Source organism: Epinephelus fuscoguttatus, linkage group LG4, assembly GCF_011397635.1.
Source record: "Epinephelus fuscoguttatus linkage group LG4, E.fuscoguttatus.final_Chr_v1".
In the NCBI taxonomy this organism is placed as follows: Eukaryota; Metazoa; Chordata; class Actinopteri; order Perciformes; family Serranidae; genus Epinephelus; species Epinephelus fuscoguttatus.
Window position 1 is genome coordinate 22,256,268 of NC_064755.1, and position 288,358 is coordinate 22,544,625.

At 42.5% G+C, this 288,358-nt stretch overlaps 11 protein-coding genes and 1 non-coding gene across 30 annotated transcripts; 8 read left to right on the forward strand and 4 right to left on the reverse strand.

Annotated features, from left to right (window-relative positions):
• Positions 1–405: 405 nt before the first annotated feature.
• Positions 406–11,690, reverse strand: terb1 (telomere repeat binding bouquet formation protein 1). 3 transcript variants are annotated; one of them, XM_049574715.1, is made up of 21 exons: positions 10,754–11,682; positions 10,502–10,612; positions 10,139–10,270; positions 9,382–9,513; positions 9,140–9,200; positions 8,891–9,009; positions 8,599–8,727; positions 8,317–8,469; positions 8,086–8,217; positions 7,779–7,904; positions 7,018–7,160; positions 6,578–6,918; positions 6,412–6,482; positions 6,240–6,299; positions 5,556–5,792; positions 4,203–4,277; positions 3,994–4,044; positions 3,852–3,893; positions 2,739–2,815; positions 1,495–1,650; positions 409–1,056 (listed from the first exon to the last, which is right to left on the reverse strand). In XM_049574715.1, the coding sequence occupies exons 1-21, from the start codon at positions 10,788–10,790 to the stop codon at positions 1,024–1,026; spliced, it is 2,418 nt and encodes an 805-aa protein (XP_049430672.1). In that variant the 5' UTR covers positions 10,791–11,682; the 3' UTR covers positions 409–1,023. The 3 variants fall into 3 exon arrangements, with proteins under 3 accessions (XP_049430670.1, XP_049430669.1, XP_049430672.1); XM_049574712.1 differs by having other exon boundaries at positions 407–1,056; positions 8,086–8,469; positions 10,754–11,687; XM_049574713.1 differs by lacking the exon at positions 3,852–3,893 and having other exon boundaries at positions 406–1,056; positions 8,086–8,469; positions 10,754–11,690.
• Positions 11,623–16,520, forward strand: pdp2 (putative pyruvate dehydrogenase phosphatase isoenzyme 2). The gene is made up of 9 exons (XM_049574716.1): positions 11,623–11,731; positions 12,489–12,624; positions 12,734–12,952; positions 13,158–13,277; positions 13,375–13,661; positions 13,811–13,916; positions 14,014–14,250; positions 14,359–14,658; positions 15,621–16,520. Exons 2-9 carry the CDS (start codon positions 12,544–12,546, stop codon positions 15,894–15,896), a joined length of 1,626 nt encoding a protein of 541 aa, XP_049430673.1. The 5' UTR covers positions 11,623–11,731; positions 12,489–12,543; the 3' UTR covers positions 15,897–16,520.
• Positions 16,521–16,843: 323 nt separating this feature from the next.
• On the forward strand, positions 16,844–25,710 carry LOC125888031 (B-cadherin-like). The gene is made up of 15 exons (XM_049575199.1): positions 16,844–17,146; positions 18,513–18,593; positions 18,686–18,835; positions 18,922–19,077; positions 19,181–19,322; positions 19,398–19,561; positions 19,654–19,782; positions 19,868–20,053; positions 20,149–20,393; positions 21,047–21,189; positions 21,295–21,519; positions 21,700–21,927; positions 22,024–22,151; positions 22,687–22,830; positions 23,403–25,710. Exons 1-15 carry the CDS (start codon positions 17,120–17,122, stop codon positions 23,652–23,654), a joined length of 2,400 nt encoding a protein of 799 aa, XP_049431156.1. The 5' UTR covers positions 16,844–17,119; the 3' UTR covers positions 23,655–25,710.
• Positions 25,711–25,824: 114 nt separating this feature from the next.
• Positions 25,825–28,176, forward strand: si:dkey-30c15.13 (uncharacterized protein LOC558731 homolog). Its single transcript, XM_049575200.1, has 7 exons — positions 25,825–25,971; positions 26,121–26,282; positions 26,390–26,500; positions 26,598–26,654; positions 26,744–26,854; positions 26,996–27,142; positions 27,448–28,176. Exons 2-7 carry the CDS (start codon positions 26,124–26,126, stop codon positions 27,499–27,501), a joined length of 639 nt encoding a protein of 212 aa, XP_049431157.1. The 5' UTR covers positions 25,825–25,971; positions 26,121–26,123; the 3' UTR covers positions 27,502–28,176.
• A 3,328-nt stretch (positions 28,177–31,504) lies between these two features.
• On the reverse strand, positions 31,505–156,703 carry frmd4a (FERM domain containing 4A). 14 transcript variants are annotated; one of them, XM_049573781.1, is made up of 25 exons: positions 92,869–93,534; positions 74,213–74,278; positions 65,126–65,220; positions 63,144–63,236; positions 60,266–60,350; positions 57,327–57,383; positions 56,527–56,549; positions 54,271–54,354; positions 54,096–54,161; positions 53,942–53,999; positions 53,628–53,714; positions 48,971–49,047; positions 47,945–48,083; positions 47,639–47,780; positions 45,553–45,686; positions 45,340–45,462; positions 42,511–42,742; positions 42,232–42,288; positions 41,876–42,113; positions 41,363–41,521; positions 40,763–41,095; positions 40,088–40,668; positions 37,900–38,002; positions 37,365–37,436; positions 31,505–34,996 (listed from the first exon to the last, which is right to left on the reverse strand). In XM_049573781.1, exons 1-24 carry the CDS (start codon positions 93,034–93,036, stop codon positions 37,367–37,369), a joined length of 3,270 nt encoding a protein of 1,089 aa, XP_049429738.1. In that variant the 5' UTR covers positions 93,037–93,534; the 3' UTR covers positions 31,505–34,996; positions 37,365–37,366. The 14 variants fall into 14 exon arrangements, with proteins under 14 accessions (XP_049429738.1, XP_049429728.1, XP_049429732.1 ...); XM_049573771.1 differs by having other exon boundaries at positions 47,945–48,086; positions 92,869–93,529; XM_049573775.1 differs by lacking the exons at positions 37,365–37,436; positions 92,869–93,534 and adding an exon at positions 156,364–156,703 and having other exon boundaries at positions 47,945–48,086.
• On the forward strand, positions 38,298–38,370 carry trnam-cau (transfer RNA methionine (anticodon CAU)). The gene has a single exon. It is a non-coding gene; the product is annotated as a tRNA-Met (tRNA).
• Positions 156,704–160,795: 4,092 nt separating the features above from the next.
• On the forward strand, positions 160,796–168,643 carry LOC125887355 (receptor-interacting serine/threonine-protein kinase 3-like). 2 transcript variants are annotated; one of them, XM_049574099.1, is made up of 12 exons: positions 160,796–160,954; positions 161,213–161,374; positions 161,523–161,841; positions 161,934–162,094; positions 162,184–162,233; positions 162,479–162,634; positions 162,753–162,835; positions 162,944–163,010; positions 163,102–163,169; positions 166,772–166,817; positions 166,938–167,180; positions 167,267–168,643. In XM_049574099.1, exons 2-12 carry the CDS (start codon positions 161,226–161,228, stop codon positions 167,278–167,280), a joined length of 1,356 nt encoding a protein of 451 aa, XP_049430056.1. In that variant the 5' UTR covers positions 160,796–160,954; positions 161,213–161,225; the 3' UTR covers positions 167,281–168,643. The 2 variants fall into 2 exon arrangements, with proteins under 2 accessions (XP_049430056.1, XP_049430057.1); XM_049574100.1 differs by having other exon boundaries at positions 162,482–162,634.
• A 1,800-nt stretch (positions 168,644–170,443) lies between these two features.
• Positions 170,444–179,571, forward strand: impdh1a (IMP (inosine 5'-monophosphate) dehydrogenase 1a). The gene is made up of 15 exons (XM_049574101.1): positions 170,444–170,532; positions 171,190–171,288; positions 171,869–171,917; positions 172,541–172,642; positions 172,826–172,900; positions 173,069–173,275; positions 173,381–173,468; positions 173,581–173,780; positions 174,318–174,408; positions 174,516–174,611; positions 174,743–174,886; positions 177,761–177,902; positions 178,009–178,152; positions 178,243–178,326; positions 179,213–179,571. Exons 1-15 carry the CDS (start codon positions 170,453–170,455, stop codon positions 179,232–179,234), a joined length of 1,623 nt encoding a protein of 540 aa, XP_049430058.1. The 5' UTR covers positions 170,444–170,452; the 3' UTR covers positions 179,235–179,571.
• A 1,702-nt stretch (positions 179,572–181,273) lies between these two features.
• On the reverse strand, positions 181,274–187,127 carry prrt4a (proline rich transmembrane protein 4a). Its single transcript, XM_049574103.1, has 3 exons — positions 186,752–187,127; positions 185,560–186,469; positions 181,274–183,466 (listed from the first exon to the last, which is right to left on the reverse strand). Exons 2-3 carry the CDS (start codon positions 186,347–186,349, stop codon positions 181,353–181,355), a joined length of 2,904 nt encoding a protein of 967 aa, XP_049430060.1. The 5' UTR covers positions 186,350–186,469; positions 186,752–187,127; the 3' UTR covers positions 181,274–181,352.
• A 3,657-nt stretch (positions 187,128–190,784) lies between these two features.
• Positions 190,785–197,080, forward strand: si:dkey-5i3.5 (uncharacterized protein LOC565091 homolog). Of its 2 annotated transcripts, none has more exons than XM_049574104.1 (4): positions 190,785–190,908; positions 191,454–191,732; positions 195,448–195,694; positions 195,862–197,080. In XM_049574104.1, exons 1-4 carry the CDS (start codon positions 190,876–190,878, stop codon positions 196,221–196,223), a joined length of 921 nt encoding a protein of 306 aa, XP_049430061.1. In that variant the 5' UTR covers positions 190,785–190,875; the 3' UTR covers positions 196,224–197,080. The 2 variants fall into 2 exon arrangements, with proteins under 2 accessions (XP_049430061.1, XP_049430062.1); XM_049574105.1 differs by having other exon boundaries at positions 190,821–191,074.
• Positions 197,081–198,157: 1,077 nt separating this feature from the next.
• On the forward strand, positions 198,158–206,493 carry rbm28 (RNA binding motif protein 28). 2 transcript variants are annotated; one of them, XM_049575178.1, is made up of 20 exons: positions 198,158–198,514; positions 198,707–198,853; positions 198,943–199,091; positions 199,222–199,297; positions 199,411–199,503; positions 199,622–199,693; positions 199,863–199,965; positions 200,062–200,303; positions 201,248–201,317; positions 201,449–201,558; positions 201,650–201,723; positions 201,859–201,994; positions 202,508–202,572; positions 202,686–202,844; positions 203,082–203,231; positions 203,377–203,451; positions 203,548–203,674; positions 204,303–204,441; positions 204,679–204,793; positions 206,028–206,493. In XM_049575178.1, exons 1-20 carry the CDS (start codon positions 198,397–198,399, stop codon positions 206,166–206,168), a joined length of 2,361 nt encoding a protein of 786 aa, XP_049431135.1. In that variant the 5' UTR covers positions 198,158–198,396; the 3' UTR covers positions 206,169–206,493. The 2 variants fall into 2 exon arrangements, with proteins under 2 accessions (XP_049431135.1, XP_049431136.1); XM_049575179.1 differs by having other exon boundaries at positions 206,031–206,493.
• A 400-nt stretch (positions 206,494–206,893) lies between these two features.
• Positions 206,894–208,618, reverse strand: LOC125887438 (leptin-like). The gene is made up of 3 exons (XM_049574240.1): positions 208,607–208,618; positions 207,826–208,025; positions 206,894–207,740 (listed from the first exon to the last, which is right to left on the reverse strand). The coding sequence occupies exons 2-3, from the start codon at positions 207,973–207,975 to the stop codon at positions 207,405–207,407; spliced, it is 486 nt and encodes a 161-aa protein (XP_049430197.1). The 5' UTR covers positions 207,976–208,025; positions 208,607–208,618; the 3' UTR covers positions 206,894–207,404.
• Positions 208,619–288,358: the final 79,740 nt, after the last annotated feature.

The following is a 288,358-nucleotide window of genomic DNA, read 5'->3' on the forward strand; positions in this document are numbered from 1 at the left end:
GTAATCAAGAATAAAATCTGGAGCTGCTCCACTGACAATAAATTGGGAAAGATGTTGATGACTTTGAGAGCTGCTAGAGGAATTTTCTGAGTATACTGAGTCATTTTCTGTTTCACAACTGAGAACACCACAGCAGAATAAAGCTCATTTGAGTGTAAAAAAGAAAACAAACATTGTGGGTGGGTCTATGGAGCAACTCCAGACTTGATGCCCTTTGAGATCCCGAGTTTGAGACTTACTTCTCTGCTTTCTGGCTTTGAGAGAGAGAAGCTGAAGTTCACAAATATTGATCAAACTCTCTCAGGCCATGGACATAACATACTGGAATATTTAATTTGGGTGGTGTTCCGCTTCCAAACTGGTACACAGCAAATCTGACCTGCCCTAAACAACAGGTATGACACAGAACTATTACAAAATGTTTACCGAGGTGTTGAGGGCTGGGCCTTTTTACTGCCATAACTCATCCACACACTGTACTGTTGCAATCAAACCTAGCAGACCTACATGTGGCAACAGCGTGGTGAGGATTCATCAATAGGTGGTACAGCAAAACAAGATTTTGAAATGGGCACACTTCAAAGGTCACTTAAAATCTGGCACAACTGATCCTCACAAACAGTCCCACTGGTTTCTATTTAAGACTTTGTACTGTGAACATAAAGTAAATAGCATCTGCAGCTATATTTCTAATTTAAAAAAGTTTCTGAAAGTCTGTTTCAGATACGAGAGCAACTTTGACAGAGACGACACTGACTGAGAAATGTAACAATCTCAAACTAATTTAATTTTTAAAAATATAACGAAAAGAAACAATTAACAATATCTATCAAAGCACTTAAAACTGAAAAAAACTATTTTTAAAACAGTGTAAACTATTAACCAAGAACTAACAGTCTTTATAAATACTGAGAGTACAATATATTATGAGTATATGAAGTAAATATTGCTTCTTCTTCTTTTTTCAATCAATACAGTGTGAAGAGAGTCGAAGCTGTTATTTATAGGATCTCAGGACCAGGATTATTCACAGCCAGAATCCTGGGCTTTACCTTTCTGCAGGCAAAGAAAAAATAGGGCAGTCAGTCTAGATGCAATGTGACATTTATGATGGAAAATAACAAATGTCTTACATAAAGGTCCAGTGTGTAGGATTTAGGGGCATCTATTGCCAGATATGGTATATAATATTCATGACTATGTTTTCATTAGTTTATAGTCACCTGAAACTGATAATCGTTGTGTTTTTGTTACCTTAGAATGAGCCATTTATATCTACATAAAGCACAGGTCCTCTTCCACACACTCCACCGTGTTGTTCTACAAAAACCCAGAACAGGCAACTCAAACACTGGCTCTAGCTTGGACCATTTGTTGGCCACTGTAGTTCTCATACATGCTTGGCAAACAGGGAAAGTTTTAGTTCTGCAACCTCTCAGCTAGATGACACTAAATCCTACACACTGGACCTTTACGGAAATGTTCTACTGTTACCATTAGCCTCCTGTATTTCTTTGCCAGGTCAACATTGGTGCGTCCAGGCTGGAAGGGGTACGACCACAAGATAGAGTTCCAGGAGAGGCCGTAAGTGTTCACTCCGCTCAGAAGGTAATTTACCTCCTCACGGCTGAAGTCATTCCTCTTCCTTTTCTACGAAGAATAACAGAGAGGCAGAAGAGATTACACAGCTGGACAGAAGACTGTGGATCACAGGACAAATAACGTACACGGATGCACATTTGACATCATTCAGCACATTGCGTTTGCCTTTTCCACCGACACATGGGCTAGTTATTAAAGCTCTAATTATCAGAATAATAAAATATAAAATAGATGCTAGTTTTCAGTTATTTTTCCCTGTTTAAAATCATCTGTTAAACACGCCTATGTGACTGATGTTAATAAGAGCATTCTGGTGGTTTTGCTCACTTCAGCTCATTATCAACACATTGCATAAATTACTCCCAGACATTCTGCACAGCATATCGTACAGTTTTAAATTGATTTCAAGCCCTTAATTGATTTCAACTCATTTCAGTACCCTAATGAACGTGTTGAGACTTGTTTGATGTTGTGTCATTTCTATTTGTGGCAGAGTTACATTATAATTGCATGGTGCTGCAGTCACAAGGATTGTTTTGAAAGTCCTCCTGATGGTGTGTTCAAGGAGGCACGGACATCTGTGTTTCAAGACTCTGCTGCTGACTATCAACTTGTTATGATGATGATGATGATGATGATGATGAAATTCATACTAAGCTTTACAGCCAGTTGCTCACAGTGTATCTCAATTAAAGTTGATTTGAAATTAGAGTTTGAATTAGAGTTGATTTTGAATTAGTTGATTTAATTTCACTGAAATGACACACATTGCCTACAATTGATTTTCTTGTTTCATCAAATACAGGCATACATTCAAACATCTTTTCTGATTTGTACGGTGGATTTGGTCTCACTTTAAATCAATTTTGCATCTCAGTATCACTGTTTGCGGTGTGCAGGCGATGATATATGGGAGCATCTGAGCATAATGATTCACAGGAATTGGGCAAGCTGAAACTGGGAATGGGAAATGACTCTCAAATCCCATCCCTGTTTTTCACTGTACATTCCTCCTTTTATTCCTCAAATATTTTTCCACTTAAACGCACCACAGCACGCAATCATAGCATCAAAAAACAGTTGGAAAACCTGACAGACCATATAATAAATATCAATATATTCTTTTAAACTCTTACAGTGGAACAATGATCCGCGCCAGCCCTCGGCTCGTCGTCAAGAACGCGATTTCCACTATTATTCCCTCCTCTTCTTTCTGTATTTGAAACATGAAACAGTTTGTGTGTGAGAAAGACTCAGAGGTTTCCAGGATGTTGCTGTCTTTTGGGTAACTCATTCTGTTACTTAACAACACATCAACTGGCCCAAGACTTAATATAAGAACAGACAACTTCTCTCTTCTTGCCCTACTCCTCCTTAGAGCAGTGTTACATTATCAGTTATGTTATGTATACAGCTGCCGTACTAACAATAATCCAGGAGAAGAATGACTGAAGTAGAAGGAAAGACAGCATTAAGGCAGATAAAAATATAATTGGAAAGAGATGGGCGTATAAAAACAGCTCAATAGAACAGACAGAGTATGAAAAGGTGGACTGCGCAGTGGAGGAAAAACCAGTTCTAAGTGTGCACTCACACTGAGTTAGCATTGGAAAATGCATTTGGCTGAGAGGTATAAAGATGCAGTAAATCTCAGCATGACAGCAGGGAAAGACTGCACTCCACAACAGTTCCTCTGCGCCCATGTTGCAACACTACAGCAACTTCTCGGCTACAGAATGTCTGAGTAAAAGCATGAGAATTTGCAAAACTAGAAAGCAGGAGGAGGAAAAACTCAACTGCTGGCAAATACAGCCACAGAACATATGAATATATACTTCTCATATACAATACATTGGATGTAACGCAAGTACAGAACAAGCATCATATTGTGGAACAGACTAAAATGCCTCTCCTTTCAACGCCATGTCACTGGCTTAATACAAAAGCATCAGAACACACCCTTTTCAAACTCTCTCTCTCTGTCTCCCTCTCTCAAACACACACGCACACACACATACAGTGCTATACAGAGTGTGAAACAGCTTAATACAGCTGTGCTGCTCTGAACCAGCTCTGGCCTGCACTGTGAGAACACTGGCTGCAGTTCAACATTCCTTCTGCTCTTTGGTTCGTCTGCTGCCAAGAACACACTGCAGAGTATAGCTCCCACCACAGGCGCTCAATCATAACATTCACACACACTTAAAGTAATCTACTGTAAATACGCATATCTGATATCACATAGCTACCTTCGGGAAGACAAGACCTTTTCAGCGGAATCAAGCCTGAACCTGAGAGGAGGAGTGGTGAGATCAATACTTTTAAATATGACAAATACACTGTAAAAGACAACAACAAATGATATGTTGCTGTGTGATGTCACGTACATACCGGTCACTGTCTCATTTTTAGCTCCTCTGCGCATTGGGGTCAAAGTGATGCCTGTGGTGGAAGAAGACACCCAAAATACATACATAACATACATATTGTACATGTGTGTTAGTTCAGTGGTTAGATCTACATAGGCTCATTCCCTACAGTCCTTAGAGACAACGTATGTTAAAGAGCTATATAAAATCCACTTCCTGCATAACTCTTACCATTGTGCTTCTTCCAGTGGTGTTCTGGCAGGCAGCCTCTCCCTGCTCCTTTACGTATGGGAGTTAGGCTGACCTCTTTTATAGTGAAATAGAAATCAGACATTTATAGTAGTAGTTGAAGACAATTGTGTGTATTTCATGCTGAGGATATTAAAGCAGTTATTAAATAATTGATGGGGAAAATAAAAATGAACTGTGCCATAAAAACAGTGTGGAACAACAGCGACATGCATGAGGCATATTTACTGTCTGAAAGGTTCTCTCATATTTAATCAACTCCAGACATGATCTCATGTATTCATTGTAAAAGTTTTTACATGAATCTTGAGGTTCAGAGGAGATGTTACTAGTCTCCACAGTTTACAGATGCAAACTTTAAATGCTGTCAAGCGATTAAAGAATGAGTTAGAGGTATACTACGCAGGATTGTTGGTTACTATTTGTAAACACACTTGCCAGCAAAAATGAAAGTAAAAGCCAACCCCAGATTCATCCCCATTTGGCATTTCGCCTCATAATATTCACGTTTTTTGGCGTTGTGTCTCTTGGATGCCTGCTGCTTTTGGTCTGGCAAATGGTTGCTACCTTTTTATAAAGTCTCGACATCACCTAAGCACTGGGGGTGCTACATGCCCATAAACGTCCCAAGTCCAGGAAAGAAGATGAAAATAAGAAAATACAGGCAGAGGGCAGAGTCTCTGCAGAAGAATACACTGCCACACACTTTTAGTGTGGCATAAGTGATGACTGAAAGGTTTACTTCATTATGAGTCTATATATTGGTTTTTGGGAAAATTCTGTGTAGCATATTTTTAAGCAAAATACCCATAACTCAGCGTGCAGTGTAAATTAGGGGCAAAGTCTGAAGGGTAACCCCACCCAGTTTTTAATATTCTTATATTCTATTTTCTTGCCAAGCGCAGTAATACTCAACCCATGTCACAGCAGCACTTTAGACATATCATAGTGGGTCGGGTCACAAAATGTAGAACTTGAGCACTCATAAAATGTCAAAAAACTGCCAAGACAAAGCTCAGTGGAACATGCACTCCCGTCTAATTATGAGGTTACAAGGTTCATTTATTTGTTATTTTACAACACAGGGTTGCACAATAAAATGCAACTTGAACCCCTTTCACACTACTCACACACAGAGCAGTTATTTTATTATTATTTTATCACTGCACCCACAGGAAATACTGTGGGATAAACATATATGAAACAGCACTGAGCTTCAACAAGTGCTGAGTGGGTGAGTGAGTGAGTGAGTGAGTGAGACACTACAAGACTGGAACCACACTTTTTTAATAAATCGTTGATAAATTTGCTAATTCAAATGTGGACACCTCTTACCTCTCCAGTTTTCCCTACTTCTCTGTGGCTCCGCAGCTAAAACTCCCTCAGAGTCTGGATCTGTGTGCTCCACAGCGTTGCCTTGGTACTCTCTCCCGAACAGAAGGTTGCAGCGACGAGTCCTAAACCGCTCTGTGGCCTCCTGGAGAACCCTGTGCATGTCACAGCTGTGTTGGCAGGAGCCTTGGAGAGACTCAAAATTGCGACTGGTCACTTCCTCAAAAGGCAACACACAACCTATAGGACAGAAAAAACAGGGATGCGAGGAATTCACTTGTGAAAATTGGCTTTAAAATAACCAAACTGATCGATCCTGCAACATTTAGAAACAAAAATATAATAATAGTGATTATTTGTATGGCTTTATTACACAGTCCCAAGTGTCCAATCTAGGCCTGGACATGTAGAGGACAAAGAAACACAAAAGTACTTGAAATAATACATACACATAATAAAATATTACACTGACACAGAACTGAACATGTCTGTATCTACTTTGTTAAAACTTTAAAAATGTACTGCTCACCTCACCTTTATTCTTCACATTAAGGTAAGAAAAAGATTTTCAGACAGACAGCATTACAAAGGCTGACCCATACATTAAGCTCACTTGAACTCTCAGTAACCATTTGATAATACAAGACGGGAAGCATTTCACTGAGTGGCAGCATCATGTTCTCCTACCTGTGCACCGGATAGTAGAGACTGAGTGCTCCTCCTTAGTCATCTCACTGTCCTGCAAATCTTAACACAAAAACATACATTTTTTAAAAAGCATGTTAGAAAATGCACATTTACTGAAAAACAAAAAAAGCTAAGCTAAAGTATGTTACAGTCATGAAGCTATGACTCTTACCTTCTTCATCAGTACATTTCATTTCTGTTGGTACACTGTGTCTCACTGGTGCTGGAGGCATAAACAACTGACTGAACAAAAACAGATGAAAACGTCATTGTGAGAGCTATTATTTCAATAGAGGTTTTTCTCATTAAGAGGTAATCAACACTGAGACTCTACTGACTTGTCTTCTGTGTGAGGCTCTCTGGCTCCCTCTAGTGGTCGCAGATTGGGAGGCATTAGGAATCCAGTACCTTTGCACACTGAACAACACACACTCCCACCACTGGTTTTGAGTTTATTGTCACTCTTCTTCTTGATCACGTTTCTGACAGTTTGAAGTTTATTGTTGTTGCCATCCCTTGTTTCTACATGCTTAACTGTGTTGTTCTGTCTGTATTCTGTGGGAATGGTTTTCATGCTCTCCTGCTGCAGAGGCAAAGGTGATGCTGCAGGGAGAGATGGCATGCCCAGTCCTTCGGTCAGAGTTAATAGATCTGTGTCTTCCTGCTCATCCTCAGCCTCCTAAAAATTTACAAATTTACAAATACAAAAGTGCACATCATGAGTCACCACACTACATGCTGTTTATACTGTGGCCGTGTGTATAAATCCATGTCTGACCTTTGCCTGTTTCCTCTCTAGCAGGTCAATCCTTCGCAGCAACTCTCTGGCTGAGCTCCTGAAGCCTTCCATGTTTATAAGAGGCTCCATATTGTCACCCTCCCTCTGTCTCGCCATTAGACCAGGCACTCCAAGGGACATGGCTTCATGGACAAAGACAAATAAGTAATTATGAGAACTACATATTCTGCATTCAACTCACATGTTGTTTAATCACATATTCTATTTTATTCATTTGATTTAATTTAATTTTGATTTGATAACACTGCTGTAACACCCATATTCCACACAGACAGGCTTAGAGAAGAAATTAACCATGTTCTTTACTGCCTCAAGACCACACTGCTACACTGAGCAGGGTTGGAAATTAACTTTTTTGTCCACCTGCCACTGTGGCTCATGGATTCCAAAACCTACCAGCCACTGAAAAGACTACCACTGTTTTTTTGGCTGGTGAGTGAAGCAAATCTAGCATGCATTTGCATATTTTACCAGCATTTGGCTGGTGGCTGGTGCTAATTTCCAACTCCAACACTGAGCCATTTGATGCTTTCCAATATCTGTTTTTATTTCATATGCAAAAGAAAGAAAACATTTAGGTTATATAATGTTTCAAAAGTAAAATTCACGCTTGCCATTATACATGTCAACACAGAAAGAAGTGATTTTTTGCCATGGCACAAATGAAGCACTTGCATTCCTTGTGTATCAGTGTTAAATAACAATATCAGAGTGGCTTTGAGCCTACAGTGATGACTTACTGGCCTTTTTGCAGGTCTGCAATATGAATGTAGCAGCCTTCCGAACCTCCTCACTTGTATCCTCTGTGAGGAGGGTTATGATGAGGGGAAGGCCTCCACACTGCACCAACTGGGACTGGTGCTCCTCTACAGACAGGAAGAAACACACAGTTGTAAAAAAAAAAAAGACACGAATAGCATAAATATCCAAGCTGTACTCTCAAGGGAAGGAAAACTGTTGAGGAATAGTGGCTGAAATTCTCTGAAATGTTCAAAATATAAAGTGGAAACACAATCCAAGACCACCAGCACGACTGTGCAGTCTTACCAGAGGTCTCGGTGCAGTGGCCCAGGGTGAGTAAAACTGAGAGCCTGTCCTCTGGGTCCAGGTGTGGGCTCACCAGCAGGGAGAAGAGGTGAGAAACCACACCATACTGAGCCAGACCCGAAGCCAGAGAAGCTAGAAAGAATAGACTGTTAATGGAAACGGACACACTTTTTATTTGTCTGAGTGAACCGTTAACATATATGTATATGTGTTTTTGAGAGTGATACTCACAGTTCTCTGTGATGCAAGCGGACAAGGTCTTGGATATTGTGACAGAAAGCTGGCAAGACAAAAAGCTTGTGCCTGCTGCAGAAGCCAGGCGAACCAGTGAAAGAGTGAGAGTATCCAGACCCCCTGAGGCGGAAAAACTCTCCTGAACACAGGCTGCAATAACAAAAAAAAAGTGATGAGCATTTAATTATTTGGATTTTAGCATCCAGATGTTTGAATGTTTTACGTAAAAATAAAAAATTCAAAAAGTTTAGCACAAGCTATTCTGCCCCTTTCACTTACAGTTGTTGGCCACTGTCATTGCTATGAAGGAACATATGGGCTGAAAAATCTCAGTTCGTGGCATATCAATCTGCTGAAGCCAGACTTTAATTATGGGAAAGGCTGATACACAAATACGCTGACCATCCTCTGGAAGACAAGAGACGCAACTAAGAAAAACAGTTTTCGCTCTTAATCCAGATAGAGACTTGACTTTCTTGACTACTTGAAAGTAATTTCCTGAATGTCAAGAGCATCAATGTTTTACATATTAACTGTTGAGTATAGAGCACAAATACACAGATGACATTACCATTCTGAGGGTTGTTGACACATCCACAGAGAGCACTAGACACAGATGCCCAAAGTTGGTAGGTTTGAGTAGCATTAGCTGCTCTCAAAGAAGCCTCTGTGCAGAGAGGGGAAGTGGTCCTGCAAAAATGTATACAGTACTATTAAACTTATACGTGTGTGCTTATATGACAGGTTATTTCATACAATTTTTGTCAAGCCTATGTAAACTTGGCATGACAGATGACTGCTGTTTAGAATTGCAAAGTACCTAAAGAGGTCCAGTAGAATATCCAGACAGCCAGTGGTTTGGCTTAAAGTCTGTCCTGATTCTGCAATAGCAAACAGACACGTGAGAGCTACTACTGAACATTTTGTTCCACATATATAAAATGGCTTTCATAACTAAACAAATAACATGTCATGCGAAGTGACAGAAAAAACATCACATCAATGAGACAACTGATCGTGTAGCTTGAACTCATGATGTCAGTTGAGTAGCCTTGATCTTACTATTGTTCGCTACCAACACAGACAGTAAATAGACAGACACTCTCTTCTGTGTCACTGGGATGTCTTCTTTTATCATCATATCAGCAAGGTCTTCAAATGTCTCCTTTCTGCACAGAGAATTCTTGCAATACACTAAAGGAAGGAAAGATAAATAGTATATTATCAATATATAAAACTGCCATTTACTCTAAAACAACTTACACTTGAAAATAACACATTACACCAATACAGTGACGTTATTTACATATGACGACTGTACATAGGTTTGCTGTATACCTAAATAAATTACACATATGCTATATATGTCATGACAAGGTGACAAAGTTATCCTATGTGTGTCATTAGCTGCGTTCAGTATTCCATAATCTACAGAAAAATGAAAAATAATAACATAAACAAAGTACAGTGTTTTCCATTTATCTATTATTTGTTTGTGCCCATCTTTCTCATTGATATTTACCACTTAATAACCTGTTTGGGGGCAATTTCCTGCCTGTAAACCTGAAAATTTTCAAACTTACAAGTTGAAAATAACCAACTTAATGCATCCATAGTTTTGGTCCCTGTAAGTCTGGACTGTCTCATTTGGGGACAACGTGCATATTCATTCTAGACTTAAACTGCTGCAAAGGACATGACTTCTTTTGGACTGCATCCTTCACAAGATACGCCCCTGAATTGGGATTCAGCAGCTATCACACATGTACACACACACACACACACACACACACACACACACACACACACACACGCTTACCATTGGCCTCGGCTAACGTGCCAAGCGTAAAGAGTGCAGTCTCTTTAACATCTGAGCGAACAATACTGGATTTGGAGAGGTTGTACACAAATGCCACTCCTCCCATTTCCCGCAACAGGTCCACATTATCCTCTGAAATAATGGAAATTTAAAGTGAAACAGGCAGTGGAAATCTATCATCAAATGTATCAATGTGTTATGCTGAATATGTAAACGCATCACTGACTTCAATTATTAGAATGTAAGTTGTTAGTCAGCGAGACGTGACCAGTGTGATAGGGCTGTAGGAGATGGTAAGTGTGTGCAGGAGATGGTTAAAGGCGTGGACATAGTGTGTTTTTGTCATTGATGATTCACATTTACCTCTACTTTCACAAATTGAGTGAATGGTGAGAAGAGCTTGTTTCTGTAGATCAGGACATTTCATCTGAAACTTCAGACACTCAAGCAGCAAACTGAGATCTGTCCTTACAGCTGAAAGCAGAATAATGAAATCAACAAGGCCACGTTATTAATAGACATTTTAAAATGTGTATTACATTACCCAGACGCATCTACAAACACATAACGTTGAACAAAATGTTCACATCTGGAGTTGGCATCAGTGACACTTACTATTTCGGCTGTTGCTGCAGGCCCCTGTCTTATCCATTTTACTCTTGCAATGACTCAGTAGTTTAGAGGCCTTTTACAGTGCTTACATGCCACAAAGAGACAGTATGGCCAACTCAAAATTACAAGAATAGTATTACGTTATTTTGCGGTAACAATGGGACATGCTATGTTAGTACTCGCTAGCTAGCCGGCTTAGCTAACAAAAATTCAAACTACGGTTAGCTTCGGCAAAGCCAGCCGCTTCGTCAGAGTTCGGTTTTTCTTCAAAGTAATGTCCGGACATTTGCTTCAGGAGTATTAACGTTAAGTTATAACATCTCTAGTCCTCGCTGAACAAAGGTTAGGGTAGGCTAAGGTGAGAAAACAAGATGTTAAAGTTAGTCATGTTTGCTAAACTGCGTTTGTCTCTCAACCGGTGGCACATCACGTTACCATGGTAACAAACGGGGTGTGGCCCATAGACTGATGGATTTAGGTACAAGTGATGGACTTGTAATATTAGGTGTGTGTCTGAGTATACACCATGATTTAGCTGAAATCCAGCAAACATATACCATGTAGCAATTGCTAACTTAACTTTCCAGTGTGTTGTAGTCAGTTAATTACCAAATAGACACAAAATGAGCACCTGCAATTCCGCAGTATTTCCCAAGTATGACGCTAACGGAACAAAACTTACATTGAAAAGTAATAAAACTAACTTGAAACCGAAATATCGCCTTAAAACTTACAATTTTATTCTAAAATTACATTAACTGACGATACGACCTGTTAGGTCAAGCGCTGTGTCTAAAACAAAGATCGTCTATTGTACTTCTTTTCCTACAATGTTTTTCACACACTTTCCTTTTCCCCCCAAATGCGTCCAGCAAGAACTACAACAGTGCGTCAGATGTCAACGTCACACGTCCTTACCTATGGCTGTCATGTATAGAGTTTGTCGAGGGACATCGCTTCATTCGTAATTTCACAAAGTTTGTAAGTATTAAATCCATTAAGTGTTTATTCAGCGTGATGTTGAATGTATGAACCAAATAAATCTGTGTCCATTTAGCTCAACTAAAGGTTTTGAGATGACTATAGTCGCCTCATACGTTAAACGTTAGCGAAGCTAGCCAGCTAACCTAGCAAGCTAACTTAGCGTTTTATATGTTGATAACTTTAATGTTACCCAGCTAGCTTGCACATATTAACGCCACTTAAATGTGATAGCGAGAAGTCTGCTGCTCTATATCGGCATACGGTCATAACAACTTGAGTATGGTTTTAGTTTTAGTTTTAAGCAGGCTAACAGAACATCTCACTCGCTTGCTATCTTTTTTACAGTGACTTAGCTGCTTGGTTATATTCATAACAGTCGTGTTGGTATCCAGGGTGTCTACAGGTTCTTAAAATGTCTTGATATGTCTAATATGTATTACGTTTTCTTTTTATATGAAATACATTCAACCTAAACTTACCCAATTGTTGTCATTACTGTTCATTTTGAACTGACATTAGTGCGTTTACTTGGAAAGAGCACGTACACATGTGTCACACACACACACACACACACACACACACACACACACACACACACAGATATTTGTATACTATGTATTTCCATTGCAGGTTTGGTCTTAAATTTCATATAAGATGGTATAACAAGGTTTTTAAAAGTGTTTAATTTAACTTAATTGTATCTGCAACACTCTGATCACCATACATAACTAATTTCATTTTTCCTTTGACACAGACATTTGGGTGAATAAGTAATACAACACCATACCAACAGTGTTGCATCAATAGAGATGTCTGGACGTGTGTGCGCCAGCATCCTTCAAAGAGCTTCAAGCTACACATTAACACTTTCCTCTGCTGCCGTACTCCAGGTTTGAACCCTGATTGACTTCTTGATCAAGTATTTGATTATTATTTTCAGTTTTATTTACTGTATATCCCATTCTAATGCTGGCATCAATCTTTTTTTTCTTCATACAGTATTCCAACGTTGTAGCATTTTCGTCTTCTCAGCCTCGACCAGCCCACCAATGTCATTTCTCATCCTGGGCTACCTCCAGACCAGACCAGCTCTGCTTTACTGGTGAGGAGTCAGGAAATTGGTCTCAAAGTGGGCAGCGCCACCTTTCAACTCGTCAGGACCTAGACTTCCAGCTTAGCCAGGTCCAAATCAACAGTATTCTACGATCCAATGAGCAGGTAATGGAAGTCCCTGAAAGTAGACCTATCTGAAAAGACTTGATCAATATAAAAACACACAGTGGCCAAGCATGTCTCTGAGGTCATAGTAGGGTAAATGGACTAGTTTTTCAGTCTAATTAGATAGGTAAGTATTACATGTAGAATATCTTTGAAGTTTTTGAGTAACCCCGTACATCTGCGTGTATGTGCATGTGTGTCTCAGACTGTGAGTGTGCCAGAATTTGATGGCAGGGGACTCAGTGCTGTCAAAAAGTTTGAGAGCAACCAGCTGGCTGCTAACACACCTAATGAGGACCGTCGCAGTGCAGCCACCTGCTTACAGGTATGCATTTTCTCCCCTCTGTCTGTAATCCAATCCATCTCCCCACTTCTCTCCCTCTTCTTGTAAGAATTAATGTAATTATTCTTATCCTTTACAGTCTAGGGGTATGCTCTTCGGAGTGTTTGACGGCCATGGGGGCTGGGCATGTGCCCAGGCCGTCAGTGAGCGTCTGCTGTACTACATTGCTGTAGCAATGATGTCAAAGCAGAGCCTGGAGGAGCTTGAGAAATGCATGGAGCATGGCAGACCTGTTCCTCCAATCCTGCAGTGGCACAAACACCATTCAGACTTTAATTACCGTGAATCTGCTTCCCTGTACATCGACCACCTCAGAGTCTTCTGGCAAGAATTACTGGACAGTGGAGAACACGGTGAAGGCATGATGTAGGTACAAAGATATGGGGTAATCCCCTGCGCCTATATTGTACATTGCAGGAGCTAGGTGCACATGAAAATATGCATAGTAAATCACAAACGGGTCTGTAAGTGTAATCAGTGTAATGGCAAATTATTTCCTTCTCCTCCTTTTCTAGTCCTGTGGATGCAATGGACCGTGCTTTTAAACGACTTGACGCTGACATCTCCTTGGAGGCTCAAGTCCCTCTTTCCAATGACCTGATGAAAAGCACAGCTATCCAGGTAATAAGATAAAACTTTTATTTTTTTACTGTTTTATGCTGCTTCAGTGTATTTAACTTCACACAGTGATGATACCCACACATCATCATCTGTCCAGGTTGCGTTTTCTGGTTGCACTGCCTGTGTGGCTTATGTTGGCACAGAAGGGATCCACGTGGCTAATGCTGGTGACTGCCGAGCAGTAGTAGGGGTGCTGGAGGAGGACGGTTCATGGAGCGCTTTGCCCCTTTCCCAGGACCACAACTCACAGAACCAAGCTGAGATGGAGCGGATCAAGGCCCAGCACCCGCCCTCGGAGAGAGACACAGTGGTCACAGATGACAGGCTGCTTGGGGTGGGAGTTCTTCATTGGCATAACACCTAACAAACACTTAACAATGAATTGACTGCTGAATTTTAATAATAAGTCACTAGTCCTAAACTTTCATTATCGTGCTGTCAGGTTCTGATGCCCCTGCGTGCATTCGGTGACGTACGATTCAAGTGGAGCCTTGAGTTGCAGCAGAGCATTTTAAGCAGCCTGGAATCCGGAGTGGACCTGGACTCTCTCAACCTGTACCAGTACACTCCACCTAACTACCTAACTCCGCCCTATCTGGATGTGTCACCTGAGATAACCTATCACAAGCTTAGACCTCAGGACCGCTTCCTGATCCTCGGAACTGATGGACTGTGGGATGAACTAGGGAGCGAGGAAGCTGTACGACTCATTGGAGAGCATCTGAGTGGGATTCACCTACAGGTGTGTGTGTTGAATGAAAAGCTGCCTTTCCATCAACACTTTTGAGTATAGTAAACTTAAAACCTGCACATAACCAGTACAGACATGTTACCAGATTGCAATAGTCGTTTTCACTGCTCCATCCAGGTCTCATTGTATTTCCTTTTCACTGGTGCTACAGCAGAACATCTGCACCTTCCTGATTGTCCACAGACGGGGGTTGCAGGCTTACATTTTCAGAACAAAAAAGAGCGTTTGGACCTAAGAGTCTCTGTCAAATCAGTGACCTATGTAAAATTAGTGCATTGAGTCCTATATGAGCCTATATCAAAGCCTATGTGAGTGATGATTCTCTTTACGAGTCAGCTGACTGCAGTGTCTCTAGCTTCACCTTTTAGGTCCTGTTTATATGACGATTTCAACTGAAAACGGTAAACTTTAGTTGAGTTTTGGCCGATCGTTTACACAACAGAGGTGTTTTGGGGTGCCTGAAAACGAACATGCCGTGGTGTTGCTTTGCAAATTTACACTGCCACCCATTGGCCTGGCATGCATACTACAGCGTTTCCAGTAGATTTTGCGGCTCTGTGTGAACGGGGATCGTTTCAATAACGTTGTCATATAAATGCAGAAGTTTTTTAAAACGCAAATGACAGACTTTTCCGTTTTTAGAGAAACCGTTGTCGTCTAAACAGGGCCTTAGTTTGGATTAGTGTGCTAGGTAGCTTAACAGAGGGGTAATGAAAAAACGGGACGGTATGTAGCAGTTCCTGGTACCATCCACAACTTTTGATGCTGGAAAAGCAAAAATAAACGCTCTAATGTGTATCGAATTTAACTCAACTCAACCGAACCGGACTGCTTGGTGGAAACAAGGCGTAAATGACATGTATTGTTATTCTCCTGATTGACAGCAACAGCAGTTTTCAACCTAACCCTTAGAGTTTTATCCTGAAACCTTATCCTGTTCTTATTTTTTCCAGGCTCCTGTCTCTCCATCAGAGAGGCAGATGAAATTGGGCCAAATCCATGAACTCTTGCTGAAGCGCCGGGCCCGTGCCTCCCCCGCTTTGGACACCAACTCTGCCACACACCTCATCAGACATGCTCTTGGCACTGGGGAGTATGGAGAACTGTGCCAAGAGAGACTGTCCTCTCTGCTGGCTTTGCCAGAGGACCTGGCTAGGATGTACAGGGACGATATCACAGCTACTGTAGTGTATCTAAACTCTGATCTGGCCAGACATCAACAAAGCTAACAGAGGGGTTTTTTTTTTTTACTACGGCTGGACGAGATTTAAAAAGAAACACAGTATTCAGCTCTGTTCATCTCATTGCAAACATTTCCCCAAGGCTGTCATTTTCTGGATGTTTTGGGATGATCATCACAACCTGTTACACACATTGATTTATAAATATTTATAAATAAAAGGGCAGTTTTCAGTGTTTTATTATGTGAAAGTACACAAGTACATGGAAGGAACCACTGTTTCATAAACTTAACACGTGTTACACATTCATAGTATTTATCAGGTCAAAATTCAGACTTTGTGAAGGAAAGCTTTTGATCATTTAATGTATTCATGATGGACTTTTTATAGATATCACCTGAGTTGCATGTTGAATGTTGGCAGTTAAAATGCTACAGTATAATGAAGACACTCACTTTGTTCCTTGTCTGGAATTGTGTTTCTACTTCCCTTGCAAACTGTGCTTTGGACAATCTATCTGTGACGTGACTGTTTACATGACCCAAGTGTAAGCTCTGAAGTATCGTTTTAACATTGTGTAAATGTACTGTCTCCAGTGTGGCTGTAAGATGTATTTATGTCGACACTCCACTCAGTGAGAGCAAAGGTGCAAATACTTCATAATAAACAATTGAGAAATAATTTGGTTTGGCTTGTGTGTTTTTAATCACAGAGACATTTGGATTGAAAAGTGAATGAAATAAAATTACATACAGAGCCCACCATACAGAACATTTTGAGTTTGACACTTAAAGCTGTGTGAGAAACAGAGTTTTCAAAATAAACTGCAAGTGCTGAGTGTCACAGGAGTCAATCTGATCTTCAAGTGTTATGTAAACATTAGTACTCACAGGAAGCAGCATTATTACACTGAACTGACAGTGACAGTGGAGTCCATAAACACACCTGCCTGTGTGACACTGCCCGAGGTCACCTCTAGCTTCTTTGTTTTTTTTCACCAGCGTTTCACTGATAAAATCAAACTACTCAGCATCATTATGAGCAAGGAGCAATGATTAGTGTAGCCACAGGCCACTAATAGGACAAATAGTGACGCTGAGTCTGGAAGAAGATTTAACTGAATGAGGAACTCTGACGGTCTTTGGTGAAAGCCACAAACTTTGCAGGCTGCCATTTCAACAAAGCAGCAGATCCAGTCCAGTGACGACGGAGGAAGAACCTGTGGAGTTTTAACAGTAAAAGAGAAGACAAAGAACAGCAGGATTTTTGGGATGCTCTTTTTGCTGTGCCAGGTCCAGGTGAGAGTTAGCTGGAGTCATTATATTCTTCAGTCATTAATTATTGGGGTGTCTGGCTCACTACAGCTTGTATATTTATTGCTTTGCCAACCTATACTGTGTCATTTTTATATTTAGAGTGTTTATTTTTGTCACTATACATATACATAAGTATTATGAATTAGTTAACATATATATTTAAAATCTTAAGTAAATATATTTGTTTATATTGAGTTTTTCTGTGTTTTTAAAGTGCAGTAGGCCTATAAACAAAATTCTAATTATTTAAAGGTCCCATATTTTAAAAAGTCAGATTTTCATGTCTTCTTTTTTTGTAAATATAATGCAGGTATAGGTTCCATATAAATACTGTGACAGTATCAAAATGCTCAGTCCACAGAGAAATGCACACACTGTGTTTTCAGAAACTGTGCCTTAAAACAAATTGCTAGAACTTCAGTAAAGTTATGATGTCACAGGTCTATGGACCTCGTCAGACTTGAAATATAAACATTTTAAATGGGTTCCTGTTGGAATGCTAAATAATGGATGGAGCCACTGGTTTGTGGACTGCTGTTTTGAGGCCAAGATTTTGGCATTTTGGTCGTCGCCATCTTGGTTTTCGGAAGCCAGAAGTGACCATATCTTGACAAGACAGTGGAGCTGTGGAGGAGTGAGGGGTTGATCTGCTCATACACTGTGGCGATGCTTCAAAGACAACATGTCAGTCAAGCAGCCAGCTCTTAAATATGTGTAAATTTGGGCCTTAATGAAATGTAAACTGGTGAATTATAATTTAAAGAGTTTGCACCAGACTCTAAACCTGTTTATTTCTGCTATGCGGTTTGGCGTCTTAACATGGGGAGTCTTAGGGGATTTTCTCTCTTTTGGAGCAAGCCTTAAGTGGTCATTTGATGATCATAAGTTTTAGACACTTCTGCATTTGCTTGATTTTTCCGGGGGTTGCTGCTTGAGCGTGTGTGACTGACATCAGCTGACAGGAAGTAAACATGGACCCAAGCTGTTGCTTAGCAATGCAATTCCAGTTAAACATCCTGTAAAGACAGGGAGTGCTGTTACTGCCATTCCCCCTCAATGACAATGTAGAGAAACCAAAAGTACAGATGTAGGCGACATAGAAACGCTGACCAATCACAGCAGACTGGGCTTTTTCGGAATGGAGTCTCTAAAAGACAGGCACTTAAATGGTTTCAGACAGAAGGTGAATAGAGGCATATTCAGTCAGACATTAAAGCATGTAAACTTGTAGACACCAAAAATACAAGTATAAACCTGAAAATGACAATAACTTAACATTTACACCCTACTACACCAAAACAGTATTTTACCCCCATAAGACGATGTCTGAATAATGTTTGTTCCTCAGTGTTTGGCCCTCCTGGCCGCAGCAGGAAGTCAGCCATGCTGCTCCTCGAATGATGAAATCCCAAGAGGCAAAAATCTAGAGGTAAATTTAGAGGTTATTTTACAGTCTTAAACTTTATCGATTAGTCTGCAATGATATATCTGACTTGACATTGTGAGCTCTGATTCAAACAGACCAACTCAGACATGAGCCTCGAGCCACTCCCCACCATTGAGTTTCCACACGTTTCAGGAGGTTTGAAACGGATGAAGAGGGAGTGGGTTATTCCAGCAATTAACGTTCCAGAGAATGAGCGGGGTGCATATCCCAAATCCGTGGTGAAGGTAACAAGAGAAGTACTAAGCGAATAGTTTTGAATGCAGTTTCACTAAATGTCTTTGCTGCCCTGAGATAATCTGTGTTTTTGTAGATCAAGTCAAGCAACCAGGAAAGGGTGGCGATAACCTACAAGATCACTGGACCCGGGGCTGATCAGCCTCCTGAGGGTGTTTTTACTATCGATAGGCGATCTGGGGTGCTGTATGTGACCCAGCCACTGGACAGGGAGAAGACTGCCAAATACACTGTGAGTTAAGCAAAGCATAATCTCAATTTTTACAGCTAATCCCATAACTACGTGTTTATCTTTAAGCACAGTTACTATATAATATACATGATGTGTGTTACAGCTATGGGCCCATGCACTGGTTGAGGACATCAAGGCTGAGGAGCCCATGGAGCTTGTTATCAATGTCATTGACCAGAATGACAACGCTCCAAAATTCACTCAGAACCCTTTCTATGGCAAAGTGAGCGAAAGCGCTGACGCTGGTGAGAGAATGCTTCAGCAAACTTTACTTAGTAAAATGTGAATTTCATGTCCTAATATTGTATTATCTTTAACAGGTGACTCCATCATGAAGGCAACAGCAGAGGACAAAGACGACCCACGGACAAACAATGCTATATTAAGGTATAAGATAAAGGATCAGGTGCCCAATGAGGGCATGTTCGACATAAACCCAGTGAGTGGACTGATCAGTGTGGCGGCAGGCGGACTGGACAGAGAGGTAATAAAATACTACTACTACTTGTCTATTTGCAAGACTTTCTAATTCCTCATTTCCATTGTTACTCACCCTCACCCTCAATCCTGTGTCAGACCCAGCCAGAGTACAAGCTGATCATTCAAACTGCTGATATGGAGGGAGAGGGGCTAACAGCCACCTGCACTGTTATCATTACTGTTACCGATGCCAACGATAATGCTCCGCAGTTCACCGCCACATCTGTGAGTTAAATATGTCCCTTCATAATAATGTTGAGATAAGTTTAATCTGTAAATGCATGTAGTAGAGTTTCATGTTTCTTCCCAGCTATCTGCATCAGTCCCTGAGAATAAAGTTGGAGTGGAGGTAATAAGACTCGAGGTCACTGACAAGGATGAGTTAGGATCTCCAAATGCCAACAGCAAATACTCAATAATCAAAGGCAACGAGGGGGGAGAGTTCAGCATCATCACAGGCGCCAATAAAATGGAGGGAATCCTCAAAACAGCAAAGGTTGGGACACACCTGTCTGTTTTTCATTCTGTAGGTCATGTTGTTTTACTCAGCAGTACTTCATTGTTCTGTCCTTGCTCTCCATCTCTTCCAAGGTGCTGGATTTTGAGAGCACTCCTGTCTTAACTCTGTTGGTGGTGGCGACGAATGAGGTGCCATTTTCGGGACAGGTGTCAACCTCGACGGCCACAGTCACTGTCACAGTCGTGGACGAGAACGAGCCTCCTGTTTTCATTCCAGCAGAAGTCCATGTACGCATCTCAGAAGATGCGGAAACAGGGAGTTCTGTGGCCGACCTCAGAGCGAAGGACCCAGACACAGCCAGGAAACAGAGCGTCAGGTAGGAATAAGTGGGGTTCACAAGGGCTGAGCTTTGCTTTAAAATACTGTCCTTTATTTGTCTTCATCTTTGCTGGTGTGGTAGTCAGGAAAAATTAGAATGCAGCAAGCAAAGTCCAACATGGACTGAAGCATTTGCACTTTCGCACTCTATTTACTTTTGTGCTTGTGCCTTTTGTTGTTTTAATTTTGATGATTACTCCTCACAGCTCATGAAAATCAAAAATCCACTATCTCAGAATATTAGTATATTGCACAAGACCAATCAAAAAAAAAGAATTTATGATACAGAAATGTCAACCTTCTGAAAAGTATGGTCATTTTGCACTCAATACTTGGTCGAGACTCCTATTGCACGAATTACTGCATCAATGCTGCATGACATGGAGGCCATCAGCCCATGGCACTGCTGGGGTTCAGGTCAGGCTAGTTGGTTGGCCAATCAAGCACAGCAACACCATGGTTAGCAAACCAGTTACGAGTAGTTTTGGCACTGTGGGCAGGTGCCAAGTCCTGCTGGAAAAGGAAATCAGCATCTCCTCCTCATAAAGCTTGTCAGCAGACAGAAGCATCAAGTGCTCTAAAATCTCTGGGACCTTGCTTTCTAATTTTCTGTTTTAGTTCTGATCAGGTTGTGTCTCTTGTTTTTTTCAGATATAAACTACACAATGACACTGCCAGGTGGCTGAGAGTTGATAAAGACTCCGGATCAATCAAAGTTCAAAGCAACATGGACAGGGAATCAAACTTTGTCAAAGGCAGCAAATATACCGTCCTAGTTTTGGCTTATGACAATGGTAAATGTTTACTTTTGGTCTTACTTTTGGTCAACACTGTTACTACCTTCTATCCCATCTGCCAAACCATAATCCTGCCATGTCCTTCTCTTCTCATTCTGCTAGACACTGTCCCGGCTACAGGGACAGGAACTCTGGTCGTGAGTTTGTTAGACGTTAATGATCATCTACCCGTGATCAAGCAGAGGAAAGCCAGTCTATGCAGTCGTGACCCTTTACCTGCCCTGCTGGATATAGTGGACCTAGATGGACCTGGTCATGCTGGACCGTTTATGGTGGAGCTTCAAGGAGAGCACAGGATTAACTGGACTGTTAGCGCTAACGCCACAAGTAAGAGACATTGTTGACGACATACATACAAACATAATGTAGAAGTGGTCATTGAAATCACAGCTACTAATCTACTAATCTACAGTGACATGCAAGAGGAAGTAAAACTCTTACATATTTACTCAAAACTCAAAGCAAGTCCTGCTCAAATGTAATTCTGCGTCTTTTGTCCCCTTGCAGGCAACGTGGCCGCCCTGGCCCCCAAACGAGAATTGTCGCCCGGAGACTATCATGTGCTGATGCGTATCTACGATGTTGGCATGCTCTACCAAGACAGCACACTGAACATCGAGGTGTGCCAGTGTCAAGGGGCTGTCTCTACCTGTTTCATCCCACATTCTGAGCCCCGTGATCTGGACGTTTCTTCTCTCACAACTTCAGTTCTGGCAGTAATTTTTTGTCTTCTGTGTATGTAGCAAGTCTTTTGTATTCACCTGATGTCCTAGCTTTGTTTTGGTTCATTTGTTTCACCTTCAGTTGCTCAGATTTTTCTGTTGATTGCAGTACTGTTCTTGCTGCTGCTGTTTCTGAGAATAAGGAGGAGCTCGGTGAAGGATGTCCCTCTTCTCAAAGAAGTACCCAGAGACCATGTTGTCTACTATAATGAGGAGGGAGGAGGTGAAGAGGACCAGGTAGGAGCAGGAGATTTTAATGCATCTGTCCATTAAGGTGTCTTGTTAGGTTCCCTGATTGTCAGGAAAACAAAGGCAGGCAGACTAGACAGAAGAATCGCTGCATGATTACAGCACCAAAGCAACGCAGACAATCTGGTAAAGGGATGAATGTTGACTGGAAGTGTGCAGGAAGTTGAGTGATCTAATGATTAACAGTGCTGGGAAATTTACTGAGGGCAGTTGTTTGGTGGAAGAGGAACAATCAGTTGTGGAATGACAGGAGATACCATATTAGCGATGCAACGTGACGCAGATAAAACAGACGAAGCAGAGGATAAGTCAAATGGAATCATGATACACGCTGCAAACGTGCTGTGGTATAGATCACATTACACAACCCCCTGCTGCCTTCTGTGAAACTGAAGCCCTGAGTCATGCTACAGTCAGAAACACATGTTCCTATGGCTGCTCTAAAGTATTTATATTAGGGCTGTTTCAGTGGGAAGTTATTAGCAAATGATTGAAGGTCTGTTCCCCTTTTTTTGTTCTTTAGGAGTATGACTTGAGCCAGCTCCACAGAGGGCTTGATAATCGTCCTGAAGTCTTCTGCACTGATGTGTTTCCTACTGTCCAGAGTCGGCCGCACTACCGCCTACAACTCCAAGCCAACGAAGAGATTGGGACATTCATTGAGGATGTGAGATATGTTGAATTTTATACAAGAATATGTTTGGTACATACAAGTAAAACAAGCTATATAATATATCAGTGCATTATTGTACTGTCACCAGCCACTTTCAGGTACAGGTTAACTGCGCGTTAACACAAATAGCTAATCAGCCAATCACATGGCAGTGGCTCAATGCATTTAGACATTTAGACATGTAGACATGGTCAAGACGACCTGCTGAAGTTCAAACCGAGCATCAGAATGGGTGACTGTGGAGGGGAATGGCCTCCACAGTCACCAGATCTCAATCCAATAGAGCACCTTTGAGATGTAGTGGAACGGGAGATTGTCATCATGGATGTGCAGCCGACAATCTGCAGCAACTGCGTGATGCTATCATGTCAATATGAACCAAAATCTCTGAGGAATGTTTCCAGCACCTTGTTGAATCTATGCCACCAAGCATTAAGGCAGTTCTGAAGGCGAAAGAGGATTTAACCAGGTACTAGCAAGGTGTACCTAATAAAGTGGCCGGTGAGTGTATGTTTGTGTGTGCTATAACTCAGTATGTGATATGTTTCCTTGGTCTCCCCCTGTAGAACTTGCACGCTGCAGACAGTGACCCTACAGCTCCACCTTATGACTGTCTTTTGGTGTTTGACTATGAGGGTGTTGGCTCAGATGCGGGTTCACTCAGTTCACTCAACTCCTCAGACTCAGATGAGGAGCAGGACTTTCCGAGCCTGGCCCTCTGGGGACCACGTTTCAGAAGGTTGGCTGACCTGTACACAGGCGGGATAGACGAGGACGATGACACAGAAACACTGCCAGGAAAAACAGAATGGGTCTGACATGCTCCTGTGACCTGTGTATTAATAGACCTTCCAAATTTGTGTCCATCTGCCGAAGGTCCTCCAAGTGCTGTGTGACCTCTTTCTGCTGCCTTCTTGGACTCTTTTCAGACTAGTGCTGTGGACTGAGATGCTCATACTCTGTTCATTAGTCATTCTTGGCCTTCCTGGCTTTTTCATCGCACTGGATGAAATCTGTAGGTAAACAATTACATTAACAAACTAAATGATATTTAAAAGTATTCATGTACCAGGCTTACTGAATATCAAATGTTCCACACATGATTGTCTCCATGATGTCATATTAGTGTTACATTTACTTTATGCCAAAATCTGATTACACAAACAAAAGTAAACATTGTTTACTCTGATGATAATGAGCAACAGCTTCAGTCACTAACTGTACTGGAATGCTAAGTCATGACTTAAAAAAATTGGACAATATTTGAAGTGATGGAGTTGGGACTTGTGTGTGTATAGCAGGCTTACTGCATTGGCAGGCCTGTGGTGGAGCTCATAGTTACAGGGCACTTACATCAGACTCCATCAGACTAAAACTTGACATAGAATAATGCAATGACACCATTATTTTGTTATTTTTCATAAAAAGTCATGGGTTGGTGTGAAGGCCGCTGACAGGCTGATTTGACTCATATCTCTAAAAAAAACCCCTATGAATCATTTATTCATTCATTATCTGTCACTGCTTACTTAAGTCAGGGTTGTCAGGGGTGGCTGGCTGGAGCCTATCCTTATGGACATTGGGTGAGGTGCAGGGTACATCCTGCATAGGTCACCAGACTATTGCAGGTCTGACACATAGAGACAGACAACCATTCACGCTCACATTCAAACCTATGGGCAATTTAGAGTCACCAATTAACCCAACCTGCATGCTTTTCAACTGTGGGAGGAAGCTGGAGAACCTGCAGAAAGCCCACACTGACCTGGGTTTGAACCCACAACTCTCTTGCTGTGAGGTGACAGTGCTAACCACTGTGGCATCATGCTACCCCATCACCAATCACTATAGCTTGCATTCTGAGCATACTCTTTTCTTTATCAGCATATTATCCAGGGAGTTCCTCAAGGTTCGATCATAGGTCCTCTCCCATTCTGTTTTCATGCTCCTACTTGCATGGACACACACCTGCTTACATCTCTGAACTGCTCATCCCCCATTCCACCTCCTGACCCATCAGATATGGTGACCAATCGCTGCTGTCCATTCCATGTACCCAGTTAAAAACTAAAGGCGATCGAGCATTTTCTGTTGTTGGTCCTAAACTGTGAAATAATCTCCCACTTAAAGTAAGATCTTCCCCGTCTATTGACATATTTAAAACCCATCTCAAGACCTATCCCTTTTCTTTACCCTTTTAATTATCATTAATATGACACACCTGACCACACTGCGTAACAAATGTTTTTTCTATGTTTTATTTTGTTGTCTGTGCAATGCTTTTTGATATATGATGTTGTGAAATATTGTCAAAATGTTACCGACATATGCTATTTATTTTATTTGATCATTCCTGTGTTGTTTTTTTACTTACAACAGTAGATGAAACACTGATCCTGTGTGCTGTAGTTTTAAATGTAGATGGATTTGAGGGCCTCAAGACTCTGGAGGATGTTCTTCATGGCAGAAAAATAACTCTTATGTGTGTGTGTATTTTCTTAATAATCCTGTTTTGTTTTATTTTCACATACTTTTATATGATATCTTATCCATATTATGTTTACCCTCATAACATCTTATTGTGTGTTTTTAACATTATCCTGTGATCTGTTGCTCGTATCTGTCATATTTTCTTATTATAAATATAATTTTTCCTTCTGCCTTTTAATCTTTAAAAGAGAGTGTGTTTAAGTTTTGCGTCATATTTATTTGGCATCTTGGGGAAGTTTGCATATTGTATAAACTATTATGATTCTTGTACTACAAGGATGTGAGGGTTAGGATGTGTATTTATGAGTGGATAATATGGTCAGAACACAAAGTATAATTCTAACCTGTCTCTAAAATAAAACCAGTCCTCTGATGTCACAGTGACCTTTGCCTACAGATCTGATAAGCTCTTTAGTCATGGCCAATGATCTCCCTGAATCACCTCCTCAAGGGTGGACTTCAACCATTCATTATCATACAACTCAAGTGAACTTTGACCCCCCTGGATCTGCTGCCCTACACTGAGGAATAACAGCAGCAGTGAAAACAGTCTGTTTAATGTTTCTTATTTCAGCTAGATGACATTTTCTGATGATATGAGGGCCTGTGGATAAATGAGTGAAAGCTTGACAACATTTAGGAAAGGTAAGCAGTCATACAGACTAAAGTGTAAAGTCTGAATCATCAAAGGTGTGTGTGTGTGTGTGTGTGTGTGTGTGTGTGTGTGTGTGTGTGTGTGTGTGTCCGTTTCAATATCCATATTGTTTTCCTACAACTTATTTTGTGTCTTCCAGACCATGCAGAACATGTTCCAGGAGGGGCTGTACCATGTGTTTTTTAAGGAGACACCCCCAGCCCGCCCACTGACCCAGGTTACCGATCACAGGGATCTAATCAATGGCAGGATTCATCGTTGGTTTGGAACTGTGGTTAACACCAGACTTTTGGTCACTGGGGTGAGACGCTACTCTCTTGTGCTTGTCTAAATCATTGGTTAACACAGCTTTTAAGCCATTAAACTATTAAACTCTCTGTCTACTTTATCCCATGTGTTTTCCCTCAGGTGGTGCAGATCCTCAGTGCCTTAGCTTGCATCCTCACCACAATCACCCATGCATGTGTGAGCTACAACTGCTCCATCTCTATGACAACACCAGTGTGGTCAAGCCTATTTGTGAGTCCACATCTGCTCCGACTGATACACACATTAGACAGACAGAGGCAGGAAGTGAGAGTCAAACACTGGGTCTTAACTGTTTGTGTTGTTACAGTATGTGGCTGCTGGCTGTCTGGCAATGGAGGTTCAGAGAAAAGCTAATAAATTAAAGGTAAATACTTTGTGTAGTAATTTCAGTGTAACTTTGTTTCTGCTGACGACAACAGCTGCCTTGTTTAATTTTGCATTAATCATGAACAGATTATCACTCTGATGGGTCTGAACCTATTTAGTCTGCTGTTTGGCATCTCTGCTCTCCTGGCTAACAGCCTCAGGTCTACACAGCATGTTGCACTCAACACAAATCAACAGGTAATTCAACATCAACAACAAATTTCTAACCAAACAAACATAACATTCAGTTTTATTTAAGTTACTGAACGTGTATCCACAAATGCTCTCTCTGCTGTAAGTGAACTATCCTCCCTACTTTCTCCCCATTCTTCTAACCAGCGAATCGGCTCATACATTGCAAAGGGGAGCTCCATTGCATTTACTGTACAGTGTTTACTGGCGTCAGTCTACGTACTTTTCCTGTCATGGAGAGGCCTGCGTCGCTACAGTCCTCCCCATACTCAGAGCTACAACCGCCTCTCACAGGTATATATTGTAGGACAGGATGTACATAATAACCTGGGCATGACAGAAAGATTTGCTCCCTGTTAACTTGGTTGCTTTGGAAATTTCCAACTCAGTGGAATAGGGTACTTTTCTCAGGAAAACAGTTAAACTCTGTCAGCTGATTTGCTGAGATGATGACAGATGAAATGTTTCTGAGGAAGTTCACCAAGTACATTTCCAGTGAAATAAATCAGAGATACTAAATTAAAAACCACAATACTAAATCCAGATTATCACAGATTGTTGGATGGGGTCTGAGTGTTTTTTTGCTCTTGTCTGTGCAGGATCCAGATGAAACCAACGGGCCTCTACTGGAACAAGAACAGTTCAGCCTGTGAACACACTCCTGCTTGCACAGCGTTTTTGTAAACTCAGTTACTGTTGTTGATCAGCGTCTGTATGGTTGGTATGAACAGACTGTACAATCCTGATTGAGGAAATTGTTTTAAATGTTGTGAAATTCTATAATGCCACCTGACCGATGTGTCAGTATCACTTCTGCTTTGGGATTCCAAAAAACTTTTATGTGACTTTCCCGAACAAAGTGAAACAGCAAAGTTAAAACCTACTAAAATAAACAGCATGTTCAACAACAGATGGTGTATATAAAGCATACAGACTTTAAATACTAAATTATACAAAGTGTATGCATGTTTTCACAGCTGAGCAGTCTCATGATTTACATACTGTTTTGTGGTGAACACTAGAGGGCAGCACTGCCACTGTTTTGTCATGTTGCGCAGTTTGATCCACAAATGAACTTCTCTCTGTTCAGTGTTAGAATAGATGATGACATTGTTTCACATAAATTGCCAGATATAAGAAATCTGAATTAGTGAGAGTTATCTGCTGCACACCAAAGACAAGGTGCAGGTCAGGGTGATGATATACTGAAGAGAGGAAAACCGCACACTAAGCTGTAATGATTTAACTACCAATGTTTTGACCACACATTCTTTCTCACAGGAATTCACTGTTTGATTGATGATCACTAAGTGTAAATAAATGTTCTGTTTTACTAAGCTTGAATCGATGTCTTTAATTCTTCGACTGGTCTTAATTTCCACATTCAGACATTCACCTTGACCCCAACTTCACCCTCAACCTTCTAACCTTAACCCTATTCTTTCAATTTCTTTTGAAACATAAGATAAGATAAGATAAGATAAGATACACCTTTATTGATCCCACAGTTGAGAAATTCCAGTGTTACAGCAGGCAAGGAGAAAGAGTCAGATTAAAGATTTCAGTATTTAAAAACTTAAAAAACTAGGCATGCAAAACAAAGTACAAAAAAATACAAGAAAAAGCAATAAATAATATTAATAATGAGCAGTGGATAAAAAATAAGCAATGGATTAAAGTGAGCATATTTAGTGCAAAGTGAATATTCGTGGGGAGAAGGCAATGAACAACAAAAAAAACCCCAAAATGACCCAAAAAATTTGCAAGAAATTAGAAAAAAAAAGAGATAAAATTAAAAACAAGAAAATTTGTGAAAATAATTGAATAAATAAAAAAATAAAAAATAAAATAAAAAAGACAGAAAAAAGAAAGTTTAAAAAAAAATCAAGGAAATGACCTGGAAAACAATAATTCTGTAACATAATTTTGAATAAGTAATAATTATCATAAATATATCTCTTTTTTCCCTTTTTCTTCTTTTTCCACAGTTAAAAAAACCCAAACTCTAAATCTATTTTTTTTTTTTTCTTTGCAATTTGTTCGACTTTCTTACAAAGTTGCTCCTTTGTTAATTTTTTTCCCATGTCTTGGAAAGAAATCACACCAATTTGTTCGAGGTTCAAAGGTTTAAATACTTTGTCTGAAAGCACAAGAAAAGTAATCTCGCTCCAGGTTTCAAAGGGTTAAAACAAAAATATCATACTGTTGCAAAAATGTCCTCCCTGTTATGGTTTACTCAAACTGGTCCTCATAAAGGTACATGTCCACGAGTACACAGAGTTCAGGCACAGTGATGGGTGTGGTGTGTTTGAGTATTTAAATGATGGAGGATTTCATTAAGGATATAAAGCAAGGTCATACACCACTCCTATAGTGAGCACACACACACACACTCACGCACACAAACAGACTTGTGAGAGTGAAAAAAAATCACAGAGGAGCTAGTTTCTCACGGCATGTCTGGCTAACAGCTTCCAGCTGTTGCCTGGTTGGGAGAGCTGCTATGGGAACACACCGAGTACAAAGGGAAACATGGGATTCATTAGCAAATGGACACAGAAGGAGAATAGAAGAAAGCAGCATGGTGGGGTTGGGTGTCCTCACAGACACTGACAACTGATTCCTCTGATAGAAACCACTTTCTATGTGGTATAGTATGAAAACTACTGTTTGCATGTGTGTATTCGGTGTAGCTGGTGTTCCATGATACAAGCGTACATGTTCAGTTGTACAAACAATCCATTTGTTCAGATGTCTGCATCTCCTGCCAGTACACTAGAATGGTTCCATGCTGCATTTACACAAGATTGTTCAGTGTGATCAGAGGTAGCAGCCAACCACATGACAGAGTAGCCTGCAAATCAAAAGTGACAAAATGTCGAGGCAGGCTTTGTTTCACGAGTCTGCCTGGATGCATTAGTGCAGCTGTTTAATCTCGTGGTCTGCGGTTGGGTGATGAGTAATATCTTTTATCTTTGGAGTGTATCTTCCTTTGACTCCACAGGAAATCCTCCTTCTCCTGCTCCTGGAGCCCAGAGTGTGAGAGGGAAATGACTGAGGCCTGGATGTGATGACAAGAGAATGAGTGTGTCCGGAGGAAAGGAAGTGGTGACTACATGAGGGGATCCCCTTTGATAAGTCTGACTGATACTCTGACCCTTTCAGCAGGATGGCCTGGAGGGATTTGATCTGAGCCACCTGGGAGTGACTGGCTGAATAACTTCACATTTTTCATTTTAAAAAGGAAGAGAGGAGAAAACTAGAATTACTCCCGCGTGGTTGCATGCCTCCGTGAACCTGTGAAGTTGCAGTGGTTCCAGACTCATGTAGCCATGACAGTTGACAATGCTTCAGACATGAATGTTGCCGAAAAGAAGCTACAGGTTTTTAAACATAGATGTTTCACAAACATCTTCAATCTGGCAACAAAAGACCTGTACAATCAGCAGAGTTTCAAGGTGGGCACCCAAGGTTAGTGTCACCAATTCAGTATCTGACCCAATGCTTCCCCTTCTGTTCCTGAGTTATGACGCTGAATAATGGCCAGAAAAGTGTTTTATGCAGAACATTATCGCCCCTATTCGACAGTCATGGGCTTGGCATCTCCATTACAACCACTCCATTAATTTAACCCATGATGGCTTGTCGTAAGTGATGACGTTTAAAAGCAGCAGGCTGATCCACGCTAAAGTCCCGTTACTTTTGTTGCATGTGTTTTTCCACAGCAGGGTAGGTAAAAGAAGTTTACCTGTTGGAAGTGAGCTGTTTGGAGAGGTGCAGTAAGAGCCTGTTGTCTGCAGCTCTTCATCAGCATCTCACTGTGGCTGTTTCTGCTTTTACTCTTCCTCCCTGCTGAATTATTAGACTTGTCTTAATTGAAGAAAAGCTGCTAACAAAACTACTTCAGTAATAGCACATTTCATTTCCTATAGATTCTTCACAATAAAAGTCCCCCATGACTTTGTTATGGATAGACTTTTATTGTGAAGTAGTTTTCGAGCAGCAACTTCACACAACTTCTAATACGGCGGATAGCGAACATGTAACAGTAAAATAAAGCGGATATCTAAAGTAAAAACAGGATGCAGGAGAGAAACTATACTCCAAACCACAGAGATGCAGTTAGAAGCTACAACACTTGTTTAGGAGGGAGCAGAGGGGTTGACGGGGGTTGGCTGAGGTTGGCGAGACATCACTGCTACCTCCAAAGATGGTCCATCTCTGGCATAGCTTGGCATCTAAACTGAAAATGGAAACATGCATCGGCACAGCATGGCTTTACTCTGCGTGGCCAAGAGTGACAATGGAAAAATGGTATATGATGTCACAATGAAGTTGACCTTTGACCTTTTGGATATAAAATCATTACCTCATCATTATCTTCTCTTAGACATTTGTGTGAAATTTGTATTTTGTGAGGTCACAGTGACCTTTGACAACCAAATTCTAATCAGTTCATCACTGAGTCCAAGTAGACATTTGTGCCAAATTTGAAGAAAGGCCTTGTTGAGATATTGTGCTCACGAGAATGGGATGGATGGGCAACTCAAAAACGTAATACCTCGAGGCCAAACTGTCCCTGGCGTGCAGGTATTAAAAAACAAAACAACAGAAAAAAAACAAAAAACAAAAATAAAATCAGACAAAGGCATAATCTTGAGAACATTCATCAATAATTTATTTTCTTACTCTCAAGAGCCACCACTGCTTCTCATCTTGAAAATTCATCAATTTCCAACAACACAGTTTTGAAAAATGTAAAGTTACTATACAAATTTTTAATAGAAAAAAGAATAAATTAACTGTGGAATTCAGTTATCTTTTTTGGTTTTTTTTATCAATTCCACATTTTTTTTCTACAACACCTTTAATGTATTGTTACAGTTGAACAGAACTGATAAAATCAAGTTACATGCTCTATTGTCTGGTAGGGAAAGTGTTCTACTATTAAACTGTCTGTTAAAATAAGCTTCATTTTGCACATCTGGTAATTGAATCTATTGATAACAATGAAGATGTCTAGATCCTACGTGACAAAGCAGTAACTGGTCATTTTGTAGCACCTGAAAGGGTTGTTACAATGTCAGAACTAAAAAAAAAAACCCAAAAACAATACTGGTTCATATAAAATGGAACATTGTTAAAACAATGAATGTGAATGTTAAAAACCCCACAAAACCTTACAGTGCCCCTCCGTACATACAGGAAAAAGACTGATAAAAGAGTTAGTTTGTTTCTCTCGGAGTATTACAAAAACCTCATACGTTTCTATGGAGCACAGAAAATATGGTGTGTTTGGGGCTACAGAGGGAGGGGGGACGTCACACTTCTTCACATCGGGCTCAGAGGTCAGAGATTACCACAAGGTTAAGAAGATAGGACTTTCTGAGGGGGGCGAGGAAACACTATGGAGCAAAATGTGCTAATGTTAGCATATAGAAGTCAGATGCTGAATGTCTTTGGGGGTCTTTTTTGTCAGTGGATCTGCAGGGCATGCACGGGATTGTGTCTTTAGCACGCAAACAGTGGGCGAAGACTTCGAGTGAGCAAAGCAGGGTCAAACTTGCACTCTAACAGGTGACTTGAATATACTAGAGACCTATGAGATGGTAACCAGGGAGTGCTGGTTCCAATCCTGGGTAAAGACTGATCAAACGTGACCAGGCATGGAGGTGGGTAACTCTTGGAGAACCAACCATGCAGGGAGTGGCCTAAAACCTTCTTATTTAAATAGTAGTAAGTGACAAATTACAACAACTGGTGTCAGTGCATAAAGGAGACACAACACTATGAGGGACAGGGTGAGATGCGCACCATTCCTCCTCCACGTTACACCAATTATCCAGACGTAATGGTGCTTCAAGTCTGTAAATGTCTCTCTATCACTGAGGCGCCATAATCTTAGTAAAATCAACATTTGATTAATTCAGATTTGTGCAACAATGAAGTTTAAACATAAACTCTGGTTAGGGGAAGATGATTTCGATACAGCTATAACATGCAGAGTTCTACTTCCTTCTTACAAAACCAGATGTGCTTTTCTAACCCTGTTCTGAATATCGGATTGATTGGCATGTTTGAGAAAATACTTGTTTGTGTCACTTCTGGCTATGGCTTCTCTTCTGGCCCTGACAGCGGGGTATTGATTATTGTCGACCTGAAATTCGATGTCCGTGTACTTAATAAAAAGAGCACTGTCACGCGACGCATTATCAGTGGTTCTAGCTTCTCTACTTTCCCAATATGCACTTTGATACAACTCATTATTAAAATATTGAGAGTTGAAAATGGGAACACACTAATTGTAGGTCCAGTCCTCATAGACACTGTTAATGTTGTGCTTTTCAAAGTACATTTGAATAAAGAGAAAAGTTACAGAATGGCTATAATCTGTGGGGAGTTACTGTTTCTATCTTAAAGGAGTGGCTGAATTACAGTACAAATGTAAAGCACCAACAGGTTTGGCACTGATGAACTTGTACTCAGAGTTCACACTGTGTGTGTTCAGTCGGGCCGCTCCTGACACACGCTCCTGTGATGCTGAAGAGATGGACAGAAAGATGAGAAAGCACAGTGCTACAAAAAGGGGACTTACAGATACTCAGCATGGCAAGAACCGGTACACAGCCAAAGACCAACGTTGAAGTAGAGACACTTGTGATAAAAAAAGATGAGATTTACCACTGATTAGTCTCAATATCAAACACAAGTAACACCAACAGATGTCAACAGTCAGAAAACTTTCAGGGGTGAGAATGAAAAATGTGAAAAGATGGAAACCAATCGTCTTGTTTCTGTATCAAAATTACCGCCAAAGTCAAATGCCTTGACTTGATGTGGCCATGTTAACACCCCCGAATGACCCTCACCTGACCCCACCCCCACACTCTGGCTAAGCACTGATCACAATGTGGCCAAACATGTGGACAGAGACTTCCTAAAAATACCAAAGACGTTAAATAAACATGAATGAAGTCACTGAAATAAGCATAGATTAATGCCAAACCCAATAACCACAACTCCAAATTCTCCCTATGATGCACTAATGATCTTTTACTCCAAGCATCACAAGGCAGAGAACACGGCAAAATGCCCGCTTCAATTCACTCTGTAGATTCAAACCAGTTCGTATGCTTGTCCAATGTTTTGTTATTGCTATAGTCCTCATTGTAGAGTCCCGTGAACCATCCTGATATTGTCACTGTGAATTCACTCTCATACAGTTATCTGACAGTCACTTTTCTGCACGGGCACCAGCCCAGGGACCCTGGTGTGACCAGTCAATCCAGTAAGTTGTCTTTGGTTGTGGGTTAAACTGAGCAGGAGTTGAATTTGTCATCTAAATGTTTGTTAATCCAGATTTTTTTTTTAAAGTCTGTGTCATCTTCTCTTCTTATAAATATGCTGGGACAAATAAACAAAAAAGACAAACAACATTAATGGGAGTAATGGAATCCAACACAGTTCATTTGGGCCTGATAATGAGTTTTAAACTGGTGGCTCAAATCCAGCAGGTATCTTCTGATTGGGTGGCAGTGCACTGAAGTCAGTTAGGTCAGGGGACCAAAGATGAGATATGAAACCGATCCTTTCATGGCCGATGTTGCTTCTGTTGAGTTTGAGTTGTATGTTTGATATTTTTCTGTGCTCTCTTCCCATCGCTCCTTTTTTTCCTCCTTGCCCCATTGCTTGTGTGCTGAGGGTGAGTAAAGAACGGGCTCTGTGGTGCTGCAGGGCAACAGTTCAACAGCTGAGGTGGTGCTTCTCAGTCTGTCCTGTGAAATCTGCCCTTATCAGAGCCCAGAGAGTGTGTCCCTGTCCAGCTGAGCTGTGATAGAGGGGCATAATAAGAGAGGTGGTGAGATGGATGGAGGGCAGAATCTAGGGAGGAGGGAGGCTCATGTCCAGTCCGCCAGTCCGGTCAGGGCAGGGTTTTCGTAGGGCCTTAAGGATGAGGTTGTTGGTTGTCGATGGGTAGTAGTGGGGGACAGTGGAGAGGCAGTAGGAGAGGGCAATGGAACTTTTCTGGGCCCTTAAGAAAGGTCTCAGACCAGGGTTCCAGGTTTGGCCTTATCGTGTCCGTACCACTGCACATCTGCCAGCTCTGAACACAGGGGGCTGCTGAGGAAACAGCTGTCACTGAAAGACCTGCAGAGGAAGACAGAGACCAGGATGAGACTGATATCAGAGAGAAGCCTTTTATCTCAAACTGCAAGTATATCATTTAACATTTTTAAGGAGCAGTGTGTTGGATTCATAGGATTTAGAGGCATCTAGTGGTGAGGACTGCAGTTTGCAACCAGCTGAAACGTGTCCAATGTGCCGAATGTGAACTCGCGCTTTGGAATCCTTCAGTGTTCAAGTGTTCAGAGGGTTTTAACCATGTGTCAAATTATCCGCAGAGGTCTCCTTCTCTCCAAAACAAATGGACCAAGTAATTAAAACTGGCAAAAATACTGATTAAAGCAGTTTCACATAATAAATCAGTGTTTCTCCAACAGTGCTTGGCTTGTCGAAGACGGGCTGCTTGCCCAGCACCTGCTGATGTGTGTTTACCTTTTTTCTCTGATAACTTGAGATCTAGATGTTCAGGAGGTTTTTACGAGGAGTCAAATTATCTGCAGAGGTCTCTTTCTCTCCAAAACAAATGGACACGGTGATTTAAACCGGTAAAAACCCTGAAGCAGGGTTATGTTAAAAAAACTGATCATAGTGTTAGTTCAGGCAGGACACGATGTCAAGCTACATCAGCTGATCTCAAACAGCCCAATGAACTGATGCAGCAGCCAACTGATGAAAGATGGGGGGTCTTTGCTGCTGCTCTCCCTGCCTTAGGCTTTCCATGTAGGCGCATGGAAGGGCAGGGAGGTCTGCCTCTCTGTCTCAGGCTTCCCTCATGTACATGTGGAAGGGTAGACAGGTGTGCTCTCTCTGCCTTATGGCTTTCCATGTGGTGCGCATGGAAGAGGCTTTCTGGCCCGAGAAAAGGCAGAGGGGCCCCAGAACAGAGCCATACCGCCAAATATAATACTACAAATGGAAATAAAGTGTTCCTGACTGAAATCTGTTTTATGACAATGCTCGTTGCGGGGGGGCTGTGAATTATGGTGGTTGACACAAAAACGCAAATGTCTCTATCTAGATCCATTGTTTGGATTGTCGGTACTGGACTACTGCAGAGACATGGCGGTGCAACATGATGGACTCTGTGTGAGGACCTACTCCCTATGTAGATATAAATGTCTCATTCTAAGGGTGCTTTCAGACCTAGAGTTGTCTTGCTTTGGTCTGAATCAGGGACTAATTTTGTTACAAAGTTGCATAATTGCCAAGCGTTTGTTCTAGTTCTCACGGAAGTATTTGCAAGTGGACCAGATCAAATGCCTTGTGCGAGAAAGCTGCTCCTGATTGGTCAGGATTTCCATGCGTGAAAAATCCAGGAAGTTCACAAAACACTGAAGTAGAGTACACTTGCAAGATAAATGCAACACTTGATTTTAGCGCTGTTCATCGTCTACTATATTGCTTGCATTGTTCATTTTAGGCAAACCGTACATTTTGAAAACGAGGAACAGCTCCAACTAGAAAACAATGTTTTGATGCACTGAATGTGCCGAATGTGCATATTAAGGCAGTACAAGGGGAGGTGCACATTAATAATCCTCCAGGACTGTAACATGCTCATGTTTAACCCAAACAATGTGTCATGTGACTGCAGTTGGTTCAGGTCGAGGACTGAACACATTCTTATCACAAAAGAACAGCACCCGAGTTCGTTTGTAACCAGACCGAGACCACCTCTTCAAGAAGGTCTCGATTCGGTTGTTTTGGTGCGCACACAAGTGTGATTGCTGTGTTCACACCTTCCCAAATGACTGAACTGAACCAAACAGGGCAGGTGTGAAAGTACCCTAAGGTAACGAAAATACAATGATTCTCTTTTTCAGGTGATCATACACTAGAGAAAACATACATATAATAATATATTCCGGTTCTGCCAATATATCACTGTAAAGCCTATACACTGGACCTTTAATAGATACTATCATCTACATGGTTTCAAGTGTTTATTTGCTCTTGGGATTGTTTGTTAAAGAATGTCGTCTGTTACAACACATACAGCACATGGTTGATTATTTCTATTAGTAAATCCTGTAAGGAATTAGCCACAGTGTTGGTTTCAGACCACAAAGCAGAGCACATGCAGAGATCAGATACAGATACAGCCAAAGAAGAAGTACACAAAACAAATACCGCCACCATCAGAGAGCAAGAAATTGTCCACTTTCCCCATTGTCAGCCCCCAAGAGTTGATAATGAAAGTGACAAGTGAAGTCACATGGGTGCTTTATGCTTTTAGAAACATGTACAGACAGATTTCTATAAATAAAAGTCCGACTGTCACATTTCATTTCTTTTACTCATGCTTGTTTTCTCTCTGTTATGCTCCTGCTGTGTATTCCAAACAGTACACTGTAGGTTTAGACCACTGGGAGGCCGAGACCACAGACAGTACCTCTATGCATCAGAGCTGGGCTGAGGGGGAGACTGACAGACGTCCTCAGTAGGAGAGCTGTCTGCTGTGCCTCTAAACCAGGAGAGAGGACACACACACAAGGAAAGGAGGGTTAGTGCAGACAGAGAGAGACGAGGAAGAAATGACAAATATTAGGTAAAAAGAGTAATTTCCATGACGACAAGGTAATTGGAGGTGTGAAAGATGACAGGGGAAGAGTGAAGAGACAAGGAACAAAGATGCGGTGAGTGAAAAAAAAACACAAAGAGGAATGACATCATTGGAATATAATAAAGGTTTAAAAATAGATGTTAACCCCGGATCACATAATCATCCTCTAGGATTAGTTCAACGTGTAAAACAACATCAGCTGACAGGTACAACAGTCAAAGCTTGTGAAGATGTTAGAGTGAAGTTTGGAGAGAAAGCAGCTGAGTAGCCAGGATGCAGTTTGTCCTGAAATTAACAAAAGTCATATCTGGCTTCAAACACCTTGGTCTGCAGCAGTGTGTGTGTCTGATGATGTGTTTCTTACCCGCTCTGCCAGTTGAGGATGTGCTGTGGGCTACAGGGCGGTGTGGGTGTGGCTGCGTGTTCACTGGAGGGCGTCATACTCCTCTGGCTGTGAGGGGACGCAGCTATGGGGAAAACTGACAGTTAGTCCTGCTGATTGAGATACAACACATGCAGCGTGCTATAGAGAGAGAGACACACACAAGAAACAAACATACACAGAGACACGTGAACACACAGACACAAAGCAAACACACATAACAGAGGCTACAGCGAGGTGAGGGGCAAAGGAATGTGAACTATGCTCCACAAATGGGAGGTGAGGGGGTGTGGCCTCAGAGCCACTCACAACATTTGGCCTGGGGTCATGTTAGAGAAACGTAACATGTGAGAGACACACACACACACACACACACACAAGCCTCGTTGGCGCAGTAGGCAGCGCGTCAGTCTCATAATCTGAAGGTCGTGAGTTCGAGCCTCACACGGGGCAATGTGTTTTCATATTTCCATATTTGTCCACACATGTATGTGTACTTTAAAACTTAGAAGCACTGTGTAACTATAGACTTGTCAAACGCAGTCTTAGGTTGAACCCAAATGTCCACAATCCCACACACTGGCAGAGCAACCAGGCTACCTATGTAGATAATACATTATACATTACGTACATACATTACATAATTCATAGTAGGGCTATTCAATAACAAATTTAATTGGACCAGATTTAAAAGCAGGAAATGATGGGCCAGACTTTCTCAGCAGCCTATTTAAAACCTTTTTTAGCTTCTGGTATTGACACATTTAAAACCAATTCAAATGAATGCAGTGACAAAAATAGCAATATTTATTTTTCTATATTAATATATTTATCATTTGTTTCACTTTGAATATGAAAAAGATATTTTTGGTGACTAGTTTTATTCGTTTCAGGGTTGACAGAGACATATCTTTAGTATAGCACTTCCCTACTTGTGACTGTCAAAAGCCAGATGTTTTGAAGTCGCTACCCTACTTCCTGCCTGATTAGTACTGCGCCATGTGTTACTCTCAAAAGAAATGAGAAGAACACGAGATAGCTCCCTTGTTAGCTACTTCTATACACTATATATGTAGTTTATATATTTGTAATATATTAGATGTATGTATGCTGCACCCCTTGGAGGTTGCTCCCCAGCTGGATGTTGCCCACAGTTTGCCAACTGAATAAGCCTGATTTACAGGGTCAAACTGCGCAGTTTTTAATTTAAGTTCCCCATCAAAAGTGAAAAACATGGATCCACCTACAATATGAGAATCCTCAGCCTGAGATGAGAGGGTTTTAATGTGAGTTTTATGTGACCAAATTCTTTGAGGGATCAGACCATGTCCAGAACATCTCCCAGTCATTAAAAGTTTAAATACACTTTGTACTGATTTAAGATTAAAAATACATGTTGAGTCATTAAGTTACTCAGCTCATGTTCTCTGTCATCACTCAAAGCTCACAACTACTCATAAGCCTCGTGGAACATCTGTCTCATAATGTGAGGGTTGTGAGTTATATTAATATTTACTCACCAATTAAGTCAAAGTTTGTCATTTGTGAGCCTCACATGGGGCAGATACATGTTTCCTATTTACACTACTTAACCTCACTGTTACAATTTTAACTGGAGAAGCCCAGTATTACCATTGACCTTCAGAATTAAGTCATAAGTTGCGTTTGGATTCACATACTTTCTTGTTTTTTTACTTTCAGTACATACTGCAGCTGCCCTTACAAAGTGCATATTGTTGCATTGAGTATGCACAGAATTGGGATATACTTCTCTGTCATAACACTGTGCCTTGAACTTTGAGCCTCTTGCTCACAATGTCAGTCGCAGTCTGTAGTGCGAGCTGTCATCTGTCTGCGGGTCAGTCAGTTTGATATATCTTCCTCTGTGTAGAGGATTGTGGGTCAGACAAGCACGTTGGCTTGCATACAAAATACGACCAGATGCAGTAGGACCGTGTGTTACTCTCATAATCTGAAAGCTGTGAGTTCAAGCCTCACACAGGTTGTTGTCTTTTCTAAGATGGACACTTATTGTTCAAATCTATGACCAAACAAACAATTTGTTTAACTCAATAAACAGAAACAGTGTACAGCTTTTATCTAAGACACATTATGATAGTTTTAACCCATGTGAGAAAGGGTTTAATGTGAATAAATGAGGAAAACCCACCTGGTGAGCCCTTGGCGAGTGTCCCTACTCTACTCCCTCGACCATGTCCCAGAGTGCCTTGCTGTGACCCTGTCTCGGAGGAAGTAGACCCCGAATGTGAGTGACTCCTCTCCTTTAGGCTCCCTGAGGACCTCTGGTACCAGCACCGCAGCTCTTCAGACACCGCCGCCCTCCCCCCTCCACTTCCACCACCCTCTCGCCCCAATGACGGAGTCCGTACGATCTGAGAGCGCGACGGTGTGAGTCGGCCGCTCCCTTCTCCTCCCTCTTCTCCCCCCCAGGCCTCCTTATACAGTCCCCCGGCCGTGTAGGAGCTGGAGGTCTTGAACTGGGCCTTGACGCTGTAGTGGCCCTCTTGGTCGCTCTCCAGGCTGCGCACCACCACGGGGTTGGGGCTGCCCTCCACATATAGCGGGTACTCCTTGATGCGGTACTGAGAGGAGGGCTGGCTCTGGCTGTGGAGGTAGACTCCGTGGTGTCCCCCTCCCATCCCACCTCCACCCGAGCCTCCACCGGAGCCGTTCTTAGCTGCCAGGTTTGGCATGGAGCCCGAGTTAGAGGAACCCAGGTGACCTGCAGACCTGGAGACAGAACAAAGGACAACATATACATCAGTCTCACTAAAAACACACTACCAAAACAGTTGTGTAAGGAAAACCTTTCCCCGATCCTCACCTATGCCTTTGCCTTTGCCTCTGCCTGGCTTTGGAGGGTGAGTCCTCTCCCAGAGTGGAGTAGTTGGGATTGCTGCCAGGAGGTCCACCAGAGGGGTAGTAATGCTCCGAGCTGCTTTGGCTGGTGCAGGATGAACAGTCGTCCAGTGGATCGGAGCCATTGGAGCTGCGTCCTGGGGCCAGGAAGAAGTCAGGGCTGCCAAGTGTGCCCAGAGTGTGCGGGTGTGCATCGGGGTCGGGTGCCAACAGTTTGCCCTGGGACTCAAGGCTTGAGCTGCGGTTCCTAAAGTGCTGAGCAAGACTGTGCAGACGTGTCGGACTGATGTCCACTGACCTGTGAGATGAAAAATCCCAAAAAAATGTTCAATACTGGGGCTGAGCTGGAACAGATCTACAGAATTAATCAAGCTATGAATTTAATAATATAGAACGAGGTGATTTTTTTTCTTTTACAAGCAAACCTACATGAGAGGAAGCGAGTACAAATAGTAGAGTTCTTAAGACTTGTCATAACTAAGCCTTTTCATAGATATATAAAATCTGTTATAGAGAGATACAGGTCTTAAATAACCACTTAACAATTTAAGATATAAAGACTGACCTAGTGGAATGTATGTAGTGTGGGGTCCTGGTCTTCAGGTCCGGGGTCGACGGCATGCTGGACTGAGAATTCCAGTGGGGGAGGCTCCTGATGGGGCTGCTCTGCAGTGAGTTACTACCCCCTGCTTCTGCACTGCCAGAGCTTGGGAAACGCCTGTGACTTGACAAAGACAAATTAATGTTATACTCCCCTTTCAAACTGGCAAACTATGTATAATGTGCTCTGCTGAATATGCAGTCAACTCATATTTGATGTTTTAATTTCAGGGCTATCAAAGTCTGAAAGTGTAGTTTCAAACATTTGCTAATTTTGTCTGGATTAGTGAATTTTGAGATGACTAAACAACAGGTGCTTCACAAAGTCAAGGAGGACTTTTACATTGTCTAGAATCCCATCTTACTTAAATTCACTTGTTTAATCCTTGACTACAATACTTCTGCAAAGTCTCACACACATTCATTAATACACAGTGGCTTTTTTATAAAAGGCTAGTTAGGATAAACTCCCTCATACCTGGAATGAGAGGAGCGTTTCTTGACTTTTTCATAGGGCTCATCCAGTGACGATTCACTCCACATCTTGGGTTTGATGGGTGATTTATCGTAGTCAGAGCGAGAGTAGTGCAGGTGTCGCAGTCCATCCAGGGACTGCGGTGGAGGGGGCCGACTGTGAGATGGCGGCCGAGGAGGGAGGCCCTTGTGAGGCGATGCTACTGGGGAGAAGGTGGGTGTACCTGTGACTTGAGGATCATCTGAAACAGAGTAATCACCAGATTGAGTTGGAGTGATCAAGATATTTTAACATTTCATGAAATCAGGAAAAAAAGCACATTATTATCTTGCAGAGTAACGTGAAGGCCGGAGACTCACCATCATCTAAGACCAGTGCGTCAGATAATGAACTGTCTTCAGAACCAATATTGGCCTCTACATGACACAGAAACAAAGATGAGAGGTTAGAGATTATATCAAAAAAGCGTCCATGTTTCAATCTTGTCTGCTTCATGATCCAATGTGTGCACTTCTATTACAGCTCTTAACGGTACTTGAGAACAGTATTACTGTGTGTAGTGGCAACTACAGCTAATAGAAATTAAGAGATATTAAAACAACTTGATTTTCCTGTAGTGAATAGGAGAATATTAGTACCCTCTATGATAAGCGACGCCCTCTGCGTAGGCTTCTTGCCAGAGCGGACCCGGTACTCATTGATAGAGTTCTCAATTTCCTGTAGCTTCTTCAGTGCGTTCAGATAAGAAGTCTTCCTCTGTTTCTTCAGCTTCTTGCTGCTCACGTGAGGATCGCTGGCAAGACGCCTGGCTGCCTCTGTAATCTGGGACTGAATGGCAAACTCCCGCTCCAAACGCTCCAGTTCCTCTTCCTGGGAGAAGCACACACACACACACACACACACACACACACACATACACACGAGTGCAAACTCTGAGCAACGCAAGCACAAAACACTAAATTTGCTCACAGTTTTAGCAACAGAAATCTCCGCACAGTCCAAAACCAACAAAGCTTAGTTTGCAGACACGTATTCAGACTCTAACTCTCCCATGCAACGTATTTGGTTAGACACACACACACAAAGCCGCGCCAGGGAAAACACACTGCGGAAATCATTTATCTGTGCTGCAGCCCTACAGTTTCTCACCAGTGGTTATTCTCTATTGAGACACTCTGTCCCCCAATAATAACACCTCTCCATCAATCCATCTTCTTCTCCTCTACACTCCTCCTGAGACTTGTGCAGCACAGGCTAGTAGGTGAACCAAGTAAAACACACTCTGTCATGCTGCATGTATGTTTACTGCACTGCAAAATGTGTATCTACAGTACATACTGCCGCAATATAGAGTTGTTCAAACACTGACAACAGTACCGGAAATGCCTCTGATACTGCCTAAAATGCTGGTTCGGGTATCGACGAGTATGCAAGTCTATGGACTGATCCGATACTGCATAATTTATTAATAAACTTTACACCTGGATAATATCTTAGCCACCCTCAAACTGAGCTTACATAGCAAGTTGGGCTGTGTGACCACTGATAACTACTGTTTTAGAGTGACGAAGAAGAATCTATTTTGGGTAAACAGTGTATGTTAGCAAAATGGGTAACACTTTACTTGAAGGTATCTACATAACGGTGACATTACATGTCATAACTATGACATGGCAGTGTCATGACCCTGTCATAAACATTATGTACATGTCATAAACGTTATGACGGCTGTCATTCAGTTTTTGTAATGACAAGTTGACATTGTTTGGCTTGTCTTGATTATGACAACTTGACATTAATTAAAGTGACATTACCAGAAGTTGTCTTTGTCATGACAACTTGACATTAAATTTGTTTGGGATGTCCTTATTATGACAACTTGACATTAACCGGGATGACATTACCAGAAGATGTCTTTGTATCAATCATTATGTCAACTTGTCATAAACACAAAAAGAGGTGAATTTCTTGTTAATATCAAGTTGTCATGACAAAGACATCTTCTGGTAATGTCACCCTGGGTAATGTCAAGTTGTCATGACAAAGACATCTTCTGGTAATGTCACCCTTGGCAATGTCAAGTTGTCATACTAAAGACAACTTAAACAGTGTCAACTTGTCATTACAAAAACCAAATGACACTTAATGACAGCCGTCATAAGCGTTAATGAAATGTACATAATGTTCATGACAGGTTCATGAACGTGCAATGTCATAGTTATGACAGTGTCATGTCAACCTTATGTAGATACCTTCAAGTAAAGTGTTACTGCAAAATGTTTGAAATGTCTATGGCATTCATTCTCTGTATGTACTTGTTCATGTTCTAAAAATGGTTTATCCTGAGCCAGCAAACTTTCCATTGTTTTTGTGTGTGTGTGTGTCAGTCAGCGTCCCCTCTCTAAGTCTGGAAGTTTTCAGGGGTCCATAAATGCAACTCAGGCGGAACTCATGGGTTTTTATCCTCACCATCCCTGATGAGTAGTTTACTGTTGAACACTATAGTAGAAACTTGTAAACATATTATAGACAAGTAAATAAACTCATGCATGCAATCATATATATGAGAGCACACATGATTTCACTTGCCCCCAGAGAGACAGAGCGATGATGTATTCGCTTGCGTCAACATCTTACAGGACTACCTCAGTTCGGAGGAATCCCTCGCTCTAACAATCCCTTCACACTCCCGCCACAGCGGCTTCTGTTTCTGTGTGTGTGTGTGTGTGTGTGTGTGTGTGAGTTTAAGGTGTTCAGTGTAAATTAAGCAACATCGTTCTGCTTGCGAGGCAGTTTTGTGATATTGTGTCCCTGGATTCTTTTCAAAGCAAACAACCTCGGTAACACACACCCACACACACACATGCCTGCACACATACAGACGCGCACACAATCCTACTATCACCACTTCCTGTGGCGAGAATGCTGCCAGGGCTATTTTTAGAAGTAAGGCTACTCTGGAAAATCTACCCGTGGCACAAAAAGACAAAGATGCAGTAAAGCTACGTTTACAAGGTCCAAGATGTCTCATACCGTGGCTTTCAGTGTTCTCTGTTCCCTTTGCTCACTTAACAACCGAGTAGGAATGAGTTAACTTACCATTATGTCAATCATCACACATCATGTGAGCATTACATCTCTAGTTTTAAATGAAGTTAATCTCAAGTAGCCCTTGATCTTTAACTGTGTAACTTCAAAAGCTTTTAAACACCAGTTTTGATCTTTAATGCCACACTGTTCATAAATGGATCATTAATATTACAGCTAGGCTAAAAGGAGATAAACACTCTTAACTAATTAGTGCTGCAGCAGAGGGCCTGGCTCAGGAACGAGCAGTATTTTGCGTCCGTTTTGAACACTGACCCCAATAGATGACCTCCTGTTTTTATTTGGCCTGTGTGGGGAGCGGGGTAGATTGGAGTATGTGATAAAGTGCTACTGTGGAGAACAGGAAGTTACGGCTTTACCTCTCCCTTGGGAAGGATTTTCTGCTCGTCCAGTTTGAAGGCAGTACCAATCTTCCGTCGTACTGTTGGCGGCTCCTCTCCCGGATCCAGAGGATATTCCTTCGGAAGCTTTCCTGTCAGCTCCTACAAAGGACAACAAGGGGACAAGTTAGAGAGGAAGCGCTAAAAAGGATTCTGGTTTCCAAATATTAGCCAGATCTGTTTTTCTCATACCGCCTCTCTGATGCAGATGCTCTTGAGTTCCTCTAGCCTCTGTCTTAGCGTTTCCTCCAAAGCGTCTTGCCTGGCCCTCAGTGCTGCCAGCATGTCCTTCTTAGCTGTCTGGGAGCTGTCCGATTCCTGAGAGCCTGCACGACACAACAGCACATAATGTGAGGGCAGGAGGCAGGGGCGTATGTGCGAGTGTTTGGACTTGTGGGGACTTATATAAATTGTGCGTGCACCTGCTATCCTTGCAGGATGTTTACAGGGAAGTGAATGGAACGTTTCGATAAGGAAACTGAGTCGAAGTGGTGTGTTTGTGCGAGTGTGAGTGAGTCAAGGAAGGAGCAGTTTAGGACAAAATCTGTGACGCACAATCTCCGAGGCCCTGAGATGGTGCCACTGTTGTTTGCAACATGCCATGTTGACAACACACACACATATTTTATTTCTGTCTGTTGCTCTTTCAGTGACTGTGCGGTCAAACAGAGCAACAATACAAAACCAAACGCTGCTGAGACCACTGTGGTAGAAAGAAAATATTGTTACACGATACACTATATTTAAGTTAAGGTTTTCTACACCTATTGTTTTGAAGGTGCACACGTGCCAGCAGTGACCATCCAACTGTTCTTACAGCTCAAACACATTCAGTTTGGCGTGTTAAGTGATGTTGTACTGCCAAAGCGCCTTATTTGCAGCCACAAAGGTTTGAAATTGATCCGACAAACTGTGATCTAGTCTAGAGACGTGCTGGCTGTGGTCATGTGGGGAGATACATGTATGTGGCATCACAGTTCCTGTGACATGTTTATGTTGCTGGTCAGAGATGGCCTCCAGTCAGTCAGTGGATCATGAAATCAAAAAACTGCGCAACACAAATGAGACAAGTGACAGGACACAGATAAGACAGAGACACCCTGTGTGACACAAGGTGGGGGTGGAACTAGAGAAGGACGAAGAAGACAGAAAAGGGAGATTGGGAGACTAGAAACGGATAGCTGAAGAGAAAGGGAGGAGAGACATGTATCTACACACCGATACCACAAGAGCACTTTATTATAATTCATAATGTGAATTGAGTGGCGCGTGTTGAGATCCTGAACTGCCAGCTCTGTAAATACACTGTGCTCGACTTCACCTCACCACAGACTGTGTGGGTTGTAGCTGCTGCTGCGGGAGTGTGAGCTCCATACTGACGGTTCAACCAGCCTCACACATGCACACACAGTGACAGGGCTCACTGTTAGAATCACACAGCTAACGTTACATAACAGCTATTTGCAGGTTTAACATCAGAGTCCAGACGTTTCGGTGTCGGCCTGAGTTTGTTGGGACCGTTTAACTGCACATGTGAGGATGTTAGCTGCCGCTGCTGTTTAAGCCTATGCCAATCAGGACAGATGCACATGGAGAATAGTGGCTCTGGAAGCAGCAGCAACAGAAAGTTTGCTTATCTGGCAGGGAGTTGGAATGGTTTGGGATCAGAACCCCAGTGAAAAAGGATGAAATGTTGGTACTGTTTAGATGGACGTTTCGATACTACTTGGTACTGGGTTATTTCAGTTGATACCTTAAATGGATCGAGTACTGTTTCCCATCCCTATTTATGTGGCTGCCTGGTTTAAAAGGGCATTTTCCCTTCTACTCTAAATTTGGTTCATGTACAAATCTTCCCGTCACACTCGTTCTTGTCGTACTTGTTCAGCACGGATAAGCATTGTTTTAAAGGCCATGGCAAAGTTTTACACTGACCCTCTACCCTTTTCATTCCCTCACCCACTAAATTTAGAGGAAGCCAGGGGCCTCTGGAGGATGAGTTTGTGCGACATGGAGGGTGGGAGTGGTGTTCTGTACATACAGAAAGACACTGGGTGGGGTGTGTGTACAGTATGTGTGTGAGAACATTCAGCACAGAATCAATGGCCTCTTCCCAGAAGCAGCTGTTTCTGTCTCTCCAGTTGTCAGTGAGACTCCCCCTCAACACCACACACGCAAACACAAAGAATAACACATATCAATCTTTCTCTCTGCCTGTTTGTCAGTGTCTTTCTCCTCCTCTCTCACACACACACACACACACTGACGTTATACTGACCTGATGAAAGCAGACTGCCGCTGCTGCCACTTATAATTTTGCCCTTGCTTCCCATGTTGGCCAGTTTGGAGGTCTTCAGAGTTCCTGTTTCTGTCAGGTCTATAGCGATCTCACTCAAACTCCTCGCTGCATGGATCTTAGACTGGAAAGACAAGAATGGAGAGGGTCTGTCAAAGCGCTTCATTAAGCTGTTTAATTGCAGCGCTCTTAACTGACCATGCTTGCTGAGTTTGCTGTATCTCTTGTACATGTCTAATTGTGTCTGTGGTCTGTGGTGTGAGTATGGATGTGGTGGACCCGACTGACCTTGCTCTGCTTGCGGTCCAGGTAGAACTGGTGTTGGCTGATGGCCATGGCCCAGATGGACTTGATGAGGGCAGGACAGGCGTACCACGTATGCACAGCGATGCCACTGTGACCAAACGTCCTTCTCGTCACCGACGCCCTACAGTAGGAGCGGACACAAGGCCTCCTTATATACACTGAATACAAAAGATGGCTACATATTACAACAGTGAAAACACCCCCACCCGACAACTCCACCACCGTAACTGCTACCAGGACTACTACAATAACTACTGTGGCTGTTAGGAGGGAGAAAAATTATTAGAGGCTTAAGAGAGCAAACCTGATAGAGATATTTTTTGCAAAGCCACACACGATGTTCCCCCATTGTTTACTCATCCTTATTTAAAAACACATCTGTAGCTGAGCAACAGACCAGCTCACCCTAATGACAGCTTCCTTTAAAGAAAACACCACTGCTCTCTGTTTCACCCCGTCTGTCACTTTTTTCTCCCGTTCCCTCCCTCCCTCTGTCTGTAGAACACTCCACATATATAGCCATGTTAAATAAACACAAGAGAGGTCACTTCCTCCGCAAAACAGCTATCGCTCAGCCATCTATCCTTCTGTGGTCAACTATCAAGGGTTTACCCTGTGTGTGTATGTGTGTGTGTGGGAAAGAGCACACGTGTTAGTGCATGCATGTGGCTGCACAAGTGTGTTAATAATCAGCCTATCAATCTATGTCAGGCTCCACCGAGACATCCCCAATATCTCGCTCTATTGCCAAGACAAATGCTGCAACCATTACTGAATTAGATTCCAATCTCTCCTGCCCTGCACTGTAGTTTGAATCTTAACACATCCACATATGGCACAGTGGTAATTTACAGTAAAGGCTACTGGAGGGTGTCCATAACTGAGGGAAAAATCTATCACTTCCAAATATTAGCTGGAGAAAATTCAACAGCAATATCATTCAATCACTTAAGTAGAACTGGTATCGTGCAATTCAACACTCAGCTTAAATTTGTGATATAAATTTACCTCCTCGGGTCATGAACTTCCACTGAAAACTTCTTCTCTCTGAAGTAGAGGTTCTCCAACTGACGCCATTGGAACACCTGAGGTTCAGGAGAAACACACACTCTTCAGGGTCGCTCACAGAAAAACATGCTTCACATTAAATCCACACGGCCTTCAGCCAAATCCTCTGTTCTCTTCTGTGTATGTTCCAATTTGTTTTGAGAGAAAATGCAATGGATACTGAGGAATAGGAGAAAGAAATGGAAGGAGCTGACGAAGAGGAGGAGTTAGGAACAGAGCAGGAGGTGGAGGCAGGGAAGAGGACCTAGTCTGTGGCTCTCTGATCAGGTCCAGACCAGGCGGTCTTGTCCACAGCAGATCCCTTCGCTGGATGACCTCACTCTGAAGAAAGACAGCGTGAGAGGGAGGAGGCTTTCTTTCCTCTGCTCGGATTTTCTTTTCTTTTTTTTTTCCTCTTTTCCGCCCCCTTTATGAACCATCAGCTCCTCTTTAAATGAAGCCAAAGCCAGCTGGGCGAGAAAGTTTCCCCCAAGACGTACTCCACAGCATGTGTGTATCCTAAATCCTCCCAGACGCAGGGGAACAGAACGTTATGAGTTGGTGGGTGTTCACCATCTGTAGGCATGTGCATATGTGTGTGTGTGCTGGTGGAGAGAAAGTGTGTAAAGTTAAGTTTCCTCCTCTCCTGTAGCTTTGCTAGGAGGGAGGGGGCGTTTATGCCTCCCCTCCTCCTGACCCCTCCTCCCTCCCTCAGGGACTGTGCTTCCTGCTCTGGGCTCTGTGGTTTTGGAGGTGTGTGTTTGTGTGTGTGCGTGTGTGGGTAACGAGGGGTCAGAGGAGGAGTGATGAAGGGGGAAAGAAGCTTTCTGTAGCCCCAGCAATTGAAGTGCCCTCGCTTTGTTTGGTCAGACCTCTGTGTGCACGCACATACACACATTCACAGAGTCTGAGTCTGCTTCTTGTTAGAGAGGAGCAGAGTGTGGGCTATTTCAGATCACAAGTGGGCCTGCATCTATCAGCTGGAGCTGACATACAAACACACACATGAAAACCTCGGATGTACGCTGACCAGCCATCAGTAAAGACAGAAAAACTCAGGACTGCGAAACGGAGAAAAGACACAAAGTAGAAGACCCAGCTATGACAGGATGCAGGAGGAAAAGAGGAGAAAGGGAGCTAAGGGAGGAACAGGTCACAGCCCAGGAATTTTAACAGCCTGAGAAAACAATGGACAGAGGGATGAGAGGGAGGAAAGGGGAGGAGGGGGAGAAATATGTATGTATGAAGTATGTATGTAAACACAGCCTAATGTATGTATTTATGCACTGTGTGTGTGTGTGTGTGTGTGTGTGTGTGTGTGTGTGTGCGCGTGCGCCAGCATGAAAAAGAAAGCCAGCACTCTTATCAAAACTGTTGCTGTACCGTGCATTTTCAATGGAGTGTGAAGTGCTAATGTAGCATGGTGCTAAATATAGCGGGTCGGGCAGATAGTGGGTGAGTGGCTACGCGAGTGTGTGTGTGTGTGTGTGTGTTGGCTACATATGGGCCAGAGCTGTGAAGATAAGATGGGTGCTTGTAACTGTGTTCAGGCACGAGACCACTAAAGCTGTCCGCTCCATCAGCGGGACGGAGCTGCTGCAATTTTGGAGGCAGACTTTGATGTTTCAGGATAAGTCGTACATGTGTAAGTGTGCGAATAGTGTTCAAATATATCTCACGCGCATTATCTGCAACAAAGTACAACAAAATCACCCTCAAGTTTAAAATTAGATATTTTTTTTGTTGTGATTCGGTGCTGTTTCAAAAAGTGCCCCAGTTACATAAGCCCATTGTGTTAATGAAACCTTTGTAGTCTTTATGGCGACTGTGAAAAGCGTGGACATCTGATTAAAAAAAACCAAAACAAAACATGCTGACAGTTTCTTTCTTAGGAACTCAGTCAAAGCTATTAGGAGCTTCTGTTATTAGGGCGAGGCTGGTGCATGTATGTGTGCATGTGCTATAAATCCTCTTCCTTTTAACTGTAAAACACTCGCACACAATGGCACAAACACGCAGAGGAAGTGACTGGTCATTATTCATAAACAGTTGGGTGCTCTGGAACACAGACCCATGTCTGTCTTGTGATAATGTCGGTGCACCCGAGCACACATCCAGTACACGTGAAAAGGTCAGATCTGATAGAGTGTAAAGGCCTTTCTTTGGGGCAGAAGGCTCCCTGGGGGATTACAGGAAGAATAGAAAGTTTAAATAGCATAAGCATATTATTCTTCTCCAGAACTGGACACGAGACTCTCGAAGACTATTGTTTCCCCCTTAGGGTGGGGCTCTGGTGTGCAACACTACATCCACCAGTTGTCATGGAGATGCAGATACACTCTGGAGGCACTTCCTGTTGTTTTTGCTTTGGTTGTGGTGTTTTGAAGGGATGACATTTATGGAAAAACTAATCTGAACAGGCTGTCTGTGGCTGTTTGCTCTAAATGAAACGCAGACAGACGCTAACTAACGTCAGTGGGTGTGTGCCGCTGCAGAAAGACTTATCAATATGCAGTGAAATGCATGAGTGATTACGTTGATTTAAACCACAGCTTGCTGTGTTTGATTGAACCTCCTTGTAGCTCCATCACATTGTTGACAGGAGCTTTTCCCGTGTTAGCCTTAAATCAGTCGGTCAGGTAGTCAGTCAACACGCAGACCCTATAATCTCCATCTAAATGAGTCAGAACACACTAACGAGGCATTAGTACGGTGTGTGGTTCGGTTGTAAAACTCTGTCTGTGTGTACTGTATGTGCGTCTGCATGTGGCCTGCGGTAAGCAGAGGGGGAAAAGTATGTTAACATCCCCAAATAAACGTGGAGGCTGTGGTAGACGGTCTGCATTTAGAAACAACAGGGATCTCCCCTTGTAAAGAGACTAACTAATTAAACACAACTGCCTCCAATACACAAACACACACACACACACACACACACACACACACACACACACACACACACACCCCTACTGTATTCTGCAGTCACTTAGTTGCTTATTAATGAATAAAAAAGGTTGGTGTTAAAAACATCGACTGTTTTAATTGTGACAAAAGCCAGTAATTGGCCCATAATGTCTCATAATCAGTGTTCTGCCTCCGCCTCACTGAGTCACAGAACTAAAAACGTGCAGAGTGACAAACTAGTGATTACACTGTGAGTCAGTGGTTACTGGTACTGGACCGGCCAGCTGATTGACTAATCACCGAAACAAGTGCTCTTCCTCTAGTTTGTTGGAATAGCGATGACTCCCATTACTGCCATAACCAGCTTCCTAGTGCCCTCTATGAGTGTCTCCTTCCTGTGAAACACTGACCAGCTTTGAAAAGGAGCGCCACCCACCCTCTTTTGTCTGCCTTATGAGTGGAAAAAACCCTTACTGCGTTCATTTGGATTTAGTCAGTCTTGTGATGTTGCATTAACAAGACATGCAGTCCACAAATCTCTTCTGGGTCAAGCTCCTTAGACTACAATCGCACTCAGTGAGGTGACCCAGTCTTGCTTTCTCTGCTCTTAAATGTGTGTGTGAGAGGGTGAGGGAGAAAGAAAGAGAGAGAGGGGAAGACAGTGAGGGGGTCAGTACCGAAGCTTAACAGACCAATGACTCATACCAGCCGTTGCTATGGCAGCTGAATGCTTGAAAAGTCTCTTGTGTAGGAATGCTATTAACTCGTTCTTTCCTCCAGCTCTCTGAAATATCTAAAACCCCTCTCCTCCTTTTTTCTTGTGGCTTTAGATTTAGAAAGTAACTGTAGTGTTTGTGTCTGTGAGTTCAATGCGCGGTTAAGTGGATTGCATTTTTTCCATTGCCATGGTGCTTTAACACCTAAGCAGCCACAACATTTGGGAATTTGTTTGGCAGGGATGGTGCTTAGTGGTGCGACAGAGTTTTACCCTGGAATGCCCCAATCAAGACGCACACACACACACACACACACACACACACACACACAGCACAATGTTCGTGGCAAACAGGAAAGCTGTGGCAGACAGGAAGTATTCATCAGGATGGTGAGTTCAAAGTTCACTAATGTGTGTGTGCGTTTATGGGTGTAGTATCAGAGTACGTGTGTGTGAGAGTATCCTGGTGGTCGGTCAGCATGCAGAGATGCTGTTAACCCCATTAACACCCTATAAGACGAGGCTGAATGCCAGAGATCGAGGCTCTAAACATGGCTGGAGGTCAGAGGTGAGGCGAGAGAGGCTTTTCATAGACAAGCCACTGGTTGCATCGACTGGGAGGAGGACACCATTCACAGAAATAAAAGCAGGACAGGATGCAAAACATTCCAAGACTGAACGTCTCCAGACAGTTGTATTTGTACAGCATTGTTAGTGCTCGTCCCAAACACAATGTCCTGACTTACTGAATGGAAAAAATAGACAGTGGTGGCCGTGAAAACATTTCAATCACATGAGCTACCCACTCCTCTTAAAAAACAGGGTGAAAGAATATGTGCTAGAATAAAGATACATCTTGGAAGTCGTAAATGCTACACACACAGAATACTGTATTCAGATTCACAAATTAATTTTTTTAAAGCAAATTAAAAGAGTAACTGAAGGCTGTGCAGAGGACAGTTTAGTTTGTGGTGCAGGGAGATCAGAGCATCTTCTCACCTTCCTGGGTTTGACTTTGTCCTGGTGATCGTACTGAAAGATGCCTTTATAGCTCAGACCCAACCACCATGGGATCCCCTGCTTGTCCTAAAATACACAACAGAAAAATACCTCAGGAAATGTCTTGCGTGTGTATGGGCTTGATAGTGAGAGAGAAAGGAAAGAAAAAGACAGACAGAGAAAGACTGAGTACAAATAGCTTTAAGCTCCATCATATCTCCAAATCCCAAACTCCCTGCTTGCAGGTCCAGAGTCAACAAAAATGTGTGTGGTGTGTGTGTGAAAAAAGAAAAGGCAGAGTAGTAAAACTGTACCTTTACAGCATAGTAATGTACTCCATATGTGGGCAGAGACTCTACAATGCTCATATAACTGTGGAGAGCAGAGAGACAGACATGTAAGAGTTACAGAGAACGCAGCCTTCAACACAGTGAACAAACACAACCAGAGACACACACACACACTTACTTTACAATAGCTTGCCCTCTGGACTGCCCGTTGAGCTTCTTGTAATGCTCTACGACCCGGTCTTCACTGTGAGACAGTACAAGAAAAGAAAAACATTAAGAGGAGGGGAAAACAAGACAAGGACAGCTTGTGCAATGTTGTGGCGGTTTTTCTGGATAACTGACTAGTCTCTCACCAGTAGGCCAAGGATGGGTGCTCCTTTAGGGCCTGGGTGGGCAGAGCAGGCAGCTTTTTTAAGTCAGACCTGGTTGCATCATTACTGTAAGGGAGGAAACCACGAGACATGGTCAACACTACTTCTGCGAGAACAATCATTCTCTGCTGTAGGCCTGACAGCGTCAGTCAAAACTGACTAGACGACACCACTGAACTGTAGGAAAAGAAACATGTTGGTGCAAAACTGAATTCTTCCCAAGACCGTCTCAGAAATTAAATGTTAACTTTGGAAAACGGGTGGGAGAGGAACTAAGTTTAGTCAAGAGACAGGAATGAACGCTGATTGCCTAAATGTTCTCTATTTCAGAGACTGGGCGCTGTCTATGTCCGAACAGCTGCAGAGACACTGACAGCTGGAGACAGGAGAGAGAAGAGCGACAGATTCACAGACATGAAATATGAATAAAGGAAGGTAAAAGGAGATAAAAATGGGATGGAGGAAAAGATAAAGACCGAGCCAGCGTAAATGAGACAGGGTACCACGCAGAGACTTGGCCCCAGATTCAGTTTTCAGACCTCCAGTGGCAGGAGGTCTTAATATCCCACTCTAATCCCCTCGCCTCTCTCCAGCCTCCGCCAAGGCCTCGGAGGATTGGGGAAAGCCCTGGGAACATGACAACCTATGAGCTAAAGCCCTGGAAGAGATCCCATCCACCCTGCTCGCCTGTTGTTCAATGTGTGAACACAGCTGTGTGTCTGGATTGGTTGATATCCATTCAGCTACTCATTAGGTATACGTGGCTGTGTGCATAACCACGGCATTGCACTTGATGAACGGACAGGCAATTTAACAAATACAACGTGTGCACTGTGGCATGTTCGTCTTCACAAGCCACTAAATCATATATTCAGAATTAAAATGTTTTTTAAGTGCCTTGAAATGAATACTGAAATTCCTAATACCTGTAAAATTATTAAAAGAAGGTGAACAGGATAAGACTCAGACGGCTTATTCCTCTAATATCAAGAAAATTACTCTTGATTCAAGGAAAGTCTTGGAACAAATGGATTTGTATTTGACAAAGGAAAATGATTTCACACTTATTACAGCAACATGATCTAAGGACTCAATATATTAGCTGTCATAATGGGTATTTTTAGGGGAGCAGCAGTGGCAGATATATTGCAACTTAATATGGAGGAGGGGTATGGTGTATGGTTTTGAAGAGATATGCAGAGGTCTACAAAGCTTTTGGAGAAGGGAGGTATGTGTGCGTAGGAGGAAGAGGGTAAGGAAAGGGGGGAGGAGGGTGAAAAGAATGTCTCCACAGTGTGTCACATTCCAGCCCTCTGCAGGATATTGTGTTTATTTACTTCTTTCACCGGCGGAAATGAGGTCAGAGGTGACGACTGCTGAAGTCTGTTATCTGTGCTACAACAAAGGGATGAGGGGTGACATACATTTAGGCCAGCTCCATACAGATGTACATCTAAAGAGCCACATGCAACATGTGCACGACTGGAAAGCTCCACAGCTATAGAGTTTAATTCATGTGAGTTTACAGACTGATACTTAGTCTGATTTTTGAACTGAGGTTCACATTTTCTGGTAGTTTATTAGGATATCTTTCATGTCCCCAAAGAAAGTCACTCCCACCAAAGGCTTTCTGTCTTTCATTACACACTAAAGCTGCAACGATTAGTCGGTTAATCAATTAGTCGCTCAACAGAAAACTAACTGGCAACTATTTTGATAACTGAGAAATGGTTTTAGTGATTTTTTTAAGCAAAAAAAAAAAAGCCAAACATTTACTGGTTTCTTGTTTCTTTAATGTGACAATTTGATGCTTTTCTTTGTCATATATGATAATAAACTGAACAGCTTTGAATTCAGCACTGTTGGTCGAATAAAACACAATTTGAAGATGTCACCTTGGCCTCTGGAAAATTACACGGGGCATTTTTCACATTTTTCTGCCAATTTATTGACAAAACATCAAATTTTGGTTAGTTGCAGCCCTATTATAGATACACTGACAATACAAACACGCACAAACACAAATACGTGGTTTTCTCATGAGTGGCACCACAGGCTGAAAAAAGCGAACCAAAGAGGAATAGGTATGGCAGGAAAGAAGGGGAGACAGGTTTAAATCAAGCTCAGAAAGAAAGTTCCTCTCCCTCCTTAATCAACATGTATCAACCCAACTACCCTTGTCACTGGGGAATAAAATTCAGAAAACGAGACAAAATTCCAAGTTACTAATGTGCTTACCTGGTGAAATCACCTTTAGCCTCCTGTGGAACAGAAAGGAAAAAAGAAAAGTAGTGAGAGAAGAAAGTATTTACATATATGGATATGTGAGCGCCAAGCAGTGACCATAAAATGTGTGTTTATGTTCTGTTTGCATTGGTGAATGAGCAGTCAGGTCTGCTGTGCTGGAATCAGAGAGAAACATTAAACCTCCATCTGGAGTGAAACCTCCGAAGGCCCACAGAGCAGATACCTGATACCGTGCATCTGCACCTGCATAGAAAGCACACACACAAATACACATGCGCACACACAAACCACTCAGCCCAGTCTGTGTGTAACACGACCTTGCAGCATCTCGGTTAATGGACTGACCTACTCTGAGAAAGGGACAGGAGAGAGAAAGGGCTGGCATTGAGGAGAATTTGTGAAGTAAAAGAGTTTCCCTGCTGCTCTGCGTTATATTAGCACTGACTGGCTGCACCAAGAATCTCGCTGGTAGCCAAGAATGTTGCTACCAACAAAGACAGTTGAGGTTTTTCGGATTTGAAACCTCTGAGCGCCATTGCAGTTCACTGACAGATTGATGACTGCATTAGATAATGTGAATTTAATCATCCTCAATTATGACTGAAATAGATAATGTGAGTTTAATCAGCGTCAATTAGAATCAAAGGCTGCTGGAGACATTTTGAAAGAAAACATCACTGTTTCAGAAATGTTTCATCCCAGAGCAGCAGCCCCCAGAATAACTGGTGTGTTTGGCTGCATACAGATATCCACACAGACATCCACACACACGCAAACACACTTTATCTTACTTGTAGTATATAGGAAGCCAATTCGAAGACAACATCGCTGTCCACTTCAATAAGCTCCTGCGAGGAAAAGAGAAGAGAGAAGAGAGGATAGGGGCCGTGAATGACACATTCTCTTAGTTGCTGGCAGCAAGTAAATAAATAAAACACACACTGTGCCGATGTTTGCAGTAAAAGTGGACGTGCCTCTCTGATCATCATCCATTTATCCAAGAGGAGCTGCTAGCTCCTTTCATCTCCCTTCCACTCCCCCCTCCATTTTTCCTCTCTCCCTTCTCTAATTTCATGACCTCTTCATGTGGATGGAGTGCAGAGATTAGAGGCAAACTAAGGGGGAATGGGAGAGGGGGGTTTAGGGGCTGAGGGTAGGCATGGATGCTCTGGTTACTGACTGCTCAGTATGTTTTCCAAAAGTGTTTTAATTGTGTTTTTGTTTTTAGGTATTTGGGGACATGTGGACATTCCTGGGGAAGAGCTAAAGGAACGGAGAGTCTTTCGCTGCATGATAATTAGCGATGTTCTTTGTGCATGTAATCACCAACGATGAGTGTGTACATATACATGGAATGCTATGTCTGCATTGAAGAGGAGAAGGAGGGGGTTAGTGGGCAGTGAGTAGTGGGTCAAGTATGTCAGGAATGTTCCCTTTACAATCCACCACTTAATTGGTTGGGAGATCAGACAGCCAGGATGAAACACTAGACCGTACAAACCCACCATGAGTGTACCACCCAGCGTGGCTACAAATCGTCACATAGTGTGTGTTATTGGACTTTATGCGTTCCCACAGCACGGCAGAGAGTGTTTCTCACTACAGAAGATGATCATACATCCTAAACAGCTGTATTTTAATGACTGTGTATGTGCTATGTATCGTCTAAAATTACTATGTGACATTTCTGTTCTTGCTCTCTCCCTCCATGGGGTCGTCAGGATCATCTACCCCTGGAGCTGGTAGAGAGATCACTGGTGTTGAGCTGATGTTCTTATCAGAGCATGTGATAAATGAGCAGAGGGATCGGGTATCTTCGTCAAGGACATTTTCTCAGAACTACAAATGGGACTGAATCAGAAACCTTCCGTTTGTGGGACAGTCCATCCCCTACTACTTGGATGCCCTTTTTCAAGCAAATTTAGTACATACAGGCAGGTTTTTTTATACACAGGAAAACCCACAAAAACATAAGCGATACACCCTTGACAGTAGACGAGTATGCCTTTCTGTTCTTTTTTTTTCCTGGTGTGTCACGTCCAACGTCACAAGTGTGACATACCAGCGAAAATGTTACAGTGCTTACTTCATTTTGAATCGGTTACTTGATTAATCTCTCTTTCAAACTTGGTGCTGACTATTTTGGGTGGTTGTTTGAGCGCTGTTTAGACAGAGACCGATGGCGTTTGTGGCTGAAATGACAGAGAGATGTTAACAATGGTCGCACTGGACACTGGTGAAAATTAGTGTGTCCACCAGGTGGTCACATTTCAATCACTGCTGACTGACAATGGCAGCCATTAAATACCCAAGACTGCTGCAGAATCATTTGTCCCGGGAATGAATGCTGATTAACTAACCCTTCCCAATAAAGACAAAATCCAAATGTAAGTGGGAGTTAGTGGGGTTTTTTTGTCCAGTGGTAAAGGGGCTTGTCAATTCTCAATGTTTTCCTAATGGACACTACAGTGAGCGAACGAAATCTGGCGGAAGGAGCACAAAAAATTGTTCAGATAAACTATGAGTGACGACAACATTCAGGGAGCCACTGTTGCTCTGAAAAAGGTGTGCAAAGCTTCACAAAAATAGAGCCAGGGTGAGTGGTTTTTCAAGCAAGTGACACATCGCTGAGCCTGTTCACTGATGCACGGAGCAAGTCAGAACAACTTCACTGGGAAAAACTAAATTAATCTGATGTTCACTTGTTCGCATCGCATCCAGTTCGGAAGAAATAAAAATCAGATCCTTAAATATGGAACAACTGGGCTCAAACTAGACAACCTAAAGCCACAAATGTTAACTTAATGTAAAAGGTAAAATTTACCCTATGACAACATTAGCTAAGGAAGGCACCCATTTATACCCCTTGCATACAACATAACTGTGTATGATGCACTAAACTGAACATGTATTCAACACACTTTTGACCAAATTGAAACTTTAAACACTACAGGTGAGACATGTTGGCTCTCTGTTCACTGGGTCTTGTGACATCATCACAGTTCTCTACAGGGTTTTGACTGGGACATCTCTGCCCCATCATTTTCCTTCAGGCCAGGTACGCCCTCTTCTGGACAAATAACTACTTGACACTTGCTGTACATTAACTAGGATACATTATTGTATATCTGTGCACAAAGGTAGCACTTATACAAATGATAAAAGAAAGTGAACCTGATAACTGACAATGACAGTCTCCCCTCACTCCTAGCAAACATACAAACCGCCCTCTCCAAAGGGAAGTTAATCACTGGCTGTACAAACATATATTTGCCACTTTGCCTTTCCTTTTGGGCAGCGTGCTGTCGGTGTTTATTTTAACAGCTGAAAAAAATGTGCGTCAACACTGACAGATGGCAGAAATTGTGTCAAATTATTCGCCAGTTGCTGGAATGTGGCGCAGCACATAACATGATGGGTAACAGCTGATGCAAATGGTACGCATTTTCTGCTTCACCAAAGCAGCGTGGAGCACCCAAGTCCAAGCTGGCCTCCTCGTTTAGAACCAAAAATGGGGTAATGAAGTGGCACGACATCAAATCCTTTGCTCCACATAATTCTAAGTTGAAGTAATGTATACCCACCTCCACCTTCTTCTAGCAAACAAGCTTTTAAGTCCAGGAAAACCTACCTATATTTGAAAGGCATTTCAGGATAGAACCACCCCTACATTATCACAACTCAAAAAGTATTGGGAATATACAGTATGGCAACATAATAAAGAGTTTACCTTGTAGATGATGGACTTGGCATTAAGGAAAAACAGCTCAATAGTGGCATTATCCTTCAGGTAGGATATACTCTCTATGTAGAACCTGAAAACACAGACATAAATGCTTTAATGCATTTGCAACAGCAAAGGGAACAATGGCATAAATTGACTTTCAGTCCTATGAATAAACTCATCGAGGTTTATGATCTATTTGCTTCATGAATAAATAAATTATATAGGACGAATTAAACATGCAGACTATGGCAGTGTTGCAATGACCACAGTGACCAGAGGGGGGCACACCATACCAAAGGCTGACCCTGTGTACGCCAACATCCTTTTACTACCCTTTAAACCAATTCCCTCTCTCACCATGGTGGCTGGCAATGATCCATGATTAGTTTGTTAGTGTGAGCACATTCCACAATCTGAATACACACACACACACACACACACACGCATTGAATGTGCACATGATGCACTTCACACATTGTCTGCCTCTCTGCATCATCAGCAGTGTGTAGTGATTCCACATGCACATACAGTACTTACACACAGACACACACACACTGTCACATACTGGAGAGAGAAGCACAGTAACCCACTTCTGGCAGAGTGTTGAGGAGGACACACATAATAATGCAGTCTAAATTTAGCTCATGAATGCATGAAGAGCCAGAGGGGAGCTATGATGGTACACAGCTAGGAAGCTACTCATTACTAGCTCTTCTCTTATAGAAACATACATTAAAATATAACATGTTAAAACACCTTCAGTAGCCTGTATAGCCTGATGTTATCCTAATGTGACCTAAGCACATGTTCCTATGAACACACGTGAATGAGCGTGTTGATTTGTGTGCATATGAGCGTATAGGTATTGAGTGAGAGGGATTGTAGGAGGATCAATATTGGAGGGCTTAAATCGCGTTACCCATTGAGCTGCAAGAGAGAATGAGAGGAGCCTTGTCAATATTCAGTGTGAACATTTAATTAAAGCCAGTGTTGATGACACACACACACACACACACACACACACACACACACACACTCTCTAACAGCACAGCAGCAAGCATGCAAAAAGGCACCCACTGATTCAGCAGGAGGTGGGCATCTGCCTAGCATTTATTGTTAACACACACATTGCACAAATACCACAAGCATGCAAATACATGACGTGTACGCACCTGTGCGGAGATGGACACACACCCACACACATACACTCAACCTTACACTGTGCTAATGAAAACAATATGCTCCAACTGATAATGGATTCAGGCCTGACATTTGGGCTGATAGTTGTTCCATTATAGTCCTGAATCAAGAGTACGCAGGTCTAAGAAAAAGGGTGGGATGTGTGTGTGAGGGGTGTGTAGTCAGTGTGACATTTGGAGAGACTGAGGTTAGAGATTGGACTGAGCGGTGAGGAAAAAAAGGGAGGGGGGGGTTGAGGCTTCAAAATGGTGTCAAAGTTCAAAATGTCACAGCACCACCGACACACCGTCAAATGCCTATTAGTCTCTGTAAATACGCACACAATGACCCCCACTCTGGCCGTCACAGACACACATACACGGTTGTTTCACATGGTTCGACAGCTGACCATATAAAGAAAGATGGTGAATGTCAGTGCAACCTAACTGAAATAGCGGAGATGGTTAAAACAGCAGTAACAGCAGCCACATATACTTATCTGCACATCTTCTGATTATATCATTCACGCTGCACAATGACACCATTGTTCACTAAATAGGGTGAACAATAAGTCTATGTGCTAAGAATACGATTTTGCTACACAGTCCCCTCATTGTGCCGGGACATGTGCTGAGTTGTAAATGTCGACCTGGAAATGACTACTCAGTGACATTGTCTGGCAGAGTAAATGTGCGTCATGTTACTATGAACGTTGCTAGTCAAGACTCAGTCCCTGGGGTGAATATGACATCATAGCGATATGCTGGGGACAGAGTGCACCAGTGGACCAAAACAAAGCCCTTGCTCTCCCTTATGGGGGTATTAACTGAGAGTGCATGTGTGTGAGTGTGTGTTTGGGGCAGTGAGTGGGTTGGGAGGACTGAGTGCGTTTTCATTTGAGGCTTGGAAAGATCTGGTCAGGTGTGTGTTTCTCTTTTTCAATCTTTTCCAATTGGCTGTTATTGATTAAACACCTACATACACACAAACGAGCGCACTTTGTATTTCTGTCGTATCAACACACATGATCCGATGCCTGTGTGTGAGTCAGGAGTGTTCCATATGTGAGTGGGGGCAGTGCAAAAGGCTGAGTGAGAACTGTGGGATGGTAGGGTTATTTCATAACCCAGTCATAACAGATCAAAGAAGAGTTGGCTTTAACTGAGGAGATGACTTGAATTCAGCAACAGCAAGAGGAGTGCACTGCAAGGGCACATGCCTCATCACAGGATGAGTCAAGTACCAGTCTGGCATTAGATTGATAAGTGAACTTTCTTATCAAAGTGCTTCTGCATAAAAATATATGTTACTGATGGAGAGAAAAGATGGAGGAGAGGGTTCTCCCACTAAGAGAAAGCTTCTTCCATCTTGTTTAGAATATGGCACTTTGCAGTCACAGCCAAGCTATCTGACTTGATTGCATGCAGCGCATACTGATGAGGTCTAAGAGGCGCGTGATTGGCTGAGAGGCCCTGTGGCGGGAGTTAAACACCAGGGTCAAAGCAATTTCATAGGGGCCTGTCATAACTAACCTTGTTAATCTGTTCCTATTATCACATGAAGGCTTGTGCGTACACAAACACACGTACAAGCACACTCTCTCCATCTTTCTTTGTCACTTTCACACACATTTACTCCTGCAATCAGAGACCGTGGTTAGTGTAAGTGAGGTGATTAATTTAATAAAGAAAGAAAGACTCACCTGACACAAAAGTAGAGGACAATGGGACCAGACTTCTTGGGGAACTCGTGTTCTAATACCCTGCGATCCAACTGCAGCCAGCTAAAATGGCCCCTGATGAGACAACAACAAAAAAACAACTGATCAGTGCTGTTATTCAGACATGTCTGAACATCTTACACAGACACACAGAAACTTCATCTCATGACACTGAAAAACACTGTGCCCAGGAATGCCTTTTTGCATGAGTCTCTGCATTGTTTTTTAGGGAAGAAAAATCCTGCACAGTCTACCTTTAAGCCTCCCCATTTTTCTTTCTCTGTTACCATGTCTTCCCTTCTGTTTTGCCACTCTCCTCTCCCCCCCTCTTTCCTCTCTTTTCTCTGTCCCCCTCCAACAGCGAGAAAAACTGCAGAGACAGCTTGTCACCCTGGTAACCCTGCATGGTCTCCTGAGCAACTGAGCAACATCTCTCTCAATCTCCCCCCTCCTTCTGTCTCTATCTCTCAATCTCTCTCACTCCTTCCCTCCCAAACGGCCTCTTTGACCACCGAGCGGTCAGAGCTCAGCCGTCTGCTCTCCCCAGGCACACGCAACAAATCTACACATCATAGAATTAGTCCCGGGGGACGAAGACTAAAGCAAAGCTGATATTGCTTTACTGGACTGACGCTAGCTACAGTATGTGTCACAGCCATGTAAATGCCATAGAGCAGAGGCCAGGGTTGTTTGGCTTCAGTTGGTGCATGGGATAAAACAAAAAAAAAGTGAGTGAAAACAGAGGCCATGGTGATGTTTGCCTGTATGTAAATCATCTGTATGTTTGCATGACTTGTTCTGGACTATGCTGTGTTGCTGCCTTCTTTGTAGGTCACCAAACACAATAAAACTAATTTGAATGTCATTTTTGCATTTCAAGCAAAGCTGTCATAGCAATCCATCTGGCAGACATCGACTTGTGAACTTTTGCTATCCCAGAGCAAGACAATCATAACATCAAAACCCTCTATATGTAGGGATTTGAGTACATACATCGTACGTACATCAGTTTATGGTTCAGTGTGATATTCATGACCATGTTATCTTGACTTGAATGAAGGTATCCATCCCCTTACACTTGTGAGTGAAAGAGAAGTGAAAACTATAAACTGGATATCTATTTTTTTAAGTCTAAGAGACATTTCATACCTAAATAAACAAAGGCCAAGTACACTGACGTATGTAAAAGCACAATGGAAATTCATTAGTACAAAAACAGGCCAAAACCAACAGCCACATTTTACTCTAAGATTTCTTAAACCATATGTAAAACTCAAACAATGCACTGGAAACTGGAGTTTTCATTGTGGTGCTTTTGTTCAAAGTGCAGCATCTTGTTAATGTTAACTCTTAAGTATTTCACAATAGCTTTAGGACTTGGAAAAGACACGTGGAAACATGTTGAAAGCAAAAATATTTCAAATAATAAACCCGAAGCAGAAATCATTTAAATGTGGTTTGGCTTTTTTGAAGTAACTGGAAACCAAAATTGCTACTACACATGATGCTTACAACTTGACAGAGAATTCTCAAATTCAGTCTTTCCACCTCTGTCATCTATGTCCACAGCTGTGCTCACCAGCACCCTGTTGGGGTCCTCAACATTAGATGCAAGAAGTTCACTTGTTTTCTAAGACTAAAGAAACACGAACATGTTCACATACTGTACGTTCCCCTCCAGTGCCCTTTTGCTTTGTTTACCAGCCTAACGGTTGCACCTGAACTTTTTAACTGACTTTGCCTATTGTCTGCTCCTAGTATAACATGTCCCATGTGTTGCTTTGACAAGTCTGTTGACAGAAAGTGGGTATCAAAACAGAAGTGTAACTGACAGTCTGAATGTAGTTACAGTGTTATGGAGCAGCATTGACAAGCCCAATCCAACAAACAAGATAGCCCTGGGCTAATGATACACCATGTGCTGTGGCAGTTTTCAATGGCATTACTATTTGAGTGTGACTTACGTTTCGTCTGTATATGCAATTCCAAAGTACTCCTTCTCCTTGAGGTTGAAGTGAGAGGCCACGAGGTCCAGCAAGTCCTTAGCCATCAGCTTGGGCTGCAGGGAGAAAGAAATATTAGTATTATACTTCTTATGGTTTTATTCATCAGTTATAACTTTCACTGTGTGTGAATGTAGCACCGTGACACCAAATTTGGCCTGCCATAGGGTGCTGGGTAGCACACCAACCATTTTCTTATTCTCAATGTAAATATTGAATAACACTGAGAATTTTTTTGTACTTTGGATGTAAAGTATGTGTATGAGTGCATAGAAATCATCAACATGGAGCATGAGTATTAAAAAAAGTGCCAGGGAAGGATCCCACAGACACCTGACAGAGGTCCAGACTGAGCCCCGAATGTCCTCAAATCCTAGAAACACCCCTGCACACCTGACCTGTGCAGGATTGCTGCGAATGGCCACGTTAGGGATGCACCGATCCGATATCCGGATCGAATATCGGCCCCAGTATCATCAAAATAGATGGATAAGACGATCCTTTCCCTTTATATCTATTGCGACGCGAGCAACGTCATACGTCATGGAGCGAAGGAGAGAATCTGCTGTGTGGCAGTATTTCACACTATTTCAACTGCTATTGCACAATTGTTTATTTTTGTTAAGAATAAATAGTTCATCATTGCATTAATCTGTTTCATCTTGTTTCATTTTATCTTAGGAAAGAACTGTGCAGTCATCAATGCCTGATGCCTCCAGTCTTTTCTGTTCTACATGTAAAGGTATATAGCTTTTTAGGTCAACCATGGTATGGGTCGGTATCGGGCATCAGCTGATACTCAAAGTCACAGCATCGGGATCGGTGTCAAAACTGAAAAAGCTGGATTGGTGCATCTCTAGGCCATGTGAGGCTGATGCAACTTGATTTGCCTCTTGGCAAAGATGAGTGAGGACAGCAAACACTACAAGGTTAAAAACAGGCAATTCATTTATTCATTCATTCATTCATTTTCTAACCGCTTCATCCTCTTGAGGGTTGCGGGGGGGCTGGAGCCTATCCCAGCTACATCGGGCGAGAGGCAGGGTACACCCTGGACAGGTCGCCAGACTATCGCAGGGCTGACACATAGAGACAAACAACCATTCACGCTCACATTCACACCTATGGACAATTGAGAGTCACCAATTAACCTGTCCCCAATCTGCATGTCTTTGGACTGTGGGAGGAAGCCGGAGTGCCCGGAGAGAACCCACGCTGACACGGGGAGAACATGCAAACTCCACACAGAAGGGTTCCCAAGCCCGGGATCGAACCGGCAACCCTCTTGCTGTGAGGCGAGAGTGCTAACCACCACACCACCGTGCCGCCCTAATTCATTTATTATATATACTAATAAACATTATTAATGTTTCTTTATTAAGTGGCCCATGGCCTCCTCTCGTTTTGCAAAAGTGGCCCCCAGGCAAAGCAAGCTGAGTATCCCTGGTATAATGGTTTATTGCACTGTAGTTTAATTGGAACAAGTACATGTGTGGAACTTTATGTTAATGTATTCTATCAGCTATTGATTTACTGCAATGACTAAGCATTCTGACAAACACTGGGGAAAAGAGCAAGAGAGGAGGAGATAAATGAGAGAGAGAGTGCGAGAAAGATGGATGGAGTGTGTGGATGTTGCTGACAGTGCAGGTACCCTGCCCTTCCCCTCCCTCCCTCCCTCCCTCCTTTTCGCCCGTCTGACCCAAACATCTACCGCAGAGTCATGGCTCTGGGCTCAACCACTGTATTGCAGGGAAGAGGGCTGCAGCTAGCATAAGAGCTTTCTAACTAGTTAATACTGTGGAGTACTGTCCAAGCTATATATGATGACAACCTCCATTCATCACGACGCTCAGAGCATGTAGAGCATCTTAGAGCCAAGCAGAGGCCGGGGACTGCTGCCATATGCTGCTGGTTTGTGACATCCTGAGGAACAGCACACCCCACCCTGAGGTTAACCATGGGTGTGCCTCACTGCCTACATTTTCATTACACACACGCACACACATACACACACACAAATCTGCATGCACATATGCACACAAGAGCTCGTACATGCATGCAGCCCACTCACAACACACAAGATCTACACATGTGCTGTGCTGCGTACATTTAGGATTGAGGAGGACAAGATGAAAACATACAGTGTGCAACCCTATATCCACACACTCACACACACACCATACAGCTTCATGTGCCCCCCCCGACGACCTGTACTATCAACTCACTGCACAACTACAACTTCAGTGACAGAAGCTGCTGAGAGCTATTTAAAGAGAAGGAGGTGATGTCATGCACACAGCAAGCATACACACACACACACACACACACACACACACACACACACACACACACAACTCCAATGACCTAGATCTCATATAAGCACGACGCCTACAGTGATCCTGCAACACAAAAAGGCTCTGGAGAGAATAGCAGCCACAGAGAGAAGCTTCTGTAACATATAGGCTGATTCTGCCTTATATTCCCATGGATCAGATTTATGTACCCGATAGAAGTGTTAAATAAAAAAGACATGGCTACTGTACGAGCTGCTTCTGTCCCCATGTCCCTTTGATCTAACCCTACTACAAAATCCCACTGCTTTTTTAAAGTATCCAGAAGACTCTCTTACTGCTGTGTTTAGGAATATTGAGGTTATCGTCAAAAGCAAACTTTCAAATGCATATCTACTGTAAGAATGATAAAGTCACCTCTATTAGCAAAGAATATTATGAATGTGTTACATTTTTATTCATATTAAGGACACATGTAGTTTTTCAAGAGCAGCAACCTAAGTGCTGATTTCAAAAATATACTATGCAGGATTTTCCTAAAAACCAGTTTATAGACTCATACAAAATTAATCCCTGTCAATCTTCGCTTATAACCCGGTAGAAGTGTGTGGCAGTGAATTTATCTCCAGAGACTCTGCCCTCTGCCTGTACTCTTATTTTCTTCTATTTTGCTGTGTTAGGGATGTTCCCGGGCACACTGTGCAAGTGAGGTAGCGACCAGGTGCCAGACTAGGGCTGCACAATGTATTGTTTCAGTATCTATGCTGCACTGTGTGCATGCACAATATTTGCATTGCAGGACGTGCAATGTCAAGTAAGGCAAATTAACTCAAACACTTTAGGCTACAACTTTTTGCTGCTTGACACAAAATGAGTTCTCATTTTCTATGACTTATGTTACCAGCCAAGTTTTCCCCTTTAAGACAGGTTAAAGGTGTCTGGCGGTATTTGTTATGGGAAGTCAGATTCTCCTGCATGTGAGTGTGTGTAGGAAAGTGCAGTAACAAGGCTGGCATGTATCACAGACATAGTAAAGCGCGTGCTTTTCCAAAGCAGAAACTATCTAGATAAGCTCAGGTTCCAGTATAACGTCTGTAAAAAGCACCTTGTTTTGCGTGTGTTGCACATGGGAAATAGAGCATCTCTTCAATGCAGTGTTATTACGACGTCTTCTTACCATTCTTCATCGCAGAGTTGCCGGACTGCAAAAGCAAGTTACCAGCTAAGAGCCAGGCTAAAGCTAACTGAGTTAGCCTAAAGAAACCAGAAGTCTCCCAACTACAGTTCAGAGCTGAGAGGCTGGAAAGGTAACGTTAACACTAACATCAAGCAACAAGAAAAGTCTGGCTGATAAACAGCCAAAGCACACCCCACTATTATTGATATGGCATGCGAGAGCATTGACTGTAGCCTGGATTGAGTATTACATGAACACGATGGTGTCATGATGAGTCAACCAGTGCATTAAACTACCTAACTTCCCATCCTACCCCTAAGAAAAGTCTTCAGAGTCATCTAGTAAAAATTCCTGTATTTTTTCATATCCAATATACATCACAGAAAAAAAAGTAAGGCACATTCAGTTTTCTTCCAGTATCATGCAGCCCTATGCCAGACTGCAAGCATTAGCATCCAAGAGAAAGTTACAAAAATCGTGGAAGCAGCACAGACAAACACAAATACAGTGAGATGAAACCCAAGCGGGCAAAACTGCCAAAACAAGCCTGAATCTGGGGTTGGCTTTTACTTTCATTTTTGCTGGCAATACTGTTGAAAACCAGTGACCATCAATTCCTGCATAGTATACCTTTAAGTCCTGTGCTGTGAGACAGAAACTGGTAGTCCGATCCACAAAGGCTCTGATAGGTTCTATTGTTTCTCCAAGTAGGAGAGCCATGATTCACGAGAGCGACACTCGGTCTCTTTGAAGTGCTTGGAAACATTTTAGATGTGGAAATTTTAGGTCTTGAAGCAGGCTATCTTTATAGTATTATCAGTAATACATGTTTTGGTTCTGACTGAGACACACACAGTCATGGTCTCTCATTACCACACAGCAGTCAACTGCCTTAGCAACAATATCAATTAAACGACATCTCTGCCACCACAGCATAACAAACAATGAGCAAGGGACAAACACACATGGACACATGTGGTAGACTGTTGAAAAGATGTTATGATACGAGGATGAAATGAGCCCCAGATACACTGTTGAACATCATATCAAAAGTGCACGACTGAAGATCAAAAAGAACAGAACAACCCCGGTAAGGTTAAGCTGAGCGTCTTGCCTCGGCATTGTAATGAATACCAAGCAGACTGTAAGAATTGCACAGGCTGCACTGGATAGTATAATTGAGTTTGGTTCTCTCTCTTCAAGTGATGACTCGCTTCCACACGCATACACACATCCTGATGCTACAGCTTATCTGTGAAACGGCAGGTACCTTACGGATGTGTAATAATGTTGTGGAAGATACCAACAGTGATACAGAAGGTGAATGACAGGTAATATAGAAAGTGATATGGCACACTTAACACACACACAATAACTGAGACACACACATACACAGACAATGCAGACACACACACACACACTATGGAGCCATCTATCAGACAGCAAAGCTCTCTGCTAGCTTAGACAGCATTACTGCTAATAGACATTTAGCCGGTGCCTCCTCAGCAGCACAGGTAATTAACAGTGTAAGAATTACAGGGAGGTGCAACTGCAACTGAGGAGGAGACATGCTAAAGCAAACCCCCCAGACAAGTGACAAACACACAGCAGTAGCTCACTTGCCTGGCTGGCAGAAAGTCACGACCCAATCTCTGCAAACAGCTAGTCAGGCCCTTGGCGCCTTCAGGATTGCTCAGATTTATGGGACGCTAACTGATTTATCAGGAAGTCCAAGGGTGGGTAAGGAAAAGGGGTTTTGGCCACATGCTCTACATGGTTTACTATTTTAACTTTGTATGCATACGTATGCTGAACCATGCTACATTAAAACCCTGAAGTGTCCAATTATTAACACAGAGCTCTTCATATAAACACCGGCAACAAGGAGCGTTACGCAAGTTCATACTCCATTCACTCTTCAACCTACACCATTCTAGCCTTAGGGAGTGATAGACATATGACTGACATATATTTTCACCCAATGGTGCATTTGGTGGTTAGCTTCAATCTTTACAGCATGGTCAATAGGTGTGTTGGCCTTCTGGCACACAGTTCCCTGCCAATGAGGCGTTGCTCCATAAACAAACCACAGAGGACACACTATCAAAGTTAGGAGGAAGGGGATGAGGAAGAGGAAAAGGGTGAACGACACTTTTGGGATTAAACAGCTGGTCAATGTTACAAGTCAGTGACAGAAATAAAATCCAACCTTTCAGAGGCTATCTGGGTTGTGCGCTTGGCGTGCTACAGGAAGTTAAATGAAAACCGCAACAGGAGTGACCTGACCACACTGCTGTTAAATGATCAGTGAAGAGATTAAATAGCCCAATGGAGTATGTAATGCCTTAATATTTGAGACACAACTGTTTGTACTGTGTATGAATTATGATCATTCCTTCAAGGAATCCTTTTTTTGCAAACGAGCCGACATCCTGGCTGGCTTCTTAGTTCACCGGAAGACTAAGAATAACATCCTAATTCTCTGTGGTCCTACTAAGAACTCACTGGCCTTCTGTACATCTGCCTGATGCAGGGAAGCGAGGACAGCGAGTGAGACAAGGACAAAAAATGGCAGCAGTATCCTAATTTATGTGACAATGGTTGGCTAATAACATTCCCTCTTCCGAACTTGCCAAACTGTAAAAATACCATTTGTACATTGTGTATATTTTGTGGTAAACAGAACAGATTTTCTCACTCACCACCTCCTAAATTATCTGCAAGACTCCTTACATAAAACAAGGATTACTGTAATGTTTTTAATCCAACTTTTCAACTCTCATTTAGTTTTATTTCCCTTGTTATTTCCTTTTTTGATGGCCAAGATGAAGAATGATCAGAAGATAGGATGGATGGATGAGATATGAAGCTGTTGCAGCTGTATTGGAAATTGATACAGGGTTCCACTTTCTACAGCTTAGGGAAAGCTAGATTTAAGGTTTTTAATGCTACTCAGAATACGTTTTAGGATCAATTTTACCATAATTAAGAGGGAATAAAACATGAACCTACATCAGTTACTCAGGATTAGTAAAAAAAATTACCCAGATGTTTATAGTAACATAAAACATGACTCTTTTGGGAAATACTTGTGTTTACTGGCGGGTTTTCTTGGTGAGTTTGTTTCTCACTCTGCATGTGGGGGGTCTCCACTGCCTTGATTCCCACTGTACTTAGTTTAAAAAACCTTTTGCACAGAGTTCAGCGGGCCTCATATGCATTTCCTGATAGTGGTTTCAGCAATGCCACCAAATCTTGAGCCCCTTTCACACATGAACTGCAAACATGAGATTATCTAAACTTTACCTGGAGGAGCTGTATGTGAGAACGCAAATGTCTGAATCAGTTAGATCAGACATTAAATGGACTTTACCCCTGCCAGCTCCTCAGTACAATGTCTGTTTACGCTCCTGTCCGATTCGGCCCACGAGCAGGTAATTGTCTGAAGATTTCACAGCGGGCAAGTTGGCGTGTTCGTGGTGTTTCTATCGTGGGACTTGCAGAAGACCTCAAGGAAACAAACATTCACGGGTAAAGAGGAAGGGTAATTTACAGGAATATGCCAACGAAAATGTCTAACTGGAGAGATGACAAGATTCAGTAACCTCTGTCTGTAAGGGCCGATGCAAAAATCAACAGAATTTCAGAAATAGCAAGAGACTTTGTTGTTTATGAACACAATTCTAAAAGACTACAAGCACGCAGTGGAATCCCTATCATGTCCGGCCTCCTGCACTCTCTACCCAGGCGACACCCCTCACCTAAACCAAACTGAGTACTTCCAGTAGGTGACAACACATCTGACATGGACAATGCCTTGTTCTGAGTTCATGTGAGAAAATAGCTTTGGTTATATAGCAAGTTTTCATGGAATGTGCCCTTCCCCATGCCATCCAGGGTACAGTAACAGCCAGCTAGACAGTGGATCCTCAGCTCTAAGCATCCTAGCTTGAAACAAAATACATGCTGGTTCCACTATCCTGATCTGTGTGATGTTAGTGCAAGAGGCATTCTGTAAACTATTTTAAAAAATAATAAAGAAATAAATCAATAAATGCTACAAATAATTTTGTGATTTTACAATGCAACGTCAGAAAAAAAGATTCCTAAAATCCTACATCCAGTGTCTTGGCATTTTTGAGACTTTTGGAAGATTGATTTAAGTCAACTTAATACCAATTAAAGCCTTATTTTTAGATTAATCCAATGCCTTTTAAGACTTTTTAAGGATCAGTAAGAACCCTGTAGTAGGAGACAGAGCTGGGGCAGGTGAAGGCAAGCAAGGAGCTGAGGAAAAAAGATATGGAGAGTGAAGAGTGGAAAGTCAAGAGAGATGGAGAGAGAGAGAGTGGAAGAGGAGCAGAAAGAAGTACCAATTTGAAAGAGAGGATCAGTTCTGGCAGAGTAATCAAATCAGAAAGTCAGCAGACCTATCCTCAGCTCTCTCCTCCATTTTCTCCTCTCTATTCCCATCCCTTTAGTGTCATCTCCCGTCTCTCCATTCCTGAGCTCTCATCTCACTTTTCTCTTTCAGTCTAAACCTCCTGTCCTGAGCTTCTGCCTCAATCTTTCTGTTCTCTGCTCTCTTCATCTTCTGTTCCAGGGCAATTACCTTCTTTAGTCTTTCTCTTCTTTCCAGTGGAACTGGGTAATGGTCAAACCCAAAGGGGGCTAAGGGAGGTTAGGAAGAGTGGAAGGAGCCTCGAATGAAAATGGTTCAGACTTTGAAGCCAAACCATGAGAGGGGTCTTATTGATGATGAAAGTGAATGTCATGTTACTGTGCAGAGGGCCACACAACTTATTATCAACTAAATTCCCTACCAATAAAATGTGTCTTAATGTATAATATTAAAATGCTTCCACAAGTGTAAGGTATTGAAAAGACAAGAGCAGATTTATAGTGGCAAACAGATGTCTAAAAGGGGTAGGGGCTTAGAACTGCAAACAAGGGAAAGACCAGTGTGCTTTGGGCGCTGCTGCCTTTGGCCATTACTGCAGCAGAAAGGCCTGCTGGGAGGATTGAGGCTGGAAGGGGGGGGGGGGGGGGGCAAACTGCTTTGTTTTTCCAAGACGTTTGGAGGATAGGATGAAGCATTGTCAATTACACAGAGAGTCTGGAGGATAAGAGGGAGCATTGTCAAATTACACAGACAGTTGATGTTTTTTTGTTAGATGATTCTGGGCATTTCTGAGGCATTCTGGGAAGGCAGTAGGGATGGGTGATGAAGAACGTGCAGTGAACCATGAATTTATGGGAAGAAAGAGTTTCTATTTAGGATATTATTAGGACTGAACTCTGTATTGGGATACAAAGCTTCTACAGAGACAGTAAATCAGGGTAGGATCTGCTGCACGCACACTTGCGTGTGTTCTTGTGTGTGTGGGGAGATATCAGGTGAGCATCAAGAAAGAGCAAAGTCACCTACTGCTGACCGAATTCCCCCTGGTCAGCAGTAACTGAGTCCCGCGGGACACCAGACATCACTTCTCCCTCGCTCTAAGGAAATGGGAGTCCGCAAAGAGAGAGGGAAGAAAGAGAAGAAAGAGCAAGAGGGTGGGAACATGAGAGACTCACCTGTACAAGGAGCTCCAGCTTCCTGTCGTCCAGGAGATGGACCTGACATCGCCTCCCCTCTGTCATCTGAGAAAAAGAGACAAAAAGGGATGCTTGTTTATATATTGCTGACTGGTATTACACGTTATACTGTTACAAATCAAAAACAGGCTTTCAAATGGGTCTCCACTGAGGCCAAACACAATGTACTTATATTTCAAAAAACAAACTAGATTACAATTTTCTTGGAGGATTCTGATTTGGGATTTTTTAAAAGTCTGACCTGCCGATTCTAGTTTGGGCCAAAGATCTGAATAAGTTGCTCAATTTGTTGCTAGTTGCTATTTCGAAATAAAGGTGCTAAGAGGATCTGAAAAGTCGCCGTGACAAAACATCGACATCTGACGATCTGGGAATGAGAACAATACTTGCTAACTGTCTATGCTGCTGTGCACGTGATGTGAACCATCATGGAGCACATGCATGTAAATCTGAGCTGGACAGAATTGGCTGTATCTGTGACTGAGCAGCCGGTCACCCGCCATGGCCGATCAAGCTGAAAATTGGCCAATTCCAACTGCCAGCTGATCAATCGGTGTATCTCTATAACAAACAAAACAATATGATGCATCCAACAGCAACTAGTACAGAAGATATGTGTTGTATAATAAGCTTGGAGTGTGCATGTCTTATCTTAGTGTAGTCTTAACAAGGTTAGCTTGGCTAACTACACAATGGGCCAACAGAGGCAGCGTGCTGCGCTGCTCTTTTCCTAACTGACATTTCTTGCATTCCTCCTTAAGCAGGAAATCCATTATCCATCAGTGGACTACAGTGACCACAATGAGTCAAGTTGCCTGCTGACAATGTTCACTCAAGTGTTTGTCTGTGCTGTTGACACAAGGTTTGCTGAATAGAGCTGCGAAAAACTGATAATATCCGTCTGCCAGGTTCAGGCATAAACACCGAAGCAGGTGCAATGATGAAACAGTCAACTGTGGAAAATATGCGCCACATACACACAAGTTAAACCAAACATTTCACACAACCGACAAAGGCAAGCCGATTCTCCAAACCTGTCTGAAAGTTTGCTACTGCAGTGCATGATAAAATTCAAGCGGATCTGGGAGGTTTAAAAATTCACAGCAGACATCATTTTAAGAAGAGATGTACACAGGGTGCCAAAGTATTCAACATGTTGTGTCTGTTTTTGTGTGTGTGCTGGTGTTTTCAGCACATGTGCTTCTCTACAAGTTTGCAGGAAGCGGGGACCCTGAGGAACACAAACACCCCCTGGCTCCTCCCACACTTCCCTCACATCTGGGAGATGGGGAGGGAGACCAGGGGGAGGTGTGTGAGTGGGTGTATGGAGGGGTAAGAAATGTTTGAGAAGGAGTGGGGACAAAGGAGGAAGGGGGGGCATCCTCATTGTCAAACATTCGATAAGAACTCCCTCCAAAACACAGATGCTATAAACATGAGCACAAGCGTAACCGGTTTGTAACTCTTCACTACGAGGATCATATTGGCCACCTGAGGCTCTTGCAATTTGGTAAGGGTGTGTCCACAACATGAGTACTACATACTTTCTCACCACTCATGCCAGCTTGCACTCAGGTGGCGAGTTGGAGGTGGGAGTTTAGCAGAGAGCTGAAGACACCGAAGAAAGAGAGGGAGGCGAGTGACAGAGTTGTGTCTCCACACTCATCCCTGTGTGAACTCTGCTGAATGATCACTGGATGTTTGTGTGTGTGTGTGCGTGTGTCTGTGGCTTCTTGCTACTTTGAAGGGTTCGGTTTACCCTCCCACTCACCATTGATCTCCTGTGGTTTGAGGGTTTAGATTGGGTGCACCTGTGCACACAGTGACACACACACACATTTTTCAACACTAGCTTTTGTTTTTTTTTTCTCCCACCCTCCTGTCTTGGAGTTACATTACCTTTCCAAAACTCTCCGTGTTTATACTGTATACACTGATTTTAATTACTGCCATGACAACTGAGTAGAAGGTCAGTAGTGCTAACATGAATTAATTCTAACAAAACATAGATAATATAGCAAGTAGAGCTGCGACGATTAATCGATTAATTGTCAACTATAAAATTAACTGTGAATATTTTCGAGTTTCTTTGCTCCTCTGTGACAGTGAACTGAATATCTTTGGGTTGTGGACAAAAGGGGACATTTGAGGATGTCATCATGGGCATTTTTCACCATTTCACCATCTGTTATGATGAAAATAAGTGGTGGTTGCACCTCTAGCCAACTGTAAAGAAATTGGACAATATGCAAATGTCTTGTTTCTGATAACATTTTGCAGGCTAAACAAATTTTCTTTCTCTATCATTGAGTATGCATATGTGATAAAAGAGAGGGCAAGACTACAGCCAAACATCTTAGTTTAGTATCTTGTCCGCAGAATACTTTAAACTGCAATGCAGACAGTGTATATATATACATACACACAAGTACAGAGGCTCACACTGGCACTCTGCTTGAGGCACCTGGGAGTAGTACAAACCTTAACGTCAAGGTAACAAATCACTGCCTGGAGGCTAAAATTAGGCAGCCCAATCTGGCAGAGACAGACGCTTATTGGTTTTAGGCATAAAATTCACTTTGTGGTATTGGACTTGCGCTGCTGAGTTTCTATCCACCATGAAACCAAATGTAATAAAGTTGCTATGAATAGCTTCATGTCATTACACGGCGTTGAACAAAATAGAGAATGTGGAATATTGCTGCACTGGTTAGACAGAAAGTTCACAATATTTGCAAAGACTTTTCAACATGAAAAGAAATTACTGGATATATTTACAGCATCTTGAGCTCTGTTGCATGCTGTAAACACTGCATTTCAGTGTAGCTGCACAGACATGGGGTAGAAACACATGTGGCACTAGAAACAACCCTTATCCTGGTGTGTGATTCATGCTGTACGCAATCCACCAACATTTCTGACCCATTACCAGTCACGTTTTAACTGGCTAACTTGCATCCCCAGGCCTGACTCACTGGCAAGAAACGGTGAAATCAAACAGCCAGGAGATGAGAATGAACAATGCATAAAGCAGCCATGTTCACAGCGTTTCATTATTCCCCTGGTGCTGACACCAAAATTACAGAGGCACACACAAACAAGACAGTTGACAGTGATGCTTTGGTCAGTGCTGGCGACGGCAGCAACGGTATCATTAGTTAGTTACCTTGCAAACAAACGCTCCCTGCGAGGCTCCCACACAAAAACCGGCTCCAAGAGGGGGAGAATAAAAAAATAAAAAAGCCAAATTATTAATCCCAGAAAGAAACGAGTCGTGTGCCTGCCAGAAAACCGTCAAAAAACACCCCTTTTCCCGGCCGGCCTAGGGGAGGAGGCACATCAGCATCCATGTTAGTGACCATTTAGTTAACGTTAGTTACAAGCGACGCAGCTACACTGTATCTTCCCAGTATCCTCTAAACACCACACAGACGGTGTATCCTCGCCATTTAAAGGTAGAGATAACTCGGTGGTGATTAGCAGCGACAGAAAGCGTTTTCCAAGGCTGGCTCCTTTCCCTTCCTCCCGAAAGCAGAGAGCTTCTCACGGGGCTAGTCCCCGGTCGACCAAACCCCCCTCTCGCTACCGGCACCGTGCACAAACGGTGTGTGAACGTGCGGATAGCAGGAGACCGTACCAACGGTCAGCAAGCAAAGGGGGACGACCGGAAGAAATGGCTAAAAACGGTGGACTGTAATCCAGCCTGCCTGCCTTCACTTGCCAGCTATGTTTCTCGCTGTCATCGGAGTTGCTTCGAAAACACGGGAATAATGGAGGCAAGATGTGGGGGCGGGGAGAGGAGGAGATGAGGGGAAATTTTCTGCAGCAGCTCGCAGCCATGAGAAACTGCAGACCTCTCTCTCTCTCTCTCTCTCTCCGTGTGCGTGCATGTGTGTGTGCTTACAAACCCAAACAGACATCTGTGTCTGCAGAGCACACAAACAGTCTGCTGCCTTTAAAACAAGTGATGCACTGCTGATACATAACAATGAGCAGTGATCACTGTCTGCCTGCTTTATTAAATCAGCTGTGCTTTAAGAAATGCAGGCTTTGTTCCCTTGAAAGACCCTATCCTCGCCTGACATCACTTTGGCTGTACATTTATATGCCAAGCATGGCTGTAGTCTTCTGTTCAACATGGGGGGGACCATTTTCAATCAACACCTTCTGACTCAACACTTAAATATCTTTAATCAAGGGTTCTGGAAGTTCTGGTGACTTGAGTGCCATTTTTGGGAGCCAGAATATAGCCCTTTTTAAACCGAGATTGCACTATACAGCTGATACAAAGTCCCTTCTTCATACCTCCTTTGTATTTTTACACAGGCTCAAACAACACCAGCATCACTCCGCCCCAGTGTGTTATTATACCCTGCATCCTGGCAATCTGCAATCAAGAGGCCTGATGGACGTGACATGTACCACAACATCGGCCTCTAGTGTGACAGATAACACACACGCTGGCAGCTCTTTATAAACAATAACAATAGCATAGCATGTCAATCACAATCATTTACCGTCTCTTATATATGGCGGCTGATCTCGCCCTCAATTTGTGGACATTTACAGCCACTGTTCTTTCTCTCTGAGTTAGACGCTAACTGCTAACAGCTGCTTTATAAATCTTCTTTGGTGGGTTGCCGACATAATATGTAATCAAAAAGTCACATCTGTTACACATCCGTCCAGCTTTACGTTTTACACAGACCTCGTTTCAGGGCTGAAACTACCTCTGTTCCCGGCTCAGAGGCGAGACAACTCTGTCCCGCTTTTTGCAAGATCGCACCTTACATACAAATTGGCAAGGCAGCATAACGGCACGATACTCCCACCTTGAACAGGCAGTGTAAACGTGGCTTCTGATTGACACGGGACACACAGGACAAGTGCACATATTGACTTTTAAATGACTTTTTTATCACCATAAAAACACTTGACAAAAACTATAAGACTCAATAGTGATATAGCCTACATGACATATTCATATTACATTATAGCTTTCCACTTTTTAATGCAATGGAAAGTAATGAAATGGGGGGATGGCACAGTGTTTGACACTGATTGTACCTACCCACAGCAGTCGAACAATGGCTTCTGCTGGGGTACGACCCCTTGCACAAACCACACACAGGAATACTAATGGAAATTTGTTACATTTATTATGATTATGATTTCATTTGCTAATGATTATTTTGGAGGGGGATGCATGGTTGCCTTTAATAGCATTGCAATTTTTTTCTTTACATTTTTTATCAGTATATTGGAGCAGACATTTTGAGCATATTGGAATATTGGGTGGGGGTTGGGGGGGGGCAGTCTTCCCTCCAATATATATTATAATTACAGTGCCAGGCCGTGTGTGTTTTGATAGATTTCCACAGGCCTGAAATGGTTAAATGTTTCTGCTAAAAAGTATGAGATTCAGTTAGACCTCAACATCTCTCTCTCCAGCGTGTCACTTCCTGTCTGCTCTTTTAAACACACATCTCCTTGCTCTCAGGTTTGGCTTGCTTGAATGATTTTTGGCCTTCAGTCCACTGCAGCCGTTGAACTGACTCTCGCTCTCCCTTTTTTTTTTTTTTGTATGACCTAAATTGGGCACTTGTGTTCACCTTACACAGCCGGAGGAGCAGCCGTTGAAACCACCAAGTTGTTAACACAACAAAATCAGTCCAGTTTTTGGTACCATAAATAGATACTAACGTGTGCTGTGAAGGCAGGGCTGAGCCTATACCTACTGTCAATACAGTCTCGGAGGTACTCGGTAAGCGTAGGCTAGTCTGTTCTCTATTATTGTATTACAACATGAGTAATCCCCATGTTATGAAAACAGTATGAGGCCACATGTAGCACATGTACAGTATGTACACATACGTAGTGTAACTTCTGTGGGGCTGAAATTATCAGGGATACTTGACCTTGTCTTGTCTCAAGGCCAGAGGTGGGACCAAGTCATTGTGTTGCAAGTCACGAATTGGTCCCAGTGCAAACTTGTGCTCAGTAATATAATGTTAGTTCTTCTTGGTTCTCTCCTGCAACTTTACTGGATGCTTTTGGATTGGTTTAAACAAAGTGGATCTGGGGATTTAAGTGTCATCTTGCTGGGAATGAATGGCATTAATTTCAGCTGATTCAGGAAATGAAGGGAACATGAATTGATTTCTGGCACACTTTATTAATAATATACTTTATTGTGCTTGAGGGTGGGGGTGGGGTATCAAGTATTTTCAAGTCAAAAGGCTCAAGTCCAAAACAAGTAATGAGTCAGTGGTGTTAAAGTCCAAGTTGAGTTGCAAGTCTTTTTGGCTTTAATCAAGTTAAGTCTAAAGTCATCAAATTTGTGACTCCAGTCTGACTCGAGTCCAAGTTCTGTGATTAAAGCCCACACTTCTGCTAAAGACAATCTTAACTTTTCAGATAGTCTGTGTCATAAATAGCTTGCAGTTTGAGCCAAATGCAGTTGCACCATATTTGAAATACGACCAGCAATTTATAGTCCTAAATTTGCAGGATTCATCAGAAATACTCTCTTCCCCAGACATTAAGCAATACGAAGATGCAATTAAATTTAATGTGCTTGGCTTGAGCAGTTTTGTTGCTACCATCGCTTATGCTGCAGGCCCCAAAATTCAGCTTAGTTTGCTGAATGTAGAAGGTCACATGAGAAACGAGGAGGTGTATCCTTTCCCCTCCCTGCTGGATTTTTCTGTTTCTGGATATTTTTGGCCTGTTCCAGACACCGGAAACTGGCCTGTCCAACTTAAACATCTCCAGATGACTCTTTCTTTGGCTTTAATACATACACCCGTCCCTCCTTCACTTTCTCCGGTCAAATACATATCTCCCTTTATTGGTAGCTTCCTCAGTTTGCTATCACAAGGGCCCCGTTGTTTGACCAGTGCAAAGGAGGGAGACAGAGGGGGACAATGCAGGCAGAGGGGGGAAAAACTGACAAGGACAGAGGAGGGCTAGTGCAGTAGGAAGATCCTGAACACTTAACTACACGAGTTTATGAATGATTGTTCCTGTTTGGAATGGACGTGAGTAGCTGAATGAGAGGAAGACAGATTAACAGAAAAAGCCAGAGTGGAAAAGGAAGGCAGAAAGGAAGCAAGGCAGGAAGGAACAATAACAAACAGCTGTGATTTAGTGAGTCTCTTTGTCCGATGCCCCTTAACTTCTCTATACATGTTCACCTTTCAGTGACCTGCAGACTGTGTTTCCAAGGTGAGAAACACTTGTAGGTGTGACATATCTGGGCCCTGACACAGCCTTGTTAAGGAGCCAGTGGGCTTCTATTCCGGGCTGAGGTGTGGTCTTAATGAGGTGCTGATCTGGTGTATTTCAATGGAGAAGGGCTCCAAAGGGGAAAAATCTGGATGGGTGAGGTGGGTTTAACAGGCGCAGGGTATTAGAGTCAGGTTTTAGGGTCGAGCAGGGGAACAGGGTTGATGGTCTGTGCTGGAAAAGGTAACCTATATTGGTGGAATGTGATATAAACAGCGCCAAGCAGTTAATTGAAGCAAGATGGAGAATCTCTTTAACCCTGACTGTGGGACGCTGTGGTAGGCAGTTAAGAGTGACACACACACACACACACACACACACACTCCATGCTCTCTGTCTTGCTCTATCTGTCTTTGTCTGCATCTCCCTCCTATTTATGGAGACTAAACAAACACACACCCTTAAACACGTCACTTTGAAAGCGAGCGGTGGTCTGACACAAGCGGTCCTACGGTGATTTATGACACTGAGATCATTGTAGCTGAATAGGCTTTATGACTCGTCGTCATTTTTAATGTAACACTATCTGCATGTGGTGCAGATTAGATTACAACACAAGATTCAGCAAAACACACTGTGGCTCTCAATACTCTACAGTTTCAGTTGAATGGCTTATTGAAAACCCGATGGAAAAATAATAGCAGGGCCAAATCCATCTTCTCCATCCACTGCTCCGTGTAGCAGCAGAGTGAGACGGAGCAGGGAGGGTCATGGAAAGGCAGCCAGGAATGTCTAGAGCAAGGACTGACCGGGAGAGATCTGTTTTGTTTGCTCAAGTGTGTGTGTGTGTGTGTGTGAGCTCCACCCTCCCTGCCCGTGAGTGACTTTGGGACTGAAATGTGGTTCCAGTTAGGGCGTTTTTTAAAATCAGAAACACACTGGCACTTCAAACAAACTGGAGATATTTCTGTAACCAACTCTGCTTTCTTCCCATTTTACTACAAAGCACCATTCCACGACTTTACCAAAAAAAAAAACCCTTTCTCCGTTTCCCCACATTTTTTCCCTTTTTACATAAAATCACAACTTTCTCTAAAACTGACAGACGGAGATGCTTATGAATTTCAAATACTACATAGGTGCTTTTACTGGCAACGTCGCTGTGAGGTGTTTCAGTAGGCACAATAAAGACACCAGAAATGGTGCTTTATAGTAGATTCTGTGTGATCCAAACTTCAGCAGTGCTGAATCCACACAAATTCATCTACGCCTCAGTTCAAATTCGCTGTCATATGCATCCAGAGGAGCCTCGATCCCCGATGAATTGCAGGGAAATCAGGTATGGCTCATGCTCAGAAGTCCCAGAAGATGAACAAAAGTTGCTTCCTACATGTGCACTACACTTATATAGTTTGCTATAGATGTGGGTGGGAACTGATAAGACTGTATTGATACCAATGCCTATTGATTCTACTCATCGGTCCTATTTTTTTAATCAACTTCCTAACTGATTCCTGATCAATTTTCTGAGTTGAAAGAAAGTAGGCCGACATATGTTTTCAGTGTCAACACAACTGTTTTATTACCTCTAAGTCTGAACACCGTGCAGAGACATAAGCTAAAAGGCGTTCATCTCATCACCGTTGATGTTACTATAACATAAGATAGTTACCCTTGGTAATGGACGTGCTGCTCAGTTAGGAAGCAGTGGCACTCGTGCGTAGTGTCAAATACATGACGTTCTTAGAATTTAAGCTCATGCTGATAAGACAGATATTTAAGCATGTTGCTGATGTTTCCACCCTTACTTGAAATGATCATTTTACAGACATTACAAGCTGCACTTTTGTCATCTTTCTTTGAGAGTTTGACATTGTTTTGCAATCTGACACTGTCAGACGAACATGCTAGCAGTAGCATCGATAAAATTAACTGATAAGGTCGGAGGCATTTGATTCCGATGGAGAGGACAATTTGAAACCAGTTCTCAAATTGAACTGGTTCTTGATGCTCATCCATGTATGCAACAGCAGTAGCAGTACGGTCAGGTATTTATGGGCGGAACAAACCATTAAAGGTTATCTCAATAACATGCAACATATGAGCCAATGGTTTGCACTTTGCAGCAGACACAAAGACTCTGTTGTGTGTTAGAGAAAGAAAACTAAAAGGGGTACTATGTGTTGGTACAATAAATTTGAATATGTCTTGCAGTGGGCGGCACGGTGGTGTGTTGGCCACATAGCAAGGGGGTTCCTGGTTCGATCCCAGGAGGGAGCCCTTCTCTGCAGAGTTTGCGTGTTCTCCCCGTGTCAGCAGGTACTCCGGCTTCCTCCCACAGTCCAAAGACATCCAGGTTAATTGGTGACTCTAAATTGTCCGTAGGTGTGAATGTGAGTGTGAATGGTTGTCTGTCTCTATGTGTCAGCCCTGCAATAGTCTGGCGACCTGTCCAGGGTGTACCCTGCCTCTCACCCAATGTCAGCTGGGATAGGATCCAGCTCCCCTGCGACCCTCAAGAGGATATGCGGTTCCGAAAATGGATGGATGTCCTGTAGTCATAACACCAACGACCTCACCTTGTTTTTGATAAATTCCCGATGGTCTGAAATTCTTGTTTTCATTTATGTCACAGTTTCCACTGAAAGGTCACATTGTCTGATCCTAAAATTGGAATACCCAGCGTAAGTGTTATTACTGTACCAGTGAGTAATAGAGTCTTTGTTCTGTAATGGACCCTCCTGCTCAGCGACAGGTTTCATGCTCACATCCTTCTTTACTCATTTCTTTCCTTTCTCTTCCCTCCGCAATCCATGATGTACAGTTTGTTTCTGTTTCACTGATACTAAAACTAGGTGGCTAAAAAAAAAAAACTGGGTCAAAGATATGTACACGTGTGCACATGCACTCATATATAGCCAGCAGTTATATTTAATACAGAAAGCTCTGAAACAGAACCACAGCAAATGTCTCCCTTGATGACATCCAAGCAAATAAAAGCCTTTCATGGGTACAGCGCGATGATACTGCGCCCCAGTGTGTCGGTCTGAGAGCAAGTAACCACTGGCCACTTTTTGCATACTGCCAACAATTTTAATGTGTTTGCACTTGATGCTCAATCATGTCTTCTTTACATTTTTTTGCTTTTTTTTGTAGGGATGAGCTGTATTCAAAATAGCCAAAAGGGATTATTCCACTGTGCCTATTTCCCAAAGGAGGGACAAGCTGCCTTTCTTCCATGGTTTATGATTCCCTCCCTTTCAGGCGCTGCTTTTTCTGGTCAGCTTTGCCATTTACTGACACGGGTTGGACATTCCTAAAATTCCAGTCCAGAGTGGTTGATAAAGCTATTATAAGCACAGCGGTTGTGTGCGTCTGTGTGTGTGTGGTTCTGAAAACATGGTCATATGTCTACTCTGTGCTGTGGATGAAACTGATAGGAGGCGATTCGGTAACTAAAGTAGGCTCCGAGGAAGGACAGAGGACAAAGCGAAAGGAGCGAGAGGGGGAGCCAGAGTGCCAACAGCCTAACAAGCAGAGCAGAGGGGTGCAGGACAAACAGGTACAAGTGATGTCACGCCTTTGGGAATTTTATCTCAATGAAACACATCTTTGTGATCATGGGGGTTGATCTGCAAGGATCGAGGCTGTCAGTGTGTGTGCATGTGTGTGTGTGTGTGTGTGTGTGAGTTATTCACAAGGGAAGGATCTTTTACCCCTACACCTCCTCTCTTCATCTATAATTTACACAGTGAGAAATCACCGTAGACCTGAGTGACCCTGTGTTCACTGATACTCCTGGCAATGCATGCAGAAAGGCAAAGTGACGTAGAGCAGGGTATTCGGTTCTGCACTGTTAATACTAGCCTAAATATAAATGTGTAGGCAAGAGTACTGTGTGTGTGTGTGTGCGTGTGTGTGTGCTCTCTTTTAGTTCTTATAAACCAACTGAACCTTGCTGATTGATGAATCTTCATCCTTGACCTCTCTTTATCTCTCTGCTGCTTCTTCTGTCTCTGGTTTGGTTTCTCACACACAAATAATCACACACACACACACACACACACACTCACACACACACTGCTCGTGGCCTAAACTCAAGGGCACTGTGTGCTGCAGAGCGGTTGAACTCCAGTGGCCTCTATCCCCTGTCCTGTGACTGGCTAGAATACCAAACACTCTAATCATTTAGCATGCTGAATATTAAACAGTCCTGTCTGCTAACTCCTATGTGTGCATCAGTGCGTGTGTGTGTGCATGTGTGCGTGTGTCACAGTCCTAATGTATTCTGCTAGCCTATTAAACATGTACCCTGAGACCAGAACAGCAGGGGAGAGGAGAAAGGGGGTTTTGGGTTAAAAGCGCCCAAATCCTCTCTGTTCTTTGCTAATGTTGCCCTTGTGTGTGTGTGTGTGTGTGTGTGTGTTTGTCTGTGCATGTGTGTGTGTGTCCTTCAGGGGCTCCAAAGACCCTCCAGGCTAATTAGGGAGACAGCCACAGAACGACATCATTCAAGGCACCAGCTTTACATGAGCTCGGTGAGCTTCTATCCACATAATAACTCTTAGGTTTTAAAAGCACTTACTTCTTAAGCTGAGAGGCATGGACACAACCTGCGCTGTCAAGCACACACGTACACACACACACACACACACACACACACACACACACACACACACACACATGCACATAAATGTTTGACCAGCCTTACTCCCTGGTGCTCTCAAACCTAAGTTGCAAACAAAAGTTGTCATGACAACTTTCTGGGAGATCTAGCCATCTCCGCCATGCACATTGTGGCAGAAATGTAGGGCACTTAGAGGAGGAGGCACTGTAAGACAGTGTTAAGACACTGTAACTGGCAGAGGTATGACCCAGGGGTAAAAACGTAAAGTAAAAAGGCATGCAATGAATGTTCCCTCACAAAAAAGATTCAGTTCAGCTGACGACAGTATCATGATCCCTGGATGGCGGAGACAGCTAAATCCTTTGCTGTATAAAGTCAACATATACTCGCGATTTTACAAAGGCAGCCCCCTCTACCCTTTACAAAGACCACCCAACCCTACCCTCCCATCATACCTTCCCCTGCTCCTCCTCGGGCTATAATGGCTCAGGTGATGTAAGAGGCTTAATGTGCAAGAATAGTATAGAGACAGGTATGTCGAAGACAAAAACATACACTCCAAAAGTGAAGACAGCGGAGCGAGCGACTCGCAGGGGAAGAGTCTGAAAAGGGTAATGCAGACAGGTACGGCAGAAAGTAGGAATAAACTGAGATGAGGCAGGCAGACAACTAGAGCCACATAATAAAGGAAACAGAGGCAATGGAGAGATACGAGGAGACGCTGGGAACACGCTGCAGCCTTAGACCTTTCTCTCATCTTCCCCCAGGATCTAGTCTGAGGTATTCTAATGACAGATAGAGGAGTGAAAAAGAGCTATATGCCCCTGCACAGGCTCTGCCCCGCAGCCTGTCTGCTCTGCCTCCACTGTGCTCGGCAGTCGGGATTTATCCCTCCATTGCTTTGGCTCAATGTGACTGTGCTCCATTACTACACACTTGATTCCTCTGAGCCAGGGTAATGAAAAATGACCCAGCTCATCTGCAGGGAGAGCCCTTTGGCAAGGATGTGTGGTCTGTGTGTGTGTGTGTGTGCGTGTGCAATTCCTCTTGTCCAAAGGGAATCCCGTCATTGTAAAGGTATTGAATGTCTTCCATTTGGCCATTTCGCCTTGGGGAGAGCCAGAATCTGAAGGTAGGAGGTGGAAAGCTTTTGCTCAATAAATAAAACACCTGATCAATCATGTGCTACGGTTACACATGGGCTCAGTTTTTAGCTTTAGTGGTCGAATTATTTGTCAAAAGCTTGTTTTGTGTGGTATGGTCCTGCACACACACACACACACAAAAGAGAAATCCAGAGAATCCAGGCAACATGCAGTTGCAGGGCCTTTGCGAGCGTGCTCACATCATATGTGTGTCCAATTTATGCATGCATAACTTAGCCTACAGGTATACATACTTGAAAGACAGAGAGAATTTGAAGGCATTTGCAGTATCAAAGGACATATAAGCCTAATAAAAATTCATGAGAGCCAACGTGGAGTCCTCCAGCTTTCACATATATCTCAAAACGATGACTGATGGGACTTAGAGGTATACCATGCAAGAATTGTGAGTTATTGTTTATAAACAGTGTTGCCAGCAAAAGTAAAAGTGAAAGCCAATCCAAGATTCTCATTCGCAGTCCCTCAAGGAGGGAGGCTCGGGTGGTAGATGGATCACAAAACATTCGACTTTCCACCAGGAAACTTTGAGTCATTTTAAGGTGCATATTTTTCATTTCCATTCAGCCTTACCGACCTGAGAGTATTAACTGTCCTGTATCTACAAAGTGTCTTTATAGGGAAACATACTGCGGCCAGATTAAGACTTCTGAGAGGTGGCTCTGGTTGTAAACTGTGAAGTTTTGATTAAAGGACATGATCGTATTTCCTCACTTATCTCTGAAAGTTAACACACTTACAAAACTTTAAACCTCTCTTCGGTAAACACATGTGGACACACTGCTGGAGGATATAATATCCATACAAACAGAGGATCTGGGAGTCCCTGAGAGGGATTTCCTCAGATATTCACCAGATTCCCAGTAGTAATCCTCCGGGATTACCATTCTATACTGAGGCCCTAACCTCTGAACCTAAAACATTATAAGCCCTTATATCCCCATCACTAATGCCACAGTTAAACCTATCACTTCACTCAATACAAGGAGGACCACCTCCAAAAACCTCATATCGTGTCCGCTCTGGCCACTCAGTTGTGACTCTGGCCACGACTCAGACACACTTAGAGGATTTAGAGGGATACCAGCCAGATGTATCAAGTAGGCCGCTCAACCTTGGCCCAATAAACCACCAGCGAGACGTTGCAATCCGTGTGTTTTATCGTGTTTAACATCTGAGCAGTCTCCAACATGGCAAGTGATATCTGGGAAAGTGCTCATATCTGGCAATCCTTTTATATGAAATCAAAAACACTGTCAGTGAGAATTATATCGTGAATATTTTTGTCATGCAGCATAATATATTATTTCCCCCGTAGCTTTCCTGGGAATGTCAAAGTAGAAATAACATTCAGGATTTATTCAGCGTTATGCCTTAAATCAGAGACTAAGAGTGGTCCTTTGGGATGAGTTTGTGGGATGCATGTTAGGAAGGGAGCTTGTGAGCATGCAAACGCCTGTAATTAATCAAGCGAGTGGCCATCCTATCAAGTAGCCTGCCGTATTCGCACATGACCAGAGAAATTAGATTCCGGCATGGCTAAGAAGCTTATGGTGCACAGTGACAAAATGACACGGCACGCGAGGAAGGAGGGGTGTCGTGCTTTAAATCTTTAACATGTAACAAGCCTGCGAGAGACTTGTCAATTTATATCAGCAAAACACGAATAACAGATAACACTTTGATTGTGATTTATGATTCATGGAGTGGTGACAAAATTGTTTCTAATGGTTGAAGTGATGATGAATCTCCACAGGAACCTTCTCCTTAAATTCAGACATCAACAAACCCGGCCCCCCCTTCTTCCGTTTTTCTCTTTCACACACACATTTACACTCACACACTGGGTATTTGATAAACCTGGGAATGGAGCAGTGGAAATGTTTTCCAGACGAACTATGCAAATAAGACCTTATCCCCAGGGAGACACTGTAAACGGCTTCAACCACCAACAGAATCTACAGAGGGGTGTTTGTGTGTTTGAGCATGTGCGTCTATGCAGGGATATCAAACACAAACATGCCCAGGGCTAGTTGCAAACAAATTAGAAAATTACAGAAAAAGAATAAACAAAGCACTGGAAAAATTTGAGACAATGTCCGTTCTGCCCCTCGACCCCTCCCCTCGCCAAACATCCCTGTGTCGGTTCTGGGAAAGAGATTTTCTCACATACAGATCCTGACTTTGGCAATGAGAACAAACATGGCTGCCAGACAGGGATAGTGATCAAAATTCTTCAGTAGGATGTCACAAGTTCAACTTCACCCTCCATCCAATAATTACTTGGCTGGAAAACAGGGAGAGAAAAAGGGAATAAGGCTGGGAATTAGCAAGGACATGCAGATTTCCCGTCCTGGATATTTGCCTGCCTGTCATGAGTGTAGTTACTGACATCTGCTTCAGTGGAATTTGAGAACAAATGGATGATATATTGAACATGAGAGTCAGAGAGACTTAACAACCTGAACTGAGTACAATCATGTCCTGATTCAGGGGAGCTGCTGGCAATCACAGTGGACCGCTATTCCAACAAATGCACTTGCTTGAAAACACCATGGTTTGACTGAGTGCCCGCAGCTTATCAGACCACAAAGAAAAGTGAACAGACACAAATGATCTAGCTCCTAGACAGAGGGAGGATTGTGTATCTTGGTTATTTTAGACTTTTAGCTGCTGTGTCTCTGCTTCGTATCACAATGGACTGGGACTCGTCAGTGGGAAAGGAATATGATCAGTGACAGAGCTGCTCTCACAGGAAATAGGACCAGATGAGCTCAGTGGGAGTAAACTGGCCCGGGTTTCAACATTAAATATGATGCAGTGGAGCCTGCGAGCTAACAGTGCAGCAAGGTCTAATGAATATGCATGATAGATGTGACATAATGCGAGATTTTAAATATGTATAAAACTTTTCAGTGGGATTGCGTTGCTAGGAAACAGCTTGGATGTAAGTTTATTTGACACTGAGGAGAACTGGCTTCCTGTCAGCTACTTTATTAGCAAGCACTGTAACAGGAAATAAACTCAGTCTATGTAGGATACAAGGATGTCGAACACACTGAGGATGAGTTTTGCTTAACAACATGTCACTTCGCATTCTTAAGAACAAAATGACGGCCTGGAGTTGCGGGACTGGGATGATTACAAGTAAAACAAAGAAATCTTGCAACTCAGGAGCAGCCCCGCCACCTGTGTTTGCTATCCTGCTGCTTCTTCCCCATGCAGGATATCCTGCCTTTGGGATGGGGTCAGGTGGTAAGAAAGGAAAGGGGGGGGGGGGATAAAAGAGAGGCGAAAAAGATACACAGATAAAATCAATATGAATGGAAAGCAACTTTAGAAATGACACGATGAAGCAATTACCCAGAGACACTGTCTAACACAGCACAACAGAGCACTGCCCTCACACGCCTGACAGTACTAACCCTATTTAAAGGGTCATACCACCAGAGGGAAATGTGTGACTGGAGGCTGTTGAGTCAATATTACTCAGCCTGATGTATGAAAGTGTGAACATGCTGCTGCGTTCCCTCGCGAGGGAAATAAGCACACGTCTGTGTGAGCAAACAGCACTTCAAATATGTTGCAGTCTGCTGGTTACTGTAACACCACAGCTCAATCACATGGGGTGCCGCTCTATGTAACATGCAGAGCGTAAAACGATCACCTCGCCACGTGCGTCACACACTAAAATATCTGGGCTGGTGTCCTGATTGAGAATGTAAGACCGCTGGTGATGGATGTGTTCTCTAGTGAGAGTTGAAAAGAGAGTGGAGAGAGTTAAATAAGAAATGAAGAAGTCATTTAAGTAAATGGGGGGGATGCAAAAATAAAGTGTCAGAGAGGAAAAAGAGACATGGGGGAACAGGTTCAGGGCAGAGCACTGGAGTGGAAATGTATTTTCATTTCAGGATGAAAGAAGAAGGTGGAAAATGAGTGGAGAAAGTAAAAACAGGTTGATAACATATAAAGACACAGTTAAATCGCCCCCCCCCCCCCCTCTCTCTCTCTCTCCGTCTCTCCATTGTGTGTCTGCCAGTTGTGAGGCTGGCTATCTCATTAACAGCAATAGAGGAAGCCGAGCAGAGAGGCAGTGCAGTGAGCCTGGGATATCCCCATCCTGCAGCCTGACACACTGACCCCTCCTTCCCTGCTTTTGCAACTCCCTCCACTATAAACCACTCCACCTTGGGCTGTACCACTTCATCAGGCCACGGGGAGGTATTGTTTGTAGCTCACCAAAGCACTCATCCAGAGGATGTTTGGGAAAGTGTTAAAAGACCTCTGTTTGAAAGGGGGTTTTAGCTTGGCCTCTTGCAGACATTTGTGCGTCTCTAAACCAGGAGTGGTTGCTGAGGACGGGTTTGTCTTCGGGAGGTCTGGTATGTTATTTCAGTTTCCTCTGATTGTGTTACCCTCCCTCAGGATGCTCAAGCTTAGGAGCCACATAAAAACACATCTGAAGACAAAAGTTAGAATAACAATCCAGCTTATTCCCCTCTTGAGGATAAAGGAATTAAAGCAAAGACAGGAAAGGCACATGGTGTGTGTGTGTGTGTGTGTGTGTTGCATGTAATTCTGTACATTTTATGTGCGATGTAGTGCAGTGTGTGCTTTTTGTTATGTAGCAACAGGCTTGGTGAGCTTCTCTCTGTGAGCCTGTTGGGTTTGTCTTGGTAGTGCCAGCTGCATACAGGGCAGGTGAGACGCCTGGGGAATACTAATGGCTCCATGAAAGCCCTGAGTACCGATTCAGACATGGTGAAGGGAATACTGATCACCCATTTTGCTGAATCACAGCTAGACAAACACAAGGCCCAAAAGACACTCTTGCTTTTAATGAAACAATTAAAATAATGAATTCAATGGTGAAACTGTTCTCTTGAAGCAAACAGACACATTTAGTGCGTCACCAGATTAAATGTTGAAGGTGATGGAGGATGGTGACCGGCAAGACGGCCGATAAAACAGTGTCTGTGTGTGTTTTGTGTGCAAGCATCCCTCTTTCTCATATCCATAGAAACGCTTACCAGCTTAAAAGCTTAGCTACTGACTCCTTTACAGCGACCCTAGCAACGCAACTTCCTGTTGAGGCTCCGCATCCTGAGCACATCAACAACTACAAAAGAACAGCAGAGCAGGGGCGACAATGTAAGACAAAGCAGCGTTCTCTGAACTTGGCGGGACAGCACTCCACATGAACCTGACCTGTGCATATGTGTCCCATTTCACCAGCAGGAACACTGCCACAACATCTAACCCAGTTCTGTCCTCCATGCTTGATGAAACAAATAAGTCATCTTGAACACTGCTCCTTCATCTGGCCCCAGTCTATGGCCTGGAGGACATACCTGGCCTACAGGACATCTTCTGTCACTCCATACCTCTCTCCGTCTGTCCTGAGCCTTGACACAGGCGTAGACTCATTCATTTATAATACTATCCCATATCAGATATCCATCTCCACAGGTGGCACAGCGTGAATGCAATCGATGGTTGCAAATATTGCTACATTTCTACATTTCATTTGCAATAAATTCCCAGTGCATGAGTTCCTGTTTAATTGCTATTCACATACATATGTTCATGAGTGTATGTGAGGTGCAGCTGCAGCCTACCTGGTAGAGTGGCCTTGAAACACACCTGTGTATGTGTAATAGATGCAGGGGTGGAGGAAGGTTCCTTGCATGCACGCGAAGGCGTCGGAGGGCTGTTGAGGTGAGAGTCCACAGCAGACCCTGCCGAGTGCAGACTGCCTCGTCTAGACCCAACAAGACTGCCTCCATCACTTCTTTACTATGAGCTTTCAGTGACAAGAGACACCACTCCAGAGGTATGTATGGTGCAGCGATATGAGTTGATATCAGTGAGGTATCCACAGGTATCACATCAACAAACCTTTATCTGCACAGGTGAGCCATTACAGGTAAAATCCACAGAGGCCCATGCAATTAGAAGGAATTAGCCTTTATTGTCCTCCTGATGCCACTTTGCTCCAGTGGGTGGTAACTGGGTCATCTCCACAGGTAAGCCACACAGAGCGACAGGATAACCCTGTGGCTGTCCCCTCTGTCCCTGTCTGTCCTCTCAGTCTCTCTGGGATTCAGCGCTCTGATGTCTCCTCAAGGTCAAACTCCACTAGTCCTTCTGTCCCAGTCCCACACAGCTACTGGTCCCTGCTGGCTCCTTCTCTCTTCCTCCTCCTCCTCTCTTCCTCTCTCTTTTCCTCTCACCAAAGCACTGCACCCTCCGTCCGTTGGTCTGTGCGCCACAAACACAAACATTCCCACTAAGGAAATGCAGCCGGTCTCTTAGTCTCTCAGACTGCTAGTTGTTTTTAAAGCGATATGCACTCTCATACTGCAGCTCACATGGAGAGGAGAACAGATGACAGCACTCTCTCTCGCTGTCTCGCTTTTTTTCGGAGAGAAAGCGACGTGCTGCACACCTCACACACCTGGTCAGACTGGACACTATCTGTATGCTTGAAGAAGACACTTAAACAGGCACATACATAAAAGGATGATATCAAGTCTCCAAAGTCCAGAGTATGCGGCTTTATAACAGCCCTGGGACTGCAGCCAGAATGTTTTTATAAAAGGAGATATTTTTCCTCTGAGCCAGTTTTCCCAGGCTGAAGTATCCTGACCCGACCTCTCTAATTCTTCCACACACAAAAAATACAAGAATATACAGCCCATCTGCTCCTCTCTACCAACTCCACACATTATATCCTCGCAGAATGTGCAAAGCATGTAAATATGATTGATTGCATCAAACTTGTTTATTTGAGATAGAAATCCACAATGAAGCTTATCTTACATTTGCTTACACACACCCATTTGCAACAATGGCCACATGGAGGCAATACAAGCCCCACACACAACCTGTGCCAAGCCTACAGTCTGTGTGTATATCTTTGCCAGTCTGGGATAAACTCTTGGCTTAACAGCTCTGCTAAAACAATACAGCTTAAATGATCAATGTTCTCCATAATAAAAGTGATACGAATGTTCGAATAACTCTGAAAGCAAACTCAAGCACAGACTTTTTCTATCTCCAGCAGCCATTTCTTTATCGTCTGGGTCGCTAAAGACTTTTTTATAGGTCAGGCTAAACATTTAAAAAGAGAAAAGCTTTAATATCTGATGGTTTTATGCAGCCAAACTAATTCACTTTTTCTGCTTTCCTCAGAAAGCCTTGATCAATAGAAAATTCAATAGCTCTGTGCTGTACAGTAATTCTCTGCCATCCTACCAAACGCAATCAGACTGTAGGTGGATTAAATGGACTTCTGTAGCCCACTCTGATTCATGGAGGGGTTTATCGATGCAAGGGGTCACTCCTGTACTGCTGAGTTGTAGTTTGTGTGTGTGTGTGTGTGTGTGTGTGTGTGCATACAAACTGATGTATGATGCACACAGCATTTGTTTGATACCGAGTGTCAACATGAACATGAGTGAGTTACTGCCATGGCATTAATTAACTATACTGTACAAAGTAATAATGAACTACAGATTGTCATGCGGTAGCTTCACTCCAGCCACCATACAAAGAATGCAGTTCATAAGAAGGATAGGTGATTGTTTAGTCTTATTCATGACCAACCACCAACCCAAAGCGTCAGCTGACAGCCTGGGAATGAGACTCAACAATACTGCACCTTTAAAGAGAAGGTCAGCCAGGGGCATTAAGTGAAGGGACTAATGACCAGACCTCAGACCACACCTATCTTTGAACTTGGCCTTCATTTTGATCTCTGCTGCACTCTTGTAAAGGTGTGTGACTACATCTCACACAGTTGTGACATTACATGTTGACAGAATTCTGACCACAGACAGACAGACAGACAGACAGACCTACCAACATATTCAGACTGGCTTATGTGGTAGTTCCCACTGCAATAGGTGTCACCAGGACCACATTGTGTCATGATGACACACACAAACAAGGCGATTTTACACTGCCTTTTAAAGGCGGGAATTTCATGCTGTTATGCCACCTCACCCTTCTGTATACAAGGTACAATCATGGAATTTGGGGGGGGGCAGATTTGTCTCTGCTTTAGGCTGCCATCAGAGGTCGTAACAGCACTGAAATGACATCTGAGACAGCTGGCAGGATGGGGTGATGTTTTGACAACTTATTATGCATGTGACCTACAACAGGAGATTTTAAAAGTAGCTACTAGCAGTTAGCAGCTAACTTAAAGAAGAAGAACTGCGGCTGAAAATGTCAGCCAATTTGAAAAACAACGAGGTCCAGGAGCTCCTTACCCCCCGAGCAGAGGACGAGAGCAACCGCAATTTAACAGGTATGATAAATGATTGTTACCACCATGTTAATGCCATTGTTAGTGTTCTTAAAGTGCTGCTGACGCATTTATGTCACACTAGAGGCCGACGCTGTTATGTTATATGTCACACCCGTCACAGCACTTTTGCTTCCATGATGCAAACATGCTATCTAAAAAAACTTACACTGGAGCAACATAATGCCGCTGTTGTTTGCTTCTGTGTAAAACTGCAAAGGCGACATACAGATGGGTCTTCATAGAAGCCCTACAGCATGACCTCTATGTATAAAGGGCCATAGACTATTGAATTGTATTTTTAACTTTCTATTTCTCTTTGCTTCTATATTTACCACAGATGTCTAATTGAATGGACTGCAGAAGATTCCCTGCACAAAAATCCTAATCCCCAATAATGCAACAACACTGCATCTTGTTACATTTACTTAATTTCACCAACCACATGCTCCAAGATCCCTCATTTGATGGCACCAGTTTCCCCTCCCTCTATCTCAGAGCCTCACATTTCTCTCTCAGTGGTGTCTTGAGAAACCCATGAGGAATGTGTAGCATTCCTGTAGTGTGAATTTTCCAAAATGAATCACGGTTTGGCTGGAGCTACACATGAGGGCTGGAGACATTCACCTCTCAGCCACTGTAATTTATGAGGGGTGTAAATATTTGTTGTGGTGGGGAAGGAGGTGGGAGGTTAGGTATGACAACGCACTGTTCCCATGATTCTATGTGAGTGTAATGTCCCAGTGAATCCTGGGAAAGGTCACACAGGCCCTGTGATGTAAACACAGCATGAGAGTGTCAGCTGGCCGGCCGTTACCATAGTAATATGATGCAGAGAAGACGATAGTATGTGCCTTGTGATGGACAGGAGCTGACAGCCAAACAGTGTATCAACATATTGATGATAAATGAACTTCAAACCTGTACGCAGTCAGATGTGAGGTCCTGACACTGACAGGAAACAGGAAAAGGAGTAAACTTTTTCGAGTCCATCTCCTGCTCTCAGCTTTCTCTTCCACCCTCTTACTTTCTCCCGTCTCCATCAATTTCTCTCTCCCTCTTTCATCTCTCCCTCATATCTCTCTGTATCTCTCAATCTTCCTCCTGCTCTCTGATCTCCACTCAGGCGTGTTACACTAAAGTGCAGGCGAGTCAGAGAGAGAGGGGGGGAGAGCAGTGGAGAGAAATGGGTCACAGACACTATAAATTCACAAGAACATTCTCAGCTGGCACAAAAAAATCGCAGGAAACAGTTGTGGACAAGAGAAGAGAAAGTGCAGATGACAAAGAATTTGTGCAGGTGCTACTCATGCACTTCCTCTGACAATAAACCTGGCGTGTGGCTTTTACAGGCTCAATATTCTTACAGGCTCATTTGCAACACACACCCACACTGCCATCACTGTGACGGAGATTATAAGTGACATACGTATATAGAGCCAGTCTGAAATTCAATTCCGATCAGTCTAGTTTAATGTGATTGTATTAGAGGTGCGAGTGGGAAAATCAATAAGAAAACGTAACGTGGTTTGAGAGAGAGAGGTGAAAGCAGGGAGCTTCTTTATGTCTGTGAGTGAGAATGCATGTGCATGAGCTTCAGTTATCATTATGTGCGCTTCGTGTAATTAAAAAATACTGTTTACTGTGCGTGCGTGCAATGAGAAACCCCCACGATGACACAAAACCTTTGAAGTATCAGGACTCGTTAGTCTCTTAAGTATAGAAGTTGACCTAGTTCATGTGTTATATGCTGTAATATGTTATACACACACGCACAAAGGGTTGTTCACTCAAGACAACGTGCACACGCACAAACACACACTCTCAAGCTAATCATTCTCTCCACTTTGCCTGGCAGATAAATATTAATGAGGATTACTATGTTACTGCAGTACACCCACGGGAAAACAGACTGCACCTCTCTCACTCTCTTTCTAGCCCTTTCCCGCTCTGTTTCTTTGTCACACACACACACACGCCCACCCACACACGCCCACCACACACATACACACTCCTACAACATCCTCAAAAAAATCGTTAGCATTTTTCTAATTTTATGAGAAGATTTATTTCTTTTCTCCTCAACTCTCCTTTCTATTTCTCTTATTCTGTCACAGCAGCATTCACACACAAACTCACGCAACACACACACACAAACTATGAATAAACCCCTTCATGTGAGTCACAGACAGTGCCTCCGTTCTCATTGAGTCGTGTTATCTCTGTCTAACAAAGGGCACAGATTGTGCTGGGATATTTAAGGAACATTTTGGGGTCTCCACATCCTGTTTTGGGGGAAGATGGAATCTAACAGATGACTGTCTTCCCATCAACCCACACTCATCTTTTTTCTTTCTCTCTGCTCCATCCTCCTCTTTCTTTAAAGGATTCCACGCACTCGTTCCTGAGAACAGGGAAGCAGAGATAATGAAGAAATCACTGTGTGGCACAGGAGGGGAACTCACACACACGTAACAGAGATCTACCCACCGGGGATGTTTTGGCAGACGACAGAGGAGTCCACTCTCACCATAGCTACAATGCTAGTAAACTGTCTCCATAGAGAAAACACATTATCAGCAGCTCACTGCCTTCAGCCTTCACTCACAGTCAATAGGCGATCATCTCCTCATTGTTTGATCGCGCTCTGTTCAGATTTACTTTGAGCTCATACGCAGCTGCGCCGTGTGTCTGTAGGTCTGCGGGTTGATTTTGGACGGGGAATAAAAGGCCGTCAGAAAAAAAAAAATCATAGCAGAGAGTGATGAAAGAGGCAGGGTGGAGAAGAGGGTGGGATTCTCCCATGTGCTCCCCTCTTTCCTCCCTTGCTCAAAAACATTCTTCCTTCTGGAGCTGCCTTGGGGAGAAAAGGGGGGTCCCCTTTCATGCCAAACAGGGTGTGGTGCGAGAGGGGCCTTCAGTAGCCTTTAGCTCCTGCTATTCCCACCTCTTTCTTTCTTTCTTCCCCTCTTTCCCCTTTTCTTTGTCTCCTTAATTGGACTGGCTGACCACAGCTCTCTCACCTACAGTCCTGGGGGCAGGCTGAGATCCCTGGGAATCAATACTGTAGCGAGGCAGAGCGGAGCTGCGGGGGCAAAAACTCAAAGCTCACAACTGATACGTGCTAACAGCGGGATGATGAAAGAACTCATTTCAAATGCTGTTTCTTTGGTGTCCACATCAACTTTGTGGCTGCTTTTAAATGAATCCTGACTCTAATGTTGAGACAATCAGATCAGCATGATGAGAAACAAGCAGAGCATCAACCTGACCTGCAGAATGCCACAGTCCAGAGCTGACCTTCTCTGTGATTGGTGCAGACGAGATGTTTCAAGGTAAAGAGGATCGATTAGTATTCCTGCCTCACCACTTGCCTGGCTGCTCCCAACTTTCAGGCCTGTAGTGTGTAAATTACAGTCGCGCCATTGTGTGTTTGCATTCCTATTCCGCTCATGAATGTGTGTTTTGAGCATGTGTGTGTGTGAACTTCTCTGACAGTGATCCACCCCTCCCACCTTAAAACCCTCGCTCCCCTGCGGTGCCCCTGACAACAACATGTTTCCTTGGAGAGCGATTCAACCTCCTCAAATCTGAAATGTTTTTCGTCTGTTTGGATATCACCCCTCCGAAACACACGCACATAAACACACACGCATGTCTCGCTCTTTCTCGCACCCTGTCTTCCCTTTGTTTGTTTGTTGTTTTTGTTCTTAATTTCACAGAAAAGAGCTGAGCAGCTTAACATGATAGCAGGATAACAAAGGCAGAGGATAATCCTAATTCAGGCTGCTCACTGAGGTAATCTAAACAGCAAACATCCCCTAAAAGAAGCTGTTTTAAGTCATCAACACCAACTGTGCAATTTATCATCATATTATACTGTAAACACCTAGTATCTCGCTAGGATGATCCATAAGTCCCTCTATCTAATCTTGTCCATGCTGATACACTTCTTTCACATGTTGCCACTTTTGCTTTCTCAAAATTGTTGTAAAAAAAACACGCAAGAGCCAGAGAAAGTAGGACTGAGAGGGAAAGAAGCATGACAAGTCTCAATGTGAAGGCAGGATTCTGAGCCACGGTAACGAGGAGCAGAGGAAGAGAATGAGGTATAGAAAAGAAAGTGATTCATCAAGGAAAAGGGGAGTAATCAGGTTTGCCTCCTCTCCCACTGTTCCGCAGTTAACGAGGCATGTTTTGTTCAGATGTGTCATCGCTGTTGACCGTGAACAAAGATGGTCTACGTTCTCCCTGTAGATATTACTCAATTAACTGTGATAGGAACCCACATCCATCAGAAGCTACTGACACAGACGTGAAGTGATTCATCTGCATTAGATGAGTGACGGGGCGCAGATGAGAAGGTGGTCCGCCTTTTTCCCTCTGCAATCTGGAGGATCCATTTCGAAAATATTTTTCAAACAAGTTAACTGATGCTAACGGGTTTGGAAAGAACTGTTTCGCCAGCGGCAGTCGCACCCACAGACCTCTGCGTGTTCACTAATGCTGAAGGATATAAAAACTAAGCTTTTCCAAGTGTGCAAAACACTTTTAGCTGGATCTAAGCTTGCAGCTATAAGCATTTCCACTACAACATTCCACTCTACTGCTCACTCCGCTGCTTCTATATACAGGTTTTGTCGACATTTTTTCTGTACACTGTTGCTCCTCTATGCATGAGGCGGAGATTGGATGATAGTGCAATGAGTTGTCTAATATGACAAGTCAGAGCAGGACAAAGTTGCAGCCCTGTAGAGAAGTGAAAGTATTTGAGGACATGGGAATGTAAAGTCATAACCCAACAGACTGTCAACCTTTATAGAGCCTCCAGGGTAAAAACCGGTCGATCAGTGAGCTTTGTTCACCTGCCAACGCCAAGGAGAGGAATCAGTCAGACAGTCTGATGATTTAAATTCTCTTTGGAAAACATCTTTGTCAATTTATTGAACACATTTCTGCCCCTTGTTGTTCGTTCGATGACTAGTTTGAAAATCTGATGCATTCACTGCCTCATACAGCAAGTTGATGCATAGCCATCTATTCAGTCATTTTTTTTTCCCAGCACAACAGTACAATAATGCGAGTGAGTGTATGTAAATCACAACAAGTAATCCCCCTTCAGTCTGTGTGCACACAGCTGGCTGCAAGAAGAATGGGAGGCACAGAGAAGGAATGCAATCAGAAGAGAGAGAGACCTCCCTCCGTTCCTGTGTGAGAAAATCTGCTTTTCTCCATTAATTAAGGTGATTTGAGTGACTGTGTGTGTGTGTGTGTGTGTGTGTGTGTGTGTGTGCACGCGCGCGCGCGAGCAGCCACCAGCCAATCAACCAGTAGCAATTACTTATGAAAAGGACAGTGAATATTCAGTTTCTTCCAATCAAGCAGTATTGCCACAGCCAGCCCGTCAGATCACAGTAAATCAGATTTTCCAGCCACGACAGGATTAATGACACAACCTGAAATCTCTGGATAATGAGACCTGAAAGCATCACAACAACTTATATTGTCCGAGACCCCAGGTTGTGTTTGTATGAGAAGATGTGAAGGTTATAGCAGGTTAGATTTGTATCGAAGTAGGGCTTGAATATGTATCCATCCATTCATTTTCGCAACCGTTTATCCTCTTGAGGGTCGCGGGGGGGCTGGAGCCTATCCCAGCTGACATTGGGCGAGAGGCAGGGTACACCCTGGACAGGTCACCAGACTATCACAGGGCTGACACATAGAAACAGACAACCATTCACACTCACATTCACACCTACGGACAATTTAGAGTCACCAACTAACCCGCATGTCTTTGGACTGTGGGAGGAAGCCGGAGTACCCGGAGAAAACCCATGCTTAAACAGGGAGAACATGCAAACTCCACACATAAGGGCTCCCTCCTGGGATTGAACCAGGCACCCTCATGCTGTGAGGTGCCCCCAGGAATATGTATATCCGTGCTTATTAAAATGAAAGCTGTTTTCATCCAACATATAGAAGCCATGCTGTGTAATTTATGATAGCACGAGTGCGCTTGTGTGCATTACTGTATTCTCTGTGTGCACGCTCAGTCAAAGAGAGAACTACAAAGAGACCAGCGATTCTTAGAAGTCACATTCATTCACGTTAATGAAACTAAGTCACATCACAAGTGGGAGGATTTTTAAAAGGGAGATGAGATTCAACTTGGCATGATCCCATAAGCACTGCATGATTTTGAGGATAGCATTTTGGATGAGCAGTAAGCCCGGTTCGCTCATCACCTGCCTGTACACACGCTCTACTTAAATCTGATTCACTTAATACCGGTGTATTTGCAACATGAAAGAGTGCTGACGTGTATCACAGAATGAATGCGACGGGGAATCACAAATGCACTCACAGCTGCAAACTCAAGTGCTAATGTACTTTCTCTATCCACGCACACCGCTTTTCTCGTGATGTAAACAACTTTGTGAAAGAGCAACAGAGGTGAATCACCTGGCAGGTTACAGCCTGTCTTCACAACTGACATAAAGGGTAACTCTGCAACACACATTCCACGTCTTAGGCTTAGCTGGAAACTATTATCTTCTGCCGTCAGCCCACACCCACCAGATTTACACAACACATAAACACTGGAGCTTCTGATGTCTGGCAGACAAGCTGATTCCCAGTGTGTGTGAAAAGCCCGGGCAGGACGGGATCCAGCACTTTAAATCATGCTGAAGGCAAGGCTACGTGTGGCTTTGCTTGATAAAAGGAAGCTAACTCATGCCTCAAGTCAGTTCAATTGTGTTGACAGTGACGGGCAAACAAGCTGCACTCAAAGACAGCTCTCCCACAGTGCGACTTCCCTGTAACCTTGAAAACCGAGGACTGCAGTGGAATACATTAGCAGTGACAGAGACAGACTGAGCTCTGGAGAGATTGACGGACTCAGACTGACAGCGAGAGAAACACAGAGAAGTATTGTCCAGCGTGGAGATTAAAAGCTTTGCTCTTGACTTGCCAATTCAAATCTAATACCGTCTCCTGGATTAGCCAAGAACCCTTTTAAATCCCACTAACACACATAACAGCACGGCAAGACACGGTCACAGAGAGGAGAGGAGAGACAAAGTCGGAGAAGAAGGGAGAAAGTGTGAAGGAGGAATCGAGGGAGAGTTGTGTCTTACCCTCTCTCCACTGTTTCTCCTCAGAGTCCCCACCGGCAGCTTAAGCATCAGCCGGCGGGTTCTCCCAGGCGTCACTGCTCCCTGGACCACCATAGTACGCTCCACAGTGTGTGTCTCCGTGGGTGTGTGAGCATGGGTGCGAGTGTGTGAGGTGGGTGTCCTCGCCGTCCCGTCCAGCCTGGCAGCCGGGGTTCACGCGAGCTTGGCGCGTGGGTGAATATGAGGAAAGAAGTGTGTGATGTGAGTGTGTGTGGGTATAGCAGTCCCACACAGGTCCTATGTGCCTCTCTCTGCTTCTATTTCCCTCTGTGTTGAAACATTTCCCATTCTGCTCCGCTCAGCTACGCTCCACTCTGCCGCTCAGGAGGTGAATGAGTGTGTGAGAGTGTGTGAGGGGGAGAGGGAGCACGCTTTGTCTCTGCTCTCTCTTCTCTGGCTCCGGCAGGCAGCTCCCCCTCCCTCCTGCCTCCTACACTCACTTCCTTCAGTTGGGGGCTTAACCAGGTCACTGGATTAATGTGACGTTACGACTGTTATTAGCATACGTGCTCGTGTCACGTGATCCAATAATAATTGTGAGCATATATTCCCCCACCATCCACACACACATCCACATACACACACACACACACACACACACACACACACACACACACATATAGTCAGCTCTTGCAGAGGATCACGTGGGGAACCTCAAAAGGAATATGGGATGTTTTGCCATCTGGTAGGGAGATTATCTTCGAAATCCCACATCCAGCTTTCTCTCCCTGCACTGTCTGGACTAGGACACAAAGGAGGAACACACACACACGCACACACTTGCAGTCAAGCACACACAATGCTCATGCATGCAGATATTGATCATCCTATCACTTGGTTCATCGTCTGCATGCATTAAAGTGTGAAAATCAGCCTGAATTTTTTCCCTCCATGAGGCTGTGACAGTAGTGGACTTTTAGCTGCGAGGCCCCGGCAGAGATCTTTTATCACGATGGCTGCAGCCACAGAGAGCTGAGTCAGTCCTCTGCTTCCACCACGGTGGTCTTTACATGTCCATTAAAGCTATTGGACTCATGAGCTACAGCTGCACCTAGTGACTTACTGTCATATTCTCATCATCACTCACTGCTGAGCTCTGTTTGCCTCTGCACATCAATACTCAACTGTCAGCTGATTAACTTAAGTGGATCGACGCACGCATGCACACATATGTTGGTGTACACAGATGTTCGGTGTGCGCATAAGCACACGTCAGGCTTTTCTCGTGCACTGTTTGTACATACTGTATACCTACCAAAAGTACTGCACCAAAATTTGTTGTATATAACCCACTTATTTGGGAAGGCTGAGATCATGTGACCAATGCACTGACAGGAAGAAGTATTCCCCTTAAGGAGGCAAGTTTGCGTGGTCGATGGGTCACAACCATGGATGTCCTAAGAGACCTGGATACAGCGTTGAAGGTGAGATCCTGTTCATCCCTATTGAAGCTGCTCAGTGGCGCATGAAGTCAAAAACATTCAGCTACCGCATATAAAATTACGATATAGAGGAAGTGCACTAGAGATTTCTGCTAGCCAAACCGCCGACTTCTGGAATAGCGCTCAGCTAACTTAAATTGGGATAAAATTATTTAATTTTGTGGCTTTTCTAGACTTTCCAAATGTTATCAGGCCGAATGGACTAAATCCCAAAAGTGAAATGAGTCATTTTGCGGGGGTTGTGATGTTTAAAAAAATGTATCCACTGATTTACAGGCGTCTGTTTTTCAATGGAACTTTGTCTTTATGGGCGCAATGGCATCTTGTTATGGACTCAGGTGTTGTAATTCCACTGTTTGGCCACTACGAAACTAGTTTCAAGCCTGGCACACTTCCTGTGGGCCTGGTCAAAACAAACAGGACTTTCGCCCAGGAGACCAGTGTTCCATACCATGTGAAAACAAGTAAACTTGAAGTAATTTTGTTTCTATTCCTAAACCTAGCCTACATAACATTATGTTAAGTACATAACTTTACTTAAAATACATAAAATCATTCGCGGAGGGCTAATTCGTACAAACAGTTGTGTGAGGATGCGTTGCATACATGTACATGTACAGTAGGCTCAGGCACACAACAGCCAGCATCTTGTATGGGCCGGCTGTTGTAAACCAGCAACACTGGATTATAACCAGTATGATTCAGCTTAGTTATCACAGTTATAAGGTGATTTGATGCTGGGTCACATAAAGTCAGATTAAAGCCACCAGTCAAAATGAGCAACCAAACAAACCTTTTCCATCCCCCATATCGTTTCTTTAAGTGAGGACCCCCGACGGCTTTAGTGACATGACACTGTATATGCCACCCTTACATAGACACACACACACACACATACACACACAAAAACCAACACATTGTGCTAAAGCCGCGCGGCGAGCATACAGGAGAAAATCATCTGCAGTGGTAATCCCCAGTAAGCATTATTTATTCAATACCCTGGCCCACATCAGTGTGTGAGTGACTGTGGCCTACATGAGAAATATCAGCGGGCTATTTATAAACTTAGTCTGCAGACATCCAGGTCTTGCAGATGACATACTGTATACTGGAGGAACTGAAAGTGGAACCAAAAGACAGTTCTCTTTGTTCCTCTGTGTGATGTGTGCATTTGATGTTAATTCAGGCCGCGATGACAGAGATTAACTGCCACTGCTGATTCAAGAGACTAAAAACCTTGCTGCTTTCATAGGGAGCTCGTATGACACCTTGACAGGGAGATGACAATGCACTCACCTAATTGAACAGTTTAAGTATGGTTGGTGTTCGTTTGTTCTTCTCCACAGCTCTCCTCTTTTTCTTTACTTTTGAGATTTTTAAAATTCCACTGCCTCAAATCCAGCGAGGTGATAAGCCCTTGTCTTGACAGGAGGAAAAGAAACAAAAAAACACTAACATGTTACTATTCTTGATGCCTCGGGCTCAATGCACAATGACCCATTTCAGTCAACAAGCACGCAAAAATAAAGGCAAATGGGATTTGCACTTGGTATTAAAAAAATAGTGGAATACAAAGCTGAATTTGAAATAAGGCACAACAACCAGGCAAAAAGCTGGGAGATTCTGACACGCATCGCTGTGCTGCACCAGTTCACACCTGCTGTCCTCAAAATGAACTAACAGCCATTAATACAACAAATTACAAGAGAGACAAAAGAGACAAAGAAGGGAGAGGAAAAAGAGAAGATCACTACCTGGTTATGAGAGATGCTAATGAGGGAGGTGCAAACAAAGCGTCTGGACTGTCTGGGTTTCATTTCTACTCTGTACTTGTGTGTGTGTCTGCGTAGTCTTTGTTCATAGTTGTAATAATAAGAAGCAATGGTTCTCAATTGTAGACTCCTGGCATTGTTACGCATTAATTTACCCTGATAACCCAGCCAGTCTCTGCCCACGGCTGTCTGACTCATCCCAATGGTCCTGCTCCTCACTGTGTTTGTGTGTGTGTGTGTGTGTGTGGGTGGGTGTGTTTATGGAAATGCCCTGTAGCTGGACTCTCTCCCCATCCCAGGCGGTGAGGGAGGGGGTTGAATGTTTATGTTCCAAGACTCCACAAATTACCCAGCGTAGAGTTACAGCGCCACTGCTCAGGAAGAAAAAAAAGCAGATAAACGGTTACATAGCTAAACAATACCACCCTGATAGTGTAATTCAATTCATTTCTCACTGCGTGCTTCTGTCTGCGCTTCCAAGTGTATGCTAGTGTTGTCTTTCTCTATCTCATGAGAGTGAGATGAGCAGAAAGCGGGGCCTCCCACCCTTCATCAGGCCAGAACCAATTATAATGACTTCTCCACAGGGGAGCATCCACTTCAATTATCATCCCCTCAGTGGTGTCTGTGTAAGAAGGCCTGGGAAACACTTTTACATGCTCAGAGAGGTAACGGGGAGGCTGAGGGATTTTTTTATTGGGAAACGAGGACATTTGTGCAACTCATTGTGAAAACTGGGGCGTATTTATATATTGGAGAGATTTGGTGGAACACGGGGACAGGCTGTCCTGGACAAACCATGTCGCTCAGCACAACATCTGCTCAACCCGCTGTGAGGTGACTCTGTATGTGTGTGCGCACACATACTGCATATCTGCTTGTGTGTCTTTAAATATGATTAAAATTTCAGCCAGTGGCACAGAAGGAATGTAGACAGACCGAACAATCGCCTCCATCTTTGAATGTACTCTGTTTATAACCTTGACAAGGTGCGTAGACATCGCCTTGAGAAACAAAATAACTGTGTCTTTGTCTGGGTGCAGTCTACATTCACACACATACGCAGCCATTATACAGTCATTCATGCCTTAATGGAATTAGAATATATCATTCCAATGGGCCAATCAGTAGTCTATTATGAGGGTAGCGGCAGACTTGAATGGGGTGCTAGATGTGCAATTTGCCCCAGTGAATAGCATACGAGGCTCCTGAATTATTCACCCAGTCTACTGAAAAGCTTGTGCATGTGCTGGGCAACAACATCAGACTCTGTGCCATGCACATGACAGGAACTGAAGACTGAATCATAATAGCTGATTAGTTTATGGATATGCACTTAAAATTGGATCAAGTTTATGATAATGGTCTTTTTTTTCTATTTATTTGGGTGATTCTGCACTCAGAGCGAGGATTAATGAGGCAAACGAGACACATCTGATTGCTAAATCTGCCTAAATTATTCAAATTTAATTCATATTATGGATGGAACTTAAGTTTTTCAAGAACTTTGTATATGAACACAGAATGTGTTACTCTGCTCTATATTTTTTTCCAGATGCAGGTTTTTCAGAGGCACACTTCAAACCCGGAATTATGGGAAATCATCTGCAAGAAGGCTACACAATCAACAAAAGAAACCCACAACTGTATTTTCATCCTTAATAAAGATTTAAAAATTAAGACACCCATTGTATTATCTTAGTTAAATGTTGTTTCAATGCATTTTCCTTCGTTATAACGAGCATAACAAATGAAATCCCTATGCCAATGTCTCCGTAAATAGTAGCTAACATTACATTGTTGTTGACGTATTTCCATGTCTCCCACCCTACCTTGATGGCATAGGACGCCCAAAATTTAACTAAAGTCCCAAAGCAAAGTTGCTGCACTTGTCACTGCTGCTCTAATATTAGTTCAGACTGGCTGGGTAGGGGCATGGGCTGCTAATGTTAGCTTTTAGAGCACCGCTCATGGCCTGGCAATCAGGTAGTGTTTTCTTTTTTATTTTATCACTTGTTTGTAAATTGATAGCGTGAAACTTTAGTGAACATTTTGTTGCATCCTGACAACCACAAAATGCTGCCTATAGCCCAGACAAGAGAAATCAACACCAGCAGACGGCAGTATTGGCAGTATTTGGCCGTAAAGTATAGTAGCTCAGTCCACAGGGATTTGGGTTGGGAACCGAAGAGTTGCCTGTTCAAGTCCCCGTCTGGACCAAATACGGAGCATGGACTGGTGGCTGGAGAGGTGCCAGTTCACCTCCTGGGCACTGCCGAGGTGCCCTTGAGCCCCCCCCAACAGCTCCATGGCAGCCCCCTCACTCTGACATCTCTCCACTTTGTGCATGTATAGGTCCTGTTTGTGCACGCGTGTGTATTTCGGACCTGTGTGTTAATGACAACAGAGTGAAAAAATTGAATTTTCCCTCAGGGGGATTAATAAAGTATATAAAATGAAAGTAAAATAAATTTAAAAAAAATATTCGCAATGTCTGGCAACACTCGTCATGTCTGTTTACGTAAATGCCAGCATCAACAACTATGGATGACTTATCATTTAATTCAATAAATAATAACATAAAATAAAATAAAATAAATGACCGAAAATAAAATAAATGACCGAACTAACATTCAACTATTGTCTGTGAAGCCAAACCCTGACATGGTTTACAGTATTCTTCTGTGCCATAGACCAAAACCAGTGAGTCACATCATTGCACTGGATGACTGGTTCCTCCATTACAATAAGCATGGGCGCTGTATTTTGAGTCAGTGCCACATACACTGTCCTGTTGCCGTAAATACACACTAGCACACCAAGACTATCTTAATCCACGACTAAAAATAGTCCTCAATAAATACATCTACTCCCGTTAGGGTAATGCTTTCCAAAAAGCACAGTACCCCACTGTTTGAGTAAATAATTCAGTTGAAACTATATATTTGTGACTTGTTTTTAAAGATTTATGTCTTCAGTAGGAATGAATGGGCTCAGGGGTGAATGCCACCGACACAGTAGTCGGTAAATATTAATAGCCAGACTAACCAATGTTGGTTTTGGTCTTTGTATTGGATTTGTTGACAATAAAATATAGACTAAACCAGGCACAGCATTAAAAAAATCAGACAGCTGGGTACACCACAGCATACCACATAACCACAACATCCTCAATTAGATTCTGGCCAGGGGAATCTAACCTCCACCGCAATCCCTCTCCTCCCCTCTTCTTCTGCCTGCCTCTTCTTCTTCATGTCTGGTATCAAAAATGTGGCAAAAAGGCCACACATGAAAAAAATATTTAAAAAAAGAACAAGCAGGGTAAGGCTGCAGAAAAAAGGCTTTGAGATTTCTCCAAAGTTCTGCCTTGACACTGTGACTCCAGCCTCATGCCGATCAATACCACTATAAGATCAGATTTATCTAGACAGGATGACAACTGTTTGGCAGAAAGAGAAGCAAAGCAAGAGTGAGATAGACAGAGCAAGAGAGGGAGGGAAGGAGAAAGGAGGAGGAGGTCAGCTCGCTATAATTAAACAATTTTGTCACTGGCCAGAGGACACACCCATTACATAACAGAATGGTCACACATAATACACCCAGTCAATAGCTTCAAACAACCCATCTACAGTGTCAAAAGAGAAGAGTACGCTTGAGAATAGGTTATGTGCATGCACATAAACACATATAACATACAATAACTGTGACTACTCTCAATGTGGAGACATTACAAGCTCTCGGTATCAGTGCGTCACAGTGTTTGTGCTCCTGGCAGACTGAATGCTCTCACAGACCGCAGGCCCTTTGTGGCAAACCAGCTCTCCCAAAGATATGAACTAGTGCTTTATTGCTGCTGGAAAGAGAGCAGACAGTGCTGAAAAGAGCAGAGAAGCACAGCTGTGATGGAAACAATCCCATCCAGCTGAGATCTTCCTCTGTCAGTGGAGGCGAGGGGGATGGAGGAGAAAACGAGGGATGTGAGAGGAGGAAGAGTGAGAGAGTGGATGTTTGGCTCTGCCTCCAGGCCTGCATCATAGAAGGAATGAGGATGTTGGGGGAGAGGAATAGTGGGGGGGGGAGGGGGGGGGGGTTGAAGACGTTTGCGGGGTGCACGAGGAGGAGATTCAATTAAACTACACAAGGATCGAATGCATTTTTAATCACGCCGCTTCATTTCCTGACGTGACTGTCAGCCTTTGTGTAAGACCGTGAGGCAGCCTCTAAAAGAGGCGCTGCCATCTCTCTCTCTCTCTCTCTCTCTGCCCCCCCCCCGCAGATCACACGGCTCAACAGACCAACGACACAATACACAGCAGCTTTGGCAAGAGTTGTTAGACGCCATGAACTGACATTTTACAGAAGTCAGAAAAAAATCCAATCACCAAATACAGATAATGTCAGTATCTTATTCATGTCAACGGGTCTTGTCACTGTGTATGTGACAGGGATGCTATGTCCTTCGCTATGTGAATGAGACCACAAATGTCACAGAAATCAAGCTGTACAGTAACACAGAAGACTCTTTTTATTCATCTAAAATTATCATCTGATTCTCTTCTTGTCTCTTGCACGGATTTTCACAAAAACAAAATCACACAGAATTTATAAAAACTGATTTTATAGGTTCTCATGAATGCTTGCGCACCCTCCATAACATTACTGCTGGGGAAATCGATTTCTGCGGATTTGACCTATTAAATCATTTGTTCCATCTGATGTCCAACCTCCAGACCATAGCTTGTTAGCTCTCAAAAGGGAAATGTCTTATCAATATGGCTTTCTCGCACAAGGCATTTGATTTGGTTCGCTTGTAAATGCTGCTGTGAGAACACAAACCAACTCTAGGCAAGACAACTGTAGGTCTGAAAGCACCCTAAATCACGATCTTATTTAAACAGAAGCACATGGCTAATTATTATGCAGAATAACATACTGGACCACCAGTGCTAGTCTGTCAGACCTTAAACAATCACTTTTCCCTGGTTGGCATTATTTAGCAATGGTAGTGAGAGCCTAATCCCCTAATTAGAAGCAACTTGTGTTTCTTAATGGACCAGTGATTGTCAGAGGTCTGATGTTTGGAGCAGCCAAATGGTGCAGTGGGTAAGTTGCCAAGTGGTTGCAGGTCATGAATCTTTGTAACTGCAGGGACAGTGTATTTTTTGGCATAACAGGACTTTGGAGCAAGGGGCGTTTGTTTTTTGAAGATAACATTCTCTGACTGAATAGGTTTTTTTTGTGTTGACATGGGCACTACATAGAAAGAAACTCTTTTTTTTTTTCTTGGTGAAAATGGAACACGACAACAGTGATATTCACACCAGACCTGATGTGCGTAGTTGCCATGCAGAAAAGTAGTGTAGTGCAGTGTTTCTTGAAATTATAGGCTAATTTTTACAGCATTGCTGGATTTTCTTACTACATCTCTGAATTCGAAGCTGGCAGGTATGACTTTGTAACTGTGTTGTGTGCAGTCAAGTGCTTTAAATCTATGATAGCGGTCTCGAAAGCAGATAAAAGTGTTGACCTGAAAAATCTAAAGTCTACAAATGACTCTCACTCTGACTCCGCGCTTCCTGCGAGCAATCAAGGCAACAAAATAGTGACCTCCTTTTCTTGTAGTAAAAGAGGTTGTAAAGGAAGTTTGCTCCCTCGTCTCCTCTTGGCTTTCCTGAATCATTCATACGCGCCGCTGTGCTAATGAAAATAGCTGTGCACTCAGCTGCTGCTTCCAGCCAACGAGCATCATAGATAGGGCTCTGGAGGTTCTTCTCTACTGGAGGATGGAGAAGCACTGTCATTATTCTAATGACCCTTAATATTCCTCTAACGACCCCAGTCTCAGCTCACTGCTGGGTTAATTCACACATCCAGAAATGTTTAAATTTATGTTCACACACTCGAGTTCAATATATATATCATATATTACTACTGGTCTCCTGTTTTGGAACACTCTGACAAAATGTTTTCAGTAATATAAGATGCCTGATCCATGACACACGTGTGCTGCTGGTAAGCGTTCCCATAAAAGTATCTAATTCACCCTGCCTTCATTTGATGGTTCACTGAAACAGGCCTCGTCTTAGCTCATGTCTGCATGTCTTAACATTTGTGTGTGTGTGTGTGTTGGGTGTACGTGTGCATTGCCATATGCACGCTCAGTAAGCAAGCAGCCTGGAAAGGGTGCAGGTGATTTGAATATTTCTAATTTAAGTATGCAAAGTGGCCAGATAACCCTCTGTTTTCCAGCCTCTTCCAGCAATTAGAGAAATAAATAAATAAATAAGCAGTCTAATTAGGATGCAGAGGGGAAATGTAGAGGAAGGAAGCGTTTTCCCAACTCCGGTTTTTCCATCCCACGTGCAGTGCATGAATAATCCAAATCCTGTTCTGGCCATAAACACTAATCTTTATTGCTTCAGTCACAAATCATCTATTGGATATATGAAAATGACCAAATCTCCAAAATAGGTCGATGGATTCTATATCCACATATGTCAGTGACATCTCAGCCCCTGCAGCAGTGGGGTGAGAGCTGATAGTGGAAGCACAGTATGTCTAAGGAATAGGACAGATTACTGTTTCCTCTGACAGATGCCTGTGCCTGTAAACAATGTTAAAGGGAAACAGCAGCTTAACGACCAAACTCATTACAGCAGGCGGCGGATCAAAGCAACTAGGGATTCTGATGTCTCCTATTTACAATGTGCGTGTGTCTGCAGAGGTAGACTGCATGTGTGACTGCATGTTATTGTATCTAAATGTGTGCGAGCGCACATTTGTGTATCTATGTGTGCGAAGGATGCAGTGTAAAGCAGTTTTTCATTCCCACAGCCCGAGTGCTTTGCAAAACCACAGGGGCCCGAGTAATCTACCTCTAACCAAGCGTTACGGGTAATAGAAACCTGACGATCACATCCATCAGACTTTCCTTCTCGTTCTCATTCCTCTTTCATTCCTCATTTCCTCATTCTCAATCCACACTTCCTTCACTTGGAGATTTCATTTCTTCCTAATCAAAAGATTTATGGCTACATGCAGATAAATATGAAGGCTGCAGACCACAGAAAGCACAAGTAAGCCCAGTACCTAGATTTAATACTTTAGAGATGGTTGGATGAAAGCTCCTCGCCTGCTGAGTTAACATTCCCAAAGTCTTATATAAGTGGGCTAACCCTGTGTTGAGTCATGTTTAGGCCATGCAATCCAGGTTACATTCCTGGTCAGCCAGTTTATTCCCTAAACCTCCCTGTGCAGGGAGTCTGATGTTTAATCAGCGCGTTTTTTTTTTGGTGACAATTAATGAGAGAGCATCTGGAAAGAGACGTGAACATATGTTGGCCTCTGGTCTCAAACTGCAATTATGCACCGGAGAGGTCACCCGTATAAAACCCAGTGGGAAGAGAGAGGAATAATGTCGAAAGACAAATGCAGTGAGTTAAATGCACTTTTTGAGATGTAAGACAACTACTGTGATTAAAAATTAAGAAGAAACAGTGGGAAAACTTACAAAGACATCCATGAGCATGTGCTCCAAGGTCACCTCTAAGTCCTCGAGTCGGGCTGCAAGAGTCATCCTTTAGCTGATCCAAAAAAAAAAAAAAAATGCCACCGAAAATAGTAAAGATTTTTCAACAAAGTGAAAAACTGCAATCATGGGATACTGACAGATGACTTAAATGAGTCAGTCAAATCACGTCAGTCATGCAACTTCCCAATTCTGCAAATGATCGTACCATGGCAGCTTCTAACAGTCCAGCCTAATTTGTCCACATTCTGATCTCATTCTCCATCCAAGACAGCTTCCCAAACGACCAGCTGTAGTCCAAATCTGATAAACAAACACGTCTATCTCCACTAAACTTGGCTCCGTAAACCGTCTGGATTCCGGTTAGTGTTCCAAATGTTTCCAAAGAGAGCAGGGGGTTGGTCCTCTCAAAGTGCTTTGATGGCTCCTTTGAGCAACCTATGGCTGCTGATGAGGATTTGTGACTGACTAGAGCCTTGTGGTCCTGTCTTCAGATCTGAGTTATGATCCATGGGTGAGATAACGACTCTGACATCTCCCTGGCAGAGGGAGGGCAGAGGGTGGGTCTCACTGTTCTTAGGATGTACAGAGGAAGATGAAGCATACGCTAATAGTCAGACAAGCGACTACCATGTGATGAAGTCATACATTCCGGGACATTTTTTTTATATCTTTCAATCTCACATTCTCTAAGTTGTATGAACAGGACATCTACTCCCTCTTTTTTCCACTTTCTCTCTCCCTGTTTTTCTCTGTGCCCTTTCACGTCTCTGTCCACAGTGGACGTCTTTGTGTGAAGGGAGAGCCTGGGGCAGCTGATGCCCAGTTCTGGGTGCTCTTGGCTGGGGTCATCCTCTCTCACACTGGGCCTCTCATCAATGGGCCTTTGTGGGGGCCTCATTAAGGGCTGGCCCTGGATGCTGAGGCTCCAATTGACACAAACGGGGAAAACAACGGCGGTATGGCCTGGATCTATGACTGGAAGCTTATGTAACAGCGACAGGGAGGGGTGAGTGGGGGTTCCAGAGGACAGGGCATGTGGGGTAGAGGGCTGATTGGGAAGGAGGAAGGTAAGAAGGAAGATAAGGGAGTACAGCAGAGGGGAAATGATTCAGTGAGGGAGGAAGGAAAGTAGAAGAAAAGAAGGGAAGCAGGGGGACGAAGGATGTTGGTGGGACGCTCCGTGGAGAGGAGTTGTTTTTGTTTTGCTGGCCTGTGCTGATGGAATGTGGCCCCCATTCTTTCTGTGTTAACTACACTGACAAAGAAAGAATCTGAGGGACTGAGTCAGACAGTGGGGGGTAAAGGGGAGAGTGAGTTAAGCTGGGCTGTACTAACAAACAGGATATGGCTGAATACAATAATAAGCCATAAGGAGGGAGACACAAACTACATTTACATGCACCAGAGTAACCCAGTTAGGGGCGATACTGGGCTACTGCAGGAAACCTGGCCATGCAACTAGCTGATGATCCAATTACTTTGACATAATTTACAATATTTCAGAGGCAAGGTTGGTTTATGTTGAGTGTATTAGAACCTGTTACTTTACACTTGGTTTTAAAATGCATTTCAGTTATCTGAACACTGGTGGACAGCCGAGACACATTGCCATTCACACCTGTGTCTATCACGTGACTCCAGCTGACCACTTGGTTTCAGATTTCCCTTCTGATTTCACTGGCATCGTGGCTAAATGAGGGGCCTTACATGTAATTTATAGTTCTGCGTTGAATTGACACGTAGGTTACGGCATAGGCTCCACGTCGATTTGGAGCCTACACTATAAGCTACGCTGTAGTCTAACATGCACCTCCCCAGAATTGTAACTACACGTCTCAGTGACGCAGACTTCCTGTCTGTCACTGTATACTGACACCATTTCCCTCAGTGGAAACGGAGCTTGTATTTACTTTTAGTTCACAGATAAGAAACAATAAATTGTGAAGACAGTAAGGCCTCCACTAAAATAGCATTTTAAGTCTTGTGTGTGATCTATCCTTAAGGGATTTATACTTCGGGATTTATCCAGGTTTCATACGAGAAGAGGGGAAGATTGTCGGCTGCTAGGGTAATAAATACAATGTAAAATGCCATAGGCTTGTGCTAATAATGTTAGCATTTTGTATTTCTTTGGAAAACGTGTTTAGTACAGGACAGTTGTTTTATTAGTGAACATTGTGAGTTGTTATGGAGTCATACTGTGTGCCGTTACCTTGTTAAATGATGCCGTTGTCCCTGGTTGCTTATGAGAAGAGGAAAAGATCGCTAGTTGCTAGGCTAATTTATACAATGTAAAATGCTATAGGCTTGTACTAATAACGTTAGCATGTTGTATTTGTGGGGAAAATGTGTCCGGATTAACACAAGTGCTTTGTCTGTGACTGCTGCGAGTTGTAGTGAAGCTGATTTGTGTACTTGTTTTTCAAATTGTCTCTATTAAGCCATGATTAATGTGTGTTTTGAATCAACTAAACTTAACAGCTCTTCACAGAAACCTCTGCCACCGACCAGTGTTTTGGAGGTGTAACTGCAGAATGACACAGACACACCACCGCAGTAGTAAAAATGCTCACAACGGCATAGGCGACGTGCGTAGGCGACGTGCGTAGGCGACATGCGTAGGGTCTACACACAACCATAAATCCCCTCTTAGCTGTAGAAAGTAGGCTATCTTGGTTTTGAAATGATACCGTACGCCTTGCTTCTCTCTCTTGTTGCAGATCTATGTGCCCCTCAGATTGCACCACATCTTTTCACTCCTTCTTGGTCAAAAAAGTCTTAAATGCTTTTTGACAGATGCAAAAAAAATGCAGAAAATCAAATTTTCAATTGCTTATCCAAAGCCAGGTCGCAGGGACAGCAGCCTGAGCAAAATATTCCAGACATCCCTCTCCCAAGCAACGCTTTCCAGCTCCTCCTGGGGGACCACGAGGCATTCCCAGGCCGAGAGGACGAGATATGTAATCCCTCCAGCGTGCTCTTGGTCTGCCGCGGGGCCTCCAACCAATTGGACGTGCCCGGAACATCTCAGACAGAGGGCGCATCCTAAGCAGATGCCCGAAAGTTTATTGAGAGAAACTTTAATGACAGACCGACATTTTCAAGTCGGTTTGCAAACATTACTGACACAACGCAAGGTTGAATTTGTTTTTAAACAGGCAGCAATGGATGAAAATTACAAACTTGGTGTACAATGACCTTTGCTATGCAAAATTACATGATGGGTATAAGCCAAATGACTAATTCAGTAAGCAGAATACATACATTGTTCTCCTTGAACCAATGTATTTTGATACACCTCTAAAAAGCTTGACACCTATCCTGAAGGTCACACCTCTTTCTTTCTTTACCGATCCCTTCACTACTTTGTCTAAAATTTAACCTTTTTCCACCTGCTACTTGTCTTTTCTCTCTTCTTGCTTTATATCTCTCTCTCTCTCTCTCAGCACTAATGTGTATCAGAGACATCCCTCTCAATCTTATCTCTCCCTCCTGTCCTCCTCCTGCCCTCTTCCTAAACCACACAGATCCAGAGTGCCAATGACCTTTGCCCTCTGACCTCTCCTGGGTGTGGGGTCGGCTGGATCCGCCGCTCATCAGTTCTCACATCAACTCTGTGGTCAGGAGCACTAGGGTGTGACCGACTCAATTGCACAGCCACACACACACATGCGTGCACACACTTACACGGAGGCCATAATACACTTCACTGGGTGTTAAAGATAGAGTGCACAGATCCATCAGTCTTTTGTTGCCCTCAGGAGGCCTCCCTGTCTTCCTGAAGTTGCTCCTAATGCTGCCTGCTGTGAATATGTAACACCACACCATTAATAACTCAGAAATATCCCTCTAATTCTAATCTGCATGCCGCTCATGCATTATAAATACCCTCCGGCGTGGTGAAGATGGACAGTATATGGCCGCTAAGACTTGTGAAGCAGGTGGCACGTGGAGTCTGAATGTTGTGAAGAGTGTTGAGAGCGGCAGGTAGCCTATCTAGGCCCAGCATTCGTCATTAGTGAGAAGCTTAGCCCCCAACTGAGAGGCGACACAGGACAGCATGTTCCAGTGTGACTCACTGGTACGGTTAGGGTTAAAACCCAGATTTCTGTGTATAATCCAGTGTGTGTGCGATGGCAAATGAAGGTAGAGGAATAAATCGTCAGTGTAATGTTTACAGCAGTCATCACAGAGAGAGAGCTGAACATCACCTCACCTCTTTTGCATAATACACAGAAGCAAACAACACATTATGTTCCATCGCACACATACAAGGAACACTCGTGCTTACAAATGCACATCCACAAACATATTACTGTTTGATTTACACAAAAGAGGGAGTTTGAACAGCCAGGCTACCGTTTCTGCACAGATTCATTTGAATATAAAGATAGAGTTTACAAGGACCCCCTGTGAACACTGCCTCGTGAACATTATCATGCGCACATAAACAAACAATAATGATACATTTAAGTATAAAGACATGGTAGCAGATTCAACAAATAATGACCGTCTACGTCGACTAGTGTTAGCTAAAAATCAACCTCATCTACATCGTACAGTACCTTAAGAAGAAACGTGCCGAAGCAGTTTAAATCGGAGGAGCGTTTCCATCTGTCTCCACCACCAGTTTCCTCATGGAAGCTGACTGCCTCAGTAATCCAGTAAGCAGTGAGAACACCAGAGCAGCTCAGACAGTGCATCACAAAACTGGCCTTAACGAGCCTCTCTGATTCTGATTGATAGTAAAGGCTCCTTTTGGTCTTTACTTCTAATTTTGAGCAAAGAGCGCAGAGTGTGTCTGTGTGAGCCTCATTGATCGTGATGTCCACCTGGCTTGGAAAATAGGGATATGTGCTAATCAAACTGTGGGCAGTCTTCCAAGTGGTTTGAGGTTTGCGCGCACACACTTACACACTCGAAAATAGTATCTATTCCAGACATGTTGATAAAGCCTCTTAAGCACCTGTTTGTAGCTAACTGTCTAAAGGGTTTACTGCCAGTCTTATACACTAGGCAAATAGGTGTTAAAGTCTGCAACACACAGCACCTCGTCTGCTTGGTATTGTTACCCTTCTGTTGCATTTTTCTGTGCCTGTAAGCATTATTATTATAAACATATCTTTATTTAATGTAGGCCTGTTTCTGTCTTTGGGTATTTTTATCCCTTTTGCTGTCAGTTGTTCTGTCTTTTCCTCTTTTCTGTCTCCATTCATGTCTTTTTTTTTGTCAGCCTCGAGTGACGAAGGACAGCAAGTGCAGATGAAAGGGATTCTGCTAAGTCACTCTCTGCAGCACTGTTAGTAATCTGAATTTTGCTGTGTCACTTCGCACCCCAAATCTGTCATTCCATATTACAGTGAATGGCTTTCTATTTGTGTGTCTCTCCAGGCGCAGGCGTGTGCGTGTGTGTGTGTGTGTGTGTGTGTGCGCACGCGTGATTTCTAGAAAGGCCTGTGAGGGGAGAGGCAGGTGCACTCTACTATCTTATGTCATTCTTGCTGCAGTGAAAGTCACCTTGGATTGTAGTCAGACCCATTCATACTCAGAGTAACCGGGGCAAACGTTCTTTGAAATATGTGAGTAGAAAGTGAATAGAATACCTGATATGCGGGGGGGGGGGGGGAATTAGAGGGCATTCATATGACACACACACACCTTTTTCCTTTTCTAACTTGGCCTTTGCTTCTGTTTTCCCTGTCCTACATATAAGCCTCTCACCACAGCGTGAGTGTGTGTCTGAGAGGCACTGAGCAGACAGAATGCGACAGAGGCATATTTTAGAGGCTGGTTGTATGAAGGCGCTGGATTGAGTCACGCTCCAGCATTTTCTGCCCCAGTAAACTTAGCCCACTTTACCCAGTGCCGAGGAGGCTTCCCAGCCTACGCCGTGCACAGAAATAGACACAAGGAGATGCACACGTACCCACCAACACTGTTAAGTAGATACGAAAACACTGTTTCCCTGACACTGATTTAACAATTAGCACTGTGGTAAGCAGGCATGCCCGTCTGCCGGCAAGTCTGCACTACTTTTCTGAATTACTCTACCGTGCAAACAGCACACTCACATCAAGTTAGGATCAAGACGTACACGTGAGTCCCCATCCCCAAAGTCCACACACGATTAGGAATCTGATTTGTAGCAGCGTGAGCGTTAAATGTTTGATGATACGGCTACATATTTAATCTTTACAGGCCAGATCATGAGGGGAAATGGGTTATACATGATTGTATTCCCAGGGGAGAATACTGGGATACTGGGAAAAGGGAAAACATGGGTTAACACATTTTAATGTGTGCGTGTGTGTGTGTGTGTGTGTATGTGTGTGTGTGTATGTGTCTGTGTGTGTGTCTCGGTGCTTTAATAATGTAGACATACAATTTGTAGGGTTGTACCCAACTAAGAATTATCTCAGTCGAATCAGATTTAGCTGTTCAGTATGAATATTTGACTTTTTCTTCCTTTTTTTTGAGAGTTGGACACTCAGGGTGACAGCAACGTTCACCTAATATAGTATACAAGTCATGTTAGTCCTCCGAGCTAATGTGTGCAAACTACGTTGACAGCAGTTCAAAAATGTGCAACAACATCTTTCGCTGACACTCGATATCAAACAAAAGAAGCTTTACATTCAGCATCTCTTAGCAGAAGGCAGAAGATAACGTTATCTCGGAGCCTGACAATTAAAACCTCTCTTCCTGTGAGCAGCTGCCTCTGTCTCACTCAGACTCACCCTTGGTCTGGGTCTGCAGCTGCCTGTACCAGAGAGCAGCATGAAAGTGAGGAGTGGTCACTCTGCAGTTACACCTGCAGAAGTCCCCATAAGTACACTGCACGCTGACTGACAAAAAAAAAAAAAAGAAGCTCGACTTGAAGAATCTCAATCAGAGACCATTGATAAACCAACTAACTTCACAGATTATGACAAAATTCTTTCCTCTCATAGACACCAAAGTAAATACTGGACCCATTTTTCACAAGCCACTTCAAAAACATTCTGACACTAAGATGGCATTTTTCAGAAAGACAAATCAGGAGATTTGTCTCTGTCTCAGCAACCCAGTACCATCGGATCCGGCAACACAAAATCTCTTCTCTCTCTTTTTGGTTCTGTTGCAGTTCCAGCACCTGATTTTGAACTACTCAAACTACTACTCAAAGCATTTTGACCAAAAATAAATTGGTTCTAAGCTGAAACCAAAAAGCAGGTTTTTCTTGACCTGAACTGTGATGACATCAGTAGGCGTGTCATATTCTACAGGTTGGCAAGAGAGGATGGAGAAGGAAACAATGGAGAAGTCAAGGGAGAAATCATCAATATAACACACAATGTACTCCGCAATTTTGCTACCAATGGCACTGTGAACTGTGAAACACCCTCCATTGATTACACACCCTTGATTACAATGGTTCCCCTAAAACTGGTGGATATGCAAACTGGTTCACTGAATAGCTCCAAGGTTTCAAGAAACCTGAAGGGAACTGGTTCAAGAGCCAAAGCTAATTTTAGCGAAAAAGGGGAATCTGTGATGCTGAACTGTCTGGTCTGGTGATATCAGGTAGGAGATGAAAAGGAGCAGCAGAATAAGTGGCAAACATCAAATTTGTACTTTACTTTTATTATTTTCAATCCGTTTTCATCTATCCACGCAACATTTACAACACTTCAACAATTTCCTACCATTGGTGCAGCTTGTAATGTGTTATCTTTTGCTATAGAATATCTTTGTCTCAGTTGATGGAGGGGTCTCAGACTAAGAATCTGTACAGCACTGGATGCCTGTCCTACAGATACAAATGGATGTTTGCACAGATTTAGGGTTACATCATCTACAAAAAGTAGGTGTTGGAGAGCTGCAGAGCTGCTATTGTATGTCATGTATAACCTAGAACTGTTTTCATTATCAATTAATCAGTTGATTACTTTTCCAACTGATCATTTAGACTATAAAATGTCAGAATGTAGTTGAAAATGCTCATTAGGGTCGTCAGTGGCTTGGTGGTAGAGCAGGCGCCCCATGTACAAGGCTGTTGCCACAGCGGCCCGGGTTCAAATCCAGCCTGTGGCCCTTTGCTGCATGTCCCTCCCTCTCTCTCTCCCCCTTTCACACTTGTCTGTCCTATCAATTAAAGGCTTAAAAATGCCCAAAAAAATCTTTAAAAAAAAGAAAATGCTCATTAAATGGACTGCGTTTATAAAGCACTTGCCTAGTCTTAGTGACCACTCAAAGCACTTTACAACACAAGTACCATTCACCCATTTATACAAACATTCATTCACTGGTGACCGAGGCTACTGGCTGCTCATCAGACAAGCATATACACGCATGTACACACCAGTGGCACCGGGAACAATTTGGGGTCTCTTGCCCAAGGACACCTCGACACTTTGACTGCCAGGGTCAGGGATCAAGCCACCAACCTTCCGATTGGTGGACATCTGCTCTATCCACAGCCACAGTGGCTTAGCCATTACAGTTTCCCATGGATCAAAGTGATGTCATGATATTGCTTGTGTTGTTCAATGACAATCCAAACCTCAAGATACTTAATTAACAATTAAACAAAATAAGAAAAAACAGCACATCCACATATCTGAGAAGCTGACACCACAGTATACATTCATTTTTAAGTGAGTGGCAAAACTGCTGTAAAATTGTTTATTACTTTGTAGGTTACTGAATAATTAATTAGTCGACAAATCATTTCGGCTCTACTACTACTGCCAACCCATAAACTAATGTAGGTTTTTCTGTACTCCTCCCTCTCTGGCCAAACAGTTTTCAATCCTGAGATCTCTGAGTAAGACTCATTTGTCTCCGCGCAGGATGCAGCTGTGCTTATAACCCTCGTAAACCTCTCAGTCCCTCGTAACTACACAACTCTCCTACTTTATAGACAATGAATCATTATGATCCCTCAGGCATGCACACCACAAACTAACAAAGTATGCGCACCGCACAAACAAATGCAAAGTACAAAGAGGATGCACCTGTGCACACCGTTTTACACACACACACACACACACACACACACACACACACACACACACACGTACAGTCATACTTGCATTTCCTTGTTCTTCTAATGAGCTAACATGACCTACTCATTCTGTAACCTATAACACACATGCACTCCTTCCCCCAGGAGCGCAGTAACCCAAGCCAGACTGTGCCAGCTCCACCTCTTGCTGCAGGCATGGTACTAAGCTGCTTGTTACTGTACAGATGGGCCCCACACCTCTGACAGGTGCACCGCTGCCACACAAACCAATGCCGAACGCTGGTCAAATGAGTCAGGCAGATTTTCTTTGTTACTGTGCAGAGAAGGAGGAGGAGGAGGGGGAGGAGAGCCCCTGGGGTTCAGGGAAAGACAGGCGTAATTTGAGGAGATCATCTCCACCTCCTGATATTACTCCAGGCCAACCTTCTCATCATGGTGAAAGTAAAATGTAGAATCACGGCAGTGCAGCTTGTGTATGTATGGTTTTACATTGATTATTTTAAGTAGCCCACTGGTGGGCAGCAACTACCCTGCATGTTTTATGGGCAAAGATTTAGGTCTTATGTAAAACGAATGGTATCGAACACGTAATCAGAGAGGGAGTGGGCTGACAGAGGGGGACCAGACTGACCCCCTGGGGCTACAGCCTCCCCTGGAGTCTCCTGCTAGACAGACCAGTCACCTCCCACCCTTCTCTTGCCTTTGTCCTTGCTACACCTCCTCACCTCAACAGCAGACTGAAAAAAAAAGATGTGTTGTCACAAGCAGGGCTTGATCAGTCCCAGGTTTCACTCCCGCCAAGGTCCTGTCCCTTGGTATTTACTACTTATTTACATTCAGCTCGCATCATCGCCATGGGAACAGCATGCAGGGGAGCAGCTGAAGCTACGACAGAGAAAGGAAGCAGGAAAGAGCTGAAGATTGGGCACATGAAAAATGAAAGACTGGGGGAAAAAGGGGGAGGATTTATTAGGAGGTAGATCCTATGTAATAGCCCCTCCAGAAGACAGCAGGGCTAATGGGACGGCCACTCGGTCAATGACAAAACTCATTATTTATCAAGTGCTGCCTTTAACATATGCTTCCCTCCTTCAGTCTCTTTGTCCCTCGCTGTCCTCCCCTTACTCCGTCTTGTCATTTTCTTTTCCTTGATTCTCCTTGCCTTCTCTGCTCTTTGTCATTCACCCTCTCATTGTCCCCCACTTGGACAGCAGGAAGAGTAGGATGAGGTCATTAATTATACACGTAACCGTTCCCTGGCCACCTCACACACACACACACACACACACACATACACTCTCCTCCCTCCCCACCTGGTCCTCCTCACAAGCCCTCGTCTCTCTGAGAAAGCTGTGATGACGGATGAGAGGAACTGTGGAGTTGTCCAATAAAGCTTGGTGTTTATTGGGGCCAAACGGCCAGCGCTCACACACAGCAGCAGAGCAGCAGACCACTGCTCATTAGAGCTGAAGGTCTCCGCTTATTGGCTCCATACATCAGGCAGGACATGGCGAGGAGGAGGCAGGTTGCTTCTGACAGCCACGAATCTTAAGCAATGTCAGGAGTTTTTTCTTCACCAGTGCTGACCTTCTCAGTGCTCACTTACTGCTGTGGAGAGATTCTCCCTCCACCTACACTTTACTGAAGGAGCTACTGGAAGAAGTACGGACACCACTTAAAACATACAGCCAAGAGGGCCTGCTCTGCTTCAGTGAATCGAACCCAACTGGACTTCCAAGTGCTTCTGCTCATGAGTTAGGGAAGCCTTGGGCTAGGCAAGGGGAATCCCATCACACAGCGCACTCTGGTGGTCAGCATATGAAATACAGCAGACGGGTGAGAGGCTCTGGGAGAGGGTTAGAGGTGGATGAAATAACAGAAACGGCAAATGAAAGGGGACTTTAGAGGAAACAAAATACATCTACAAGACTTAACAGTGGCAAAGAATTCCAAGGAAGCCAAATGAGATGCGGTTACATGTGCAGTGGTACAGTAACAGTCTCATAGCATCATATTGCAAAATCAGACAATTAACATTCATAAGCAGGAACAGTGGAAGCTCCCACAGAAACACAAAAGGACAGGAAAGTTGCAACACACTGGTAACCACAGACTTGGATCAGTGCCTATGGGAAACTTGTGCCTCAGCAAAAACTGCGTTGTGAGTTAGGTGTTTATCTGTTACACTATAATTTTTGAAACTGCTTGTATTGTAAGATCAGTTTAAATAATAATTACCTGACAACAAACTGCACCCACTTCAAGACCTGTTGGACAGCATTCCTCATGAGACTGATGGTGTTGGCTACTGAATGAAAGGGGTCAGCCACCTCTTTATATTCATGGACTATTAGGCACATCCTTAGTTTTGTTAGAGCTATGCACAATCCATCTCCCAGATGGAAAGAGACGACTACATTTATATGCCCAAAATATTCTGTTTTTTGCCCTTATTCCCAAAAAGACAGTATTCATACTAAGCTGTTTGTATGGCTCATAAAGAATTGAATATTCAATTGACATTCCTGTGCACATGCAGCCGGGAATACTCCGATTAACATGCCCAAGCATACTGCTTATCAGGGCAAACTATGGAAAAGTAAAATGGCTGGAGCAGCTTGAGCATTTTGCATTTCTGCATCAAAAATTGGTTTGTGTATAACGCATCTATGACAATGCACAGAGCTGACCATACAAAGGTAAGAGACTGTGCGTCGCAAGTTGCAGGAAAAACCCAAGTAGAGACAAATACTCTGAATGCACATATTCATGTCTGAGGAATGCTCCTAAAACCCAAACGATATCAGCATATCCCACGTCTTAATCAGAAAATTCATGTGGAATAGTCTAATCCAGACACGTATCAAATTCGGAACACTATCCCATTTGGACAAAATAGTGGAATATTATTTGTGTGCATGTAAACGTAGTCACCGACTATGTGTCTCTCCCAAATACGCATGCATATTTAAAATCAGGTATGTCAGACAACTTGCAAAAATGCATGTACAAACAGAGTACACAGCAAATAACAACAGCTGTTGCTGAAAACCAGACACATCCACATACAAACACCTCTAGACATGTATTAATGGCCTTAACTGCAATGGCAGATGCTCACATCTGCTCAGGATAAAACAAACACATGTATGCGCACACACACAAACACACACAGGGCTAAGTTATAAATCTGACACACGTCACATTTAATTGTTCTAACAAGCGGTAATGAGAGCACGGAGGGTCAGAGAGACACTTACGATGATGTAAGTATTCCTTGGGGGATGGATGAGCATCAATCTGGCAACCTTGATTTCATATTTGGGTTTAATTCAGCGTAAAGGCAGCTGTCTACACATGGGAAAAGGTTGAAAATAGGATACCTGGCAACCGCTGTGGAGCGTTCATAACTAGAGTAATGGATTGGCGATTAGATGAAAAAAATCTGACAGGAAGGGCCCAATAAAACACAGAGGACTACCTACACCTCGTGATGAAGCAAGACAGAGGATAGGCTTACACTTATTTGCGGACAGACAACTGGCAATGGTTTTGCATTGCAAAGACAAGTGAAACTGGCAAACTTGTTTATCTCTGTTGTCATTTTCTGCCGTAACACTTAAAGATACACAGCTAAACATGGTGGTCCAATCTATCTTATGTTTCTGCTGTGCTTATCTTTTGTACTGTGCTATTTTGCCAGCATCTTTGATACACCAAATCTATCAGCACAGAAAGCAACGTACTGGTGTGGACTGGATCCACTGCTAAACATATTTTAACCCCCTAAAAAGACCCACCAAAAAAGTCAATATCAGTTTAAGTGTGCACTATTTTTGGAATACTGTCTGCAGTTTGCCTTACACACAACTCAAGGCAACGGTAAACCAGCAACTCCTGTGTACTTCTAATAAAATTACTTTGTCAACTGAGTCTGGTGGCTTTGAGATAACGGCTTCAGTTCCCTGTTGGAAAAGGCTGTTTGACGGCAAGGAAGCAGTGCAAATATTCTAAATATAGCACACACTTAAACTAATACTGTTTTTTTTTTTTAGATAGGCCTTTTTCAGGTGGCTAAAAACTAATTGAGGCAGTGTTCGCTCAGCATTATTTCATTTTATGTAAGTAATGCAGGGATCTTCTACCTGGAAGTTACTGTTAACCAAACATTATGAGTCAGTCTATACTTAATTAATGGCCCCCAATATGTGCACTCCGACTCCAATTTAACTTTATTTATAGAGAATCTTTCGTACATTATGAAGCCCAAAGATCCTCACATAGCAAAGTTGAAACAACATAAAATAAAAGTCAAACACACACACACTCTTTGCAAGCAATCCCTTAGTGTAGGTCTATTTCAGAAAGACTTTTCAGAAAAGACTGCTTTTTTTATAAAAAGCATGTCCCCACTGCTGAGATCACTAAAGCTGCATGGGATTGGTAAACTGCCTTTGGTGTCATGGACTACTGCTTCAGAAAATCAAGAGCTAAAAATCAAGAACGTCTCTAAAGAATCACCTCCCCCCTCCACATCCAATCATCTTGGCATCCTCAACCATCACCGTCTCTCATTCCATCCATCCATCCATCCATCCATCCATCCATCCAGACACTCTGAACCAGCTAGTCCCAGCCTTGCTGCCTAGAAGCTGACAGCCCTACATCAATAAGGCTGGCTGGTGGCAGCATATGGATCCGTACGTCGAGGAGATGTTATGGAGCATGCAAATTGACCAGTGTGTATGCATGTGTTTGAGGGTATGCCTGTTTTGTGTGTGCATTGGTATAGGTACAGGAGGTGTTCAATGTCTTTGTCTCCTTGAGCAGTCGCATGTTTCTAATTCATGAATTAGACATTAGAGCACCAGAGCATAAGAGGTGCAAATGTCAAATCCGTGCATGCTATCTGCACCTCAAACTGAAATGACTACGCTTTGAAAAAAAGGAGAGGGATGCTTTAAAAGGAAAAGACAAAAAGGAAATGAGCTGTAAAGTGTGTAATACTATGGTCTGTCACAAAATGTTCCACTGTTTTTGTTTTGTCTTTTACAATTCTCAGGAGCTGAACAAATATTCTACAAGGACAATGCCTAAATATTGCTTTTAATGGTGCCTCTCTTTGAAACAAAAATGGCAGCATTTTTTCTTTTCTTTTGTGTTTTTTCCTCCTTTTGTCCCTGTTCACTGCAGTTTCCATTGCTATTAACTCCCTCTGTTGGCTTGGGGAGAGTGTAGACCTTCGATACATGTGCATTCACAAGTTACCTCTTTTCATCTGTCACTTAGGAGCTTCGCCAGGAGGCCGTAATACATGGAGGTCCATGTGATCACCCCTAAATGGGCGCCACAGCCAACCAGTAGTAGCTCAGTGCAGGTACAAAGATATGATCCTCTGCGGCTTCCTACCTGCTAGTTTGCCAATTATGCTCAAAGGGGCACCCAGGCCAGTAGCCAGAAACACCGCAGCCAGGGATCGAACCTGAGTCCCTGCGGTGGTGGAGGAGCGATTTTCCTCTGCACTACCTGCTGCTTCAGGCCGCATTTGTAATTGAAATAGAGCCAGTATCCCTGAGTGCATTAGAATAGGTCAGAGCTGGACCAGCGCAGTTGCTGCTGGAGACCAACTATGTGTATTATGTTGAGTTGTTTTACGGCGTGTTCTTCTGTTGATATGAATGTCCTTCGCACCTTGAAAAATTAGGTACCACAATACATGCTGTTGTTTTGCCGCTACCCTCTCTCTTTCCCATAACAACGCACCTTCTCTCTCTCCCCTCAGGACAATGTTGACTCCGAGCATGGTCAGCCAATCAAATTTCAGCAGTGCTGCTAGTGACTGCTGCCAGCGTCCTCTCTGCTCATGCAAAGAGGTCACAGTTCAGAGCCCGGGGGAAGGATGTATAGAGATGGAGGCAGGCTGGCTTAAAAGAGGGGACAAATGGTCTAGAAATGGTGGGTCTCTGGTGGAGCTGAGGTGAAAACGGCACAATAGAGAGTGGAGGAAATGCTTAAGTACGTGTGACTGGAGGAGATAAGAAAATAATAGGGTGAGGGGAAGAAAGAGACCGCTATTTCCTGTGCGAGCCTATGTATGTGTATTTGTGTATGCGTAAAATTGTATGTGCTATGTAGATCTACAGATTGGGTGATGTATGATACCTGTTCGACGCAGGGTCACCCTTTGTCGTAGGGGTGACACTACCAATCCTCTGCTCGTTCATCAAAGGTGTGTGTGTGTGTGTGTGTGTGTGTGTGTGTGTGTGTGTGCGCGCACGCGCTTGTGATTACATACCAATATAGGAAAGTGTAATTGCCATTCTGATTCTCCGAAGGCTAAAAGCAGTACAGGGAAAGCTCTCTTGGGACTATCCATTCTATGCAATTACACAGATAGAGTCAATAATACATAATGGGACTGCTGGAGGCTCTTTAATCTAAAGTGCATGGTTTTAACATTGACATACAAACACAAGTGCATTTAACTGAAGCATGGTGTTACAGTAAATTTCTCATTACGATCCTCATGTGTCTTACTGTGTCCTCTACCTATCTTTTTGGACACCTGACTAATTTTCTTTCCCGTCTTTCAGCTGCCTTCCTTGGAAATCATTTTTAAAAATGCCTGTAGACTGATGGCAGCCAATGAAGTGGAAAATCTGCACCCCGTGTTTCCATGACAACACCTAACATTAAGTGCATCACTGGCTCGCTTCTATGGGCTGCTCAATTGCGCTCTGATTGATCTCATCGCTCGGGCCTCTTCAAGGGGACAAGAGTACATTTGACATGCTTGACACAGCGGGGCACGCTCACATGCGCAGAAACACACACACGCTCACGCCGACACAATCGGAGATGGCGTATGGCCGACGCGCAGTGCCACATCTTCAAATGGGGATGTGCGGCAGAGAGGAAAAGCTTCAAACGGGGGAACTGTGGGAGGATCTCTCTCAACATGGCATCCCACTGATCTCATCTTACACAGTAAAGCAACAGTTCTGCCTCTCTTTATCTTCATCTGCCTCCGTCTGTGTCATAAATGCACAGATTTGTGTCCCAAAGGATGTGTTAGTCTTATGTTGGGATTAGCATTTTCCTTGTACTCTTTATGTACACTGTAGAAAAAGGTCAAAAGCTAATCAAGCTTTTAAATATTATTTACTATAATTAGCTATAATTAATTAACAGTGTGGCTGTTTAGCAACGCTACCCAAGGCACATCAAAAAAGTTAAAGCAATTTCACCTTTCAATTATCAATACCTAACTAAAAAAGGTGTAAGGTATGATCTCTCTAAAAAAATGTGCTTTCTTCCACAATGGGAGAGCTGGATTTCATTTATTGTTACTTTACATTAAATCAAAGTACAGTGACTAAATGTGCAAAATAAAATCTATTGTTGCACCATCCCTTACAGAAACTACCCTTGACATTGCACTTAGGCTAAGATGACAGCTGGGAGATGAGGCTTTACAATGTGTGTGTGTGTGTGTGTGTGTGTGTGTGTGTGTGTGTGTGTGTGTGCCTGAGCATGTGTGTTAGTTTGCATGTGCCTCATGTGGTTCCAGCCACCAGACATCCCCCCTTTGCTGCTTACTTTGGCCTTTAAATGCTGCCAACCAACCTGCTGTGTATTGAATGTGTGTGCATGTGTGTGTGTTTCAGTGTCTGAGTGCGTTGCCAAAGACAGCCCCACCTTGTGCCGCAAATCCAAACCCCACAAGCCCTGCCTTTCTCTCCTAATTATTTTCATCCAAGCAGCGAGGCGGTGGGCTTCAGGGATGCGGGTCTGGTCACTTCCCTTTTGGCTGCTTCCTCCTCTCCTCTGTGCCACCCTGACCTTAACCATCCTGACAGCCGCCTGCCCGTTAATGAACCAGGTGGATGGATGGATGGAGGGGGAAAGGAAGGAGCAAAGGGGTGCGGGGGGAGCGAAAGAAACATGTGGTACCCAGGGCTTGTTGGGATTTTGGGGGGGAGGGTGAAATGAGTCAGAATGATGTCAAATTAGGATGACTGTGATGGTTTGCACGTGATGCCATGGAGCTAAATCAGTGTGTATGTGTGTGTGTGTGTGTGTGTGTGTGTGTGTGTGTGTGTGTGTGTGTGTGAGAAATGGCCATTCCTTAATTAAATAAATATGTGTTTGCGGGTTGAATGTGCATGTATGTCCAAGCCCTTGGCCATTTCTGTAATGGCTCCATCTGTCATGTGCAGCTGGACGCACACACACACATATGCACACGTGACCTGAAGAGGAACGAGGCTAAAGACGAGAGAGGTGGTGAGATCGTGCCGAAAAAGAAAGCTAGCCAGCAGATGAGCGACAGTAGTGAGAGAGTGATGGAGTTAACCAGAGAGGAAGAGCAGAGGAGTCTCTCTGATTAGACTGATGGAGCATTGACAGGGTTAATCTCTTGGTAACTACTCCCTATTGATCCACTAACACACAAGAGGAGTCGACTGGAGACACACACACACACACACACACACACACACACACACACACACACACACACACACTAGTTGACTTGTGTAGAAGATGTGCCATACAACCGCACACATTCTCCAGGGGAAGATGTCTATGAAGCTAGATCTCCTTGGTCTACTGACCTATATGCATATATTACATACAACTGGGGATACCAACAGGGAACTTGATCTTTCACTTTTAGATTCTTTGCGGGTGTCTTCTGTTCTTGTGCCTGTCTAAATCTGTCCTTTCTCTCTCATCTCTGCCTCAAAAAGATAAGAAGCGTGCACAGTTAAGCGGAGAAGAGATGTGGAAACCGTGTGCAATAATGTCTATGTGAGTCAGTAACGTCCTGGCTGCGATACCAAACTATAACATCCCATTAAAAAGACATACAGAGAGACTATACAACAAAGAGGAATAAGCGTGAGCAAAGTTTATGGACGCTGAGGATAACAAATTGGCAACTTCTTTCAGATTCCCTCAGGATTACTTTGCTCACTATACTCTGCATGATCTCTGTGTGTGTCGTGTTGACCTGCTTTTCTGTTGTATGTAACTACACAAAGGCAACACAGCTCACTGATGCTTATTTTATTTCATTTTGCTGCTTCACTGCCCATTACTGTCATCCTAAATAAAGAAACAGCGAGGAAGAGTGATGCAGAGAGTGGGGGAAAAAACAGAAAACGTGCTGGAGTGAGGTAAAGGGAAGGGAGATATGAGTACAACTCCTTTTAAAGTCCACGAGATAGCCTACACAGCCATCTCAGCACAATTTGCCCATTTAAGCGAGCTGGGGGATTAGGAGTGGTGCAGCTTTTACAGGCTATTGCTATTCCCTGTCTGTTATCTTGGGGTTGGGGTCACCTTTTGTGTATCCCTGAAGCAAGACCTAGAGGCATACTGCCCTACAAAGACAAGAAGAAATTGATTTTTTCTTCTTCTTTTTTGTCTTTTGACGTTAAAAAAAAAAAAAAATACTGAATAGGGTTTTGGTTTTATATGAGTTAAAAACATAACCAGAAATGCCACCACTTTTTTTTTATCAAGGCACAGGATAAACTTTGAAGTCATTTTTCTCAGATTTACCACAGATGCTGTTGTGCTCTTTAGCTGCCACTGAGAAACACCTTGACATTGCTCCGCTTTTACTTTGTTCCCCTCTTTATTTTCTCATCTCTGCTGCTGTTTACAAGTAAACTGAGAGATAGGACAAAAAAAAAATACAGGAATCAAAGTCGCTGTTTTCACTAGATTGCCCTTTTTATCTCTGAGGGTGAGAAAAAGCGTATTAAAGCGAGATTATGCAGTGTAAACTTTGAGAGACTCCTGCTCTGGCTCATTACACTGTGATTCATTCACATAAATCTACCAAAGTGACTTTGATGCCAAAACTGAGATACACAGATCAACTGTGGGGCATGTGAAGCTCAATGTGGCTGATGAAGATAAATGCAAAAGTCATTTAGTCATTGAAAGTGATTCCCACAGCTCTTGGGCAAATCTGGCCAGGGTGGCAGACAGCACAGATATAGCCGGCTTGATTCCACGCCATAACTTTGAAGCCAAGTCTATCTCCAAACAGCCCGCTAACACTCCTCTTTGGATTAGATCATGGGCCGATCTGCAAACACCAATTACAGCGCTGGTGTTAACTGCCAAAGACACGGCGAGGGGCCCGACAGACAGACAGACAGACAGGCAGGTGGGCAGACAAACAGGACAGAGAGGCGAGAAATAGACAGACACACACTTGGCTTAAAAGCAAAAAGGGAGCGTGTGGCACATCATGCACGAGGGGGGAGAAACTACAATGAAATGAAGAGAAGAAGAAGGGCGAGTTGCAAAGGTGAGGGAGGAGAGGTGAGCAGACGGGGGTACTCGTGTGTGACAACACCATCAGGTCATCCCAGTGGCTTAACCCTTTCCACACCCCCGCATCTCCTCGAGGCTCGTGTGGGAGTCACTATATGGTTTTGAGCTAATCCCATATGTTGGACTACGATCAAACAGACTATAAAATACGTGCAAATATTCACAGTTGATGAAGGATGCATCGAGGATTTATTTTTGGTTGTATAGGTCTGTACCAGTGGTGATAAAATAAGGAGGGGGGAGGGAGGGCGGGATGTATAAGAGAGAGCCAGGTTGCTAAATCATCTTTGTCCTCTTGGGGACAAGCAGGCTGAAGGGGGAAGAAGGCAGAGCAAAGATGAAGAATACCCAAATAATTTAATTTTAGGGTGCAAAGCTGATTCAGATTGGGGCTGCATGTTAGATCAATGTCTAGATATGGTTGTAATTGTGAGAAACAGTATCACTCTCCTCTCCTGCCAAAAATGCAATCATACCTTTATAAATATTAATAACATTATCACAGCTTCAATATTACAGCTGACTCTCCCTCCCTCACACGCTAACTCTCACTATAATATATCTCACACATGAAACCCCAACCAGAACAAACAGGTTTTCTTCTCATATCACAGCTGGGAGGGAGACACCTCTCAGGGTCCATTACTGTCCACACAATGGTGCTGGATGTCACATGCAGGCACATGGACACAGACAAACACCCAAGTGTGTTCTGACAGTAACACGAGCACACACATACACACACACACACACACACACACACACACACACACACACACACACTTCATTTTCTTCTTTCATTAGCTTTCTGTATGGCACAGACACAGACATCCACTGTCAGACAGATGCTCTGAGCCCAGTGAGACACCAACCTAAAAGCTCCCGTGTTAGACAGCGACACGGATATCGAACACAGAAGGTCATGCATGGCGAGAACAATAGTGAATTGCCACTTTCAGATATTCGCCCAATTCACTGTACAAACTGAACCCAGTTCCTCCCTTGCACATCCTTCTCCACTCCTTTTTTCCTCTATCCTAAATCAAAAGGACAGTGGTTTGTACTGAAGGGAGAAAGGCACCACTCTGTAACACTGAGTCATTCTTTCAAAGCAAAGCCTTGTGAATCTGTGCACTGACAAACACACACACAAATGCACACACACACACACACACTGTGCATGCAAACTGTGTTTAAAATTTCTGCAATGCTTAAACATGTTTATATACTAACTGAGACCTCCTGCATCTCCTACACTCTCTCAGCATTCTGCCTATCGCCCCTAGCAACGCCGGTAGCTCGGAAACTTCTCAGCTCGAGTTCTAGCATCACCACGGCGACAGCAGCACGGCAGCTTGCAAGGCATGCTATCTCCCTATATGCCAATCTGGGTGATGGATTCCTGTGGAGGAAACAGTGGTTGAGATGCTCTGTGATCCCCATGGTAACCTACCCGCGTCCTCATTGGAGACAGAAGTCCCTCCATGGCTGATTCGGTTGGTTCCGGTGGGCTCGGGTCCCCTCAGCTGTGTCAGTGTATTATCCCAGTCCGCAAATAGATCCTGTTAGAAACGCTGTCTCATCCTCAGAGCGAACATCTCCTCTACAACGCAGCTCCCTACCCACCCAGAGAGCCCAGCGCACTGACAGGCACACACAGAGAGAGCCTGTGTGCGTGTATGTATGTGTGTGTGTGTGTGTGTGTGTGTGTGTCCGTCCGTGACACACACACAGGCACACACAGTGAGGAGCAGGAGGAGAGATGGCAGTGCCAAAGTCCTGGTGCTTCTCCTCCTTGTGCCGCTGACCTGTCAGTTGGTGTGTGTGATCTTCCCCTATAAAGCTGCGTGGGTTTTAATGTGCAGTGTCCATGGATGGTCTCTCTCTCTTTCTCTCTCTCCTTTGCTTCTCATTACTCCCTCTCTCTCCGCCTGTCCCCTTCTCTCTCACTCTCCCTCACTGCCTCCAGCTACATTTGTTCCCTTCAATGTGGCAAATGATTGCAGGTCTTTTTTTTTCATGGTACAGCACTCCTGCTAGTGCTCTCTCTCCTCTCCTCTTCCTCTCCTCCCCTCTCTCTCTCACTCTCCCTCTCCGTCTGTCCCTTCTCACCCTCTCAGCTTCCCATAATGCTTCTTTTCCCGTCCTCCTGCTCACTGTCAACTCCCTGTTCCCGCCCAAGCCCCGAGCCGGGGGTCAAACAAAATGTACATTTATAGCGTGTGTGAAAGAGACGGGTAAAGAAACTGAAAGGGACACAGAGAAAGAGGAGAGAGGGCACTCTCCGGGCCACTATTGTCCCCCCAGACAATAGTGGCTCTTAATCGCCTAGCAACCTGATCACCCTCTATTCTCTTAATATACAAGGCATGAGTCACCCTCTCAAACACACACACATGCACTAACACACACACTCACACAAACGTCGTCCCTCCTTTACAAACATGCCCACGCTCATATGGCTGCAGCTGCACCATAACCTATATTGATGACATGTAACAGGTCATCTGGCATATTGACGGCTGTTTGGTTTGATTCCATGTGAGGGTTGTTGCATGTAACAGAGCTGCCGTCATTGCCACTGGATATGGATCTTTGTGTTTGTGTGTTTGTGCTAAGTGCGTGTTAATGTTCTTCCCTTTAAAATGGATAAAAACACGGGCAAATCATCACCTCTGCTCTGAGCTGCATCTTGCCGTTGCCATAGCAACAATGTCCGTCAGGGTAGGAGCACAGAGAAGCGGTGAGACCATTAAAAAACCTGAAATAAATAAATAAATAAATAAAACTGGGTGCATTCCTGCGCCTGTTGCCTTTCTCATTCGCAGCGGTTGGATCTAACTACGAGGTGAGAAGACACCAGCGGTTCAGGTGACTACTTTCTGACTGTGGACAAGCCTAAGCGCCTGGACAGCATGACACCACGAGAGGTGCTATCTCTGCCTCTCTCCTCCTTTCTCTCTCAATTATTTTTAGCCTGGCTTCTCTGTATTGACCCAGATAAGACAAAAAAAGAATTGAATTAACCGAATTAACCACAACGGACACTACCATCGAGGATCCCTGATTAGATTCATGCACAGTGTGACATATCTTGACCCTGTTGTGTACCACATAACTTTACACTATTGTACTGTCACTGTCACACACTGATGACCTCCATGTTTGAACTCACAAATGGACCAAACTACATTCAGTCATGGAAAAGGATCAGTTTCTCTTTTCCATAAAGTCTGATGATGATTTGATCTTTAAAGGCACAGTTCACCCCACAAACAAAAATATGTATTTCTGTTACCTGCAGTGCCATTTATCAATCTAGATCATTTTAGTATGAATTGCGAAGTGTTGGAAATACTGGCTGTAGACATGTCTGCCTTCTTTTGGATATAATAGAACTAGATGGCACTTGTCATGCTCAAAGCACCGAAAAAAACTCAAATCCAGTTACTCAAGATAGTCAACAGACCTTGTTGTGAGCAGTGTCATGTGGGAACTATTTAATTTCTACCCAACTACAGCCTCCAACCGTATCGTTATGCAGAAGGAAGCATGTATCTCCTGCAGGCTCACCAAGCAACACTGAGCTAACGAGAGTTCAGCTGAGGAGGACACCATTAATGTTTACATCGCCCACTGTTATAAGCATGAGCCTCTTGTCCATCAGTAGATGCATGCTTATTTTACACAGTGATACAGTTGGCAGGCGTAGTTTGGTGGAAAGAAAGTAGTTCCTACCAGGTCATGATTTCTGTAAAGAGGCGTTTTTCTTTGAGCACTACAAACCTAGTGCCATCTACGTACATTATATTCAGGAGAATGCAGACATCCCTACGATCAATATCCCCAACACCCCGCAACTCACCACAAAAATCTAGACTGACAAAAAAGGGAAAGGTAGAATATGTATTTTTGATTTGAGGGTGAACTGTACCTTTAAAGTGTGTGTGTTAACATAGCCTACATTTGAATCCTCACAGCAGCTGCTCAATAGTCTTCTGATTGATTGGTGCTGACAAGCTGAAAACGCATGGCGACTCTTACACCGTCACATAACCACTGCAGCAATGAAAGAGCAGATAGACTGGAACCTGCTGTCGCATAACAGACATTGATCGCAGGCCAGCCTGGACGACACAGACGTCTCAGCATGACAACGTGTGGACAAGATCAATAACACCCAGCCTGCAGGTGGGCTGGCCACTGTGACCCTCTACAGTGTGTGTGCTAATGCAGCAAAGATAGTTTCAAAATCAGAATGTCACACTGCCCAGAAAAATCACACAATACTATTTTACAAACCAGAGTTTGAAACACAGCGCTTGCCATTTTGATTTTAATCAGACTGGGCGACCAAAACATGAACATATGCTATGAACAAAATACCTGTTTCGGAGCCTAAAAGGTGAAATGTGGTGCAATATTCACAAACATTGACATGATTAACATCTAATTAAAATGAGCCCACATGATCAGGATTTAAAGTCATGTATTTCATTTATAAGGCATATTTAAACAGGAGATTTCCCATAGGAGAACATTCCTTGGTCCACTTCACACCAGACAATTTACCACTTCACACACGGAACATCGCCATCAGACCATGTGATTGTATCACAGCACACACAAGGACACAAAACACACACAGATGAGTAAACACCACACACACACGCACAGGCAAAGACACACTATATAAACTCTTAACTCTCCCACACACTTATTAATGATGTAAAAATTGCATAAGTGCTGCAGAGGTCTCTATAAGGAGGCAGGGAAGAGCTCAAATCTCATTATTCAGCTGACCTCTGACCTTGGAGCAGTGGTGGACCCAAGGTAGTCTCCTAAATATAGCCTTATGAATAAACCTCCAGCACATTTATCCATCACAATTCCCAGAATACTTTTATTTAAATTATTTTTTGTTCATTAATGCTTCATTTAAACCATTTTCTACTTTGGTTACTTTATCTTTTTTGTGTCTGAGTGAATATATATAACTACTTCAGTTTGGCTCTCTGCATTTACACAGAGAGAACAGTGGCAGTTCGTCTTGGCATTGAAAATAAAATTTGGCATTGAAAAAGAAAACTGTTCCACTGAAAAATACAATACAGGCATTAAGAATTATTGTATTTTACTTTGATATTTTTCACAGTGTGATGTGTGTTTCAATGACACTCTTCTGAGATTTCCTTGATGTAAAACTTGAGGAGTTGGGGTCAAAAAGAGCCTCTTCTTCTCTTCTTAGTATGTGGTTTATATGTAACTCACACTTTCCTTGCCCCCTCCCCTGAAACACCACCCCTCCACACCAAAACAGTGACAGGAAGTAAAAAATGTCATTGAAAAACCACCTCAGAATACAAAAAAATAATTTTAATACCTTTATTCTATTTTTTTAGTGGACCATTTTCAGTGTCAATGTTTCTTTCTTTCTTTCAATGCCAAATTTTATTTTTTGATCCAAAAATTTACCATCACTCTTCTAGATCCATACATGTATGGGTACGGTGACGTCTTTAGGCAGAACTGTGTCAGAAATACTGTTTTAGGATGAACCAAGGTTGAAAATGAGCTTTTTTCTCTTCACCAGGCTGGATGACCATGTGTCTGGCGAGCCACACTGACATACAGCGCCATATATCACCATCACGCATTACCGCTGACAGTGAATGTTAACCTGTCAGCGAATCCTGCATGCACACACACCAAACATACACCTCGTCCCTGCCCCCAACCCTTCCCAGCCGCTATTAAACCTGCACACAGCCATACATAAAGGAGAGAATGGGTGGATGGGATATAGGGGGTGATAACCATTACAATCACAGGACAATACTGCACAGTGCGGTGCACACTGCAATATACTGCACATTGCCCTTAAACCTATCCCCACCCTCTCTGGGTCCCCATCCCCCTTCTCTACACTCCCCTCACCTCATCCTCACTCCTGTCCCCGTGGCCCCAGCTGGACCCAAAAATGACCCCCTTGTGAGTTTTTTTTCCCCATCACGTGGATGTGAACTGACACACCTTGGTCAGAGTGTGTTGATTTATCGTCCTAATGTCTCGTGGTTCTAGTTTACTTGCACCTTTTCGATTTCTATATTCTGGTACATGCAGCTATTAGCAAACGTGACAGCAGCATTTGCTCTGAGCGAATATACGCGAGCCACATCACGGACAAATGTGAAAATGGTGTGTAATTTTCTCTGGCTGTTTGTGTTTCTACTGAGAGCTGCAATTACACTGCAAAAAAGCAGACGTCCAATGGGCTGAGGTAATTAGCTGCTGCTAAACAGACTGTAACTTCACGGGGGGAAACAAAGGAATTAATTGCAATGATTATCAATTAAACTACATCATGGCACTAAGAGGAGCTCGCGAGGTTCTCTTCTTTCTTTTAGAGGCGCTCCAACTCCACACTTCAACCCGATGTCTTTTGGTCTTTTAATCTGTTGTCCCATCTGCCATTGTGGCCGTTCCAACACTCCGCTGTTGACTTAGCCAGACACCATTTGTTTAGTTAGTTTATTTAGTTTTGATATTTGACACTGAATTAATATTTCAATAGTGGAGTTTCATTAAGGGAATATCTGCCGTGTGTTTACTTTAAAACAAGACTGAATTAAAACCTGGTCCAGCGACCCAGGTGACTAAATTAAACAAAGGCAGGTTGGCAGCCCCGTGGCAGAGCATAACAGAGAGAAAGAGACACGAGGAAAGGAAGAAAAAGAAAAAGAGTGAAGTCATATTCATCGTTATTCACCGTGTGTGCCCAGGTGTCTGGCTGGGAACAGAGAGACCCATAAGTCAATGTGCAACCCTGTCACAGCATTACAGCTAAATCAATGCCACTAGAGAGCAAACCGCTGCCGACTCTCACACGCCGTGTTGGAACTTCTTCTCTATGCAGACCAATAGCATCGACTCAGGAGGGAGTTGGACAGACAAGATGTGTGCCTGTTAACAATCACTGTCAATTCTGTGGGTGATGCGATGGAAAATGAGATAGACTGGACCCTTACACATTTGGGCAAAAAAGTGTCCACGTTTCATTTTCCTGCAATAGGAAAATAATTTATGGTTTGTTAAGTTTTTTTGTCCACGCCATCAACACAGTCTTAAAGTACCATTTTCTATTTTAGCATCCAGATTAAGTAATTTACAGAAGCAAAAGAGCAATCTGCTAAATTAATATTGGCAGATCTATGTGGTATGTATCTGTAGGATTAAAGTAGTAAGCCAAGAAGAGTGTTAATTACCGTCTAAAATCAATTAACCACATTATCATCATTAAATATTTAAAATCCTCATTCCTGGTGGAGACATGAGGTAAGCTGCTGTACAGTAGATGGGTTAATCCAGGAATTACTCCAGCCGTGATAGGCCGTGCTATCTAAAAAAAAAAAATCTCACACACATACTGAACATCTAAAGACCTGAGAGGGCTTTGTCCCTGCTCCAGGAGCTTTCAACGAGATTTTAACGCAATTGGTTACTGCTGTTTGGTGTCGGACTCATGGCCAAGGCTGAGATTTACTATGATATATTGGAGTGTGAAACTACTTTAGGCCGTTCCCAGAGCCAAGGGTCCTGGCTATGTTTGAGAGAGCTGGGCTGATTGTTGCCAGAGGGAATTTGTCTGACATCCAATCTAGAGTTCATTAAACAGCAATCCCAGGAAACATGCTGTACATGCACATTGATACGCCCATGCACACACATACACACACACACACACACAAGGAGGAAATGTCCTCCACCAATATGCACAGAGATGTACATTTGCTATGTGTGGCTGCCCTCATCGGCCTGCAGTGTTGGAGGTAGTTAAAGGCAGAAAGGGAAAGCCCCTCTCCTCTCACACCTCACCACAGCTCAGAGAGAGAGGGGCATCTTATCTCACTACTGCAGAGAGACAGAGAATTAGAGAGGGAGAAAGATGGATGGTAGAGGGTAATGTGAGCAGGGTTTTGCAAGAGAAGGACACAAGGGATTGGGAGAGAGAGTGGGCAAGAGAGAATAGCACCGACAGAGAAAGAGAAAGAGAGAGAAAGAATATTTAATCAATCTCATTTCCATAACTTCCATCCGCCAAAGCAGCTGCCTTTGTGGTCCCACTGATTAAAAATGTGTTGTTTTAGCCAGATTCAACAAAAACATCACCATCAGACTTAACATTTCTCCCACAAGAGCACATCTCACAGCAGCTAGGGAGCTCGTGCAAGATGCGACCGCCCCTACAGCACAGCATCAACATGAAAACACTTCCTAAACCACCACATATGTGTACATTGATGTATTTCCCCTCCATTTAGATGCACATTTGTGTTCGAAGGAGTAGTGAATTGGTTTTATTCATCGTGAGCCACGGTAGAAGCGTGCCCGATGCTATGAAGTCACTCCAGACTGGTCTCCTAGCAACTGTTGTCAGGGGCAACCAGCATTCTCTGCAGACAGCACAGCAAGCCTCGCAGAGAGAAAGAGAGACACATAGAGAGTGACAGCATGGTTGAGCACTGACCGTGGCTAAATTACCATTTGCTGTGTCCTTACGGCGTCAACAGCCGCACAATCTTCGCATCCCCTATCCAAAATTCATCATCGACCATCATGTGTCATTACTCACATAATGGTTCGGAGGAGCTGATTGCACACAGAGCGCTGGCTTTGCATGTTTAGCATACTGATTTTGTTTGCAGGCACAGACACTGACAGAAACATGACCTATTTTTATATCTCTGACACATGCTGTATACTCATACACATGCCCAAAGCATGGCCAGACGTTCACTGCTGCATGTACCAGTCCTGACATTAACGCCCACCCACATTCACACACTGCCCTCTGCTGCTGAACCTCAAACAAAGCACGCAGGTACTCCCTAAATTCAAATAAAATACGACAAGGTGTATGACACTTTAAACTCATATTACAGTGGATCAGGAATCAATTAGCATATTGTTTGCCAAAATCTGAACTTTGCTAAATCTCCAGTTGTCATGAATAATTTAAAAACGCGCACCAAGCAGATGCAATAACAGGACGGATAATGGAAAAACAGAGTTCAATCTGCTATCTGCATAATGATAAGATCTGGATTCCCATCACTTGCTGGAATATTAATACAGAAAAACACGATTTTATTTATCGCATTCATCTCTTTGTTGTCTTGTATTTTTGATCTCACTATAATTGAATTCTTGTCCAAGAGTCTGTGGCGCTAACATGCAGCCATTAACATGTCATTCAGATACCGATGATAACTCTTGCAGGGAAATTACTCGTGTTTCAGGATTTGATAAAGCAGCTGAAGAAATTCAAAACTGAGGGTAAACACTATTAACTGTCTTTCTTTCTCTCTGATATTCAAACAGCAGAGTATGGAGAGGAATGTAAATCATCTTTGCTACAAATACTGCTTCAACAGATGTCACTATTGTGATATCTACAGGGATATCTTTAAGCCTGTGTAGATGCATACTAATCCAACATTAGAAGTAGTTTAAAGTATTACCTTTAGATACTCTGAATGGCTCTTAATACTTGTTATAATCAAGAGTTTTATATATTTCCATTTGAATAACACTGGAAAGATACCAGATTTTCACTTTACAATTATTGGGAACAAGAGAGATAGTTATAGAAAATTGGTAAAAACAAAATGCTGTCAGTCAAATTCATCTTTACGTTGTTTTCACTGTGTGTTTTGTCTCTTTTTGGGCAAATGAATTACACTCAAAATACAAGATCAGGGAGGTGGAGAAAGAATCTGTGACCAGAGCCATACAAAAATGTACAAAAAGAGCAATTGCACTTAATGGACAGTGAAAAAGCATCCAGATGAAGACAATGTGAGAACAAAAAGAAACAGGAAATATTTAACAGGTGCTGGACTATTTACATCCATTATTTAGGCTACATTATTATGGTATTTGTAATATTAACATGACATCAATATTTCATCTTTAAATAGCACTGTTACCATTAATACTGGTAGATCTCAACACCCCTAATTTGTAGGGATGCACGATATATATTGAGACGATAAATTATTGGCCGATAATGGGACATTTTATAGTTATGCATTATTCCTGATAATTAAAATCATAGCCGATAAATAGCGCCAATAATACAAAGCCAGACTGCTTCCATCAACTTAACAAGGGCAGCATCTACACACCTGGCATAGTGGGTGGCGATACATGAACCTTTAAACACAAAGAGAGGAAGAAGAACAGCAACTGTAGCATGCTGTCTAGGGGGCAAAACATGCTGCGGTGTGGACGTCTTTCACAGTTCCAGAGGAAGACAACAGGATTGCACCAAAGGTCTGATCTTCGACCGTCCAACAGATGTTTGACACTGCGCTGAAGGACCATCTCCAGAGTGTTAGCATGAGCTAATTAGCAGCAGCAGCTTCCATCCAACACAAACTTTTAAAAGGCTATACTCTGTTGTTAAACTTATTAACTATCGCTAGCCATGTCATGCTACAGTTGGCGATTATTTGTATCGTCACCTCTCTGGCTCATTTGTGTGAGACACAGCCACTTGTTGGTCTGAGTTGAGTGTTAATGTGTGAGGGGAATCTTTGTGAACTTTCAGATCCTCATACTGATTATGTTCATCTGTAGTGTAAGGTTATATGGGGGCGTTTAGGGTAGACAATTTGACAGTACCCCAGAAACTCTCCCTCTTTTTCACAGCCTAATGTCGGCAGGTACAGAAGAGTCAAAACTGTTGTTTTTGTTGTGTTGGCAATAGTGATGTTGGTTTGATTTAGCTACAGAATATTAAATCAGCCTTTCTTACCCTCAGGTGTACATAAACTTCAGGTTATACACTTCTTTTTAAACACAAAAATGTGACATGATCGACTATCGTATCAGTTATCGGCCATGAGGAGCAGGAAGTTATCGGTTATTATTATCGGTTGAAAAAAATCCATATCGGTGCATCCCTACTAATTTGAATGCAACAGCCTAAATTAAAGAGCAGCAGAAGTGATGGTGGAGAAAATATGGCAACTAAATATGAGATGGAAACCCTATATGTGTGTGATTATACACACTAAACGTCTCACCACAAAAAGACATCTACAGATTTTAATGATTCAACAGCAGAAACACTGGGACCTTTACTGGAACATTATCTGTCTGCACTTAATCGTCTCCTCTTTTGGAATGGATTATCCCTTTGAATAATGAATCTAGAGGACACAGTCATACATCAGAGCGGGAGATGAGGAGGAGATGAAAGCATACATGACATGAAGGATTGGGGAACAGAGATAAATATGAGTGTGCCCTTTGCCCTTGTGCTCAGTCCATATAATGTTTCATGATCTCTCTTGGGCAGACAGAGACAATGAGAGCACGTTTCACCAGCAGCAGTAGCCTAGAGGCTGCAGGAGCAGACTTTAAATGTTTAAAGCTTTCAGCTCTGGACTGGCCTGATAAAGGCCCCATTAGCAGCTGCTGAGATGACCTTATGTGCAAGGAACTCCTGATGGCTCAAGTGAAGCTGCACAGTGGTCAGCACCAGAGGACTGTGGGCGAACTGGGCAGCTTCTCCTGGAATCAGTGCCTTAAAAAAGCATGCATGTTCAGTTCTTCCTCTATGGATAAATGATTCACATAGTTTGGTGGGCTTTTGCCTCTACAGTTACTCTATTTTATCTTATTTGAATAATTTTGACACAAGATCTGGTAAAAATTAGTGCATATGCTTAGATGAGATGTGGCTTTGAAGAAATGCTTATATGGGCTGCTGGCTGTGTGTGTCTGCAGGGTAATATATTATGCATTACAGAGGGGATTAGTGTGGCTAAGGTCATGTAATGCTTAAAATCAGCAGCTCTGATATCAGTCATCAATCAGTCGTATCAGCCTGTCAGCCTAGTAGCAACACCCAGCTGTGTTAAGTAGGACAAAATACAGACTTCATTTAATGGTAACAATCGTGAACTGCTTTTAGCCTGTGTGTGTGTGTGTGTGTGTGTGTGTGTGTGTGTGTGTGTGTGTGTGTGTGTGTGTCTACAAATGAGAACAGACTCATGGGGAGATGCCATTTACAGTAACATGCTGTGCAGAAGCATCCACTGTTGACCTTCCTGCTCCCTGACCTGCTCATAACTGCAGGGGTTGCACGTTTTAACTACGCAACTGTGCTCAGATTACCTGTGGAAATGCCATTCAAAGGACAGAGGGGAATACACGGACACACTACATCTCCTGCAACCCCCAGGGATCCAATAAACCTTGCAAAATTCATGAAGCATCATTAAAAGCAGATTTTAGTCTTTCTAATGGAGAACTTCACTTGGATCTGATTCAAAGGCCTTCATCTCCCTCTAGAGGCAGACTAGAGGAGCTACAATAAACACTTCACTGCATGTGTCCCGCTCTTTCATCATCTTCCTTCCGTTATTGCTCTACGGTGAATCATCTGTAAAATGTGCGTGGTGGTAAAATCCCCCCGCTACTTTTCTAAACCCTGTCACAGCTCTGCTATCATGTTTCAAAGCAGAAGCACTTCCACATTACAAACCACTATTCCTCTTTATATACAGCCACCTACCACTCATGCACATTCCAGTCATAAATCATAAATACACACAGATAATGTCACCGGATATCATTGTTATTCCTACTTTGTACATATAAATATGTGTATATGTATGCATTTCTTGTTTCTTTCACCCTGCTGTATGTATGTTTCTTTCTTTTATTTCTTTATTTTTATCTATCCAGAACACAGAAACAGAAAAATACAGAATAAAAATGTACAGCTCTAAAACAAGCATTGTAAAACAGAAAGTAAAACTACTTGTCATGTCATGTGTCATGTATCCAAGAAGTCAACCATAAAAATGCAAAAAAGGGCAACTATACATTATTACAAAGACCTGCTAAGATACACCGTGACACTGGTGTCATACCTTAAGTACCTTCAGGGTATTTATGTATTAATTAATTGAATAGCTTTTGTACTGAGCATTAAAGGGGGCATTAAAAATCTTTTCAAAAAAGCTCTGCAGTGAGGCAGGTGTTTCTAGGGCAACCAAGGTCACACTTTTGTCTCTAGAAGTGAAAAACCAAAGAGAGAAGTCGTAGATGGGCCAAATTTCAGTGCTGTTTCAGGTATCTACCTCAGTGGCTAATATGATCTGTATGACCTCAAACACAATTTAAAAAAATGAAAAAATGTCACTATTTATTATGAGACCATTAATTAGGCAGAAACAGATGTAACAATAGTAGCAGTCTGTTTCTTAATATTCAGCTCCACGTTACTCAAGCTACTGAATGTGGAAAGTCAGAAACCATGTCGCTTCCTGCTGTAACAGGATGTTGGTGCTTGCGGGCCCCCTTCTCTGGTTTCACTGTTATGCACATGCTTTATTTCAGCAAAGCAAAATGGAAACAGTAGGTCCCTCAGCCCTCATTTGTGTGTACGTAATGTGCATTGTATTTTGGAAATTTTAGCTTGTCTGCCTTTGCCAATTACGATTTTAACAAGTAATTGTTAGCGCTTCTCAGGTAATCCTGATGGACAGTGGAAATCTGGTGCAAAAGACTGTGAAGTGACAGGGTGGTTAAGGGATTAAAACAAAGTCCATCTCTCACCTTCTCATTTTGATCAATAAAAAGGAGAAGTTTATGTTTGTTAAGTGAAGTTTAAGCTATTCACAGGTCATATCTGTTCCCTCTGGCTTTCTTTCCTGTAAGTGCTACTAACAAGACAGCTCTTCATTATGACAAGGACCTGTTCTTTGTTAACTCGCTCCATATGGAGTACAATCGGCCCCACTGGGACCTGTGTCAACCACAGTGTGAGACGTCAGAAGCGTGCGCACTGTAGTGCACACACAAAATTACACACACCCTTATACACACGCATACATTGACGGCGAGAGAAATACACACAAAGGGAGAGAAAGTGAACTTGCAAGCAAATAGAGATTGGTCTTTCTACTCAGACATCTGCTCGGTCCCAGAGACAGATGGCGAGCCAATCAGACCGCCTGGTGCCTCTGCTACTCTCCGCCTCCCATGCCACCCTGCCGCCCCTCCCCTAAACCTGTATCCTGGCACATGTGACAGGTGGCACCTTGCAAATGTGACACCATTGCCCTGGAAAATAATTTATGTATTCATTACATTAAAACTGGCATGCGGCATAAGCAGAAGACAAGAAATGTGAATCTAACCTTATCTATTTTACCTTCTTTCTTACTACAAAAGTAACCTAATGGTACCTAAAAAAAAATACCTAATAATAAATGCGTTCACAGACGTTTTACGTAGATCAAAGCAAGAGATGACATCCACAACCAGACACAAAAAGCAGTAGACAGACTACACTATCTGACCTCATTCTCTGCTGTTAAATGCAGTTCACCTATACCATACCCAGAGGCTTGCCTCAGATTCGGCTATGATTGATTAAACTGGAATGCGCTGAGCTTATCGTGTTTTGATGCTGCAACACCGAGCAGAAAACACTCATTTATCTACCCTGAAAGGTTTATTTCCACAGCAGCTTGACCTTCTAAAGGGGACAGCCGTCAGATAAATGTCATCTGTGGGCTTTGCTGCGGGCAATATCTTGCCAGCCCACTGAAATAAAATGAGATTCTCCTAAAGTCGGTGCAAGAATCTCATCTAAACATATCTGTCTGTTTGCTCAAGAAGCACTGATTGACTGCACCGTGCAGCATAGTAGGTCATGTGTGAGTATACGGGTAGTGTGTAAATATAGGAGTGTGTGGGCGAGAAGGAAAGAGAGATGGGGCTCCTTCTTGTGCTGCTGTTCAATCAATGAAATGGCCAGTATTGTACAGTGAATGCAAATACACATCTCAGCCCACGTTTATGCACAAACTCATACACCACATCGCCATCGACCCGAGAACTGCATAATTAGCGAGCCTTGTTTCATCTAAGCAATTTCAGCACATGTCAATGCACCTGCAGAGGTAGCCAGAGCAGAGATGGATAGCTCTAATAAACATCAGGATGAAGGCAGAGACAGAGCACAGGGAATCAATGGCAGACTTTGATGAGCATCTGCCAGGGTACACACACTGGGTCACGTCCTGCTCGTTAATGGCTGTTTCATTAACCCCTTCCTCACATCACCTATGCAAGATAAGCTCAGTTGATAACCTCGCTTCCAGCTGGCCGGCCATTAGACGCACAAGGAACGCTGTCACACTCCACTGAGAGCCTGCTGCATACATTAACATGCAGGAGGGGATGCACTGCGCGCACACACACACACACACACACACACACACAGTGCAAACACTTCACAGATTCACACCTGAGACCTTCCCCTGGCTACACACACACACACACACAAATGACCACAGCTGAGCGAGCAGATACTCTAGTGTAGTCAATTAGAATTGAGGCTCCTTCACCTCTGCAGCTCATCAATAGTCCTTAAACAGGCTGCAGGGTAAACAGCACAGAAGATTTAATGGTATACTGTGGTCTCACACACACACACACACACACACACACACACACACACACACACATTCATCAACCCTTATACATTTATGCATGTGGTGAGGAGTGAGAACCTTTTCTCTCACTTGCGCTTCCTCTCGGTTACTCTCTTTTTCTCTCATTTACATGTCTTCTCTTCCTCCTACTCTAGAAAAGGTCAAATTCTTAGCAACTTAATAAATCCAAAACAAAACAAAAATATTGTTTAACATCTGTAATGAACAAAAGTTACAACCAAATCCAGCCTGAAGCAGAATTTCTTGATGATACCCCTTTGATCGTAGACAGGTCAATCAATACTGTGATCATGGGCAGCTTTCAAAGCTGTTCACAGGAGAATCAAAGCTCCAATCAATATCAAACCTGAGCTCTGTTCATGACTTTGTGGACTCAGCAAATGGTTTTACATTCAACCTTGACGCAACTAAATATGTAATAACATTTTGACAGCAGCATAAACTTGCAGTAATCAATTTTTTTATAGTGTCATTAAATCAAAAGGAGGTGGTCATTCATAATGAGAAACTCAATTTGGCTTTTTAAGTTCGTTGTCTTAAAATAATGGTCGGCACATAGAGTTATTGAATGACTCCGTGTCAACTCTGTTGTTGAATCCTGGTGTTTTTGACAGACAAGCTGAAATACAACTACCTTACCTGTCCAGCATCAAGCAGCACCTGCTAGCCAACATTAGCTGCTAGCTAACGATAGCTGTTAGCCAAAGTTAGCCGTTAGCCAACGTTAGCCAAAGTTCGCAAGTTGGGAAAGTCGAGCAGTTAGCAAAGACAAATGTTTTCCCCAGGACTTGGAAGAGACCAAACCAGAGTTAAAAGGAAAATAAATATCACACTTACATTTTTCAGGTGGCCAGAAACGGCACTCCCGTGGCTGTGTGATGATAGTGATGCTCCATTTCTGCTGTAGGTTAGCTAACACGTTAGCCATAACAACTTTAGTAATGTTAGCTAACAACTGGGCAGTAAGCATGTCCGTTATGTAATCGATTAACCTTGAAGATAAAACGCTGGTGCTTAATTCAGGCCTGCTGCAGTTTTTGTGTTAGAGACAAACACGTCGTTTTAAGTGTCTTAAACCACAGATAAAGCCTAACTTCCTTGCATACTAAGGCCTAAGTAAAATTCAGCAACTTCCACTTCTCCACTTGCTCTTTTCATATCTCTGTCACCTGCAGTGTTGGGGACTAACTACTTACATGTAATTAAATTAGGGAAAAAATAAATGTAAGTGTAGGCAAATATGTCACCGTTACTACAAAGAAAATGCAGGCTAATTAAATTCAGTTATTAATTATTCAAATTCATTCAATCTGCTGCTTTGCACCTTTTCACCATGTAGGCCTGCCTTCTTTTGCTAGGTCTATTTCTGGACATTATTCAGCTTTATTGTCCAGTTTTAAACAATTGTTAGAAAAGTAATCAAATGTACTGATTTTCTTTTAAGAAGTAAAATAGTTGCATTAACAGTTAACATTACATGTTTAACAGGGAAACTAGTAATCTGTTACCTATTAGGCTACATTTCAAAAGTAACCTTCCCAACCACCTGATATACCTTTTTTCCACAAATGTTGGCCCTTTTTCAACCTAGTATTAATATGCATCTTCTGTGATCCGACCCCAAATGGACAGCACAAATACAAGTGTAAACGACCACAAAGACGCATTGTGATTCGATCACTCAAACCACTTGCCAAGGTGATCTGGGACACATTTAAAACTATCTTTTATAGTGTAAACACAAATGCCTGAGGATGTGGTGACTGTTTTGGTTACAGCGCACTAACGCTCTATAACTGCCCCATTTTATGTCAAGTTGGCAAAAAGCGTTGTGTGACTATCCATCATGTTTTGCCCAACACATTCTCACTCCAACCTCATCACATATCAACGTTTGGTCACAGACTTTCCACGTCCACATACGACGTGCAAGGTACCCTGGGAGCATTGGTTGTTGAAGTTCTAGGATGCCGTGTCAGCTTCTGCCTGTTACATGCATTGTCTGTTTTGCATACAATGCCTTTCAAAATAAGCGCAATACGTTGGTACAAAACAACAAATTGAAGTTTTTTTCCTTCAATGACAAACACACTTGATTTGACAACACATGCACGTGGCTGGGTTTAGGCATCAAAGCACATGGTTGGGTTGAGGAAAAAACAAAAGGGTTTGTCTTTATAATCTTACGGGAAGCGAACAACGGCTTCTTGGACCCTACTCGGACTTCCACTGCCTTAACTTTAGTTGTTGTCCCACTGTGTTCCCCCAACTGCCGCCGGGCACCATTAAACCATAACCGTAAACGGCTGCATATCATGCCAACATGAAAGGACAGCTTTTTTCATCTGTGTCTGACAAGTCACTGATCAAGTGCCGGTTTTCAACTGGAGTAAGACCAGGTTGTTTTGTCCTATGGAAGGAGACGTGTTGAATTCTGCTGACAGCGATATCTCCAGCTGTACAGACACAACCACTAATGTGACTAACATCCATGCTACAGAGCAGCTAGCAAAAGTGTGGATGTAATAACTGTGTGTTGGGCAGTAACGTAATCTATACACAAGTGGTCAGCTTGAGACACATGATGGAGTTGATAGAAGGTGTGAATGGCGATGTGTCTCAGTTGTCCAATTGTGATCAAATCACCTAAAACACACATTAATACCAGGTCTAAGTAGGGTCTTTGACTAGTAGGAAAAGCACAGGGGAAATCCATGACACTAATGAAGGCTCAGTTCCATTCAGTGCTATTCCAGTGAGCCAGCATACACAACACCAGGACCTCCCCTGAGTGGAATTCAGCCATCATTAATGTTAATAAATACACCTGTGCTTTTCCCACAGTGACACAAAATGTCTGCCATGAAAAAGGTGTATTGTGTCATCGAAAAGTGATTTGCAGGTCAGTGATACACACTCACATAGGTACACTGCACTAAACAATGAAAACAAAACAAAAACGACAACAGAAATATCAAACATCAATGTGATAAATTGGTCCTAAAGAGGTAGGCCAGAGAGTTTTTAGAGACAGTAGCAGTTTCACTTTCAATCAGGTGTATTAAACAAGCATAGCATGATGTAGTGTGCAAAGGGCATTTATTTTCCTGTTGTAAAGTAAAAGTGTTTCTTTCCCCCTGCAGCAACTCCAGAGCTTTAGTTTGCTGACATCAGCAGAACCGGCTCCCAACATCACTCAAGCATGACTGTTCTGCAGTCAGACTGCAGCTTTAGGAAAATGATTAACTGGAAAATTATTCACATTTTATTTATACTATACTCTATAAAATTAGAAAAAGGGAAGTTGAGAGAAAGGAGAAGCACGAGACTTCTCTAGTAGGACAAGAACATAAAGTTGCATATCATGAAACAATTAATTATTGATAATAAAAAAAGAGCAATAATGAAATGCCATCTGTGCCTGAGCTTCTCGTTCATACTAATCACCCATAAGAGGAAGAGGTCTATGCAGGGTGTAAAGTGGCTCAGCTAAATAACCTCAAGATTACTTTCGGTTCTGCTAGTAATATAAAAGCGTGTGTTTCTGTGTGTATTCATGTTTGTTTTTGCGCACCTAGGACAGGATTTTAGGTTGATTTAAAAGTGAAACATTGACTCATAGCATTTGACGGCATGCCTAAAAGATTACATCTGAATTACTGTACTCAATGTGCACGCTCCAACCAGATGCATCAAAAGTACCTAAATGTCCACGGTTACATACAGATACACACATACACAAAATGTTATCAGCATCTCCTCCTCTGCCATTGTTACCGGGCAGTAATCAATTATCTCAGTATGATGTCATTCTGCTAACCCTCCCCCATACTGTTCAGCCCTCCTCCATGTGTACACTGGCTGCTCTATCATAGGGTGCATCAGCTCAGGAGTGGAAACTACAATGATGTTCTTATACTGAGAAGAAATAATCCTAAAACACTTATTATAACTCATGTTTCATTGTGCCAAGTTTTTAGGGCTACGCACTTATTTTGACGCAAGCTAATGCACATTGCAATTAAGTCACATGTATACACACACACACACACACAGTCAGTAGCCACATCATGTCACAGAGCAGTGATTTGATTACAGCTGAATGAATCCTCTGGCTGGATCACACTGAGTCATCTGGTCTCCATCCTCAGTGACAGGATAATTGAATGAGGGACAGTAATGAAGAGACATGGACGCCAACATGAAGGGCAGTGTAAGGTCTTTGTTTTTGGGTTGCCTCTCTTTCGAAATGGCTCCTCGCTGGATGCTTGCCCAAGTATAAGTAACAACTTGCATTATCAGGTTATCAACATGACTTTACAACGGGCAAAGTTCAAGCCACGCACTTGTGGTAATAATTGCTTTGGCAGGCGTGTGATGATGTCATCTACGACGCACAGGAGTATTTCTCATGCAGGGAAGATGCAGAACATGTCCACTGCTGTATCGCTGAGGAACAGTGAAGCTGAGAGCTGCTGTTGCCTCACTCTATGCAGAGCAGAACCCTCCAGCAATATGAAGATAATCCACTTAGCTTCTGTGTGTGTCAAGATACCAACTTGCCCTGCTTTCCTTCAGCTGTATTCGCTGGGCCCAGTGTAACAGATAGCAAAATGCATATTGATCAACTGCCCCTGCGTATGGAAGAAGACAGCCGCTCCAACAGAACAAGAGATCCACAAAAATAAAACAAGATGAGCCAGAGCTGAACACTGAGATAAACTGTGTTCCCATTTTTCTGACAGGCTCATCTCCGTCTCTCATTATGATTCCATGTGTCACTTTATCAGTGTGTGTTCAATTTATGGTAAATCCAGGTTTTGCTGCATCAAAAACACTCTGGCTGGAGCCTTTGAGGTGTTGTTGGGTTTTAGTCTGTATTCATTGCTGTTATTTACCCCCTATGCTCATCAAAATGTGCAGGTTTAAGGCACCTCTTTGGCATTTTATTTTGTACATCAGGGCACCCCCCCTAAGGTATATCCATCTTGGAGATAGCTGCTCTTCTCCGAGCCCCAAAGAGCGGAGCTAATCGGCTCAGTGCTGAGCACGGTGGCAAAGACTATAGCTGCTCCAGTTCTCATTAAACACACAAAAGGAATCCTGCAATCAAGAGCGAACACGTTAGAATGAACCCCAAAATGAAAGACTTGTATGTAATCACACAGGTCCAGGATCAGAGCAGTCACCAGTCTTCTGCAGTAGTCACACATTCCACTATAGGTGAGGGCTAAAGCTTGGAGACATGCAAAATCCCTGTGATAGAGATCTCAGCGGTAACGCTATAACACATCCCACTGAGGTCAAGCGATACCATCTAGTTTGTGATCTGTGCCAATATCAGATGACAGCATGTCTCGGTGCGTCTTAGCTGGAGACAGACTCGTTATTGATCTCTTCATCCTTTGCTAAAACAGAAACCCATCAGAGCGGGCAGACAGAGAGAAAGATGCTATGCCCATTTAGATACAACTGGCATGAAATCCCTCCTGGTGCCTATGAAATATGCCCATATTTAATGAATCTGTTCAGATGAAGTGCTTTTTAAAAAGGAGTATCATTCCCCTTAGATTCATTAATCAATTTCTCCTCCCAGTAATAGTATTTATTGATCTATACCATTCATAACAATATTACGATCCTAGCGATATTTCTCATACAATAGTCTCCCCTTCTTGGCCCTGTCTCTGACAGACAGACATAAGAACACTGTTTTATTGCAGAGCTAGTTTATGTCTGGGCCAGTCACATTAGTTCCAGACCAAAAAACCCCAGAAGAGAACTAAAACACATTTTACTGCATTTATTTATTAGTATCAGCCATAACGGGTGCATGGTAAAAAAAAAAAAAAACAATTTGTCCTCTTTGTGATAACTGAATGAGGTCACTTCCTGCTCAGACTTGGTGAGTGCTGTCCATCTATGGAAATTGTTTTTGTGAATGTTTGATGTGGGTGATGCGAGTTGTTTATTGTGCTGTCAGTGTGAATTATGCTCATTAAAGCAGCTCCTGTAATTACTGCAGGAGATAATCACTTATTCACCTAAAATATTAATACACACAGAGGCAGGAAGCATGATCAATATTAATCTTGGCTCATTGACAAACACACACACACACACACACACACGCTGCATAAACTCCCATTAATAATTGAGATAGGTTCAAGCTCTGAACTTGTCAGCGTGAATACAAATGCTGTGGATTTTGTGAACAAACCAATGAGCTCTGAAATTACTTATCCAATGTCAATCTTTTTCAGCTTGTGTTTAAAGGGAAATTCAACACAGACCAGATTTAAGTGGTGGTATTCCTTGGCTTTTTTGAGCTTGACAGCCGCAAACAAACCTCTGCCAAAGAAAACACCAAAAGAGCCAGTGACGTCCATATTGAAGTGTCTCACTCAACGCCAAGCGGTGAAGAGCGGCTCTGAATGATGAGAAAATCGAAGATGCGTGGCTATTATCATAAATGGAAAAGGTGAGTGTAAAAAGTTGTGACAGTAAGCTAGTTTTGCTGTGCGAGCTGGGGTGACAGACGCAAAATCTGGCATGACAGCATGAGCTGTCAGCTATGACAGTAAGAGCACTTGTCAGGGAACGCCCTCTATGCTAATGCTAACATATGCAGAGTAAAATGGATTTAAGGGACACTAACTGTCTGCCAGCACATGAACCCATTCTTGTCTCCATGCCAAACAAGGTCAGAATAATCCCTTAAGGATAAATCTATTTTAAAGGGGACAATGGTTAAGGTGATAATATGTGTCCTAGTGTGCCACTTTCTGTGGGAATAAAAGCCCACTTTCACCTTTGCCTCCTTTTCTCAACCTCTCCTTCTCTTCCTCTTCCTGCCCTCATCACTCACACTTCCTTTTTCTCCTCTCTCCCTTTGCCCTGTCCATCATGCACTCTTCTCCCACCCTGCTCCTTTTACCACCGCGTCTCCCCTGAGTGGGGTGCATGGCCTATCGCCATAGTAACAGACAGCCATGACAGGTGGAGATAGCAGGTAGTGCGGCGATGCATGACTCCCCCTGGGACTGCAGAATGCCAACACTATAGAATGAGAATGAGCAGAACATGCTCTCTCATACAAAGTCACCCTGCATACAGTGTGTACCTTCAGTCCATTGAAGCTTATTAGAAGAGGGGGTCCATGCCTTATCTGTATTCCACACATGCAGCAAAGCCACACTGCCATTGTTTCACTGTGCGGCCGGACAGAGGGGAGAGAGGAGTCCAGTGGATTTACGCATGCTGTGTGCTTCTATTTCATCGCTCTCTATGGCCAGATCTGAACCAGGCCAAGCCAAACCAATCTGTTTCATGTCAGTGAGGGACTGGATTCTGCACTAACAAGATCCTACAAATCATCCACAATGGGATGCAGAAAAACTGTTTTCTCTATAGTGTCCAATTGAATCAATTCAGTCTTGAAGATCGCACGCAAATCTCACACACACTCACACAGAACACACCACTTTAGCAACTTATTCATGCACTACACACACATGCAATTTTTACATCCATATAATAAGATACATCAAATGACATCTGTCACCGACATGTACAGACACCATGTTCGACACTGCATCCCAATGCCTGCAGTAGTCTGTGAGGGATTTCTCCCACACTTCACCACTGCAGCAGTTGAACACGTGGAGGAGTTAGACAAAAGCTAGAGTTTTCCCGAGTTGGATGCAAAAGACAGCTGTTTCTTTAGTATAGACAGCAGCTTTGGAGTCTCACTAGGAAGTTATCGAAGCATTTCAGGCTTGTAGATGGTAGTAAAGGGGAGGAGCAAACAAGCAACATCCTTTTTAATGAGATGACAGCAGCTCACCTCCTGCATAAGTGGCTGCATGAGCGTTTGCCATGAGGAGAGAGTGATGGAGAGCCACAGCAGAGAAAGAAAGAAACAAAGACAGACAGTAGATAGCGCCGGCAATACTATAAACCTGCAAGACTCACCATGAGCAAACACACGGCTGATTCAGGCATGAGTTGGACAGCCATGATGGGATCCTCTTATGGATTCTTGTGAAAAGGGAACACCGCCAATTTCCTGGAGGGACTCTCTTCGTTATCCTCTTCCTCGCTCCTTTTATTCAGAGTCTTCACCCAGGAAGCAAGCTCACCTCTGTCCAGATCAAGTCCTTTGACTGACCCTCCCACTCTGTGTCCTTATCCACCTCCCTCTGTCTCTCAGTCAGTGCTGCAGACAGCCTCTGGTCTCTAATTGTAATGCCACAGTCCCTGGAGAGCCTGTGACTCCCCAGTCTCTCTGCGACTCTTCAGACTGAGCGGAAAAGCAGTCCTCCTTCTTCCAGTTCTTTGATCTGGGAGCAGACCCACCCACCCCCCCACTCCTCCTTTCACTTTTAAAACACTCCCCGCAGATCCCACACCCACCTCCCCCAAACCCCAGTGACTCGGGCGCCTCTTGCTAAATGCTCCCCTCCCTCTGTTGCTGCCTTCTGCCTCCCTTTTTCAGTCTACTCTCCTCACAACACAAAGCACATCCAGGCATGCACGTGGGTTTTTGGTCTTTTCTCTTTCTCCTGAGGCTGTCCTGTCGCTGCTCCACGGGATGTAACCTGCATCAGTGATGCTCCCCAGTCTAAAGCACTCCTCCACTGTGGTGGGAAAGACAGACGCTCACCTCTCCCCTCCACTCAGAGATCCAGCGTAGAGAGATCCCCTTCAGGCTGATCCCCTGCCTCATATATCATCAGTATGAGACAAGGGCAGAGAGTGAAGCAAATAAAGGAGAGTATAATAGATAGTTTCAAAAGAAGAGAGGATGAGGTAAAAGGCAACCAGGAGGAGAGAGATGTAGTGGGGAGAGCAGCCACTGGTGAGAGAGGTCCTTACTGTGCTGAGCGTAAATGAGGGTGGGTGGAGAAGAGGGAGGGGAGAGAGCGATGGAAATGCAGAGAGCAGACCGCGCCTATCGATGCTGGCTGAAACAGCAAGGCAGCATGGGATGTGGGTAAATACACCTCAGCTCACTTAATGAACATGCATGTGTGATTGTGCACATATGACTTATGTTCATTGTAGGTGTCATGTACACAGACACCTGTGCTCCAGACTGTGATTTCTTTTTTTCTTTTTTTTTTTTTTTAACAGTGTTTGGCATTAATAATGTAGACTGAAAATAGTCTCAGTGTGGCTTTTGTCTTGTGTGTGTGCATGAGAGAGCCTGCCTGATAGACAGATAAAGAGAAGTAATAAGAGAGGGATAGGTGAGAGAAGGTCAGAAAGCATGTAATCATATGAATAATGAATGCTGTGGCTGGAAAGAAGGCTCAAGACTCAATCAAGTCGCGCCGGCACAACTTTAAATATTGAGAAATTGTAATTATAGTCATTGTGAGCACATGTATATGTTTCTGTGGGTGAGTAAACAGTTAGGTACATAATTCCAGCATTCAATTAAAAAAAAAATTCTAATTTCTAATCTTTTTTTTTTTTTTTTTTTTCAAAAGAACCTGCAGCTTAGAAGGACAGGTCACCCCCAAGTCAAAAATACATATTTTCCCACTTACCTGTACTGGTATTCATCAATCTTTTGGTTTTGGTTTGAGCTGTGTAGTGTTGGAGATGTCGGCGGTAGAGATGTCTGCCTTTTCTCCAATATAAGGGACCTAAATCAGCATGTGGAGCTCAAGCTCCAAAATATGCATTTAAAAAAACTCAACAGCAATGTCTCTTTCCAGAAATAACAATCCGGTTGCTCAAGATAATCCACAGACCTTGTTGAGAGCAGTTTCATGTAGGAACTATTTTCTTTCTACCAAACTACACCTGTCAACTCTATTACCATGCAGAAGGAAGTGTACATTTACTGCCAGCTAGCTAATGTTACAGCTTAGCCAAGATTTTGCCAAGTGGTTGTTGTCCTGAGAACAACATTTTGTTTGCAGCTGCCTCAGTCAATCAAAATTGTGATGTCATCAAATTGCGCCCTGCTGCCAGTGCCCTGCAAAATATGTACACACCTGCTGTTTAGGCAGAGGCGCAAATTACAAGATGAGACAAAACTTAAAGGGGCAATAAGCGAAATCGTTTCACCGTTAGGTTCGCTGTTGTGCACTGCACAAAGCGTGTCATGAGTAGTAGCTGAGTGAAGTGGAGCCTGAGAAGGAAGCACTGGTTAGCCCCCACTTTCACTGTAGGCATATTCACTCACCACAGGGGCAAGGAAATAAAACCTAAACAGCCAACTTAGTTTAGCAGTTAGCAATGTCTTTCACTCACTCTCGGTCTCTGCTGTGTTTAGCTATTTCCCAGCTTTCCTGTTAGCATTAGCACTTACTCAGCTGTCACGCTAATGCTCCAACTGAGCCGGGAGCCAGGCTCACGCTTCTCCACCAGGCTCAGTGAGTCGGACCTCTCGGCGTTAGCGTTAGCAGTAGTCGGCTGCTATGCTAACGTTCCGGGAGCCTGCTTCTCGGCTCCGGCGAGCTCTGGCGTGGGGACGTTAGCCTTAGCACTAGTCGGTTGCTATGCTAACGTTCCAACTCTTGTCCATGAGACCGTGAGCCCGCCAGGCAGACATCTTTACAGCCGATATCTCCAACACTCTGCAACTCACACCAAAACAATCTAGACCAGTGATACCCAATTTAGGGCCTGCGGACAAATCTGGCCCATGATAGGTTTCCATGTAATTCACAATGAAAACAGGTTGATTACCACTAACATTTTTTGTACTTTAATGTAGAGAAGCTGCAAGAGTGCATAAAAGCATCAAATTGAGATTGTTACTAGAAAAAAAAAGAAGAAAAGTGCTGGTGTGGATTCCCTGTGTGGGGCTGCTGCGACTAAATTTGCCTCTTGGCCATGATAAGTAGGGATGGCAATATCAAAAGACTGGTGTAATATTATTAATAAAATAATGTTTATTTGTTAACTGGCCCCTGGCCTCATGTCATTTTGCAAAAGTGGCCCCTGAGCAAAGCAAGCTGAGTATCCCTGATCTGGATGAGAAGCATTACAGGTAAGAGAAAAATGTACTTTTGATTTGGGGGTGAGCTATCTCTTTAAGAACTAGCTGAAACTAGTTCCATTACATGTATTTTAACCCGCTTGATCCCACTGTATTTGAGCGTTTTTCTTTTCTTGTTTCAGAATGTCTCACTTAAACTGTTGTCTAACAAAAGCGAAAGTACTACACATGTTTATTCTTCATCTACATTGAGACTCACTCTGTGACTAATATGAACAATGTGGTCTTAGTCTCAGCTTCCTTCATATAGATCACACTGAAAGATAAATACATGTCATAGACAAGACTTTGCCAGATTTGCAATCACTGCAACTTTTCTTACCACAGCACCGCCCCATTCAGATAACACATAAAGAAGAACCCAACTACGTGCATTCATAACTTCCTCTCATTTGTCTGACATTGTTGTAACTAATACTGGTTCACCACAAGGGTGCGTATTGTCACCTCTTCTTTATATCTTAGACGCTGACAGCTGCAAATCATCTTGTGACAGCAGTTTTCGGATGGTACTGTGTTGTTGTCTCTCCTTCAGGGTGCCCAACACAACCATGGTGTGGCTCTCCCTGCATTTGTAGATTGGTGTAAGGACAACTTTTTAGAGTTAAATACATCCAAAACTAAAGAAATGATGATTGATTTTAGACGTGACAACATCCCATTTAAGCTGGTTGTCAAACACAGTGCCTAAATGTTTGTAGGAGCTGACAATTTCAATCTTCTCTCCATCTATGACACTCTCAGTGAAGGCCTTCTTAACACTGAAGCACTGGCCAAACGTGGACAGCAGAGGACTCATCTCCTTCGAATGTTAAATTCTTTTTCTGTCAGTCCAGTGATTCTTTGTCTTTTTTATCAGTCCTTCATTGAAAGCCTTTTGACTTGTTCTTTTATCTGTTGGTTCAACAACCTGTCACTCAGGGACAAGAATAGCCTGAACGGAGTTGTGAAAATTTGTTCCAAGATTATTGGACTTAAGCAGAGAGACCTAGGTTCTCTCTCTCTAGGGGCAACAGGTTCTGAGGAAGTCACGCAGCATTCTAAGTACTTCTGGGCATGTTTCAGCAAGAGAATTTTCACTATTGCCTTCAGGGTGTTGTTACGCCCAACCTGCTTGTAAGGGCAATCGCTTTTCCAAGTCTTTCCCCTCTGCTGTCCGATTGTTAAACATATCCTTATGAATTGTATTGTGTGTATTGTGCATTGGGTACTGTGTACCTCTATGTATTTTATCATCCAGTGTCAGTATTGAATATTTTTAATGAACATATTTATTGGTTATTGGTTCAAACTTGTGGTTAAAAGCAGCTTTCACTCAGAAATGTGACCCACACTGTTTTGAATACCATGCATTCATACAGATGTTGCCGCACCCATGCTGTCTTCAGTTTACACTCCTCCCCCAGCTACAGCTTAGGGCTGCCAGAGAGTGGGACGGGAAACTGAAACTTGTGCTCTCTTGTTTAGCTGCAGTTTGTTTAGCCTCTTGGTATGAACTAACTCTTGAATCTTTAGGCCACGCGTGGACAGCATCTGAGGGGATATATGGTGAGTAGAGCCCAGATTCTTTATAAGGTAACAGGAACACGAGGGAAATGTCAGTAGGAAATGTTTGGCAGTGTCTTTACGAGCTCTTGGTCCTCAGTGTGTAAAAACAAGGGCATAGTCTGAGCAGTAACTTCAACGTAGTGTATAAATCCACAGAGGCTAACTAATCAGCCACTGAATCACTTCATTTGTGTTTAGAAGGTTTTTTTCTGTAAGAAATATGTTTTACTAGCGCTGAGGCTGCATTTGTTCTACCAGATTTCAGCAGGAGATGGCGGTGTCGAGCCACAAGCCTGTTGGTAATGACAACTTGGAGAAATGGGAATCAGTTGCCTCTGGGGGATTTGGTTATGTGTACAAGGCCAGGCACAAGGACTGGGGCTTTGATGTGGCCATTAAGATACTACGTCATGGCATCTGGTAAATGTATAAATGTGTGCAACTCCTCTGTAACTTTGAGCACTTAGTTTAAATGATTAATTCATACACATGTTAAATAGTCACATAAGAAGCTCTGTGCCCTTTGCTTTCTCTCCACTCCTTCCAACAACCCCCTACCTCATTCCAGCCCCTTCATGTCACTTAACGAGGAGGCTGCTCACATGGATAAAGCTTCCTGTGAGTTTGTGCTCAGACGGTATGGAATTTATCAGGGATGTCCGCCTGGTGCAGGACCATCCATGCAAAACGGAATAGTGATGGAGTTCATGAGGGGAGGGTCTGTTGAGTCCTTGCTGAGGGTCCTCTCTGGCCCTCCACCATGGCCCCTGGTCTTCCGCTTGGCCCATCAAGTGGCTTTGGGCATGAACTTCCTCCATTTCCATGGCCTAATGCACCACGACCTAAAACCAAGTAATGTGCTGCTAACTATCGACCTTAATGCCAAGGTAGAGTAGCATCAACCTGAACTTTTATGTTTCCATTACATATAAAGCTGATACAATTGTGTGTTTGAAATGTTTCCATTCTTTTTCTGTAGCTAGCAGACTTTGGTCTGTGCAGAGTTTCCACCAGTGCTTCGAACAACGGTGAAGGATCAAGAGAAGAAAGCCTCAGAGAAATTGGAGGCACATACAAGTACATGCCTCCTGAAGCTTTTAAAGAACCATATGAACCTCACCGATCTTATGACGTCTACAGGTTAGACATATTTTTAACAAAGAGCACTACTCCATATGGTCAAAACAGAATTAACGTGTTACTGAAAATTCTTTCTCTCTTCTTTACAGCTATGGTATCCTGCTCTGGTCCATTGTCACTGGTAAAGAGCCCTATGGAAGTAGGTTTAGTTCATTTCATTATCTCATAATTTTCCACCACATTGTTGTTCTTTTTGGGCATTTAGTTTATAATCTTTTATTCAGTGATATCCGATCCTATCATCTATTGCCACCTCTGTAGGGTTAGGGGGTTAGGATTTATAATGTTACAACTAAACTAAGCACTGTATACACAGTAAATGTCAGTTCACACATACTCAGTTGTGTTTATATGTTTTTATGCATTGTGTTCCATGTACTGTAGCAGCTAGTTATGGTCGTGTGAAGGAGGCGATCTGTGACGGGCAAAGACCTTCCCTTGTGGAAACTGACCAGAATAAAGCAGTAGGGTTGAAGGAACTGGTTGTCCTCATCAAGAAGTGCTGGGATGGCGATCCCTCCAACAGGCCTCTTTTTATAAGTAAATATTTGTTACTGCTGTCACCATATGAGGACAGTTTCTACTCTGAGCTAAATCAAATGAGCATAGAAAGCTTGACATATACATCATTTAAAAATAAACTTTGTGTCTGTTTCAGAGTGCCGTGAAGACACTGAGAATTTGTTTTCAAAGCACGAGGAGGGAATTCATGAGGCAGTCCAACAAGTCTCGGCAAGACTGGTACAACTCGTTAATTTAATACCTGAAATATAGTGCAGATTAACTATGATTGATATATTGATTGATATATTTGCTGATATATAATGTTTTCTCTCTCTTTTACTGTAGAAGTCACCAACTAGTAATCAACAGTCAAACACATGTGTGGCAGTTGATGTTCCTCCTCAGACACAAGGTATTTCAATACTGTTTGTGGGCTTGCTTTATACTTACTTTCCACAATAAAACATAATGTTTATGTTTATTTGTTTATTTTTTTTTTTCAGGACAGACAAGGTCAAATGATACTGTGGATTTTGTCAGATTTACCAGAACTGAAAGGCCTTCAGCACAGGTATGCCAAATGCACTTTGACCTCACAGGAAGTACCAAATGGAGTGATTTTATTACATCAGGTAGTTTTGAGATAAAGAGAACAAAAACATTTAGCCCACCATCATACCTTATGTACAACAGAGATATGCCATGGGCATGTGTTTGATTTTAACTATATTTTGGTATTATTAAAGGTTCTGTGTGTAACTTTCAGAGAATCCTCATTTTGAGTGATACCTGTATCAGTGAGTGCGTTTACATGGACAGTTTAATTCCCTTTTCATTCGGAATGAAAGTTCATTCCTATTAAAAGTGATCTTGTAAACACCTAATTCGGAATGAAAATGGCCAATGCGACTGAAAAGTCAATCCGTTGTAAGGGGCTGAAATATTCCGTTTCTAATTCCAAATGAAAGAATTTCTCGCACTTGTATACACTCATTCCTCAGTTCATTCCGGTCTTTCTGCGTATGCTCGTTTCCTTGCCCTTCTGGCGGGATGACGTATAGCGTGCGTAGCAACGGGCTGAGCTAGAGCAGTCGGACTCGTTGCACTCAACGGTTTCCATTTGCCACAGCATGGTCTCCTATCTCCCTTCTTCGACCTTTTACCTCCCTTCTCCTCCTCAACAGACGAAGCACTAGCAGAACAAGGTTGTTGTCGTACTGCTGCTTCAAGAATATAAGCAAAACAAGCCCGAAAAAGGCACTAAGAATGGCCATCTTGTTATCTGGAGCGAGGACTACAATGTTTTTCTTCCGGTAAACGTAAACACGTAACATCTGCCCCGCCCCCTATCCAATCCGAAACCTTCCCTGCCCCAAACCTTGCGCGGACCCGAATAAAGGTGATTAAACTGATCTCCCGTGTAAACACTCATTCGGAATGAATATTTGTCATGTAAACTACCTGGAAAGGCTTTAATTCTGAATTATTTCATTCTGATTTATTTCATTTCAAATGAGAAGCCATCATGTAACTGCACCCAGTGGCCATTAGGTGAACTGCAGATGGAATTCTCCGTAGCTGCGAGCACACACCTGCATCAGCTGCAACAGTGACTAACAAGAGACTGACCGGCATCTTTGATAGAACCCTGGAAATCAAATTACAGCAATCTGTAGGCCTTTGTTCCTACATTTCATCTGGACCATTGACTTCATGATACTAACTATCTTGCCATTTGCAAATTACCTCATCAGCTATGGAGATATATTTGTATCTTTATTACATGCGAGAAAAAAAAATATGAGAGAAAAAATTTTCACACTGATAGCAAAAAATAATAATATTTGAGACTAAAAAAAAAGTTTTGAGAGAAAGTATTTTTGTCATAGAATATAAAAAAAATAATTTGAGATTTAAAAAATGATTTCCAAGAAAAAATAATCTCTCAAAAACCTTTTTTTTTACTCTCAAATATTATGTTTTTGCTATCAGTGTGAAAACATTTTCTCTCTCTCAAAAAAAAAAATGTTTCTCTCAAAACATTTTTCTTCTCTCTCTCAAAACCTAAGTGTTTGCTCTCGTGTCAGGATTTTGCTCTCACTGTGAAAATAATGTCATGGGCGGGGCCACGTTCCTATTGGCCAGTCTCAATCGAATTGACAGCCGGGTGAGGATCGTCTTGGGAGTTGAATTCAATTGAATCATTCATCCACCATGGTGGATTCACCGGCCTAGATGTGCTGCGTTATTTGGGAGCGGATATGCATACATTAACGTTATGCATGTGTGGCCAAATGGAGAGGAGAGGGAAATGAACCGACAACACCACCTGTGGAATTGCACCCCAGGGAATACACTCAAACCTGTAGACTACTCTTAACAACAGAAGGTCACACAGATTCGTACACTGGTAAATATGGGGACAGGAGACGGACTTCCAAATATAACACAGAGGTCCAAAGCCGCATGAATGCACAGCCGCGTTACAGTGAGCTTATAGGAACGTGGCCATGCCCATGACATTATTTTCACAGTGAAAGCAAAATCCTGGCACGAGAGCAAAGACTTAGGTTTTGAGAGAGAGAAGAAAAATGTTTTGAGAGAAACAATTTTTTTTTTTGAGAGAGAAAATGTTTTCACACTGATAGCAAAAAAATAATATTTGAGAGTAAAAAAAAGGTATTTTAGAGTTTCTTTTCTTGGAAATCATTTTTTAAATCTCAAATTATTTTTTTTTATATTCTATGACAAAATACTTTATCTCAAAACTTTTTTTTAGTCTCAAATATTATTATTTTTTGCTATCAGTGTGAAAACTTTTTCTCTCAAATATTTTATTTTCTCTCAAACATTTTTTTCCCCTCTCATATCAATTATTTTCTTGCATGTAATAAAGATACAAATATATCGCCATAATCAGCTGATGCTATGAAGCAACCAAAGGCAGATCCATGCAGCGTAGCTTTACAGCTAGCTGGCTAAATATAGCCTAGGTCATTGGCTGCTCAGCTAACTTAGCTACGCTATATGGATCAGGTGTTAGCTGCTTCGAAATCTGGATGAATTAGCTGACGTTATCCACTCAATTTTGCTATGCTAAGCGAGCAATTCATCCACTTTAGAAAGCAAGCCAATATTAGCTAACTTTAGCCAGCTAAAACACAATATCACAATATATTTAACATGTCAGTGTTTCCTCTGGGATTTTTTAAGCTCCGAGGGACACTGAAATTATGATATGGGGCACTGAATTTGATGAATTAACTATTTAGACCACAAATGAGACAAGCATTAGTTAGCGTATTGCACTTTACTACTACTTTACGCCTGCAGCTCAGACATTAGGCTACTTTCCCCAGCGGAGCCTTCAGTCAGTGGCTGTTAGAGCTTGAATTCAGCCAGTTCAAATCTTAACGGTAACTGAAGTTCCGTCTCGGGGCTGCCACTGCATAATGGAAACACAGCATTGTGGGTGCCGGTTGTTTGTTGACATTAGTGGGCATTTCTGTAATGTCAGCTACTGTTGCACACTGTAGCACAGCCAAAGAGAGATGCAGCACGCTGTCGAAGTTTGCCTTGAGGACTTTCTGGCAGTAAGGGATTTTGTGATTAAGGTTTAACATATTCTTCGGATATTACCAGAAAATTTGGCCTGAGTCCTTTACGTAGAAATCAGTCCACAGGGTGTTTTAGGCAACCAAGAAGGTTGGGGGCAGTCTTTATGTTATAAAGTTACGTTAATCCATTAACCCATTGGCAATAAAAAATCATATAGCAACCAGTAGCTAGAGCAGGCGCCCCATGTACTAAGGCTGTATCCTTGCTTCAGCAGCGCCGGTCCAATTCCAGTCTGCAGCCCTTTACAGCATGTCATCCCCTCCCTCTCCCCCTTTCGCAATAAAGAAATCAAATCAAATAGAGCCAAAAAGCCAAAAAGATAATGTTAAAAAAAGTTAATTAATTAAAATGAATATTTTTTACAGGAATGGACATCACATTCTCATGGTTTATTATCATATTATAGCTAACACATGCCACTCTGTCATAAAGGAAACAAACAAAAACAATACAGCTGTTTTAGATTGGGATTCTGAAACTAGTGTATCATACATTTATCAGTGCACTGGTAAAATAAAATACACAATATATACAGCTTTCTGTTTCTTCCAACAGGATTCTGTCAGAGTTTCTACTGAAAGCATGAGCATTCAGGATAAAGGTGAGTATTTTTGTCATTGCATTGATACTCCATATTGAACTTTATAATTTTATTCACATTGAGTCACATCATTAATTGAAATATGTTTTTATGCTGTCATTCTTTTTTATTCGAAAACAGCAAAGTTTGTTGATGCGAACAGGGCGAAGATAATTAGAAGTGTTGTTGAGGTCATGTCAATAACAGAGGATCTTGGAGACATGGTCCATGGTGAAGCCTACTCATGGATCCAAGCTCAGTTGACAAGCCATGAAAAGATGAGAGTGCTTTATGATAGATCATTGCGTTCAGGAGGGGAAGTGGTCAAAGCAGCCTTCTACGACGCCCTCAAAAGCCATCACCCAGAACTAGTGAGGAGGCTCGGTAGGATTTCCAACTGTCAAAATGATCAAACATGAAAGTTTAATCGCATGTTATTCAAGTTTTTAATTTCACTTTTTTGTCCTCAGGTGGCTCATCCTAAAGGAATTGTGGCATTCCTGCATTTTCTGCACAGAGATGTCAAAAGAGCTTCCACGCCTCTCGTCATACACTTCAATACATTAATACTGTATATTTTTATTCATTTGTAACCTACATATGTAATGTAGAAGCCTAAATGCAATGCATCAATAGTTTAGTTCATAATTGAAAGGAATATTTACGGTATTTACAGGTTGACCTAGTTGCAGTATATTTACAGTCATGCAATAAGGGAGAGACACATATTTTCTATTGCACTGGTCAATTTTGAGATTTTCAGACTAGTAAAAACGTCCAAAATAGCCTACACATTTAGGTGTTTATTTAGTTCAGATTAGTTCATTAGTTAAAATCTTTACCCTGCTATCTTATTTTTTGTCTAAAATTGTATGGAATTTTACGATACATTTCTTTAAAGGCCATTTTCTCAAAATGCTCTAAGCCAAAAATCTCAGCTTCAGTAACCAAACTTTCCTGTGTTGGTATATTCTGAAGGTTTTTACAGAGGGGTTTATCACATATTATTCATAGACTGATTTATGCAACATGTTCTTCCTTAGATCATGGCAAAAATGGATTTTTTCTAATTTATGGAGTGATAACATGGAGTGATGACATCCAAAATGCCCTCTGTAAAATCCTTCGACTTTAGTAAAGGGAACCAAGATTTTTTAACCTGGCTTTATCTGATGTTCAGATGTTCATTATCAGTTTCTGATAATGACTTTAGCTGTTCTTTTATCTCAGACATGTATTAGGATGTTTCATACCTTGACATGTTTTGGCATGTGTCACTTGGTGGTGGTTGTGACATGTCTTTATCAGCTGATCTGTCAAAGACATGTCAACTGGGAAAGTTTCATGGTTATACCTTATACCGTTAACATTTTTACCCTGTTCACCTTCACTGTTTGCCTCCTGGATGATTTAAAATGCATATAATCTTATTTATATAACATCTGTTATATTTTAGTAGTTGACTGTGTTTGTTGCTTCCTAGTTACAGTTTACCTTTAAGTGCCTTTTGATATTCTCGCGAGATGGGGACTTTTATGATCAGACAAGTGCCCCCCATCTCTCTTTAACAATTCTCGCTTGAACTTTGTTTAAAAATTTGATGATTGTGAAAAAGGACAGTTGTTCTGAACCATTTTTATTTTTTTGCGTGTCAAAGTTAACAGTTTTCCAAGCGATGCTGTGGATTTGGATGAGAGGAATTGTCAAAGCGTCAAGCTGAGGCGCTAATCATTTGAAACCAACATGTAATTTGGTGAAATTTTACTACACTGTACAAAAAGTCGTGAATATAATAAACTTTTCAGGAATATTTTCTCAATAAATGTATTCTTCCATAAAGAAAAAAATTCTGAGTTCACACCTTCTCCCTTTTTTTTAGTTCAGAAAGTGTGTTGTGAAGGGGTTATGGCTTAATTATCAGCGACTAACCTATTTGCCATTGTTAATATTATGAAGGGGGGGTGTGTGTTGCTTGTTTCCTCCAGTAGACGGGAGAGAGAGAGACTGGGTAAGAGGCTTTTCTGGTTCAATCCCTCAGTAACTGTCACAAGCAGTCAGTCAGTCAGTCACCTGCAGATGATGGTGTCGAGGGCATCCCAGGCAACAAAGTTACTCTCCTGTCTCCTGTTAAATGTACAGGTTGGTTGTTCACTACACTCTCACTGAATACTGGTCCAACTGGTGACAAAAAAGCACATGAAATCTAAAGACAAAAGGACAGACTTGTGTTAAGACCTTACAGTCAACCTTTCCTTACATTGATTAATATTGTTTTCTGACTGGTGGTGGTAAAATCGAATCCATCAGTATTCTTAACACATGGGTCTCTGCAAGTGTATATTTATAAGTTTGTTTTGTTGCACTGCTATGACAGAAAATAATAGGATATAGACAGTTTAAGAATGAAGAAGCAATCACAACATGTTGTTGCCCATAGAAGTTCTGCCTTTCTTCATGCACACAGACACCTGTACATTTATCTTTCTCTCTGTCTGTCTCTCCTCTCTCCGTCTCAAAGGAGCAAAGCTTGCAGTGTAATAGCATTCTGGGATTTGACCTTTGTCTCATTCACAGCTCCGTCTCCTTGAGCTCTGCAAAAAAACACACACACACACACACACACACACACACGCACCTCTACACCATGGTAATCCTCTGAGGGGAAAGTGTGTTCAAGTGTCATCTTGACCCATCCTTCTCTTCCTCAGTCCTACTGCCTCACTCCACCCTACACACCCATCTCACCCCACCCCATTCTGTATTAATGCTCCCAATCCTCTTTGTGGGAGAGTGACGTCTGCTACTGTCAGAAACAGAGTTAAGCTCAGCAGGCAACGGGAGAACGGAGTGGAGAGAAGCTCCACAGATAACCAAGCAGCACTGCAGTCGAGGCCTCCAGGGGGACGAATCTCTGCCACCTAAGCAGGACCTGGCCTCTCGTCCCCAGCGACTGTTCATGCCTCCAGCTGGGGGACATTCATGGATTTCTAAACCGGTGTGCAAGTTCAACAGGTTAGCTAACATCTTGGTGTCCTTTCCAATGTCCAAGGGCCCTACTGGCCTCACACTCCAGGAATGAGAGCTGACAAACTGGAATACAAACTCTTCTGCAGCCAAACCACATTATTTTAAGAGACTTCTGCTCCTGCCTCTGCCGTTTTCAGATTTTTGAAAACTTGTGTGTGAAATCTTGTGTTTTGGTTTAACTGTGGCTCTGGCTACAAAACAGATGGCAAGACAGCTTCCTCCTATGTCAGGTGTGTCTGAAAGGTATTTGTGTGAACATGCACTCAAAGCATTGGGTGTTTATGAGTGCTTATAACTGAACAGTGATTTGATAGTGTTGTTGTGTGGAGGAGCTGCTGGGGTCACTTTTTGTGTGAAGGTGTGACTTTGTTTGTGTGTATGAAACAAGTCAGACGTGCTTGAAGTGTGTGTGTGTGTGTGTGTGTGTGAGGTGGTTGGGCCCAGTGGAGGACGTAGCCCTGGATTTCTTGGAGATGGAGGGTCATGGGTATGACCGGTTTGGAGATGGGGAGAGGGACACTTACCAAATTGACTACCGGAGGATTGTAGGAGACATGGAACCAGCGAGGCCGCGCATCTCAAACAGAGATGGGGAGCAACCTCACCCCTACGGGGTCTATGCCCACCCAATGCCACACGGACATGGGCATGAGACTGCAGCCCAGCGATACAGTGCTACACGTATCCAAGCTGGATATGAACCTGAGAGGTCAGTCCTGTACTTTTGCTCAGTCTGTCACCACACTGCACACACTCTAAGGTCATGCCCTTCGCTGATTATGTGAAGCATTATAGCTCATGATATTAACATCGGAAGCGACTGAGATGTTTTCACTCTCCCGCAGTGCTGGTTGTGCGCCTTTACAAGCCACTTTATCAGCTACCTGGACAGCCAACCAAATCCTCTTACCTACTGTACTGCCGTCACAGGTGTATAGAAAGAGTTTCCGTAGACAAGTAACAGATCCCTTTTGTTAGCATTTCCTGTCTGCGCTCCAACACTTGTAATAGGATCTGGCGGCAGCATGGATGTAGGAAATAGAGGTCGAGAAAGAGGCAAGCAAAACAACACGCATGTTTTGCACAAGGGATAAATACCTCCAGACCAAACAAACTTTATTTTATAAATTTATGCACACTGCTTGCAATCAGTAGTGGATGGACTGTGTTGAAATGATCAATAAAATGTTTATTAAAACTGTAACAATAAACAATGACAACTCATATCTGGAATTCACTCTATGATGCCATGAAGCACATGATATAAATAAGTAATTTACTTGTTGTCATGTCTTTATAAACTTGCTAATATTCAGACCTCGTACTTCATATTTTCAGTTACATCCTGTGTGTTTTTATATTTCAGCATGGCTGACTACTTGATCAGTGGAGGCACGGGTTATGTTCCTGAAGATGGATTGACAGCACAACAGCTCTTTGCTATCGGCGACGGACTCACATACAAGTGAGAAAAGTCACCTCACTGGCTCATTTCATGGTATCACACACTAAACACACTGCCAGATGTATGTGTGCACATGGTACGCATACAGAAACACACATTAGAGTTATGCAATGTCTTCCATTAAATGTTTAGTAATATCAGGGATGACACATTTGCTTGGGTTTTATATGGAGGATTATAATGAGTAATACTACTTTCAAGGATGACTCTGAGTGGTGTCACAGACATTCAGAGCAGCGTGTGTGTGTGTGTTTGTGCACATATCAGTGTGTTAATGGGTGTCGGTGTAGTTTCCTTAATGGAGGCTGTATACAGGATTTATCAGTGTGCAGAGGATAAATGCAGAATATTTCAGTGGCTTGAAAGGCTGACAGATTATGTCTGCTCACTGTCGGCTAAGTTTAAAATACGGCTGCTTTGTAGGATGTGTGCTGCACAGCTCACGTACATAACTAATGATACACAGTCCTTGTTTATGGTGTTGATTGTTACCAGTTACATTGTTTTTATCATTTTATTTATGCCCTACTTTTGCAGTTCCAGAGTGAGATGTTCACATTTGTTTTGTCTCTCCTCTCAGTGACTTCTTGATCCTCCCTGGTTTCATAGATTTTACTTCTGATGAAGTGGTGAGTGTCCCAACTCTGTCCGGCATATTCCAAGTATACTGTTCTCTGGTGCACAGTATACTGAGGAGTTTACATTTCTGTGAAGAGTTCCCTTTTTTCACTGTACCTCTAGATTGTAGATCCTTTAGGCCACAAACACGTTCTTGTGCTCGACCTCAGTGAAAAATAAAAAGCCCATGCTTGCTCTTAATTCATATCCCTGAAAGTAATTCACAAGTACAGACAGGTTCAGCTGTAATCCTTGTAATTAATCCCTAACTCTTTGTTATGTTCCTTAGAATGCAGGGTTGTTTATTTGGCTTGCTTTGTTTTCGTCTTTGCAAGCTCTGCTGGGACGTTAAATTAATTTCATGCCTAGGTCACATGGGTTATTGCTGGATAGCAGGTGTTCAAAACAGACACGCACCTGCGTCATCTAACACTCTGCAGGTGAATTCAACAAGTCAGCCTCTAGTGTGCCCAGACTGGCTTTTAGGCTCACTACACGGCAAAAATAAAAACAACACCTTAACATTTGGATGACAAATGTGCAGCTGCAACACCGTAGAAATGATGTTTTATATCATTCTGGATTTACTTTTCTATGTGTGATGTTTCTTTTCCCAAATGCACCCTATTTTCAGGATCTTACCTCTGCACTGACAAGGAAGATAACCCTGAAGACACCTCTTATTTCATCTCCCATGGACACAGTCACAGAGTCGTCCATGGCTATCGCCATGGCAGTGAGTACAAACACTGCACCACCTTACACACACCTTATCTCATTATTCACTTAGCTTAGCATCATCCTGTTTCACAGACTCTGCCAAGACATTGCATAATAACACTGACGGCCTTGGTTGCTTTTTCAGCATTATTTCATCAGTGAATTCTTTGCTCTCATGTCTCTGATTGGCTGGTTTCAGTTGATGGGTGGAATCGGAATAATTCACCATAACTGTACCGCTGAGTTCCAGGCCAACGAGGTGCGCAAAGTCAAGGTAAGATGGACCAAGTTAACAAAAAAGATGAACTTACAACTGACAGAGGAAGCCATCTGTGACACTGTAGCACCCACAACAGCCCTGTTTCACAATAAAATCCTCTTTTAAAAACAATATCAACTGAATGGCCTCTAATTACTTAACACTTGTGTTTCCTTCCTGCAGAAATTTGAACAGGGCTTTATTACAGACCCAGTGGTGATGAGTCCTGGACACACAGTGGGGGATGTGTTTGAGGCCAAGACACGCCATGGTTTCTCTGGGATCCCCGTTACAGAGACGGGCAAGATGGGCAGCAAGTTAGTCGGCATCGTCACCTCCAGAGACATAGACTTTCTGTCTGAGAAGGACCACGACAGACCCCTGGAGGAGGTGAGTGTATAACTGATGTGTTTACAGCAATTACATAATGCCAAATAAGTGAGTGGTACATTGATGTACTCACTGTTTGAATCAGTATAACCTCTTTTGATTCAGGCAATGACAAAAAGGGAAGATTTAGTTGTTGCACCTGCTGGAGTCACACTAAAAGAGGCTAACGACATACTGCAACGCAGCAAAAAAGGTAACTGTGAAGTAGGTCATGCTACAGTGAAGCAAAAGTAACCAGCACTTGGACTCAGATACACACTTGTGCTTTTTTTTATTTCACTCATTTCACACTCTGACTCTCCTAGGTAAGCTCCCCATAGTGAATGACAGTGATGAGCTGGTCGCCATCATTGCTAGGACTGACTTGAAGAAGAACAGAGATTATCCTCTGGCTTCCAAGGACTCACGAAAACAGCTGCTGTGTGGAGCTGCTATTGGTACGAGGGAGGACGACAAGTACAGGCTTGACCTCCTCATGCAGGCTGGGGTGGATGTGGTAGTCCTGGTAGGTTTTGTCAGACAAATCATCAGCAAGGATAAATTTAGTGGCTCTATGGATTCCTGATAATTCTAATAGATGCAAAGAGTTAAATTAAAGGTACAGTGTGTAGGATTTAGGGGGATGTACTGGGAGAAGTAGAATATAATATAAAGAGTTTGTTACCTGAAAATAAGAATCTTTGTGTTTTCATTACCTTAGCAGCCCCTCTGTGTGTCTGAAATAATAACAATTTATTGATTTTTTTTAAACGGGAAACTGCTTTATTTAGTGTTTTGACTGGTTTTAATCACTTAGTCCATTGGTTTGGAGAGGAGGAGACCTCTGCCGACAATTCAGCTCCTTTTAAAAAAAACCTGAACAATGAACACTGAAGAAATTCTAACCGGGAGAATTTTCAGCTGGTTGCAATATGCAACCCTCACCACTAGGTGTCACTAAATCCCCCTAAATCTAACACACTGTTCTTTTAAATATTATCTTGTAGTGCATTTTGTAGGCTTCCTCCCTCATTTAAACTATTTCTCTCTTTTTGGATACCAGGATTCCTCTCAGGGAAACTCAGTGTATCAAATCAACATGATAAACTACATCAAACAGAAATATCCTGAACTTCAGGTTGTTGGTGGAAACGGTAAACACTCCTCCTGTCTCAGAGCTTTGTTCTGCTTCGGTGCTGTGAACACTCATTATCCATGTCTCCCACACTGAGCTCTTTTTTGTGCGTCTGTTTCCCTCTAGTGGTGACAGCTGCTCAGGCCAAAAACCTCATAGATGCTGGTGTGGATGCCCTGAGAGTCGGCATGGGGTGTGGCTCTATCTGTATCACCCAGGAAGGTATGATAAAGTGTGCAGTACTGTGAACAGCTGGCTGCTGGTTTAAGATAAAACCCTGTGTGTCCAAAAAAATTCAGTAAAATTGTGAAAAACTTAAAGCAGGTTTATGCTATATGTCATTTTTCCATCAGTGATGGCATGTGGACGACCCCAAGGTACATCGGTGTACAAGGTGGCAGAGTATGCACGACGTTTTGGAGTGCCGGTAATCGCTGATGGAGGCATTCAGACTGTTGGACATGTGGTGAAGGCTCTGGCCCTGGGAGCATCTACAGGTGGATAAATGTTCTGTTTCCTCTGGTCTTCAGTTATTGTGGTTTACATTTGGATCATTCAGTGGACACTCATATGTAATGACATATTGGACAGGAATCAGAAGGGCGTGTGGCTGTTGTGATGCTCTCATTCTATTTATTTTTTAAAGTGGAAATAGGCAAGTTTTTTGCTTTTGCTTGTCCTTATGAAGTAAATGATTACATGATGTAGCGGCTATAGAATGATGACACTATCAGCATGTGGAGGGTTAGGGTTAGGTTGGGGTTAAAAGGCAGTGCTCTGAGAAGAGTGCTCCAATGGGCACAGTCCCAGTAGGGGTTGGAAGAGCACAAAGAACATAATTTAAAATTTTGGATAAAATCTGAGGGTACTGGGCCACTGCATGTGTGGTGCAACAGGAACTTTGTCATTTATTAATGATTCTCCCATCCCCCGGGGTCTCTGGAGAAATAACCTGGTGACTGCCAATGAGATTCATGAGATAAACAAACAGCTTAATAGGTCAATGAATGAATAAATACATAAATAGATAAATAAATTTATCATTAAGAAGGTTTAATTATAACTCATCTGAACTACGGTTAAGGATCTCATAAGTGTTGAATTGAAGAAACTGATATAAAGATGCAGGAGAACATTTTTGGGGTCAGAGTTAGGGGGTTACCCTACAAGCCTTGCTTTCACTGTGCAATTCTGTCTGCCACTGGGTATTATCTCCCTGGAAAATGAAGGCACAAAAGTAGTGTGTCAACCATTGTGCAACCAAAACATGAAGAGGAAGAGGTTTTGAACGGCCACTTTGCTTCAGGAGCCAGTCAGTCCCCATAGCCAGCCATGTTTAAATGCCTAACTTTACAGCAGAAATAAACATGCTTATGTGGCAACGTAGTGGGGGGGGTGTTTGTTTTATATTATCAAAAATGACACCAATTGTAAGCCAGACAACACCACCTAGGGACTTTCACCCAAGGAGTTTTACCCAATGTTAAACCATAAGGCACACACAGGTTCAAAACACTACAGGCAGAGACGTGGTTCCAAAGTAAATCAAGATTTATTTATTGTTTGAGCAAAAGAAATGACTGTTAAACTGGAAGTGTCTGTGGAGGTAAAGGGAAAAGATTAGTAACTGGAAATGATTGCAAGTTCAAGTTATGGAAGAATGTATAAGAAAATTTATTACAATTTATTCTTTAACAATAACTTTAGTAAACACACTTCCAGTGTAAATTATTTAAAACTATCAAAAAAAGGGGGAGGGGAGTGAGTGGAAGCTAGCAAGGGGGAGGCAAACTACCAGAGGATGTGTCCCAGGAGTGCACTTACCCACCATTCGTGAACTCACAGCAAACAGGTGCAGAAAATCGTGTCCCAGTGCCCTTATCACTACAAAACAAGGTGTGGGGGACCACCTAGAGTGCCTAGCCTCCGCCGCTAGCCAGCAACCACTGCACGGTAAAGGAGAAGAAAGAAAATGTTAAACAAAGAAAACAGGTAAGATGTATTAAGCCAGTTGGTTCAGCTAAAACAGTGATTTTTAATAACAATTTCAATAAAATGCTAGGATTAAAGGTTGGTGGCTAACTCAAGGAAACTAAAAATAAACGAAACAGCACTAAAGACAAAACAGCAGCCGATTGTCTTGGCCGGTACAGCAATTGCCCAGATGTCCTTTAACCCGTTCCGCACAGTTCACCGCTAAAAAGGGCAAGTACAATGTTAACACAATTGTGGGATGGGGAAGTGAAGGGTTGGTTGGAAAAATTAACAAACCTCAACTCAATGTTCGTGGACATCAAAATGACCAGCCATCAGTACAGGAAAGGAACCTAACAGACAATGCAGCTCCTGTTAAAATCACGGCCACTACTAATGTTAAAATCGGCTAAAGTAGCCTCCAGCCCCACTACCTACCTCAGACATGACCATGTGGCAGAGACCAGGCACAGACAAAGGGAGAGAGAGGCAGCCTTCATGCCACAGGTGCATTAAATAGGCCCTGCCCAATTAGGGGGGTTAGGAAAGGGGAGGAGTTGACCTAGTTTTGGAGAGGCTGCAGTCTGCAGCCTCTGGCCTGAGAGTTTCCCTGCTACACTTACAACCTGGTAGAAAAAAAAAATCTGTAGGTATTTCCATTCATTCATGTATATATATATCTATATTCAAAAAGTGGAGTCCACAAACCAAGGGTGACATCTTGGTAGCTGCGTCCATTATTTTTACAGTCTGTGATATCAGTGTGATAAAGAAAAAAATTAGGGGATCTTGGGTAAAATGGTGGACAGTGGAACCACCAAAGTAAAAGTGGAAAACAAAATGCAGTGTGTCCTGAATTGGTGGGAGTAGCTGGGCTCTGAGGAAAACAGAAAGTGATCTGGTTGTCTTTACGACAGCGGTGCAAACTATAATACCATTTGGAAATGCTAGAGGGGGAAAAGTTTTCCGTTTCCGCTTTAAAGGTTCAGTGCGTAGGATTCAGTGGCATCTAACAGTGAGGCTGCAAAACTGAAACTTCTCCTTTGTGTAGTGTATAGTGTATAGTGTGTCCGTTTTGGGCTACTGTATAACAGCATGGCAAACTCTATGGGAGAGGATCTGCTCCATTTGTAGATTGAAGTGGCTCTAAGGTAACGAGAACATGATGATTCTTATTTTCAGGTAATTATAAACAAATAAAAACATAGTAATGAATATTATAAACCACTTAACTAATGTAGCTATGCCTCTAAATCCTGGACACTGGACCTTTAAGATTACATATACGTTATTTTTTCAAAATAAAAGCGGTGTAGTCTCTTTGCCCTTGGCTGTTGTCCTTTGCAGTCACTGTAACTTCATCCCATTTTTTTGTCCTCTCATATCTCTGCCCTCAGTGATGATGGGGTCGTTGCTTGCGGCAACCACTGAGGCGCCGGGAGAATATTTCTTTTCAGATGGTGTACGTCTGAAAAAGTACAGAGGAATGGGCTCCTTGGATGCCATGGAGAAAAATAACAGTCAGAAACGTTACTTCAGGTGGGGGAGTGGGGCTACAGAGGTCCTTTGAAAAATATACAGTCACTGGATGTCATGGTGACACATTTATCTCGTTACTGTGTGTGAACTGTGTTTGTGTATCCAGCGAGGGAGATAAGGTGAAGGTGGCTCAAGGTGTCTCAGGATCAGTACAAGATAAAGGCTCCATCCATAAGTTTGTTCCTTACCTCATTGCCGGTATCCAACACGGCTGTCAGGACATAGGGGCAAAGAGTTTGTCTATTTTACGGTAAGTGTTGAATTGTGTGTGTGCAAGTGTGTGGGTTTTTATTGTGTAAGGGCTTTTGGCTAGTTTGAGCTGTGTGTGTCTTTGCATCAGGTCGATGATGTACTCTGGAGAGCTGAAGTTTGAGAAGAGGACCATGTCTGCTCAGATGGAGGGAGGCGTCCACGGCCTCCATTCGTAAGTCTGGCCTCTGACCCCTGACCCCCTGCTTTTGACCTTTACTGCTCCTCTGCAGCCCGTTCTTACTCCATCCCCTCTTCTCATTTCTTGTTTTGTATATCCTCAATTCCTTTCCTCACCTCCTCTCATCGTGTCTTAGCCCCTCCCACCTGTGATGCAAGCAGAGAGGCAACAGGCGTTTAACAAACTGAGACAACCATACTTTGGAGCTGTGATTTTAAAGCAGTATCAACAGGGGAGACTGGGGTTGGTTGGCTCTCTTTTCACTATCTGCCATATTTCTCTGGCATAATTTATGATAGATTATTCTAACCATTAGCAATAAAGGGTTAAGGTCTCAGCTATAAATAAAATTTGACATTTTTTTTCCTCCAACAACAAACACGTTAAAGCTCATGTTAAAGGCGATGTTAAAGGGCGCCTTTTCCCTGGATGCATTTTAGGAATTTAAACATTCTTCGAGATGGCAAACTGAGATTGATTTGCAGGTCACAAGCAGGAGGATGGAGCAGAGGGGAAACAAGGAGGCAGAAAATAGAGTAATGAGAGGAGCCCCCCTGTGTCTCTTTTCTGTAGACCCCTTTCTACTGTCTAAACATTGTGGTGGCACTAACACTGTGTCTCTGAGCTAAACCCTGTTACTGTCAAATGGATTTTACATGTGCTTAGCAGCATCAACATTTGTCTTCTCTCTTCCTCTTTTTCTTACCCATGCTATCACATTAGATATTCTTTTGTGCCATGTAAGTACGTCCATCTTGTTATCACACCTCCATTTTCTTCTTTCATCCACTCATCTCCACCCAAGACTGCTTTTATAGCAACAATATGTTATTGCAACACAGGAAACGCTTACACTCTTCTTTTCCTTTTTCACGCTCAGTTACGAGAAACGACTTTACTGAGGCAGGAGGAGGAGGAAGAGGAAGCACTCGAGCAGGACCTATTGTCCCGACACCAGCAGCTATGAGCAGATGCACCGGGCGCATGTGATCAAACTACAAAGTTGCTGTACAACATACACACTCTAAAATCTGACACTGCTTTTCTGTGTCTTCCCCTCTTTGTCATCTCCATCCCGTTTCTGATCCCTTCAAATCTAGACGAAACAAATTTAGACGAAACAATACACTTTCACCTGATTCTAAAGTACAAACTTTATACAACAAACATTGCAGAGGTGCAGCCCTATATTTCCACGCTCATTTAATGTATGACTCAAGGTATTTCTCTTTTTTTTTGTAGGAAATCAAGCAGTCTGATATTTTATTTACAGAATAAAAGACACTTAACAAAAACACTGCATGTCTCTGGCATTATGTTTTACATGATCAACATTTTATTTCATTAAAAGAGTAAAGTAACACAAAAGTTAAACAGCCTCATTATCAGATCTCTGCTGAAAAGGTTTTAGAATGTTGCATGAATAAATTTAATTCCAAAAGGGCATTTTTTTTAAAACTCTGTTTTAAATTTTTTTTTGTCATATCTCCAGAGAGCAAAAGGTGTTGTTTTTCTCATTGCCACTAGAGGGCAATATATTCAAATTGTAATCACCTCAATTTTCTCCGTGGTGTTTTCACTGTGCCCAGATCTTTGTCTTGGCAAAACCGGGTGCCACAGTTTGCCTTGTAGATAGAAAGGAAACATAAAAAAGGAAAAAAAAAAAGAAAGAGTAAAGAGAAAATCTCTCAAACTCATCCTGTTTATATTAATTTTCTTTAATTCCAAATTTGTTATACCACACTGAAATCGTAATTGTCAAAAATCCTGTAAGGAAAGCACTACATTTCATGCCAAATGTCTGTTCCCATGATGAAATATAAATTTGACAACTTTGTACACAACTTAATGGACTTATTTTATTATATGATTAGATCCTCTGACAGCGTCCCATTTTTCTCCACTATTGAAAACAACAGTACATCAGTGCTGTAAAATGAAATGTTCCTTGAGCCCAAATTGTTTGTCCACTCACTATTAAAGAGGGCTCCTTTCCCTTTCATAGACTTCTCTCTACAAGACAGCTTTAAATATAAAAAAAATTCCACATATCAGTTTTACAAATATTAAACTTCCTGCTTAAGTTAACTCCTTGAAAGCACTATGTACCACAAGATATTTGATCCTTGACATTCATGAATGTGTAACTGGAATGACCAATATCAACATATCAACAGTAGAATATCAACAGTGTATCAACAGTAGGCCTACAGTATTTATAGAAAATAAGCTTGGTCTAAATTAAAATAATTTCGTTCCAGAAATTCTTTAATTTTGTATAACCTTTAGAGTTAACACATTCTTAGTCCCAACTTGTCAAATACCAATGCTTGGTCAGTGGCCCTACAAGTCAGATTACAATGCTCTAGGTACTTCTCAGATGTCAGTTTTGGATGCTCAGGGACAGCGTGTTCCCCCTATACATGAATAATGTCTTTTAAAAATAAACTTTTTTTCACAGAAAATGTACAGTTTCTGCTCATTAAATGCATACAGTCTCTGGAAATTAGGGCTGCAGTTTTTACATGTACTTCCTTAGGTTTAGGCAACAAAAGCAAGTGGTTAGGTTTGGAAAAAAACATCATGCTTTGGCTCAAAACAAGTGTGCTTGTCACTAACATAATGTACCATTATGTGTCCTATATCAGTAGCATACACTATACTTACTAGAACTCCACGTTGTTATTAAAGTAACTCAACTGACTTTTGGATTCACATGGGACATGAATTTTGATCTCAGGGGTGAAAGTCCAGACTTTGTTTGAACCATCCACCTCTACTTTCACCCACCCAATGCAGACCCTCTCACTCTTTATACTATGGCAGTTGCTCAGAGTGTCAAAAAAAAAAGTCTGTGAAGATCTCGCTAAAGGGTGTCCCTATGGGTCAGTATCTGACACCAAGGGCCACTAACCAAGCATTGGTATTTGACGAGTTGGAGGTGAGACCATGTTGTCAGAGTCTGATATTTCTGTACAATGTCATGTGCATTTTAACCACAACTAGAATTGTATTGCTTTCTAAAGTTCAATGGTGTCACTGCAAACACTCAGAGTGTCAATTTGTCTGCACACATTAACAAACTCTGCCTGTACAGCCAGATCCCATTCCAGCTGTTTGCTTTCACTCAGGTGTTTAGTCCCTGCCAGCCGGCTGGATCCGCGACTGTCCTGGGAGGCTAAGCTCAGGGTTCGGTAACGCCTATGGTAAGACAAGTGAGGGATTGCTCGTGGGAGGCTGCTCTGGGCAAAGTTTTGACCTCTGTTGGCCCAGGAATGTGAACGCAGCTTTCCTGTCTCCTTGGGATTGCTGCACAGACCCTGGGTTGAGCCAGAGACACTTTCTTTCCAATCCCATTGCTCTGGTGACACTGGTGACTTGCTGTGAGACATCAAAGCACCATGTGGCTGGGAAGGTCTTGAAGTGGACAGGGCATTCTCTTGATCCATGTCACCACAGGAAGAGGTTCGGTATAGGGCATTTTCCACAGAGCTAGGCCCTTGCTTTGACCCACCCTGGTTAGGAGAGCTCAAAGAGTGGCTGGAGGAAGCATGGAAGAGTCTTGGCAAACCAAAGATACTATGAGAGAATAGGGATTCATTGAAAAGAGCCTGGTCAATGCTGCGGGACAAATCTATGGGAGATGGGGGCCGCAGATCCACAGTAGAGTCAGTCTCCAGTCCTAGGCTATCGAATGATGATAGCTGAGACTCAGCTGCATTTTTTGGTTTGTGCGGTGGGCTTGGGGGTGTAGGGAGAGGTAGTACAGTGCTCCGAGTTTGGCTGGCCTTGGGGACACAGTCTTGCCCATTTCCAGGAGGATCCACCATTGAGAAAAGAGGAAGGGCCTCCGACTGTCCTTTAGTGATGACATCACAGACCACCAGCTTTTCCTGCTTACCCTGGGACCAAGAATCATGAGAGGAGAGGACAGAAGAATCTGCACCTCCCTGAGAGGGCAGGGTTAGCCCTCGTGAGGGGGAGCTGCATGAGAGGCGGGACCAAGATCCTGGCCGAGGATGAGTTATGGTCTTGATAGAGGAATTGTTCTGACAGAATAGTGGGTGTGTACCAATGAGAGACAGACCCAGACACACACCAATCTCACAGATCCTGCAGCCTACCTGATAGCCCCACCAGGGCCAGGGCTGGAAACCATAGCCATCAACCCCACCCAAACCAAGGGCATGCAAGATCCCATAAAACTGGAAGCCTCCACATCCTAGCAAACACAACGAAGCCCCTACTCCCGCTCCTGCTGCCCTGCCCCAGTCCTCCACTTTAGCAAAGGGGCAACTTGCAGGTCGTGTCACTTCAGGAGATCCTCCGCTCTCTCCATTGTCATTCAGCCTGTAGATGTGTTTCGTGTTGAATTGCATTAAGCAGTAGAAGATGAGGTAGGAGCATGAGAGAAAGACAGTGAGACACACAAACACACCCTGAGGGAATAGCAGGATCATGGAGGGGAGGCTGTGGAAGAGCTGGAGCATGCCAACACACCCTAGAGAGACCCCAGAATACAACAGGGACATACACAGTAACAGGCAAGGTTTGGGCAAGGCTGAAAATGAGGTGGAATTAGCAAGTCGGAGTGAAAGATGCATGCGTGAACGCAAAGAAAGAAGGAGGAAGGCAAGGGAGAAGGCTGAGATCAAACAAGGGAAAGGCAGCTCAGAGAGCAGCAGAGAGCCCAGAGGGGGGAGACGATCTTGGTGATTGTAAGCGTCATAGAGCAAACAGAAAGCTTGGATCCCTGCAAATGCCAGGAGGAACAAGTGCAGTAGGGTGAAATAGGGGCTTCCCGGGGGACAGCGCAGGGGCAGGCCTAGCAGGCAGACCACAGAGATTAGGCCAAATACAGTAAAGACAGACCCCAGGCCATAGATGTGTGCTTCCCACGCAAATCCCCATGTGGCAAGGGCAGAGTTCCAGTCTGTGTAAAGAGGGACAAAAAGGGAAGCGCTGAGGGCCAGAGTGGGGCGTAGGGACTCGTTGGGGGTAAAATCATCGGGGTAAGTGGGAGTCCAGGACTGGTTTGATGCTTTGCAGGGTGTGGCAGATGTGTCTGTGGTGCCATTAAGCAAGAGTGTACCACTGGTCTGGGAGAGTTGCCTGTCATCGTCCTTGGTGTCATCTGTAGAGCAAACACATTAAGATAAAATATTACCAACTTATTTGTTGTGTCACCACAGAACCAAAGGGTAGTAATTTTAAAGGTTTGGTGTGTAGGATTTAGGGGAGTACATTGGCAGAAACGTAATATAATAAGTATGCTTTCTTTATTTTCATTACCTTAATGAGCTGTTTATATCTACGTATGGAGCAGGTCCTTGGCTACAAAGATCGCCATGTTGCACCGCCATGTATGTACAGTAGCTGAGAATCGACAAACCAAACACTTACTCTATAGGGCCATTTGTGTTTTCATGCTTTTACATCAGGCACCACATCAGCCACCACAGCTCCTCCATGATGAGAGTGTCGTAAAAACACAGATCTTTGCTTTTACCTGTTCAAATCACGTGGTCCGTTTGTTTCAGAGAGGACAGACCTCTGCGTCTAATTCGGCTCATGGTAAAAACCTCTGAAACGTCTGGTTCAGAAAAAAGGTAAGCACACATTTGTAGGTGCTGGGTGACGTCGGCTACTTCTAAAAATCTCCTGAACAATAAACATTGACAGAATTCTAAGCAAGAGAAGTTTAAGCTACTTGCAATCTGCAGTCCTCACCGCTAGATAGCACTAATTCCCCCCAAAGTCTTACACACTGGACCTTTTAACGTGACATAACAAAGTTTTTGGCTGTCAAATGGAGAGAGCATGCTAACACAATAAAATGGTGAAAATGCCAAATGTTAGCTGCAGAACATCAGCATGTTAGCCTTGTCATCATGAGCATATTAGCATGCTGATGTTAGCATATAGCTCGGAACACCGCTGTGCCCAATACACAGCCTCACTTTGCTGTTAGTTGCGTACTTGTGTTACTGTTTTTTTTTAGTCTTGAGTTATTAATGGCTAATTTTAATACTGATGGTTAATTTACAGATGAAACTATCATGATAAACTAACCAGTGAATACAGTAAATTATATCCACAGTCATTGTCCAAAAAGAGAGTAGAGGAGATTCTGCCGTGTGTGAAGTTAATCCATAATAAAACAGAGCAGGCTTGTAACTGGGAATCTCTAACTGGGTCACAGAGAGAGTGGGAGCATGATGATGTAGTGTGTGCGTGCATGTGTGTGTGTTTGTGTGTGTGTGTAAGAGTGAGAGATGTGTGTTGATTAGCCAGCATTGACCTCATTGCTGCTCTCATTCTGTGTGGCTATTATTATGCACGGTCAAGAGGTGTTATGCTGTCCTTTATGTTGCATCCTTTCCACTAGAACATGCAGATGTATTTAACTTTCATATCTGATTGTGACTGTGTAACCACTAAATAATGTAAGCATCTCATTCTCTTGCTGAAATAACATTCAGAGTAAGCTGTATGGAGCCACCAGAATCAGGGAACCTAGTGGTTGTAACAGGGATGTGTCTTATTTCTGGTCCTCAATTAGCAGTGAAGTGATTGTGTCAATGCAGAAGCCGTAAACAAACGGTGACGTAGCTTTTAAAGAAGGGATTTTCACTGCAAAATGTGATTCATTTACTCAACAAACTGGCTGGTATTAAATGCATAGGCAGCTTGAGTACACAGGTAATTTCTCACACAGTTCCGTCAAAGCCCTCCTTCCCCTATGCTTGTGGACACAACACATCATTTACTTTGACAAGTAAGTGCCATCATGTGTATGTGTGCACACCAAATACTGTATGTGTAGGTGTGCACCACATTAACCTCTGGGTGTGGGGAAAGGACTCTGACTGCAGTGGGAATGAGATGTTTCTGCATCAACAAGACAGTGGAGGACTGAATGGGAGAATCTGTGATAAAAGGATTGAGAGGGAAAGACAGAGGAGAGGAAGAGTTAGAGAGGAGAGTGAAAGCTTGGGGGGAGTGAAGTGATACAAACCGTTCTGTGAATGCAAAACAATTGTGTGTGCCAGCAGAATACATATCGCAAACACTGCAGTTGGAGTGATGTAGAATTTATTTTAGTTTTTTTACTGAAGGCAACACTATAAATGCTGCCATTCTCGACAGGCAGCATGATTAGTGTCAGGTTTAGTAAATGAGGAATGCTCCAAATACATTAAATGCCATTCAAGGTAGGACTCTTACCTTTATCTGCATCCATGCTGACAGCTCCTATGTGCAAAATATGACCCGTAATATCAATCAATCCATCTCTGGTCTCCTTCACTGGGACAGTCGCCTCCGGTGTGATAACTGGAGGGCCTGTGCTCCATATCCAACTTGCGACTGATGGAATGGGGCGCTCCGAGCTGGGCCCAGGTCCAGCAGACAGCGGTGAAGTGGAGTCCTGGTCTGGTGGAAGCGAGCCAGATGGAAGAAATGGTAACTGGCTGTCGGTCGTCTCATTCTGAGAGGCTGGGAAATTTGGCTGATTCTCACCAGTCTGTGTGGAATACAATACAGATCCAACACTTTTCTCAGCTGGCTGATACTTGAATGTTTGTCCCTGGGTAGGTTGAGGTGGTACTCCCCCTGGTGATGGCTGTGTACTCTCCTTGGAGGTGGCATCTTCTGTATCTGAGGGCCTGGATATGATAAGTCCCTTCTCATAAGGATACAAAAGTGATGTCTCTGTGCTCTCCTCTGAATCAGTGTATTCACCGATCACACCTTGTCTGTCTGATTCCTCTGATGACGATAGGGACCAACTCATAGGTAGACCCAGGAAGTCAATATTCTCTGACCCAAACATGGGATTCTCAGGTGTTGAACCAGATCCACGAGGCCTCTGTGGGGGCTGTGTGAGACGCTGCACGGCTGTGTCAGTGTCTGGCTCTTGGGTTTTCTTGACATTGTCTCCGGTGAAGGCTATGACATGGAGTGAGAAAGGCAAGGAGAGCGGGAGAAGAAGATAGAGATTCCAAAGAGAGAGCATGGCGAGAGTCTACAAACTCCACCGCAAAGTCACATGCTGTAGGTTTCGGGAGGTACTGTCCAATCACATGCTTGACTAATCTTTAACCTGAGGTCTCTGATGATCTCATTCTTAACACACCTGGGGAAAAAAGAAAGGTAGATCACATTCAAGCTACAATCATTGCAACTGCTCATCCAAAATTTTGTATTGCTAGGCTTGAATTTCTGCACCTGGGGTGAGTATTAAAATGCAAATACTGCACATGAAAAGCATTCCAAAACCCAACACCCCTTGTCTCCCACTAAGTCCTGTGACATACACACAGCACAAACAGCAGAGTGTAAAGATTCATTCATTATAACAGAACGTGAAGAGACGTTAACTGCTTCCTTGTTGCTAGTCTCAGTCCGGCTTTCTTACCTCATCAATAGCCCGCTCTGCTGCAGCCTCTTTAAACATATATGCTCCCCCGTGTCGCTGCATGCCTGCAGTCTCTCTCTGCGTAGCACTCTGTGTCCTTTCATACTCACTGTGCTGTGCCCCTCTTCTCTCCATCAGACAGTCGACACATGGGACAGACCCCACCTCCTCGAGACAACCCCCGCTGTCCCACACTGCCACTGCGCTGGTCTGACTGTCAGTTTGACTGTTTGCACAATCCAGTCCTCCTGAATCTGAGGCAGAATCATCTCTTCCTGCTGTTCCTGTTCCCCACATACACTCACACACATCCCTCTGCTGTGTAGGATGTACTGTGTGCAATGTTTAGTATGAGAAGAGAAGAGGACAGGGAAGGAAAGAAAAAAAGGAAAGGAAAAGGGCATAAATATGTCATGGGGGCCAGAACTCACTCACCAACCATCAGGCAGTCAGTACCCTGCGCTGAATGAACCAGTGCCACAGATCGATACATGCCATTGAGTTTAATTTACGACTGATGCTGTGCCCTTTCTCTTAAAGTAGCCATCACATGAACAACTCAGTTTGTGTCACGAACAGTGGATGAAGCAGGAAATTGTCTTTGAAAAGCATACATGCATAATGCATAATAGCAGTGCATATGTACTGGACATACAGCACCTCTGGGCAGAGTGGATGCACATTTAACAAAATATTGTTGTAAGATTACCACTTGTGACCTTGTTGCCGTGCTATTACTATGGCAGCAAGAGCCTTTGACATGATTGATTTCTCTCTAATGGTGCCACATCACTTAGCTTTCTTTATTTTCTTGTTCACGTGTGCTGTTTTTACCCAATGGCCTCGTGGCCCAATTCAATTCCCAAGGATGGTTCTAAAATAGACACTGATCCACATACCTTAGGATGCATTTAGAGTCAGGGACTTTAAAGCATAGTCACATGTATATGCTGTCTCTGTCTGAGTAATGTAAGGATCTTAAAAGTTATGTATAAAACTCCCCACTGACCATTGCTGAATTAGTGGGACAAATGATTTTCCAAGCCAGGATTATTGTCGCATGGGAATGCTGCCAAACGCACATTGATTCCTCTTCTATCCACAAAGATTTGATAAATATGAATCAAGCTGCATCCCAAACAAATCTGCCAAATATATATTTAGCACAAAACACAAAGACGTAAAGTCTTATTCCGCGTGCCAAGAATAATGTTGGCTGTGACAGTAAATACCACAGCCAATAATGAAGAGAGCAGTTTACCAACTGTCTCCCAAGTTTCATCTTGCCTCTGCACAAGCTTGCAGGATAAAGAGCGTCTTTGCTCACGACAATGGGATTTAGAGTCACATAAACACAGATTGAAAGACAGTGAGGGCTATTTCAGATCATTTAGACAGCCAGCGAAGATAGGAACTTCCCGAGGGGTGTGATTAACCCGCTGTCTGATGAGGACACAGGAAAGCACCAATCCAGCCGTAACTAAAGGGACTGGAAACGAACAATGACAGGCCAAACATATGAGCTCAGTCAGGGACATGGCCAAATTATTGCCGCCTCACACTTGCTATCCTAATTCACTGGGCAACTGGTCTCTGTTTAGACAAGTCATCCTCCAACAAGACAAAGTCAGCAGGGATTGGTGTCCAGCTGGGAATGTGGACAGTGCGGACAAGACACAGAAACAAAGCTGCACAAGCAAAGGAGAGGATGAAAACAAGCCGTGGCTCTGGTTAGGATAAAGGGTGTGGATAAAATAAAATTATATGCTGTAAACTGAGTCCTACTGAGCATGCCCATGCCTGTATAAAAGCCCTCCATGTTAACTGACCTCTTAAAGTGATCAGGGTGAAAAAAAAAAGTTTATTTAATTTCATGACTCCTCATTCAACATTTAGAAGGTAGTCTTTGTTTCAATGCAAATGTTATTCCTAAATGTACACATTTTCTTTGAACGTTTGTTCCTTTTAAAGGGGCTAGCTAAAATCTGGCACATTTACTAAAAACTGCTTGGATGTCTGATGTTAGTATAATGGGAAAACACAGCAAATTAGATGACAAGGAAGAAACCAAACGTGTCCTTTTTGCACTGAATTGACAGTGCTAGCCTACCTGTACTACCTCCTTTGTAAAAAACAATTGATATGACACTCAAAACACTCAAAACTCACTCACTTTTACTATTCACATTATCACATTTTTGGGCCTCTGCCACTGGACCTACGCCTCTGAACAGGCGGGGAGCTCCGGGGGTATCTAAACAACATCCATTTGCACACACTGCGATGACACACAGCTGTTTGAATATTGGCAAAGTTTCCCTGCTTCTTTACACTGGTTCCTGTACAGCAGGGTAGGTCATAATTCAGTGTTATAATCTTTAAAAAGCAAAAATAGCATGTGTTTTCATTCATTTGGCTGTACCTTTGGTAGTTAGCTAGTTAGCCTTACACTTTTCAGGGTTTAATTTGGGGTAAAAAATATGTATCACCTTCTAACCTCTCTGGGTAACGAGTGTCATTACGCACTCGTTACCCCGTTGACTCTCATGCAATCCTTTTAGATTTCCTTCATTTTCATGCAGGTTTTGTGGATTATGAGCCAAATGTTGTGCCTTGGGCGAAGATCAGCGTGAAAATGAAGGAAATCTAAAAGGAATGCATGAGAGTCAATGGAGCACAGAACTTTTGAATCTTAAAAGAATAGAATCTGTTCAGCTGTGTTTTGTTGAGTAGTTGTGATATTCTCTGCAGTGATAAAAGAAGTTGGACAGATATCTGTGGACCTTATCATGAATAATTTTATGTGTAAGCCCCAACTATATCTGTGGGACTCTTTTATCAACTGAATCAAGATAGGTATGGGAAGGTAACTTTCCTCCAGCTGACGTCATTCGTGTTGATTCATTCAACAACCCTGAACTGTATGCCTCCATGATGGAAACATAGAACCCTTTTTGTGTTAGCGGAGAACATAGAACCTTTTTTGCAGGGTTAAGTGGGGAACATAGAACCCTGGAAACATAGGGATGACACCTCGCCCAGCACGTTAGTTCATTCGTTGTATTGATATCCTGTCATGTCACATCAAATCATATATCATATCACGTCACGTCATGTCACGTCACATCACATCATGTCATATCATGTCATATCATGTCATGTCATCCCAGGTAGCCAAAATGGCCTTGCCCAGAATCAGCCTGAATTTGGCATACTGGATGAAATTAGCTGGGCTGGGTCTGGTTGCCTGACTTAGCTGAGACTCGGCGTGAATGATGCCCCAGAATTGGACCAAATCAGCTGTCCCGATTCGGACAGCAGACACTGCCATCACTGGGCTATTACCAGAAATGACCTGGCCCAGCATTGGTCCAAACGCGGCATGCTGTATGACATTAGCCGGGCCACATCAAGTTGCTTTACTCAGCCAACACTCGGTATGAATGATGCCCCAGAATCAGGCTGAATCAGCTGACCAGATTCCAGCTGCTGACACTGCCATCCCTTGGCCGTTATCAAAAATGAGCTGGCCCATCATCGGCCCAAACTCGGCATGCTGGATGAAATTAGCCGGAGCACATCCTTTTGCCTGACTTGGCTAGACTTCGGTATGAATGACATCCCAGAATCGGGCTGAATCAGCCGGCCCAATTCCGGCTGACACTGCCATCACTGGGCTGTTATTAGAAACGACCTGGCCCAGCATTGGCCCAAACTCAGCATGCCGGATGAAGTTAAGTGGGTTGACTTGGCTAGGACTCTATGTGAATGACGTCCCAGAACTGTGCCAAATTGGCTGTCCTGGTTCCTGCTGCCATCACACTCTCCCATTTATTTTATTGAAGTGGACTGCACAAATGTGTGCTTGTTCTGTGGTTAGTTCTCTAGTGTAATATATAGCTTACTGTGATTGTATAGTTCTGGTTTCTTATTTGTAATATGTAAACATACTGTTTGTACCTGATGAATGCTGTAGAGAGGATTGGAGAGTAACTAAATACTGGTCAGACCGGTCAGACTGGTCTTACTTTAGTAGTGTGTTTGCTGAGCGCTTCACTTCCGGATGAGGGCAGCAGATCGCCTGAGCAGCCACAGCGAGCCAACCGAGGACACACAGCCATCAGATGAAGAAGGAGGAGGAGAGGAAGCCTGGAGAGGTATTTGGAAAGAGGGGACAAGTCGATAGTTTTTTATAACGGGGACACACTGCTGACAGAGGACTCGTGCTGTGCTAGCTAACTTTGCACTACAGGGAGGGATGCGCTTTGGTAGAGCCGTGCCTGTACACTAACCAGAGCATCACTGGCACATAACCAAAAGCAGGTCAGTAACGGTTAACTCAACAAGCAGACAGATAACACGGATAAGTTAAAGGCTTAACGGTTATTGCTAACGTTACTAACTGGTTTGACACTGGGGTAAAGTTAAGACAGTTAGCTAACTTAGCTAAAGCTGTGTTTGAGCTCTGCGGAATTAGCGTTGTGTTCGTACGTCATTAACGTTAGAGGACAGTTGACGGTTGTTTATCCTGCTAATGCTATGACGAGGACGCGAAGGGTTAATGCTCCGGTGTTTGTGTCCGGTGATACAAAGACACATGCAGTGTTTGTGCTTGTTGCGTTAATATGTTTAAGTTGTGTAGTTATTTGTAATGTGTCTTTCTCATTGTCACGTTCCGTCTGTTTCCTCTTTTCTTCTCCAGGCACGGGGCACATCTCCAATGGGAAGCCTGGCCGCAGCCTCAGTTTTGGGCAGGGCAGTCCTGAGCAGAGGCGTCACAGCCCACCGCCTCAGCAAGAATGTCACTTTCTACGTTAATGAAGTAGCACCTCCAGTATCAGGATGTCAGAGCAAAGTCTCTGAGGAGCACAAACCCCTCATGCTGATGCTGCCCTGGTTGGGATCGCGCCCTCAGGCTCTGGTGAAGTATTGCGAAATCTACTTCCGCACCGGTTTCGATGTGCTCGTGGTAGAGAGTGAGGTGAGTTAAGGACAAGAGGAATGAATATCAATGAGTAGGAGACAGATTTGACTGCTAAATTACTAGTTAAGATGATAGTGGACGTAATCAATGCTTTGTATCACAGCTACACAGTTAGAGCTGTGTGTTATGTGCTAAAATTAAACTAACTTCATGATGACTCAGATGCATTATTATGATTTATGATGAAATGTTAACTGCATATCTGTGGATGCTCACCTGCTAATGAACTTTTTTTGGGATACAGGGAACTGCTGTTTTATGTTCATGATCACTTTAAAGCAACACTTACTTTTCTGGAAATTTTACGCTTTTTGTTTAGGTTAAAATGCTATTGATAAGCTGATGGCACACTAAAATGTAAGTGAATTCCACCAGAGATACAAACTCATAATTATTACCATTCTTATATGGTTCTAAGAAAACTCCGACCAATCATTGCATTCGAGCGTCCTGTCTGTCTTCCCCACATGGAGGCCTCCGGCTGACATAACCGCCAGCGTAACATCCCCCCGAGTCTGTGGGACAACAAATAGGCTAGTAACAGGGACGCTTGTGGATATAAACTAGTGACAGGGACGCTTGTGGATATAAACTTTTCTCCGTAACAATGGCAGACAAATGCGGACCACCGCAAGCTAACACTAAGAGAGAATTCGATGCTGCAAGAGCTAAAACTCGGGTCAACATCGGCTCTGCTTTCGAGCAATGGCAAAGACTGATGCAGCTTCATTCTGAGCTAAAAAGGGACGAGATGGTCGCAGAGTTTCTGCTAGACAGGTATTTTTTAGTTTGCCTCTAATGTAACATAGGCTATAACGTTATATATGACAACATAGCATCCAGTGGCCATCCAACTGTAGCGTAGCCTCTGAAACATAAACGTTATCTTCCTTGCGTTTCCACTTACTAGTAACGTTAACGCTACTATCTAACGTTAGCACTGTAACCTTATTTTAAAACTCATCAGTCATCACTGACTCCGGGGTTGCGTTTGACTGTCTTGGTTGCAAATGTTACACTCGCTCTCCTCTTCCATGTATGTAACGTTACTTTGCCAACGACTACATCTGTCATAGACGTAATGAGGACGTAATGGAGGAGGGGGGAGTAGACCTTTGGAGGGAGGTGGAGTTGCAGGAGGAGGGGGATGGGACTTTGGAGTTGTGGATGTTCACATTTTTTGTAAGTGCTGTGTGAAATGCAAGAAAGGTAAGAGTAGCTTTAAGTCACGTAAATGTGCCAGATTTAGCACAGAAAAAAGCGGATTGATGGCATGTCCACAGAAGGGCACATTCTGGGCACAAGCATATAACAAAAGACAAAAGCACATAGCAAAGCACAAAAGCAAAAGAGCATTGAAAGTACATATCATTTGCATATTATTTGGTTAATAAAAATATACAGTAGAATACAAAGGCCTGTCATCCAAGCATCTAGAGGTTTGTCTCTTGACTGTCCAATGAGTAAGTTAAAAAAAAAGGTACCATTAAAAGCCCATTTGTGTATAACGAGAGGTGGACAGTAACGGACATTTACTTAAGTTCTGTACTTAAGTAGAGTTCAATCAATCAATCAATTTTATTTATAAAGCCCAGTATCACAAATTACAATTTGCCTCACAGGGCTTTGCAGCATACGACATCCCTCTGTCCTTTGGACCCTCACAGCGGATAAGGAAAAACCCTTTAACGGGGAAAAAAAGTTGTTGAGTGTCTGTACTTAACTTGAGTATTACTCTTTTTTTGTAAGTGTATTACTTTCACTGCACTATATTAAAAGACAATTATTGTGCTTTTGACTCTACGAAATTTCAATGAAGGATCTTGTTACTTTGCTTTGAAGTCAGCAGATGGTTTTTTTCCTTTCCTAAAAGCCTGTGAACTGTGGGTGTGTTGTGCATTGCATGCTTTTTCTTTTCACTATCAGTAGGTCCTGCACCTGTCCTTAAAAAGTACACACACAATTGTGACATACTATCTCTTCATAACATTATGCCCTAAACTTTGACCCTCTTGCTTTTATATCTGTTACCTTGAAGATAACACAAACGAGATTGACCCGGAGAGCTCTGCGGTTGTTGCTTTGCAATATATGGAGTTTAACTAGGGTCAAACAGCTGTCGTCTATTTGCAGCTCGGTCGATGTGACGTATCATCCATTGCGTATAGGATTGTGGGTCAAAATAGCCAGAACAGCATGCCAGTTTGCATACTGCAAAATTGGACGGGTGTAGTAGAACGTCCTGGTATTTTTGGCATGCTCCATAATGACTTACTATGTGTTGGGACACACTAAATCTCTTTCTGGCATACTGTATAGTGTGGTAGTATGGGGATTGGAATGCACAGTGTGTTCATGCAGCTCTGCGTGTGGTGTTCCCATACCTCTACCTTGCACATGTGCTACTCAGATTGGGCAGCTCATGAGAGCGGAGAGAGGAGGGGTCATCAGCATGTGGTTGTCTTGAGGTGAAGAATGAGTCATATCGTTTTAAATGGTTGCTCTGTTTACCATGCACAAACTTCATCATGGCCTACAAGAATTCACCATCCAACCTGAGAAAGCATGTCGAGGTCTTTAAACATTTGCTACACAAACAAAACAAAACAAACAAAGAAAGTTGTCTGTGCTTGTAGTAGCTCTAGTTTTTTGCTGTTTGGTCAAATGACTGTTGAATGATTTTCCTGCAAAAGTGTACACTGTAGTATTATCTTATTTGAAAATGACAGACAAAAAAAAAAAAAACTTTTAAAAACGAAGGTTTTTTTGTTTAGCGCAAGTACTACAGTACTTTAACTCAACTAATAATTTGACTCAGTCAACTTTCACTCATATTGAAGTAATATCTGACCTGTATTTGATGATATTTGGTCTATACTTTGACTCAAGTTACTGCAGGAAACAAACTAAAAGTCGCTGAGAGGCTGAGGCTGGGCCTGGTTAGCTTGTCTGACACGCCAACAAAAGATTTGCTGAGATTCAAAAATGCGTTCAATAAATGTAATAATGAAAAGGAGTCATCTTATTATGACCTGCACAAACTTGTACTCAAAATGATCACAGAGAATCTTGTGTTGGCGTGTCAGACAAGTTAACCAGGCCCGACCTCCCCCTCTCAGCGACTTTTAGTTTGTTTCCTGCGGTAGTTACATTTTTGGCAACAACAAATACAGCGTCCACCTCACCCTCTCTTTGAGGTGAACAGACGATGCGTACATAGAGTTTGTGTGTCACTACCCAAATTCACGTGTCTCGACTCTCCCAAAAAATATCCCAAAAAACATGCCGCAATACAAAAATATAAACCATCCCAAAACTTACAAAATCTTGTCCTTTCTAAATTAATTCATGGCTCCTACAAATAGAGTTGTGTACTTTCTCTACCACAAGATGTGTGGTGTGTGTTAACAGGATAAATAGTTAATTATAAGCCTAAGAGATGGATCGATTAAGCAAGAGCATAATATAAGGAAGGTCAAAAGCCCTCATGCATCTCAATTATCAGATCTTATCTTTCTGTAATGACAAATGACACTCATGTCAACAAATCCCCCATATCCACCCAGTATGAGCAGGCACAACAACCCCCACGCTCACGTTTACAACAACAGATAAGACACATGCCGTTTAATTACTCAGTTAAAGGATGGGCCCTTAAGCCACACTGATTTTTCACCACACTCTGTTTTCCTTTCTGTTTGTTTTATGCTAGGTGCAAGAGTTCCTGTGGCCTCGCTGGGGTCTGGATCACGGAAAGAGGTTGCTGGAGTTGCTCCACACTGAGCGCTTTGTGTCCCGTCCTCTTCTCGTCCATGCCTTCTCTATCGGTGGCTACACATTTGCTCAGCTGCTGGTGCATGTGTCCCAGGACACGCAGAAATATCAGGCACTCACGCAGAGGATCAAAGGCCAAGTCTTTGATAGCCTGGTGGTGGGCTCTGTGGAGCAGATGTCCACAGGTCAGTCAGTATTGATGTGATTTAACACATTTATCAGTTTCATTTATAGTACCCATGGTGCACAATCACACTAACTTGATCCAAAATTGTGTGTTTATACAGGAATGTATGAATAGGAGTGAATGCAAATGAATTAAGTGTGTTTTTTTCCCCTCCTCTCCACCCAGGTCTTGCTAAGACTTTATCTCCACGTTGGGAAACAGTGATAAAACACGTGAGCCTGCTATACTTTAGCATGTTCAGACGCCAGACGGTGGACTACTTTAACACGAGCATTGATGTGTTTTGGAACAGTCCCGTCACAGCTCCTGGGCTGTTTTTCTTCTGCGAGAATGATCCATTGAGCAACCCACGAGTCATGGAGGAGCTGATTGATTACTGGCTGAAGCGCGGGGTGGACGTCACAGCAAAGAAGTGGGAAGATTCAACACATGCAGGTCACCTGAAGAGGCACCCGGAGGAGTATCTGACCATCCTAAACACATTCCTGCAGTCACTCCGTTTCGCCCCGCTGAAGGCGAAGATGTAAGGTGATTTTGTTTAAAAAAAAAAAAAAAAAAAAAGCCATTTTACCTTTTACTTTGCGTGTTTGATGTTTTTAATTTAAAATATTTGCCTACAATGTGTAACTACAGTAGTGATAGTTGACTTAGGGAGAATACATTATTTAAAATTATACTCTCATTGCAGTACTTTATGTCGCATGAACTGTTGTGGCTTGAACCTTTACTGTGCTCTCATCTCAGGAAATATACTTATTGAATTTCTGAGCTTTAAAGTTGTACAGTTACATTTCTCACATTGGCACTTTGACAGCTAACAGAGGGGGAGATGAGACTTATATATTTACTGGGAGCTTCCCGAAACAGAGAATAATAAAAGCCAGGAGCACAGAACACCATGTAGGTCGTAACAGTAGTTAGAAATAAGACCTATGGGTCCTTCTCTTTAAGACATATCATTTACATCATGAAGGAAAAATTGAAGTTGTTTCCAGAAGCCATTGGACATTGTACTGTTTTCTACTTTCTGTTAACCAAAACATATTTTCTCTATATCTCTGCACAACCTTTTATATTTACACAAGCAACTCTAGGACTTGATATTTGATGACCACTGTTCAGAAGTATGTGTTCATTTACAGTGCTGAACTCAACTGAACTGAGGCAGTGATGTCATAATGAGCCTCAGGGGAAAACCTGTAGTAACTACGGTGCTTTCACTAACTACCAAAGCAGAGTTGTTTTAATGTTTTACAAATGAATGAATTGTTTGTTGACGGTTGTCGAACATGAAACAGTGCCTCTGATATTGTCAAACTTTGTGTCTCATAACTTGAACTTTTTTACATTTCTGGTTTATGTATTAAAACTATTTTTGTCAACATTTTCTGTTGTCTCTTTTATTTTAATTTTTGTAGTACAGTTGTCCTTTCTCTTTGTACTTGTGCCTCACCTGCCTCATTTGTTTTTGTGGTTGGAGATGAGATAAGAAAAATTTGTTCATGCATAGGGAGATTACTGCCCAGCAGTGGCAATACAAAGTAGGTAGTGTTTATACACAATGAGTGCAAATATACCACAGACTAAAATAACCTAACAGTATGTGCAAAATATATATATTAAAAGAACAGTTAGGTGCAATATAAATATATACAATGCCAAAATCTAGTTAAATCTTCATTTAACTGGGTGGTAAATAGACCGGGGATGGTTGGATATTAGTTGTAAATAAATCTGGGAATGTGTTGAAATAGTATATGAGTGAAAGAAGAAATGTAAGAAAGACGTAGATACATATAAGTTTTACTTCTACCTGCTCCTTTTCAGACACTGTTATTTGTGTCTTGTTTGTTTTTGAGTATGTTTTTTTTTTTAATTTTTAATCTTGGTTCATAATAAAGTCATTCATTTATTCAAGTATAATTATGGGGGACTTGTACTTTAGTTGAGTATTTACATTTTCTGCTACTTTATACTTATATTCCACTACATCTCAAACATGGATTTTGTAATTTTAGTTACTAGTTACTTTGCATAGTAAAATTATTAATGCAAAAAATGAATCAGCAAATAAATTATGATGTATTATTACAGCAGTATGTAAAATGTTTAAAATGAGCTCCACCTGTAACAGCTGCAACTTTTAAGTGATGAACTCATTCATACATCAATGATTACAATCCAACAATATCTATTAGGCTGAAATGGGCCATTCTGCATAATGACTACTTTTACTTTTGGTTACTTCAGTATATTTTGATGTACTTTTACTTGAGTATGTTTAAAATATAGGACTTTAACTTGTAACAGAGGATGAATATCTGAGCTCTTTATCGATCACTTACACATACACAGATAAATTCATAAATAAATGAATAAACCTCCTGACTGTAGGCGGCAGCACGGAACGGCTTTCTGAAATGTAACGCGAGACTTGTGGACCCGAGACTTCAGCACAGTTTCCAAGATGGCTGCCCGCATTTGTAAACATGCGACTTAATCTGAAAGCTATTGGTGTTCAAAGTTTATAGTTCCGTATCAAATATTTCTGTCGCTTGTTCGCGTGATATCGAATTATTTGATATTAACACTTAATGCGGAATTGATAATAAAGCAGACATCAGTGTGTTAGTGACTATCGAGCCAGAAAAGCTAACATTAGCGAGCTAACTGGTAACGTTAGCCAGGCAGCGGAGAGCCATGCAAGCGCAGACCATATTCGTTGGTCATCTACCAGCTTCAGCTTCAAATGAACGGCTGACGGAAATATTCTCTGAAATTGGTCCGGTGAAGCAATGCTTCGTGGTCAGAGAGAGAGGTGATATTGTCACTGTCATTTATTAGTTTTTTTCTGGCTAAATTTAACAAGAAAATGTACCCTGATTGAAGATATGCTAAATCTTACACACTCATATTTCGGCTTGTAGGTGTAAAGATACCTCACTAAATGTTGGCAGTACAGTTAAAGTAAATATCATCAACAATAACCTGTTTTTATCGTACAAACCAGGCACAGACAAATGTCGGGGATTCGGCTATGTCACATACTCCATGCTGGAGGATGCACAGCGAGCCTTGAAAGAAGTCAGAGAATACGATGGACAGAAGCTGGCGTTATCAGTGGCGAAGAGGAAGATAAAAGACAAAAGGAAAACAGGTGTGTGCAAAGGCATGTCCAAAAACAAGCAACTCCAAGAGCTGTCAGGCCATGTCTACTTGATAACCCTGCTCATGTCTTTGATTTAGGACCTAAAAAGCCAGCAGCGGCACCCGAGGAACCAGCTGCAGCAGCCAAAGAGCCAGCTGCTGCACCTGAGGAAGATCAGCAGAAATCCAAAGGCCTCAGGAAAAAGTTTCTGAAAGCTAGACTCATCATAAGGAACCTTAGTTTTCAGGTACAGTATGCTACATGGTTGCGAAATGCAGCAACTGACAAGCACACTCTGATCCATCCTCTGAACTCTGTTAGAGTGGTAGAAGAAGTCGTTGCTTGACCTGTAACATTTGACATGTCTTGTGTTGCAGTGCTCAGAGGAGGATCTCAAACAAGTCTTTTCAAACTATGGAACAGTTCTTGAGTCCAAAATTCCCCTCAAACCTGGTAAATATGGGTTTTAATTTATACTATATGTACAAATAAGTCAAACGACATCTTTAATTGTCATGTAATCCTTGAATAGCTTGATTGGTTTTCTTATGTTTGTGCTTGTACAGATGGGAAGATGCGAGGATTTGCCTTTGTCCTTTTTAAAAATGTGTCTGAGGCAGCGAGAGCGCTCAATGCCATGAACATGAAGGCGATAAAAGGTTAGTGAGTCACACACTTAACATTGCTGTTGTGTGAGAAACACTGCTCATTGTTGACATCTCAATTTATTTAGTTTGTATCATGTGTGTTTTTTAAACGTTAATGTTTCATTCACAGGTCGACAGGTAGCAATTGACTGGGCTGTGCCTAAGGACAAGTTTATTGCCACACAGATGTCCGCAGGTGCAGGTAATTGTCCATATTTTTTTTTATCTACAAGGGTAAACAACTGCATGTCATTTTATTATCCACTACACATTAAGCAAGACGAAACATGTTGTGTCTCCTTATAATAAGTAGAAAATAGGTCTACATCAGAATAAAGATTATAACCAACACTGTTTTGTTCACCAAACAGGAAATAAGAATACAGAGAAAACACCTATAAAACAGGCAGACTCAGAGAGTGACGCTGAAGAAGAGGAGGAAGAAAAGCCACAAGCAGCACCTGGGAAGAAAAAGTGTGAAACTCTATCATGTACACCTGTGTTAATACGCCACTTGGTGTTAAACACTGGCTAACTTTATTTGTGAAATTTGTTTTTGTTTGTCCACAGAGTCACTTCAAAACCAGCTGTGCAGCAGGTGGAAGAATCCCAGTCAGATGATGAGGATGACAGCGAGGATCAGGATGACGAGGATGATGATGAGGAAGAAGATGAGGAAGAGGATGATGATGTGTCCCAGGAAGAAGACGACGACGAAGTTGAAGATGATAAGAGTAGCCTTGATTCAAATGATGATCAAAATGACAGTCAAGATGAAGAGGATGATGAGGATGATGAAGAAGATAAAACAGGTATCAATTTTTATCTTGAATTTTTTATATTTGAGCATGTAATTAGGGATGTCATGATCCAAACTCAAAGATCAGTGTATTAAGGCATTATGTACCCAGTTGGGATCGGCTGTATTGAGCCATATAGAGCCCGATCTGATCCTCGTTTTAACTCAACTCAACTTTATTTGTATAGCACCTTTCATACAAACATGCAGCCCAAGTGCTTCACATGGCAAAACTGGAATGACACAGACACAAAACAATAAAATCTAAAAAAAGCAAACCAACCAAAACTTGCTTTTTGCATTTGCAACTTCATCAGCAGCTTTATGACTGTTGCGTTTTACGTCAGAGCTATCACAGACGTGCTCTTACTGCTGAAACTGTCATGCACAGCAGTGCAATGAGTGCAGCTGTTGTCAGCTCTACAAACTCTCCACTGTCTGTCTGTCTGTATGTGTGTCTCTCTCTCCACTCAGTGTGTAAGAGCAGAGGCTGAGCCCTCCCCGCAGCGACACACCATAAACTGAAACTGTTTATACATGTTATATACCTAATTTATATGCACTAGCTTCATTTCGGCTCAGTGTATCCTGCATTCCGCTTGCTTGTCGTGGTGCTTAGCATTTTACTGCAGACACTCATGACACCACTGCAAAGGCAACAAAAGCCCAGCCAGCAAACAGCAGATGAGAGTAGTTTATCAGTGTAATCCGTGCAAAAGACATACAGGCCCTCAACAGAATACAGGTTATTGAGGTAACTCAGGTCCAGACTACATGGAAGCAACAAACACTGGAGAACACTCTAAAATCTTAATAATAATTCATCGACTCTAAAATGCAACAAATGTAAACGTAAAATGGGCAAACAAACGTTATCGGGACGTCTTTACATGTGTTGTAAGTAAAAATGTTCATAAAAATGTTTTGACACTGCTTGTCTGCTGCGTTTATCTCTAGCTAAGAAGAAGACGACCTCAAAGAAACTTCTCCCTTCAGATGTGAACGAGGGCAAGACTGTTTTCATCAGGTTTGAGATTCTTCTCACTACTTGATCTTAAACGTGCCTTCATTTTTCTTACTCTGCTCCATTTGTTTAATTTTCATACTTGCTTATCACATCATCACCAGCTTTGTTCATCTTACTCCGGGCTGATTTAGGAACCTGTCCTTTGATACGGAGGAAGAGGGTCTGGAGGAAGTTCTCCTGAAGTACGGAGAGCTGAACTACATAAAGATTGTTGTCCACCATGACACAGGGCATTCAAAAGGTCAGTCAGCAGTGCTTGAATGAAACACTCATCTGTCTGTTGTTTAACAATACTCGTTGATTTAGTCATTTTGGATTTACTGTTTTACCAGGTGTTGCATTTGCGCAGTTTAAGAGCAAAGAGGCTGCAGACAAATGCATGGCTGAAGCACAAGATGAGGCAGAGGTAACAAATTCTGTTTGATTTAGTGTAAACATTCCCTTCATCCACATTTTTATGACGTGGCATTGTATTTTTTACTGTTTTGCACCATGAGTTGATATTGCTGCCTTGGTTATAACATTGGGTCATGTGATGCAGAATGGTGGCATCCGTGTAGACGGCAGAAAGCTGTTGATTGTGCCAGCGGTGACCAGAGAGGATGCCGCCAAGCTGAAAGTGGACAAAAAGAAAGTAGAAACGGGCACCAGGAACCTGTACCTGGCCAGAGAGGGGTGTAAGTAAACCCATTTCATGCTTTTCTTTTTTCCTTCTTAGCTACCTGTCTGTTCAAAATCAAAATCAAGGAATGTGCCACTATGGCAACACTTTGGCTTTGAGCCAGACGAAGGAGGCAACCCTTGTTTGCACTGATTGGGTAAGCTGCAAAATTTATTTGTAAGAAATAAAAGAAACAATTTGTTACTGTCACTCAGTTGTCCTAAGGTCGTTTTTTATTTTAAATGAGTCAATTGCGCCCCCAAGTGGCGAAAAAACCCCCGACTTGATGCGTTTTTTTTTTTTTTTTTTTTTTTTTTTTTACAAAAACCGGACACAACCGAAACATTATAACATTACAATATTATACATGCAAACTGTTAACAAGATTAACATTGACTTCGGAAAGCCATGTCTGTCTTGTGAGGTCCCTATTAAAGTATTAAAGTATTGAAATAGATTTAATAGTCACTCTTGCTCTGAATCTGTTTTTATACTGCATGATGTTCTCCTCTGACCTCCACACACACAGTGATCCGTGCTGGAACCAAGGCAGCAGAGGGAGTGCCTGAAGCAGACATGGTCAAAAGAGCCAGGGTGAGTTCATTTTCATCAACCATTTTAAATGTTTCTGATTGGAGAATGATTTTAATGCTTACACTTATCATGTCTGCAGTGACGCATATATTTGGTGTGTCTGTTTCCCTCAGTTTGAAGAAATAAAGAGGACCAAGCTTCGGAGCTTAAACGTGTTTGTGTCAAAGACTCGTCTGTGTGTCCACAACCTGCCCAAGTCAGTGGACAATAAAAAACTCAGAGCACTCTGTCTCCAAGCGGTAAAAGGAAGCAAGGGAGCCCGCGTCACAGAGGTGAGAAACAATATGCCACACTGGTGGGCACTTCATGAAATATAGCAGTAGTATTATGGCAGTTATCATTTTTTGGCAGCTTTGTCAAAACATCCCTGAAAACAGTGTTGTGTGAGTAACATTTATGAAGGTTAGATTGACATCAAATTGAAAACAGTGTGTCTCTGTGCCCAGTAGGGGGTGCTGTTGTCATTTTTAATCCTGCTGTGTGTGCGTACCTCCTGTTTCTCCTTCTAGTGTCGGGTGATGTATGACAAGAAGCCAGAGAAGGGTCAGGTGATGGGACAGTCATTAGGTTATGGCTTTGTCCAGTTCCAGGACCATGAACATGCTCTCAGCACCCTGCGTTACCTTAACAACAACCCAGACATCTTTGGCCCCCACAAGGTGCGTTCTTGCAGCGAGGAAGTTGTGCTGAAGTCATTATCAGTGTGTTTTAAAAGAGTTTTGTTTTTGCTTTGTTGCCACTGTATTCATTTACTTTCAGACTTCACATTGTGGTGACTGTGTCTTATTTTATGTCATCCTGCAGAGACCTATTGTCGAGTTCTCCCTGGAGGATTCAAGGAAACTCAAGATAAAAGAATTGAGACGACAAAAAAACAAGGTGCGTTTGTACTCCTTTGTGTGATAGGTATATCTTAAAATTGAACAATGTTCTTTATCTAAATGGGAGAGTAACCCTGAGTGGTCATCTTTGCAGGAGTTTTTCCAGAATCGGCTTTTTAAAGGAGGAGCGAAACCTCAGTCCCAGACAGCCGGAGCAGGAAGAGAACCCAGGAAAGGTGGAAATAAAGCACAGTCCTCATCAGAGCAGACAGGACAGAGAGGTATGAAAACTATTTCTCTGTTGATGTTCATTTTGCCCTTTCCCAGTTGAATGAATATATTCGGGTGTTTTACATGAGAGGCTCATGCAGATGGGCTCAAATAGGTTGCTGTTCTCCTGTCAAAGCACAGATACAGCACTCCAGCACAGCTGTGGAGAAACCAGCGCTCCAGACTCACTTTTTACTGGGGCTGCTTCCTAATAGTCGACCAAACCTTAGACGACCAGAAAGGTTATTAGTCAGCAAAGATTTCATTGGTTGGAAAACAAACAAACATGAAACTCTTTTAGGAACTGCACTTCATCAAAATGATACAAAACCTGTATGACTGGACCATGTGGGAATTTAATTTGAAAGGACAGACACAGGAAGAGGCCGACAGATATCTTTCCCTACTTCCATAAATATTCAGTCTGATAATTACGGAAATAGCTTTACATCTATGCCATGGACGACAGGCGGATTTTGTTTGCATCTGTGGCCAAAATGGTGGCGCTGTGGAGCCCTGGGAGAAACCATATTACATTTGACTGTCTGTGACACGGAATTAAGTTTTGCCCTTTTACTCCACCTGTTAACATTTACATTCTTTTTGATTTTCTCTCCGTCCACTTTCTGTTTTTATCAGCTCTGAGTCAGAGCCAGAAGCAAGGCGGACGCCATATGGGCTTCCAGACCACACCTGAGGTCGAGCACGTAGATTTGGAGAACGGGAAGAAACGAAAGAAGATTCTACCCTTTCCTTCTCATCGGGGACCTAAGAACAGGTACAGTTCTTATCAGCTTTACTACTTAACTGTTAACAATGCGCTATGTGTGTCACACAAGCAGATCTTAGGATATGTGTACAAAAATTCAGAACAATCAGAGAAGGAGGTGCAAATAACTCATGAATCTGTTTAAAAGTCATTGACAGTTTGGTAATACTGATGACATAACTGTCAATGACTTAACAGTGAGCATCAGGTTTAAGTTATAGCTTCTGAACTGTTCTTCCGTTGCAGAATGCGTGACAAAGGGAAGCAACAGGCTCCGCCACCCAAGAAAGCAAGGCCAGGATCCAACAGGAAGGACCGTCAAAGACGACAGATGGAAAAGCCCACTCAGCCCAGAAACAAGGTTCATACATATTCTGTTGCGTTTGTGTCTGTTGGTCATGATCACAAAACAAAGTTAGCTGCTGAGGTACTGGTGTAAAAAGCGACTAAAAACAGTGGCTAACACAGAGAAGGTGGGGAAAAAAGCACCAGAAAATAAAACTGTTACTTTGCAGGAGGACTGAGAATTTATCTCTGGCATTGTGTTTTTACTTTCTTATCTTAATCCTTGTGTGATCAGCCCTTTTTAAAGAGTTTTTTACAAAAACATGAATGAATGATATAAAAAAAATATTTAAAATATTGCACATAATCTTCTTTGATTTCATGTCATTACATCATGTCTAAAAAATTAAAAAAAATTAATCTGTCTACGCGTTTACAGAAAAAAAAAAAATCCTCTACATTTTATCCTCTTGTCCACTAAACAGAGTTTCAGGTCACTAAAATGTATATCTTTTAGCATGCCCTCTAAGTTGCAGTTTTTTGTCTCTCAGGTTACTATTTGTCTGTGTGGACATGTAAAACGGAGCATTTTGGAAACAATGATTTAAATCTCCTCAATTTGTGCATGCACATTGCAGCATTGTGTAATGAGCAATCTCTAGAAACAACAGCAGTGACGGACTACCGGTTTGCTAAAGTTTTGTCAGTATTGCTTGGTGTAATGACCACACTTAAACTCTGTATTGCTTCACCACTTCATGGATGAACAAGGCATCTGCTGCATCCGGTGCTTTTGCTCTACCTTTGGGTGTCTGCCTGAAATGACAGTTTTGGATCAGACCTGGTTCAGACCTTGAACCAGCAGATGGTGGGACTGTTGTTGATTTAGAGGAGAAGGTAAACTTTCACACGTCCAGAGCATCACTGTGTTCAAGTGAGCTCCTTGATCTTTTTATCGAACGGGGTTCAGCGGTGATACGATCTCCAGTAGGTTTTTTGAAAACGTTAGCCTGTACATACAGCTAACTTTGTGGGCGAGGGGAGATCGCAGTTGTTTTTTGTTCTTGTGTGTACCAACATTTTTTGTAAAACAAAGGCCGTGTGGACAAAATTATGTTCTAAAACATGGGGGAGGGGGGGGATATCAGTTTTCAAACACATCTCTATACGTATAGACAGGACCTCAAGTGTTACCATCACAATAACACATCTTACTTTGGACACTGTCTCCGCCAGCAGTTCTGTTAAGCCCTTTTCAATGGTGATATTTATCTCCATTATGACTGTCTTTTATTTTCGTTGTTTTCCAGAAGATTAATACAGCAAAGACGCATTTCAAAAGAAGGGACGGGGACCGTTTTGACAGCCTGGTGGAGCAGTACAAGAAGAAACTGATGGGGAACAGTGATAGGAACAACACCAGCAAAAGAAACAAGTGGTTTGATAGTTAATGCTGTGTGTGTGTGTGTGTGTGTGTCTGTGTGTGTTGTTTTGTGTGAGTGTGAGAGAGAAAATGTTTGTGAAGTGTATAAGGCTACCACAACAGAAATCCTCTTCATTTGATATCCAGAGGTTTTAAAATAAGTACAAGTCTCATAAATTAATTTTGTGTCAAACTGTACAGTGTATGATGACCATGTATGAAACTTCACTGTCACTTAACTTCATCCATCTTGCTCCTGCATTTTTGTAATTCATATTGTTTCTTTCTCAGTACTAAAACAAGATGAAAAATGTAAGGATAGTTTTTTCCCATGTTCTTGGTTTTTATAAAAATATATGCTAAAAAAAACTTCTTTGTTAATCTTTACATTTTTATATGAAATCCATATTTTTGTATACACACAGGTCACTTTGTTATACCAGTCTCCATTCCGTTGTTTTTGATACTAGTTTTAAACAGGAGTTAATCATAAGCCGATAGCTCTGGATAAACACTTGCCACTCATGAACCTTGTATACACTTGATAGCAAGAGATGAACACCCACGGATGACATTGTATATTAACCTGGTCTACGTGTGATTATCACATATCATTATCTTTCACTTATTACACAACACTGACAAACTCGTATATCATGATAAATATTTATTCATAGTTTCAATTCAATAGTTAAAAAAATACTGTACAAAAATATACAAAATATCATCCACAGCTATAAATAACCACGCCGGAAGAGTTGATGCTATTGCACAAAAATGGAAGTTGCCCCTTGCCCTTCCTGTCCTTGTAGTTCTCATACAAACACACCTGTTTTTCTTGGCAAGTTTCAACCTGGTTTTCAGGAATTTCCAGGAGTGACATCACTGCGCACTGTGACGTTTCCTTTGGCTGCAGCCGGCAGCTGATTCAGCTGCTCGACTGAATTTAACTACAACTCCATAGTTTCACTGAGAAGCCTGTGTTGCTACAACAGTGGTGTCATAGGACAAAGCTATGAGCAGCTGATTGATCTCTGTGTATAGACAAGTCTGCATAGACTCCTGCACAAACTACACTTACGCTGCAGACATTTGATGAGAAGACAGTGTGACAAAATACGTATTTTTTAAACAGAATATAAATATATACATGTATAGATATATATATATATATATATAAATAAGTTCAAGAATACATTTCCTTCAGCACACATTGCAAAAGTTTGCCAGCAACTTACAAATACTGGTGCTAATGTCCCACTTTTCAGCAAGTCTCAAGATGGTCCAGATTTTTCAGCAGCAGATTGAGGAACTCCTTCACTCTCATGAGAGCCTCGATGCTAACGGTGTGAATGAACTCCTTCCGACTCTGCAGCTCCTGCAGGGGCCCCGGCACCGAGGGCTTGGGCCGCTGCTCGGTGCAGTGCCCCTGCCTCCACTGGCCAATGTAACCCGTCAGAGATGAGATGTCAAACTTGACCTGGGAGACTCCGTTGAAGGTGTCGGAGATTAGGCTGTTATAACCATCCAAGACCGTGACTATGGACAAGGGTCCATCCAGGATGTCAGCAGGCGGACTGAGTGTCAGACCAGGAGGGACCTGCAGCAAGAGCATGGATCAGTCAAGAACACAGCAACTTTTGAAAACACTTAAAGAGTCAGTGTCACCACAAACGGAAACACACCTGGAAGTCCTTGTTCAGCCTGACGACCAACTGCTCAGCCATCCACTTCACTTTTGATTTCATCTTCACCACCTCCACTGGCAGAGGAGCAGCCGTGCCCACACTGAAAACTTGCAGCAGGGAAAACAACAGGGCCAGAGTGTAGTCCATTTTTGTAGTATGTCTCTGGATATACCAAGGTCCAAGTAGTTCTGTAATTCCTAAAAGAAAAAGATCATACAGGTTATTATTTCTTCTAATATTTGCAGTTATCCGTCTATCTCTTGCTGTTCCATCAGTGTGTCATCTCACTCAGACGGCAGGCATAAGTTCCTCTCTGCATGGCATCATTTTATACATAAGCACTTCCTCCTTTTACTCAATATGTTTGATTATGGCAGCAAATATTTGTGATAGAGACACCTGTGAATTTTCTGTGTAACAGGTACAAAGATCACTGACTTTGGCTAATGCTATGACTCTCAGCCCCCGGTTTTCCAAACCTGCGCTACATGCTCTGAAGAACAGATGGAAGAGTAAGCTCGTAAAACCCTCAGTTACAAAAACACACAATCTATTAGCAATTAGCAATAGAATTCCTCTGAGAGAACAAAAAACACCTTAAACTGTCACACTTTTACGAATAAATCCAGCATTCAAAGATGCATCAAAAAGCTGTTAAACAGATGCACTGGTAAAGAGACTGAGTGTGACTGTTAGCACAAGGAGTATGAACAAAGATAGAAGAGCTGAATGAATGAAAGGAGATGGTGAATGAAATGCAGAGGAGAGTTGACCTTACCTTGGCTGGATGTCTGTGTGTGTATGCTACTGTTGGGCTCCATCAGGACATCTTATAGTGGAGGGCTGTTGACTCATCTCTTACTCACCTCTCACCCCCCCCCCCCCCCCCCCCGTCCACCCCCCTCTCTTTTACCTCTCCCCATCTTGTACCCTGCCTCCCCTGGTGGTGCTGCAGGGGACGGGAGGCAACTTTGAATCTGAAGTACACTGTTGGGGACGTATTTGAGTCACCGGGCAAAACATTTACACAACTTTAATCACAAGTAGGATTTGCACAACAAAATACCCCCATGTGTAAACTTCATTTATTTAGTTATTTGACATATCACATTATTATTTACAAATAATAATAATGAAGTTTCTAATTTTGTGACTGCAAAGTAAACTTCTAGCTTTGACTGATCAATATGCCATATATGTTATATCCTGTTCTGACACTCACTTATCTTCACCACTGTCTCTCTCTCTAAACATTGCATAATGCTGCCAGTAACATCAGTATTTATTTAGGATGTTCCGTCCCACAGTGTGTCTCAGCTGCACCCATGTACAGTAGCATGAAGCAAAACCGAAATGACAAAACACAACAGCAGTGATATGAAAAAGTATGGCAGCTCTTCTCCTGACTGATCTCATGTTTTTTCTTGGAATACATAAAAGTGAAATTTCATTCGTATCTCCATATCTTTATTATTGGACAGTCTTTCATTCGTCATTTTTTAAAATCATTTTACAGTATTTATCTTCATTTCAGTTTATTCAATTATTTATTTCTTGTACGCACAGATCATTATGATCATATCACTGGGTATCAGATACCAGAGAAATTAAAAAAAGACACAAGGTGAAATAATCAATACACTCTTGGTGACACACATACAATATCCGAGTCATCTACTTCCAAATAATTCAATAATTTCCAATGTATTACATTTTAGCTTTCACAACCCCCTGGGGTAAATTTCCACGAAGCTTGCTCCATCTTAATCATCCTGCATGATCTTTTTTGGTCCACTTTGACTACGGTGGCTGACAAGGGCAAACGCACCACAACAGCCCAAATTAGTTCCACATAGAGAAACCTGCTACAGTTTCAAAAACAAAAACAAAAGTCCAAAACAAAAACATAAACAGGAAACATGCTGCAAATGAAGAAACAATGCAAAGTCAGAAGCACAAATCCCAAAAACAAATGCAGCAGAAAAACATTACATATCCAGTCAATACAAGGCAATCTCCCCAGGCCTCTAGGGGGAGCGCTAAGTGGAACAGCATCATGCTAACGCTAGCTACTTACATGTGTTTCTGTTTTATAATATTGCAAAAGACTAAAGCCTTAGTTAGTAGACATGAGCTGATGTGGGATCGTGACCAGTGTACTATATCAGGCTTTCCATGTAGGTGCATGGAAGGGCAGGGAGGTTTGCTCTCTCTGCCTTAAGGCTTTCCTCGTCTGCACATGGAAGGGCAGAGAGTTGTGCTCTCTCTGCCTTAGGCGCTCCACGTAGGCGTGTGGAAGAGACTTTCTGCATAGGCCTGAGGAAAGGCAGAGAGGCCCCAGAACAGAGCCATACTGCCAAATGTAATACTGACCTTCTGTGCTGCAGAAGGCCAAAACAAACACAGGAAATACGCTGCAAATACAGAAATGATGCAAATTTTAAAAAAACAACAACACTCAAGCAACCCCCCAAAAATGTAAGAAAAACAACAACAAACAAACAAAACAAACCCAAAAACGCTGCGTATGCAGTCCACACAACCACCATTTACATTTCGTCTTATGCCTGATTTGTGCTTGGCGCATCTGCGAGGGTCTCGAGTGTCTGCACGGCCAAAGTACCATCATTTTTGCCTGTCTGTGCACATCTGACATTCTCTCCGTGGAAGCGGATGGGCAGAGAATCATGCTGTTGACGTAGTTTGGCAGAACATCGGTTTGCTGTGCAGAGAAACCTGCAGGAAGTATAAAAGACACAGACATTTCCTCGTTGTGATGTCATGTCTGTCCGACTGACTGTCCATGCAGAAAACATAGCTGAGACTTTTGTCTTTTATAATATTATAAAAGAGAAACACATTTCCATAGAAAGCATAAGCATGATGTTGTTCCACTTAGCGCTGTCTGTGTTGTCTGTGTATTTTTGACTTTGCATTGTTCCTATATTTGAAGCGTGTTTGCCATTAATGTGTTTATTGCCTTCATTTGCAGCTTGTTGTATTTGTTTTGAATTTTGTATTTGTTTTTGAATTGGCATCATTTATAAAGGTGCAGCACGTTTCTTCTAATGGAAATGTTTTGGGCCGTTGTAGTGGTTTTGCCCTTCCCAGCCACCGTAGTTTGATAGATTAGAAGTGTGATGTTCTTAACATTGTCCAGACAACTTTAAATTTTCTCCAAACAAATTGATCAAAGCGAAACGGTTGTACATAATCGCACAGTACCTTGTAGGTGATACATATTACTAAACGATTGTGATAAATACTTGGTAATACATTTGTATTATATGACCTAATGTGGGTGGCAATACTCCAAGGATGGTTTCTCCTTTTCACGACACACACAAAGTAATAGCCACACATGCATAGTATGCAGGATTCTAATAATAATAATAATAATAATAATACATTAAATTTGTATAGCGCTTTTCAAAGACCCAAAGACGCTTACATAGTAACACAAAAGGGGTAGTGACAGACGGGGGAACAAGCAGAAGACAACATAGTGAACAAAAGAAATGATGGGATGTAACACAGGCGGTATAGGAACAGTCAGTGGGGTGGAGGTGGTTAGGGGTAGGGGAGGTCGAAGGCTGGGGAGAAGAGGTAGGTTTTCAGGCGGGATTTAAATATGGGAAGTGAGGGAGGGTGGCGAACAGGTTGGGGGAGGGAGTTCCATAGTCGGGGTGCTGTTCTGGAGAAGGCTCTGTCACCGAAGGTTTTCAGTCTGGATGTTGGTGCAGTCAGGGTGAGAGTGTAGGAAGATCGGAGGGCTCGGGAGGGGCGGTGGGGGATGAGGAGGTCAGACAGGTAGGGGGGGACCAGGTCGTGAAGAGCTTTGAAAGTAAGGAGGAGGATTTTAAAGTTGATGCGTTGTTTGATGGGGAACCAGTGGAGGGAGTGGAGAATGGGAGTGATGTGTTCACGGGACCGGGTGTGGGTAAGGAGGCAGGCCGCAGAGTTTTGAACCATTTGGAGTCTATGGAGGGAAAGGGAGGTGATGCCAGTGAGGAGGGAGTTGTAACAGTCGAGGCGAGAGGAGATGAAGGCGTGGATGAGGGATTCAGCAGCAGGGGGAGAGAGGCAGGGTCTGATTTTGGCGATGCGGCGGAGGTGGAAGTAGGAGGTCTTGACGATGGAGCTGACATGGTGATCGAAGGAGAGGGTGGGGTCCAGGATAACGCCGAGATTGCATGCCAGGGGGGAGGGGGTGATGGTCGAGGTGCCGATAGTGAGTGAGATGGGTCCAGTTTTGTTGAGAGTGGATTTGGTGCCTATGAGGAGGAGCTCTGTTTTGTCACTGTTGAGTTTGAGGAAGTTTTGAGTCAGCCATGTTTGTATTGTAGAGATGCAGGTTTCGATGTGGGTGAGGGGAGGGTTTTGGGTGGGTTTGGTGGTGATGTAGATCTGGGTGTCGTCAGCGTAACAGTGGAAGTCCAGGTTGAGTTTGCGGATGATGTGACCAAGGGGGAAGAGGTAGCAGATGAAGAGGAGGGGGCCGAGGACTGAGCCCTGAGGGATCCCCTGTGTAACTGGGGAGAGGGTGGATGTTTGGCCAGAGAGGGAGACGAACTGTTGCCTGTTGGTGAGGTAGGAGGTGAGCCAGTCGAGTGCAGTGCCCTCAACACCCTGTTGGCGCAGCCTTTGTAAGAGGATGGAATGGTTCACTGTGTCAAAGGCTGCGCTGAGGTCAAGTAGTAACAGGATGATGAGGGCACCAATGTTGAGGGCATTCTGACAATGAATGTCACTGCTCTATTGTCCAGTTTCAGCGGTAATTTCTGCAGCACAGGAACACCATTGCACCTTCTGTTTCATTTACAAAGAACTGCATGAAGTGAGTGTTTTTTTCCATTGAGCAACAACAAGTACAATTATGCGTTACTCAGATGTATGGACAGAAGTTCTGCTGAACTGAGTTAGTCTTCCAATAAACAACAGTTTCACCATTATGTCTTATTATGATAGATGCCAGATGTGTCCAGTGTAGGCCTCCTGTCTTTGTAGGTGCCTCAGCCACATTTCAAGCACACATTTATCTACCATTTCTTAATGCTACATTTGCTCATATTTAGCGTTCTTCTTGGCAAAGTGTTCTGAAATGTGTGTATTTTTCAGACAGAGTGGAGATTTTGGCAGCAGATGGCTATTGTTGCTCCATGAAGGAGGGAAGTGGCTGTGCTGAATAAGTTTCTGTTTCTCTGAAACAAAAAGAGGTCAGAGAGGCCAACACTGTGTGTGCACATCTGCAGGGAGCATAACCATAATGGTAAATTCACTTTTCTCTCAAGGTAACTTACAGTAAGTCCTGCAAACTGTTAAATGTCTCATGCAGGGCACACACACACACACACACACACACATATAGAAGTCCTCTAAAACTATTAACACGTGGTCATTGCCACACTGTGAGCAGAATAAACACAACTGTGATAGGATCTGAAAATTTTTGGGAAGAAGACGCACACTAAAGGACACATTTCTGGGAAGGAAAACAAATGGGTGACAGTATCCCACTTGTATTTTCAACAGGAACAGTGTATCAGTCATGAAGAAAAACACGAAGGAATTAGGAGAATGATATAATTGGATGGATAGTTTCCAAATTTTGTTTAAAGTTTCTTCAGAGCTGTCCCCTGGGGGCTCAGGGAGCTCTCTTGCCGGCAACAGAGCAGGTTTCATTGCACGCACAAAAAACCCCAAAACATTTTCATCTGACATCTGGCATGAATTAAAACAGCCTGTCGCTAAGACTATTTTTAGATCAGGATTTTGCCTGCCAATATGTGATGTGTGTGTTTACAGGAAACATTTTACCATGATAGATGGTCAGTCTTGACTCGATTATGACAAGCACTCAATTGTGTTATTCATTTCAACCCATAGTAGGATACACATCATTATATCTTGGTTGCTAAACTGTGAACAAATACAGCTGTCATATATTTTAGATCTGTGGTGTCACCAATTAGACCTCAAAGGTTAATCAAAATGTTATGCCTGTTTTTGATTCAGCAAGAATAGGGGATCATAAAAAGGGTGATTCAAAGCTGTTTCCTCTTTGCCAGGCAGTTGTTACTTACTGATTTTATTTAGCCCACTTTTGCTCTAATTACCAGTAGAGCCAAACAGCAAGGATACACATTTGTACTTTTGTGACTATGGTAGAACCCACAACCGCCGCTAACAGCTTTGTGTTACGTTTGGATGTCTGTCGTCCCTGAGATCATGGAGGATCAATCAGACTGCATCTCTGTCAATTCCATCCTGTCCAAAATGGAATAATCCACTGCTAACTGCTGGTGGTAAAACACTGGCAGAGAGCAGTTGGCAACATCACAATGTCACCCAGGTGGGGCAGATTGTAAGGGATGGAAACATCATACCATTTGATGAGCTTAAAACACAGTTTGGTTTGAATGACTCTGCATTTCTACAACACCTACAGCTGAGATCCATCTTTAAAAAACTGACATCAAAGGGAATCGTATTGGGATCTGCAAGTACTCTTGATGGTAAACTGAGGAATGCTGCTACTGGGCGAGGAACTGTCTCAAGTGTATATAAGATATTAAGTCTATCCCTCCCTGACAGCACTGTTTTCACCAAACTACAGTGGGAAGGTGACATTGGTTTGTCCCTCACTTCAGATCAATGGGACTTAATATTGAAACATTCAACATCTTTGTCCAACTGTGTTAGATATAAAATTATTCAAATGAAAATTATACACAGGGCTTATATCACACCATATAAGTTAAAAAAAAAAGATCCAAATGCCTCTGAACTGTGTTGGCATGGCTGTGGTAGGCTTGGTACTCATGCACTTATTGTGGTCCTGCCCAGTGGTTAAACATTTTTGGACTGAGGTAATAAATGTTTTAAAGATGATATTGAATGTTCATATTCCGCAATGCCCTGCTCTGTGTATATTGGGAAATAGACTGGAAAATACACACACTCGAAACACACAACGTTTTGTTGCATTAGCTTTTCTTTCTGTAAAGAGGACAATACTTATGAACTGGAAAATCCGTAAACCAAACTGCTATAACATACAGAACTGGCCAAAGGACTTCCTGGATTTACTTTCGATGGAGAGTGCAGCCTCAACCCTCAAACACTATGATAGTTGACTAGGTGTCCCATGGACTCTTATTAGACAATACATGAGCAACAGAATAATAATCAGATTTAAAAGAATGGAATGTATGAAATAACGAGTATGGGGCAGGGTTATTATGTTTAAATCGCTTTAGTGGTTACTGGAAACTGCCCCAGCATCTTCACCCTCAAATGTTCATCTGTAACAAATCCCCCCCCCCACCCCCCACCCCCTGGATTTACTTTCGATGGAGAGTGCAGCCTCAACCCTCAAAGACTATGATAGTGGACTATAGGTGTCCCATGGACTCTTATTAGACAATACATGAGCAACAGAATAATAATCAGATTTAAAAGAACGGAATGCATGAAATAATGAGTATGGGGCAGGGTTATTATGTTTAAATCGCTTTAGTGGTTACTGGAAACTGCCCCAGCATCTTCACCCTCAAATGTTCATCTGTACCAAATCCCCCCCCCCGACTATTGTCTGTATTGTGGACAGAAGGAGGACGCTGCAAGGCTTCATTAATAATTCATAAGGACTTTGTGTCACATGACTTATGGGATTATATGAGTCACATCCTCAGAGGAAGTCTCTTCGATCAAACTATACACACTTGCACACACTGCAATGCTGCATGGACGGCGTCCATTAACCCTTTAAGGTTAGGAGAAGGGCTTTAAGTGCTTTAACAGTGAATGGCGTGGAGTAATATACAGGTCTAAAGGTGACCAAGGTGTTACTGGCCTGCTGCCTTATTGGCAACGGCTGAGTCGTGGCAACGGGCCTTACACAGTATCAGATTACTTGTCCAGATGCAGCATGGAAACCAGGAATTCCACTCAGCGGGACCTGCTTGGATGAGTCACAGGAATGACGGGAATTCAGATTGAGTGATCCTACATGTGCTGCCATTCAGGACGATGTGTTGTTTTCACCCCCAGACGCTCGAGTGACGTTAATGCCATAAAACCAGTCTGAAAAGACCTGAATCAGCTTTTCATTAAGGGGACGCTTCAGAGTGAGTCGGAGCTCTGTAAAAGTCCAGTCACAGCACACGGTATCTAACAAAATAACATGTTAAGCAATACTGTTTTTTTTTTATTCCAAAGGCAACACACACTAACAAAGGCGACCTCTTACAAAGGATCAAGCAAGTAAATGTGTTTAACACCTGAGTGCATTAATGAAGGCTATATCTAGTGACATGTTATGCAACATCCGAGATGTTTTAGGGTTCATCTGGTTCATGCCCTTTTCCACCATTTCTGTGGATGTTGAATAATACATGCTTACAGTAAATGTGTGTCCCAGCCAGCCCAGATCCCAGCAGTGTCAAAGTTTTAGCCAAGTTATTAACAAAGACTTACTGTTAATAAGTACTCCCTATTTTTGGATTTTAATTCTAGAGAAAGAATTGATTTATCATCACACAACTAATACACCAAACACATTTGAGAAGAGACCAATATGTATTCTCAAATTTCCAGTGCACAGAAGTGCAAAGCAATATTAACAGATTGTTGTTCTATACCTTTTGTATGCTCTACAATCAGTTCAGTTCACATCTGGAGAGGCACTTGTGCCAAAATGTACAAACAGGCCTGAGGCAAACAAGCATGACTCAGAATGTAAGTAAAGATGTGACATCAAAACCATTATGTAGGCACGTCTGCATATTCACTTGGACTGAACATTTTGTCAAACTGTGAATCTATAAATACAGAGAAGTCGACCTGACCATGCTGCTGGACGAGTGTATAACAATACAATTCTAAGTTATATTAGCTCTTTATTTCAGAATACAGTGACACACACTTTCATTTTGATGGTGCCTCAGTAGCACTATACTGTGCAGGTGCTCCTCAAAGCAGTTATCCAGAAACACTGGAGAGTTTATCTTTGTTTATTTCTGTTTTGTCATGTTTAACAGTAGGCTAATGATAAAACATTAGCATGTTGAAACAGAGAGTTTGTGTGCATTGCAGGGGAGTTTAAACATTGTTCCAGCTCTTGTGAGGGTGGGAGGGGACTGCAGGGACACTGAAAAATGAATAACATAGGGGGCTTATCAGAATTATGCTTCTGTAATGCTTTGCATGTGTGATGTCTGTTAAACCTGCACTCCTCAAAAAACAAGTGCTCCATCCATCATCCATCCATCCATCCATCCATCCATCCATCCAACCAGCCATCCATCCATCCATCCATCCATCCATCCAACCAGCCATCTATCCATCATCCATCCATCCAGCCATCCATCTGTCTTTCTGTCCATCCATCCATCTGTCTGTCCGTCCATCCTTCCATCCATACATACATCCGTCCGTCCGTCCATCCGTCTGTCCGCCCGTCAGTCTATCCATCCATCGATCCAGCCAGCAAGCTAGCACTTTTAATTTGCCCTCCTGTATTTGTGTAAAAATATAATCAGCATTTTTGTATTTTAAATGTATTTTCTGACCATTGTATAAATGTATACCAAGACTCATACATAGAAAATGTGTATTGAAAATTGTGAATGTGTGACCCACTGAAAGAAAATTGTGTTGTGATTTGTTGAAGCTAAATTAGGCATGCAGTAGGCTACTTGTAGCATTGAGCTAGTATTTATCTCTCCTCTGGCTTCCACCAATTTGGTTTGGTTGTATTTGGACCATCTTTATTTTTCCACAGACAAACTTTTCTATAGAGACAAAAAACATGGCTGCCCATCCCATGACCTGATATATAGGAGTATAATTTGCCAGATATTCTGTGATTTGCTCATGAGTATGTGCAGGTAGAAGGAGTCTGCATCATACAGTCTGTGATAGACACTGACTCTTCAGTATCAGAGTCAGAGCACAGTGAATCATATGACTCATTTTAGGTTACACCTGTTTTTGAAAAATGAAACAGGGTGGAGGTATGATGTGATTGTAATGAGACAGGTAGGTCATGTGATGATAGGCTAAAATCAGCAGACCATATATTCCATTTGTAGTTATATTTGAAGTAATATAAATAAAATGACTTGTGTAGGACTGATGCCAGAGGTTTCCAAATTTTTTGAATGGGGGCCAGATTAGATAATGTGAATATACCTCGGGGCCAGCTGCTTCTCACGTCATATGGGTCATGAAAAAAAAGTCACGTACAAATAAGACTGATTCATCCTTAAATAAGAAAGTACTCAACTTTCCGCCCTCGCTGTCAACTTTACGCGTCTATGCTGTCGTCATGTCTGCTACCTATCAGGAAATATCTGCTGTTAGGTCACCGTGCTGTTTGCTTGAATACCGTCCGTTGATGAAAACACATTATTTCCGCCTGCATTGTTTCTACTTGGTGAATATCCACAAACTGTGTCATAATCATGAGGAGAACGGAAAAAATGCAAGATGATAATCACTGATTAACTGATATCGTGTGGTGGGCCTCATATGGTATACTTTGAAAGACAAGCCGTGGGTCTTTTAAATTCAGTCTGCGGGCCACAATTGGGCCCCAGGCCAGACTTTGGACATCCCTGGTCTATGCTATACTGTAAGAAAACACTGTAAATATACTGTAAATACTGGCAGCCATGTTGCCAACCAGTTACTGATTTGTATTACAGTTACTCAGTTACAGTTACTTACTGTAATTTCTATCTATCTATCTATCTATCTATCTATCTATCTATCTATCTATCAGACACACACACACACACACACACACACACACACACACACACACACACACAAATCCAGTAAAATACTGTAATGTCAATAATAAGTAACCCAATATAATCAATAATAATAATAATATAATGCATATGAGTAAATTAAGTTATTTAATTTGACATACAGTACAGGCCAAAAGTTTGGACACACCTTCTCATTCAATGCGTTTTCTTTATTTTCATGACTATTTACATTGTAGATTCTCACTGAAGGCATCAAAACTATGAATGAACACATGTGGAGTTATGTACTTAACAAAAAAAGGTGAAATAACTGAAAACATGTTTTATATTCTAGTTTCTTCAAAATAGCCACCCTTTGCTCTGATTACTGCTTTGCACACTCTTGGCATTCTCTCCACGAGCTTCAAGAGGTAGTCACCTGAAATGGTTTTCCAACAGTCTTGAAGGAGTTCCCAGAGGTGTTTAGCACTTGTTGGCCCCTTTGCCTTCACTCTGCGGTCCAGCTCACCCCAAACCATCTCGATTGGGTTCAGGTCCGGTGACTGTGGAGGCCAGGTCATCTGCCGAGCACTCCATCACTCTCCTTCTTGGTCAAATAGCCCTTACACAGCCTGAGGTGTGTTTGGGGTCATTGTCCTGTTGAAAATAAATGATCGCCCAACTAAACGCAAACCGGATGGGATGGCATGTCGCTGCAGGATGCTGTGGTAGCCATGCTGGTTCAGTGTGCCTTCAATTTTGAATAAATCCCCAACAGTGTCACCAGCAAAACACCCCACACCATCACACCTCCTCCTCCATGCTTCACAGTGGGAACCAGGCATGTGGAATCCATCCGCTCACCTTTTCTGCCTCACAAAGACACGGGCGGTTGGAACCAAAGATCTCAAATTTGGACTCATCAGACCAAAGCACAGATTTCCACTGGTCTAATGTCCATTCCTTGTGTTTCTTGGCCCAAACAAATCTCTTCTGCTTGTTGCCTCTCCTTAGCAGTGGTTTCCTAGCAGCTATTTGACCATGAAGGCCTGATTCACGCAGTCTCCTCTTAACAGTTGTTCTAGAGATGGGTCTGCTGCTAGAACTCTGTGTGGCATTCATCTGGTCTCTGATCTGAGCTGCTGTTAACTTGCGATTTCTGAGGCTGGTGACTCGGATGAACTTATCCTCAGAAGCAGAGGTGACTCTTGGTCTTCCTTTCCTGGGTCGGTCCTCATGTGTGCCAGTTTCGTTGTAGCGCTTGATGGTTTTTGCGACTCCACTTGGGGACACATTTAAAGTTTTGCAATTTTCCGACTGACTGACCTTCATTTCTTAAAGTAATGATGGCCACTGCTTTTTCTTTAGTTAGCTGATTGGTTCTTGCCATAATATGAATTTTAACAGTTGTCCAATAGGGCTGTCGGCTGTGTATTAACCTGACTTCTGCACAACACAACTGATGGTCCCAACCCCATTGATAAAGCAAGAAATTCCACTAATTAACCCTGATAAGGCACACCTGTGAAGTGGAAACCATTTCAGGTGACTACCTCTTGAAGCTCATGGAGAGAATGCCAAGAGTGTGCAAAGCAGTAATCAGAGCAAAGGGTGGCTATTTTGAAGAAACTAGAATATAAAACATGTTTTCAGTTATTTCACCTTTTTTTGTTAAGTACATAACTCCACATGTGTTCATTCATAGTTTTGATGCCTTCAGTGAGAATCTACAATGTAAATAGTCATGAAAATAAAGAAAACGCATTGAATGAGAAGGTGTGTCCAAACTTTTGGCCTGTACTGTATATCAATAAACCATTTGCAACATCTTAATCACAGAGAAAACTTAAAGTTTATTCAAAATATAACTGACAATAACAACTGTTCAGCCAAGTCCAAAAAAAGATCATCTTTTTTTCACCTCATCTATCACTTTTTACATCTGCCTCAGACAGTAAGGCCAAGTTTCATTTAATTCTCTGAGTAAAGTTGACTGGCTGATTCTTTGGAATCCTTCAACGAGAGCTTTAAGGGAATCAACAACTTTATCTTCAACTTAAAATAGCACAAGGCTGGATATTTTGGGAACATTTCTTCATCTGCGTATTCAGGGAAAACATCCTGAATACTCCTGAATCACAACCTTACTGTAACTTGTTCCCCAAACCAGTGGTTTCCAAATAGTGCAGCCACCGGGTCCAGATTTCTCCTTCGTCATCAGTTCAAGGTCCACACAGTTTAATATATTCAGCATCAAACTTGTGTTTTGCCATTGTCATCAAGCTAGTTTGGTGCCTCTGTTAAGCGGCTGTCTGTTATTCACTCACTCTACAGCAGGAAACGGCACTTCAAAATAAAAGCTCTTTGTTGGAAATTCACTGTACTTTAAGTGTGTTTTTTTTTTTACACACTTTTGGATCGCAACCCACCAGTTGGGAACCACTGCCCCAAACAATATTTCTAATTAAACTTAACTCAGTCTTTTCTTCCAGGCATAAATGAGACATGAATGTGGACAATATAGTGAATGTCTTCCTAAATGTTTAAATGTGCAAGTTACAACTGTGGCCAAAAATCCCATGGTGGAGATTCAGTATGAAATGTCACTGTGAGAGCAAAATATGATGTCATGAAAGCAACAAGTTTTACAACGGCCTTGCAAGAGTCAAATAGATTCTGTCAGATATGGAAAAGAAACAACCTCATTTTTGTTCCAGTTCCACTATCAAGGTAACAAGGATGTGGATGCAGCCTCGAGTGGTGGAGACAGTAATATAGCTGCTAGCCTTACACATGCATATCCATGTCAGACATGTATCACAAGACCAAATTCTATGCCCTGCCCTGTGAGCTACAGGTAAGTGTCATTGAGATGGCCACACCACAACTCCATGTTATTCTTTGAATTGGAGACTGAAGAGGCACGAGGTCAATGACATAAAAACAAATCTTAATTTTGTTTTACAGTGTAGGCCAATAGGTCAATTTTGACCCAGCTCAAAGATCCCCTCATAACAACTGTCGATACCAAATTTTAAGCCACAGATCTATTTAATATACATACATAACCTATCTGACATTAATAAATGGATGATTAACCCTGATTAATGTTTCAAAGAACAGGAAGAGGGTACTTTTTAGGTTTTACACCACTCGTTTATGGAGACGAAACATCTACTGTGATGCAGTATCATGTCTTATTTTAGCTACGACATGAAAACATTATTATTCAATTATTTTTATTGTTTTTTTTTTTTTTTTTAGAACAACCAAGAAACAAGAAACATGGAGCATATACACTCTGAACCAACAACATCCAAATCCACCCCACCCCTCCTCAAGGACAAACAAATGAACACTACTAAATACACTTAACACACATGAATATACAAAAAAAAAAAAAAAAAACAGATTCAAGATAGACTGGTGATGATAATCAGGTACTTCAAGAGAGAAGAATATTACATTTCCACACTATAACAGGCACACATAGGCATTATATCACACTCCTTGAAGACTCACAAGTCAGTCTTTAGACGCAGAAGGCGGAGATCTCTGATTGTCTGGTGGCAAGACTACCCTGAAGTATACTCAACTCAACTGTATTTATACAGCACCTTTCATACAAACATGCAGACCAAAGTGCTTCACATGGCAAAATTGGAATGACACAAGACAATAAAATATTAAAAAAGCAAACCAACCGAAACAGAACAAACTAGACTAATAGAATAAAAATGAACAAGAGCGATAAAGGAGGATAAAAACCAATGGTTAAAACTTAAAAATCGAGACTGTGATGTTACTCTACATTAAAAAGATAGGTATTTAATTTATGTTTAAAAATACAAAGAGAGCTCACTATTCTAATATCCAGAGGTAGAAAATTCCACAGTTTAGCGACGAAACACAAAGTGCTATCGCCAGTACTTTTAACATAAAATGATAGAAAACCTCTCATGTATGGAGGGGCAAGGTCATTTAAAGCTTTATAAACAAGTCAAATCAATTCTAAAAGACACAGGGAGCCAGTGTAGTGACCTCAGCAGCGGGGTAATGTGATCCATATACACATCATCATAATAGTCCAGAAATGGTTGCCATACTTCATGGAATTCACTGACTGACCATTGAGTGGTATATATGAGCTCTTCCAAATTCAAGGGAGCCATGACATCACTGACCCAGCATCCAGACAGAGGGGGCAGGTTAGACTTCCAGTTGGACAGATTGAGACATCTTGCTAGCAATGGTGAAAAGGCCAAAGCACGGGTCTGGGCTCGGGAGACACCCAGATTTCTTCAGGCCATTAACTATGGCTACCGATAGTAGGATATCATCAGTTTGGGATATCGTTTTATACTCAGAGGGGCCCTCATGAATACAATTCTCTAGCCAGCCAGAAGGAGTTTGGGAAAGGAATGTTGCAAAATACTTCTTAACAAAATCCATAATTTGAAGGTACCAAAAGAGGTGAGATTGTGGAATATCGAATTTTCTGGCTATCTGAGTAAAAGATATAAATATACTATCCTAAACAGATCTGTCACCTTGCTGAGGCTCCGCCTGGACCACTGCTGGAATGATGTCTCTAGCAGTGAGGGCTACATGAAAGCCATAATGATTTAGATATATTTTATTAAAAAGGAAAATGGCAAGAACACTCTGGAAATGTGTGGTTTATTATAACCATAATCATTATAACCATCAAACGCTGTCCTCACTCCTCGTAACTACTATCTAGTGCCTTTAAAGACTAGTTTGTGTTTCTTTATAGTCTCTTTACCTGTCTTTTGATCTCTGTTGGTTGGCAGGAATTAATGGGTTTTATTTATTTTGAGGTTATTTTACGAAATACTGTGGGTGCTTGTCCTTGCAGGTGCAGATCTCATGACAGTGCCAAGTCACCCTATGACCTCTGTTCCTGTGCACCGTGATCATGCTCATGCTGTTTCTAGAGTTTGAGAATCCGTCAATATGCGGTTATTTCAAGTTAAACTGCTCCTACTTCACTTCAAGTTTCCGCATCACACTTGTTTAAGTTGCGTATTGGATCAAGTCTGGATTTCAAAGTACTTGTGATATCACAACGCTCGTACAAGCCTTAAACGGACTTCTGAGGTTAGGACAGAACTCTCTCCCCTTTAGCAGATGAATGTGAAAAAGGTCTTCTAGTGTGCAGCTTGTCACGTACATCACTCTGCACAGTGAAGGTCAAACATCCAAGTGAGGTGATAAGCAAAAGTAGAGGTAAGAATCCATTATTGAGTGGAGGAAGGCTCCAACAATTTGACCTAAAACCCACCACCATCAGCATTTGGATAAAGAGACCAACGTTTTCTCAAAATGAGGATAGTAGAAAGTGACTCTGGAAGTGGATCAAACAAAACAAGAGCAAGGGTTAAACAGTAAAACTAAGTTATTACCGGACAAAAGAAAGCTGGATGTCTTTCTTAAATCCTTCTGGGTTCATTTCGGAGTCACTGGATGAAGAATGGTTTAATAATGTGTTTGTGTGTGTTTAACTGGAAGCAAAGTCGCATCACTGCTCAGCAGAAATGGTGAATCAATTGGCTCACACCTTTTACCCTGTTTACTAGGGAACTTCTGGGCACAGGAAATGCCGATTGGTTCAGAAATGAGTGATAAATAGGAAATGACAAATTTGTACAGAAATGCTTTATTGAGGCGAGACGAGTTCACAGGAGCTCATAATTCATTTCCTTCCCTAATGCAATAATGTGTAGGCTGCTGAAGTATCAGCAGGGACAACAGCCTCTCATTCACTTTATGGACAAACTTATACTTCCAGATTCTTAAAAAATGTATTACACACTTTTACAGCCAAACATATGCATAAAACTGAACAAATATTACAACTGTGTTACCTTAAAGCAATGTAATCACTAATAAATACATTGAACTACTAACTTATAGATGCTACATAAAGGACACAAATGGACACAATCATCAAGATCATGGTCATAATCCTGACTGCTCTGTGCCCATGGATTTGTCATGTGTGCATTCAAGTTTCCGCATAGTGGAGAAACCTGAGCAATGCTGCCACCTTCTGGAGGAAAGTTGTGGTGCCTCAGGTGCATTTATAATTGGAGAAAAGGGGTGTGAATTCTGATCCTCAGGGCCCAGCTGTTCAGTGACAAGCTGATCGGATACTGAACATCAGATTGGATCATATCTCGAAACTACAGTTCTGGTTTTGATCCTAATCAAATCAGCAGTGTGCCATGCCAAAAACTTTTACGTAAGATTGAGATCATTTTGATCCAAGAAATTGGAATCATCCTGATCCAGCAGAAAGGTGGATTAATGATGAATTTCAGGAATAAAATGCGATAAAACTTTAAAATTGGTCAACTTTTCATACATTAATTTGTTTTTTGTACTTGATTTGTTCAACTGTAACTAGATAAATTTGACATTAGGCTCCTTATTAAGCCTTTCAGTAAATCAAAGTTTTGTCGCCTTAAAATAATCCTAGCTGCCAATATAAAACACAAATAACTTATAAATTTTAACTTTATTACTTTATATTACATTATATTACAATGACACAGTCAACAGTGGTTTCTAACAAATGGCTCCTCCGTGTTGTTTTCTGTCTCTCCAAATAAAAACACTTAAGTGACCCCACACTAGCTGTTCTACCTGTTCTTCTTTACATAGGTAGTAGCCTACATTGGAATATGGCGTCCCATTTAGAGCACTGGTTATCTGGATTTGGTAATCTTAAAGAGTGTGTGCAAGAGTGTATTTTGTATCTGGATCAGGGGGATTCAATCTAATGTTGCTTTAAAAAAGCAGCACAAAATTAAGATGGATTAGTTTATCCTAAATAGCAAAATGTAGGATTTCCAATTCTAAATGATTCGGATCCAAATTACATCTTCTGAACAGCTGTCTCTCAGCAAACTGAAACCTGGTAGTTTGCAGTGAAACCAACTAAACCAGGGGATGATTTACACATCAGGTAAAAGCTAAACCTCTACAACTTAAACCGCACACACATTTTGTGTTGAATGAGAAAGTCAAACACACCTTTTCTCAAAACTGTATACTCACATTTAGTAGATGCACAAATTGAGAAAACAAGACTTCACAATACATAAACTGAGCTCTAGGCGTCAAGAGGGAATTCTGGGTAAATCTTCCTTGATGTAAACGTCCCCTGCAGATGCTTTTTGGGGTAAGGGCTTCCTGGATAGTCATTTGACAGCAAGCCCAGACCGCAAAAAGACCTGAAAAGAACGAGATCAGCTCAGCTGATATCACGGTCACGATCATACACAGTTGGCCCGGCATCTGAAACACACAGTTACACATCCATGAGACTGGATGTAAATTAGAAATAAAAAGAGTCATATATATATATATATATATATATAAAACAATCCTCATTTGGATTTTATGTTTTTTCTATGTCTTCTGCTGGACTAAAACACCTCAAACAGATTTGACTCCCAAATGTTTAAGCTTAGCAATGACATTCAGCACTGTTGTTCCATTATCCACTGCCTCAGCCAGGTGAGATGGTATAAAACTAAAACTGGACAAACTAAAGGAGACAAAAAACCTATTTACACGTGGGAACACGATCAAGAGTGCAGACATTTTCAGTGTGACCTCTTCCAATAGGCCTCAAACTCATAAACCTCAGTGTCTGTACCATTTGATTTAACTATAGGACATAAAGGACACAATAGGATGCGTTTAAAAAAGTAATATGAAATCCTCAAGTCCATTTGAATGTATGAATGATCTTTGACTGCCCTTTTTAAAGTAAAAGGTTATTGTTAACAGGTCAGCACCAGCTTGCACATCCTGACGTCATCTAAATGTTTGTACAGTTAATAATTGTTGCGTTGCTTCTTGCTTTCGTTGCTTTATCGGATTAGAGAAATTCTACATCTGAAATACACAATGTCAGCTTGATTTTGAGTTGAAAGAGAGAATGCATTGATCATGTATGATTACAGTCTGATGCCGACCTGCATAAATCAGTCACTGATCACTCTGTGTGGACTGATCAGTAGTGATGATCATGAATTTGCACAAAAACACAGCAAAAGCTGAATGGGGAAGAGGGAACAAAAGAATGAGCAGGAAAAGACCTCATACGCCAAATCCGATACACAAATGTGTCATCAAGACTCATCAATGGCACAAACCAGGAATCTCTACACACGAGGAATTATAGTTGCAAGATTTGTGAAACACTGGTTCCTACGCAGCTTCCTCTTTGTGGTTTACCCTCATCACGCCTCACACCTTAGAGAGAGAGCCAGTCACTTACAGTGGGGTGTAATGCCAATTAACACAATATGAAGTACAAAAGCATTTGAGGTTGATGTATTTTGCTACTCCATGAATGAAGGGAATTTAAAGAAACTGGAGCACCTGTGAATAACACTGTAATGTCCCAGAGCATGCTAGAGCTGGAGTATCTATTAGCAGACGAGAATGACGTGCTGTTTGTGAATTAGAAAAGGTGAGGGTATGAGTACATTTTATGTGAAATGGTGTATCAAATTATAATTCAGAACAAAGCCGGAGTAGGAAATGTGGATTCCAGGTGGTCAGATGTTAAATGTGGATCCACAGTACACCTATTACCCAAACAGTGGACAGCTGACATCATTTCACACAGGTGCCAAATAGTAAAAACTTGATGGCAGCAGGAAAAGGTGAAATATGTCATGTGTGGGGCCTATCACTGATCAGGAGGTGAAATATCTGTATTATCACTCTAGTAAAATCTGATCCTTTAACAACGAGTGATCTGGGTTTGTTTAATGAAGTGCTATTGCCAAACAAAGATGCTGCAGCCAGTGCGGACACAAGAGAGTAGACCACACTGGATCATCTTCATGTGAACTGTCCATGGTTCTGAGAGCCTCACACCAGCCCTGCCGGTAAACGCCCTAAAATCCCCCCCACCTCCTCTCACGACACTGTGCATGTGTGCAAGTGTGTATGTGTGTCTGTTTGTGCGTCTGTCTGTCTGTCTGAATGTGTCCGACAATGTGTGTGTATGTGTGTGTGTGTGTTGAAGCAGGATCTTCTTGCTGCATGCAACATGCATCCCTCTTGGGCTTTTTCTTGTAGCAAGGGGTTGCACTGTCAATTCATCCTGCCTTCACCCACGTCACCTGGCCAGCAGCCTACTTACTACCCACTGACAAAAAAAAAATAACCCTCCTCTAATGATGGATGTGCTCGCAATCAGTGGGAGATAAACACACACACACACACACACACACACACACACACACACACACACACACACATACACATATGACACACCACCAACACCTGACAAACACTTTGAACTTTCACTGTAAAGCGGATGATCCACAGGCGAATTCAAAGTTTTGGAAAAGACGAAATCTCCACGCATCACCAACGTTTTGGCTGTGCGCGTCGGCAGGTCGCCGAGCTGCGAGCAACCATGACGCGCACAATCTTGAGCCACAATAACTGATAGCCGTGTTACTACAATACAAATCCTCATCAGCAGTTTAAAGACAGCAAAAAAAAAGAGAAAAGGCTGGCACACGAACAACATCACGTAAAATGCAAGAACAAATGGCCAGTAGCTGTATTAATTTATGAGATGTGAGATGAGGGAGAAGGTGCTCGTTACCTCTGTGCGTCTAGATGCGAGCGCTTGGAATAGGTCGGGATTGTGTAAAGCCCTTGGGAGAAGGAAAGAATCAGAAAAAATGCAAATAAAACAAGAGTATAATCACATGTAGCTTATGGCAAAGAGATAGACAGCACATAGCGTTACGCAGGGAATACAACACAATACGTACACACAAAGATCATACGAAGAACAAACAGCCGGGGCTGTGCACATCAAATCAAATCAACACAACAACAACAACAAAAATGTTCTCGAAAATGTTATTCCACAAGGCTAGTCACTGGCAGGTATCATCCCACAGATGCGCTGTGGATGAGGAGGAAAAAAAAGCATCCTTATATACACACCTCCCTTACTATCGCTGATGCTCGAAGGGTTGGGGCGACGTGATGCCACTGTGATCATTTTCACTTCTGCATTTTGATTCACCTCTATTTTCGATGCATTTGTGGAGGAAATACACTTCCATTTTGTACTCGTTTCCATCCTTTCTGTAGGAAATACTGCAAAAGCCCCAAATGGAAGCCACTCAATTCCTCCAGTCTGCGATTGACCCGCATTGACGTCATTGCGTCATTAGGTCTCCCCTGGAAACACGGGGCTCCCAAAAATAGCAACACATTAATTCAGCCTGCGCTGGGGTTGGCTTGGCGGGGGTGACTATTTGTATCAATCCATAACCCCTCATCTGATTCTAAGCAATAATACAGTCCTCTCTCTCTCCCTCTCTCTCAAGGACGAGCTGATCACGACTCATGGCTATTTTTGGAACGGGAGAGAGAGAGCCGGAGAGAGGGAGAGAGGGAGAAAGAGAGGAGAGGTGGGTGTGATGAGAGACGCCCGCACCTCTGCTCTCCTCTCTGCTGGCTGGCTGAGAAACAGAAACAGCACCACGGGGATAAAAATAGCAAAAGAGCGGTCATCCAGCCCAGCCAGCAGCAGTGGGGGTGTGGGAGGAGAGGCAAGACCCTAAACCTAGTTAACGGCCATCCACTGTGCCAGAGGTGGCCTCTGTAGCCATTCATTCATTGTACAAAAACACACAGCTGCTCATTCATTCACTCACTCATTCATTCACTGCAATCAAGACACAACCCTTCACACCACAGAAGCTGGTTTCCACTGCAAGGCCATGTCAGCCTCCACCATGGTCACACTGAGTTGCCAGCTGGCCACTGAAGCTGCATCATCTTGTTTAGCCCCAGATTATTCACTCCCAAAGCAGAGGTGACACTTTTCCTGCTTTAATCTATTTATTAATTTGCCTCTGGTGTCATAATACGTCTCTGCAGTGAGACAGTTGCTTGTTTTCAGGCTTATGTGTAACTGCAATTTCCATTAAATACAATTCATAAATTAATTCTACTATCAACTTTTCTTGCAGCCATTAATGCTCAAAATGGCACCCAGGCGGATATCATTGTTTTAGTTTTGATGTTGCAGCCTCTAACAATGGCCATGTCTAATCTAACAGCTATTATTATACTCTATGTTGATAGTGAGCTTTGTGCCTGCAAGTGTTAATCTTAAACTGCTGATGCCATCTACTGGTTATTTAAGAGACCTGCATATAATAGAAAGTCTGTTGCATCATCCTCTGGAGCAGCAGGTAGAAGAAAGGTCTTTGTCACTCCCTAACCTGGTGGTGCAGTTTGGTATTATGTTGGAGCAGCTGGAAAATGATGGGGTGGAGACATGATGTGCTTTTCTTTCTCTCTGCTGTCACACTGAAAATTAGGAACTGATTAATGGACACTGTGACCTTTTTCCCTTTTTTTTTTTTTTTTTTTTTAAATTTACATGTATTATCCTCCACTGTAGATAGATGAATGCTGGATTTCTTCTGACAAGCAAAGATCTGCACACAATGAGAGCAAGGGGGGTGAGAGCTGAGCCCAGGCTGACACCCAGGAAGCTGCAATGGGCCCCACAAACAGCAGGTGGCAGGAGGGAACACTATCTGGAGGCAAACCTGTTGCAGCACATCCATAAAGTATAGTGCAGCTTATGTAAGCCTTTTTTTCTGATGAGCTGCCAAAGCATGAGCCTCTGCAAGTTGTAAATAACTCGTGTTCGTGAATATGCATGCTCACTGAAGCACTGATACTTTAGACATTCGCATATCTTAACCACGAGCCACCAGAGGACGTCCAACACAAAAAGAAAGCTAATTGTGTGGAAACAGGGAGGGAGGATTTTCCTTACTCATTTACTCTGCATATCTGTATGCACATTTGAGAGCCTGCATCTTTTATCCCAACACACTAATTACAACTTCCATCATTAATACCAGATCTATTTTTTTCCTACCCCAAATTATCCAGCTCATCTCATACTAATGTGTCTCTATCTTCTTATCTTGGCTCTCGGGACTCATCATGAGATCCACAGTAGGAGAAACAGTAGACATTTTGTGTATTGCTCTGCTTATTGAAACCAAAATTGCTCGTCTTAGTGATCAATTTCAGAGGCATTCAGCGTGTTTTTAATTGCACCATTTTGTGCCCATATGGTTCAAATATAACACAGTAGGGTACCTTGGGAGACATCAGTGAAATCGCCTTGGGAGAAAATAACAGCAGCAATATCTATCCCCAGCCACAGAAATTAAGAGCAGACGCTGGCATCCATTACAGCTCCTGACGGTAAGCAGTTTAGCTCAGCCTGCTGTAAATCACTGCCACTGGAGACGTGCGCTCTGCACTGGCTTTATGTGTGGTTTTATCTCCACATATTCCTGATTTATCAGCTGTTCCATTTTGGCGAGGAATAAAAGTACCCTCAGCTTCACCTGGTGTAGCGCCTCTGCACTAAAGAATTTATTGATTTATTCGCCAGAGCAAGCTATTCTTTGCATACAGTAGGAGGTTTCTGATGTTTGTCCTGCATCAGAAGGGTGTGTGTGTCTCTTTAACAGCTTTATAAAGGCACTGCAGGGAGACATAGACTAGTTCATTTTCAATTAGCCAGAGACTCGCATTAACTGAAGATATTAAAGAGGAGAGTAATGCTGTTGTACAAGCCAATAGTCTGTGAAGGCCGGAATCTGCTGAGCCTGCATTGTGTACACGCAACACACTGACGCTAACACACACAAACCCACAAACATACTTGCCTAATTTGAAGCTCAAAAACACCAGTCCCCAATGTATGTTCTTATAGGGACACACTTGTCATGCAGTCAGAGCCATTAATGGGTGAAACGGCTTCACAGTTGCATTTGGTGTTATGTGTTTTGCTCACTGGGTTGCTCCCTGCAGATTTCCAGGCAGCACGCTTCAGATTCCATGGGGAGCACCATCAAACCCCCAGCATACATAGAGGAGCACCCAGCAGATTCATATATGATATTCTGAATACATTTGATTGTACAGACAGTCCTGTAGAGCCCGACAATGAATAACAAGTTGGACTATTGGATGGAGAACAGCAGCACAGCACAGCAGCTGCAGGGGACAGTGAGAAGATGACAATTTAAATGAGGCACCTTGCTGAATTGTAATGTACGTGGTGCGCATTTGGTCAGAGATCAGCTGATACCTTGAACATAACTCACGCGTCCAGCCTGAGCTTCACTAAGTGGATTAAAACATTTCGAGGCACACTTTCCTACATATGCCCCACATGCGTTGTGTATAATTCATGCATCTTTAATGCATAATTCATGCATCTTAAATTATCTATACGATCCTTAGTAATCCCTCATAGTATCTTATTTCATGTATCATACTTGTGCATGTGTAACTACTGTAGCTCTGTCGTCCGGATGGAATGCCACTGGGCCTTATAAAGAATTGAATGTCCCTGTGGTCAAGTAGATAGGAAATGGAGACACCCACTGAGACACTGTTAATGCAGTTTTACTCCTTGTTCCTCAAAGCTAACCCCATAAACAAAGAATGAGCCTCTGCAGCATTGAAACTAGCAGTCAAGAGACAGACAGTTTGTGCAGATTTACATGTGCATGTGTGTGCTTTGCCATACTGGCTGCTTGGCTCTTTGGTAGGCAATGTCAGTCCATCACTTTGGTCCAGACTGAAATATCTCTACGACTATTTGATGGATTGATTTTGTTCAAATATCCATGTTGCTCAAAAGATGAATCCTAATCACTTTGGAAATTCCCTTACATTTCCTGTAGTGCCACCAGCAGGTCAAAGGTTTTATGATTTTCCTGAAACATCTGAATGTGTGCTAGATGGATTGGCACCAAAATTGGTACACCGATGGCACCAAAGTCATGACACTCATAATCTTTTACCAGATTCTGAAAGTGATGGAACAAGATTTTGATATCAGAAATGTTCTGGTTTCTGTTTGTAGTTTGTTTGTAGTCCAAGTAGTACTGAGCAACCATGCAGGTAAAGTCTGTGCGGAGAGGCCAAATGGAAGACGAAATCTTGGCTCAGACATTCGTTGGCTACACCAGATCAGCCCTTGAAGCTTTAATGTGGTTAGACTGAAAGCCGATGGATTTCGATATTGTGATACTCATGGTCCCTTGAAGATAAAGCCTAAAGGGCCTGTACACATTTGGGCGCTGAAATCCATTGCTGTCAATGTAGACATGTGGAAGACACACTCAAAAGTGAGAGCGAAGCCGTCATGGTACACCAGTGTTCCCAAGTGCCTATTTTTCAGGGCATGAAAGCTGTATCAAGATATGCATCAGCACGCAACACATGTCAATGATGAGGAACCACCAGTTACAGCTAGCAGATATCTTTCCTTTCTTCTGTAAATATCATTCTACATAGAGTCGTATATGGAGAGGCTGATCATTTTAGTACAGGGTTATTCAGAGCTTTACATGTGTCCCATGGACAATATTCTAGACCTAATACACACTAACAATGCCTGGAATAAGGTCTGCTCTGAAGTTGGGATTTCTGGTAATAGGATATGATTCAGTGCTTGTTATGGCTGCAAACCAATGCCTAGCTCTACCTCTACCAATGCATTACTCTACCTCTGACTGGCTAGTAGCCTACTCATTGTCTTTGTTGGTTAGGTTGGTTAGGTTTAGGCAAGAGGAGTGAGATTAGATTAGTTAGGGTTAGGGTAAAAATGTCAGGGTAAGCCAATCAGACACAGAGTAAGGAAGGGGAGTAGGGTGGGTAATCCGAAGAACTGCAAATTCAAGTCTGGTGCAACATGCCTTCACGGCTTTGTCACGGCATATGTCACAGCACTGATGATTTTGATGATCTCCTGACTGTGCCACCATGAGATTTTGTGTGAAATGTCTTGACTACTATTAGATGGATTGCCATGAAACCTAATACATGCATTCACATCCCTATCAAGATGAAAAATAACTTAAGTGATCACCTGACTTTTCATCAAACGCCATCATCAGGTAAATGAGTAATTAGTCCAATACGTTGGCCAGTACTTTGTGTTTAGTGCTAATTAGCAAATGTTAGTATGCTAACATGCTAACCTGAGGTGGTGAACATGGCAAATTTTTTATATGCTTTTTTTTTTAAATATATATGCCAATGTTATTATTTTTTTTTTTTGCTTTGTTTTCATTTTGTTTTGTATGTTTATTTAGTTCTACATAGTCATTTCACTTGTTTTTATATATTTTATTTGTTGTGTTATTTGTAATTTGCTTATGGGTTTTTTATGTACAGCCCATTGAGGCATTTTTTTGTGATTTTGGGCTATAATAATTTTTGGCTTGACTTGACTTGAAGGTGTAGCTGACATTAGCATTCAGCTCAAAGCACCACTGTGCCTCACAGAGATGCTAGCATGGCTGTAAACTTGTAATCTTAGTTTTGTAATCTTATAATTTGTGTGTGTAACTTAATTTTTCACTTTTGTGTCTGTCAGAATTTGTAAAATCTGGTGATTTTATATCTTCAAAGTCAAAGACTGCATGTAAAAATGAATGACATGAAAGCTCCACAAAAGTGAAGCCAAAACATCTTGAGTGCCCCCGGTGGCTGGCTGCGGTATAGGTCATAAACCCTACCCACTCCATGTTTACAGATGGGACATGATCCAAACTAAAAACTCAAAGTGCATGTCAAATAAAATTTTCCCAAAGATGGTTTCTGTCATTTTAGTTACATGATACCACTTGATAATGGTGGAGATTGTGATTGTGCAGACGCTGGCTTCAAATGACATCACCAGTGCAAGATGGCAGCAGCTGTATCCAGGGTATTTTGGCTTCATTTTTGTACAGTGGGGGTAAGTGGGGACGCATCATCCATCTTCATATACAGTCTATGTGTGTGACACACTGTTGCAACATACTGCACCTATGAAGCAGCTATGAGCGGGTCAGCCCAGGAGAATCCATATCAGCGCCAAGTTCCATTAATTACCTTGAGAGAGGAGTCTAAATGAGTTGATTGTTCTGGAAGTGAATTAGCAGAAAAGCTATTGACTGGTGCAGAATGTGGACATCTAACAGGATCACTCCAGTAATTACTAGACACGAGCTACAGGATGGTAAAACTGAGAGAAAGCTACAGTCAGGGTTTGTCTCCAGAGTTCCACCTGACTTATCTGCATTGCTTACCTGCTGAGTAGGACGAGAAAACAGGCCCCACTGTGGGAGCGTAATTCACTTCTCAGCAATATTAAAGCAATATCATATATCATCGCTTGTATAAGCATTCAGTGTCCCGCTGTTCGGCAAATATTGATAAAGTTGCATCATTCAGAGGAAAAAGAATGAAGCTCTTTGTCAAGCAGCGGATGGAATGATTTTATACTCTGCCTTGCAATGTGATGGATGATGAAATGCTGGCCTAAAAACCAAAAGTGAACAAACAAACAAAACAAAACAGCAAACTCGGCTGGAATACCCAAAGGACAGTCACTGGAGAAGGAAAAAGGAGATTGATATTCTATCAACAGAGTTTGTTTGTTTTTCTGTGAATCTATTGAGAATATGCCCACACATATTAATAGAGGAAAAACTCTATATGAGCTATTTTTTTCTTGAAGACATCTGTCAGCAGTATTGCTCCCCAGAAACCATTCCTGTGTGTTTTATTTATGTGAGGATCAAATATTTGTACGCATTTGTTCTTGCTTTGGTGTATGTAATAGTACTATCAATATGTTAGAGTGAGCACATCATACATACCACTCCAGTCTGTGAGGAATATGTCCCATATCAAGTTGCAAGGTTGGCAGAGCTGGGTATTTCTGCCCAGCTGTAAATTCATGTTTAGAAGGATAGTTTTGACGAATACCTCAGTGTTTCTATACCCAGAAACACTCACGTCTTCTATGTCTTCAAAGGAATACATCAGTGTGTGTCAGTTATAGCTCTTTACAAATTATGTTGATTTAACATTTTTGCATACATATATTTTTTTCGGAGTAAATACAGTCTATGTTTTCTGTTTCAAGCAGCCATCGCTTTCAGTTCATTTCCATATAGTATAAAAATCCGTTTAAAACAGTGTCATTAAACTTGCTTTAGCTCTGTAGTCTGTCACAAACAACACTGAGTCTGCAATCATTTTTAATAGAAACAGTTTCTGTGCAGATTAATGTGAAAAGTCTGCACTACATCACTTCACAACTGTAATGCAACTTTGAAAGAAAGAAAAAGTGCAGGCTTGATTGTCAGCATGATGGATTACACAACTCGGGAAAGTTTCAAGAGTCAGCTAACTGATTTTGATACCGTATGGTAATGAATGGAAAGAGTAGAGGAAGCGTATCAAAATTCTAAAACACAATAGTATAATTTGCAAAGTGGTTCTGATAGTAGATATTTAAACTCACAAAGCAGGACAGAGCAGGTGAGGTTACAATGACAATGACGAAAGCAGACAAATCCATAAAGAAGAACAGGCAGGCCAGTGAGAGAAGAGGCTGGAACGATATGGCTGCAGTAGACACTCTGGCTGAGAACTGGGGTTTGACACAGAAAATGTTGTGGCGTGGGTTGCGGTGCTATACAACACAGCTGCCACACAAAGAACTTTTTAAGCCCCTGTGTTGTTCTTTAGAGGTTCTGTACTATGGGGAAAGAATAAAAACACTATATTAAAGGTCCAGTGTGCAGAATTTAGTGGCACCTAGTGGAGAGGTTGCAGAACTGAAACTTCTCATGTGTGCCAAGTGCATGGGAAAACACACATGGCTAAATCTAGAGCCAGGGATTTGATCATCTATTCTGGGCTACTGTAGAAACAATGTGACGGACTTCGTGGAGGAGGACCCACTCTGTATGAAAATGTATACGGCTCATTCTAATGTCTCATTTCCACTTACGTATGTGTACGGAGACGAGGCAACGGGAAGTCCATTCATTCGTATGGGAATCTCTATGATATCTGGTTTGCCTGCGAAACTTCTCCCCTCCATAATATTTCAGTCTAGAATTTGCCTTGAGTATGTTAAAAAAAGTTAACTATTGTTATGGATTTTGGAGAGACAGTAAGACAGTGTGCTAGCTTAGCTAACAGGCTGCTAACTGGCTAACAAGCTATTTTCTTGTATGCAGTGCCTGTGTTGATTGTCAAGTGAGTGTGTCTGATTAAAAATAACTTGTTTATCTAGTTTTAACACATTGTGAATCTGAGTAATGTTATTCTGCTAAATATGGTTATACATTATCTACAATCAGATTGTCATTGTGATTCATTCAGGCGTTCATTCGTCTTTTTAATTAAAGATTTCACAAAACATGCCACATGCCACATACCTGGCAGGTCCTGTTTTGGTCCCAGTAATGTTCCAAGCACATACTCTAAACTACTGGATGGTGAAAAATGGACAAAATTAGCCTCTTCCGACGACTACAGGTAGTTTCTATCAGGTTTCTATCCATCCATAAAGAAATGCACTTCCCTATGCTGGACACCAGAGACATCATCTGCATATTTTCAGATCCATGGACACCAGTCACATATGTAAGTGATTCTTATTTTCAAGTGATTATAAATGGATGAAAACATAGTTATGAATATTATACCACTTTAGCCAGTAAAGGCCCCTCAATCCTACACACTGGACCTTGAAAATAGCCCACAAACAGTGTATTTCAATAGGATGACACATCAAAGCCATGCTCTGAACCTTTTCCCCATGTGCATGGAAATATTCCAGGATTGACAAGGTAAAATATTGTGCTCCTCAGTAAGCATTTAGTACAGGATTCTGAATCTTTTAAGCCAGCATTTTGTAAGAAATGATTTATAATCATTCATACTTCAGATAAAAGTGTCATTTAGAAGTGTACTGACTCATCCGTGATATTATCTGTCATCATTCAAGGGCACCCAGGCTCAAAATTTTAAAAACAATATAGAGCTATATGCCACCTCTAATGGTTCTATGTAGCACTGTTTGACAAAAGCGCTGTGTAGCATCTTTAAAAGATGCATGGCATATAGCACCGAAACAGATTCCTCTGTGATTATGAGCCAAAGAACCACTTTTGGGTGCTGTTTACGGAGGTGTTGTAGTGGGGGAAAAGTGGGACTGATAACCCAGCACCCTAGTGGGAGGGTGCTGGGTTTCTAAACCATAACTAAATAAATATGGTGGTGCAGTGGTTAGCACTGTCGCCTCATAGCAAAAGGGTCAGCCCTGTGATGGTGTGGTGTTCTGCCCAGGGTGTACCCTGCCTCTCGCCAAACATCAGCTGGGGCGGGCTCCAGCTCCCCTGCAACCCCAACGGGATAAGCTATAACATAAAATGATTGAATAAATAAGTTGAAAGGCTGAACTTTGTTGAATAGTGAAAGATCCCTGAGGCACAAATTGGTTTAGTCCGCCTCTACAAAAAATGCATCTAGAGCCAAGTGAGCGACTGCTTCTCTTGGAGCACCAACGTACGTAGCAGCCATTACTTCCTACCATAACGAAGTAAACATTCTGCTGTGAAAAATAGGCCTGTTGAATGGAATTATTTAACTTAATTTTGAGACATAGTGCTTTTTCCATCAGTTTAATATGCTGAATGGCTCTAAACACTTCCTGAGTCATTGAGCTGGAGAAGAGACCAGCTAGAAGCCCAGGACTGCAGTGTGTTCCAACCCCCTCATGGTTGCAATGAGCAACAAAACATAACACCATAGCATCTTGCTGAATAGATCCCAAACTGATTCAGGATTCCAAATTGATTTGAGCTGCTGAATGTATTTATTAACGTAGAAAGCTCAACCTCTGCTGCTAGGTCACCACTAGCTGCATGGGCAATAGAATTTTAAGCCTGGTGATTGGACGTTTCTTACCGCAGAACTCCTTGGGACGCAAAGTTGTCTTCCCTCCTTAAGATTTTATCTGCGGGCATTTTTACCCTTGACACTTTATCAATAAAACCAGACTTTTTTAACACAGTTGTTCATGGACTGCAAGAGAGTTTCAAGTCCATCCAAGAGTTGAAAATCCACCTTATATAACCCTGCTCCACTTGCTGCTTTATTCCGTTGTATATACCTTTCTTAGTCTTTTCTTCCTTTTTACTTAGCTTTTAGCTTTTCTTTCTCTTCATCCACACAAACACACGAGCGCACACACACACACACACACACACACACACACACACACACACACACACAAAACAATACAGCAGTCACCTGGCTGGGACTGCCTGGAGAGAAAATGTCAGTGTGATCCACTCGTTCTCCACCTTCTCAGCAGGGAGTCTGAGGGCTATGTATGTGTGTGTGTCGTGTGTGTGTGTGTGTGTGTGTGTGTGTGTGTGTGCACGGATGGGTGCCTCTCTGAGTGTTCATGCATGGCGCGCGTAAGTGAAGAAGCAGCTGGAGTCTTACCACTGTTATCAGCCCTCCTGAGGGACGGGGGAAGGACACTGGAGAACTGCTTGTGTAAGATTCATTCTACATGTTGTTAGGGATGTGATGGAGGACACGAGCTCGCCTGCAGTTGCAGCCTTTCTCCTGCATGAGGCAGCAGAGATACAGCCCTCCGTTCCTCCATGATAACATGGTGATGACTGGCACTGCCGCAGCACTGACACACATAATGAAAGCATGCGCACACACATATGTGCACACACTGAGATGCTCACTGGGGCCAACATGCCGGACACAGATTTAGACTGGACACAGTACATCACTGGCTAGTCAAGTCCCTTCATTCCAAAGTGACACAGATGGCGATGGTGTATAAAGTATGTGGACAGGGAGGAGGAGTAGGTGGTGACGGACTAGGAATTGTTATAAATCTTTGTCTTGTATGGAACAAAGAGATTCCATCCCACACCAACAGACGAAAGCTGTTTGTGACACCTTTGTAAAGACAGCGGGGACAGATGTGTGTGCGGTTGATTGATGGTAATATTTTGCTTGAAGAATTGGAAATAGGGTTAGGAATGCATTGAAGCAAGACCGAGTGGGCATGAAACACTCTCCTTCCTGAAACTACGCTTAAAGGATAAATATGATTCTGTCCTTGAGGAGGAAAGGGAAAGAGCCGCACAATATGATAGTGTCCTCGTGTAATGTGGAGAATGGAAGCCGTTGTGTGAAATCATTCACATGCCGAGCAATCCTTCAAGCCCTTATCACAGGATGATTGACTTTCGAGACATTTCCTCTTCATTTTAGAGCCGTTCTCTTCGGCCAAGCAGCCCCCGGGATGAGTGACAGGCCACACGTTACTACCTCTTGCCCCAACAGGTGGTGCATAATGATGTGTTTTGGCCACGCACACACACACGCGTACACACAAATTGAGGGCATGTAATCAAGAACACCTGCAGCCTTGACAGTTGACACTAAAATTATAAATATTAAATGGTAATTTGGATATGCTAAATATGCGGCATGCTAATTAACCAAAGCGGAAGCGGCAAATGTTTTAACAGTGAAACTCATTGGGCTGCTGGCTCAGTATTCTCATAAATAGATTCATGAGGCAACATTAAGTGGTCCACTCAAGGTCCGCTGAAAATTCACTCAACAGCCAAGGTGGTGTGTGGAAAATAATGAGATCTGCCTTTTGGTGATCATTAAAGTGTATACATACTTTTTATATTTACCTTTGCCCTCTGCGTCCCCGTCCCCCACTGTCCGAGATGCTGACTAATGCTTTATGTGTTTGTGAAGGGGCTCGGGGAGGTCAGAGGCTGAAATAGAATGGAACCGAGTGGTGTGTTTTTGCGCATGTGTGTGTGTGTGCATGGCTTGAATGCCCATGTGTGTGCAATGTGTAAATCTCACAGCACAGCTCAATAATGAGTGGCTGATTAATGACTCCAGTGCGCAGAGGGCATCTTGTTGTCCCGTGGCTTACTGCAGGGGCTCGACCCGGGCCGACACACGATGCACGCACACCTATACTCACCATGTTGTCTCCTTACTAGCTGTTTCATCACCTCTATTAGCTTTCACTGGGTTGACTCAGAACATATAGACCGTTTCAGTGGTAGGCTGTTCCCTTTGATAAGGAACAAAAATGAAAGTCTACAGCAAAGCAAAGCATGGATAGCAGCATTCAAAAGAAAGACATGGACACCGTCAGAAAACTCAGAGGTCTGTAGTACTTGTTTCATTACACAAGTAAGCTAAGTAAGAGGAGCATTTGTTTGTGTGTGCTGTATGTCTGCCTTATCATCTTCACTAATCCATGTAAAAACAAGATGGCAGCCATCTCTGCCGAATCAGTCTACAGCTGATCCTGACAAAAATGTGGACAAAGTACAAAACCTGACACACTGTTATGCTTTAAACTTGTTTATTTATGCTTAAAATGTTTGTAGTTTAATACTGCACACACATTTGACCAGTTCTAGCAATAGTAACAAATACTCATTTGAGGACACTGGGACTTTTGTTTAAGACTATTTTTTGGCCTTTTTGCCTTTAATGACAGGACAGTTTAAAGTGTGAAGGGGGACGAGAGGGGCCACAACATGCAGCAAAGGGCCACGAGCTGGAATCAAGCCTGTAGCAGCTGCAGCAAGGACACTGCCTTTGTACATGAAACACCCACTCTACCCACTGACCCCCTGGGCACCCTGACATTGGGACTTTTTTTTTTTACTGTTGTATTGCAGTATTTCACACAAGTGAGAGCAAGGAACATTCACACAGAGCTACAAAACAAACAAATCACAAGGCCTTTAGATTTGTTACATCATTAAAATTTTGCTTTTGCACAACAACTTTCTGGCACTGAAATTTCGCAACCGTTTCAAACTATTTTAGACTTGAACAGTGACTCACAAGGTTACGAAACACTGACCAAATATTGCATCATTTGCAATTCTATTTTTGCACAATAATGTTCAGACATAGAAACTGTTTTAGATTTTATTACACACCTGTGACTATTAAAAATAAACCCATTGTCCCATTTTTCAAAACTGCTCACTGTTCATATACTTTTTTCAAGTATATTTATTATTTATAAGCACTTTCTTGAGTGCCGGAGGAGATAAAGATGAGGAGAATAAATAAATAAATAATTAAAATAGAATAATATGAGATATATAAAATAAAAATAAATAAATAAATAACATTTTAAAATAAAGACAAGGGGGTAAAAGGAGTTATTGAGCAAATGAGAATGGGGTCCCAAGTCTTGTGGAATCCTCTCACAGATCCTCTAACTGCGTACTTAGATTTTTTCTAGGTGGAGAAAAGACATTAAATCCTGTAACCAAGAAGTTGTGCCAGGATGGTTAGGGCTCTTCAACTGTAACAATGTGCACCCTTTGGTTATGAGAGTAGCAAATGCAAAGAAGTCAGCTTGATATTTAGTTAACCTGCCTTCAAAAGAAATGCTTAGTTTTTTTTATATGAATCAGGTCCTACTAGTGTCAAAAAGAAATTAAAAATGCACCCTAAACAAAAGCTCGGGTCCCAGAAGGTTACAGAAGTGGTAGAATTTTATTCTTGACATCAAGTTTGTGGAACGGAATGGAACAACCTACCGCTGAGCAGCAAGGTCCTAAAACTAATTTAGCTGTTTTCCACAGTGTGTATTTCAGTTCAGGAGGACTAAAGTGTAATATTTCATATGCTGCTTTAGTGCAGCAGGACCAGAGGTCTAACAACAATGTCAGTTCCTTGCAACCAAAAGATGTCTTGAACGGTCTGTAGTCCCTTTTTTTCTCAAAGCAACATTTTGACTTGTCACAGCGGGGAAAGCGCAGGTGTTACTAATAACATTACTGATGCCTCCCTTTCCCAGTGTCACAGAAAGTCATGAGCCAGCATGCATAATGCCAAGACCCTGAAACTGCAGCGGCTAAATGGAATTCAACTATTAGAAATTTCATTATTTACACCTGTGCTTCTCCTCTCCTGCTGTCACATGTGAGATGGCTTTGGTGAAAACGTGCTATTGTAGCAGAGAGAACTGACCACCGACCATTATAGTTTGTTTATGAAGCTGCCTTTCTTTTGTTCTGTGTCCTTCAAATGAAGCAACCCACTGCAATACTGACAAGATTCTTGAAGTAAACATAAACAGGATTACATTGGATTTCAATAGGCTGCTGCATCGCTACATATTTACTCCCAGAGAAACCTTTGCTAACCACTGTGACAGCCCATAAACACAAAAAGGAAAAAACATCCAGTTGGCTTGCATGATGCAAAAGTCACATAACCGTGCGATTACATTGTGGAAGTGGAAGTTTGCCAGATGGTTTGTATTTGTTTGTTTCTGTGTGTGTGTGTGTGTGTGTGTGTGTGTGTGCGTGTGTGTGTGTGTGTGTGTTTCACATATGTGTATATAGCACTTTTAAACTGTAATGTGTGACACCACACAGCTCAGCAATCAGCTCTTGGAAATCTAAATGGTGAGCCACTGGCAGCCTGCCTCATGTTCTGACTTGTGGGATGTTAAGTGGCTTACCAGCTTCCCCTTAAAATCCCATGAAAGCCCAGTCCCTGTCATCAGCAGTCTAACTTGCGCTTAGAGCCTTGGGATTCAAGATGGCAACCCATTATTGTAGACAGCAAGAGACTTAACTGTGAGGGATTACTAAGAAGAACACTCCGAAGGGATAGCATCTTCATCAAATATAATTAACATGATTCCTACTTTTGCCAAGTCGAAGATAAGAGCAGTGATTAAAGGAAGCTGTGTCAAATGTGCAATGGATGCTTTAGCCCTGGAAACACATAGATTAATTCACCGTGGCATTTTAATTTCCACAGCTCCAATCCCCATTTTACACACATGTGGAGTGACACTCAGTGTCATGATTCGTGTATGGAGAATTAACCTCTCACTTACAGTTTGTGAGAAATGTATGCACTAGCTCTACTTAGCAGAAATACAAACAGTATCAGTGTCATTTCCTCTCAAAAGAGACCTTTAGAGAAACTGCCAGTGTGTTGCAGTCAGTGTACCTTTACAGAACCAGGGGTAGGTTTACACTGAGTGGTAAATATGTTAAGTGGTAATACACGGCACGGTGGTGCAGTGATTAGCATAGTCACCTCACAGCAAGAGGGTTTCTGGTTCGAACCCCAGGGTCAGGGAGCCCTTATGTGCAGAGTTTGCACATTCTCCCCATGTCAGCATGAGTTTTCTCTGGGTACTCCGGCTTCCTCCCACAGTCCAAAGACATGCAGGTTAATGGGTGACATACATATGTTACATGAGATTGGTCATAAATGTAAGCTGCTTATTTTAAGCCAAACCATGATGTTGTTGTTTTTTTCAGACCTAACCACATTTTTGTTGCCTAACTTAAACAAAGTGTCTTACCTATGTTCTAAGTTTATGTTGAAAACAAACTGGATGCATTCAAAAAGCAGAAACTGAACTTTTCCTATTTTGAAAAGACACAATGCATGCTTGTCACCTCATAGCAAGAGAGTTTCTGGTTCAAACCCGAGGTGGGGGTGCCCCTCATGCTTTCCCTGTGTCGGCGTGAGTTTTCTCCAGGTACTCCGGTTTCCTCCGACAGTCAAAAGCCATGCAGGTTAGGTTAACTGGTGATTCTAAATTGGCCGCAGGTGTGAATGTGAGTGTGAATGGTTGTCTGTCTCTATGTGTCAGCCCTGTGATAATCTGGTGACCTGTCCAGGGCGTACCTTGCCTCTCGCCCAATGTCAGCTGGGATAGGCTCCAGTGCCCCCACGACCCCTAACAGGATTAGCGGTTACGGAAAATGAATGAATAAATTAATGAAGGAACAATGCATGTACCAGCACAGACTGTATATAAACAATGAATGGACAACATGACATCTCCGAACAAAGTGAAGCGAGAACATTTCAATCATCCCCTGGTGGCTGGCTGCAGTATAATTCATAAACCCCGCCCCTTCAGTGTTGGCCGATGGGACCAGGACCAAACTAAGACATCAAATACATTTTTCCCAAAGATGGTTTCTGATATCTTAGGTAGCTTTTTTAACTCTGCTACATATTCATATTCGTTTGGTTTTAACTTGTTATTTGATGCTATAAAAAGAGGGGCTTGACCTCAGGACTGACAGCTGCATGTGCCAGTTTGTGTGCTCGCCATCAGTGGTGCTGCTGACGATTAGTTGGACAGGTGTACAGCAGGAACTCGTCGCCTGTGCAAGATGGCAGCAGTTGTTTCTGGGATATTTTGGCTTCATTTATTTAAAGTGGGAGTAAGTGGAAACCTGTTGTCCATCTTATAAACAGTCTATGGTTACAAGCGTAAATTCACACGCCGTCTCCAAATGTTCAAAACTGATGCTGGAGGAGTACCAGACTGTCATAGTTTGACTTGTAGGTCCACTGACCAAGCGCTGATATCTGACAAGTTAGGAGTGAGAATGTGTAGGTGGAACAGCTGCTGTGTTTTTCCAGTGTGACAATTGGATTTGATGTCTGAGTGAAGCAGGTTACTGTCAGTCATCTATTATACAGCTGCTTCACCGGACTAAAATAGCCTGAATAAAGCCAAACTTGTTATCAGTACGTACCTGTAACATTCGCCTTATGAACTTCAAAGCTGTGAGATATAACAATTCTATAGCTGAAGCTATCACTCCAAATGTTTGTGACTGCTGAGAGTCTTCATCATCTGCTACTGCAGTAAAAAACTTTCCCGATCCAGTGAATGTGACTCTCTCAATTGTCTGTCCAAGGGAAATGCCTGTTGAGTGTTGCCAGAGCACAATGATTGAAGCAAGTGGTCTGGCTTTGCGAGGCCAATAAAATGTATCTCATGTCATAAAAAAGTATCGCTAAGGATGACTTCTTTATGGGCGGGTGATTGATGTCAAGGTTAAAAAAACTCAACATACTGTCTGCCTCAGCCCTTGCCCCATTTCAACTGTTACAGCCACCGATATTAAGATTTTATTTTCCAGGCAGGTCACAAAAGTTTAAAAAAATCATATTTACAAGGACAGTCTGGCAAGAGGTTAGCAACTTAGGGAGAAAGGTGAATGGATAAGTTATTTACAGACTGGCTCAAAAATCGTAATTCAAGGATAGGTCGCTGAAATATTTATGTATACATTAAAATACGAATGTCTCTGGAGCAATGAATCCATCTGCTTATGGCTGCTGTTGACAGATGCAAAATTAGATTTTCTGGGTGGCAGGCTGAGGTAAGTGGTGCTTGTGCTTGTACAACAAGAGGTAGGAGAGGTCAAAGAGAACAGGCTGCGTGTTCACTTTACACTTTAAACATGGCTGCAATCCATCATCCACTCAGGTACAGATGAGTGAATGTGAATTGTGTGTGATGTGCCTTTGTTTTTATGGGATAATGATGGAGACAGACTACAGGAGCCTGTCAGAACTAGTCCCTGACAGGGAGATCTGTGCACAATGAAAAACATGAAAGCGCACACACACATGCACAACAAGCAAGTACAGTAATACAAGCACACACAAAGACTCGCATACACACACAGACACCAGACACACACACACACTCACTCACACACTGATCTGCAGTGTCACAGGCAAGTGATCAAAAGGAAATTGCAGTGTGCTTTGGGAACCCTGATGGGAAGGGGATGAAATTAAAGAAGGTGCTTAATTCAATGCGACACATCCATTTACACAAAGTAAATGGCTATTACTCACGTGTACATAGATTTTAAAACTCACCACAGGATATACGCAGAACCTGGTGGGTCGAGATAACATGGACATGTGATGTGTAGCATGTAGTCCAGGTTACAGTCTATTCAATCCCAGAGTTATCGAGCACAGTCGAGGAAGTCTCACTTGATTAAATTCAATCCCCAGTCTGGCTGCGAAACATGCTTTCATAAAAAAAAAGGCCACATTTATATTCAGTTACTCTGCACATATACAACTCTCTGTGAGAATGCTTTCCCATCTCAGTGTCTGCTAATGTGTTGTGATCCCTGGCGTTTTCCAATGCAAATATGAATCAAGACCAATAAGCTCCTGGGCAGGTGATGCTAAATTCTCTGTCTTCCCACATAAGACTCCATGTGCAGAGTGAAATAGATTAAACACACAAATTACACAGTAAGCCTACTCTTTTCCCAATATATGCCAAAACTGGAGCAATGAGGTGGAAGAAAATGTTAGTGCAGGTGTGCCAAATATCTCTGGAGTTAAAGAGAAGCTTTGGTGAGGCATTGTTGTGGAGCAGTCATTTGAGGTCTGATTTACAGCTGCCCCATGTTCCAGTTTCCTATAGATGACCTCTGGCTCTACAGCCTCCCAAATCCCTGAGGAGCCTGAACATCTGTCAGCACGGACAGAGTTATATGAAACACATAGAAGTTCCAAGGGAAGGGCGAATCACTGTTTGGGATGGAGGTCAAATTATGATGACTGAGAATACAGGATCTGTAGTGGTGGAAGAATAATGTTCCTTTAGTTAAGTACCAATACATTCATATAAAAATACTCGATGACGATTAAAAGTCCTGCAATATCCAACTCAAAAAAATTCAAGTAAAAGCAGAGAAAGACCAAAAAAATTCCCCTGTGATTGCTATATCATTATAAATGGCATCATTAGATTGACACTTAGGCATCAATGGCTGAACAGGATTTAACTGTTGCAGTATACTGAGGTGAAACTAGCTTAAACTTCTGTATACAGTGGATATTTTTGTCCAGTGGTTCCCAACCTAGAGGCCAAACACATGTAGTGGAGTAAGAAGAACAATATTGGGCTCTGAAATGTAGAAGTATTCATAGAAAATGGAGCAATGCCTGCAAGCTAGTGCAGGACTGATTCATACACACACACACACACACACACACTATACATCACTCTCCATATGTCATCTACAAACACACTCTCTCAATTTGGCAGTCTATTTAAGCTGCAATCTTCCCAGCTCTCCCTTTGCCTTGTCCATGCCGCTCCCCTGCATCTGCTGCTTGCTCTTTCAGCCCCAGCATCCACCTGCAGGCTCCAGCTGACCGCTTATCCTGTTGGGGGTCACGGGAGACATTGGGCAAGAGGTGGGGTACACCCTGGACAGGTCGCCAGACTATCACAGGACTGACACATAGAGACAGACAAGCATTCACGTTCACATTCACACCAACAGGCAATTTAGAGTCATCAATTAACCTGCATGTCTTTGGGTTGTGGGAGGAAGGTGGAGTTGCCCCGGTTTCTCACCAGGAGCCCTCTTGCTGTGAGGTGACAATGTGAACCATTCCACCACCGTGCTGCAATCACTTGTCAGTATCTCACGTAAACATATCCGCGGGGAGCGATGAGACCGGAGTCTAGACGCCAAACTTCAACTATGTTCTGCTGTTGAAATAAACATTTACAATCTGAGCTCCTTGAGAAGTACCTCAAATTTTAGGTAAGTACAGAACTGTATGTGAATGTCATCATGTTTAACAATGACTGTATGGAGGTGTATGATTCATCCATGGTAATGGTTTGTATATTTTCAGAGTCCTTCACTGTCTTCATGCAGGCATGTGAGGAGGCTCCTGGGTGTATGAAGGTTAAGATGCTGTACGATTAAGATCTTGTGGATGTTCAGACTCTGGTGGTGAACCCATTGGACCAAGGCTTACACAATGCTGTTATGATTTCTCTAAGGTGGTCTGATTACACAGGCTTCTATATGACATGGAAAGTATATGACTGCATGATTGTTTTGTTAACTCTTAGTGTTTTTTGGTACATCTCTGTACATGCACAAGTGTGCTGCAATATATGCCAGTGAGATCAACTGGGGTTCATGCAGTTTATTCTATTATTCATCAAAATGAAGACTGGCCAGGAGTGCAAGATTTTCTACATCAGGTAGTTACTTTCCACCACTGTCTGGAACACTACAGTGTGTATGAGAGAAAGAAAAAGGAAAAGAGAGACAAACTGGATGCTGGAACTCAGATTTAAAGGTGAAAACAGCAATTCTCAAGACAGATTGGAGATATTTGAACTCCGAATCCAGAGAGATATCCCCCTCCTGTCAGTGCTTCTGCAGAAGCTCTCACTGCCTTGCTCTTTATACGTCCATGGCCTTTCTTCTGTCCTGTGCACGAGCACAAACGGTGTTGTGTTGCATAGTTCAAGCCATTTGTTTTATTCCCATCTACAGAGCCAGGGCTGTGTATGAACACTGGATTTTTTTTTCAATGCACACAGAAAGAACAGCTAGTGGACCATGAGGAGATATTTGTGAATTTGACAAGAGTATATTGGATTAGAACCGATGACTGCACCTTAAAGTGACTTCTACCTACGGTGTTTCCTGCCAGTGAAGGCAGCACCAGCCAACTGCATGAACACAACACAGTGATTTGGATTCTGTTCCTGGAACGATCACCAACATCTATGCAATTCCATGACAGAAAATAATGGACAGTAATGCTGTTATTGGTAAGCTTAGTTTATTATTAGACATTACCAGAAGGAGGACATCTATGGACGCCCCTGGGGCATGGATGTTTTCTGTTTTTTAAGGATTACTTTTGTGTTCCCTCACCACAACGACTATTAAGTTACCTCACAGTATATTTCTGACCATCCCCTGATCCATAGAAACAGTTAATGTGTTGGTCCAGTCCTTGAGAGGTATAATACACTGCCAGTTTAGGGTTATGCTCTGCAGAGGAGAAATGATCTGGCACTATTATACATTATGCATTTATTGCTCATTACTCCTTTCTAAAGGCCGAGCTCTGACAGTACAGAGTCACTGTGACTGTGAGCACACTTGCAGCGGCTCTGCCAAACTGTCGGATGAGCTAAGGCTGAAGCTGCTGTGGACATGATTAGTGCTAGGGCCACAGCTGCATTCATGGTTGTTTCTATGGTGCTATGGATATGGCAATGGTAGGTAAACTGTTTCTATGGGGACTGCCCATTGTTACGATGACTCACAATTCCAAAGCTTGTTAGTATATAAAATTACCTTTCCATTTTTCAGACAGCTTGTTATGCCCAAAACATATTACACACACCCTGCAGTAAGACAACCCAGCCACAAGAAATAATATTTGCATTGTACGTTTCGTTAATGCCACAAAGTTTCAGTAAAAACACCCAAGATTAGTGGCTCAAGCACCACTTGAAATCAGTGCGACGGGTTGGTAAAAACACCCAGGATCAGTGACTCAAACACCACTTGCAAACTGATACTAACTGCAGACAAAATGGACTTTGAAGCAATCGCTATTTGTTTTCGGGATAATGGGCTTTTGGAGAAATGGTCCTTTGTTCCAATGGGACATTATTCGGACTAATGAGGCTTCAGAATTTTGGGTCATCGGAACAATGGCATGGCACCATGTCTGCTCCTTACTGCTCCAATTTGACAACAGCCAAGAAATCATTGTTAAGCAAGGGGTTTGAACATGATGCTTCTATCAGATATAACAGATGTGTTACCAATAAACACCACAAGAGTTCAAGAATGGCTTCATCACAATGCTCAGCCAGCATGACAATGCATATAGCTAGTGTTACACCTTGAGGCGACAGGACGCTGACTGAAAAATCCCACCATGACCTTTTGAAGACACTGACTCACACACAGCTATGAAAAAATGTTAAATATAAAGATATTTCCACTCTTGTTCTTTGATGTAACAGTGGCAAAACCGCAGGTGTCCAGGTGACCAGGTGACATCATACTAACAAGGCCAGTAAGCAAACACTTCCAAGTTCCCCATTAGGGTGAGTGTCTGCGACAGAACAGCTGTTGCTCTTCCTTTAAATGCTCTTAGACGCGCATAAAAGGTCAGCGTAATCATCGTTTTATTCCCACTCAATTAAAACAGAATTATTTTTTCTAAAGGCTTGAAGGGAATAATAGAGGTGAAAAAAATACACACACACACACACACACACTCTCATCATCTCTCCTTTGCTGTCGTTCTAACTCTATTTCTCTGCCCTAATCCCCTGTTCAGTGCGAGGTGTTTTATTCTGTGCCTGTCAGCAGTTTGAAACGGCAGGCTCATATCCATTCATGGCATTGTGTTGTACAATTACACTGACAAATGCTTGAGTGATTTTCTTGGCGGTGTTTCATTAAAAAAAGGGGAAAAAAATCTACAGTACAAGGGTGGGGAAAGAAATAGCAAGAGAATAAAACTGTGTTTTTCCACTACAGGGTCCCTCTCATAAATATTGTAATTGTCCAGTGATAGAAAGAGAAAAGGCAGCCAGAGATATTTTCAGTTTTCTGGTTAGTACAGGAAGCCTTAACTTGTCTGCAAGCTGAGCCTAGGAGATAATACCGCAATATCTAAACAGTATCTTCATCATTATGCCGTCCCATAAAGGGATGACAGCGCAGTGTAAAACATGCAGATTTAGCAGACAGAGCTCCATGAGGAGAATGATAATTTTGTGATGGTTTGTGCCATATTTAATCTTCTTTTATAAACACAGAATCTACTGTACAGTCAAAAAATGTGTGTGGATGTGTCTGCTGTATGTCTCAGTTGGGTTCACATTTTGAATAACACACACACACACACACACACACACACACACACACACACACACACAGCTTGTCTAACAGGAGACACAATTAGTGTTCATTATTTGGTTTCAGTATAGTAGCATTCGGATATAGTTTCTGTCATTATCCCGGTTACAGTAAGGTACAGGTTAGCTTCCAGGTAATGAATGTCATTGTGTGTGCGCCCGCCTCAATGTGTGAGTGTGTCTGCACTGGCGGCAAATGTTATCTCTAAAATAAATGAAATGGTGAAGTGAGTTGCAGGGCAATCCTAAAGATAACACCGAGTGGCAGCCAGCAGAGAGGTGCTAGGCTTCTCATCACCTTTAAATCATTTTTTATGGTTGTGCTACCCAGGCTGCAGGTGAACACAAGTGCAGTATCTACACTAACACACACAGGCTCCAGCTCACACACGCTGGCAAGTGAGCATCTTTTAACAAGACAATGGTTCGAGGCAATAATGATTATCTTAACATTTCCGTGTTATTGTATCGCAGAGCATTGAGATGCAAAGCTACATTGCACCACCGCAACATGATTAATTAAGATGCCAGTCGGAGGGTTACTACGGGTTGAGCTGATTAGCAGGGTCAGAGGCTTCAGGCACCCCTGCTCTACTGAACTAGACATTGTTAGTAAGGCAGCAGAGCAGCAAGACACAAAGTGCAGCAGCCACACACCCATGGTTATGAAGAGAGACAGACAAATAGAGACACTAACACAGGCGGACAAGTGTGTGGACAGACAGGCTGACAGACACATAAATACACAGAGAGAGTGGCACAGACATTACTTTTCATGCTAATTAGCTGTCTGATCAAGTGGCAGAGACAAATATAGGTGGCGGGCTACTGGTGGCTCTTTCTTGGCGAATCACAATATGTGGTGCACCGTAGAGAGAATAATACTGCTTTAAACAACTAATGATGTTTTGTGTGCTGCGGGAAATGCTGATGCTTTTTGTTCTCGGCGCAGTTTCAACAACGTCTTTGAACAACAAAGTCAAGGTCAGTCAGGAATAGAATTTCTATTATATTCTATTCTTCTTCCCACCTCCCACTTCATCTTTTGTTTGAAGGTACCTCTATCATTTCTTTTATTATTGTTAAAGGCGCTGTTAAAAATTGGGGGAAAAGCAATTTTCCCTCTTCCTGTCAAGAGCTGGATGGGAGGATTTATATTATTTTATGTGCAGTAAATATAAAGCAGGCAGTTAGCTTACCGAAGCTTAGCATAAAGACTGAAAACAGGCAGTATCTGAAAGTAACAATATTTGCATAGAGCAATTCTAAAAGCCATAAATTAACATGTTATATTTTGTTTAATCTGTACAAAAACCAAAGTGTAAAAACTGCAGCTTGTGGTTTTACACGTTGTTATGTGCAGGACTGTTTCTTTCCTTATTAAGAGAACTAAATACAATGATGAACGCAAGGCCCCATTCATTCCTATGAGAGTTGCTCAGTGGTGCATGAAGCCAAAATGGTTCAACTGCCGCATCTAAAATTACCCAGATGATTTGGGGATTATCGACACTACTTCCACACTGTGCGGCCCATAGAGCACGCACACTAGAGACTTACAACAGCAGAGCACGGCTGAGGGGCTAACCTCTGCAGGCTGTATGGATAACTACCGGTTTAGCGCGCTGCAAACCTAATTTAGGGTATAATGATTTAATTGTTCAGCTCTTCTAGACTTTTAAAAGGTTATCTGATCAAAAGAATACCAATGAGTCATTTCACAGGGTTGTAATGCTCCAAAAAATTCATCTGCTGTTTTGCAGACATCTCTTTCCCAATGCGAGTCAATGGGAATAAGTCTTTTTGGTCCACAGGACATCACGTGATGGACCCCAAAAATTGCAATACCACTGTTTGGCCACTACAAAGAGCCCAGCCCAAAAAGCCCAGCACACTTCCTGGGGGCCTGGGGTGGGTGCAGTCACTTCCTGAAATCTTGCTGTCACTGTGACATTTGTCTGGTGTGTCATTTTTACTCTTCAGTTTTCAACAAATAAAGTATAAGTTGTTAGTAAGTTAGGATGAGCACCATTATCTATATCTGTATCTATATGTGTATCTGTATCTGTTCAACCACCTATATTATCTGTATCTGTATGTGTATCTGTATCCATATCTGTTCAACCACCAACCACGTTGGGTGGTCAACTTTTGGGGCGGCAGTAGCTCAGTCCATAGGGACTTGGGTTGGGAACCGGAGGGTCGCCTGTTCAAGTCCCCGCCCAGACCAAATATGGAGTGTGGACTGGTAGCTGGAGAGGTGCCATTTCACTTCCTGGGCACTGCCAAGGTGCCCTTGAGCAAGGCACCAAACCCCCTAACCGCTTGGGGCACCTGACCAAGGGCAGCCCCCTCACTCTGACATCTCTCCATTTTGTGCATGTATAGGTCCTGTTTGTGCATGTGTGTGTCTTTCAGACCTGTGTGTAATTGACAAGCAAGAGTGAAAACATTGAAATTCCCCTCAGGGGGATTAATAAAGTAAATAAACTTAACTTAAACTATATTACCTGTATATGCATCTGTTCAACCTAGATTATCTGTATCTGTATGTATATCTGTATCTGTTCAACCAGCTATATCATCTGTATCTGTATGTGTATCTGTTTAACCACCTATATTATCGGTATCTGTATCTGTTCAACCACCTATATCATATGTATCTGTATCTGTATGTGTATCTGTATCTGTTCAACCACCTATATCATCTGTATCTGTATGTGTATGTGTATCTGTCTCTGTTCAACCACCTATATCATATGTATGTGTATGTGTATGTGTATCTGTTCAACCACCTGTATCATCTGTATCTGTATCTGCTCAACCACCTATATCATTTGTATCTGTATGTGTATGTGTATCTGTTCAACCATCTATATAATCTGTATCTGTATCTGTTCAACCGCCTATAGGCTATCATCTGTATCTGTATGTGTATCTGTATCTGTTCAACCACCTATATCATCTGTATCTGTATGTGTATGTGTATCTGTATCTGTTCAACCACCTATATCATCTGTATCTGTATGTGTATGTGTATCTGTCTCTGTTCAACCACCTATATTATCTGTATCTGTTCAACCAACTATATCATCCGTATCTGTCTCTGTTCAACCACCTATATCATATGTATCTGTATCTGTTCAACCGCCTATAGGCTATCATCTGTATCTGTATCTGTATCTGTTCAACCACCTATATGATCTGTATCTGTATCTGAATGTGTATGTGTATGTGTATCTGTATCTGTTCAACAACCTACATCATCTGTATCTGTATCTGGTCAACCACCTATATTATCTGTATGTGTATCTGTATCTGTTCAACCAACTATATCATCTGTATCTGTCTCTGTTCAACCACCTATATTATCTGTCTTTGTATCTGTATCCATAGCGGGCGGGGCTTAATCAGGAAGCGGGTGTGGTTTACAACATGAATGTGTGGAATTTAACTAGAGGTGTTTTTTGACACCTGAAACTAAAATAATTCAGAAGTTGATATATTATTATATATATTATTATCTACTAGAAAACTATATACAGAACAATCTCAGGAATGATTTTAAGATTATTTTTGATCACAAGAGTCAGAGATTAAACACAGCTACCCAAATGAGGATTTTTATTTTCAGTGAAGCTTGTGGAAATACACCCAATCAATAGTGAGCTCTCTGCAACTACAGAGGACAGATGTAGCCCGAAACAGCTAAACAACCAAAACTGGATTTTAATCATGGACAGCAGGCTACAAGTGACAAAAAAATTATGAAGCTTCTTATCTCCATGACTGACTCTCTGTGTTTCAGACAGATCCTTTGGAAAATACTGGTCACATGCAACAGAAGAGCACCAGATAAAAAGCATTTGCAAGCTCTCAAGCACTAGCTGCTATTACCTGAGATTCACACCTCTGTTCACACTGGTGGATTTTGAGGAGAGAGGATGCAATTACCAGTTTTGTGGGGTGTAATGGAACAGCATTATAAGAAGAAGAAAAATATATATTTTATTAATCCCCATGGGGAAATTCAATTTTTTCCATACAGGCTTGAAATATGAACACATGCACAATGAGGGACCTATATATGCACTAAATGGAGCTATGTCAGAGTGAGGGGGCTGCCTGTCGAGCTCAGGGGCGCCTCGTCAGTGCCCAGGGGGCAAACTGGCACCTCTCCAGGTACCAGTCCACACTCCAGACTTGGTCCGTAGAGGGACCCTCCACTTCGATTTAAAATCCAACTATTGCTGCATATAACCACTTAGTCCAACTGGAGTCGGACTCTGCATTCTGCATATGCACCACTTTTTCTTTCGCAGGATGTCACCCAGAAGAAGAGGGAGATGACGTAGCAGCAGTTCAGTATATAGCAGTGCAATAACTCCTGGAAAAACAAACAAACAAATAGGGATGTCCTGATCCGATATTCGGATCGGTATCGGCAGCTGACATTAGCAAAAAACGGGCATCGGCATCGGATCGGACTGCATGGAAAAATGCCAGCCCAGCGCTCCGCGATTCAAGCAGTCCATTCCAGTGATCCGCTCCAGCTCTTACTATCAATCCACCAGGCCAGCATGCAGACGGCAGACCATGCGGCAGACACACACAGAGGGAAGGATAGGAAGAGTAGCGGTCAATTTAGTTAACAAACAATGCAGCCTTTCCTTTTCAGTTATTTTAGTAGTCAGTGCCAGCCTGGTGCACAGGCACACAATATTGTACAACTGTTTAAACAAGCAATAGTCCATCCATGGCTCCAATTTCACTAATTGTGCTCAAAACAATGCCATCAGTGCTCTTTACTTAAACAGTAAGAGTGTAAACCAAATAAAAATATCACTCTCAAAAAAACAGAGCAGAAAACAAATAGTCAGTTAAATGTCAACAATGTCTTGTGGTGTTAATCTATTTTTTATTTATTAGGGGGCCAAAGCACAAGTGTGTGGAGTCTTGCTGCTATTTTAATTTCAGTGTTAGACATTTTAAAGATTCCTTGTGTTGATTTATTTTCTATTTATTAAGGGGCCAAAGCAGCCAAAGCAAACCAGCTATATTTTTTATTTAATGTTAATGTTAAAGTTTAAAGTTTGTTTATTTAACCCTGTTAACAATAAACAGGTCAGTTTCTCATACTAACTGTTGTGGATCATTCTAACTAACCTGATTAAGTAGTTGTTCTTGTTAGAGTAATATTGCTTGATCAAACCTTTTCTAACATGACTGACAACAAAATAAGTGAATATGTATAATACGCGCTTGGATCGGATTGGTATTGGTATCGGCCAAAACTCAATGCTGTAATATCAGTATTGGATCGGAAGTGAAAAAGCTGGATTGGGACATCCCTACAAACAAACAAACGCCATGGCGAAGACGCACTTCTGGACGGACAAAGACGCTATCCATCTCCGCTATCTTCATTCGTCGTTAGCTTCCTCTTCGGGTCAACTGGGACCAGTTCAATACGCACTATATTAAAAAGGACACAGCACAGCCTATCGAGGCGGAGTCAGATGTACTTGGTCAGAAATTTGATTTTCTCTTCTGCATGTATACTCAGACAAGACGAGAAGTCCGACTTGATTGATTAGCCGAGCTATGACATTAGCTTGACTACTGCATGCATGTAAACATACTGACTGTTAATTGATGAGATTTAGATGTGCTGATGGGTGGATTTATTTATTTATTTTTTCATCTTTTGGACAGAGCCAGACTAGCAGTTTCCCCACTTTCAGTCTTTGTGGTTAAGCTAAGCTAGCATCTAGCTTTGTATTTATCAAACAGATGGAAGAGTGGTTATAATAATTTAATCTAATTCTTGATAAGACACTGAATAAGAGTGTTTCCTAAGATGTTAAACGTTTTTGCTAAATAGTACTCAGATAGGAGGGAGTCGTCTCTGTGTGTTATATAGATGCAGGAAAACCACACAATGTATACACTTGTAAGTAAACACTCCCTTTTCCCTCTGGTAAAACCCCCCACAAGGCCACCTTAATGTAAACTGCAAGCATCACAGTAAACACTCACCTTCTCAACTCTATTGCCACACAGTATGCGTGTTTGAACTCAGCGCTCAGTGCCACATACGTTCCCATAGGTGTTACAAAACAAATGACCTGGTGTAGTATTACTTTGATCCTCTGAGGGTACATGGTCCAACTCACACCAACTGTGTGTCCGTGTTCCCATTTTTATAACCGCTCACTCGTTCTTTCTCTCCTTCCCTCCATCTCTCTGTCCCTGGCTCCTCAGTCATTTTTTTGGTCCCGGGGGGAGGGAGAGTGGGGGGTGGGGGGTGGGGTGGGGGGGCTGGAATCTAGGACACATGAAATATTAAAATCCTTCTTGGGAAGTCCTCATCATCAGCATATGTTGCTCTCATCTCTGGTTTACTCTTTCTTTTTTTTTCTTTTCACTTCAGCTGCTTCCTCTGTTACTATTCCTCCCACTTGTGGTGTCAGAGTTCTTTCCATGCTCATTCAGGCTTCATTCATTCATGTCGTCACTCATTCATTGCAATCTAAAAATAGGTCACTCATTAAAAACAGCCCTCTATGTCTTTAACAGAGTATTTTGTTTACATGAGTGGCCTTATTCACCCGAGATCTATTTGGCACCATTAAGCATTTGGCCTACTCAGCGATACCACCCACTGACAAGCATAAACGTACCTGCATGTATTTTAATATGTCCTGCTTATGACTTTGTTTCATGCAAGAATAGACCTTTTTTTATGCACTTGATAGTTATAAATATGAAATACCCAAAAAGCAGATATAGTAATTAGAGTACTAATTGCTACATGCTGAACCACTTTTTTTCAAACAGGTTTGTGTGACTTCATTAGATCTTTCATCACCGTTTCCTCTCGTCAGCATGTCTCCTTCTGTCCTCACATCTTCGCTCTTCTTATTAGGTCCGTATCCATGCTGGCTTATTATTTCAGGTGGTTCCAAGAGTGAAAAATGTCTGCTGCTTCAGGGTACTGAATCACCCACTTGGGAAATGAAAAAAAAAATGGGAGAGAGAGAAAGAGAGATGAGAGCAAGAGATGGCCCATAAAGGTAAACTGGGCAAACAGCCAGACATTTAAAGTCTTCCTTTATAGGGAAATAGCTTCATCAGATAAACAGGTGTGCTGATGTAGAATGCCAACAACCAACACATTCGACCTGAGGGATTTATAGACAGAAGCCATCCACTCCCAGTGTTGTTTGACCTTCAGGAGCAATCTGACACTCTGTTAAGCCTGCCCCACTTTGTTTCATTTGGCTGTAATTGGCTTAATGGCCAGTAGACATGACAAAGGCGAAAAGTTTCCTCCTAAAAAAACAGACTTGTTCATGTTGGGCCTGCTGCTCTACCGAGAGGGAATCTTCACTTGGCAGGGTGGGGATGGAAAGTGTGGAGCTGTTTGTTTGATTGGGACCAAAAGGAGAAAAAAAAGTGATTTTCCCTCCCGGGGCAGAGCAGTTTCCTAAACACATTTGGAGTGTTTTTCTCAAGTGGCTCAGCAGCAATCTGTGTTCATGTGTGTATGTGTGTGTGTGTGTGTGTTTGCCACAGCTACATTTTGTTGATGATGCTGTCACTGCTGTTGGCATCTTGGATGCGTCCCAGAGTCTCTCCAGGCAAAAGAAGGGGACAATATATCTCTTCTTGCATCAGACACAGGCACACACACATTCACGCACACATTCACGCACGCTCTGTAGCCTCCTCCCCCCTCTCTTCTCCCATGTGTGGCCTTGGTGGGCTGTCTGGGCTCTAGTAGGAACAGAGAGTGTGTAACTAAGCACATCCTGTCAGACAGTCATGCTATCTTCCCCTGGTCCAGACCTCGCCTTCCCTTCATGCTCCGTTTGCCTGTTATTCTCAGGAGGCGGCTGCTCTGAATAAGAGGCCCTGCAGTAAGGAAGGAGGCTGTATTATATTACGGTTACACACATCAACTCATCCCGGTCCGGTCTCAAGGTGAACCGTGTTAATAGGGAGATGATTTGTTTTTGTATAATGTAGGATATTAAAAGAAGTAATCAATTTATAATGTGATGTAACAGACTTTCAACAAGGTGTTTGAGCACTGTGAGGCCACACAGTTACTGAACTTTTCATGGCTGCAGGTGAACAATATAGTTCTGGGGTTCAATGACCAGTTTGATTGCTTTGTTAATTACCTGTATTTATATGCTGTGATACCAGAGCACATTTTAACATTAGAGAAGCCCAGGTTCACTCAATCATCGCCGTAATGTACCCTAGCAGGATGAAGGGCATTAGGAAAATGCTCCCCCGATGTAGCACAAGAAACTGCTGTTTCCATATCTACCCAGATAAAATGTTAGCGCCGTCACAATCTCCTTACGTCAATCCCTCTGAACACCCTTGCCCTTCTCTGACTACCTGTGAGCGCTGCATCAAACAGGAGTGCTGGTGTACAATACCTCAAAGGCTATCACCTGCCAACACTCCCACCGCCCACCACAAACGTGTTACATGAGACCTGCGGAGGTGTCTTATTGTATGTTTGCATGTCGCATCAGTTTGTTACATTTCAGTTGATGTTATCTTTCAGACAATAACCGCAGCCTTTTAAAAAGTTCTAACGGGGAGCACTTAGAGTATGCAGTGCATTCTATGTGTCTGGCATGTAGCCAGTGGCCTCGCATGTATTAGCTGTCTTGCAACATTTTCAAGCAGTGATGGGAATTGGTTTTGATAAAACTGATTTCTCTTTGCTCTTTTTCTGCTACTGAGTATCCTAACCATTTGAAATGTTCTTGAGCACCGATGATTCTGTTATGAGTTGGATCCTCATTATTCTGGTAAAAATGAGGCAATGTGCAATTTTGTCATCCTTTACTGATTCCCATTAAGAGAATTCTTTTTTCACTCAGCCATCCCCTTGAGAGGTAAATCACAATGAGGAGTCCTCACAGTCACAGCTTGCTCTGCTTCTGCAGGCACCCTAAGAACAGCAAGCTGCCAGGGGGGGTCATTAGTCGGGTTTCCATCAAATGTAACGCAAATTTTACGCAAATTGGGAATCGTCAGGAAAATGGCAATTTATGTTCTTTTCCATCCACTAATGTTGGGCAAATACTGTGCTAATTCCCCAGTCAGTATACCACTGCAGAAGAAGAGCCAGATGACGTAGTTAAAAGACCACCAGGTCAAACTCAAACAAAGGAAAACACTGGGCGTATAATAATGGAGAGAACACTAAATGGACCTGCACTTGTATAGCACCTCTCTAGTCATCCGACCACTCAAAGCGCTTTTTACACTACAAGTCACATTCATAACACACATTCATACACTGGTGACCGGGGCTACCATACAAGCTGCCACCTGCGACTCACACTCACACAGCGATGGAACAGCCATCAGGAGCAGTGTGGGGTTGTATCTTGCTCAAGGATACTTCGACAAGTAGGCTGGAGGAGCCGGGGATCAAACTGATGATCTTCCGATTGGTTGACTAATATTACAGCTATGTGTTCTGCAAATGTTCTGGTCAGAGGCATGAATATATTAGAGCTTAGATCGGGCCCAAAATATCTAGCCTGACCCCACCTGAGCCCGTGCATGTTCTGTCCGAGCCTGGCCTGGCCCGTCTGACATTTCTTTTAAGGATACGAACGTAGACATTGAAGGCTGACGTCTTTCTTTCCATGGAAAGCCTTCATCATGTGCCTCTTAAGTGTCGAGGTCCCCGTCTTTTTGTTGTCATATACCAGCATCGTGCTGCACTTGGTACACCCAACGAAGCCGACACACATGTTGTCACCGTCGATCACTCACATGTGCGCGGCCAGTGGCGCCGTCAAGGAGGGCGTCCAGGTGTGGTAAGTAGTCAGTTCCATAGCCTAGGTCTATTATGAGGAGCCTGACCCATCCGAGCCTGAGGATATTGGCTGGAAATTACGGTCGGGTAGGGTCTGGGTCAGGTTCAGGCTCGGGCAGACAATCTAAGCTCTTAAATATATACAGTCTAGGCAGTGCAATTGCACTGGGGCTTCTGGGGTCGAGGGGCCCGTAGAGAAAGTGAGCCCTTGCATGTGATTCAGATCTTCTATAGCTATATAATCTATAAATATACAACAAAAACTATTCAATTACTTACTTTTTTTGATTTTTTTTCCCTGATATTCAATGACAATTGCTAGGTAATATGTATGTTGATGTTGTCTAAGTCTCCATTTGTGTCAAAACAATACATACACACAATAGCGTGCACAAGGGCCCATGGCAACTTCCTTATGCCACTGGTTCTGGTAACAGCCCTGTGTGCATACACAAGCGCATTAAATGCCTCCAGAGACGACAAAGAGAGTTTGAAGTTGCCTATCCAGTGATGGTACCTCATGACAGTGGCTTCATTTATTCACTAAATGCGTTTCCATTGCACTTGGTCACAATTACCCTTTATCAATACAAAAAGTTTCCCACATCTCGCAAGTATTACACTTTTGCTGTTTCTACTCTGTTTATGTACTGATTTAAAATGTGCATAATAAGAGCTGGATGGAAACGCACCTACTGTCTTGCTCAAGAACATGACTCAAATTTCACAACAAGCTGAAGCCAACAGAGAAGTTTGAATGAGATCATATGAATCAAAATCAAATCAAATCAAAATTCAAACCACACACTTTCCCATCATCTTTCAGTCACTGGTATAAATTAGCTGCTATTAAAGTACCAACAAAAAGGATCCTAAAGAAGAAAAGGGACTGGAAGAGAGAAAAAAGTGAAAATACACACTTTGAGTGAATCAAGATAAGTTACAAATGCTAAGTAGCAATTTCCTCTTTCTAATGAGTTTCCATTGATATTTTCTTTAATCATGTGTTCTATAACAATGTGGGATGTGAGCTAAAAAGATGTCTCAAAATCCCATTAATTAAAGTCATTAGGCGCAATTAGCCAGGTAGGCAATATTTGGGTTGTAATCTCACAGTTACTGGTGCTTTGATCCTGATTCAAGAGGAGCTTTGTGTTGAGCTGCTGCTCCTTCAAATTAGGAGAAGCTGTTAAGAGCGTTTGTAAGAATATTTACCGGCTGTCTTCCCTGGAAGGTGTTCTGCACGTACCCAGAGGAGGCCATGGAGCTGACCCAGGTCCATGGTGGGAATGCATCTGTCAGGTGGCCTGAGAGCTCCTGCGGCTCATTCTGTTATCCCTCTGACCTGGATAACCAGCTGGAAAATGGATATCACATATCACAAGCTTATGTGCTGGTGTGTGGGAGAGCTATTAAACAAGGAAAACTTCACTGGGTTTTTATCACCCTCGGCAGACAAGACCCCTATTGAAAAAGGGTAGTCCACGTTGTAGGTGAGAAGCAGTTACTACATGTGTACATAGGCGGATTATGGGCCCCTGGGCACAGATGTGCAAAAGGCCCCACCACCTCTCCTACATAGGAGTGAAACACACAGATTCATGCTGGTTTTGCCTCTTTTTGTAGTTGTTATGCATCATTTTGTAGTTTTGTGTCTCTTTGTGGTAATATGTGTGCTGTAATTTTGCGTTGTTGTGGTTGTTTTGTGTATCTTTGAGGCAATTATATTTCTTTTTTGGACTTTTTGTGTCCCTTTGTAGCAATTTTGTTTCTCTTTGTTGTTGTTTTGCCCCTTTTGTAGTTATTTTTGTCTGTTTGCAGTCCTTGTTTATCTTTCTGTGGTCTTTTTGTGTCCCCTTGTGGTCATTTTTGGGTCCTTTTCCACTGTAACTTTTGGCTTCACTGAGTCCGTGCTGTGCTGATATGCATTTCCTTTGTCAGTTTTAACATGCAGAGATGGACCTTCTCTGAAGAAGGGCCAAAAGGGCACTTGCCTGCCTTCAAGTGCGTAGCGGTGACATTTTGCAGACAGCAGCCAACCCCTGATGACCCTGCTTCTTCCCCTGAAACAAGCATGTGCGTTGTGAGACTCCACTCACACCTGTCTGTGCAGGAGACCACAGCGAAAGACGATTTTCAAAGTTCAATTCTCAGTACTTTTGAAGCCTCTAATGGAATTTCCATGGTTTAGATTTTAATTTCTCTCCTGTGTCCTGTTTTGACTTCAGATATTTGCCTTATTTTAAGGTTTCATGTTTGCTTTCAGTCGCACAAGTTGTGTTAAGTTACTGCTGATAAAAAACAAACATTTCCTTATTTTGCTGCTTCACAATAAAAGCTTTTACAAGACAAAATAGCAGGCGACTTTTATTGGGAAGAATCTGTAAGACATGAAATGTGTTTATCACCGAATTAGCGGAACTTTATTAGTGGCTGTAATTCAATTAGGAGGGTGGACAGTGAAAGCAGGAACAGGTAAACTTCTTTTACCTGCCATGCTGTATGATAGAAAAATGCAGCAAAAGTAATGGTGGACTATGGCCTTGGATCAGCTCGCTGCTTTTAAACGCCATCACACTCAAGACAAGCCCTCATCCGTGAAAGACGCACCTTGAAGTGGGTAGCCCAGATGTAATGAAGATGCAAATCCCTGCTGTGCCAGGAGACAAACCAAAACAAACCAAGCCAGTCCATGACTGTTGAAAATGTAGTATCTGGGTCTCTTCCTGGTTGACGCATGTTAATTTGAGGGACATTTTGCTAGTGAAGGAAAGGGGAGGGCCCAACACTTTGGACCCCTGGGCCTGTGCCCACCAGGCTTGTTCAGTAATCCATCTGCGCATGTATACACATTATTCTATCAATATCTAACAACATCAGAGCTTCTTCTACCTCTCAGTTGCTTAGTTTACATTCAAGGTGTCACTTCCAGACACATTAACTTAACAGTGTCTGTGTCTTTCGCTCATCATTAGCAGAATTACTCATTACCCAGGGGTATCAGGGCCGCAGCCGTTGATGTAACAGAGGTTTCGGTGTCACATTGAATAAATGTGACTAATGATGACAGTGTCACAGTACACAAGCAGACACATATTTGTGTTTGGCTCCCCATAAGGAAATGAGTGTCCAGGGACAATTCGCTCACCAGCAGGGGCATTGTGCTTGTTAACATCCCCATAATTAAGAGCATGTGCTTTAATGAATAACAGACACTGACACATATACAAACATATGCAAAAGAATGTTGTGTGTGTGCGTAAACACACACACACACACACACACACACACACACACACACACACACACACATCTGCATCCAGGGACATGAGAGCCAACTAGAGTGTGCTATGGAGCTTATACTAATTAAGAACAAGTGCGCTCTGACTTTCATTTGCAGTATGCCTCCAATAGTTAGAAACAGTTTGGAGTACCTGGCTTAATTGGAGTCCCTGGATGGATTATTGTGGTTAGAGGGCTCCAACTGGGAAATCTGTGCTGGGAGGCTGTTGAGAATGATGGTCAATGAAAGAAATGGAGAAAAGGGTTCTCTATACATAAAGTTACAACAATGTATCCTCATACAAGAGTTTGCATGATATCCTATGAAAATGTACATACAACAATTTAAAGGATATCTAACGAATTAGAGACCCATGAATGGTGTCGTCATGTAAAGTTATGTAGTTTAGGTTTAGGCAAGTAAAGTAACTTACGTTAGTTTTAGGAAACATGGTTGGGAATCTTTAGCAAGTCACAAGTAAGTCTCTAGCCCTAGGTCAAGTTCCAGGTCATGACAAGCAAGTCTTTACGTTTCAAGTCCTAAACAAGCCATTTTGTGCTTTTCCACAAATGTAACGCCAATGTTAAATTTACAAATTATTCATAAATGCTTTTAAAACAAGTTTAAAAAAAAAAAAAAAATTCTTAGCTGTTAAGCTAATGTTAGCTAAACATTGGCTTGCTTACTATATTAATTTTGCCTCAACTGTTCTTAATGCAACTTCAAATGTTGAATGAAGTAGGAAGTTGTAATTTTTGACCTGCATGTTTTGCATACTGCATTTTTTTGACCACAGCGTAGTTTTTGCACAAGAACAAAATTATCTTTGGTATCATTTTTTCCAACTGGCACGCAACAACGCAATGTTAGTACTTTATGGTTCTCTCATGCAACTTCACTGGATGCTGTCGGATTGGTTCCAACTAAGTGGATCTGGGGAATTAAGTGTTGAGTTGCTGGGAATAAAAAGTGTTAATGTTACTTGATTCAGGAAATGAAGAGAAATGAATTGTCCAATTATAAAGTAAAGTCAGGAGTCATTGGTTTTGAAGTCCAGGCCGTGTTGCAAGTCTTTTTGATTTTAGTCGAGTCTAAAGTCATCAAATTTGTGCCCCGAGTCCAAGTCATGAGACTTGGGCTTACACCTCTGGTCTTTAGGTTTAGGACAGGAAACATGGTGACGACGTACCTTAAGATAACTCACAGTTGTCTTGATTTGAAGTGGTCTCTACCAATGGTCTCCTGGGGAAAAGTCCTGTTTATGTGTAACCCATCCACCACCCCAACATGTCTCTTTACACAGACTTTTGTGCTTTATAATGCTTCTTTACTCCTGCCAGCACATTGGTCACATGATTGCCGACTTCCCAATTACATAGGTTACAAACAAATTACTGGCCCATGATTACATGTGTTGAATTATGGTGCGTTACTTTTTGCAGGTACATGAACAACTGCATGAGAACAGCCTTGGTTACAAACTAGTGGTGACCACAAGCATTATATTGATGATACAAGCAGCTGAAATAAGCTTCCTGTGCAGTGTGCTTCTCCCTCAGAGACAGACAGTGGAGCTTGTGCAGTAAGCCTGAAAGGAGCTGGATGTTAAAATGCTGCTTCTTTGCATCGAGAGGAGACAGTGCATGCATCTGATCAGGATGCCTCCAGGATACCACTGTGTGGAGGTATTCTTTGCACGTACAACTGGGAGGAAACCCTAGACAGACCCAGAACATGCTGGTGGGATTACATATCCCATCTGGCATGTGAGTACCTCGGGATTCCCCAGGAGGAGCTGGTAGATGTGGCTCGGCAGGAGGATATACTCTGCTTAGTTTGCTGCCACTGCAACCAGGACCCAGATAAGCAGCAACACGTGGAAGAATGCTATGGGTGTGTGTGGGTGATCTGTCTCTTTCTCGCTGGCATTTTTTTGGGTGGATGGTGGGAGGAATTCACACAAAATGCAAGCTAAGTGGCAATTCACATTAAGGCAACTCTTCCTCCTGCCTCCACACGTATTCATTTGTACACACACAAACCAAGCAGAGATGCAGAAATGATGCAATATTGCAGGAGACAGAAGCTAGAGGAGCAAAAAGAATCACATATATAGACAAATGGTTATGCATGTCAATTATCATTGGCCCCACAGTCAATAGTCAAGGTATAATAATCGTGTGAAAAGAAGCACTGTGAACCATTTCACCTGTCATCGCACACCAACAAAGACCCATTAACTTAAACAAGTTCAATTTGAAACATACAGTGTCCCGCTCTGCTCTTTCTGGTGCCTCTCTGCAAGTGATGGACTTAGCACATTCAGTACTCTACCCTTTGACCACCAAATTCTAATGAGTTCATTGTTGAGTCCAAGTGGACATTTGTGCCGAATTTGAAGAAATTCCTTCAAGGCGTTCTTGAGATATCATGTTCACGAAATGGCAATCATCACACCGTGACCTCCAGCATGCACTGAGGTGGTTTGCAGCCGAGTGTGAAGCGGTCGAGATGAGAGTCAGCACCTCCAAGTCTGAGGCCAAGGTTCTCTGCCTGAAAACGGTGGATTGCCCCCTCTGGGTTAGGAGTGAATTACTGTCCCAAGCGAAGGAGTTCAAGTATTTAAGTATCTCGGGTCTTGTTCATGAGTGAGGGTAGAATGGAGCGTGAGATGGATTGGCAGTTTGGCGCAGTGTCTGCAGTGATGCGGGTGTGGTGCCAAACCGTCATGCTGAAAAGAGAGCTGAGCCAGAAGGCAAAGCTTTCAATTTACTGGTCCATCTACATCCCAGCCCTCACCTATGCTCATGAGCTCTGGGTAGTGACCGAAAGAATGAGGCCGTGGATCCAAGTAGCTGAAATGAGTTTCCTTGGTGGAGTGGCTGGACTCAGCCTTAGCGATAGGGTAAGGAGCTTGGACATACGGAGCTCGGAGTAGAGCCACTGCTCCTTTGCGTTGAAAGGGGTCGGTTGAGGTGGTTCGGGCATCTGATCAGGATGCCTCCTGGGCAACTCCTGTTGGAGATGTTCCGGGCACATCCCAGTCATAGGAGGCCCCAGGGTAGACCCAGAACATGCTGGAGGGATCACTTATCTCTTCTGGCCTTGGAATGCCTCAGGGTCCCCCAGGAAGGCCTGGAAAGTTCGGCCTGCTGCCCCCGCTACCCGGCCCTGGATAAACAGTTGAAAATGGATGAATGGATGGACAAGAATGGGACCCTAAAAATGTAATACCTCTGGCTACAGCTGTAACTGTTGCAGAAGCATAAGCAGTTCACCTTTGACCCAAAGTGGACGTTTGTGCCAAATTTGAAGAAATTCCCTTAAGGTGTCCTAGAGATATCATGTTTACAAGAATCAGACAGATGAAGTCACACTGACCCTACCAAAATCTAATCAGTTCATTCTTAAGTCCAAGTGGAAGTTTGTGCCAAATTAAGGCCTTTTGAGATATTTATGAGAATGGTATGTACAGACAACCTGAAAACATCATGTCTCTGGCCACAGCTGTTACCCGCACAGAGCATGAAAAGAGCATTTTTAGGGTAGAGTGGGGGTTGGGTGGTACCTTAGGCAGCTGCCTTAGTTGCCTATAGGAAGCTCCACCACTGTGCTCTGATATACAAAGGAGAGCCAGGCAACATTTGTGATTTTCTCCATCTTAATCGAATCATATGGAGCATCATTTGCTTCCATTTCTTTACAGAAGGAGAGAGTGAGAGGCTGATGCTTAAAATATCCTGCAGGGGATTGAGATAATCACGCAGTTTCAACAGCATCACTGTTGCAACTGCACTGCTTGGAAAATGTGTATGTGGCGGAGTTTTCCCTTTACTCATCCTTTACAGTCTGGTTGTCCGAGCCATCTACCGACAGCTAGGCAAACAAGCCTCAATCATGCAGCAAAGTGAAAGTCAATATATTCATGAATGGATCTGAGTGAGATGCCCAAGGCCTATAAAAATAATGGAGTGTGTAACATTATTCCCGGCACCCCAAATGGAAACAGCCTTAAGGGGGAAATATCTAGCATAAGACAGCTCCACTAATCTATGCACAGCGGGGAACGCAGGGGGAAAGAGGATGCGATGTGAACACTTACCTGCATCGGGAGACCCGCAGCCAAGTTTAGAATATTACAAAGCTTCGCCTCATTACTATTCTCCTCTCCACTATAAGCCTCCCTCGTGCTGTATGGATGTGAGTGCATTTTTGCGCATGTGTGCTTGTGTGTGTGTGCTAAAATATTGTTTTTCTTCTCCCCCAGTGAACCCATGCTCACACAGCTCTCTTATTTGCATGCATTAGGATCCTCTGTGCACCCATAAACAAAGCGGCTTCAGTGCTTATCTCCTAAGATAGAACAGTCTGTACAGTGTGAGGCAAGTAGCACTCTAAAACTGAATTTGATTGTCTATATTTTACATGTATGAGTTCAGTCCAACTCATGGAACAATTGCTGTTTCAAACAGTTTGCCCAAGCTGAAATAGATGAATTGACAAATACGTTAAAAAAAGAAAAGAAAAAAGAAATAGGGTCAAGGGACTTTTCATGGCAGCTAGTCTCCAAAAAATTCACAGTGGAATCAAATATGCTCACTTTGGAGACAGGCCTGACTGCTCTGTGCAATACAGCATGCTATCAAACTTAGTCTCTTGAGTTAGGTTGTCTTTTAGAGTCAGTGTCAGGAAGGCCAAGGATGACAGAGTTGTCACAAAGAGAAATTCAGTCGCACACTGTCAAAAACACAAGGACACACTCTGTCTTCATCTGTCTCGTTTTAACAAAAGTTTATTTTCTTTTCCTCCTTGCTTTCGTTGGCATGTCTGTTTCTCCTTCACCTTACTTCAACTTCATGTTGAAGTCTTACAGTGAAGTGAAAACTTGATGTATTCCTTTGCACACGCAGGAGGAACACTGAGTAGCCACACTTGTACACTGCACCAGCAGTGGTGACAGACAATTTCTGTTGACTTATATATTTTTTGTGGGTGATACTATGCTGAAAGATACATAAATATGCTGAAAGAACAAAATTTACATTGTGACAATAACAGTGATGCATCCCGCCTCCTACTTCCAGCTTTGATTCACAGAAAAGACAACACTAAAAACACACATTTGTTTTTCACTCACATGCTCACTCTGATGCTCCTCCAAGAAATCATTATGGGAACATGGGATGATTTTGTTTGACTGTTAGCATTTTTGAGGCCCTGTTCACACAGAAAAGTGTAACGTGCACTGAGGAGTGTCACAACAGGAGGAAGAGGGAGAGGGGCACAGAAGAAGAGGAATTGTGACTTGCCACAATAAAAGAGTAGACAAGAATAAAGATGGTTTTCCTAGCTCCCTGGTGACTCATTGGCTGCCTGTTGTAGTTTGACAGGTCTGCGGTGTGTCTCCTTAAAAAAGCTAATTTCAACTTTATTTCACCCCGCACTTCATGACAAAAAACACAGAGCTATGTTGCAGCACCGCCCCACCACGGTGTTTTCTTCCATTGACATGAAATTTCTCCTGAGAGACACATTTATGCGAGAAAGCTTGTAAGATTGTGTTTTCAGGATTGGAAAGTTTCCACTCCCTGGGAATTTCCTGTAAGCTAAAGCCAGCAGGAATTTTTCATGTCAGCAAATATGCTATAATTTTGGCGAAAGTAGCCACAGTTGGAATCACAGGTCACATGAGATCGTCCTCATTACCTGCAAAAAAAAAAAAAAATACTTGTGTGACGATGAATATTTGAGTTGTTCAGAGTATCAGAAACACTACAAAATTAATCTTTGTATAATCATAATTTGAGCCATAATTCGAGATCCAGTTAAAAACAGCCTTATCTGCACATTTTTCTCATGCCATTCATTGTTATCTACAGTTCTCTTAATACATCCATGTAGAAAGTTGCTCACCTGGCCACATTAAGGGAAAAATGTCTATACTGGCTTTTCGGCTGATAGGTGGGTATACGTGGGTATATATTGTAACCACCTGGAAAAAGAGGTAGGTATACCCTGTATACAAGGATATACCCTCCTTACACTGCTGGCTATGGTCTTTCTGCAACAACTCAACTTCAATCAAGAGAGACTCGTTTTTACAGTAAAAAGTATATTTATTGACATGTGCATATAAAAATGAAAAATGTGAGAAGTCTTTAGCGATTAGACCCAATCGAGATAGTATCATAAAGAGGGTGATGAATCCATAATCGAATGGGGAACCACCCGAGGTCTAGACGCTGGTGGTGGCAGAGGTGGTGAAGATGAGATGAGAAGAAGATGGAGAAGTGTTGATGATCTGGATGAGTAAAGGAATGACTCTATGTTGAGCTTGTCCTGGACTCTGGATAGGATGGCTGGAGGTGAATGGGGTGGAGGATCGTGCAACAATTCTGCCTAAAATGACAGCAGACAGCAGCAGAGGAGAGAGCAGACTTAAATTTTCACAGCAGCATCCTGATTGGCTGATAGAGATCCTGGCGAAGTTTGATGGGATATCTAGAAGAGTGAACACCCAGAGTCAGCTGATTAGAGGAAGCAGTGGGAGTGGGATGGAGAGAACTGTGAATGAATGAGCACAAAGAAAGTCTTCCTGATTGAACTTGCGCTGAGCTTCATTTGTGAGACTTCGGAACGTTGCTTCTTCTTGAGTGAGACTCGGTTAGACTCGAAAACAAACAAATCGAATCAAGTGGAAGGTAAAGAAAAACATTTTATTTCTTTTTCAGAACTTAAAAAAACAATCTGAGCCTATCAATGGCAAAAACAAGCTTTTACTGGACTAGTAGACATACATTGACGCCATCGCCCTTTGCTTTATAGTAAACTAGGTTAAAAATTGTTGTTAGAGTTGTCTAAAATTAGCATTTATCTTAAAAGCAAACTATGCCTAAATATTGCCTCACAGAGCTGCTGGCATGGCTGTAGACTCTTCATTTTAATATTAGATACAACTGCTTCCCCTCCACTCCCCACTGCTAAGCTTTTACATTAGCAATGCTGTTCCCTACCCAAGAAGACTTGTGCATCATATACGTGACATTTTTCTTATGTTACAGTGTGGAAAAGGGCGCCACAGATGTGCATTGCTGCCCTGAGGACCGTCATCAGCGGGGACCAGCAGAGCAACAAGGCGAAGCTCTGGTTGTGGCTGGAGGGAGAAGCAGCTGCTGTCAGGCGTGGAGCTCTCCGCCTCTTGCGGCAGCAAAACTGGATCTTGGTCCTTTTACAGTGGGCTGTGCTGCCGTCTGATATAGAGGCATCTAAATCGAGACCATTTCTTAACCAAGTAAGACCCCATGTGGTCGCATTAAATACCGATCCACTTTCGTGTGTTGGCACAGGAGTACACGTGGACCGTACTCCACCTTTTTCAGGATGCTTTCACACCTGCCATGTTTGGTTCGGTTCAGTCAAACTCAAGTTCGTTTGCTCCGTAAGTGTGGTTCGTTTGGGCAGGTGTGAACACCAGTCGCACTTGTATACGCACCAAAACAACCCAGAGGTGGTCTCCGTCCGGTTACAAACGAACTTTGGTGTGGTTCATTTGTTTGAGAATGCATTCCGACTTCGATCCGGACCAACTGCATTCGCATCACGCATCGTTTGTGTTAAACAAGCACGAGCATGTTACAGTCCCGTAACATCCCGTTACAGTTATTAATGTGCGCCTCCTCCTGTACTTCCTCAATATGCGCATTTGGTGCATCCAGTGCATTTTCTAGTTGGAGCCTTGCCTTGTTTTCAAACTGTATGTTTTGTCTAAAATGAACAATGACAGCAATATAGCACACGGTGAGCAGCGCTAAAATCAACGTAGTTGTCCCTCCATTGTGACATTAGAAAGTGTCACATTTATCTTGTGTGTACTCTATTCTCTTAAGTGTACTCTTCTTCGTTTTGTTTATTTCCTGGATTTTTCCCGCAAAGGAAGCAAACTCTAGGTCTGAAAGCACCCTAAGTGGACTTGGGCATGAATCAGCGTTCCATGCCCTGGTACAGTAGAATGTGTTCACATCAATTAACAGGAGTTTGGAGTCAAATGTACTCGGAGCTAGGCTCAGGTCTCTGATGTGAAAGCTATCTTTGTCTTGTTCTGTTCCCACACAAAAAAAACAAGGCTCATGTTTAGATGAATATGTTGTACTTGATTTTGTTTCATGTGTGTCTGAAACATGCACGTCATGCAACCACTCGACAGATGTAACAACCATACGACATTGTCTCCCTGTCTGACATTCCTTTTTGTTCCTCTGTTCTCCTTCACTCTGTTTTTATCTGTCACTCTTTCCTAACTAGGTCATCCCATTCCCACCTCACTCCAAAACACTGAAGTCATATCACCAGCTATCTTCATATCTCCATCTCTGCTCTGTTTCACTGGAAGAGCTGCTTCTTGGTATTTCATGGTTCACAGTCAGTGCTTGTATTTTCTTACTTTATGTGTTTCTGGCAGCTTCGGACCACATTGTGGCTTATGTGAGAGTAAATCAGCTCTGTGAGGTGCACTGAGAGATGTAGCGGTTTACCAGCATACTAATCACCCATCATCATCCTCTCCCTTTTTTATCTGCACAACCCAGTCCACATTCATACTTAATTTTTCCAAATATTTTTTCAGCATCTGTGCCACGGTGCCCTTGTACTGGATCAGTCTAAAAATATCCAAGTCCTTTTCTTTGTTCTCCTTTTGTCATGCCTCCCTTCTATCTTGCCTCTCCCCCACAACTTCTGCCCTTCACCCCCTTCATACATCTAAATCGTATCGATCAATAGTGTGCTCGATACTCTCAGCGCATTCCACCTCTCTTCCCTCTCTTCGCTGGCACATCTGTGTTCATCATGTATCACTTTTTTCTCCCCCAAGTCTCCCACCATGTGTCAAATGACAACAGTACACACTCCTAAGAAAAAAGACATAGCAAAGCATTATGAGACGGAGAGGAAAAAATAGAAGAGAAGAAAGTGTATCAACCCCCCGCAGTGAGCGATGGGCGCCCCCCTCTGAGCGAGGTTCTGGGGTTGCCTGTCACTGCACCCTATCTGGTGCCAACACACTCTCTCTTTGCACTCCATAAGCTGCAAAACTGTCTGTGCCCAGTGTGACAGCCTTAGTGTCACTAGCAGAATTTCCTCCAGAGTCTTGTTTGTCTCTCAGTCCCATCCTTTGATTCCTTCGTACTAAATAGGATAGCGGCACCTTATTTAATTTGGTGAGAATGCATCATTTAGCACAATGCGTGCCCGTAGATTAATTTTAAACTGTCATATGCGGGGCTATTGTCAGGTGTTTTGTTTGGACAATGCTATTCTTATTACCTCCTCATTTTCCCGTTTTTGTATTATGCATGGGGTAGCTCTTTCTGTGGATCCTATTGTGGTTTTGTAATTGCTGTTACTAGAATCACTTTGCTGCTCCATTGTGCTCGCTGTTTTCCCACAATGTCTGCATGACCTGCTTCTTTAGTATAAAATGTAGTTTAATTAATTTGATTTGAATAGTACAAGAGTATAGCCAAGTGCTGCTTTCAAGTTATAATTTAACAGCGTTTAGCATTCACATACACGGTCCTTTTTCTATTTACTTGTCCTAAATGTGCTGGTGACAAGCATAAAGGGTTTACTAACATTTCCTAAGAGGGACATCATTCCTTCCTCGCTTATTTTGCCAGCTGAGCACTTCCCAAACAGTGGGTGTTACCACTCCAGGAACACAGTGCAGTTCTTTACTGTATTGCATTAGTCAGCTCATTGATGTCAATAGAGGAGGTTTAGTACAGTGATAGTTTTTAATTAACATTGTTTACATTCATCTTGCGTCCATCTTGCATTGATCCTGCAAACAAGGCAGCGACTTGCCAAGGAGAGTGGACAACTCCCTGTCCCCTAAAACTAAAAGCAACATATCGACCTTCACGTCCCTTATCAGCCCACTTCACGCACACATACTAACCCCCGCCCTCCCCTCCAACCCGAACACACATACACACACACATACCTCCCTCCTGACCCATCTAATCCTTAATTACCATGTCTAATTAGGCCCTGACAGCAGAGGTCAATCAACTAATTACAGAATCACAGGATGAAAGGAAGAAAGAGCAGAGCACCAGTCAGTCAGAGACCTCACAGCCATGATTAAAACCCGAACATCACCATCGTCTCTTTAAGCACACATGCGTACTGACCACCGCTCGACCTGCACTTCAATTGAATTATAAAATACACATGAGCTGGCTTACAGGGGAGCTTCAGGAGCAGAAATATTCCCTTCACATGTACACATGCATGTCAGGCTGCATGATAAGTGCATGGACAGTAAAGGCTATACACTGTGACAGGAGATTCCCCCATAATGCAGCTTGCCTTCAGGCCTCTCACTCACAACTGTCACTCCCAGCCTTGTCTCTCATCGATCTACAGATGGAGACCCTTGCTGGGTACAGTTCAGGTCAGTGTGGTTGTGTGTGTTTGTGTGTTGCAGGGTAATCTTCCAGGTTCTTTTTTTTAGTTATTTAAGTGTATGTATTTATGTAGGCATCTCTGTATATGTGTGTGTGCACATATAGATGCTGAATAGTGTACACATCATTGTGTGTGTGTGTGTCTTGTGTTAGGTTAAGGGCCGGATCAATATGTGTTGAAGTATCTCGTATTTTATAGCTGCATCAATACTAGGATCAGTGTCTTAATCAGCAATGTGTATCTGGCCTGGAAACAGAGTCTTCGGGGAAATGCTGTTTGGAACGCCATCACAGCTTTGACGTCGGCAGCCCCACAGTCCCCCTACCTCCCATCATCAATGTTGCATTTATGTACAGTGAAGCAACTACAGGATGCAGCTTTATTCCAACTGAAGATGGTTTATTATTTGCTCCTCAGACACACTGTCTACATGATGTAACTTCACAGATATTGGATCTATTTATAATAAATTAATAATTTCATCTTCAGTGCAGTGTTTTGCTGCTACAGGCTTGTTGGCAGGCTTGTCAGTTAGTTAGCTCGTCAGAGTTTCATGAGCATATTAAGAGCTGCCTTGCATAGAGAAGATCAAAAGCTGGCAAAAAAGGAGCAAAATGAGGGCTGTGGTTTGCAACAGTCGTAGAGGGGAAGAAACCCAGAATTGTATTATCTTCATTTGTCTCCCCGAACTTAAAAATAATGCTGGTAATATTTTCTGTTTTTGTTACTGTCAACAAATCCATGAAAACTATAAAACTAGCAATGCATCAGTATTGTACTTTATAATACTTTTCTGACTTCCCTAACCTTTCTTTGGCTCTCAAATCAATGATTCTTTTTTCTTAAAATGCTCAGTGAATTCTCAAAACAGTAAGTTACTGTAGTTCAGTCAGGGACACATCAGTCACAGAAAACTGTATTTCCATTTGCACTATTATATTTGGAGGTATGGCTCTGTTCTGGGGCCTCTCTGCCTTCTCTAGGGCCTACGCATAAAGCCTCTTCCACTCGTCTACATGGAAAGCACACCTCTCCACCCCTCCACGCACTTACGTGGAAAGCCTTCAGGCAGAAAGAGCACACCTCTCTGCCCTTCCATGTGCAAATGAGGAAAGCCTGAGGCAGAGATCACACCTCCCCGCCCTTCCATGCATTTATGTAGAAAGCTTTAAGGCAGAGCGAGCACATCTCTCTGCCCTTCCATGCGCCTACATGGAAAGCCTAAGGCAGGGAGAGCAGCAGCAAAGTCCCCCTGGGAACAGAGCGGGGCAGCATCAGTGACAAACAGAAATGACATTCATAAGTCAGACACCACCTAAAAAGGAGGAGCTGGGATGGAGGCCAGATGCAAAGCAGCTTGCAGAGGAAGCAGCAACAGTAAGCAGGCCAGAGTAGTTTAAATAGGACGTCCTGAATAAGATTTACCAATTGGTTGCATAGAAAGGAATCATGTGATCTATCAGCTGACTCTCTTCCATCAGTCAGCTGCTCCATCAGCTGACTGGGCTGTTTGAGATCAGCTGATGTAGCTGGGATGTGAGCTGAGCTCGACATCGTGCCCTGCCAGAACTAACTTTGTTACTCAAACCGAAGTGCATTTACTGGGGACTATGTTCAGCCGTGGATCTGGTGTGTGAGAGAGTGCCACAGCGACAGGATGGTGTATGTGGGACTGACTCAAACTAAATTACACTGCCCATGTTCATTATAATGACACATCGAGCCACACCGTTGCACTAAGCGCTCTCTGTTGTGTTAATAATTGTTCTTGGACAACAACACAGGTGTGTGACACAGAGGTATAACCTATATTTAGGCAATACTTGTTAGAAGAATCAGTTTGTTGTTGGTTTTGGTTAATTTATGAATGCAACAGAGGTTATGTACGGTGACTTGGATTGTTTTATTCATGTCTTTTTTAATATTTTAACAGAAGTGTAGCACTGAGGTACAAATGAGGGATCCAAGTAACTTTGTCCTAAACAAAGTTCACTTTCAATATTCTAAGATAAACTGCCATCTACTTCAGCATTTGCTATTAGTCATCAAAATCGTGGTATTTTTAAGTTTAAAGTTAAACAATGGGTACTTTGTGAGAACAGACAAAACTACAGCTTAATGAAAAAAATTCAAGTGCAGCAGCACAGGTATTTCACTTATGTCATCTTGGCTTGATTTCTACAAACATCTAGTAGTCCTGGTTTCACTTCAGCCCCCTCTATGAATTCCACTAAAACAAGAAATACAGAATGCACCTTTACTTTCTCCACTCTTTTTAGGTTTATACCGGTGATTATCAGGGGTCAGTCTGTGATACATCTTGTTCGTGGCAGCAGGTGATAAAGAGAAACATGGAGACCGGTGCTGTGCAGTCGGACCAAGTGAGTGAAGAAGAGAGAGAAGAAGACGGAAGGGTGAGTTCCTCAGGTTGGAGAGTGTGTAAGTAAATGGAGGAAAAAATAGTAACTTCATGGCACTCCTTGAAAACATGGTATGTCTAGGGCTAGTGGCTTACATCCTATGTCATACAGATTCTTGTATATCTGAGTTCTCCTCAGCTTACAATAGGTCGTCTCGTCACTTTTGGGATAAGATGGAAAAACCATAACTTAAACATTGTTTATTAACCTAATTTTCGCCTTAACTCCAAGATTAAACCCAGAGGAGACCTTAAGCCTGCTTGTAACTTGCAACAGATAACTTTTTTTGGATCATTGATTTACAAAGATGCATCTAGATTTTTCCTCCTTGTACTGCTGGCATGGTCCAAACCATGACTAAACTTTCCTCTGCAGATTTCTGAATGACTCCTGATAAATTTTAAAATCGACCAATATAACATTATACTGGGAAATATTAATTAATTTTCATTGTCCCACAGTTTATCTCAGTTGCGCCCTGAGAAATAGGCGTTTGGGAACGCACGCGCTTTGGCGTTTGAGTGCAACTGCCGCGAAAACAACGCATGTGTACGTCACCTGAGCTTGTACTGCAGCGTCCCGCAAGACCACGCCCATCTCGGTGGCATAGAAGTTTGTAGGAGTCCCATAACTTCAGCAGGTTAAAGCCAACATGCACGTTTTCTACCTACCTATCTAACTTAAATCATTAAGACTGAACGTTAGTGTGTGTGTGTGTGTGTGTGTGTGTGTGTGTGTGTGTGTGCGTGTGTGTGTGTGTGTGTGCAGAACTGAAGTCGGTGAGTTGCTGAAAGTAAATGTACTGGTAGCAGTATTTTTTTAGTTAACTCATGCGACCAGTGGATAAACTGAGTCACGGAGGACAGTGAGGTTGGACTCGAGTTGGATTCAAGGCCTTACAGACCCCATTGTGACCGGAAAAGCTTCCGCCTCTGTTGCTGTCACCGGCTATTCTCCTTTCTTTGACCACTGAGTCATCTCTCCAGGACTGAAGCACAACTGTAAGTTGTTTTTATATGTCTTTACACTGTCTGAGTGAAGAGGATGGTAACAATGAGCCACCACACTCCTGCTACATACAGACCTGCAACATAAATTAGTTAGAGATCTTTTCCATCTTTAATTCAACTGCAAATTATTTCTCTAAAACAAAAGTTTGTCAACATCTGCTTTCTCTTAGAAGATTTTCAGTCTGTTTGTCTTACTTCAGCCATTATATTGCAGCAAAATGTATTTCAATCAGGAGAGACAGATGAGTGAAGTGGAGATAAAATTTAATACAGAATATGGATGAAAAGACTGACTGATGATTTGAGCTGAATTAGATTTAAGAGAAGACTTTGGTACTGGGACACCAGAGGGAGATTTTTTTGTGATTGAGGGACATCTGGGCAGCAAGATAGATTCCCAGACACTGGTGGTGGTGGTGGTGGTGGCTGATGACTCTGAGGCTTATAGCTGATGAGACGGATGAGGCTGAAGAATCCGTGAAGATTAGGTGCAGGGTATGCATGACAGCAGCAGCATGAGAGGAACACAGGCAGGTAAAGAACCCTTTTTTAAAATGAGAAGCAGTAAGATGATAGGCTAACAGAGAAGGTAAGCTAAAGACTTCATGACGGCTAGAAGTAGTGAGTGAGCATGCATGCAAGGAGTGAATGGCAGAAAGTATGAGAGATAAATTGCAGACCTAAGTATGAAAGAAGAGGACAGTTTTCCTGCCTGAAGTTTCACCAGACCTTCGTATAAGCTGTTAGAAATTTATATAATTAATAAAAGATACTTGGCATCTGTGTATTGATACAATACTGCCATGCAAAATATTATGATACTATGTGGCATCAGTTGTTTCCCTGAAGCTAGTGGCATCTACTGCCACAACCCAATGCGCTTTTCCTCTTTGCTGGAATCCCACACATTTCTTGTAGCGTGTTTTGCCTCCATGGTGAGCTGCTATCAGTCTGTTTGTTTGGATTTAGTGCCAGTGCGTCATTTCAGACGTGGGTTGTGATGGCGGTCACACTGTGAGATGGTCATCCCAAATTTCCGACGCGGTTAGAATTTTAGGCTGTCTTTGATCGAAAGGAACAACGGCCATCCTTGAACCTCTCTCACCGTGTGACATAGCACCTCTGTTTTAGAGTCATGACTAAAGATGTCTCCACGTTTCTTTCAGGGTGGTCATCAAATCGCGGAGTGTTTACTGGGCTTTAGACTTCATTTGTCCCAGTGAGTTAAATCCCATGTTTTCATACTTTTGCACGGTGTACCTCTGAGACATAAACCCTCTGGAGTCAACGGATGCGCCGGTGCATCCAAATCACATGACCGATTTAAGATGATGTAGCAGCAGGATGCGGCCTCGCTGAGTCTCCGTTTCAACTTGTGTCAAAAGTGCAAACTTCAAACTATATACCAGTTTTAAATTGTGTTGATAGGCCAAGTAAAACCAGACTTATGATAAATAATTTACACCATGCTTTTTACTGCATATTGTCGTCACATTTGGTGCAGGAAGAAACAAGGTTAACAGTCTTTAGGGTGAAATTAAAGGTAAAATCAAAAGTAGCCAAAAACGGCCAATTATACCCTTGACCCCAAAGGGTTAATGACGATGAGCACATAGTAGATGTGAGAGCAAAATAAGATTGCATTGAAGAAGTAATTTGCAGTAAAATTCGTAGCAATAATTAATAATAGTGTATAAATATTGCAATCCAACACATTATGACTGTAGTTCTGCATGTCAAACTGAAGAAATTGGACTCACAGTGTAAGAGTATGTTTTGTATTGCATTTATGTGCACACAGTGTGAGTAAAATGCGAGCTGTTGCACAGCCTGTGTCGACAGCTGGATTGATTAAAATAGGAGAGTATCTTTAAGGTCAGACTTGTGTGAGATGGTTGACTGAAAAACACCTCTGAACACTTTCTTTGTAGACACATTTGTTTGTTAACTGGGTGGTTGTGACTTCACATCCTGTCTGCATTTAATGCACAATTTGTCTCAGTGTTTTTGTACATGTGTTTGTCTGCAAAATCAGGTGTCTGACTTGTCTCTAATTTTCTCCTCTTCTGTCATCTTTTCCCTCTGCTCTCTGCTCCTCCCTCCCCGCAGTCGAGAAGTGCATTAGGGGAGATTAATAGAAGGTAGTCATGTTACAAATCATCCGCTGTGCATTTCCCTATTCATCCTCCACCCCTCGCTTACCTCCCTACCCTTCTCATCTCTTTCTCACTTCCCTCCTCTCATAAACAGCCGAGTGGTCAGATTGCAGGCCAGCCTAAAAGAGCAGACCATTTATCTACCTCTGAATACTGGAAACCTGCCACAGGTGCAGTGGAGCACAATAAGTCTTTCTCTTACGAATGCACGCACTTTCGCCTGCTGCAGAGGGTGCTATCCATAGTGTGTGTGTGTGGGTGTATGTGTGAGTGTATGTTTGAGTCTGTGCCATCATTTGGATGCAGGTGATATAAAAAACTGATGCTGGGCAACCTTTAAAACTGGCTCCATAGACAGTCCTAATCCAGCACGACCCTTAAGGTCCAGCCAAACTGTTTCTCTTATCACCCTCCTCTATTTCTCTCCCTTTCACACACACACTTTCTCTCACTCTCTTTGTGTATTTCTCCCCCTTTTCTTCTAACCTTCTTTCTTATTGTTTAGCTCCCCTCTTTCCCTTTCTTCAAACCAATCTCCGCCTCCTGGCTTTGGTTCCCTGTGCCGGCGTGCTGCTCATATTTGTTGTCTTAGCAGCCCTCCTCAGCGGGGGTTTTGTATTGGCTGTAATAACTTGTATCTCTGCTCTGTGCCACCTGTGTCAGCTGGCACTCTTCTCCCTCTGTCTCACGTCACACACTGAGTTCTTAATGCATTTACATCCTGACCGCTGGGAGGCAAGTAGGTGTTTGCTCTGACGTGCGCGTCTATGAGCGCGTGTTGTGTGTCTTTGTTTTAAGTGTCGATGCGTTTGCCCGCGCATGCATGAGCATCCCATCCCTACATTGTCACATTTGTGACTGAGTCGGTCTCCGTGAATTTCAATGTGATGTTATGGCAGCTGGTGACAGTTCTTGATACAACTCCAGTGCTCCCTAACCTCCAGACGAACAATGACTTACATATTTACCTGCTAATCCAGCTCAGTGACTCCAGCTCACTCTCTGCTGGGACACACACACACACACACACACACACACACACACACACACCTTGTTAATTTGCACTCTAAAGAGGTTTTATTTACAGGCTTGTGTCTCTCAAGGAAGCAAAAATATGGCGTTTAAGCTGCATTAATGTTCCGTCTTTACTCGTAAATCACAGATTACTTTCCTGCCTGTTGTAGTTTTGCCGTCACTATTACTTTTTAATGAGATGAAAGAAGAAATAACTTTTTATGTTACCTTGAGCATATGGTATAAAAGGTTGTTTTGCCGTACCTTTGATACGTGATTAGTTTCCATGTGATTGAAAAAAAAAAAATCCTCAATCTGCTCTGCGGTTCTGGACTTTGATCCACATGCGTTGGTTCAGCAGGTGGCCCTCTGTGTGACTGTGGTTTCTGGGGTGAATCCCCAGCAGCAGTATATCTGAAAGGCTGCCTGCCTGATGAAAGGATGTGATGAAATGATGTGATATCTTTTCAGTTGATGAACTCGCAGCTAAATTATGACCTGACGCAACCAGCCTGCTCATAACTGATTGAATGATTGGCAGCCAGGACAAGCGGTCTCTTATCAATAGCACACACTGACAGAGAGGGGACTCTCAGAGGCCATTTCACAGGGGACGCGTGTCAACAATTTTGTCTTGGAAATGACACACTGGATGTATTTATCTTTTTTTTTTTATCTGTAAAAATGGGAACGTTCTTCACTTCAACTTGAAGAATTGTGCTGGCTGTGTGAAAGACAATAATTAATCCTCCTCAGGAAAGTGCTGTATGCAAAGATTTATTATTTCTTCTTTGCTAAGGTGCGGGCATCAAGAACCAAAGTCATCAGTCATCAGATGTATAATAGCAATTAAGTTACTCTAAAAAAAAAGAAAGAAAAAGAAAAGAAACAAAATAGCTTCATAACTTTACATAGAATTTCTACAAGATTTTTAATATCCTCCATAATCCTAACTTTTAATTATTTGATTGGTGGAAATGATGAAACACTGACACACAGAGAAACTACAGTGTCAGATATAAAAAAACTGACATTACAGAAGGTCAAAGCAAATATTTAAAAATGCATCTAATGACTAAATATTACGCAGAATATTGCAAATTATATTATTTAATTTACTCCACAATACAAGCCTACTGTTACATACATGTCACAATGTTAAATCTCCATAAAGTAATTAGTACTGTGTTGGTTGCCCTATAATACTGATTACACATACCACATGTAAGTATGGACTCAGGACCTCCTTGTCTCGATGGCACTACTGCTGCAGGAGTGTGAGCTCCGTGCCGGAGACATTGAGAGTCTGTCTGCCCTGCACAGTGACTGGGCTAACTGTTAGCATCACATCTCTAATGTTATCACAGATTTAACAACACAGTTGAGCTGTTTTGGTGTCAGTGTGAGTTTGTTTGGGCTACTTAACGCCTCTGTGTTGTATTAGCTGCTGCTGCTGTGTTAACTTGTGCTAACCAGGCAGATGTTGAACTGACTGCTCCCATATAAGTGTCCACCTCTGCCTGTAGGTCAAGAGCTTGTTGACGGGTGCTGTAGTCTAGGGCTGGGCAATATGGACCGAAATTACACAATATGTATCTCTGTATTTTCTACAAAATGGGCTACATGGTCAGCTGCAAGCTGGTCCAGCGACTGATGTAGTCTGTTATTTTTGCTGCGTGTGTTTTTCCATCACACAGCAGGGCAGATAAAAGAAGTTTACCTGTTGGAGGTGAGCTGTTTGCAGAGGTGCAGAAAGAAACTGTTGTCAAAATAAGGAAATATTGAGTTTTCTAGCAGAAACTTCACACACCTTCTGATACGATGGATAGTGAAGATGAAAGTAAAATAAAGCAGATATGTAAAGTAAAAACAGGAGGCAGGAGAGAAACTCCAAACCACAGAGATTCAGTTAGAAGCTACAGATGTACTGAGAGATGAACACACAGAGACTTTGAAAAATGCCTTTCTCTCTGGTCTCCTGCAGACAGATGTAAGCTCAGTGTCACAACCCACAGGCTTGTTTGAGGGTGAGAAGCAGGGTTGTTGGGGGTTGCCTGTGGCAGACGAGATGTTACTGATACCCACTTGAGGGCGGGTGGCCCGGCTTTTGGACCTGGAATGTGCTCCAAATTTCAAAACAATCCATTCAGTATTTGTCAACATTTACAAAAATACCTAGTGTCCACCTCATGGTGGCGCTAATGGAATTCAGGGGATCATCAAAGTCAGTAGAATTCATCCTCTGGGCACCATGAATGTACTATCATGACAGCCTGACCAAAGCAGTGAACCGACTGATTGGTAAATATGTCGGTTACAGCTGCGTCAATATATAAGTTGTAGTAGTATTAAGTTGCAGCACTAAAAGTTGGTTAACTTTTGTGAATGGCAGTATTATTCTCGACATCACATTGCTGAGTATTGTAGGTTTTCAGATGGTCTCATTTACAGCAGATGATGAATGCCTACGTATCTTGGCACCACAGGACTTTGCAGCCTTTGAACTTGTCAGTATGGAGGTTCATGGTCTACACTTTGTGCCTGTGTTAGTGCAGTACTAATGTTTCACACACTACGAGCAGCAGGAGCAAAAGTGGCTCCGCTTTGTACCAACAGGAGAACACACAATTAGATACAGTAGCCGCTGCTAACCTGAACAGGCAAGTTCAATGGAGTGATGCTTCTGTGTGCTGTACTGTGTAATGTGAGGTCAGCGTGCAAGACTGCCAGTATGCAGACAAGTGGAGAGCAGCAGAGAGGGGTTGGACAGGGTTGCAGCTGAGAGGGATTTCCTCGCAGTCGTTAGGGATGCATACTGGGAAGATTTCCTGCCATTAAACTGGCACAGAATTATGTAATAACATCATTATATAATTGACACATAACTGTGGGCCACATCTGAGCTGTAGCTGTGGCACAGACAGTGTGTGTGTATGTGTGTTTGTACTGGGTATGTGTGAAGATGTCAGTTGTGTTTATATCTCCGTTTGTTCAACCAAACAAATTTATTTGGTTGAACAAATGGAAGAAGAAAAAAAAAAATCAGGAGTGAGCAAGAAGGCTCACCAGAAACAATCCCTGGCTTTGTCTGGACAATTCAGACTGTTTAACAGTTTGCTCCAAGACCACAAATCTGACAGACAGTATTTACAGTAATAGATTAAAATCAATCTGGCAAGTTCTTTTAAAAGAGAACTCCAACGATTTAACACAGTAAAACTGGTTGGGGGAGTAGCCTACTGTTGCATATGTGGAAAAAAAGTATGAATCCTTTTGTGGCTCCAGAGGCAATGTCACCAAGTCTGATAAACTGCCTGAAGTCATGTCACTTATGTCAACATCGGCTGAGGCTGAAGACTACAAGTTTTAATATAAAAAGGAACTAGTCCATACCCATTGGTAGCTTTGTCACCTTCTACCTATGCCAGTCCTCAATGCCTATGTGCAGTTTCACATAGATTGACCACGTCAGTGAGTAGAAAAACGTGGGACAGACAGAATGACCTTAGGCCTAGATAAGAAATTAGCTCTCTAGTGCCCCCCCTTTGTTTGATGGGGTCAATAATGGAGGGGTCCTGTCAGATTATGTGTGGTCATATGCCTACAAAGTTGCGTGGTGATCGGTGAAACCCTTGAGATGTTATAAACCTTTATGTGATGAGCCACGCCCTCCACAATATTCATTGCCTTATAGAAGCTCAGTTTTAGTAGGTTTTCCAACTTCTGCCAAGAGGGAACTTTAGATATTGGTCCCTAGATTATGTTCACAGAGTTTCATGCATATCGGTCAAACTTCCTAGGAAGAGATTGATTTGAAGTGTTTTTCAAAAAATTCAAAATGGCGGAAAATCTATATAACCGGAAGTTATGGGTTCTTGATGCAAATTTGTTCCTCACAAGGAGAGGCATCTCTGTGCAAAGTTTTATGTCTCTACGATAGGGCTGCCACTAACGATTATTTTCATTGTCGACTAATCTGTCGGTTATTTCTTCGATTAGTTGACTAATCATTTCATCGAAAAATGTGTTAAAATGTTGAAAAATGTTGGTCTTTTTCGCCCAAACCCCAAAATTACATCATCTAATGTCTTGTTTCATACTCACGCCAAAGGGTTTTAGTTCACTGTCACGGGAAAGTGTGTAAAGCTGCCAATATCTGAACGTAAGAAGCTGTAGTAAGAGTATTTTGGGGTACTTTTATAGTACTTTTCTATGAAAAATGACTCAAACCGATTAGTCGACTACTAAAATAGTCACCGATTATTTTAATAGTCGATTAGTCATCGATTAGTCGACTAATCGTGGCAGCCCTACTCTACGACATACGGGGCATGCGATATTCCCATTCAAAGTTTGCAATTTCACTCGGTTGCTATAGCGCCCCCCTTTGGCCAACTGATGTAATATTGCTTCATTCGCATCCTCCCATGACCCTCTACCACTGTGCCAAATTTCACATGGATTGACCAAGTCAGTGAGGAGAAAAACGTGGAACAGACACACAGACAAGAGTTTTCGTCATTATATAGTAAGATAGTAAGATCATAGAAAAAGAAAATGTACGTTTTTTTTGTGTTGAGCAACCCTACTGTCAGACTTGCAGTGGAGTACAAAGTACAATATTTGCCTCAAAGATGTTGTGGATTAGAAGTGTAAATGGAAACTACTCAAGTAAAATACATCTACTTCTGATTTGTGCTTGAGGACAGTACTTGAGTAAATGTTAGAGATGCACAAAAAAATCACATGTCATTGGTATTGGCCGTTATCGGCTTTAAAATGAACTATCAGAATCTGATGTCATGCTTTTTATTATTGTGCACATTGAACAAATATTACATACATTGAAGAACATTTTATTTCATGTCCTCATCAGCTGGTGGGCCATCATGATAAGAGTATACATGCATAATGTGATGTTAATTCCACTACAGAAGAGACTTTATGATCATTAAAACAAGGTAGGATAAAAAGTGGATATATCAATATCAGTATCGGTCATCAGTCGAATGAGTTGTTACTTATCAGCATATCAGATATTGGCAAAAAATCCAACATTGTACAACCCTAGTAAATGTACCTGGTGACATTCCACCAGCACTTGATCTAACCACAGGTGTATTTGGGCCACCAGAGAGGCCAGACTTTACCAGTCGGTCCTTGTGTTGGGCCGTGAACCATCAAACAGGACAAATCTGGCTGAATAAAAGGTTTCAGGGACAAAAGGCACTTTAGCACTCAGAGCACAGATTGACACAGCTTTTGCCCTCTGATGGAGCTCTGTAGGCTGAACCCACTCACCTTAACTGTGCTGAGAGTTTGCAGGTGTGCACACTGTCAGTCACATTAACTGTCCTTGCTTGATAAAAGCACAGTGGGTTTTTTACTCCTCGTGCATTTTATCTTCCGCAACTATGAGAGCATGCTATATCTGAGGATGACTTAATCAGAAACATTTCCATTAGTTTTGAATTTTATGCTCATGAATTAAGTCATACCCTTTTCCCACCAGAATTGTATATTTAGGTTTTTTAAACATGGGAAAACCTGCTTAAGATAGGCGTTACATTCCTTTCCCATTGTCAGTAAACCAGAGCTGTTTACACAACTCTGCAGTTGAAGAGTATTTCTGTTTGTTCTACTAGTGTGTCTCGTTTGGTGTCACAAATGTACTGGAAAACAGAACTAGTAAACAGTGGGATGTACCCTGAAGCCCAGTGAAAATGTTATGATGGTTCTTTCTTTTTATACCTGTTTTTTATGCAGCGTCTCTTACATACTCAGTGCTAACTAATTTTAAACAATGTTCGAGTGCAGCTTGGATAGAGATGGGCAATATTTTGTGTCAGCGAGCCATTGCATCATGCTGGAAAAGGAGAAAAAATGAGTGCGTCCACTAGGGCATTAACGACTTTGATTTTTTTCAGGTCGACTTATCTGTCAATAAAGTCGAGTCGAGTCGACAAGTCATTTGATGACGTCATCACATTGACACGGCGGAGGAAAGTGAAGTATCTCCACACATGTGATGTGTGTCTGTCGGTCAAGGCCCGAACATACTCGGGCGGAACGTCGGCGGAACGGACTCTGTGGAGGTCCGCGTGGACTCAAAGCGGACGTCCGCAAGCCCTGTGCGGCAAAGCTCAGATTTTACGACTGTGCAGACTCCGCTCCACGCACCAGTGACTGCTCGGCATGTATTTTTCACATCGCAGGGATTTTTCACGGACATTTTTATAGGAAACTACAACGCGGAAGTGCGCTCGACTATGAAAGCCCGAATGACTGCGGACAATCCTCGCGGAGTCTGCTCCGCTTATAGTACGCCGTCGAGGATAAGTATCAGCGTAATCAGAGGCACTTGTGCCACTGACGTCGACACGTCGACAAATCGGCTTTTCTGTTAATGCCCTAGCGTCCACCTAGGTGTCGTATTTCCAACACTGCCGATCGAAGCCGATCAGAGCTGGAGACGATAAATACCCATGACTACTGCAGAGTCATTTGTCCCGGGAATGAATGCTGATTACAACCTTTCCCATTAGACACAAAAGCCAGATGTTAGTGGGTTTTTTGGTCCAGTGGGAAAGCGGCTTTAAAGACTCATAACGACTCATGTCATGAGGGAGAATAAAAAGATAAGAACACATAATTGGATTTATTAAAATCTCAGCTAATATGAATGAATTTGTCATTTATTAAGTTTAAAGGATAAGGAGAAATTATTTCCCCTCTGCAGAAGTGTTCTTTCATTAATTGGAAAGTGTCTTTTATACTCTGTATAGAGTATACAATTTAAATGTTTGTATTCATTACACTTGGGTTGGTATGCTGGTGAGGCTTTAGTCGGTAGCTTTGCTTGCGTCTCTCCAAGTTGTATTTTGTGAAGACAAGTAGTCTGGGGCATTGGGGAGATACAACATTCCTGCTGTACTGAACAGATGCTCAGAGGACAGGGATTTTTCATCCACTACCAGGCAAACAAGCTGCTGTGTATTAGCAGAGCGGAGCAGCAGACCCGCCGGGACAAGAAA

Bases quoted from the DNA above. Each gene is read 5' to 3' on its own strand.
- terb1 (XM_049574712.1), bottom strand. From the start codon at position 10,790: ATGGATAAGACAGGGGCCTGCAGCAACAGCCGAAATA. The intron at 6,483-6,577 runs GTCAGTAGAGTC...GTTTTTGTTCAG, and splicing joins GAGCCTCACACAGAAGACAA to TCAGTTGTTTATGCCTCCAG. The intron at 2,816-3,851 runs GTAGCTATGTGA...TTTCAAATACAG, and splicing joins AAGGTCTTGTCTTCCCGAAG to AAAGAAGAGGAGGGAATAAT.
- pdp2 (XM_049574716.1), top strand. From the start codon at position 12,544: ATGTCTGGACGTGTGTGCGCCAGCATCCTTCAAAGAGCTTCAAGCTAC. The intron at 13,917-14,013 runs GTAATAAGATAA...TCATCTGTCCAG, and splicing joins TGAAAAGCACAGCTATCCAG to GTTGCGTTTTCTGGTTGCAC. The intron at 14,251-14,358 runs GTGGGAGTTCTT...TCGTGCTGTCAG, and splicing joins CAGATGACAGGCTGCTTGGG to GTTCTGATGCCCCTGCGTGC.
- LOC125888031 (XM_049575199.1), top strand. From the start codon at position 17,120: ATGCTCTTTTTGCTGTGCCAGGTCCAG. The intron at 20,054-20,148 runs GTTGGGACACAC...ATCTCTTCCAAG, and splicing joins GAATCCTCAAAACAGCAAAG to GTGCTGGATTTTGAGAGCAC. The intron at 21,520-21,699 runs GTAAGAGACATT...GTCCCCTTGCAG, and splicing joins TGTTAGCGCTAACGCCACAA to GCAACGTGGCCGCCCTGGCC.
- si:dkey-30c15.13 (XM_049575200.1), top strand. From the start codon at position 26,124: ATGCAGAACATGTTCCAGGAGGGGCTGTACCATGTGTTTTTTAAGGAG. The intron at 26,655-26,743 runs GTAAATACTTTG...AATCATGAACAG, and splicing joins GAAAAGCTAATAAATTAAAG to ATTATCACTCTGATGGGTCT. The intron at 26,855-26,995 runs GTAATTCAACAT...TCTTCTAACCAG, and splicing joins CACTCAACACAAATCAACAG to CGAATCGGCTCATACATTGC.
- frmd4a (XM_049573768.1), bottom strand. From the start codon at position 93,036: ATGGAGGCAGTCTTGTTGGGTCTAGACGAGGCAGTCTGCACTCGGCAG. The intron at 65,221-74,212 runs GTGAGTCTCTCA...TTCTCCCTGCAG, and splicing joins AGCTGGAGCTCCTTGTACAG to CCCAAGCTGATGGCTAAGGA. The intron at 54,355-56,526 runs GTAAGCACATTA...CCTCCCTTACAG, and splicing joins GCTAAAGGTGATTTCACCAG to TAATGATGCAACCAGGTCTG.
- LOC125887355 (XM_049574099.1), top strand. From the start codon at position 161,226: ATGGCGGTGTCGAGCCACAAGCCTGTTGGTAATGACAACTTGGAGAAA. The intron at 161,842-161,933 runs GTAGAGTAGCAT...CTTTTTCTGTAG, and splicing joins CTATCGACCTTAATGCCAAG to CTAGCAGACTTTGGTCTGTG. The intron at 166,818-166,937 runs GTGAGTATTTTT...ATTCGAAAACAG, and splicing joins CATGAGCATTCAGGATAAAG to CAAAGTTTGTTGATGCGAAC.
- impdh1a (XM_049574101.1), top strand. From the start codon at position 170,453: ATGCCACACGGACATGGGCATGAGACTGCAGCCCAGCGATACAGTGCT. The intron at 171,918-172,540 runs GTGAGTGTCCCA...CCCTATTTTCAG, and splicing joins ATTTTACTTCTGATGAAGTG to GATCTTACCTCTGCACTGAC. The intron at 173,469-173,580 runs GTAACTGTGAAG...TGACTCTCCTAG, and splicing joins ACTGCAACGCAGCAAAAAAG to GTAAGCTCCCCATAGTGAAT.
- prrt4a (XM_049574103.1), bottom strand. From the start codon at position 186,349: ATGCTCTCTCTTTGGAATCTCTATCTTCTTCTCCCGCTCTCCTTGCCT. The intron at 183,467-185,559 runs GTAAGAGTCCTA...TTTGCTCTACAG, and splicing joins CAGCATGGATGCAGATAAAG to ATGACACCAAGGACGATGAC.
- si:dkey-5i3.5 (XM_049574104.1), top strand. From the start codon at position 190,876: ATGAAGAAGGAGGAGGAGAGGAAGCCTGGAGAG. The intron at 191,733-195,447 runs GTGAGTTAAGGA...GTTTTATGCTAG, and splicing joins TGCTCGTGGTAGAGAGTGAG to GTGCAAGAGTTCCTGTGGCC. The intron at 195,695-195,861 runs GTCAGTCAGTAT...CTCTCCACCCAG, and splicing joins TGTGGAGCAGATGTCCACAG to GTCTTGCTAAGACTTTATCT.
- rbm28 (XM_049575178.1), top strand. From the start codon at position 198,397: ATGCAAGCGCAGACCATATTCGTTGGTCATCTACCAGCTTCAGCTTCA. The intron at 198,854-198,942 runs GTGTGTGCAAAG...TCTTTGATTTAG, and splicing joins AAAAGACAAAAGGAAAACAG to GACCTAAAAAGCCAGCAGCG. The intron at 201,559-201,649 runs GTCAGTCAGCAG...CTGTTTTACCAG, and splicing joins TGACACAGGGCATTCAAAAG to GTGTTGCATTTGCGCAGTTT.
- LOC125887438 (XM_049574240.1), bottom strand. From the start codon at position 207,975: ATGGACTACACTCTGGCCCTGTTGTTTTCCCTGCTGCAAGTTTTCAGT. The intron at 207,741-207,825 runs GTGTGTTTCCGT...CTCTTGCTGCAG, and splicing joins GGCTGAACAAGGACTTCCAG to GTCCCTCCTGGTCTGACACT.